This window comes from Urocitellus parryii, chromosome 1 (genome assembly GCF_045843805.1).
Source record: "Urocitellus parryii isolate mUroPar1 chromosome 1, mUroPar1.hap1, whole genome shotgun sequence".
Lineage (NCBI taxonomy): Eukaryota > Metazoa > Chordata > Mammalia > Rodentia > Sciuridae > Urocitellus > Urocitellus parryii.
In genome coordinates this window covers 240,170,938-240,459,295 of record NC_135531.1, presented here as the reverse complement: position 1 = coordinate 240,459,295, position 288,358 = coordinate 240,170,938, and the positions used below count along the sequence as shown (strand labels likewise).

At 34.5% G+C, this 288,358-nt stretch overlaps 6 protein-coding genes across 15 annotated transcripts; 2 read left to right on the top strand and 4 right to left on the bottom strand.

The window, feature by feature from the left end:
- Window positions 1–63,806: 63,806 nt before the first annotated feature.
- On the bottom strand, window positions 63,807–144,737 carry Pms1 (PMS1 homolog 1, mismatch repair system component). 5 transcript variants are annotated; one of them, XM_026389060.2, is made up of 13 exons: window positions 144,651–144,737; window positions 138,624–138,775; window positions 135,629–135,811; window positions 125,883–125,985; window positions 115,263–115,426; window positions 88,192–88,308; window positions 81,892–82,014; window positions 81,163–81,306; window positions 80,121–81,007; window positions 74,274–74,753; window positions 70,950–71,080; window positions 66,882–67,042; window positions 63,807–64,080 (listed from the first exon to the last, which is right to left on the bottom strand). In XM_026389060.2, exons 2-13 carry the CDS (start codon window positions 138,753–138,755, stop codon window positions 63,913–63,915), a joined length of 2,793 nt encoding a protein of 930 aa, XP_026244845.1. In that variant the 5' UTR covers window positions 138,756–138,775; window positions 144,651–144,737; the 3' UTR covers window positions 63,807–63,912. The 5 variants fall into 5 exon arrangements, with proteins under 5 accessions (XP_026244845.1, XP_026244844.1, XP_026244846.1 ...); XM_026389059.2 differs by having other exon boundaries at window positions 144,581–144,721; XM_026389061.2 differs by lacking the exon at window positions 144,651–144,737 and adding an exon at window positions 144,274–144,379.
- Window positions 144,738–144,851: 114 nt separating this feature from the next.
- On the top strand, window positions 144,852–166,624 carry Ormdl1 (ORMDL sphingolipid biosynthesis regulator 1). 4 transcript variants are annotated; one of them, XM_077803035.1, is made up of 5 exons: window positions 144,852–144,955; window positions 146,566–146,746; window positions 151,759–151,910; window positions 166,453–166,513; window positions 166,613–166,624. In XM_077803035.1, exons 2-4 carry the CDS (start codon window positions 146,573–146,575, stop codon window positions 166,469–166,471), a joined length of 345 nt encoding a protein of 114 aa, XP_077659161.1. In that variant the 5' UTR covers window positions 144,852–144,955; window positions 146,566–146,572; the 3' UTR covers window positions 166,472–166,513; window positions 166,613–166,624. The 4 variants fall into 4 exon arrangements, with proteins under 4 accessions (XP_077659161.1, XP_026244817.1, XP_026244818.1 ...); XM_026389032.2 differs by lacking the exons at window positions 166,453–166,513; window positions 166,613–166,624 and adding an exon at window positions 155,739–157,294; XM_026389033.2 differs by lacking the exons at window positions 166,453–166,513; window positions 166,613–166,624 and adding an exon at window positions 155,739–157,294 and having other exon boundaries at window positions 144,852–145,143.
- An 11-nt stretch (window positions 166,625–166,635) lies between these two features.
- Window positions 166,636–173,140, top strand: Osgepl1 (O-sialoglycoprotein endopeptidase like 1). The gene is made up of 7 exons (XM_026389031.2): window positions 166,636–166,856; window positions 169,543–169,930; window positions 170,790–170,994; window positions 171,071–171,219; window positions 171,328–171,458; window positions 171,575–171,646; window positions 173,058–173,140. Exons 1-7 carry the CDS (start codon window positions 166,636–166,638, stop codon window positions 173,134–173,136), a joined length of 1,245 nt encoding a protein of 414 aa, XP_026244816.1. The 3' UTR covers window positions 173,137–173,140.
- Window positions 173,141–174,693: 1,553 nt separating this feature from the next.
- Ankar (ankyrin and armadillo repeat containing) lies at window positions 174,694–247,613 on the bottom strand. The gene is made up of 22 exons (XM_026389030.2): window positions 247,013–247,613; window positions 242,734–243,171; window positions 241,241–241,404; window positions 240,495–240,598; window positions 230,641–230,821; window positions 229,086–229,305; window positions 214,355–214,556; window positions 210,823–211,031; window positions 207,317–207,421; window positions 205,688–205,929; window positions 194,831–194,999; window positions 190,971–191,212; window positions 190,648–190,801; window positions 190,409–190,570; window positions 188,493–188,599; window positions 186,862–186,984; window positions 183,674–183,832; window positions 182,851–182,968; window positions 179,746–179,855; window positions 178,190–178,386; window positions 176,259–176,305; window positions 174,694–174,941 (listed from the first exon to the last, which is right to left on the bottom strand). Exons 1-22 carry the CDS (start codon window positions 247,611–247,613, stop codon window positions 174,694–174,696), a joined length of 4,302 nt encoding a protein of 1,433 aa, XP_026244815.2.
- A 5,258-nt stretch (window positions 247,614–252,871) lies between these two features.
- Asnsd1 (asparagine synthetase domain containing 1) lies at window positions 252,872–257,157 on the bottom strand. 3 transcript variants are annotated; one of them, XM_026389067.2, is made up of 3 exons: window positions 256,950–257,035; window positions 255,247–255,428; window positions 252,872–253,774 (listed from the first exon to the last, which is right to left on the bottom strand). In XM_026389067.2, exons 1-3 carry the CDS (start codon window positions 256,956–256,958, stop codon window positions 253,495–253,497), a joined length of 471 nt encoding a protein of 156 aa, XP_026244852.2. In that variant the 5' UTR covers window positions 256,959–257,035; the 3' UTR covers window positions 252,872–253,494. The 3 variants fall into 3 exon arrangements, with proteins under 3 accessions (XP_026244852.2, XP_026244851.2, XP_077655200.1); XM_026389066.2 differs by having other exon boundaries at window positions 252,874–253,774; window positions 255,706–257,157; XM_077799074.1 differs by having other exon boundaries at window positions 252,874–253,774; window positions 255,247–255,359; window positions 255,706–257,157.
- A 2-nt stretch (window positions 257,158–257,159) lies between these two features.
- Window positions 257,160–262,011, bottom strand: Asdurf (ASNSD1 upstream open reading frame). The gene is made up of 4 exons (XM_026389068.2): window positions 261,802–262,011; window positions 259,635–259,688; window positions 258,166–258,241; window positions 257,160–257,247 (listed from the first exon to the last, which is right to left on the bottom strand). The coding sequence occupies exons 1-4, from the start codon at window positions 261,907–261,909 to the stop codon at window positions 257,177–257,179; spliced, it is 309 nt and encodes a 102-aa protein (XP_026244853.1). The 5' UTR covers window positions 261,910–262,011; the 3' UTR covers window positions 257,160–257,176.
- Window positions 262,012–288,358: the final 26,347 nt, after the last annotated feature.

Below are 288,358 nucleotides of genomic sequence, written 5' to 3'. Positions count from 1 at the left end.
CTAGTATTTTCCCCAAAATCCATTATCTGAAGGTAATCTTGAAGAAACACTAGACAAACTTCAAATGAGGGACACTTTATAAACTAACTGAGGGCTGGGGATGCGGCTCAAGCGGTAGCGCGCTCGCCTGGCATGCGTGAGGCCCGGGTTCGATCCTCAGCACCACATACCAACAAAGATGTTGTGTCCGCCGAGAACTAAAAAAAAATAAATATTAAAAATTCTCTCTCTCTCTCCCTCTCCTCTCTCACTCTCTCTTTAAAAAAAATAAATAAATAAATAAATAAACTAACTGACCTGTAATGCTTTAAAAATGTCAATGTCTTGAAAGACAAATTAATTCTGGAAAACAATTCCAGATTAAAAGACACTAAAGAGACAACTAACTATAACATGATCATGCAATGATCCTGAACCAGAAAAATTTCTGCTTCTTTGCTATGAAGAAGCTTAGTGGGACAACTGGCAAGATTTTTAAAAAAAATTTTTTAGTTGTAGATGGACACATACTTTTATTTTATTTATTTTTATGTGGTGCTAAGGATCAAATCCAGTGCCTCACACGTGCTAGGTGAGTGCTCTACTCCTGAGCCACAACCCCAGCCACTGGCAAGATTTCAATGTCTAGAGTAAGTTTCTACAATGATGGAAGTGTTCAGTATCTATGCTCTCCAACAGAAGAGCCACTGGTCGGGTAAGTGCTTAAATTGTCATTAGTATGTTTACCTTATTTAATTTTAATTAATTTGAATTTAAATAGCCACATGCGACTATACTAACAGACAGAATAGGTATAAAGACAAGAAAATAGTACCATATCAATGTTCATTTCTTGATTTTGATAATTGTGTTTAGACTGAGTGAGAGAATGTCCTTATTTTTAGGATATGCATATTAGATTGTTAGAAGTTAAGGGTCATCATATATATAACTTAAAAATTTTTAAATGTTTCAAATAAAGCAAATGTGGTAAGACTAACATTTATAGGATCTTGTTGAAATATATACAGAGTTCTTTGTGTTACCTTTGTAACTTTTTGTAAGTCTACTGTTATTTCAAAGTAAAATTTTAAAAGAGAAAAGAACAGCTTCATAAAATCAATTGCTTTTCTCACTAAAATTGATAAATATAAAAATATTAATAAAGTTCTATTCATTGCTTTATTTTTCACTTGTTTACTGAAATGTTGATACTCAAAAACAAATTCAATTTTTATAAAAAAGCAACTCCTTTATCGCTCTATAAACAAAATGATCACTCTCCGACCAAAAGTGTATTATATGTAAAGTTATTTTTACCTTATGTAGTAAGCAGAGAAGGAGAAAAAACAGAGCTCAAATTTCTGCCTGAGTACTAAATACTTAAAAAATAGCAATGATATTTAAAAGTTCAGGAGAGCATAAAAAATATTTTGGCATTTTACTCTCTTTCTGAGGAGCTGGGATATATAGTATCATCCCTACAGAATAAAGTGGAAAGCCCTAAACAGAATAAGATTTAGTGAGTTCACCCTAGGAAAACAATCCAGAAAAAATATTTGCCTATATGTGATCAAATAAATGTTAATGATAAAAAATAGAAGTTTAATATAAAACTTGGAAAATAAGATAAAGTACCTAGAATAATGTCAGATCAGATTTCTCTTAATCTACATACTACTTAATCCAGTATAATCACATACTACTTAATCCAGTAAAAATCAGGTTACCACCATCACTTATGAAATATTCTGAGTTATGAATATGCTTTTCACTAAATATAATGAATACATGTTAGTCCATAACTGCTTGATAATATATGATAATAGAGACAGCGCCTTTCTTTTTGAATTGTTCTCTTTCCCTGGCTTTAATATGCATACTTTCCTCTCTCCACACTGTTTCCAGTATACTTTGCATGCTCTTCTTCCTTTACTCATTTTAACTATTGAAATTTCATCTGTTCTCATTATACACACTATCCTTGGGTGACCTCATCCCACATTCCTGGCCTCAAAAACCACTGTATTGTACATACAAAATGAATCAAAAGACTATCCCATTCTAAAACATTCCTGAGGTCCATACCCACAAATGGAGTTATGGACATGCCCAGCTGTATGCCTTTCAGGAACTTCTACCTCAAGTGAAAAACTAAACATTATCCCTGATCCCTATGGCTACTGCCTCCCTCAAAACTGATCTTCCTCTATTCACTCTTTTAATAAATGGCATCATCATTTGCTCAAGGCAAAAACCTAGAAGTTTTAATTAATTTTTCTTTCTCCATTTTAGAATAGATTCTTGTAATCTCTCGTAGTTATGTTCTATAAAGTTACTGTGAATACTGAATTGACAAATACTATAATCCCTATTCCTACAGTAAATACAGGGATAAGTTCCTATGAGCCTCTGGTCATACCATTTCCATCAACTGATCAATATACAACACATTTTTTATGTGTGTTTCTTTTAAACATGTCTTATTTCATATAATTGTTGATACCTGAGCACTGAACTCACTATTAATGGTACTATAACTCATACCTGAAGGAAGTTTATTTTATATATGCATTTCTTCTGCCAAGTTCACTATTTCTTGACCTGAATAGTTTATATTAAACCTTCACTTTCTACATTAATTCTACTTCTTTCAGAAGCCTCTGCTATGTGATCACCTAGCACTCTGTATTTCTCCTCTCTCTCAATACTTATTAAATTATTTATTGATTTCATCTTGTTGCAATGAATTTAGTTCCATAAGGGCAGAGATAATAATGTCCTTCCCCAGTGCTTTGCGTATCCAGATGTTCATAGTACCTGTATAATGTTACATGAACAAATCAACAGTTTCCAAAATGTGTGTACTTCTCCTTGACTGCCATCACTGCATAAGCTCTGACTGTAATGATCTTGCCCTCTTTACTCCTCTACAAGTTCTAGATCCTATCTGCTCTCTGTCTCTTCTGCATTATCCAGTGCTCCCTCTCATTAGGCCATATACATATTCTTTTATTTCACTTCTTTAAAACCAGAAGGAAGGAGGGAACTCACCCACAATTCCCTTTCTTCAGCTATTGCCCATTTTTCTTTCTTTTTTTAAAGCTTGTTGTTTTAATCAGCAAACACTTAAGATCAAATAGTCTATCCTTTTCAACTAAATTTTTTTCAAGTTCAAGGACAAAAACATTTAACATTTGACAATCATTACCATTTTATCATTTGGTATTTGATTTTATCTATTTGGGAGTCAGCATTTATTGAATGTGTTTTCAAATTTTAATTAGTGATATGTAGCCCCCTTTTTAACTTTATGCTTTTATTTTTTATTATTTATTCTAATTTCTTATACACGATGGCAGAATGTAATTCATTTCATATTACAGATATAGAGCACAATTTTTCAAGTCACTGATTGTACACAAAGTATTTTCACACCATTTGTGTCCTCATACATGTACTTAGGGTAATGATGTCTAACTCATTCCACCATCATTCCTACCCCTTGCCCCCTCCTTTCCCCTCCCTCCCTTTTGCCTTATCTAAAGTTCCATTTTTTTTCCTTCTTTTTAAATCTTCTAAGAGATACCTTTACTTCATGTGTTTAATTGATAGCTTTCTATTTTCTCTACAAACCACCTCCAATTTGGTATCCTCTTCACTTCAATGAAACGATTTTTGACAAACTTACCAATAAGTTCGTGTTGTCAGATCCAATGGTCAAACTTATGTGTCTTCATTTTATTTGACCTCTCAGCAGTGTTATATACCATTGAACACTCTATTATTTCGGAAATAATCTCTTCTCATGTCTTCTATGATACTACATTCTTTTTGGTTTTCTTTCCTTGATGATATTTCTTGTCAGTCTTCTTTGCTGGTCTTCCTCTAATCACCTGGGAATGATGGAGTTCCAAGGCTAACAATACTAACAGAAAGTGTGATGTGGTTAGTAAACACATTTCACACAAATCAGTAAATATAAAGCTTTCAGTCAAACATGGCAAATAAATCATGTGCCTTTTCTCTTCTCTTTGAAGAAATACCATGAAAATGATAAGGAACCATAAATATATAGATCCAGAAGAACAAGAAGAAAGAAGACATTAGCTGGAAAGAGATTTCAAATTTCTAGATGATGCAAAGTTGATGCAGATATAGTAATTGATTCAGCAGAACAGTGGAGGCCAGAATTTAACTTACTGTGGTGGGAAGATTTTGATTAGGAGGACATGATATGCCCCTGGAAACCCTGGAAAGCTCCAACATCAGAGGCATCATTTACCAGAAGGAAGATGTAACATGTTAAGGTGTTTGGGGTTCACCATTTGCTAACAAAACTATTCTTTTCTTTGCCTGTAGAATGGTTTGGCACTTTTATTAAACAAAATAATAATAATCAATTGACCTTAGATGTATGGATTTAATTATGGTATCTCAATTCTACTAAATTTGAACCCCAAATCTGAACCCCCCCTAGAACAATTCAATCAGATCATTATTCTTCCATTTCTATCTTTCTCCTGTAGGAGAAATTTGTTATCTGAAAAGGATAACCATAAAGGTTTCAGACACTGGAATACAAGACACAGCAGAACATGGAACTGAACTATTGGATTAAAAAGAAGAGAATTACGCAAAAATCTACAAATTGTGGCAGGACTGTTTGTTATCAACAAAGATCTATGCTTCTCTCTCTCTCTCTCTCCAGTAATAGAATACGTTTAAGCCAGGCATATCAATACAGATAAAAACTGTACTTCTCAGCCTTGATTACTACTAAGCATGAGCAGAAATGGTATACAATTTCCATTTTTACCTTAAAAGAAAAAGAATAAATGCACTTACTTCTTTTTCCTCCTCTGTCTACTGGTGAGAATGCTAATGTTCACTGCCCATCTTAAGATCTTATTTGAAGAAATATTAAGGTGCTTTTTTTTAATTGGGTTGCATTAAATTTTATGTTTTGTTTATTTTTTCTGGATAATAGACTCATCAAAAATGATTTGAAAATATTCTCTCCTATAACATAGGCTGTCTTTTCACTTTCATGAAAGTGTCCTTATTAAACATGAATTTTTAGTTTTGATTATGTATTTTTTTTGTTGTTGTTGTTGCTTGTACTTTTGATATAATTTTTAAGAATATATGGCCAAATATAAAGTCATGAATTATCCCTGTGTTTTCTTCTAAGAATTTTATAGAATTAGCTCTCAACATTTAAACCCTTGCTCATCATTTTTTGACGTTGCTAAATCATTTTTCATTCATTTTTGTTATATAGTAGGTATAGGGGTCCCAACTTCTTTGTATTCGAATATTCAGCAGTTCCAGCACCATTTGCTAACAAGACTATTCTTTTCTTTGCCTATAGAATGGTTTGGCACTTTTTTTATTAAACAAAATAATAATAATCAATTGACCTTAGATGTATGGATTTAATTATGGCATCTCAATTCTACTAACTTGAACTAGAATCCTATTCTTCTATCAGTATCATAGTGGTTTCTTTTCTTTCTTTCTTTTTTTTTTTTTTTGGTAGTGGGGATTGAACTCAGGGGCACTCAACCACTGAGCCACATCCCCAGCCCTATTTTCTATTTTACTTAGAGACAGGGTCTCAATGAGTAGCTAAGCACCTTATTATCCTCCTGTCTCATCCTCCCAAACCACTGTGATTATAGGCATGCGCCACCATGCCCGGCCCATAGTGTTTTGATTTACTGTCACTTTGAAGTAAGATTTGATATTGAGATGGTTGAGTCCTTTGGCTTGGTTCCTTTTCAAGAGTGACTATTTAAGTACAGTATGAATTCTAAATTCAGTATGAATTCTAGGGTCAATTTTTCTGTCACTGCAAAAAGGTCACTGGAATGTTTATATGTATAACATAAGTCTGTAGATTGTTTAGGGTAATTTTGCCATTGGAACAATAACATTTTCTAATCTATAAACACAGAATGCTATTGCATTTATTTAGGTCTCCTTTAATTTCTTTCAGCAATGTTTTATAATTTTGAATGTATCAGTTTTGCATCTCCTTGGTTAAATTTATTCCTAAGCATTGTATTATTCTGAATCAGATTAGAAATAGATAATTATTGTAACTGCTTTTCTAATTTCATTTTGATTCTTCATTGTTAGTATATGGAGATATGACTCACTATTATACTGATCTTGTATCATGTCTACAACTTTGATAAATTTATTAGCTACAACAGGCTTTTGCATTTTCTTATGGGATTTCCTATTTAAGGATATAGGGATCATGTCATCTGTGAACTGAGATAATTTTCCTTCTACCTTTGTATTTGAAGGCCATTTGTGTCTTTTCTTTTTTCTTTCTTTATTCCCTAACTGCTCTACTTAAAATTTCCAGCACAATATTGAACAGAAATAACAAAAGCAAGGATCCTGGTTTGTTCCCAATTTTAGGGTAAAGTTTTTTATCTTTCTCCTTTGAATATAATAAAGATCTGGGTTTTTCATCAATGCTCTGTATCATGTTGAGAAAGTCCCCTTGTATTACTGGTTTATTGAGTGCTTTTTACATGAAAATGTGTTGAATTATCAAAATATTTTCCTATTAATCTGAGGTGATCGTGTAGCTATTTAATTATGATGTATAGTCTTCTTAATATGCTGTTGATTTGGAGTGCTAGTACATTAATGAGGAATTCTGCATCATTATTCAAAAGGAATATCCCCTATAGTTTTTTTTAAATATCTTTTGCTGCCTTTGGAATCAGGGTGATACTGGCCTCATAGAGTTAGTAGGAGTTTCATCCTCATATGTTTTAGAATGTTTGGGAAGCACTGGAATTCTTTCTTCTTTAAATGTCTGCTTAAACATTCATGAGTGAAAGCTCTGGCTCTGTGTATTAGCTTTCTGTCACTCTAATGAAATATCTGAGATAATAACTTACGAAGAGAAGAGGTTTATTTTGGCTCATGGTTGTGGAGGTTCCAGTCCAAAATCAAGCAGACCCATTGCTCTGTGCCGCCTTGGGAGTCTGGATGGCAAAGCTGGGAAGTGTATGGTAGAGAAAACTGTTCACCTCATGAGCCAAGAACCAAACAGAAAAAGGAAAAGGTTGGGGTCTCACAATCAGCTTTGAGGGAATACCTCCAATGATCTAAGGACCTCCCACAAGGCCCCCCACCTCCTGAAGTTTCCACTTAATTCCAATAGTCCTACCCTGGTGACCAAGCCTCTAACTCATGGACCTCTGGGGGACATTCAATTTTAAAACTATAGCAGTTCTGTGCTCTTGCTTTGATGTAAAATTTTTAATCACTAATTCTATTTATTTACTTGATAATGGTGTTTTCAAATTTGCTATTTCTCCATATGCCTTATTTAGTAATTTGGGTTTCTAGGAATTTGTCTACTTCCTTTACATTATCCAGATTGTTAGATATAATCACTTTTAGTATTCTCCTATTTTTTTAACCTAAGGTTGGTAGTAACTTCTCCTCATTTCTGATTTTAGTAATTTGGATTTTTTTTCTCTTGCAAGTCTGACTAAATGCTTGCCAATTTCATTGTTTTCAAATAATTAACTTTTACTTTTACTGATTATACTGTTTTTCTATTCTCCATTTAATTACTCTCTGATTTAATCTTTATTATTTCCTTCCTTCTGCTAACACTGGGTTTAGCTTGCTCTTCTTTCCTAATTTCTAAAGGCATAAAATTATTCTATTAATTGGGATTTTCTCCTTTTAAAAACACAGACATTTATACTTTCCCACAGCTTCCTATACTTGAGCCAAAGTAGCACCCATACTGTTCTTTCAGATGGCCTCAGGATAGCTAAGGGGAGAATGAGAAAAGCAGAGAAGCCTGAAATTGCCGATCAGAGGTTTTATGAATTTTTGGCTCTGGCTGCTTGTGCATGAGATTGATTAGAATCAGCTAAACTGGAAGCCTAAAATTTGAGAGATAGTTTTAAAGCAATCACATATCTAATATATAAAGGTGTCTAAGCCCTAAAGTAAATTACGAGCACTCAAAAATATACCAGCAGAAAGCTGGCTCTCAAGGTGGCACATCCCACAAGATAAGCACTTCAATGTACACTTCACATATGGTTATGGACAAGAATCTTGCAGAGAGAAAAGTCATAGAGGACAATGGAAAAGAGCACATTCTTCCTAATACTACTCAATTGTTTGTATGTGTGTGTGTGAGTGTGTGCATGCACATATGCCACTGTGTATGTGATATATATATGTGATATATATGTAACAAAATATATATGTTAAATTATATATATATATATATATATATATATATATCACATTTACACATTAATCTGTTGATGGGAACCTAGGCTGATTCCCTAATTTGGCTAAGGGAATTGTGTCATGATGAAAATGGGTGTGCAGGTATCTCTGTAGTGTGCTGACATAAAATTTTTTGGTTATATACTGAGGGGTGGTACCTTCATCATATTGTAGTTCTATTTTTAGTGCTATTTTTAGTTGTTTTTTCATTTAAAGAGCAATTTGATTTAATGACAGAAAATAAGCTGGTGTCTTATTGCTAAAACTAATGAAGTATAAAATTTTATAGAATTACTATCATAAATATTATGCTAAAATATGATGGTTTATTTTCATAAAATATTTATTTGTCATAAATAATATGCTCTCCAAACTAATAAATAAATTATATTCTTATTATTAATACTTACATAATAGCACTAACTCACTGGTTCTAATAGCATAATTTAAAAATTTTAATTAATGAGAGATATGTGTTGTGGAGTTTTAAATTAATTTTGAGAACTTTATTTTTTTTCAATTAAAGTCAGATGGTAAGCTATTTGGCAATCTTAATGTATTTCTTAGCTAATTAAAAATTGTTTATTTACTTAATAGTAAAATATTCTAAAATTTGATGACTGTTATTTCCTAATTTACAAATACCCCAATTTTATATATGTATATTCTTTTTTCTTTTCTTTTTATTGGTTCTTTTTGGTTACACATAACATTAGAATTCATCTTGGCATAACTATAAAAGCACAGAATATAATTTGCTCTAATTCAGTCCTGGGTACTTTCCCTTTCTCTCCCCTCCTCCCTCTCTCTGTTACCTTCCCTCTATTCTATTGATCTTTTTGCCATTTATTTATGGTTTTTTAAAAGTTAATATCTTGTGGATATACCACATTAATGGTACATTAACACATGTACATAGGAAAGTTAGTTCAGGTTCATTCCACTGCTCTTCTCTTAACCCATCCCTCCTCCATTACCTGAAATGCCCTTCATCTACCCTAACAATCTTTCCTCTATTTCGATAGCTATTCTTAGATTTTTAAAGAAATGTCCATACTGATTTAATAGTGGCTTTACTATTTTAGATTCCTACTAATAGTGTATAGGGGTTACTTTTCCCCCATATCCTCATCAGTAAGGAATCGGGGGCAAGGGGAGGGGAGGCAAAGGGTGGGTAATGGAAGTGCAAATAATAAAATATGTTATATGCACATATGAATATGACACAATACAACACACTAAAACCCACTCTTCTGTATAATATGTATAATTAGTATTTAATAAGATGCTTAATAAATCCTAAATAGAATAAACTCAAGAAATCCATACTAATACAAATCATATTAAATTCCTGAAAACAAAGACAACAAAAAACTACAAAAGTAGCTAGAAATAAATGGTTTAAGTGATAGTGGGCTTTAGAATTACAAACCATGAAGTACACAAGGAAGAGGTACAATATTTTGTTTTAATAGTGGAAAGAAGAGAACTGTCCACCCAAAATACTGTGTTCAGTGAAAATACCCATCAGGAATGACAGGTAAATCAAGATATTTGTAGATGAAGAAAAATCCAGAAATTTTTTATTAGAATGCCCACTGTTTAAGAATAGTTACAGAAAGTTCTCTAACCAGAAGGAATATTAAAAGAAGTAATACTGGAATATTAAGGAGAAATAAGTTAGGAAGAAAAATATGGATAAATACATATATTTTAACTCTTTTCTTGAATTTTCTAAATTATGTTTGACACTTGAAGCAAAAATTATAATAGTGTTTACTGGGATTATAAATATATAGAGAGCAATAATTTAAGACCATTATACTATATATGGTAGAGGGTAGAAGAAAATAAAGGGAGGTTAGATTTCTAAATTTCAAACTGGTAAAATGACAACACTGCTAGACAATGATTATATATGTGTACATATATATATATGTAATATGGCAACCTCTAAAAGAGCTACACAAAAATTTCTTCAAAAATACTAAAGACAGCCAGGCCCGGTGGCATATGCTTTTAATGCCAGTGGCTCTGGAGGCTGAGGCAGGAAGATCACAAGTTCAAAGCCAGCCTCAGCAACTTAGTGAGGCCCTTAAGCAACTTAGTGAGACCCTGTCTCAAAATAAAATATAAAAAAAGGCTGGGGACATGGATCAGTGGTGAAACACCTACGAGTTCAATCCCTGGTAACAAAAACAAAACGAAACAAACAAAACAAAAAGATAAATCGAAATGAAATTCTAAGTAGTGTTCAAGTGACAAGGAGGAAAATAGAAAAAAAATTCTAAAGAAAAGAAACAGAAAAAAAAAAACCAAAATGGTTTTGCTATATTAATTAAAAGGGATTTTAAAAAATCAAAAGAATAGAGGGCCCAGAAATAAATCCAAGTATCTAGAGATCACTGATTTTTGACAAAGTGCCAAGAACACACTGAGGAAGTCAGTCTCCAATAAATGGTGTTAGGAAAACTTCATATGAAGAAGAATGACAGTGGACCCTTATATTTCACCATATAAAAAATCAATTCAAAATGGATTAAAGGTTTACATTTTATCCTCTAAATCATGAAACTACTAGAAGAATTTTTGTATAGGTCCTTAAAAGCACAGGAAATAAGAGCAAAAAAAGTAGACAAATGGTTTTATATCAAACTAAAAAGCTTTAACACAAGCAAAGGAAATACCAAAAGTATGAAAAGACCAACTACAGAATGGGAAGAAATATTTTCAAACTATATAACTCCAAAACAAAACCAATGACAACAACAAACCCCTAATTTAAAAATGGGCAGAACATTATGAATAGACATTTCTCAAAAGAAGACATAAAAACAGCCAACAAGTATATAAAAAATGTCCAATATCACTAATCATTAGGTAAATATAAATCAAAACCATAAGATTATCAGCTCATTTCAGTTATAATATCTATTATCAAAAAGATAAAACAACAATTGCTGGTAAGCATGTGGAAAAAGGAAATTTTTATATACTGTTGATGGGAATGTAAATGAGTGCAGCCATTATGTAAAATATATAAAGACTCCTTAAAAAATTAAAGATAAACTTACTATATGATTCAGCAATCCCACTACTGGGTAGGTATATATTTGAAGGAAAATCCATATTTAGAAGAAACATCTGCACTCTAAAGTTCATTGCAGCCCTACTAAAATGCATAAGTTCCCAATCAACCTAAGTGTCCATCAACAAATAAATGAACAAAGAAAATTTGGAGTGTGTATACAATGGAATACCATTCATTCATAAAAAGGATGAAATCCTGTCTTTGGGCAAACATGAATGACCTAGAAGACAGTGTTAAGTGAAAAAAGCCAGGCACAGAAAGACAAACACTGCATGATATTATTCAACTGGGGCATTTAAACAAAACTGATCTCACAGAAGTCATGAGAACTGGGATGACCAGAGAATGGCAAAGGCAGGGAGGGGTGGTTGAAGAGAGGTTGGTCAATAGGTACAAAGTTCCAAATAGAAAGAAAGAATGTGTTCTGGTATTCTGTTGCACAACAGGGTGACTAACCAGAAGGAATATGGTTAACAATTAGGTATTACATATCTTGAAACAGAAGAGAAGATTTTGAGTGTTCCTACCACAATGAAATTATAAACATCTGAAGATAGGCATATGCTAATTACTCTGATTTGCTCATTACACATTGTTTACTTGTAAGAAAACATCAAATTGCACCCCTATAAATATGTACAATTATTATGCCACTTAAAATAAAAAGCCATGTTCCTACTGTATGCTGTCTACAAGAACCTCTAATTCAAATACAATGATATAGGCCAGTGGAAAACAAAAGATAGGAAAAGAGATATCATGAAAACATAATATGAAGATGGAAGATGTGGCTATATTAATATCAGATAATTCAGAGTAAAGAAATTATCAGATACAGAATGACATTATATAAAGTCAATCCACCAAGACAGCATAGCATTCTGAAATGTCTGTGTAACAACAGAGCTCCAATGTATTTGAGGCAAAAAAAAAAAAATTGTAGAACGTAAAGGAGAAAAAGACAATTCACAATTATAGTTGAAGACTTTAAGATCCCTCTAGACAGAAAATCATGAAGGATATATAGAATTTGAACAACATAATCAAAATCAACCAACAGGATTTAATCATCATATAGCCATGCATTTCTTAAGGATGACAATACATTTTCAGAAATACTTCATTAGGCAGTTTTGTCACTATATGCACACCAAAGAGTATACTTAAACTAAGATGCTACTATGCCATTAAATGATATAATCTTATAGGACTATCATCACGTGGTTGGTTGATGACTGAAGCATCATTACATGGTACATGACTACATAGAACACTCTAGTAATGTGCTCAAAGAAAATATGCCAAGATAGACTATAACTTGGCTTGTAAAACAAACATCAAAAAATTCAAAGAATTAAAATATTATAATGTTCTCTGACTACAATATAACTGAACTAGAAAACAATAATAGAAAAATAACAGAAAACTTTCAAGCACCTAGAAACTATACAAGATACTTCTAAATAATCTATGGGTCAATATGAAGTTTCTTTTTTAATGTTTATTCTTTAGTTTTAGTTGGACACAATATCTTTATTTTATTTTCATGTAATGCTGAGGATCAAACCCAGTACCTCACGCATGCCAGGCGAGCGCGCTACCACTTGAGCCACAGCCCAAACCCCAAGATGAAGATTCAAGAGAAAAATTTAAAAATACATTAAGCTAAATGAAAATGAGCATAAACATATTAAAGTATGTGATACACCATTAAAGCAGGTCCAAGGGGGAAATTTCTACTGTTTAGTATATTTGAAAAGACATAAATGTAGCCATGTGAAAACAGGTAAAGATCAAAATCTGTGTCCCCTTTCAGAATCCTAGAAAAAGATAAAAAATAAACCAAAGCAAGAAGAAAGATACAATAAACATAAAAGCAGAAATAAGTGAAAATAGAAAAACTATATAAAATATCAAATAAATAGTTGGTTCTTCAGAAATATCAATAAAATTTTTTAGCCTGTAGCAAAATTACGAAGGAAAAAATAGAAGATATAAATTGCCAACATCAGAAATAAAACAGGATTATCACTTTAGACACAACAGGTATCAAAAGAGTAATAAGGAAATTTTATGAAGACTCATTTACACACAAAATTGACAACTTAGATGAAATCAAGCAATTTCTCAAAGAATATACACATAAAAAAACTGCAACTTACCAAATATGAAACATATAATTTGAATAGTCCTATAATTTTTAAGGAAACCAAATTCATCATAAAAAGAAAAGAAGACTAGATACAGATGGTTTTGTAGATTTATATTAAGACATTTAAAACAGAATTAACAGAAATTCTACACTATTTTTCAGAAAATAAGAGGATAGAACACTGTAATTCATTTTACGAAGCTAGTAATGCCCTGATACCAAACAAAGATAGTTATGAAAAACAGAAATAAACTCTAGACAAATATCCCTCATGAATAATATTTTAATAAAATAGTCAATTTATTTAGCACTATAGAAAAAATTTATACAGCGTGACCAAGTAAGGTTAATTCCAGGGATCAAAAGCTGTTTCAATATTTGAAAGTCACATAATGTACTCTCCTATACTAACAACAAAGAAAAAAATTACAGAATCTATGCATAAAATATACTTGGCAAAATTCTATGTCTCTTCATGATTTTAAAAAGAAATTCAGAAAAATAGGACTAGAGGGAACTTCTTCAACTTGATAAAGAATATCTATCAAAAGGTATAACCAACATTATAGGTAACAATGAAATGAATGCTTTCTCCTTAATATATATTGCACAGGAAAGGATGTCCTCTCTAAACCACTCCTATTTAACATAGTGCTGGAAGTTATACCCAGTGCAAAATAGAATGAAAAATAAATAAATAAATAAAATGCATAGAAAATGAAAAGAAAGTACATCTACCTATTGGCAGATGGCATAGATGTCCATGTAGAAAATACCAAGGAATATATAAAATACCCCCCAAGAACTAATGTGTGTGAGTTAAACAAAATTGCAGGGTACAAGATAAACATACAAAAATTTATTATATTTCTATATACTAGCAATAACCTGTGTATATTGAAAGGCAAAAATACAATATATCCTTTATATTCATAGAAGAAAAATGAATTATTTAGATATAAATGTAAAAAAAACCCAATGAACACACTGAAAACTAAAAAATGTTGATTAAAAAATCAAAGTTCTAAATAAATAGAGAAACACTGTGTTCATGTATTGACAGACTAAACATAGTAAAAATTTCAATTCTCTTCAAGTGTACATGGAATTTTTTTTCAATTCCTATCAAAAGCTCAGCAAGAGTTTTTGTAAACACAGATGAGAGTACTCTAAATTGTATATGAAGAGCAAAGGAGCTAGAATAGTTAAAACAATTTTCAAAAAATTCATGGAATGGAAAGAATCAGTCTATCCAACTTTAATATGTTATATAACTACAACAGTCCGATTTTGTGATACTGACAGAAAATACACATATAGATCAATAGAATGGAAAAAAGAATTGAGAAACACATCTACACAATTATGCCCAAGTGATTTTTTTACTGTTACAAAAGCAATTCAAAGGAGGAAATATACCCTTTTGACAAATAGTGCTGGATCAGTTTGGCATCCATAGACCAAAATGGAAAAGAAAACTAAACCTGGACCTCAGTTTTACACCTTATATAAAAATTATTTCAAGATTGATCATGGACTAAAGTGTAAAATATAGAACAATAAATCTTTAGTGTTGTGAAAGAAACCAGATTTTACATAGTTTGGAAAATAACTCGATATCCTTCTATGGATGAATGGTTAAACAAACTAAGGTATATATACATACCAGGAATAAAAAGGAATGAAGCACTAATATATGTGTCTACCTCAGTGACTACCCAGAGAGTTAAAAAAAAAAAAGACAATCAAAAGTTTATTATTATGCAAATAATGTAGCAATCAACTTGTAATAAACTACTTTGTGAAATACTTGAAGAGTAGACATTACATCTTCAAATATTAAAACATTTGGGTCTGGGGAGGATAAATTAACTAAGAAATTCTATAAGATATGATTCTATTTACAAAACACTATTTAAATGACACAATTATAGAAATACAGGGAAGATTTATGGAAATTATATAGTACATGTGGGATTCTTATATTGGTAGAAATGTTCTGTAACTTGACTATAGTAATATCCATATCCTAACTGAGATATTGTACTATTTTGCAATGTTACCTTTGAGGGAAGCTGCATAAAGGTTAAGTGTAATCTCTACATTATTTACAACTGCATATAAATTTATAATAGTCTCAAAATAAAAGTTTGTTTTAAAAAGTCTTCAAAAGTATAAAACAAAAAAAGCCAAATTATTATTTCTTCTCAGAAAAGTTCTGTACTACATGCTACAAAATGACAGTTTATGGTTTATATTATGTGTGATTTTGATAGAGACACTAATAAGAAGTAATTTGAATAAAATAGTAAAAGTGAATAACTATAGGATAGCTTCAGTAAAAAATGAATTTTAAAATCTGACAATATAACAAATAACATTTCATATTGCATGCAAATAAGATATTTCTATCTTATGATATTTCAGACAGCTTGCATGCAAGAACATTTTGCTTCTTAATAACTACCTTATAATGGACTTCTTCTATATTAAATTTCCTACAGCAATACTTCATGACATTGCTGATCCTAGTTAATCTTATAAGCATTCTCATCAGTGTCAAGGGAAACTACATTGAAATAACCATCTGTTGGAGATTGAAATTTTAAAACCCTCAACAAAAATGATTAACTGTCTAGTTAAAGTGTCTCTCTTAAATTTTTAGTGTTTTTTTTCTTTTTTAGAAAAATCAAATGAATACAAACATCATTTGGTAGCTGTTAACTTGGCCAATTTACTTAATATCTGAGTTTCAGTCATTTTCATATATAAAATATAGATCCTATAACAAATAATAAAACAAGAACATTAGATATAGTTAGTAATAATATATGACAGAGGACAGTTATTTAATGCAAATTTGTTTCAATAATAATTAATATTCCTAGGTGAAGGAGGCACAAGAAAAATTATGTAACACAGGTAGAAACTATATCAAGCTGCTTTTTAAAATCTCTTGAAGCAAAGAAAAGTTATTTTGAGGAATAAGAATAGATAGATTGCTAGAGCTATCTCCAAAAAGCAGAACAATTAAAGTAAAATCATAAATAGAGGTGCAGAAAATTATTTCTAGTTCAGGCTGCATCATGATACCTGTGTTAAGGGACACTCCTGATGGTATTAAAGAGCAAATTACACAATCATTGTATAATTAGATATGAAGAAATGGAGCTGTCTTTCTAAGCATTTTTAATTGCTGTATGTTTTTAGGCAACTTGCCTAAATGATATACTAACTTATCACACGGGACATAAAAAGTGGCTTTGAAAAAAGGCGTTATCAAAGTTTCCTTTGCATGCAATTTCCCCTCAGTATAATGTTGATATTAGATGATAAAGACAGGCAAAATGTCAAGTTGTTATAAGAATAAGAGGTGTTAAGAGTGAAGATTTCTAGGGTTAAATCTGGACTCCACTATTTCCTAGATATTGGCCAATTTACAGTATGTTTCTAAGTTTGAATTTCCCATCTACAAATGGGGAAAGATGATTATAACATAAATAAAGTTCTTGGCACAATATATTTCATATATTAGAGCATAGTAAATGCTAGATATTAGTGATAATTTTAGCTAATACAATTGCTCCTCAAGATTACGTGTAAACATGATAATGAAGCAACACATATCTTCTCTGACAGGTGAAATAATGATTAAAACATAATTAAACTGCAAAAGGGCTACTATAATTTAAATAACTTGCAGAGTGTTTTGCCTGAATACAGTAACTGTTCTAAGAAGGTATTAAGGACTCTGGTTCATAAATATTTGATGAATAATTTCCTTTTTAGTTCACCAATTGCAGTTTTCAAGCATAAACTTTAAATTGATACATTTAATAATTATCTTCATATTAATGAACATGAAAAATAAACAAACTTTGAAAATTATTTAGCCTACCAAGAACACTAGTCAATTCATAGAAATATTTAATAAGAATTTTATACACATGAATTTGTCTCCAAATTATGCAAATAATGTATCTTAGCAATCAACTTGTAATAAACAAACTACTTTGTGAAACACTTGAAGAGTAGACATTAGATCTTCAAATATTAAAACATTTGGGCCTGGGAAGGATAAATTAACTAAGAAATTCTATAATTGTAAGTAACAGCTGCACAGTCAATATTTAATCACTATATTGTGAGACAGTTCAGTAGTGGAAGACAGGATTAACATATTGCTTTAAAACATTCCATTACTTTCTGCATCTGTTTACTGATAATAAAAGACACAGCTGTTCTAAACGATACACACTAACAGGTGTAAAGTGCCAATTTGGCATTTTACATAAAAGTTACTTCCCATTTCCTTTTGCAATACTCCAAAATTATACCCTAAGCCACAGCTACCAATAACATAAACGATTTTTTTCATATTAATTTGGATTATTCTAGTCATTGAGAAAAAGATATGCTTCTTTCTCCATGAATTCAAGAGGTTTTTAAACAAACAATACACATCCTGAACTAATTATAATTATCCCAGATGTTTTCCATAAAAATGGTCACACATTTGAACAGTGTTTCTTTAGCAACTGTTCTATATCAAATTTACTACAAAGAGCATCAAAATTATGAAGTAACACAATATCATATTCACTATATTTAAACTATAACTGATAATGAAGTTTGAGTTTATAATTTATTTTGACAAGTACTTTGAGCTAATAGGTGGTCATATGTATTTAAACCAAAAACGCCACGAGGAAATTCAATATATTTGTAATAAATTATCAATAATCACTCACTTAAGGCATGACAAAGTAACTAAAAATTTGTGAATGCCATAAATGTAACTTATATAATTTGGGGTATTTTTTTAACTTTTTTTTTTTTACACATAATATATGATAATCTTTCAATGTCCTGGGCAAAAGAACTGACTCCATTCTAATAATTTAGTAAATCTAGTTAACTAATTTTTTGATTTATAAATTATAGTAGATAATCACAAAATCAATATCTGTGAAAATATTAAGGAACTGATTAGACAGAACACTGAAATATTTTAACTTGGTCATTATATTTACTTTTAATATATAAAATTTAGAGAGGAAAAGTTAAGGAGAGATTATCAAAGGAGTCCAAAGCGTTCCAGTCGCTTTCTTTTCTTTTCCTAAAATAAAGAGATTATTCAAATTAGCTTTAGAAAAAAAAAAGGTTCTTTAACATGTACATATAAAGAGTCCTGGAGACTATGTCTATATTTTGGCTACATACTTGAGGAAAAAACATGTAATCTGTAACCATTTTGCTTACTCAAGATTACACAATGCATTCAGATCTTCCCAAAGTACCTTTTCCTCTTTAGTTTAGGTATAAATTGATTTTAAATTCAAATAAAATGCAGTTTCACAGCACTATGTACTCATGTTCATCATTATGCTGAAATTGTTTTTCTGGATTATCTGGAAACCCATTACTATCAATGAAAATTCTGTTAGTTTGCTGCTTAAGTTTCTTTGTTTTGTTTTTGTTTTTTGCTGCTGGGGACTAAACCCAAAACTTTACAACTGAGATATACTCCTAGTACTTGCTACTTACATCTTGAAAAGAAACATAAGAAACATTTTTTATATAGAAAAATTGTGAAATCTAATAAAACCTAAATGCCTAAAATGTGGGAAAATTATTATGTGGCTGATTCATGTCTGATTCATAATTTAATAAAATACATAATACAAAAATTCATGACTTACATAAGCTTCATCAATCCCTCAACTTCTATAAATTTTATAACTATCCATAACTATCTATCCAGACTACATTAATTTTCATCATGTTTAATTATAATAGTATAAGTTAGAATGTTTATCAAGAAAATAAAGCTTTGTATTTATAATTATGGACATGCTATGGTCTAACAACTTACAAAAAGTACAATGTACATTTTAAAGGATTTTAAAGCTTCTTTTCCATACAAGGTTAAAGTGTCTAATTATTGCTGTAACTGGATATACATATATATTCTAGTAATTGCTTTTTATTTTGCATTCTTAAAATGCAAAACATTTTCAAGATGTTCATAAGTAAGGGTAAATAACCAATCTGTATTACTAAAAGTAACACTTGAGGTAATTATAGGAGAAAAACTAGAAGTAGAAAGAAACAAACAGAAGCTCCTTTAGAAAACTGAGACTTCAAAACAATACTTGCTAAGCAATGTATCATTTTAATCAATTGACAGGAAATACGGTAAAATGGCAACCAAGAGGTAAAATGAACTATTGATTCATTTAATATAATAAAAATGACAGTTTAGTGCTTTTTAAAAAATTAAATTTTAAGTAATTATAAGATGGATATTTCTAATAACCAAAAAATTTCTAGATTAAACTTGTTAGATTTCTATATTAAAATTTTGACTGCCTTTAAATCATACATAAATACAGTTAGAAGTGGCATGATGATTTTACATTACATAGCACTTGAGCAGCTACTACAGTCCATCTAATAATCACATGCAAATTACAACAATGGCTTAAAAAATTGTAGGAAGATAAGAGGTTGACTAGAAATTCTCTAAATCCCTTTCAAACTTCAATGATTTTAATATGTGTACCTCCTATTTCAATTTAAAACACTGACATGTTTCTTCTAACATTAATAACAAATACACAATTATAGCCATATATTCTTTTTTGTTGTTTTGAGATACACATGAGAGTAGAGTGTATTTTATACATACATGGAGTAAACTTATTTTAATTAGGATCCCATTCTTGTGATATAACCATATATTCAAATAGTATTTTTTAAATGGTATGAGTAGCAAAGCTCAGCTTTTTTTGTCCTATAATTTTGTTCAAATATTGAAGCAAATGAATGGATTAAAGTGATCCGAGCACTAGCAAGTCTGTTTTTCATTCTTCTGTTTTGACTCACTTCCCTATTCCTCACTTCCCCCATCCCAAATTAACTGATGAAGTCAGCCTTGCTTGAAAAGAAGAATAAGGGAAAACCTTAAAGAATACTACCAGTTATATGACCTCCTAATTAGTAATCTTTCTTTAGGCATTCAGGAATGCCCCATGACCTGGGGAGAATCTTGAAATCATGTCAAGAAAACTGATTACTACAAGAATAAATGACCATTCCAGTGACCACCTGGCTATGGTTAAAATTAGACTCCCCAGAAACCGCATATAAGCTTTTCACCTATGACCCTTGGCAAGATGGAATCTGAGTGAGTCATTCATCTTCTACCTGCCACCTTGTTGCCGATAAAGCTCTTTCTCCCCCTCACCCCTTGAATCATGGGCTTCACTGGGAAGCAGGGGGACCAGACTTTTCACTAACATAAATTTGGTGAGCCAATCAGGACTAGCAGGGTCTGTGGCAGTGACCATCTCAGATCGGGGAATATTTGGCTAAGGCTCTGTGGCTGCAGCAACATTTGTGCTGGGGACACTCTCTCATTTTTCCAATTCCAATGCCAGTCACCTCTCATGCCATTTGTGACAGTGGCATAACAGTTCCTAGGTAAGTCAATGAATTGCCTGTGGAGTAGGGTTAGTCACCTTGAAATGCATGCCCAAGAACTCCCTTTCCCCTTCATATGGGCTCTTTCTTCTCTCCCTGGTGGGACAATCAGTTGAGTGCCCCTCAGGAGTGAGAATAGTTACAGACCTTTACCCTAAATCTGTTTGTAATCTGGATCTCTGGTTTTAGTTTCTGTTACTTGCTTTTCTGTATCCATATCTGTTCTGTCATTGCTTCTGTGCTGTACTATGGAAAATATGTGATAGTTCTCCCAAAGAACCCTTTGGCATTAATTCTGAGTAAGTGGGCTGAAGATATCTACAGTTCCATGATTTTAAAAAAGATGATTTATTTTTTGTCTGGTCTCAATATGTCTTGGGGTCAAGGGAAGGGAGTAAATGCTCCCTTAATTACTATACCATTTTGCAGTTGGACATATACTATAGAAAGGAAAAAATAATAACAAGGTCACTTATGTGTAGGATTACATGTTATTATATCAGGATAACAGAAGGGATAAGCAGGATTTTGTCATTATTAAGGAATAATGATTATATGTAATAGTAAAACAAAGAATGAGGAAAAGGATGCAATACTATTTCAGTCTTTAAACACTTGCCCTCCTGGAGTCTTTTATCCTAACATCCCTGCAGTACTTTCACAGGATACAGGGACATCATCCTGGTAATAAAACATACCACCCCCATGTGGAATAGTCTGAAATGCACTCTGAGGTTGTCAGGGCAACAGATGGATTTTCTCAATCCAACAAGGAAAGTAATTCAGACAGGGAGCACCATGCAGAGCAGGGCACTTTCAATTATGCCAATATCCCATAGGAGCAAATGCTCAGGGGCAACTTGCTGAGTATGTCTAGATGCATAACCCATTTTCTACTTCTGACATGTTTAACTGTAATAATCTTCCATACTGAAAGGATCCTTTACACATAACTGAGCTCTTTTCATCCATTTTTGCTACATAACACACATCATGGGTAGACATCCAGTCCATATCTTAATGAATATTATGCTTAAATAGGATGAAAAGAGGATAAGAACAGATAAAGCTAGAAAGACGCTCATAAACTTCACCTGGATGACCCCATTAATAATTTAGCAGCAAATGAGACCATCTCTACCACTGTAACCACCCTAAGGATGCTAGAGGCAAAACCTGATTAGAGCATCCCTGCTGGTACATTTTAGCAGGACTAAGAGTGAGGTCCCAAGAGCCTGAACAAGGGAAAGGAAGTTCAACAAAAACCTGATGAAGCCCTATTAGAATTTCAAGAAAACATATACCAGGACTACAGGTGTAACACAGATACAGATCCTGACAATATAGGAATGGTCAATTTAATACTGATAGGACAAAGTGATATGGACATCTAGAAAAAAATTACACAGCCTGGAAGGGGCTCTAGGAACAAAACTTCAGTTTGTAGACATTGCTTTAAAGGATAACAATGGCAGAAAACAATGTGTGAAACAAGAAGATGCCAAACAAAATGCCACTTTTCTGGCTCATCCTTGGTAGGTAAAGCTTTGCCCCACTGGGAAGAAGGCACCGCCTGAAAGAGGCAAGTACACCTTGGAGAAAAACTGTGCCTACTGTAAGGAAGAAGGTCACTGAAAAAATGAATGTTCATAAAAAATAAGACAAGGATATGAAGAAACAGGGTCCCCAGATGGTGGGGAGGGATGAATGTCTAGATGCATAACCCATTTTCTACTTCTGACATGTTAAACTGAAAAAGTACTAATCTTCCATACTGAAAGGATCCTTTACAAATAACAGCTCTTTTCATCCATGAAGATCGATGGGCACAGGAGTTCTCACAGATCCAAAACATCCTCTCCTTGTTTTCCTACATAGCCCTGAGTACAAGTGACAGTACAGGAATCAACCAATTGACTTCCTTGTAGATACAGGTTCTTCCTAATTTGTGTTAAAGACCAAACCAGGAAAGAAAGCTAAAACTTTTACCAAAGTAACAGGAATATTGAGAGAAATTCAAGACAAGTCCTTCCTCCAGCTACTGGAATGAAAAGTATAAGATAAGACTTTAAAACATAGCTTTCTATATATTCTGGAATGTCCAATTCCCCTCTTGGGACACAATGCCCTATGCAAGTTAAATACTCAAGTGATCTTTTCTTTAGACCAATTGGAAATACAAATTCTGCCAGAACATTCATTGTTAGTTACAGAAGGCCTTCCTGTGATCAGAACAGAAGGATAAAGAACTGCTTCTCCCAGAGATCTATAATACTATAAAACCTGAAGTCTGGGTCATAGAAATGTTGGGCATAACAAGAAACATTCAGCCCATAAAAATCAGGTGTAAATTTGGGCATGATGGCACATTGCTGCAATCCCCACTACTCAGGAGGCTCAGATAGGAGGATTACAAGTTTAAGGTCAGCCTGGGCAACACAGTAAGACTGAAAAAAAATCAGAAACACAAACCTAATCAGACCCTGCCAGTCCCCCTGTAACACTGCAATCCTCATAGTCAAAAACCCTCACTCTGATGAATATAGATTTGTTCAGGATGTAAATGGAGTCATGCAAGACAGCCACACAATGGTACTATATACATTATTTACCTATGTCTTGGAATCATATGGATGATTCTTAGTGTTAGAATTAAAGTATGCTGTCTTCTACATATCCTTGCATATCCAGTCTCAACTTCTGTTTGCCTTTAAATAGCAGAATCCTGATACAAGGATTACTAGACAATTCTGCTGGAATTGTTGGAACTGTTTGAACACACAGGCATTCAAAAACTCCTCTGTACTATTCAGTGAGGTCTTGACAAAAGATTTATGTTACCTTGAACTGACATAGGGCTATTGTAGTACAATATATGGATGGTTGTTATTACAATGTTAATACAAAATACTGTTATTACAATATATTGAAACAACACACTGTAACAACTATTATAATAACAATATGTTGGTAATCATTAGCCCTACCTATGAACTACATTTTGTACAGTTTATAAAGTTTTAAGTCATGTGACTGACTGGGGTTACAAAATATCTCAAAATAAAACTTAGATATGCAAGCACAGTTTTATACCTAGGATTTACTATTTCTAAGGGATAGAGAAAACTGATACTAGACAGAAAAAAGGACTATAATCTGCCTAAAAACTCCTACCACCCAAACACAGTTATGAGGATTTTGGGACATAACAGGCCTCTCTGTCACTTCTGGATTCCGAAATTTGGTCTCAAAGTCAAACCTTTATGAAGCCCATAAAGGAATAGAACCTTTTGATTGAACCACTTAGTGTCAACAAGCTTTAGATACCATTAAGGTCAGATTGATTTGGGCTCTGGTTTTAGGACTACCTCATTCTGACAAGCCTTTCAGTCTCTATGTGCATAAAAAAATGGTGTAAGGTTGAGGATACAAACCCCAAAGTTGGGTTCCATACTGCATCTTATGGCATACATTTCAAAACAACCAGACCAGACTGTGAAAGGATGGTCACTCTGCTTGAAGGCAGTTGCTGCTACCTGTGACCTGCTATAGGAGGCTGACAAATTCATTTTGGGACAACCTACCACAGCGTGCATGTCCCTCAACATGTAATGACTTTATTAGAACAAAGAAGGGGTTAGTAGTTGACAGCAGAGAGAATGGGCAAGTATAAGACTATTATTAGAGACAAACTGAATGTTAGCTTCAGGTTTCTTCCAACTTAAATCTGGCTATTCGCAAATGTAGGTACAATATAGCATGACTGTTTTATAAGTCATTGAGATGGTCTATTCCAGCAGACCAAACCTTAATAATAAATCCCTATAAGATCCTGACATGGAACTTTCTACAGTTTCTTGAAACAGGTAAGAGATGTGCAAGATATGCTATTGTGACACTCCTGGAAACTATAGAGGCTGATGTTCTGTCACCTGAAACCTCAGCTCAAAAGGCCAAACTAATCACACTTACACAAACTCTCATCCTCTCAGAAGGGAAGAGTTGACATCTATACTGATTCTAGGTTTGCTTTCATGATCATGCATGCCCACAGGGCAATCTACAAGTAAAATAAATTGTTAAGACTAAAGCAAAAAGATATTAAACGAGCACTGAGATCCTATAGTTATTAGATGATGTAAAATAAGACTCAATAGCCTGCAATCAGCATTTCCCTGGCCATTAATGAGAACATAATGATGTTGAAAAAGTAAACTAGCCAACCAGGCAGATGAATGGGAAACAAAATTAAAAATCCCTGCTATGATTGGCCCCCTATTGCCTTAGAAAAATTTTCCTGATTTCTCACCTAACTACTCAAAGGAAGTCCGTAAACAAACAATACACTGGGGTTTTACCAAGGGATCTCCTTGAGGATGAAAGTGCCTCCTTATTAATATCATCATATTAATTGAGTATTTCATATTAAGATCAGAGGCCCTTGTTCTTTGAATGCTAGAACGAGTTCACTATAGTACCCAGCACAGTCAAGGTGCCACCTTACAATGAACGCAAAACTATAAAACTGGTCCTGGTCTATACTGGTTTGTGAAATTGTTAACACGAGGATGACTAATATGTGTTAAAAAATATTCAAAAGACCTCCTTATAGCTTCCAATGAAACAACTCATTACTAAGGAGAATTCCCTATCAAGACTGGCAGATTAGCTTTATGCAAATGCGTTCAGTCTTAGGTAACATTTGTAACTTATTGATTTTGGTAGATAATTTTTGCGTGGGTAGAGCCCTTCCCTGCCTGAAAAAAAATGGGGAGAGAAGTAATGATAATACCAAGATATGGATTGCCAAAAACCATAGAGTGACAATGATCCCACATTTGCTTCACAAGTTGTACAGCAGGCACCAAATGGAAACTTCATTTAACCTGAAGGCTATAATCAACTGGTGGGAAAAAAAAACCTTAAAAAAGAATATAGCTGGGCTGGGGATGTGGCTCAAGCGGTAATGCACACGCCTGGCATGCACGGGGCGCTGGGTTCGATCCTCAGCACCACATAAAAATAAAATAAAGATGTTGTGTCCAAAAATAAATAATAATAAAATAAAAAATAAAAATAAAGATGTTGTGTCTAAAAAATAAATAATAAAAAATTCTCTCTCTTTTTTTTAAAAAAGAATATAGCTAAATTATGCTGAGAAACACAACTAACATGGTATAACATTTTGCCTATTCCCCCACTGCTGAGGATACATGTGGTTCCCTAAGGCAAGGTTAAATTAAGTCCTTTAAAAATCTTATATGGTAGACCATTCCAGGCCCCATACATGACACAAATATGAATTTTTGCTCTAAAGAACAACCTATTAAAGACTATGTCCAATCTTTAGAACAAGCCTCTATGCATAAGTTTCTTACATGCTACCAGGCCCATCACATATAATATTCTACAATCTCCCTCCTGTGACAGAGTGCTTCCTATATATATTAAATGGACAGGAACCTATGTCATTCTACTAACTGTTCACTATTGCATTATAATGGCAGGTATCATCCTTTGATAAGTCACACAAGATTAAGGAAACACCTGACATTTGTAAAGCCCAATCAGATAAATCCATACCACTGCTCTCCAAAATCCTAGCAAACAACCATAGATACAAAGAAGATACTTCCAAATCTTAGATGAATTTATCTTCCTTACACCTACTACGGGAGAGCTATAATCTGTTGAGAGCAACATGATCACATATATATGGCTTAGATGCACTTGGGAGTGAGGAAAAGTTCCTATTTATCAATGTCATTATGTTGTGATTTTACAGGTCTAAGACTGGTTTGGAACTGACTGAATACTCAGGTCCAAAAATACATAGTTAGCCATGGCTACATGGAATAAATTTCTGGCCCTGGTTTTCCCAAAGTTGGCTGGGGAGATGCACCATAGGGTATACTTGGATAAATGGGAGATGGGTAAAGGAAATAGATTAGTCCACAAATCTTCCCAACTTCCTTCATAGCTGGACTCAATCTGTTTTTCAGTGGTATGATCATCTAGTGTCAGGATTTATTCCTCAGATTAGTCTGGAAGATGTATTGTGGTGCATGGGTAAGAGCTTAACTAACAGTGCTAAAAATATCTCCTTACTTAATATAGAAGTAGCTTTGATGAAAAAAGGTGTTCTCTTAAACTGAATGGCATCAGATATTTCAACTGAACCTCAGGGAAGAATATGTGCAATTATAAAAACTGAATGGTGAATATATATTTGAGACAATTCAGGAAACATCTCTTTAGCTCTGCAGGCCATGCACACCCAAATTAAGACAAGGACCTATGACTGCACTTTAAATCTAAATGGATGGTTTCCATATGGTTCTGGGGAAACTCTTGTGGAAAAACTCTTGCTAAAAGATTGACAGGAATCATTTGCCTGGGACTTATACTGTGCTGTGCAATATATTGTCCCACCTACAGGGAAAATGTATACAAAAGGCTATACCAGGGGCAATGTCATGATATGACAGAACAGGAAACTTTATCCCTTAATCAGGGACCAAAAAGTGGAACTAAAGAATTTTCTGATCAGCAGATCTCTGTTTGTGGTCCCTTACTATATCCCTGAAAAGCAGAAGTAGCCAGATTGAATTGGTACCCCTCCTTTCTCACCTCATACAGGATTATGTAATGAAACAAACAGTGGAGAATGGAAATCAATGAATGTGCTAAATTGCTTCTACCACTAGCAAGTCTGTTTTTCATTGTTTCTGTTTTGCCTCACTTCGTTATTCCTCATTGCTCCCAAAATTAACTGAATTTGGTCCTGCTTGAACACTGCCAGTCATATGACCTCCTAATTGGTAATGTGTCTTTAAAAGGCTTATAGGAATGCCTGACAACTTGGGGACAATCTCAAAATCATGTCAAGAGAACTTATTACTGCAAAAATTAATGACCATCCCAGTGACCACCTGGCTGTGGTTAAAATTAGACTCCCCAGAAATCCCATATAAGCTTTCACCTATGACCCTTGGCAAGATGGAATTAGAGTGACAACTCTACTTCTTCTACCTGCCACCTTGTTGCCAATTAAACTTTTTATTTTCTTGTTACTCTCTTTCTGGAGTCATGGACTTCATTGGGCAGGTTGAAAATAGATTTTTCATGGTTTCAGTATTGTTCCCAATATCTACAACTAAGATGGGGTTATCCATCTGGTAAATCTTAGGACACAATAGTCTCCTTTCCATATGCTTGCTATTGTGTAACATTTCTTCAGAGCAAAATTCTTCTTATATACACTCTCTAGTTTTCAAAGGTTGAAATAAATTTTGCATCAATACATGAATCCACAGAGTAATAATATACAGGGAACTTCCTTTACAAAGGTATCTAGAAAGAAGTTTATTTTAAATCCATGGGAAGAATTCTGCCTTTGCTTTAGTTTAGATGTGAACAGTGCTTAAAAAAATGAAATACATATTAAGATAAAATTTAAGTCGAATAAATAATGTCCAATCTACAGTGCAAGTAGTAAGTTACAAAAGAATGCTTACAAATAAAAACATTTCAAAAGTTACCTTCAGATATGCTATGTATCACTTGTTTTACATCCTAAATAAGTGTTTGTGTTTGCTAAGAATTTCAGTGACTTTTATTACTACCACATTAGCAATTTAATACCTGATTATAATTTTAAGTACTGATTAGCAATAAAAAATTGATTATGCTTCAACTCTTATAATTAGGGAGGAAGACAGGAAAGCATAAGGGGAGGGGAGAGGGAGAATGAGGAAAAAGGAGAGAGACTGACTTTGAGAAAGAGAGAAAATAAACTTTAGAATAATTATTTTTTCATCTCTGTACAAATTCTTGTGATCATAAAATTGCTTAGGAAAGTATAATTCTACACTGAGCTTTTGGTCTTTATTCAGATTAGCCTGACCAATTCCACTCTCAGGAAAGTAAATATTCAGGTAAGTAAAAGAATAATTCTGTGAATCAAGACTTGTAATACTATAAACTCAAAAAAATTAAAAAACACAATAAAAATACAACATTCAATGCTGATATAAGACTGCAACTCTTATCCTTTATTCCTGTCAAACTAGTTTTTAAAAGCATGCTTCCTTCATGAATTTCCTTTATAAAAAGTAGAAGTATAATTTCCCAATTGTTATGCAAATAGAGCTTTTAATGCTTGTTTTAAAGTAATTAAAAATACCCCTTCACTTCTATTTGACCATGATTTAACAATTGTACACCACAAAGGTAAATATCTGCTCCACCAATTTCTAATGATAACTATAGTTAATAAAACTTAAGTCATAAAGCTAAATTCAGAACATGTTCAATTACAGAAGCTAACCAAGCATAAACCCAAAGCAAAACATATTACTTCAGTACAGACATTTGACCCATGTTACAGAAATTACTTCTGTACTTGAAAAAAATACCTCATCACAACTCTAAATGTAAACTTAACATCACTATTGATACCAGTTGTTATTCATCAAGGAGTTAAGGCATACAGAAAACATAGTAAAAATCATTAGCTGAAATATCAATTCAAAATTTTGTACAGTAAATATTGCTTACCATATCGGTGTTTTCTTTGCCTAAGAATAAAAGATAATTCAGAAATTTTAAAAGACAAAAATATTGAATAAAGCTATAGTTACAATAATTTTTAATGGATATGTAATATAAAAGGATGTAAACTGTGATCAAAAACATAAAATGTATGTTTGAGGGGGTAAAAGTGTAAAGTTTTTGTATGTGAACAAAGTTAAATTGTTATCAGCTTAAAATAGACTGTCATAACTCTAAGATGTTGCATATAAGCTACTGGTAAACACAACACTACAATCTATAGTTGGTACACAAAAGATAAAAGAATCAAAGTTTACAGAAAACAAATCAAACACACACATACACACACACACACACACACAGAATACAGCAAGAGAGGAAGAAACGGAAGATTCACAAAACAGCAGAAAATAATCAACAAGATGGAAACAGCAAGTCCTTATCTACTAATAATTACCCTGAATGTAAATGGATTAAATTCCCTAATCAAAAGACATAAAGTGGCTAACTGGACAAGAAAAGAAGACCTAACTATATGCTGCCTATAAAAGACTTGCTTTAGCTTTGAGAACATATATTAATTGAAAGTGAAGGGTGGGAAAAAAATGTATTCCATGCAAATGGTAAGCAAAAGAAAGCAAAAGTGACTATTCTTATACAAGACAAAATAGATTTTAAGTAAAAAAAAAAATTGTAAAAACAAGAAAAGGTTATTAGGTTATTGTGCAATAATAAAGGGGTCAATTTCTCAAGAGGACATAATAAGTATACATGAATTCAACACTGGAACATAAATATATAATGTAAATATTAACATATCCAAAACAAGAAACATAGCAATACTGTAACAGTAGGGGACTTCAATATTCCAATTTCGACAACAGATAGATCATTCAGACAGAAAATTAGACTTGAACAATTGTTCAATCCTATAGTGGACCTAACAAATTATACAGGAAATTCCACACAGGAGTAGCAGAATACACGTTTTCCACATATGTCCATGGAACATTCTCCAGGATAGATAATTTATTAGGCCACAGAATAAGTCTTATCAAATTTAAAATTGAAAATCATATCAAATGTCTTACAACAATGATATAAAACTAGAAATAATAGAATTAAAGTTGGAAAATTTACAAATATATGGAAATCAAATTATACATTCCTGAACAATTAATGAGTCAAAGAAAAAAATCAAAAGTGAAATCTCCAAACTAATGAAGACTAAAATACAACATACCAAAACTTACAAGATGCAGCAAAACCAATTCTAATAAAGTACATAGTGACAAACATTCACGTGAAGAAAAAAGAAAGCTCTCAAATATAATACCTAATTTCATACCTTAAAGAACTAGGAAAGGATGAACTAAATGAGTCCAAAGTTAGTAGAAGAAAATCACAGACTAGACGAATAATAAATGAAATAGACACTAGAAAGAAAACTGAAAAAAAAAAAAAAAGAACTAGGTTGGTTTTTTGACAAGACAAAATTGACAAACCCTTAGATAGACTAACCAAGGGTGGGAAGGACCCAAATAAAATAAGAAATGAAAGAGGAGAAATCGTAACTGGTACCATAACAATACAAAGTAACCTAAGAAACTGCAGGCATTCTTTGTTTTAGTGGGTGTTTGCTTTACTGCACTTTTTTTACTTTTTTTTTTAAACAAATTGAAGGTTTGTGGCAACCCTGTATTGATCAAGTCATTTTTTCTAACAGCTCAGATGGTCATTACCATTTTTTAGCAATAGTTTTTATGTTTTATTTATCTATTTATTTATTTTGAGGTATTAGAGATTGAACCTGGGGCTTATACATGCAGGCACTCTACCACTGAGCTACATTTCCAGCCCTAGCAATAGTTTTTAAATAAAGGTATATAGTTGAGGAAAAAAAGATGGCCGCTGTGTACGGGGGTTGCTGAAGTGCTGAGCGTGGTGCTCAGAGCAGCGGCTTTAATCGAGATTTCGCGCAGCTTGTTAGAGCTCCTTTCACCATTAATCTGTAGCGGACCACCTTGCCAAGCAGCAGAAAAAACAAAGAGATTGAAAGAGAGACGCTTGGCTCTCCTGCACAGACCCGCGGGCGCTTTGCAACCATCTGCTTCCTCTTTCACTTCGCTCCCGGCAGAGAAGCTGAATGTGAAATCAGCAGTGAGTGGATTGGTCCAGCTGCTGCATCTAGAGACTGGAACTGGGCTGCGAGCCGAGCCCTGTCCTCCGAAGACTGGACCATGGCCTCGAGCGCCTCGGTCGCCTGTTCCCTGCTGCACCTTTGGGCAGAGCCTGCTCTGGGGTCGTTCGGCATCCCCCTGCGAGGGGACCCGTGCTCTGGAGTAGGGGGCCGGAGAGCTGCGGCGGCAGCCGCTTGGGCCCCGGGAGCGAGGCTCCGGGCTGAGGAGCGGTGGAGGTCGCGGACAAGCGTGGCGCCCGTGAGCACGGCCCAGAGGTGGAGGCGACGGCAGCAGGGTTTCAGTTCTAGAAAACAGGACTGGAAACAGAAACAGCAGTTTGTATAATCCCAAGATCTTGCTTATGCCAGGAAACTGTAAGGGTAACATGAATATCATTGAGGAGGTCTAACAAGGCGGCAGGCGTGGAGAGATCAAGTCTCTGACCTCCTCAACTGCGCGGGCAGAGGGAGCTGTAAAATATCTAAAGCCTGTTTGCTCAGGATCACTAGGCAATGCTGAGCTGACGTGGAGCTAGGGCGTACAGTCTGGGCCCCTCAGAAAACATACACTGAGCACGAACCAGCTGCATTCAAGCTCAGGTTCACCTGCTTCTCATGACTCAGCACTAACGATCCCGCTGAAATAACTAGTCGGCCCACCTGAACTCACAGAGGTAAAAGCCAACTGAGCACGATAGCCAGACTCAGGGAATCAGGAGTGACGTGGGACTAGCGGCGCAGAACTCCCAGCTATCGCTCCCACCAGTGCTGACAACAGAGGTCCCTTGCACCAGCTACCAGGGGAGTTGCTACCTGAGGGCAAACAAATTAGCTGGGGGTCCTCAACCCCAAGCCCTACAAACTTAGGGTCTGAGGGAGGCAAACAGAAAGGGTGTGCCCAGGCATCCAGGAAAACAGGGCTCCCAGGAGCAGCAGACCCGGCGTGTAGCCAGTATTGTGGTAAGCGTCACAGGTGAGGGGGGCCTGGATTGAGGAACCACAAGAGAAGGCCCTAGGCACTCAGGATTGGAGACCCGCACAGTCTGAGAAGAAGAGCTGAGGCACAGTGATTGGTTCCCACCTATCAAGAAGAGAAGCCTGGCCCAGTGGGCATAGCTCCACCTACTGGAAGAGAAGTTAATCAAGCTCTATGACTGCATTTATTATTATTATTGTTATTTTTTAATGATTCTTATTAGTATTTTTTTAATTTTATTTTCACTTTTTGTTGTTGATGTTGTTGTTCTTTAACTTTCTTATTAATGGTTTCAAATTTTTAAATTCTTTTTATTCTATTATTATTACTATTATTTTTTAAACTTTATTTATTTATTTTTTTTAGAGAGAAGAGAATTTTATTTTTAATATTTATTTTTTAGTTCTTGGCGGACACAACATCCTTGTTGGTATGTGGTGCTGGGGATCGAACCCGGGCCGCACGCATGCCAGGCGAGCGCGCTACCAGTTGAGCCACATCTCCAGCCCTATTTTTTAAACTTTAATTTCCATTTTTTTATTATCATTATAATTTTTTTTGGTTTTAAATTTTTATTTTTTTGTTTTTTCTTTCTTTCTTTTCACTTTTTTTTCTTTTGTCTTTTCATTTCTTTTCAATTTTCTTATTTCCCCTTTCTTGAATTCCACCTGCCTACACTCATTCTCTTTAGTGACTTCTTCCCTTCCCTTCTAATATCTCTCCTCCCAAGCATCAAATAAATTTATAAGAGTAAACAGTAACTCAGCAGTCAAACAGAACAAGAAGTAACATGAGCATAAAAAAGCAAGGAAGAAAAGGAGTACAAACAATGAAGGACAGCCTAAATATTCAGGAGGACCTAGAGTCATCAGAAAAATGGCCATATAAAGAACTCAAGGAAAACCTTAGACAGATGGAAAGGAACCTTAAAGACCACATTGAAAATGAATTACATAAACAGATAAAAGAAGAAGTTAAGCATCTTTATCAGGAGATAGAGATTATAAAAAAAATCAAACAATAATTCTAGAAATGAAGGAAAGATAAACCAAATTAAAAACTCAATCGAGAGTATCACCAACAGAGTAGAGCAAGTAGAAGCCAGAACGTCAGATAATGAAGACAAAATATATCATCTTGAAAAGAGTCTAGCCAACTCAGATAGGCTGGTAAAAAATCACGAGAAAAACATCCAAGAGATTTGGGATAACATAAAAAAAACAAACTTACGAGTCATCGGGATAGAGGAAGGCACAGAGATTCATACCAAGGGAATGAGTAACCTGCTGAATGAAATAATTACAGAAAACTTTCCAGAAATAAAAAAGGAAACAGATATACAAATTGTAGATGCATACAGGACACCGAGCACACAAAATCACAGTAGACCAACGCCAAGACACATTGTTATGAAGATATCCAATATACAGAACAAAGAGAAAATATTAAAAGCTACAAGAGAAAAGAGGCAGATTACATTTAGGGGTAAACCAATAAGGTTAACAACGGATTTTTCATCACAGACGCTGAAAGCAAGAAGATCCTGGAACAACGTATTTCAAACACTGAAAGACAATGGATGCCAACCAAGAATTCTGTATCCAGCAAAATTAAGCTTCAGGTACGACAACGAAATAAAAATCTTTCATGATAAACAAAAGCTAAAAGAATTTGTAGCCAGAAAACCAGCATTGCAAAGCATCTTGAGCAAAACATTACACGAGGAAGAAATGAAAAACAATAACCAAAACCATCAGTGGGAAGTGCCTCTATAAAGTCAGAGGGCAGGGGGAAAGCTAATCCTGGAGAAACAAACTAAAAGAAGATAAATAATCAAACATGGCTGGAAGTACAAACCATACCTCAATAGTAACTCTAAACGTTAATGGCTTAAACTCTCCAATAAAGCGACATAGGCTGGTAACATGGATTAAAAAAACAAATCCAACAATATGCTGCCTCCAGGAGACACATCTGATTGGAAAAGACATACACAGGCTGAAGGTAAAAGGTTGGGAAAAAATATACCACGCACACGGTCCTCGTAAGCAGGCAGGAGTGGCCATCCTCATATCGAATAAAATCGACTTAAAGACTAAGTTAATCCAAAGGGATAAGGAAGGACATTATATACTGTTAAAAGGAACCATTCACCAACAAGACATAACAATTATCAATATTTATGCACCAAATAATGGTGCTGTGACGTTCATAAAAGAAATTCTCCTCAAGTTCAAGAATCAAATAGACCACAACACAATAATTATGGGTAACTTCAACATACCTCTCTCACCATTGGACAGATCTTCCAAACAAAAGTTGAATAAAGAAATATAGAACTCAATATCACAATCAACAACCTAGACTTAACTGACATATAGAATATATCATCCAACATCAAGTGGCTATACTTTTTTCTCAACAGCACATGGATCCTTCTCAAAAATAGACCATATATTATGCCATAGGGCATCCCTCAGTAAATATACAGGGGTGGAGATAATACCATGCATTTTATCTGATCATAATGGAATGAAAATGGAAATCAATGATAAAAGAAGGAAGGAAAAATCCTACATCACATGGAAAATGAACAATATGTTACTGAATGATCAATGGGTTACAGAAGACATAAAGGAGGAAATCAAAAAATTCTTAGAGATAAATGAAAATACAGACACAACATATCGGAATCTATGGGACACAATGAAAGCAGTTTTAAGAGGGAAATTCATCGCCTGGAGGTCATTCCTCAAAAAAAAGGAAAAACCAACAAATAAATGAGCTCACACTTCATCTCAAAGACCTAGAAAAGGAAGAGCAAAACAACAGCAAATGTAGCAGAAGGCAAGAAATAATTAAAATCAGAGCAGAAATCAACAAAATTGAAACAAAAGAAACTATTGAAAAAATTAACAAAACTAAAAGTTGGTTCTTTGAAAAAATAAATAAGATCGACAGACCCCTAGCCATGCTAGCGAAGAGAAGAAGAGAGAGAACTCAAATTACTAACATACGGGATGAAAAAGGCAATATCACAACAGACGCTACAGAAATACAGAAGACAATTAGAAATTATTTTGAATCCTTATACTCCAATAAAATAGAAGATAGTGAAGACATCGATAAATTCCTTAAGTCATATGATTTGCCCAGACTGAGTCAGGAGGATACCCACAACTTAAACAGACCAATATCAATAGATGAAATAGAAGAAACCATCAAAAGACTTCCAACCAAGAAAAGCCCAGGACCGGATGGGTATACAGCGGAGTTTTACAAAACCTTTAAAGAAGAATTGATACCAATACTTTTCAAGTTTATTTCAGGAAATAGAAAAAGAGGGAGCTCTGCCAAATTCATTCTATGAGGCCAACATCACCCTGATTCCGAAACCAGACAAAGACACCTCAAAGAAAGAAAACTACAGACCAATATCTCTAATGAACCTAGATGCAAAAATCCTCAATAAAATTCTGGCGAATCGGATACAAAGGCACATCAAAAAAATTGTACACCATGATCAAGTAGGATTCATCCCTGGGATGCAAGGGTGGTTCAATATACAGAAATCAATAAATGTTATTCACCACATCAATAGACTTAAAGGTAAGAACCATATGATCATCTCAATAGACCCAGAAAAAGCATTCGACAAAGTACAGCATCCCTTTATGTTCAAAACATTAGAAAAACTAGGGATAACAGGAACATACCTCGACATTGTAAAAGCTATTTATGCCAAGCCTCAGGCTAGCATCATTCTCAATGGAGAAAAATTGAAGGCATTCCCCCTAAAATCTGGAACAAGACAGGGATGCCCTCTATCACCACTTCTATTCAATATAGTGCTCGAAACACTGGCCAGAGCAATTAGACAGACAAAAGAAATTAAAGGCATAAAAATAGGAAAAGAAGAACTTAAATTATCACTATTTGCAGATGACATGATTCTATACCTAGAAGACCCAAAAGGGTCTACAAAAAAACTACTAGAACTAATAAATGAATTCAGCAAAGTGGCAGGATATAAAATCAACATGCATAAATCAAAGGCATTTCTGTATATCAGCGGCAAAACTTCTGAAATGGAAATGAGGAAAAACACTCCATTCACAATATCCTCAAAAAAATAAAAATAAAATACTTGGGAATCAACCTAACAAAAGAGGTGAAAGATTTATACAATGAAAACTACAAAACCCTAAAAAGAGAAGTAGAAAAAGATCATAGAAGATGGAAAAATATAAACTGTTCATGGATAGGCAGAACTAACATCATCAAAATGGCGATATTACCAAAAGTTCTCTATAGGTTTAATGCAATGCCAATCAAAATCCCAACGGCATTTCTTGTAGAAATAGATAAAGCAATCATGAAATTCATATGGAAAAATAAAAGACCCAGAATAGCAAAAGAAATTCTAAGCAGGAAGCGTGAATCAGGCGGTATAGCGATACCAGATTTCAAACTATATTATAGAGCAATAGTAACAAAGACAGCATGGTACTGGTACCAAAACAGGCGGGTGGACCAATGAGAGGTAAACAGGGAGCCTACATCATGGGAACAAATTTTTACTCCTCACACTTCAGATACAGCCCTAATATCCAGAGTATACAAAGAACTCAAAAAATTAAACAATAAGAAGACAAATAACCCAATCAACAAATGGGCCAAAGACCTGAACAGACACTTCTCAGAGGAGGACATACAATCAATCAACAAGTACATGAAAAAATGCTCACCATCTCTAGCAGTCAGAGAAATGCAAATCAAAACCACCCTAAAATACCATCTCACTCCAGTAAGATTGGCAGCCATTATGAAGTCAAACAACAACAAGTGCTGGCGAGGATGTGGGGAAAAGGGTACTCTTGTATATTGCTGGTGGGACTGCAAACTGGTGCAGCCAATTTGGAAAGCAGTATGGAGATTCCTGGGAAAGCTGGGAATGGAACCACCATTTGACCCAGCTATTGCCCTTCTCGGATTATTCCCTGAAGACCTTAAAAGAGCTTACTACAGGGATACTGCCACATCGATGTTCATAGCAGCACAATTCACAATTGCTAGACTGTGGAACCAACCCAGATGCCCTTCAATAGATAAATGGATTAAAAATGTGGCATTTATACACCATGGAATATTATGCAGCACTAAAAAATGACAAAATCATGGAATTTGCAGGGAAATGGATGGCACTAGAGCAGATTATGCTTAGTGAAGCTAGCCAATCCCTAAAAAACAAATGCCAAATATCTTCTTTGATATAATGAGAACAACTAAGAACAGAGCAGGGAGGAAGAGCAGGAAGAAAAGATCAACATTAAACAGATACATTAGGTGGGAGGGAAAGGGAGTGAAAAGGGAAATTGCATGGTAATGGAGGGAGACCCTCATTGTTATACAATATTACATATAAGAGGTTGTGAGGGGGAACGGGAAAATAAACAAGGAGAGAAATGAAATACAGTAGATGGGGTAGAGAGAGAAGATGGGAGGGGAGGGGAGGGGGGATAGTAGACGATAGGAAAGGTAGCAGAATACAACAGTTACTAATAGGGCATTATGTAAAAATGTAGATGTGCAACAGATGTGATTCTGCAATCTGTATTTGGGGTAAAAATGGGAGTTCATAACCAACTTGAATCTAATGTATGAAACATGATATGTCAAGAACTTTGTAATATTTTGAACAACAAATAAAAAAATAATAAATAAATAAATAAAGGTATATATATATATTGTTTTTAATACATAAATCTATTGCAAATTGAATAAATTTACAGTATAAACATAATTTTTATATGCACTGAGAAACAAAAAAATATGTGTGACTGGCTTTACTGCAATATTTGCTTTATTGTGGTAGTTTGAACCGAATTCTCAATATCTATGATAGATGCCTGGACTATGAGTAACTATAAACCAACAAATTGGATAACCTAGAAGTAATACATCAATTCCTTGAGAACTGTTATTTAGTGAAATTTTAGGTTTATGTGTAATATTTATTCAGTAAAGCAAAATATATAAAGTATAGAAAAATATATGGGAGAAAATTAAAATCATTCATTTTTCAACAAAGAAGTACTGAGTGTCTACTATATGCCCTGTTATGTTTTAGTTTGGGGGGATTCAGCAATAATACCAAATAAATTCTCATTATCATGAAATATAAGGTGAACAGAAATAAACAAACTGTTAAACAGAGACAAGGTCAATGGTTTTAAAAAAATAAAGTAGGTAATCAGTGCAGAGTTAAGGGAAGGAATGAATACTATTTTTTATTGAAGTAGAGTGATTAGCATCTCTAGCAATCATAAAAATGCAATTTAAAACTGAGTTTTAATCTCACTCCAGTTTCAATCTCACTCCAGTCAGAATGGAAATTATCAGGAAAACAGGTAACAATATAGGATGCAGAGGAAAGGTACTCTCATACACTACTGGTGAGCTGCAAATTGGTGCAACCACTATGGAAAGCAATATGGAGAGTCCTCAGAAAACTTGGAATGTAACCACCATTTGAACCAGTTATCCTACTCCTTGGTATATACCCAAAGGACTTAAAATGAGCTTATTACATTGACATAGTCACATAAATATGTATAGCAGTTCCTTTCACAATAGCTAAGCTATGGAACCAACCTAGGTGCCCTTCAACAGATGATTGGATAAAGAAAATGAGGTATATATACACAAGGGAATTTACTCAGCTATAAAAAAGAATGATTTTATGACTTCTGCTGGTAAACGGACAGATCTGGAGATTATCATGCAACGTGAAATAAGCCAATCACAAAAATCCAAAAGCCAAATGTTATGTTTTGGATGTGAGGTGTCCCCAAAAGTTCACATGTGAGACAACGCAAGAAGGTTCAGAGAAGAAATGATTGGGTTACCAGAACCTTAACTCAATCAGTGAATCAATCACCTGATGGGATTAATTGAATGGTAACTGAAGGTTGGTGGGATATAGCTGGAGGAGGTGGGGCATTGGGTTCGAGGCTTTGGGTATCTGTAGAGTCTCTCTCTCTGCCTCCTGATCATCGTGTGTGCTGCTTCCCTTCTGCCTTCTATATGATGTCCTGCCTCACCTTGAGCCCCGAAGAATGGAGCATGCCGTATATGTATTGAGACCTCTGAAAGCATGATCCCTTAAATAAACTTTTTCTCCTCTATAGCTGTTCTGGTTGAGTCCTTAGTCACAGCAGCATAAAAGCTAAAAAATGGAATATGAAGGTACTAACACACAATAAGGCGGGGGAGGGAGCAGTGAAGATCAGAAGCTCAAAGGATTAGATAAAAGCACATAAAATGAGGGGAGGGGTTTGTAATAGGAAAGACAGTAGAATGAATTGGACATAACTTTCCTATATTCATATATGAATACACCTCAGTGCCCATCTCCACATCACTTAGATGTGATCACTTAGGTCCCACAAGAATAAGTTATATTCCATGTATGTATGTCAAAATAAACTCTACCATCATATATGTCTAAAAAGAACAAATAAAAATGATTTGTGCTATGAAAAAAGTAGAGTGGTTAGGGAAGTCCTTTCTGATAAATGATATTCAAACAGAAACTTCAAGTGAATTAGCAAATAATGCATACATCTTGAGGAAGAGCAATCCAGAAGGAAAAGCAACAAGAAAAACCCCAAAAGAATATGTTCAACCCTTTGAAGGAAAAGCCAAGAAGCAGATGTGACTAGAGAAAGTAAACACAAGATCAGAGGTAGAAAATTAAAATTAGAAAAATAAAAGTTGGGAGATGGGAGACTTTGTAGAACATGCTAAGAACTTTGGATTTTACCCTGCCAAAACCACTGGAAAAGTTGTGCAGAAATGACCTACAATTTTGTATTAAATAGATTTCTCTGGCAGTATGTGAATTTAATGGACTTTTAGGATGCAAAAGTGGAATTAAGAGGTCAGTTAGGAAGCTATTTTAATAATGGAGGTAAGAGATGATGACAACTATTAAGACTTCAGTCTAATTTTCCCCATTCTTTTGTTTGTGTGTTAGAGGTTACACATAATTAAGATAACTTTGATTAAGAGACAGATGTATACAGTTTAGAATTTTCCTTTCTGCATATGAAATTATACTTCTCATGAAATTTAAAATTCTCATAAAAGATAGCAATAACATATTAGGCAAATATTTTTTCTTGGTTTCTTACATACTTATAAATTTATTTAAGCATTAAACAATATATTAAAATTGACTCTTTTAATTTCTTTTTTGTTAGTGCTTTGGATCAAACATAGGGTAGGCATCTATCACTAAGCTATACTCTCAGTCCATTATATTGAAACTTTCAACCAAATATGAGAAACATCATTACAATTGAGATGTTAAAATCTAAGAGAATGTTTAAATAAATAACCATGTACCTACAGATTGGAATGCTATGCAGTTATTAAAAATAACACTTAAATTATTTTCAAGATGGGATAATGTTTATACAGTGAAAAATGCAAAAAGGATTATGCTGCACATACCAAATATTCCAACTATATGAAATCTACATCAAAAATATTAGAAGAAAACAAAACTATTATTTCTGGGTAGCGAGATCATGGATATTTTTATTTTTTCCTTCTCCTTTTATTTTCATTTTATTCTGATACTGGAGATTTAACCCAGGGGTGCTTTTTACTACTGAGCTACATTGCCAGTCTTTTTGTTATTTTGAGACAGGGTCTCACTACATTGCTGAGGATGGACTCAAACTTACAATCTTCATGTCTTGGCTTCTTGAGTTTCTGGGATAACTAATAGGTATGTGCCACCACACCAGGCTTATTTACTCCTTTTTATTTTGTATTCTTCAAATTTTCTACAGTGAACTGCTATTAATGATAAAATTAAGAAGTAAATTGATATTTGAAAAAATTAAGAACCCATAGAATTGAAAAGATTGGTTTAAATACCTTACATTTCACTAACCAGATGTTTCTTGTATTTCTTTTTTGAATTTTAATTTCCTCCCTTCCAATATTGTCCTCACAGAATGATTATGAAGATTATATGTAGAAGTGTACCCAGCATAGTTCCTAATCTATTAAGTGCCTGATAAATACATGTTTAAATAAACAGGAAAATCTGACACTATGAGAATTCATGGTAACATGCAAAGTCTGATGATGAATATCCAAATTAAGAAAAAAACGTTAAAAATGTTATTCACTCTTTCATTCTGTTCATGTTTTGTTTGTAATCCAATTCAAAATATCACTCTAAAATTATAATAAAAGACAACCAAAATGCTATCTTTCTTTGGGACATCTCTTACTTACTGCCCTCCCTAACACTGTAAAAAAATAATTACATTATGCTATAAAATTTCTCTCCCTTATGTTAATTGTAAATTCTAGAGAGGAAGTCCCAAGTCTTCTTTTGTTCTAAACATGCAATTAAAGCTTGGGAGTTTGCAACTGCTGATGAAAGCCTGGAAATTAATATGCAGTACTGATCCAATTTAACAGCGATAAACTACCATAGATTAAGGGAAGAAGTATTTATAACAAATATTTAAAACTTCAATAGTAGCAATGGATTCAAGATGTTCTACAGACTGTGCACCTTGAATACAAGAGGATAAAAATTTCCTTTTACTAGAGGAATCTAAAATTACTTTATTTGTTATAGGTAATAAGGATAAAATTTTGTGGCAGATAGGGAGAGACTGAAAATACTATAAGGATCAAATATTTTAAATACTGTAAATACTATAAGAACTACTAAAAGGATCAAATTTTGATTTATGTGGCAGGTAGAAAGAGACTGAAAATATCAATTTTGTTACAACTACATACTTCTAGTTATACCTTTATTCAGTGAGCCTTTGAATATGAGGTAAGCTTTGGCATTTTCACACCACTTTAATTAAATAATAAAGTTCAAAACACTTCTCTAAGCAGCTTCATACAAGTAGAAACCTGGGACATTGTACAAATGCAACTAATGTATCAACTTTTTAAATATACACCTGCAGCTCTCCTTGATCTCAAAAGACTTAAAAATATAGATTTTGGGAAAAATAAATTATGAAATAATTACTTTATTTTAATTTAGTTTTGCAGTGGTATATACTGTTTTGGAAGTAACTGTTTTATATAATACGTCATACCTTATCAAAGAATTAAGTTTTCTTTTAGGTGAAAAAACATCACTGCTGAATGTAAGTATTTGTATATCTTACTAGTATTGGAATTTCCGAATCAAAGAGGCCTACTTAACCCCATGCTTCTCTCTTGGATAGAAAAGTCACAGAGATACAGAAATGCATGTCCTTTTAGCAGTAATGAATGAGAATATCTACATAGTGCTTTGGCATATATGTTCTTGTTTCATTTTGAATAATACTGTCAGGAGACAGATATTCTTGTCATTTTTTAAAGTGAGAAACTAAAGTTCAAAAGGGATAACTGACTTTTCTAAGGTTTCTAAGTGCCAGAGCCATAGTTTGAATATTGTAGATTCAGTAATCTTAGTAGTGCACAAATAATCTCTTTTATGCCATATTTTCACTCAAGATAGGTTGTGCCAATATGAGTATTTAAGATGGATGTCCATAAATATTAATAATTGCACAAAGACTTAGGAAACCATTGCTTCTTTTCAAATAGCTTTTTCCCAACAGTGACCTTAAAGAACAGGTACTATCCACAACATGGTGATGATGATAGATTTTACATTAAGAAATCCATAAGATAACCTTTTCTTGGGCTGTGCTCTATTTAGAGAAGAATGAAACAAATGGGGGTCAAGAGTAGTTGAATGGTAGAGCACGTGCTTAGCCTTTACAAGGCCCTGGGGTTGATCCTAGCACCACAAAAACAAAAACACCCCAAGAAATAAGTATCTTATCTTTAGAAAAAAGTATAAATGGATCCATAATTCTATAAGCCACTACACAGAATGCTAGAATGAAAGGAAGAAAACTAAAACAAGGACAAAGAGATTTTACTAGGGGACTACCTTTGGGTTAGTTCCTTTAACACTATTTCTTTCACCTGTAAAATATAGTATTGATCCACAGTGTTTCCATGAAAAAAGTATATAATGGCAATTTATGAGGCACCAAGTACTATATAAAAGAGGAAGCATGACCACTGACTTTATTCATTCTATTTCCTGATATACACACTAATCAATAATAAATATGTGTAATCAAACATATTTTAAGCTATAAAATGTTGCTGAAAAAGAACTTGTATCAAAAAGAAAAATTTGAATAACCTTTTAATCACTTCCACTTAATACTTATAAATTTAAAATTTTATATATAAAGAGTAACTATAAAATGCTAACTTTCCTTTCTTAATCATACATATAATCTTGCAACCTTATCATCTAAAGTATGTTCCACAGGCAATGTACCATCTCCATTTCCAATACAGATGCTCTAACAGCTTGAATTTTCTTAATATTCCAATGTTATTCAGATGGCTATTGGTCCTAATGCTGATGACAATGTTAATTATTTATTTTACAAGAACTAAAACATATGTTTAACATAAATTATATTGATAAATACATAATCTTTTGTGAACTTTTCTTGTCCTAAGAATCATCATTATGAATATACATTAATGTGCAATATTTTAAAAACAATTGAGTTATCTAAGAATAGTGGTTAGGAAATTAATTCCCAAGTGTGTTTTGAATATAAGTTAAATGCATGCAATTAAACTTTCACAATGTTTATATTATTTTAGAGAAATTTTATCAGTCTATAATCTTATACTATAATTAAAATTAAACCTAATAACATTTTGTAGTCTTTATATCTTTCCAAAAATTGTTTAGAAAAATGTATAGTTATGTGAGGTATGTAGCTATCTTACACAAATTTTACTCTTTGCTGTTCCATGATTTCTCTAGTTCTCAATTCTGATTTTTTCTACATTTGATACTACAAAAATATTTTGAAATATTACCTAATATATATCTTATTAATCCATATTATTTCTTTTCTTCTAATCTGTATACGGGGTAAAATTGGGAGTTCATAACCCACTTGAATCAAACTGTGAAATATGATGTATTAAGAACTATGTAATGTTTTGAACGACCAACAGTAAAAAAAAATAGTCAGTTTATTTATCTTTAGCTTTTCTCATCACCTTTTTAAGAGATTATGAATAAAGGGCAATTTTTATTTAAACCGCTTAAAAGGAAAGGAACATATGCTGCCACATTCTGCAACAAAATAGATATGCTTCCTTATTTTTATCCTCCCCTCTTGGGAACAAACAAAAAAATTTAAATAATGAAAAATCAAAAGAGGCAAGTGAACACTGAAGTGTGGGTTTTTGTTTAAACTTCTATACATGGAGTGACCAAAGAATGATAATTTCTGAGACCTCATACTTATTGATGCTATTTGTGTCCTATGCATGTTTAACAGAACTTATGTAATACTTAGAATAATGATAGTACATACCAGTTGACATATTGAATCCAATGCTTGAAAGAAAAAATATAAAAGAAAAGCTCTATGAGAAACTTATGACTAAAAAAATATTTCAAATTGTGCATTTAAAATTTTAAAAGGAATTTCAATTAGAAATGCAGGAATTACCAAGAAGTTCCTGATGATTTTCTGAATTCTTCATTTGTAATTATACCAAATTTCTTAATTCTCATATTAAGTCTCTGAAAATATATGAATAAGTAAATTATTTTCTAAGCTTAAAAGACTATAAGAATAAACAAAACAAAAAACCAAACCCCAAACTAAACAACAACAACAACAAAAAAAAAACTGGAAACAAACTAAACTGTAATAATTCAATGCTGTTTAACTTCCACATAATGAAATACTATGCTATAGTTAACATGATGATTCAAATCTGTAATTACTGACATGAAAATGTATTAATAATTGATAAAACAGAAAAACAAGACACAGGTGAACATGTTTAATACTAAGCTAATTTTCACAAATACTGTGTAGGTACACAGAAAAAAAAAAATCTAAAAGGATAGAAATTGCCCTGGGTAGGAATTTAGATTTTTTTTCCTGTTTTTTGGTTTTCAATAGTTCTATCTTTTCTAAAATAGCAACACTGTACAATTTATAATTTAATCTAAAAACAAATGGAAAGTTATAAGTAGAGAAAAAATATAGATAATGCTTTTAGTATAACAGGTTACAAAGGAGAGATAAAGAGGGTGATAGCCAAAGGAATTGTAGTATATCAAGAAAAAAAAACAACAACACAGAAGACTCCTCATTGATATAATCATGATAGAAAGGACAAATAAACAAACATGCATACACATACACACCCTCACATACAATTGTGTCTGTCACAGTATATTTCAAAAATTATTTCAAGATTTCAAAATTATACAAAAAAATCTTAAATTCATTGTCAAATAACCGAAAAGAAACCATGGATCAAGAAAGCATGGCTGGGCATATCGGGGCACACCTGTAATCCAGCAACTCGGGAAGCTGAAGTAGGAGGATTGCAAGTTCAAGATCAACTTTTGCAATTCAGTGAGGCCCTAAGCAACTTAGTGAGGCCTTATATCAAAATAAAAAATAAAAAGGCTGGGGATATAGCTCAGTATTAAAGCATCCCTGGGTTCAATACTCAGTACCAAAAACAAAACAAAGCAAGAAAGCATGAAGGCTGAAAAAACTTTAATTTAATTTATCCATTTCTGGCAATACAGAAACCAACTACCTCAATGGAAATAATAATGTGGTGGCTTAAAAAACAACTCTAGCAATAAGAGAAATGCAAATCAAAACTACTGTAAGATTTCATCTTACTCCAGTCAGAATGGCAATTATCAAGAATACAAATAACAAATGTTGGCAAAAATGTCGGGGAAAGGTTATATTCATATATTGCTGGTGGGACTGCAAATTGGTACAACCATTTTGGAAAGCAGTATGGAGATTCCTCAGAAAACTTGGAATGGAACCTCCATCTGACCCAGTTCTCCCACTCTCAGTTTATGTCCAAAGGACTTAAAATCAGCATACTACAGTGACACAGCCACATCAATGTTTATAGTAGCTCAATTCACAACAGCAAAACTATGGAACCAACCTAGGTGCTGTTCAACAGATGAACGGATAAAGAAAATGTGGTATATATATCAAATATATATCATAAATATATATATATATAATGAAATATTACTCAGCCTTAAAGAATAATGAAATTATGGCATTCACTAGTAAATGGATGGAGCTGGGAATATCATGCTAAGGGAAATAAGCAAACCCAAAAAACCCAAAAGGCCAAATGTTTTCTCTGATCTGCAGATGCTAATTCACAATGGGGAGGGTGGCCAGGGAAAACAGTGGTACTTTGCATTAGGCAGAGGGGAGTGAAGTGCAGGGAAGGGTGTGGGGGTAGGAAGGATAGTAGAATGAATCAGACATTATTACCCTATGTACATATGTAATTTCATGACTAGTGTGATTCTACATTATATACAACCAGAAGAATGAGAAGTTATATTCCATTTAATTATGATGTGTCAAAATGCATTGTACTGTCATGTATAACTACTTAGAACAAATTTTTAAAAAACTAACTTTAGTAGAAAAAAAAAGAAATATGAATTAATTTTCCAAGAAAGGCATGTGAAGGGAAGAAATCCATGACAGTAAATATAAGACAGATCAAGCTAGTTTATATATATATTATATATATGAAAATATTTTATAAATTGCTGAATGTTATACCAATTATCATTAATCTATAAAAACTGAGTCACTGAGGTTAGCCCAGAATAAAAAATGGCTTAAGAAACATAAGTGAAGCATTAAAATAAACTTTGGGGGAAAATCCCCTCAAAATGCAGAATTAACTTTCAAATTAGTAGATAACCAAGAGGAAAACATCTCCCATTGGAACAAGGAAAAGAAATATGTCAAAAGAAAAAAAAAAAACAGACATAGAGAGGCAGAGACAGAGAGACTAACAGAAAACACACAAATAAGATAGAAAATAGTAAACAAATCAATAATTACTACAAATATTAAGAACATTTTCTAATTATTATAAGACTTAACAGTAAAAATTCAGCATGAGGATGCAGAATTGGCTGAAAGAAAAAAGATGGAAATGTCCGCCAAATATTAACAAAATGGAAAGTTGATATAGCTATATTTACATCAAATGAAATAGATTTAAAGATAAAATTTATTTAAAACTTTAAAGAAGGTTATTGCATGGGGCTTTAATCAACAAGTTACAAAAATTCTAAATTTGTATGCATCTAATAACATAGCATCAAAATATAGCAACTTAACAGAGCCACAAAAAAAATATAGTCATAGTTGGAAGATTTTCTACCTTCCTCTGTATTAAATAAGTAGCAGAACAAAGAAACAAACAAAAAAATTTATATATGCTTCTTGTATTAACACCACAATTAAGAAGCTTGATCTATTGAAGATATATTTGTGCATACATACTCAGCAACTGGATGCTTTTTCCAGTTTAAATTTAAAACAGATTTATTTTATAAAACTGAAATAATTAAAAAGAATGTTGTAACTCTGGGTTAGGCAAACAGACCACTTCAATAAAATAGAGAATCCAGAAATGAGTGGAAGAAAGATGACCTCTGTAACAATATCAGTAGGATAACTGAAAACTGACTATATCCATGTAATAATAAAGAAGAAGTATTTATTAGATACCATACACAAAATAAAAACAGATTAGTTAATTCTTAAATGTGATCATGTTGAATTTTATCTGAACTCTGTGTTCCCTGAAATCAGTGACAGCTGTAAAAATCCCTTTTATGTCTGACTGACTATAAAGAGCTACCTTGCTTACACACATCCCTATATGTGACATATTTCCACCCTTTCTCAATGAGTGACTCCTTAGTTCACCTGCCTTTACAAAATTCCATCTCTAACTTGAGATGATTCTCTTAATGAACATAATTCCTATTGTAATAGCATGAATCAATTCATCTCCATTGTCTAGGGTCTCTGGAAGATATGAAAAAAGAAAGTAGTAAATATATTAAAAGAAAATAAAAGAGATAATTCTTGGTAACACAAAGGTAAGGATTTCTTGATTAAGATACCAAAAATAGATATACCTCAAAAATACTGCTCAGTGAAAACAATCATGGAAAAACTCTGTACTTATATACTTACATAAAGTTTAAAAACAGCTTGTGTGTGTGTGTGTGTGTGTGTGTGTGTGTGTATTTAGGGATACAAACTTATATGATAAAAATACAGATAGGAAGGATACATATCTATCTTAGGACAACTAGCACTTCAGGATTAGACAGAGGGAGTGAGGTCGAATAGAATGGTGAAGGGGACAGGCTTAGCTGTATATGTCTTTAATTCTTTAAAAAAAAGATTTACAGTAAAGTTGTAAATAACTATGGGATTTTGTAAAAATTCAGATTATGATTCAACAGAGTTGGAGGCAAGGGGGAGGTAGTGCTAATACTGTTGGGCTACAGACTGTACTTTCAATCCTTGGATCTAAAAAAAATATAGCTATGTTTGTTAGCTTCTGTATATTTGAAATAGTCAAATTTCCAGCAGCTTCCAGAAGGTGCTACCAATCAGTTGTATATAATACTACTCTTAACTATATTTATAGCTTGAGGCTATTCTCATATTATGACACATCACATAATACTTAGGAATACACATACAAATATAAATGTATAGAAGAGATTTAGGGACTTAAGAAAAAATGTCATGACAATTAAATTATTAAAGAACTATTTTATAGGAATTAATAATATTTTACTTTTTGGTCGTTTAATCCATAAAAGTCGACAAATTAATTAATTTAATCCTAACCTCTTCATCTGTCATTGATGAGATACTCCTGAGGGATACTTTTTGAGGTGTTCTTATGCTACAAAAAAGAAAATACAACAACAGCATCAGTTCAGATAATTGTTTAGAATGATAATTGAGATTAATATTTTGAGAAACATAAGCAAATGATCCCACAGAAAACAGACTGCTTTATTACATATTTTCTATATATCAAGAGTGTGCTTAGGAAGTTTATATTAATTAATTAATATAACCACTAAACCCAGAATATATAGTCTATAAAGGCCATGACCTTGACATGATTTGTACTCTTTATTTTTCCAGGATCTAGAACAGCTCCTAGTACAAAAGAGCAAGCCCTAAAAAATATACGTTGAATGAATGAGCAAAATTTTATTTCATGACTCAAACATACCAGGAGGTGGTAAGGGATATAAAAATATAATCAAAAGATAGCCTTGCCCTTCAAGGCATCAACATCTAGTGAGAAAGACAAACACATATAGTTTATTTATATATTATATTATATGTAAAAATATTACACATTCATAAATCTATGTATTTTATGTAGTAGAAACAAGTGTGATCATGTAGGAAAAAAAGTATACATACAGAGTGGAATTATATATAAAAAAGTGTATAATGTGAAGATATGTAGTGTGGATAATAAAATATTATATGAGATATTTTGAAAACACACCAAGAAAGGAAGGAGTGCTCAATTTGCTCAGGGAAATCAAAAAGAATTCTCAAGAATTAATAATAATTCTTATACGTAAGTAAAAGTTTACTGGTCAGCCATGGACTGTGGTGGCATAAAATAAAAAGAATTAGGAAGGGGAAAAGTGGAGACAGATATCCTAAAAAGAGATATATACAGAATCAGGAAAGAATAAGGTTTGTTTTTAAAAACTGCAAGCAAAGTTCACGTATAAGAGGAAACAATTCTTGAAAATGATGATGAAAAGATACCTAGAAGTCAGACTATAAAATACATGATATATCATGCTAAGATATTTAACTACATCAATTTAGGACAGTAATTTGATTAGATTTGCATTTCATAGGTTTCTTGATAGCAGGTAGAACTAGAAGCAAGTAGAACTAGAAGAAAAGAAACTAAGTTAGACAACTTTTTAAATGGTTGAGGCCAGAAGTAATTACAGTTTGAAGGAGGGAAGTGAAGAGGAAGACTCAGGAGTTTTTTGAGGAATAGAACTGACAAGATAATCATAAAATGGCTTTAATGTTCTTGATTTGGGCAAGAGTGATCATATGTATACAGGTACATTCAAACTAAAAGCATGCACACCCACACTGAAGGAACACGTGAGGAGAGAAGCATGTGGGCACAATGTATGTCCATAAGAGAAAGACGAAAGTTTTGGGGAAAATGTCTGTGGGGCATTGTATTTCTTTTTAAAGCAGCAGCTCTCACTTTCATTTCAAATTACCTATATGCTGCACTTATAATTCAGGTAATGTCTTGCTCTATTGGTGAGTTATATCTAAAAGGCTTAGAACCATATTTGGCAAATAGCAAATTTTCAAAGAATGTTAGCTATCATATCAACCTGAATCATCCAAGAGCATTAATGTTCCTACCCTCAATTATTTTATTTCATTCAATTCTGAGTTTTAAAGAGGATTTGGTAAAATGTCTTGGGTACAAATAACTTTCAAATTCTTCAACATCATTACCTATTCAAAGCATTTTGCTGAACTAAAGACTTCTTGTTTATTCAAAGCGGGGAGACACTGGAATAAAGGCTTTTATTGTTTGTTGCAGGAAGTAAAGAAAAATATCACCCCTTGTAAACATACAGTGAAAGTTTTCAGATCTTCTATAAAAAGATAATCTGTGTCACAGAAAGTTGATGAATTTCTTTCCAGAATGGACATGTAAGAGAAAAATTTGAGAAGAAAGGGATAGAGAAATTCAACAAATGTCCAGAATTACATGAGATAGACCTTTAAAACGTCTTATTATTTTCTTTGAAGAGTTGTAAATAATTAGAATAAAATATCCATATTCCAAAGTGAACTACATAAGATAGCTAATACCGTATTTTTAACACACATGGTTTTCTTCTATTAGCTTAACAGTATCAAATTCTGGTCAGTTATCTAATCATTAGTATGCTATATGATTCTAAGACACTATCATGATGACTAACATATTAAAATGATAAATACATTATACTCATGTATACAGTGATAGACCCTACATTCAAAACGATGCTTTACTTTTAATTATAAAATTTCCTTAAGAAATAGTTGAAAACTTTTGGAAAAAAAAACAAAAGAAATAGGTAAAAAGAGATAAACGATGTGATTATGACCTAGGCATAGTACTACTTGAATTACATTTCATCTCACTCTTTACAACCTCTGCAAAATAGGTATTATTCCTATATAACACAGGAACACAAAGAAGTTAAATAGTCTACAGTAACATAGCTGGTATGGATAGAACTAAAAATGAATCTTGAAATTGGCCACCTCCAATGCTCACAGTCTCAAATCACACTATACTGTTGCTTCTGAAATCCTGAATATATATGCCTTATATTTTAATAAAAGTTGTAAATTTAAAATAAATTTATATATTTCACTGACTTATCATGTGCTTCTTTTGAACTACCATCTTCACTTATAGTTTCTGTTTCTTCCTCCTTTATGAGAAAACAAAAATATAATATTAGGATCAGACTAGGTAGTTTTCTCCAAATAGCAAAAATATATCCCAAAATTGCTTAAAAATCAATCAAATAAAAGTTAATTTAGGGCAAATAATTTCTTTAATAATTCAGATATCTCAGTTACTCACATCATAGTTTTCCCCTTTAAGAGAAAATTCATCTTGCTACCATTTGCATTGATAGAAATCATTCCTATCAGATTCCTTCTCCTTTAGCTCCTAGTTTCTGGAAATACTTAGGTCCATTTGTAATGCAGGAGAAAACAAAGGGACAACAATAACTACAAGAAATCCAGAAAGCCACAACATAAAAAAGAAAAAAAAACATACATTTTTCTTCCAGACAAATATCAGAATATTTGCTGTTCTGAAAGCCAAGATAAGTTTAGATAAATTTAGAGCATCTTTTTTTTCATGAATTTCATAAACTCAACATTCTTGTTGAATACTGTCTTTGTTCTCCTTATAAAGTTATTAATACATTTTACTTGCAAATATAAGAACCAGACAATGGTGGGGGTGATGGGTAGAAATAATATATTTTGATACCTCAAGAATGTCAAATTCTTCTTCAAGTTCTTCTAAAGAAACTTCTTCTTCTTCTGTGTTGAAACAATTTAATAAATGTTAGATGATTAAAAGAGTTAGACATAGCATAAATGTAATTTTAGTGGTATGATTTTTTAAACTGACTTCTCACCTCCATGCCTATTCATTCCAACTCATTTTAAACATGATTTTAAACTAATATTGCTAATGTACACTTTATGTACACTGTGACTACATTATCTTCCTATTCAAAAAAACCCTTTAATCTGTTCTTACTAAAGTTGAAAATCTTTAGTCTTATATTCAAGTCAAGATTTGCTCCCAAATTAACCATGAATCTTATTTCCCATGACTTACCTTTCTTTGAAAAGCATGGAATTAAAATTTAAGGGAAACAGAGCTAAACAAAATGTTGTCATTCAAATATATAGATATTTATAGATTGCGTTCTAGGTTAGGTGTCCTGTTAGATGATAAAAAGAGGTGAAGTTATGTAAGAAGAAGTCACAAGCTCATTGACTAAATGAAAGGTAAATGCCAGTATAGTAGTTCAATGTTTTGTTTTATTTTGCTTTAAGGCAAAAATTGGAGATACTGGTTATTTTAAGAGTACCAAAACATTAGGGTTAAGTGCTAGTACAGAATCTAAACTATGTAAAATGTGAATAGAGCAGAAAGTGAGGAAAGAACTTTTGTGGCAAATACAACACAGGTTCCCTCCAGCCTTGTCCTTTCTTCCTATTCACTTCCTTTCTTCCTCTCCACTCAGATTATTTTCTCTTTTCCTCACATTTAACTACCAATTTATCAGATTATTTTCATTATGTATTCTTCCATTTTTTCTTTACCATTTTATTTGAATATTTTTTCTATGTTATTGGTTTTGATCTCATTTTATTGATTCATTAATTGTAACCATTTCAAAAACAAAATTTGAGTCACTTTTTCTTATTTAGATATTCTTTGATTAGTATTGTTCTTTCAATCAACTAGAATTCAGTACTGGGATATTTTAGTATTTAATATTCTACAATATTTTACATTTGATTCTAAATTCTCTAAATTTTAATTGATACTTTTGATGAAGTGGTTTTTAAGTGTGGTCTTTGTATTTTAAAAATATCAATCACTACTATAGGAAAAGCACAAATCCTTCCTAACATTATAAATAAGAAGTTATTACAGGCAATTTAAGACACTATAAAAATATCACATTGAGAAAAGTAGATTTTTTAAAGCATAAAAAATAATAAAGTGGGCTGGAATTGTGGCTTAGAAGTAGAGCACTGGCATAGCATGTGTGAGGCACTGGGTTCAATTCTCAGCACCACATATAAATATAATAATATAAATAAATAAAAATCAAGGTCCATTGACAACTAAAATTTTTTAAAAATAAAAAAGTAATATACTTTGCATAGTAGTATAAGATATTTTATAATATAATTATGTTATTACTATATGTAGTATCTGAGGCATTCCAATAATATTAATATATACTATTATATAACATAATCCAACAATGTTATTGTAATAATGAAATTTTTTTTAATTAGTTGCTCATGACAATACAATATATTTATAGTCTAATATATAATAATATACAAGAAGAAGAAGAAGAAACAAATGTAAGATAAAAACTAAAAGTAGAAAGAGGATTTCATAAATAAAACATAATTGTCTGGTATGGTCTGGAGGAGACCTAAAGAAAGGGAGAGGAGAAGAAACAGCTAAAATTTATGAAGAAGTTTCAAGCATCATTGAAACTCAGTGAGCTCTGTGAACGTAAAGATTTTATTTGAAGACGTGGATATCAATTCTACATCCAAAAGATATGAGTAAAGCAGAAAAAAATCTATAGGTATCTACTCTATAAGACACAACTTAATAAGACTTACCAAAAAATTTCACATTAGAAAAAAAGGACTAAGAAACATGCTTAAGAAATAATAATATATCCTATATGTGGTAATGTAACAATATATATAATTATATTAATATTTCATACATAGTGGTATTTAACCCATTTCTTCATAAATATATTATGATATAAAAAATAATTTCTAGGGGTTGGGGTTGTGGCTCAGCAGTAGTGCGCTCACCTAGCACATGCAAGGCCCTGTGTTTGATCCTCAGCACCACATAAAAATAAATAAATAAAGGTACTGTGTCCAACTACAACTAAAAAATAAATATTAAAAAAATCATTTCTATTTACCCATAAACTGCTGCAAAGTCGCTTACCTTTCAAAGATTCCAGGTGTAAGTATATAAGTATACATTCTGTTTATACAAAACATGAATAGTCACACTAATTTTTATTTTTAAAACCAACAGCTAAAGTCATTCTTGGTCTAATACCAAATGTAAGAAGGAAAAATGCATACGGCAAATAGGTTCATTTTCTTAGAGAATTATTTCTATTGAACCCAGACCCTTCTACCACTTTCCTTCTATACAATATAGACTTCCCCACTGGTACTAGAATTCATGCACATAAGATTCAAATTGAGTCACCTGTAATGCCTGTGATGCCTCAAAAAAATGTTTAAGCAGACACTAAATCCCTATTGAGTCTATCTCTAGTACTGTTTTCTTCCTTTCAATTTCTAGGATCACTACCTTAATTTATGAATTATATATGTAAGTACTGCAAAGCCTTCTACCTTGGCTTGAATTTCTCCCTCTTGCAAAGAATGTTATACCTGGGCTATCCTGGTAATCTGAACAGGTTTCATCTCTCTCCCCTCTATCCTTTTGCTCCCTGTAGAATGTCTTCTCCAGTTTCTAATTTAAAAACAACAATAATCTTTCAGCTTCAGAAAGTTGAACATCCTTCACTGTTTTTTGTTATTATGTTGGTGGTGCCAGGGATCAGACTCAGGGCTGTTGGCAAGCACTCTATCACTGAGTTACATCCCTAGCCCTATCCTTTGCTGAAGTGATTTGATATTTAGTCAGACCCTCCTCTACATTTTTATTCCTCTCACTTACCATCAAATTGAATATAGTTATTTGTGAACTTTTCTCTCTTAATAGACTAAAATATTCACAAGGGCAGAGATTACATGTACTTAATTTTGAATTGCCCTGTGTCTGGAATCTCTTAGGGTATTTTTGATAGATGTTTGGTAAATACTGAGTAAATGAATATTTTTAAATATCATTTTTTTATTGTTGTTGTTTTTATTTTTTATGTGGTGATGGGGATTGAACTCAAGGCCTCATGCATGTTAGGCAGGTACTATACCACTGGGCTATCTCCCCAGCATCCGAATATTTTTTTAAATGACACTAAAATCATTCCTTTTGAAGGAAGTAACATTCATATTTGGAAATGATATTGACCAGATTATATTGTTATATTGTGTGCATGTACAGATATGTAACAGTGAATCCCACTCTTATGATTAATTATAATGCACCAATAAAAATATGGAAAAAAGAAAAAAGTAAAGCTTAAAGGAGAGTGCCCTAAGAAACTACTGTTTAAGAATCAATAACTAAAAATCCCTAATAAGATATATTAAAAACCACAGTAAGAAGATAGTACACCATGATCAAGTGGGTTCCATCATAGGGATGCAAGTTTGGATCAACATATGCAAATCAATAAATGGAATTCACCACATAAATAGAACTAAGGACAAGAATCACAAGATTATCTCAATAGACACAGAAAAAGACTGATAAAATTCGATACTCATTCATGTTAAAAATGGTAGAGAAACTAGAAATACAAGGAAATTGCTCAACAATTATAAAGGCTGTTTGTGACAAACCCAAAGCTAATATCACACTGAATGGGAAAAATCTGAAAGGACTTTCTCTAAAATCAGAAATAAGAAAAGGATGTTTTTCTCATCACTCTTATTCAACATAGTTCTTGAAACTCTAGCCAAAGAAATCATGCAAGAGAAGGAAATTAAGAGAATACAAACAGAAAATTAAGAAGTCAAACTATCTATTTGATAAAAACATGATCCTATACCTAGAGAACTCAAAATATTCTACCAGAAGATTTGTAGAGCTGATAATTTCAAAGTAGCAAAATATGGGATCAATATATAAAAATAAATAACTTTCCTATACATTTCAATAATAAATTTGCTGAGAAAAAAATCAAGAAAACTACTCCATTCATAATAACTTTAAAAATAAAATACTTGGGAATAAATCTAATCAAAGAGGTGAAAGATGTCTACAGTGAAAACTACAGAATGCTGAAGAAAGAAACTGAAGATCTTAGAAGATGGAAAGAACTTTTCTTCTTGGTTAGGCAGAATTAATATTATCAAAATGCCCATACTACTAAAAATGTTATACAGATTCAATAAAATCCCTATCAAAATAACAATGACATTCTTCACAGAACTAGAGAAAACAGTCCTTAATATGCAAAACAATTCTAAGCAAGAAGAGTGATCTTGAAGGCATTAATAATAACAGACCTCAATTTATACTAAAGAGCTATAGTAACAGCATGATATTGGCACCAAAACAGATATGAAGACCACTGGAACAGAATAGAAGACACAGAGAAATTCACATAGATACAGTCATCTGATACTTGACAAAGGTACCAAAAACATGTTGAAGGAAAGATACCTTTTTAAATAAAGAGTGCTGAGAAAACTAGATATCCATATGTAGAAAAATGAAACTAGAACCCTATGTTTCACCCTACACAAAAGTCAACTCAAAGTGGATCAAAGACCTAGACCATTGCAAGAAGAACACAGGTTCAACACTCCAACATTGGCATTAGCACTGACTTCCTTAACAAGACTCCTATAGGTTAAGAAATAAAGTCGAGAATTAGTAAGTGTGATAGAATCAATTAAATAGCGTCTACACAGCAAAGGAAATGAATGGGAAGAGAGCTATAGAATGGGAGAAAATATTTGCTACCTACTCCTCTGACAGGAGGTTAATATCCAGAATATATAAAGAACTCAAAAAATGGAACACCAATCCAAACCAAATAAAAAACAAATAATCCAATTAATAAACAGGCAAAAAAACCTAAATATTCTCAAAAGAAGACTTGAAATGGCCAAGAAATATATAAAAAATGTTCAACATCCCTATCAATTAGGAAAATGCAAATCCAAACTACAATGAGATTGAAGATCCTAAAGAGAATGGAGACCCTAAATAGATCATAAATCTGATTATCTGATTTTCAATATATATTTGCAGTTAAAATACATGTTTAGGGCTGGAGTTGTAGATCAGTGGTAGAGTGCTTGCCTAGCACTTGTGAAGCACTGGGTTCGATCCTCAGCACCACGTAAAAATAAATCAAAGGGGATGGGGCTGTGACTCAGTGGTAGAGGCACTGGGTTTGATTCTCAGCACGGCATATAAATAAATAAAAAATAAATAAAGGTCTATCAATAACTAAAAAAATATTAATAAATAAATAAAGGTATTGTGTCTATCTATATTTTTTAAAAATGTATGTTTATTTCAAGAACCTGGCATTTAGTCAACGGATATGTGCAGTCTTGAGAAACAAGTGTGATTCCCAAACCAGCAACATCAACATCACTTGGGAACTTGTCTGAAATGCAGAATATCAGACCCTACACCAGATCTACTTAATGAGAACATGCCAAGACAGACTCACATGCACATTAAAGTTTGAGATGCATTACTTAGGCCACATGCTAGTACACACAGAATATACTCAAACTTGTCATCTAAAGAAATCTAGAATATATGAAGTATTCTTCCATCTTTTTCATGGGGAAAGTAGCTGGGATAAAACAGCTAAAATTTGATTGCTCCAATGACATCTCTGATAATTTAAAATCCATGCATGGTGGAAAATCTTGTTTTCATCTGGGATCAAGGGTCATCACTACACATGGGGGGAAATACTTAGTATTAACAAATTTTTACATTACCAAGAAAACTAAGAGAAAAATATTTTCTTAAATGTGCAAAGAATTTCAAAATAAATAATAAGTTTCTTATATATATTTAGTGATTTATATGTAAAAATTCATGGATTTTTCCCCTATTATTATTAGTGAAATACATAAAATGGACTTGGCATTATAGTATTTCTGTCTTACAAGTAAACTTGCTGTAATTTACCAATGTCTCTAAATAAAATGAAAGCATGTTTAAAAATAAAAATGTCATTTTAAAAGAAATAATAGCAAATTAACTTGTGAAAACATACCACTTTCTTCCAAAAATATGTTCAATCCATTCACAATTTCTTGCCTGTTTCTTCTTAACTCATCATTCATTTCTATGATCTAAATTTTAAAAATACAATTAAAATACTTAAAAACTATTGCATTTAATAAACAACTAGAAATTTTAGGTTGACTTTAAAAAGCCCCAGATACAACCCAGATTAAAATTTAAACACTGATTTAGTAATTTTTTTTTTAAAAAGGGGATACTGGGTGGGTTTTCTAGTCTGTGCAGAATTTATAAAGATTATTTAAACTACCAACTTCCTAATGTACAAAAGAAAGGCAAATAAGCCCCTATTCTAGTAATCTGCTGTCAGGTAGAGAAAAGATCTCTTTTCTGCTTTAATTTTATTATGACAGGATCCCAAGGGATCTAAACTGAAACCAAGGCAATGAAGGCCTCCATAACTCTCGACTTTCTCTATTTATTAACAGAGCTTTTATCCCATTCTCTTTGGATCAAATTGTCTGAATTTAACTTTGGGCAAAAGGGAGGAAGGAGATGGGAGGGGGTGTGAAGGCAGGTAACACAGTGGAACAAGATGGACATTATTACCCCAGGTACATGTACGACTGCATATATGGTATGATGCTACATAGTGTACACAATGAAAAGTTGTGCTGTAATTGTGTACAGTGAATCAAAATGCATTCTGCTATCATATATACCTAATTAAATATTTTTTAAAAAAGAAAAAATTGAATTTTTAAGTAGCCTGGTAACTTGGCTCTCTCAGCTTTTATATTTTGGCTAAAATGTTTGCAATCTTATTTTGTACTTCTTTGCTTAAAAATTTTATTAGCTTCTCACAGTCCTTAAGGAAAAAAAACACAACAAATCCTTAAGGGACTTTTCTGATCAAGTTACTACCTATGATTCTAATCCAACTTCCATTTATTCCATTCCCTGTGCTTACGAATGCACTGCTATATGATGTTATTCCTGCCTTGAAAATTCTTTCCATCTTTCTTTTCTGAAAAATTCCTTATCAATGTTAAGACTCAGCTCACTATTCTACAGGTTTCTCCATATTGGAATTGGGTACCTTTGTGTGTCTTTAGTATATACTACATAACCATAATCATAACACTAAGCATAAAGTATTATAATTATTTTGTTCCCTCAAGGAATATCTTCTCATTCAGCACTGAGTGTAAAACTCAATAAATGTCACTAAATAAAGAAATCAATATACAACTAAAGTAAAGATGGATGGATTTGTTGTGATTGAGTACAACTTGAGCAGGATGAAAAAAATTGACACCCCCCCCTCATTAATTTTAAAGATTTTATGAAAAAGTGAGCTAGTTTCAGAGGAAATTAAGAATGGTTGATAATAATGTGGACAAAATTCATTGAAAAAAAGGTTATTTCAGATTCTGCTGATAATATTCAAGATAATAAAAAGAAAGAAAATTGGAGACCATGTTCAGCATCTTAATTTCAAAGATAAAGAAGTGATATAACAGCACAGTCAGGATTAGGTCTCTTTTTTTATTTGTATAATTTATACATTTTTTGCATATGTATTTTCCTTTTCAATTGTTCTTTTTTTAAAAAATATTTTTTTTAGTTGTCAATGGACCTTTATTTTACTAATTTACATGTGGGGCTGAGAATCAAACTCAGTGCCTCACACATGCCGAGTAAGCACTCTATCACTGAGCCACAACCTCAGCCCCTCTATTTGTTCTTTTTAGTTATACATGACAGTAGTTTATTATGTAAACATGGAGTATGTCTCATGCTATTTAGGATTCTAGTCTTGTGGCTGTACATGATGTGAAGATTCACTGTGGCTTATTCATATATGTGCATAGGTAAGTCATGATAGATTCATTCCACTATTTGCTATTCCTATCCCCTTCCCTTCTCTTCATCTCCCTTTGTCTAATCCACTGAACTTCCTATTCTTCCAGTCCCACCTTCTTTCTTTTCTTCTTCTTCTCCTTTGTTATTTGTTTGTTTATTAACATGGTGATCTTTAGTGGGTCAGAAAGAAAAATATATGGGCTTAAAAAAATGAACTACAGATTATTAGATAAACTTTGATATATGGAATAGGGTAGTGATTTTCCATGTGTGGTTCTTTGATTAGTAGCATTAGTATCACCTGAAAATTAGCCAGAAATGAAAAATTTGGGCCCTTTCCTAGATCCACAGAATCAGGAACTTTGGGCATAGTGCCTAGCAATCTCTCTTAATAAACTGTCCCAGTGATTCTGATGTATCCTCTTTTTTTTTTTTTTTTTGTATTCTCAATTTTGATAACCACAGGGACAAGATTTTCAAAGTTAGAGAAAAGATCTTTATATTTATGTGTAGTAATTTAAGGAGGAACAAAAATTGTGATTCCAAATCAACTAAACATAGAGAACAACCACAAGGCAGCAGTGAAGGCTTTTAAGTAATTTTAAAGTTTAGGTGAGATTACTAAAAGATTTATAATAAATAGCTCTTGATTATCTAGGTTTCTGAAGGGAGAAAGTTGTTGACAATCTCAAATTATCTTGTATTTGGTTCTGGAGTGAATTTTTTTTTTTCTGTACTTACCTTTCTTTGTTAATGGTAATATTAACATTTGAAATGGAACTAATGGAGTACTAAAACAGCTGTGTGCATTCAGGTAAATCATTTAATCACTCTAGGCTTACATTTTCTTATGTATAAAATTGCTTGGATAGCCTCAAAGATTCTTGTTCCTCACTATGAATCTATGAACACTGGTTGTCCTAAATACTCCAACTCTTAAGAACAAGTCAAGTTTATTTAAACATTTTAATATCATCCCTGGTATTTTAATTTGCCTGGTTGATAGTGGTCAACACTTGGATGTCTCTTGTGCACTGTTTCCTTTGCAGCAGGTACTGAGTTAACCTGTTTTCAATCTTAAGTGTAGACCCTAACCTGTGTTTATTTAAGCAGCTCAGGCTCCCTAATCTCCTTCCAAAAGAGACCAAGAGAATCTTGCAAAAATATAATGAGAATAAGAGATGAGTCAAATGTTTGTAGAGGGAAAAAATGGGTAACATTTACATTTTTAGTTAAGAAATGAAGCTGCAGTGAGGTGGATTCTAATTACTGCAACCTCAGCCACAAAATCTGGATAAAATCAAAAAGAATTAGACAGCTAATAAAAACAACAAAAATTTTGTCCTTCTGAATTCAGGCCTAACATTTTCCAGTACATGAAGTGAAACTTTGTAGTCATGGTTGCACCATGCACAGCCACATTTGGCCACATTTCCCATAACACGTGGGCCCAGGCGAGGCCTGCAGGCCTCATCTCCGCATGCCTTGGACGGCTGTGCCTTCAGCCCAGGCCAGGATCCCAGCACCTTGGGTGTCTGGTCTCCATGTACTGCTTTTCTCTGGCTAAGTCCTCTAACACCAATGCCTAGACAGGACCTGCAGCTGAGAAAGAGGCTTTTGTCTTCCTGGATGTCCCCTCTCTACCTCCACCAGTCCTCAGGTGGCAGTTACCTCCATCCTTGGCGCCAGGGCCTCCCCATCACCGCCTGCTCCGGCCATGTTGCCCCGCGGGTGGTGCTGGGGGGGAGGGGCACGGCAGGGTCGTGCGGAGGGGCGCCCACAGGGCTTTAAGGCCTGAGCCAGCAGGCCCACCAATGTGGAAGCTGCCCCAGCGGGGCCCCTTTGCCACACCAGACTTCCCCGGAAGACCTTGCAGCCCCGAATCTACCCACTCAAAGAAAGACTCCTCAAAGTTGGAGTCAAGGGAGTCTTTCATATTCCCCCTCACCTCCAAACGCCGGTACTTTGTAGACCCCATATGATTCACTAGGGCCTATTTCTCATGGCAGTGTAACAGTAAAGAACACTAGCATGGGATTATTCTCAATCGCACCTGCAGTTGGGATTTCTTTATGAAGATTAAAAAGGTTATTGTAGGACCAATACAAATTATATTGAGGGGAATATATATATTCAGGGCTGGAGCAAATGTATAATGTAATTTTTGTCATCCTGTGTTTTTCAGTGATCAGCTCTTCTCTCTACTCAATTAATGAGAATTACTCCCAGGAAGATGTTCCAAATTTATAAAAGGAGTAATAGGGGGTAGGGGGTAGGGGGCAGTATTTGGGTCAGGGAAACTGGATGACTTTGGCAGAAGAGAAGGCTGGGGTAGGTAGAATTCCAGGTAATACAATTTGTATCTCAACATAAGGGTCTTATGAATTTTAAAACAACCCATGAGAATTATACAACATGGTGTGCAGAGACACTGTATCAAGTAAAACATATCTTACTTTATACAACAAATATACTAAAAATCATGTTTCAACTTTTTATAAAGTATGTATTGGAGCACTGTGTGATCTGGTTTTTGAAGAAATGTACAAAAAAATCTTAACCTAAATTTTGTTAAAAATCTAGATCTCTTCCCATGTTCTCTGACAAATTTGACTTCAAAGTCCAATAATTATCCTATGACTAAGAGGTAGCATATCTAATTTGTTACTCCCAAAATGGAGGTGATAGGATTTCTAGTTACACTCTTCTTTTTTCCACTGAACTTTATTTTATCACTTTCTCTCAACTCTCCTGTCTCTCTATCCTACTTTAAACAGGATCGACAATTTCTCTTAGATATAATGAGCAATATGAGGAATGAGTGTGAATTGATCCTACACAGGGCTAACCTAAAACTACCACCCAGGAATATCACTTATTTTCTAATGTGGAATCTAAAAATTATTATGAACGCTGGTCTTGAGAATCAAATGAATATATATATGTATTTATTTAAGATTTTTATATTTTTTGAAACTTTTTTCTATACAAACAAGCCAGTGAATCCTCATTTATAAAATAACCATTTGACACACAATACAAAAATGGAAATGGACTTGTCTTAAGAACATATTGATTTTAACAGTAACTTATTTTCTTAAACATATTTAATCAAGATGTTGTGGAAGATGCGTTAAATGATGAAAAAATGGGCGACCATGAACACACCCTTTAATTTCATTTCCAAATTGTTGCTTCATTCTACAGATGATATCTTGGATGTCCTCTTTTGATAAATACATGGGTAATTGTCTAGATAGGCGCACTGCTTCTCCCTGTGAAAAGAAAGTCATATATGCTTTACAATGATATATCCTGAAGCAGAAAATATGTTAAGCTAGCAAGAAGACAAATAACTGATTATTTTCATCTTATTAATTTGCTCAACATTTATTAAGTACACTATGTTGTGGATTCTGAAGAGGTAGTAATGGTGAAAAAATTAGATCCTTGTTTTTGTGTAATTTATCTCCTAGCACAGGAAACAATACAAAAAAGACAAAAATTTGGTGAGGAAATAACACACAAAATTAAACTGGGCAACATCATAGTAATTATGTGGTTGGGAATGGCTTAGTTGACAAGGCATTAAAGCTTCCATTTAAATAAACTATGCTACAAAGATCATGATGCAAAGGAAAGCATCACAGGCAAGGAGAAGAGAACAGCATGTTCAGTGTGGGTACAACGTAGTTATTAAAGGGAACACACTAATAAGATAAGGGAGTTAGGCAGGGGCACATCACATCTAAAATGGAGTGAACAAATGGGATTTTAATCTGAATGCACAGTAAGTAATCAAAGAGTTTTAAAGTAAAAGTCAACATGTGTTTCACATTTTAAAACTGACTGGCTGCTGAGCAAAGTATGGTTTTAGACAGGTCAAGAAGAGAAGAGGTTTCGCTGACAATCACCGCAGTCCTGATGAGAAGTTGTGACTATAAGTGATAACAGTTTGAGATGGAGAGAGGGATAGATTTCTGACATGAGTTGACAGTAGAAGGAAGAAGACTTGCTGACTGACTGGTTTTGATGTCCATCAGATCTAATATGAAAATGCTGATTTCTGAGATAGGTTTGGGCATAGTTAGCAAAGCAAGCTTCTTTTTAAGATTAAAAAAGATTATTCTACTTTAGAGATCTTAAATTTTAACATTCTCCACTATCACACACCCATTATTTTTCCAACTCCTTTCCAACCTATTCCTTTGTTCCAACTAAGTCTGCTCTTTTCCTTTATTGTGACATTTAATATTTCCAGTCTCATTTTCCTGATCCACCAGCACCCTTCAGTCATCTTTCCCTCGTTAAGGTAGGAATACAGAATGAAATATTAAGGATACTAGCTCAGCAACCTATCAATTTCTTATATATAATGTGTTCAGATTTGTCTGACTCATTTTCTGTCTTTCACTGTATTCATTTTACTAATCCCTATCCTTAGACAAATTCTACTACACATTGTTGGTGAGTGTGGTCCTAGTTGGTTCCAACATAAATGTTAACTCTTTTTAAGTCCTCAGTGACACCTGGAAATTTTCTTGTTCCTCCTTCATTGACCTTTTTATAGTACCTAAAGCTCTGGCTTTCAGATCTTTGCTATTGTACTTAAATTCCTAACCCCTTCACTTATAGTAGATAACTTATCTTTTATATATTAAATATACAAGTATACCTAAAAATATTTTCGCTCTTCTTCCCCTCTTTTGCTCTTGATTCAGTTTCTCCTGTTGAAAACTTACATCCGCATCCATGTGTCATTTAGAACTTCTCCTCTCCAATCTTTTATTGTCTTTTCCACCAATTTGACACAAACATGTTAAGCACATTCTTTCCTTTCTTTCACTATCAGCTGATTTACCGCCTATTTTCCCACCTCTATTCCACCTATAGACACCCCTACCACTTTGCCAATTGGCTGTCTTCAAGATTACCACTGCCACTTAGCAGCAAAACCTGAGGGTCTTTTAGGAACTATAACCCTAGTCAGAATTTTTTAATGACTTTCTTTCTTTGATTTTAATGTCCATCTATCTCGTGGTTCTCCTTTTACTTGCTTATCTTTTTAGACAAATATGATATATATCCAAAAGATCTAATATTAGCATACATAGTAACACAGCCAATATAAATGTTTATAGTAACATAATTCACAACTGTCAAGCTATGGAACCAACCAATGGATAATTTGGTATAAATACAGAATGGAGTCTTACTCAGCCATAAATATGAATAAAATTATAGTATTTGCTGGTGAGAATGGATAAACTGGAATTATCATACTAAGTGAAATAAGCCAGATTCAGAAAGCCAAAGGTGCAATGTTTTCTCTGATATGCAGAAGATAGTCCGAAAGGAGGAAAAAAAAAGGGGGAAAGGGAAAAGTAGGATTCCACCAAAAAAGAAGGAAGACTAGTAGGCTAGATGAAATAGACTGAGGGGGAGGGAGAAGAGACAGAATAAGGCCAAGAACCTAACTTTCCAATGTACATACATGAATATACCACAGTGAATTGCACCATCATATATACCCACAAGACACTAATCAAAAAGTAAGAAAAATTAAAGTAAAATAGCAGAAAGATCAATAGAGTAGAGGGAATAGGGAGAGAGAGGAGGGGAGGGAAAAGGAAAACCTGGGACTGAATTTGGGCAAATTATATTCCATGCTTTTTAAATTATGTCAAAATGAATCCTGTTGTTATGTATAACCAAAAAGAAACAATAAAAAATATAAAGAAAAATAAAAAACATACGGTATAAGGTTGAGCAATTCTGTATTCATTCTAAGGAGATAATTTATGGATACTAATAAAAATAGAACTTCACTACAAAATATCTTATCCATGAGACTCTTTCGCAAGGAATAATGTTACAAGGAAAATATCCATAGAGAGTTCACCACAACCTACCTATGACATAAAACTTTTAATGAAGTCTCTTTTAAAAAAATAGTGTTTCCTTCTTGCAAAAAATTAATCTTATAGAAACTATTATCTTTAATCCACTTATTATTTTATTAAGAATAACTAAGTTTCTTAAAACCTAGCCAACCTAATAATTTAATAATGCATACCTCTAAATAACTTATCACTTTTCGAGGTCTACATTCATAAATTTCCTTTGCATCTTTGTTTAATATAGCATTAAGAATTTCTTTTAAATCCATTACTCCATAGAATGGAAGACAATTAGCCATTCCTTCTATTTCTAAGTGGTTTTCAGTAATGGAAACACCTAAAAGAAAAAAAATAAAAATTCATATTATACACACAAGTTAGTTTAGTTAAAATTATATTCCAGAACATGTCATTAAAAAGAAAATCACTGTTAAAACATTTAGTTAACCTTCATCAGAATTTAATAGTCAGGACAAAGTTTTGTTCCTAAGTTGGAGAACAAACAGTAATTTCTCATAGGATTTCACATTAAGTCATAAGAGCTCATTGACACCACGTGTGCTTTATATAATTTAATTTAATCTCAGTTACTGCTGTCTGCTCCTTACATTTTCTTAGAACATTTCTTACTTTGGAGAGAAAATGAAGTCCCATGATATTTATTAAAATAAAACTGATTTAAGTGTTTTAGCAACTGCTCCTCTTCAAGTTCTATCCCACAGTTTTAATATCTAAGTTAAAGATCTGAATTATTTCTGTGATTATTTTAACTTACAAGTCAGAAAAAGTCACATAGTAAATTATTAATATATTATTGAGGAAATGAAATACTAATGCTTATTCAAAATATTTTACAAAAATATGTAAAATACACGTTATCTAATAAATTATTTTAAATAATTTCATAATTAAAACTAAAATAAAAACTAACTACACAATTGATTGGATGTATAGCTGAGTAGATAATTCATAACAGTACGTATTTCAAAGCATCATATTTGGCTTTAGAATACATGCTTTTCATTTAGTTCTCTGTCTGTGTAATGATATTTTTATTATGGATCTCTATAACATGTTAACTAGAAGGAAAAAGTCTAAATTGGGGCAAGTGGTAGCTATCAATGAATTAACTTTAAAAAAGAAGTGTAATATAACTGGAAGAGTTTCAGATTCTTGAGCTTCAATAATCTAATCCCTAACCTATTCTGTTACCACCTTGAACTGGGTGGTAGATGCAATGGTAACACACTAAACAAATATTCTAATGTTTTTTCCAGGTAACAAATGAAGAATAATATAAGATGATACACTACCAAGCATTAAAGGATGAGACAGAGAGTTCAAAGGGAGTTTGACAGCAAGGGGAACTTAAATGGGACTAGAAATAGTATACAGATAGGCAAACAGGTTCTAGCAAAATATTCTAGTTCTCACTTCTTTTACAGATTTATATAGAAATGAAAATATCCAAAAAAAGTTAAAAAAATTTTTCCTATTGCTAATTTTATAATATAATTAGACTGAAAACTCTAATCCTAACTAAATTTGCCCTGGAAATCTATTCACATTTTACAGAATTCCTGGTGGATATGGGTTAAAAGTATTTGGCCACAAATGAGGAAATTGAGCAATACTTAATTTCTCTGTTTACAAAACACAAATATGGAAAACTTAGAGACATAAGTTCCCCTAAAATCCTGTGAAATGCTTCTCAATTTTCAGGGAAAATGAATACATGGTTTGATAAGTTTTCACTTCCTAAAGTATGAAATTCTTATGGAGCAGAACAGAAAGCTGTTCAAACAAGCCAATTATTTAGGGTTACATTAAGAATTTTTTTCCTCAAAGCTAGATATATTCTTTCTCTTTCAAATGCCTTATTTTTATCCAAAGATGTTTTGTGACAACTGGCAAAATGTCAAGTAAAAATCAGTACAATGTAACAAAATTCTCATTAAATGACAGAGAAATGGTCCTTAAGAAAACACAATACAGGGATGGGATTGTGGCTCAGTGGCAGAGCACTTGCCTCTCATGTGGGAGGCACTGGGTTCGATCCTCAGCACCACATAAAAATAAATAAATAAAATAAAGGTATTGTGTCCAACTATAACAAAGAAATATTTTTTAAAAATCACAACACAATACAAAGCAGGGGGAAATAAAATGATGATGAAAACATGAATGCCTTTCACTTGATCTGTTACTGACAAAGGAAATAATGCTGATGATAATCTATGTCAAGTTAATTTCAATCAAATCAAGTCAGTTTATAGGTGATTATTTTAATCATTTTTGCTTCTTAGGTGCCATGCAAAGCACCTGGCATTCAACAGGATTTAACAGCCACTACTGATAAGTCAAGACCTAAGAGCATCTGTAACACAGAAACTTACTGGGTAGCTCAAAAATGAACAAGCTCTTAGAAGAAACAGGACAGTTATCCTAACTATTTAAAAAATACATACTGATAACACTTTTCATGAAAAAAAATGATACCTGATACTAGTGTCACTTATTTAGGCAGAAAATCAGATTAGGAATAAAATACCTTCTATATACACATATAATTCTGCTTCAGATTTCAAATAAATTAAAAAGATGCCAGGCACTCCAAAGAAGAGATTTCTAGAAGAACTAACAATGACTCCAAGGCAGTTCACAGCAGGAGTAGATGATGGGAAGAAAAGAGAATATCTGAAAACCTATGCCATTCCCAAGTACAGTGCTCACAAGTACTTTGTAAATATCCCAATTTTAATAAGAAGACAATATAACAAATTCATTAATAGCTAGGTTCTGAAGGTAGACTGCATGGGTTCAAATCCTGGTTCTACCACTGTGTCTTGGGCAACTTCTCCATTCCTTGAGTTTTCCATATTAAAATGGAGACAGAAAAAAAAAAACTTACTTCATAGGCTGTTACAGAGATTAAATGAATTAATACATTTAATCAATACTCTTAGAATAGCACTCCACACATAATAGTCATTCAAAAATTATTAGTGTTGTTGATAAGGAAATTGTAAGGCCAAATGACTTTTCCAAAAATAGCAGAGTTGAGGTTTGGATATATAATCTTCACTCCATTTCTGAATAGCTAATACTGAGATGGTAAGTATGAACTTTTGAGTAGGTTGGTTTTTTGAGATTTTTTTCATTCTTTTTTTTGGTACTAGGGATTGAACCCAGGGGGGCATTATGACCTCTGAGCTACTTTCCCAGTTCTTTTTTCTTTTTTAAAATTTTTGTTTTAAGACATTGTCTTACTAAGTTGCTTATGACCTCACTGAGTTTCTGAGGCTGGCGTGGAACTTGTAATCCTTCTCCCTCAGTCTCCCAAAACACTGGGATTACAGGATAGCTATCTTTAAAACTGCAAAAATCAAACAGTTTCAAGTTTGGAACATCAAAACATTTTCTCTATATACCCAGCTCCATGCTTTTGCACATGATCTTTATTTTATTTTTGTGACTCAGTAAAATTCTCCTTTAAAAACCTTTCTTTCTTAGCTTTGGGTACGACAAGTTTAGGGGCAAAAATGATGATGCTGGAGTCATCCCTAATGGTGCCTTGTGGCCCTTGACACCAGATAAAGGGAAAGTAATAGGATAAGACCCATCTGGGAGGTTAGGGCAGAATTCAGTTCAGTATGGAAACTATAAAAGAACAGAGAAAGGGCCAGCAAGGAAAACTGAATTCTCCTTAGACAGATAAATTTTCTTTTTGTCTATCTACCCAATGAATTTACATAGTAAGCAAAGAGGATCATCAGTCTTTTACAAAATCCATGAAATCAAATCACCATTCACTCTCCAAGTATTAAGATGGCTGAGGCTGCATATCTACATGGTAAAGCAGTACTTCTAAAAAACCAAAAGGAAATACCCATTTTTATTAAGCCATGCCAACAGACTACATATTTATTTATTTTATCATCTAAAGAAATATTTTAATAATTAGTGAAAACAAAGAAGGCAGTGTGAATACTGTCATACAATGGCAAAAATTATTTATTTGATTAGTTAGAAAAATGCAAATGCAAGGTATTGAACTGAAAGAGATGCCAAACTTTCTTGTTTCAGGCAGAGGTGATCTTGAAATGTCGATTTCAGAGAGCCAAAAATGACTTTTAGTGAGACAAAAATATACAATGTTACCTGAAAATTATGAAACCCAACTATAACTCTTGAAACAAGGTTTGTTTTTCCAAATCAGGAAATATTAAATCACATTATCATACCTGATATCAATCTTATCTTGAAACCATTTGCTGTAAGACGAGAATCAGACAGATAAGTTGACCCACTGTATCTTTGGTCATCTGTTGTCATTTTATATAAGACCTCTAAATAATGAGATCCATTAAGAAGACTGAAAAAGAAATTGTGATCCTTTAAGTTATTAAATATAAAGATTTAAATAAGAAAATTTATGGAAAAAAGTCAATCCACAGATCTTTACAAAGTATTATTAACCAAAATATAAAGGGAAAAGTAGGTCTATGAGAAAGATTTTTACATTTCTGTAAATATTTTTTAAATGTATTTTTTAAGTTATAGATGGACACAATGCCTTTATTTTGTTTGTTTATTTTTTTGTGGTGATGCTGAGGGTCGAATCCTGTGCCTCACACATGGTAGGCAAGTGTTCTACAACTAAGCTACAATCCCAGGCCTACATTTCTGTAAATATTTTATAGGATACCTACTGTATATAGTATACAGAAGGGAAGAAAAGACAAAAGACAATTCCTATCTTTTAAAATGTCACAAATTCAATGTGAAATTTAAAAAAATTACTAGCACAATAAAAACTTAATAAATAATACTTTTTTATACCATTAAAAGAGATACTAACACACTGTGAAATTATTTAAGTGGCCAGTCCACCCTGTCAAATTTTCAACGCTAGTCAAGGTTTTATAACCAAAATAGATTACACATACATTTATTTTTTTTTCATGCAAGAACTTATAAATTTATCAATTCAAAGCTTGGGAGAGCTTCCTTTAGTTTAATATAAGCATGGCATGTTTGCCAAAGGTGGCATGTGAGATGATTCTAAGGGGTATAAGCACCAAACAAAATACTTAGAAAGCCAAAAATTACCTAGGATACAAACTGATCCCTCACATGGGTTTCAGGCTGCATAAGGGTGCCTCATAACATAAATCACTGCAAAAAAGTATCTGTTGGAGCTGATGTGACTAGTGACCATTTTCCCATTCACTCAATAAACATTTGAATGCCCGCCACCCAGTAGATAGTGTCTTAGATATGCAAAGAAATGTTTTATGTTATAGTGCAGGATGATACAGTTTCATTACAATCCTATACCCTTTGAAAAAGCAAGCAAATGTCTTTGCTTATCAGTTCTGAACAGTTAAAAAAATCCATTGGCTATGAGAGTAGATATATCACACAGAGGAGAATATCATATGTACTTTCTCTCATCTAATCAATATTCCAAAAATCAATCAGAGAGCTGGTGATGATAATAATGACAGAGTATGTCAATTAATCATGCAGGCAACTGTCTACAGTGGAATCTTAGAACCAGTGCTTATTTATTGGCCATGTAAGTCTAGGTTAAGTTATTTAACAACTGTTGTGTGTTTCAGTTTCTGTATCTATAAAATATGGATGATAGTACTTACCTCATAAGATTGCTGCAAAAAAAAAAAAAAAATCCCGAAAAATCATGAAAGGAGATAGCAAAATTTCTATCATATAGTAAGTGTTCAATAAACCTTCGCCATTGTTATTATTATGAGCTCTTACTTTGTATTTTATGGATATCTAAATTAACTACACTTAGAGATAAGCTACACAACTTGCATTAAAATTCTGATAAGAAAACTGAATGCAATAAATTACCCTGCATTATGGGGTAATTAGTCCATGACTCAGTTTTGAAAAATCTTCATCAGTAACTATGAGGGGAGATGACACTTTTCCAAAAAGGGGAAAGCAATTTTGAATTATACTTTGTTACTATCCATGCTCAATTAAAAAAAAATATTTTCAAATTATTATGGGCCCCAAATAAGTTTTTAATGTACTTCTTTTTGAATAACAGAATATTGTAGAGCAAAGTAATTTGAAAAACCTGTACTTTGCATAAGCCCAAACAGATTTTTGAAATAAAAATGAAAATTTACAAGCACCATTTAAAAAAGCAGCTAAGTTTAAAAATTCAGATGTACCCTAACTCTTTTTAAGCAAACAATGATAAAAGTATTACTAGGTTTTTAAACTGTTTTAGAACAACAAAAGGCACTGTTTTTGAATTCTTCCTTTGTCAGTTTCCTAAGCTAATCATAAAAAAATACTATGAAATATATCGGATTATAGTTAATGTTGTTACTATTGTCTTACTTATAAAAAGGTAGATTTGTTTTTCTGTGTTCTGGCTCTGCTCTTTCCCCTTCCGCTGGAAGTGTCTTAAACAAGGATTTTAACACATTTTATGAATGATTCCTATTTTATATCATACTTATATGTTATGTAATGTATACACTATTGTATATGATATATGTGTACACATGACATATATATCAATATATGTATTATGATAATAGGTCAGTTATTCTTATTTTTACAGAAAGGAATTTGCTCATAAAGAATATAAAAAGGAAATATCCCATTTTACAAACACAAATAAAATTAGTTTGGGCAATAATCAACAGATGAAACCATTAGAGAGAAAAGTAGATGAGGAACTATAAGGTGGAAGATCAGGCTGTCATCAGCTGCACCCAGTGATAAATGCCTTTTAATGTAATGAAATGTCAAGCACGTAGCCCCATCTATTAAGAAGTCTCACCTAAAAGTAAAATCTAAATCTATTCACATTTCTTCAGCTAATACCAATTAAAGATGGGGAGAGTAAAAGAAGTTATACACTAGGAAGTAAATAAGATAACAGAATATTCTACTGAATAAGTGATTTGGGGCCGATAAGAAATCAGCAATATGATATTAAGGGATTTAGAAGACATAATGAAATATACTATGTGAATCTTGTTGATACAAATACAATTTTGCATTTTAAAACTATAAAAAAAGACATTTTGAAGCAATGAGTAATAATTTCAAGTAATTATTATTGTATTAAGGTATAAAAAAGGTGCAGTTAGGTAAGAAAACAGCCATTTTTAAGAGATATACTAAAGAATAAAGCATAGGGATTATTCTCAAATACTTTTAACAAGTGAAAGAAAATTGTGTGTGTGTGTGTGTGTGTGTGTGTGTGTGTGTGTGTATAAAAGGTCGGATATAAAAATGTGGTAAAATCTTGATAACTGTTGATAAAGGCATTCACTGTATTATTCTATGTTGAACTATGTCTGAAAGCTACAATGGTGCAAAAATCAAAGAGAGTCACAACAACTTAACTTCAAAATTACCCTAGGGAAGTCACTAATATAAAGGAAAACAAGCTTGATAATTAGAAAATTTAAAAATATGTCACGTAACCTAGAAAACACTTTCAACTTTTTTATCTGTAATTCCTAATTCAGTATGAATTAATAAATGTTGAGTTTAAAATTATATTACCATACCTCTCTGTTAATATAATTGGGTTTTCCAGTTGTTCTGCAGGAAGTTTATAATTCTCAAGAAGTCTTTTAAATAGCAGGGCTTCTTCTACTCTATATGGATTCAGTAACATTATTTCTGTTTTGGATGTAATTAGCCATGCATCAGGAAACCTGAGATTGTGGATCAAGCAAAGTTCATCCTCTTCTAAGTCAATTTTTTTTTGTTTCTCAAAATTTATTTTTAAGTTTTTCATAGAAAAGGGAATCTTTACTGTTTTAATGTTTTCACTCCTTTTTTTTTCAGGTTGGGACTGAAAAAGCTCATCAAGTTTTGGTTGATTAGATAATGAGGCTTTCAACTTGTGCTTCTGTGCCAAAGTCCATGTGCTGGTGGATTTTATCTTTTTTCTGCCATCTTTTGGTATTTGTGACTCGTGTTCAATGGCTTTCTTCATTTGACTATTGTATCGTTCCAAGTCTTTAGTAGCCTTTTCCTCATATCTAAGAATAAAGATAAAACAGAACTAATAAGGTCATTATCAGAAATGTATTAATTTTATAAAGTAAATTTTATAAAAAATAAAGATTCCAGGCCCAACAATGACAAAGGAACATGTATTAGACTAACTCCTCTGTGTATAATTATAATAAATGCTAGATGAAATATAAAAATCAACTATTTCAAATAGGCACTGAAGAACAGCCAAAACAGGCAGAAATTGGAATGGATTCACACTTACACATTTATACAGCTCTTACCTAGAGGGCAGTCCCTAGCATCAGGGGGGTGAGTAGTGGCAAGAACTTAATTAGAAGGCTTACTAGCTTAAGCTATTACAACACAGAGCTACTTGTTTCTAGAACAACTTAAAATTCAGAGAGAAAATCCCCCCAAATCCCATTTGGGTAGGCCCAAAGGAAAACAACCTTCAGAAAGCTAAATGAGCTCAACAGAGATTTCAGCTTCTGCCCAGTGCACGGGAAATAGAGTTTGAATTACATGTGGTTTTATGGCTTGGTAAACACCCTGGGCTTCAATTATGACTGGAAATGGGCTATATCTGGGAGTAAAAACTATGTCCCAAAAATAGGAAGCTAGAACTAAGGGCAAAACCTAACAGTCTCTCCCAAACAAAGTATAAAACAAAGCCTTACATAAGCTCAAGGTGATCCATAATTTAAACATCCAGTAGAACAAAAATCAACACATTTTAGAAGAAACAGAATCCAGAGTTTTCAATATCTTACCCACAATGTCCATTATACAATTAAAAATTACCATTCAAGCAATAAAACAGAAAATGTGAATCATAGTCAAGAGGAAAAAGTGGTCAGTTAGAAGCCAATTTCAAGATTTAAACATTTGAAACTAGTTTTTCTTTTCTTTCTTTCTTCTTAATAAGTGGTTCAGGACTTAAAGATGATCATAATGAGATACCAGAAGGGGTAACCTCAACAGAGAGTGGAAATTATAAAAAGGAATGAAATCCAAATAGAAATTCTGCAACTAAAAAACACAAAATCTGAAATGAAATATGCACTCTGTAGGCTCAAAAAGAGATCAGAGATAGCAGAAAAGAAGTGAACTTGAAGACAGCAATAGAAGTGATCTCAGAGAGAAATGATTGAAGTCTGAAAAGCACCTCAGTGACCAACTACACAACAAGCATTCTAATGTATTAACTCAACTCCCAAATGAAAAAGAGAAAGCTGGAAAAGAAAACAATGGGGGAAGTTGTGAGGAAATTGGGACTAAAAATTGGCCAATTTGAAGAAATATAGTTCACAAATCCAAGAAAGTCAACAAATCCCAAGCAGGATAAATTCAATGAAATCCGTAATTAAATATGTTAGAATCAAATTGGTAAAAACCAAAGATTAAGACAAGATTCTATAACAGAAAGAGGGGAATAAAAATACAAAAGTAAGTAAATAAATGAAGAAGCAGCAACATAAATCTTATAATGAATGTGGCATATGACTGAAGGTTGGTATTAAATAACCTTGTTAAACACTTTTTTTAAGTTTTAAATTTGGGACTAGACAACTAAAGCTATTTTTTGGTCTCCTTCTCTGAATAAACTGGCTGAATGCTAAGTAAAATGCATATAATATTTTTAAGAAAAATCTTGAATAGATATCAGAGAGCTGCCATATTGGCCAGTTTATGGTATCACACCTTCACAGGTCCACAGCTTTCTCAGAAAGCAATATAAAATGTTTGTTGGCTTAACAAATGACTAGATGTCATGATGTTTATGAAAAACTTTACAAGATATGCCAAAAGAACACTAATCCTATTATCTCAGTTAATAGTTCATAAAACATGTTTCAAATTTTTTAAAAAATGGGATTAAGAGATCTAGATAAGATACCACAAAAAGAGCATGTAATTTGTACTCAGTACATACTTGCTGAATACAGAAATGTTAGTTGAATAAGAATGCTTAAAAGGACCTTGTTTAATTGTGAACTAGATAAAAAAAATCTTTCTTTTGGTTACTTACCATGGCATATTCACACTTTTAAAAGTTATTTCCTCCCATTTATATTTAGAACATGAAGTTCTGGATTATTTATAAACAACATGACTTTCAGTAGTTTACTTAACACGTATTAGAAATAAGTATTTTTAGCACTTGGACATTCAAAATTCAAGATTTTTCCTGTGTGGTGGAAAAATGAGTTCAAGACAAAGGTCACCATTTGTAATTAGTTAAAATGTGCAAATTTTCACATATGGTACTAATCTTTGATTTACTGAAGAAGTCAATTTAATTAGTTCCTTGGGAGATATAAAAAGTTATGTCCAAAGAAATATTAGGTAAATGTTAAGTAAAAACAGCTGCTACCTTTGTATTTAATGTCATTAAGGGACTTAGAAACTTGAATGGAAAATATTCCCCATAACTTGACCAGTAGTCAATTCAAATGTTTTTCAGAGTAAAAATTACATTTAATATAAATTTTATTATTTTCAATAATATCCCAATTGCAATGTTACTGTTAGTTATACATTCCTATCTACTACAAATGAAAAGTACAAATTAACACCAACTCACTGAGACCCCAAGGGCAGGGCACTTTGTTTAACCCTGGATTCTAATTCTACTAGAAAGGAAAGGAAAGCAAGGTGGCAAAAATTTAAGAAAAACAAATTACAAAATAAAAGTATCCCCTACTCCAAAATCTTTCCTAAGCTTTCAGCAGAAGCTTAACAGCAGGAAAATCCTGATCCTAGTCCTTCGACTTACAGAACCTTCCACGATCTGTCTTCTGCTTTCTCCATCTTTCTTTACCACATTTCTTCACATGTTCCTATCATAGAGGGAATTTTTAGTTCCTCAATAACACCATGTTCCTTCTAGGTTGACAATTCCCTAAACCCTTTCTGGTTAGTTTCTATTTAGGGAAATAATTCAGATGAGATTAAGCCCAACTGCTAAGTGTTTTCATCACTCCCTATATTTTCTTTATCTTAAAACACACTAAATTTTAAGATTACTACTTGTTTTATTAAATCTTCCTCACTAGATAGAGGTAGTGTGGTAGTGTGATTCCTGGGTGTGGTATCATTTTTACTCTATCTTGTTACTTACCATGACTGTGGACTCAGTTGATGGTAGTCTAAGGACCTTTGGCTCTAAAAGATTATAATTACAAATTTCACTGCATTTTCTGACATACAATTAGACCTAATTCCAAGATACCTATATTTTCTTAACAGATTTCTATTTCTAATGTCCAAATTAAATCACTTGATTTAGCAAGTGAAAATCACAACAGAGTGACGTTTTCATAGATTCAAAACTTTCACTGATTAAAAATTGATTATATTAATATAGTAATCATTTTTATGTATCAGTCATTGATCTTATATCTTACTATCTTATTTAATCCTCACAACAGTCCATGAGACTGTTCGGACATTTTTACCAAAAGCTTGCACAGAATGACTGAGAACCGAGGTGCAGTTTCCCTGTTCTTGAAACCAGTGCCTGATTTGTCTACCTGACGGCAATATAAGATAGAAAATTTTGGATTCCAGAATATTAACTAATGATAACAAATTTTTAGATGAAGTCTATTAATCATAGTCCCAGTAATCTAATATCATGGGACCCCATAGAAGAAACAACGTGGACATTCCCCAAAAAGCAACTGAAATAATACCCACTGTTATAATTTACAAGAATAGTCAGCCTGACACATTACCATTCTAAGCTGACTGTCCCTACTTCCATTAAGAAGTGAAAACATCTATGGCTTTTTTCCATTCTGAGGCAATTCTCAACTCATCACCTCTGTGGATAATGCAATTCAACTTCAGTGGGCTTACTATACTTAAAAGTTAAATATAATCATCTTTTCTATTTTAATATGTACAATATTTACATATTGTACATAATTATGGGGCATGGTGTGATGTTTTAGTAAAATATACTTATCTTTAAACTGCTAATTGTTTCATTTAGGTAAAACTAAAGACAACCACAATTGTGTCAACTTTATTTGCCTGATGAGTCAAGATAAACTAAAAATCTGACATTTTAAAAATAATTATAAATTTGAACATTAATATTTGATATATTAAGAAATCCATGTTTTTTATGACAACTATAGTTATGTTTAAAATATGAATGTGACCTTTTAGTGACACATGCTGAGATATTTATGAAATAGATCATCTTATGCCTAGGATCTGCTTCAGAATAACAGAGGAGGAGGAAGAAAAGTAAGTAGAGGTATGCATGAAGCAGAACTGAATATGAATTGGCTGGTGAAATGGACAACATATTTTTACGTATGCCTGAAAAGGAACAAAAGAAAACCACCATCTCTCCCTTTAAAAAGAGGGAAAAAAAAAAAAAGGGAAGAGAGAAGTTAATTTATGGAGGCTTTCCATATTGGTATCAATAGTGGTCTTTATTATTCTGCATTGACAGTGTCCTTGTAAGATTAACAGAGCAATGAAAAAATTTAAAAACTGGTTAAGTATCCATGTAGTTTATTATGAAATATACTCTGGATAATGGATTACATTTAAAAATTTGTTTCCAGATATTTGATGTAGCATTGAGACACTGTAGATAACAGATGATCAGGATTATAATTCTACTCTTTTCTGGTGAACCAGATCCTTCAAAACATTTTGTATTTATATTAAGTGTGATAAATCAATTAGAAACACCCATCATATTATTTAGAAACATTTATTTTGACCATCTGATCTAAAGAAAAAGTAATATTTTAATCAGAGATAGAGCAAACTGCCTTTTACATATCAAAAACATCCAGTATGGTTTATAAGTTTCCTCTAAATAAATAGTAAATTTTAGAAGCAAGACTTGAATTATACTGAACAGGGACAGTGTTAATATCACTAACAAGATTCTGCAACAATGGCACAATTCTTTTGAATTGTGCTACACATTTTGGAGACCAATTTAAAAAAGGGAAACAGTCAAGATATTAAAAAATCATTGTTTTAACTGTTCTAATACAAACTTTAAAAAATGTTCCTGAAACAGAAAAGTTATTTAACATGAATCAAAAAAGAAACAGAAGAAAATGGTTGTTTTACATTGAGAAGAATAGAAAACCTTTAACAACAAACTTAATAAATATTAAAAAGTTGTTATGGCTTATACCAAACAAAATCCCTTACAAAACAACACAAAAATACTGAAGCAAAAAATCTCTCTAAATTAACAACCAAGTGATACCAATGAGATATTGTAGCCAAACCAAGAAAGATTTTCCACTCTACTTTTCCATAATTAATAAACTAAAATTTTTTTAACCAGTGAGTCATATAGAATGGAAAGAGCTGAGCATTCAGGTCACATGTAAGCTCTGGAAACTTACTTCAGTTTTTCCTCTTCACTCAATGTCTTCCACAGTTCTTCAATTTGTATTGTTGCATCCTCCAAACTAGTCTTAGGATTTTGTGTGAGAAACTGAGCACGTCGATCTTGAATAAAAAGGGCACTTGCTGACATGGGTTTTTTGATTACTCGACTACTAATTAAGTCATAGGCTGTAAGCTGTCCAGATTTGTTATCTATTACATTTGATTTTTTGATAAAGGAATCATCACTGGAGTTCTTTTGTTCAAAGCCTGGATGATTATTATTACTTACTTTAGATGCTAAACTTTCTTGAGGCACTAAAATTTTCACAGGTTCAATATTTTCTCCCTCTGAATTCTTAAGTACATTTCCCTTGCTCCAGTCATCTGCACAAATTTCCAAAGACTTCTCAGAAACTGTTTCCTTTTCTTTTTCCTCATTCTCATCAATATGGCCTTCACTGCCATTTTCAAATTGGGTATGCTTAATAGAACCTACAAAACAAGTTTCACTACATTCACTCTGCTTGTCCTCTCCTAATAAATTATTCAATGAGATTTTTTGAAATGTATTTCTTGTGTCTTTACTAATGCTGTAATTTTCAGAACTAAAATCATCACAATGCTTATCAATACTTATCTGGTGATCTGAACAATGATTAGGGTTTTTTCTAGATTCACCATTATAGACATCATTTTGGAAAGGAATGGCCAAAGTATCAACATTTGGGTAATTATTTCCAGATGATTCCATTTTATTAAAAAGCACATCTGTTTCTGCTGTTTTACTAACAACCATGTCAGCTGAGGAAACATCTGTTTTATTATTTTCATAAGAATTTGTACTAGGTAGTGGTCCATAACAAGTTGTCATCAGATTTTCAAGAGCAATTAAAACAGATTCCTAAAAATAGAAATTAACAAATTTTAGAGGAGATTGTTAAAACAATACTCAAGATTAAAAATAATAAAAAAGAAAAAAAGCAAGTTTTTTAATATTAAAAGAGGATTGCATACGTTTATAAATAGCATAAATATAAAAATGATCAAAAAGGTTACCTTATTCTGTAATAATACTTGACTTTTATCTGGTGTTAAATTTACATCCACATTGGCTGTAGAAACATCAATTTTCATGAAGAAAATGGGATATAAACGAGTAGATTCCTTTAGGCACTTTAGATTATAATAATGTCGGATTAACTGGAATATATATAATGAATAAAAGACAAAAGTACCATGTAAATGCAGATATTATTGCCAATCCTGAAACACTACCAAGAGAAATAGACTCAACTGACAAGCTGAGTAGAGGTTAACTGCTTATTAGGAAAAGCAAAATCTAAATAACATTCCCATAGAGGACTTGAGCCTATAGGAATCACAGCATCCATAAGAAATACAATCATCCAATGCAACTGGTTTCATGATTAAAAACGATGTCATGAAAAGTTTTGAAGGCCTAGGGTTCAAATCAAAACTCACTGAATTCCTTGCTATTTTCCTTTAAAAAGTCATTTAACTTTTGTTTCCTCACAATAAATGGAAAGAATAATGCATTTCAGAGTTGTTGTGAAGTGTAAATAAGACATTATATGTAAATACATATAATGATATGTATGTATTATACATATATGTATATGTAAGCACTGTGCTTAATAAATGATACTGCATCTGTTTATCACTTCCTTTTCCTATTTTGGAAAAGGCCTTTGTAACAATTTGACAAATATCAGAGCTATCCCTTAATTGCTGATCCAAGTGATAGTTGTTTATAAAAGTGATTACCTTTAATATGTCTTTTTGATGTACTGGTCTATTATTAATAAAGATGAAACTCCTCTCTGGGGTTGAAAGACTTGTGGAAGAGTGGTCCGCATCATGCTTTGGAAGGAATCCACTTAGAGAAATCTGTAATTGTAATAGATAATTACAGAATATGCCATGTCAATAATGTAGTTTCAAAGGTCTGGCTATATACAACATATTAGAAGATAAAAAATTTTTAAAAATTGATTTTCAATTTAAGGTCTAAATAGCCATGTTATTTCCAATAACCACATCTCAAGAATTAACCTTAAGTAAAATACTGAAGCATATTAAACTTGTGTTCTGTCTCTCTCTCTTTAAAAATTTGTTCTTAGTTATGCGTAAGAGTAGAGTCTATTTTGATATCTTTATACAAACATGGAGTATATCTTATTCTAATTAGGATCCCAGCCTGTGTAATGTATACAATGATGAGACTCCCTGTGGTGTTTTCATATATGTACATAGAAAAGTTATGTCAGATTCATTCCACTGTCTTACCTACTCCCATCCTCCCTCCCTTGCCCCCATTCCCCTTTGTATAATCTTCTGAACTTCTTTCTTCCTGTCCCCACCTTGTTGTATGTTTCTTTGCAACTCTAAGTAAAAATTGCCATTTATAAAAACTTCATGAATCGTCATAGTTTTAAAAATATTTAATTGTCATAGGACCATAAGAATGCATTCTTTGTTCAATTTTACCTTTTTTCTTTTTTAAAAATTTCTTTCCTCACATTGTAACTTTTCTTTGGCTGTTTGTCTTTTTCTTTTTAACTGCCTTTTCCCATAAAGCAGCAGCAATTTCTATCTTTATTCTGAGTTTGCTACATAGCCAATCTTACTGGGTCTTTATTTCTGAGTTAAAAAAAAAAAAAACCTACTTTTTTTTTTTTAAACTTACTCGGAGCTAAGCTGCACTGTTGTACTTTATCTTCATTACTTAGAGAACTTTTCTACAAAAGTTTTGCTGACAATTTATATGCTATCTTTCTTTCTTCTACAAATATATGAAGAAGAGAGAGAAAAAAAGATACTAGAAAAGAGCCAGAGAGAAGAGAGGAGTCTTTAAAAGATGGAAGGCAGGGAACATTCTCCTACATTTACCCTTAGCTAATTAACACATATAAAGACAATATAGAGAACAATTAAAAATACAGGTTAAAGCTATACTGTCAAGGTTTGAACCCCAGCTCCACTACTGTCTATGTAATTTTGGTCAAATTATTTAAAATATAGGCTCATAATCTTTTATCCAAAACAACTGGAACTAGATGGGCCATTAATCTGCTAAGAAACATTAATATTAAAATTTAGTTTAGGTTAAGGAAAGCAAGTATGTCAGTAGTGTGCTATTTTTAGTTAAGCAGGAACTATGAGGCTCCTTACCAACACAGACTGTAGGCTGCCACCTATGTCCATGGCTAACCTTCATCTTGGAAATAAGTGTTTAAGAAGATGCATTACCAATTTTAGAACACTAAGTGCATTATTGTCACAGTGCCAAATTGTGCCAATTTGAAAAATAAATTAATAATGCTGGATAACCCATTACAAAATGATACCGCTTAATTAACTGTAAAACTTCACAGCATTTATAAATGGTTGTATAACTTACCAGGTAACATGAGACCCTTCTTAAAGCACATGCTGGGCATCAGGAAGAGAGTCTCTTTAGCCTCTGAAAGACTTATTGGGTGTGTGGATTTAAAAAACAAAACAAAACAAAAAAACCAAAAAACTACCTCCTTCTATGAGTAGGAAAAGAAGAAGAAAATAAAAAAAGTCTATAACTGCTAGTGATTTTCTTTCACATTATCTTAGTTGACCATTTGTATAATTACTATTACTTCTAAACTTTGAGCTTTAAAAATGGCTTAGGATGATTAGGATAATTCTACGATTCAATTATGTTTAAGTTATATGGAAAAGTAAAATAAAACAGCAAACTCTTATAAATGTATAAAAATTAAAAATCAGGCTAGTTCATAGAATAAGAACATAAAGAACCAATCATGCAACAAAATAAGAAACTTGACAGACTTTACAAGAAGACTCTGTACCTTAACTTAAAAAGGAAAACAAAAATTGAAGGCAAACTACAGTTAAATATCACTCCCCTGACTGCTTCTCAACTATGGGTTTCTCTTCTTCTACAATCCCTTCTATAAACTGCCTTCTACTTCAATGACCAACTCCAGTCCTCTTATTTGACTCTCTGTGGAGAGTAATAACCACTCTCTCCTTCAGGAAACATTTTACTACACAAACCTGTTTCAACTCCCTTTCAGTCTTTCTGCTTCCTTTCTGACACCTTTACCTCAGTCTGATTTGCTGGTGTCTCTTTTCCTTAACTCCTGTAAATGATGATGAACAATTTAAATTCCATCATCGGGCCCTTTTTTTTTTCTCTCTAGTTACTCTGAATAATTTCATTCATATCTAAAGTTTTAACAACTAACCATAAATCAGAGATGCTGACATAGATATTACAGTCTTATTTCTTTCAATCCTGAATGCTTAATATCAACTGGTTGTCATAAAGATATTCTCAATCTCATCACATTCAAAACTTTACAAACTGTTTCATCCCACATCTACCCTGGTTTCCAACTGGTTCTTCCTGTATTCCTTTACCATGATAAAGGGCCTGCTATTTACACAGTCTGCCAAACCCATGTCTTCTTCTCTATTCTAATTATATGGTGCAACTGTGACTGGTTACCTAATCCTAATCTTTCTCTTCTTTCAGTAAAATTCCATAACACTATGGAGTTAAATTTATAAAATAAATTATTCTGGTCAGGGTGAAACAAGTTTGTGGCAATTCCCTTCTCTCCCATCCCAACTGCAAACTTATATAGCAATGATAAAGTCAATTTTTAAAATAATTTCTGAAGATCTAACCATATAAAAGTGAATCAAAGATATTATGGATTTGAAAATTAAATTCTATCATGAAATATGGGCAGAAAACGCCATACAAGGGAGAAAACTGAAATCAGTCTTGCAGTTTGAAATAGGGAGCTCATCTGGCACCTCCCCTAAAAATAAAACAAAGAAAAAAAACCAATAACTTCAAAATACTGTGACCACTGTCTGGAGTTGCCCGCCAGGGTCACAGGAAAAAACAGAGACAAATCCAAAACCAGGAAAAAGGCTAAGCCAAACTGGCTAGGAAAAAGAGTGTAAAATCCTGGCAGAAGGAGAGGCATGAACTACTAATGTAATACCTGGTTTTCAGCTGGGGTTGGGCAAGAAATATCCGCCAAAATAGGGAAAGGGGAGTTAAGTGGGGGGAGAAAAAAAACAAACCTGTATTCAAAATGATTTTGCTAAAATTGGAGTTTCAAAGCATATCCAATAGAAGAGAATGGGAGAATTTTCAGGAAAACAAATAATAGAGTAAAATGGAAAAGACTGAAATTGGTATGTTTAGCACGCTTTTCAGAAAGTAAAAAAAAAAAAAAATAGCATTTATTAAAAAATAAAAGGTATATAAATTAAAATTGGCAGCTACAAATCAGTTTTAGAAAAGAATATGAAAATAAATAAATTCTGAATCCTGGAAACAAATAAATGGTTTTGGGAACAAAAATAAAGCAACATTGAAGAATTCACTCAGAAGTTAGCATGTAGTAATGCAGAGAAAAAAATACCAAAAGACAGATGTCAAGAAGGATAACATGGGGTTGGAGATATAGCTCAGTTGGTAGAGTGCTTGTCTCTCATGCACAAAGCCTTGGATTCAATCCCCAGCACCACACACACATATACAAAAGGATAATATGAGGTGCTCCATCAGGCCAACAAAGCCATGCTGGAAAACACTGAACAAAGGCTGCCACAGTAGTGGCTCAGTTGAGATCATCATTCAGAATAAAGATATTCTTCTCATGTGAGCTCTCTGTAGATAAAAATAATACTTACATAAGGGAAGAGATGTATAAAGATCATCTATGACCAACATTTCCAATTAACAAATGACCTATCATCTCAGTTTAATGAATTTTGTCCACCCAGGTGAACAAAATTTTCTAGCAGATGGAAACCAGCTTTTGGCCAGGGATGAGAAGGGGCTCAAAGAAACTCAGATACTGAACAAGTCTTCTTCAACTGTATAAAGCCTGTAAAGCACAGAGTGGTGATAGGTAACTTGTGGCAATAAAAATATACCTGTTTAGGCACAGAAGACAAGAACAGAAAAGGAATTTGGTTATATGGTCACTTTCATCAGAGAAATAGACGAAGTTTAACTATTTGAACAGTCCATACAACAGAAACACAAGCTTTCCAAATTCTTCCATTACTCCTTGCAAAAATAATCACATGAGGGCATAGCAAAAATCTGGTATGTATGATAGATTACCAAAAGTCTTTATGCAATTCTATGTCAAGAGAAAAGAAAAAATATATCAATGGGCAAGCATAGATCTGACAACATATCTCAAAATACTCTAGAGAAAAAAATCCTAACTGAAGGACCAACTCATGTGACAGTCCTATGCACACCTGGAAGCACAACTGACCAAGTCTGAATCAGTGCCTTCCGTACTTGAATGTATACCTAAAGACCTTGGAAAATACAAATTCTTTTTCAGTAGATCTGTGTTGGGGCCTGGCGTTCTTTATTTCTAACAATCTTCCAAGATACCAACACTGGTAGTCTGGAGACAAAAACTGGTACAGCTAGAGTATGTAGAGCATGATGACACAAAGGCAACATAATCCCCTAAAGCCACAGGGAACTAAGGAGAATTTAGATGTGCCTTTATCATCCTGCATCAGTCACCATAAGCAGCAGAACTCCAGAGAGACTACAGGCTTAAAATTAGCAAACAAAGGGCAAATGAATGTACTTTTCTCTAATCACAATTAATCTAATTTTGTGCTAGAAGTAAAAAAGGAAAGAGAGATGTAATTAATTTCCTGAGCAGCACCAGGTCAGTGAGTAAGGACAGTGTGAAAAATAATTCCTCATTCCATTATGGCATTTGTGAATCTACAAGTTTCCAGGAACAGGAACAGGATCTCGATTACATAACACTCAAGGGAACCCTGAAAAAAATCAATAAGCCCAGACATAAACACTGAGTTCCCAATTAGATTTCCTACTCAAAAGGAAAGACAAGGAACGAGAATCAGAGGTTTGGAGGAAAAAGACCTGATAAGGAAAACAAAACCTGACTTCTAATAAATAAAAATTTAAGGAATTTATGTACCCATAACAGTAAGTTGTAAAAGAGCAATAAAGTTTTCCCTTCTCTCTCCCGAAGATGGGAGGGGAGGGGAGGGGAGGGGGTATAGTAGGGGATAGGAATGGTAGCAGAATACAACAGTCACTAACATGCCATTATGTAAAAAATGTGAGTATGTAACAGATGTGATTCTGCAATCTGTATTTGGGGAATAAATGGGAGTTCAAAACCCAATTGAGTCAAATGTATGAAAGATGATATATCATGAAAAAAATAAATAAATAAATATTCTAATAACAAAAAAAAGCAATAAAGTAAAAATACTCTTAGAATTAAACACAATTAAAAAAAAAGATAGAAGAATTAAAAATACAAAAAGATCTCCCCAAACTTACAGAAGATGGAATAACAGAAGGTTGTAATCTATAAGGATTTCCATTAAAAAACAGAGAAAAAAGAGTGATAATGAATGGAAATATATAACTCAGGCTAAGAAAGAAACAAGTCTGCAGATTAAAAACATCCGTGTTAAGTGCACAACACAATAATGAACAATAAAAGATACACACCTAAACAGATACTTGTAAAATTTAAGAACAAGGGATTGGGGTTGTGGTTTAGTGGTAGAGCGCTTGCCTAGCATGTGTGAGGCACTGGGTTCAATCCGCAGCACCACAAAAAAATAAATAAATAAAATAAAGGTCTATCAACAACTAAAAATATTTAAGAACAAAAATGAAGAGAAGAAGATCCTAAGAATTTGCAGTCTTGAGTATATATGCAGCATGGGAAAAGGAAGGGAAGGATAAGCAAGCTCACCTTTCATAGTGTAAATACAAGGTAAGTGTCTAAATTGAAAAAAATTTCTAGAAATCAATGTAAGCAACAAACATAAAAGATAAAAGGAAAACGGAGCTAGGAATAGTTAGTTAGCTTTGTATGTATTTTCTTTGCCTTACTTATATATTTGATAAAAATATTTAAAGAAAAATTTCTAACTACCCCACCTTCCCAAAAGGGAAATATTTTAATAATTTCATTGGTAAATCGGAATTTTTAAAGAATTACTATAATTGTTATATACCTGAGATTCTTCAGAGTGGTAATGAAAAGATTCCATGTTTCCCATAACAGCAGTCCCCAGAACTGACATGAGAGCCATCTTGTGGTCTGATACTCTAGTTTTCTGCCAAATAACTGCCTACAAAAAAAGAGATATAAACTTTTTAAATGATTTAAAATTTTTAAATTCAAGACCTTACCATATTTATTTCTATACTTAGCATTCATTCTCAAGTTATATTTTCTTTTTTTAAATTTTTTTTTAACATTTATTTTTTAGTTCTCAGCGGACACAACATCGTTGTTGGTATGTGGTGCTGAGGATCGAACCCGGGTCGCACGCATGCCAGGCGAGCGAGCTACCGCTTGAGCCACATCCCCAGCCCTCAACTTATATTTTCAACATCATTTAGAAATGATTCATGAACTTTAAAGTTTGACGAACAAACCCGGGTTCTGAATTTTAGAATCTATGTGTGTTGGAGTATACAATCAACTCAACTTCTCTTAACCTCAGTTTTCTCCTTTCTATAAGATGGACACTTCTGTCTCAGAGGTGTTAGAAAATGAAAATATATAACACAGGCAAGCACACAGGCCAGTACCTGGCATAAAACATTTTCATAAAATATTAATTTTTTCCCTTCTCTTTCCCCAACTTTCAGAATATATACTTTGATATTACTTAAAATTAAAGTGTTGGCCAAGTGTAGTGGCACACACTCGTAATCCCAGTAACTTGCAAGGCTGAAGCAAGAGGATCAAAGTTTAAGGCCAGTCTTAGCATCTTAGACCATCAGCAACTTACCAAGACCTTGTCTCAAAATAAAAACAGAGGACTGGGGATGTTGCTCAGTGAAACACCCCTGGATTCAATCACCAGTACCAACAACACAACACAAAGTTAGAGAAAGTATTACTCCAAGTAAGATATTACTATTTTATTGAGGATGCACAACTATGCTATAGGACTTCTACAGTCAAAAAATATAAAAATTTTGAGGTGAGACAGAACCTGATGGTGGAAGGGTAAGGCAGAAAACTTCTCAGCTCATGGCAGCTAGGAAACACAGTGAGGAAAGGGCCAGGGACAATATACAGTTCCCCAAGGGCATGCCTCCGATAACCTATTTCCTCTAATCAGGGCCCCATCTGCCTTTAAGACTACCTCCTAGTAGTCCATTCAAATTATTAATCCATCAAATTAGCTAATCCTCTGACTAGGTTACAGCCCTCATGATGCAATCACTTCCCAAAAGTCCCACCACTGGACATTGCTGCATTGGGACCTGAGTCTTCAACACATGAGCTTTTATGTGACATTCCAGATCCAACCATAACAGATGCCCTGAGAATTACTGGTACTTCCTGTCATACTCGTTGTAATGTTACTACTTTCTCTTCTATCCTAAAAGTAGGGTGGAATTCAAGTCAGTGAAAGTGACACTTACAAGACTTTTTTTTAAAAATTGTTTTGGTTTATCTTATTTTAAGGTAAACCACTTGCAAACAATGGAATTTTGCTAATATTAATACTGTGGTCAAAAACCACTGGGCTGGATAATAGAACCAGCACAGTCAGGGAAAGAAGATAGACTAAAGGTATGAAGTAGACTTGATGTGACTTTGTGATGATTGCATGCACAGAGAAAGAAAATGAGAATCATAAACAACTCCTAGGTAATGGCAGTATCATCATTCTCTAAGATAGCAACCTTATATTCCAATACATTGAAAAATTTAGAAGATATTAGCAATGTTTTAGACACATATGACCTATCCAAATTAAATCAGGAGGATAGAATAAACCCAAACACACCAATAATCAGCAATGATACCGAAGCAGTAATAAAAAAGACTTTCAACAAAGAAAAGCCCAGGACCAGATGGTTCTTAGATAAACTCTACAAGACCCAAAGAAAAACTAAAGCTAATCCTCCTCAAATAATTATTATTATTATTATTAGTGTGTGTGTTTGTGTGTAGCACACTATAAAGTCATTATCACTCCTATATCAAAACCAGATAAGGGAAGCTAGGTGAACCTGCGACCCACGGGCAGGTCAGGCCCAGCCACCTGCCCAGTGACAGAGCAGCTACCCGCGCCTGCAGGAACGCAGACCTGCGACCCACCAGTAGGACAGGTCCAGCGGCCTGCTGAGGGGCGGAGCCGCCCCTTCCCCCGGCACCAGCAAGGTAGGCGGACCTGCGACCCATCGGGAGGTTAGGCCCAGCAACCTGCAGAGTGACAGAGGTGCCCCTCGCGCCTGCTGGGTAGGCAGACCTTGGAACGACCAGCAGAGCAGACCTAGGGCCCGCCAGCGTGGTAGATGGATCACACCAAATGGAGGAGGATCACAGCCACTACCTGCCCTGCAAGGGTGATTTTTCAAATATACAAGAGCAATATAAATAAATAGTGGGAAAATTTCAAAAACACAACAGTTTCACCAAGCAGAAAGAAACGCCAGCAGTATGAAAAGACAAGGAAAGAAAGGACCACAGGCAATGCAGGTCAACTCAACTTTAGAAGAGGTAATAGCTGCAACAGATGGAATGTCAGATAGAGAGGTCAGGATATACATGCTTCAGATGCTCTGGAGTCTCAAGGAAGACATGAGACAGCAAAATTAGACAATGAAAGATCACATTGACAAGGAACTACATAAACAAATCCAGGAAGTAAAAGATCAATTTCACAGGGAGATAGAGGTAATAAAAAACAAACAAATAGAAATCCTAGAAATGCAGGAAACAATAAACCAACTTAAAAACTCAATTGAGAATACTACCAGCAGAGTGGATCACTTAGAAGATAGAACATCAGACAATGAAGACAGAGTATTTCAACTTGAAAAGAACATAGACAGCTCAGCAAGTCTGCTAAGAAACCATGAGCAGAACATCCAAGAACTATGGGATAATATCAGAAGACCAAACTTAAGAGTCATTGGGATACAGGAAGGCACAGAGCTCCAAACCAAAGGAATAAACAATCTATTCAGTGAAATAATACCAGAAAACTTCCCAGACTTGAAGAATGAGACAGAATCCCAAATCCTAGAAGCCTACAGGACGCCGAATGTGCAAAATCATAAGAGATCCACACCTAGACACATTATAATGAAGATGTCCAACATACAGAATAAGGAGAGAATTTTAAAAGCTACAAGAGAAAGGAAGCAGATTACATTTAGGGGTAAACCAATCAGGATAACAGCTGATCTCTCAACACAGACTCTAAAAGCTAGAAGATCCTGGAATAACATATTTCAAACGCTAAAAGAAAATGGGTTCCAACCAAGAATTGTGTATCCGGCGAAATCAAGCTTCAGGATGGAAGATGAAATTAAAATATTCCACGATAAACAAAAGTTAAAAGAATTTGCAGCTAGAAAACCATCTCTTCAAAAAATCCTTGGCAAAACACTACAGGAAGAGGAAATGGAAAACAACAATGAAAACCAACAGTGGGAGGTAGGACAGTAAAGGGGGGAAAATAATCAAAGAGGAAAACAAATCAGGTTTAGTAGCATTAATAAACAAATATGGCTGGAAGAACAAACCATATCTCAATAATAACCCTAAATGTTAATGGCTTAAACTCACCAATTAAGAGACACAGGCTAGTTGAATGGATCACAAAACAAGACCCAACAATATGCTGCCTACAGGAGACGCATTTGATAGGAAAAGATATACATAGACTGAAGGTGAAAGGTTGGGAAAAATCATATCACTCATATGGACTGCGGAAACAAGCAGGAGTGTCCATACTCATATCAAATAAAATAGATTTCAAGCCAAAGTTAATCAAAAGGGATAAAGAGGGACACTACATACTGCTCAAGGGAACCATACACCAACAAGACATAACAATCATAAATATATATGACCCAAACAATGGTGCTGCTATGTTCATCAAGCAAACTCTTCTCAAGTTCAAGAGTCTAATAGACCACCATACAATAATCATGGGAGACTTCAACACACCTCTCTCACCACTGGACAGATCTTCCAAACAAAAGTTGAATAAGGAAACTATAGAACTCAATAACACAATTAACAACCTAGACTTAATTGACATATATAGAATATACCACCCAACATCAAGCAGCTACACTTTTTTCTCAGCAGCACATGGATCCTTCTCAAAAATAGATCATATATTATGTCACAGGGCAACTCTTAGACAATATAAAGGAGTAGAGATAATACCATGCATCTTATCTGATCATAATGGAATGAAACTGAAAATCAACGATAAAAGAAGGAAGGAAAAATCATGCATCACTTGGAGAATGAACAATAGGTTACTGAATGATCAATGGGTTTTAGAAGACATCAAGAAGGAAATTAAAAAATTCTTAGAGTTAAATGAAAACACAGACACAACATATTGAAATCTATGGGACACATTGAAAGCAGTTCTAAGAGGAAAATTCATTGCTTGGAGTGCATTCCTTAAAAAAAGAAAAACCAACAAATAAATGATCTCATACTTCATCTAAAAATCCTAGAAAAAGAAGAGCAAAACAACAGCAAAAGAAGTAGAAGGCAAGAAATAATTAAAATCAGAGCTGAAATTAATGAAATCGAAACAAAAGAAACAATTGAAAAAATTGACAAAACTAAAAGTTGGTTCTTTGAAAAAATAAATAAAATTGACAGACCCTTAGCCATGCTAGCGAAGAGAAGAAGAGAGAGAACTCAAATTACTAGCATACGGGATGAAAAAGGCAAGATCACAACAGACACTTCAGAAATACAGAAGATAATCAGAAATTATTTTGAATCCTTATACTCCAATAAAATAGAAGATAGTGAAGGTATCGATAAATTTCTTAAGTCATATAATCTGCCCAGATTGAGTCAGGAGGATATAGACAACCTAAACAGACCAATATCAATTGAGGAAATAGAAGAAACCATCAAAAGATTACCATCTAAGAAAAGCCCAGGACCGGATGGGTATACAGCAGAGTTTTACAAAACCTTTAAAGAGGAACTAATACCAATACTTTTCAAGCGATTTCAGGAAAGAGAAAAAGAGGGAGAACTTCCAAATTCATTCTACGAGGCCAACATCACCCTGATTCTGAAACCAGACAAAGACACTTCAAAGAAAGAAAACTACAGACCAATATCTCTAATGAACCTAGATGTAAAAATCCTCAATAAAATTCTGGCGAATCGGATATAAAAACATATCAAAAAAATTGTGCACCATGATCAAGTAGGATTCATCCCTGGTATGCAAGGCTGGTTCAATATACGGAAATCAATAAATGTTATTCACCACATCAATAGACTTAAAAATAAGAACCATATGATCATCTCGATAGATGCGGAAAAAGCATTCGACAAAGTACAGCATCCCTTTATGTTCAAAACTCTCGAAAAACTAGGGATAACAGGAACATACCTCAACTTTGTAAAAGCAATTTATGCTAAGCCTCAGGCTAGCATCATTCTCAATGGAGAAAAATTGAAGGCATTCCCTCTAAAATCTGGAACAAGACAGGGATGCCCTCTTTCACCACTTCTGTTCAACATAGTTCTCGAAACACTGGCCAGAGCAATTAGACAGACGAAAGAAATTAAAGGCATAAAAATAGGAAAAGAAGAACTTAAATTATCACTATTTGCAGATGACATGATTCTATACCTAGCAGACCCAAAAGGGTCTACAAAGAAACTATTAGAGCTAATAAATGAATTCAGCAAAGTGGCAGGTTATAAAATCAACACGCATAAATCAAAGGCATTCCTGTATATCAGCGACAAATCCTCTGAAATGGAAACGAGGACAACCACTCAGTTCACAATATCCTCAAAAAGAATAAAATACTTGGGAATCAACCTAACAAAAGAGGTGAAAGACTTATACAATGAAAACTACAGAACCCTAAAGAGAGAAATTGAAGAAGACCTTAGAAGATGGAAAAATATACCCTGTTCATGGATAGGCAGAACTAACATCATCAAAATGGCGATATTACCAAAAGTTCTCTATAGGTTTAATGCAATGCCAATCAAAATCCCAACGGCATTTCTTGTAGAAATAGAGAAAGCAATCATGAAATTCATATGGAAGAATAAAAGACCCAGAATAGCAAAAACAATACTAAGCAGGAAGTGTGAATCAGGTGGTATAGCGATTCCAGATTTCAAACTATACTACAGAGCAATAGTAACAAAAACAGCATGGTACTGGTACCAAAACAGGCGGGTGGACCAATGGTACAGAATAGAGGACACAGAAACCAACCCACAAAACTACAACTTTCTTATATTTGATAAAGGGGCTAAAAGCATGCAATGGAGGAAGGATAGCATCTTCAACAAATGGTGCTGGGAAAACTGGAAATCCATATGCAACAAAATGAAACTGAATCCCTTTCTCTCGCCATGCACAAAAGTCAACTCAAAATGGATCAAGGAGCTTGATATCAAATCAGAGACACGGCATCTGATAGAAGAAAAAGTTGGCTACAACCTACATGCTGTGGGGTCGGGCTCCAAATTCCTCAATAGGACACCCATAGCACAAGAGTTAACATCTAGAATCAACAAATGGGACCTACTCAAACTAAAAAGTTTTTTCTCAGCAAAAGAAACAATAAGAGAGGTAAATAGGGAGCCTACATCATGGGAACAAATCTTTACTCCTCACACTTCACATAGAGCCCTAATATCCAGAGTATATAAAGATCTCAGAAAATTAGACAATAAGATAACAAATAACCCAATCAATAAATGGGCCAAGGACCTGAACAGACACTTCTCAGAGGAGGACATACAATCAATCAACAAGTACATGAAAAAATGCTCACCATCTCTAGCAGTCAGAGAAATGCAAATCAAAACCACCCTAAGATACCATCTCACTCCAGTAAGATTGGCAGCCATTATGAAGTCAAACAAGAATAAGTGCTGGCGAGGATGTGGGGAAAAGGGTACACTTGTACATTGTTGGTGGGACTGCAAATTGGTGCAGCCAGTTTGGAAAGCAGTATGGAGATTTCTTGGAAAGCTGGGAATGGAACCACCATTTGACCCAGCTATTCCCCTTCTCGGTCTATTCCCTAAAGACCTAAAAAGAGCATGCTACAGGGACAGTGCTACATCGATGTTCATAGCAGCACAATTCACAATAGCAAGACTGTGGAAGCAACCTAGATGCCCTTCAATAGACGAATGGATAAAAAAAATGTGGCATTTATACACAATGGAGTATTACTCTGCATTAAAAAATGACAAAATCATAGAATTTGGTGGGAAATGGATGGCATTAGAGCAGATTATGCTAAGCGAAGCTAGCCAAGCCCTAAAAAACAAATGCCAAATGTCTTCTTTGATATAAGGAGAGTAACCAAGAACAGACTAGGGAAGAAGAGCACGAGAAGAAGACCAACATTAAACAAGGATGAGAGGTGGGAGGGAAGGGGAGAGAGAAGGGAAATTGCATGGAGATGGAAGGAGACCCTCAGGGTTATACAAGGTTGCATACAAGAGGAAGTGAGGGGAAAGGGAAAAATAATACAAGGGGGAGGAATGAATTACAGTAGTGGGGGTAGAGAGAGAAGAGGGGAGGGGAGGGGAGGGGTGGGGGGATAGTGGAGGAAGGAAAGGCAGCAGAATACAACAGACATGAGTATATCAATATGTAAATCAATGGAAGTGTAACTGATGGCATTCTGCAAGCTGTATACGGGGTAAAATGGGAGTTCATAACCCGCTTGAATCAAAGTGTGAAATATGATATATCAAGAACTATGTAATGTTTTGAACAACCAACAATAAAAAAAATTTAAAAAAAAACCAGATAAGGACACAAAATGAAAGAAAATTGTAGACTAATATCCCTGATGAACATAGATGCAAAACTCCTTAATAAAATATTATTAGCAACCCACATTCAAAAAATACACTGATAAGACTGTACAGACCATGTGTGGTGGTGCACACCCAAAATCCCAGTGCCTTGGCTAAAGCAGGAGGATTACAAGTTTGAAGGCAGCCTCAACAATTTAACAAACAAGACCTTGTTTCAAAAATAACAGGGGTTGGGGGATAACTTGGTGGTATAATGCCACTGGGTTCAATCCAACATAATGCTTGGGGGCAGGGAGCTGAGCTGTACATCATGATCAAGTTGGTATCACTCGGGGATCCAAGGTTGGTTCAACACATGCACATCAATAAATGTAATTAATCATATAAGTAGAATTAAGAACAAAAATCACATGATCATCTCAACAGATGCAGGAAAAGTCTGACAAAATTCAGCACCTATTCATGTTATAAACACTGAAAAAAGAGGGGATACAAGGAGCTTACCTCGACATCATAAATGCTATATATAAGAACTACAAAGCTAACATAATATGGAACAGTAAAAAGCTGAAAGCATTTCTATTAAAATCAGAAACAAGTCTATGATGTCCACTTTCACCACTATTATTCAATGCATACTTTGAAATTTCAGTCAGAGCAATTAAGCAAGAGAAGAAAATTAAGAAATACAAACAGAAGTCAAATTATTTGTTTGCCAATGATATAATTTTATCTATACTTAGAAGACCCCAAAACTCCAGATTTCTAGAGCTGATAAATTCAGCAAATTAGCTGGATAAAAATCCCCAACATTCAAATATAATAAGTTTTCTATATCCCAATAATGAACCTGATGAAAAAGAAATCAGGAAAACACTTCTATTCACAATAATCTCACCTCCCCACACCCCACCAAAGAAAAGCCCCCAAACCAAAAACCTCAGAATAAATCTAACCAATAAGGGGAAAGACATTAGAAGATGGGACAACCTCCTGTGTTCTTGGATTGACAGATTTAATAGTTAAAATGGCCATTCTACCAAAAGTGAAATACAGATTCAATGGAATCTCCATCAAAATACTAATGGTACTCTTCACAAAACTAGAAAAAAAAAAGTCCTAAAATTTGTATGAAAGAAAAAAAGACACAGAATAGACAAAGCAATTCTAAACAATAAGAACAAGGATCAAAGTATCACAATAACCAATCTCAAATTATACTACAGAGCTATAGTAACAAAACCAGCATGATGTTTGCAGATAAGCAGACATGAAAACTAATTGGAACAATGAAACTAGATCTCTACCTATAACCCTGCACAAAAGTCAATTCAAACTGGATCAAAGACCTAGAAATTAGACTGGAAACACTGCAACTGCGAGAAGAAAACACAGGATCAACACTCTAAGATATAGATGCAGGCACTGACTTCCTTAGTAAGACCCCTGAAGCTCAAGAAAAAAAAACAAGAATTGAAAAGTGGAATGGGATCAAATTAAAAAGCTTCTGACAGCAAAGGAAATAAGAGCATGTAGAGAAGATTATAGAATGGGAGAATATCTTTGCCAGCTATTCTTCTAACAAAGGATTAATATCCAAAGTATAAAGAACTTAAAAAAACTTCACATACACACATACCCACACACCCCTCAATCAGTCCAATCAATAAATGGGAAGTGAACTAAACAAACTGTTTTCAAAAGAATAAATGCAAATGACCAGCAAATGTTCAACATTTTTAGTGGACTGCTAGTTAGAAAGACAATCATCAGGAATAGAAATAATAAATGCTGACGAGGATGTGGGGAGAAAGGAACACTTACACATTGTTAGTGTGACTATAAATTAGTACAACCAATATGGAAATCAGTATAGAGGTTCCACAAAAGACTAGGAATAGAATTATCACATGACCCAGCTATCCCACTCCTTGATATTTATCCAAAAGAACTGAAATAATAATACTCTAGTAATAAATGCATTCCAATGTTTGTAGCAGTGCAATTCACAATGGCAAAGTTATGGAACCAGCCTAGGTGTCTGTCAACAGATGAATGCATAATGAAAATGTGGAGTTTATATACACAATAGAGTTCCACTCAGCCATAACAAACAATAATATGTCCTTTGTTGGTAAATGGGTAGAACTGGAGATGATCATTCTAAGTGAAATAAGCCAGACTCAGAAAGTCAAGGGTAAAAGTTTTCTCTCATACAAAGACAGGAAATGGGAATCTATAGAAAAGGGTGTAGGGTGTCTCATGAAAATAGGAGGGAGAATAGTAGAGAAGAGAAAGGGAATCAAGGGAATGGGAGAAGACATGGGAAAGGAGAAGAAATATGGAATAAAATTCATCAAATTATCCTATGCGCATGTATGAATATATCACAATGTATCTCACTTTTTTTTTTCAAAGAGAGAGTGAGAGGGGGGAGAGAGAGAGAGAGAGAGAGAGAGAGAATTTTTAATATTTATTTTTTAGTTCTCAGCGGACACAACATCTTTGTTGGTATGTGGTGCTGAGGATCGAACCCGGGCCGCACGCATGCCAGGCAAGCGCACTACTGCTTGAGCCACATCCCCAGCCCGTATCTCACTCTTATGCATAACTGTAATGTACCAATTAAAATAAATTATAAACAGAAGAGTAGAGAAAGGGGATGGGGGGAAGGAGGAGAGAAGGAAAACAGGAAGTACTGGAAAATGAAATGAACAAAGTATGATATGTGCATACATGAATATTTTGTCACAGTGAACCCAAATAATATGTATGATTATAATGCACTAATAAAAACCATAATAAAATATAAAACAGAGTAAACAAACAAGAAGAAAAGAGTATTGGTTGCCATATCTTTGCACCTGCTAATAACTATAGACTTTGCCCACTACTATACATTAGAAAGTCCAAGGCAATCCTTTTTCTTCTTTTAATGTTTAATCTACATATTGCACAATTTATACACCTTAAGTTTACAAATCAATGGGTTTTAGTGTATTTATAGTTGTGTAAGCATCACAATTTCATTTTAGAACACTTTAATCACTAAAAAGAGAAATCTCTTGTCTATTAGCAGTGAGTTCCTTATCCATCACCTTACAATCACTAATCTACTTTATGAATTTGCCCACTTTAGGTATTCATGTAAATGGAATCATATAATATGTAGTCTTTTCTTAGCACTTTGCAAAATATTTTTAAGGTTTAAACATATAATATCACTACTGCATTCCTTTTAAATGACTAAATAATATTCCATTATACAGATATATATTTGAATGATACTTCTATCAGCTGACAGGTATTTGGGTTGTTTCTTCTTCTGGGCTTTTGTAATTGATACTGCTATAAATACTCTTGTGTGCATTTCTGTATGGACATGTGTTTTCATTTCTCTTGGGTATATACCTAGGAGTAGGACCGAGGAGCCACAAGGTAATCATGTTTAATTATTTGAGGAACTTCCACTGTAATCACTGTGTGCACATGTACTTACACCTCTGAAAAGATAAAGAAATACTAGCTTCTGCTATTGTGGCTTACTGTTTTAAGCCAGCCAGTAGCTGGTAACTTAAGGGACAATATTCAAAATAACAGTAAGTTGATAAGGTTCTGAATAATCTGCAAATATATGGGAATTAAATATCCAAAAATTCCTTATAATAAGGAATTATTACATGATAAAAAATTTATTCACAAAACTATAAATTTTTAAAGATATACCAGCTCTCTGATATTGACCACACACATATTTTTCTTTTTTCCTTTTTGAGTACTGGGGATTAAACTCAAGGCCTTAAACATGCTAGGCAAGCACTCTACCTCTGAGCCACATCCTCAATGGCATATATATTTAAAACAGCAAGAAAATATTTTGAACCACAAATGTTTTAAAATTCCTGCATTAAATTAAGTGCAAAATCTATGCTACTACTAATATAAACGTTATATTATTTAGTTTACATTAGAAAAATAAAACGTTAGTTGCTGATTAATGCATGGCTTCTAATCCACTGCATGATTGTTGAACAGTTACTATACTGAATTGAAAAAAGACCACTTCAGGAAACAGGTTCTAGGAATGGTGTGAAATAGAGCAAGAAATATGATTTTAAAAATATTTTTTAAGTACACTGCTCATAGCTTGGAAGAATTATTTCACACTAGGTAATTATTGCACCAGATCAAGGAGGTTAATTTAGAAACATTTTCCAAACTAGTTACACTTGAACTAGCAAGAAATGGATAAAAAGAGCTGTTGATAAGTAAAATCTTCACTATTACTTAGGCACTCCTTAGTTTCAAAACAGAATCCATTATTAAAAAGCTAAACCATTACATATAGTAAATATTGAGAATCCAAAAGAAATTCGATTTTATAATTAAATTAATTTATATGTTCTGCAGAAAATACAGTTTTTAGTTTGCTTTCTCTACCATCTTATAAATCCTATGTTATTTTCAAAAACAGATTAACTTTTCACTTTCTGAAGTTTTTTGTGTATCTTTCCCTTAGGCTAAAAGCTTATCAAGCTAAAAATACACACAACCCTCCATATGTTTTCTATCTAGGTCACACAAAGTTGGAGCATCTGAATGTGCCAAGTAAGAATCTGACTCTGGTCAGTATGATGACAGTGCAAAAATGCCTCAATCAAAAATATATTATTACATGCACACCATTTTAGGTTTGATTGAACTTAGCCAAATGTATCTTGTCCCTGTTCCTACTTCATTGACAAACACTATTTGAAGAAAATGAAGTTAGAGGAGATTATTCAGTATTTAATTAGTAAACCCCAATTGTAAAAACAATCTGTTACACAGAGAAAAGCAGGTTACATATAGATAATGCTGATATAGCATCTTGATACAGATGACTCCCCTTTTACAGTATGAAACAAAAGAGTATATTCTACTGGCTTCAAATGCAACTCATAGTTTCAATGTCTCCTCCAAAACTCATGTTAAAATTTCATTGCTATCCTAACAGAGGTAGAAACTTTAGAACTGGTTAGAGCACTACCCTCACGTTTGGATTAATGTGTACAAACTGAGTTCGTTATTTATCTCGGGTTTACACTTGTTAAAAGGATGGGTTCAGTTCAATTTTCTCTGTCTCTCATACTCACTTTCCATGTTATGATGCAGGAAGAAGGCCCTTACCAGGTTTGACTCCTCGTTTTGGGGATTCCTGGTTCTGCAGAAGCATGAGTCAAATAACCTACTGTCTATAATTTATCCAGCAGAAAATGGACTAAGCAACTAAATTTTTCTTGCAAATTATATGCATAAATGTATTAAACTCACAACAGAATTTCTTAAAAGCCCAAATTCTGGGGCTAGGGTTGTGGCTCAGTGGTAGAGCACTTGCCTCGCATGTGTGAGGCCCTCGGTTCGAGTCTCAGTACCGCACATAAATAAAATAAAGGTCCATTTACAACTAAAATAAATATATATTTTTTAAAAAAGCCCAAATTTTTACCTTTTTTTCAAGGTATTTAACAAGTTAAGATAATTGCATCGATATCTACTGCTCCTGTATATATTTATTTATTTTTATTATTAGTTGTTCAAAACATTACAAAGCTCTTGACATATCATATTTCATAACATTTGATTCAAGCAGATTATGAACTCCCATTTTTACCCCGTATACATATATTTATAATATCTCTGGTTCAGAAAAGGGCAGTGACACAAATACAACATTAGCAGCTAAGAAACTGCTAAATGGTTTGAATCCAATATAAAATTATGGATTATTCCATCACAATCGCAATAGTATTATTTTAAAAAATCTATTTTCTATAAACATAATAAGCATTAATATGATTAGACTGTTATAAGGCATAGAGGTCCAAACCAAAGGAAAAAGCAATCTGTTCAATGAAATAATATCAGAAAACTTTCCAGACATGAAGAATGAAATGGAAATCCAAATTCAAGAAGCCTATAGGACGCCGAATGTGCAAAATCACAACAGATCCACACCAAGACACATTATAATGAAAATGGCCAACATAGAGAATAAGGAGAGAATTTTAAAAGCCAAAAGAGAAAGGAATCAGATTACATATAGGGATAATGGCAGATTTTTCAACACAGACCCTGAAAGCTAAAAGATCCTGGAATAACATATTTCAAGCTCTAAAAGATAATGGGTGCCAACCAAGAATCTTGTATCCAGCAAAATTAAGCTTCAGATTTGAAGATGAAATAAAAACCGTCCATGATAAACAAAAGTTGAAAGAATTTAAAGCTAGAAGACCAGCATTACAAAACATCCTTGGCTTTCACTTATATATTTTTATTTTATTACATATACATTGGGTGAACAGAACATTTTCCCTCAAGGCTACAAAAATCTGGTGATAGACATTTTACTTATAGAAGGGATGGGAACTAAAGAAGCTAGGCAAATGAGAAACAAAGATGGGAGAAATATTTTCATTCTATATTTTCATAAATGTGCAATTTAAAAATTAAATAAAATTTAGAAGCATTACTTTACATAACTATCAAAGATAGACTACGGAGACACATTTCTCAGCAGTGTTTTAAAACAAGAAAGATTATTTTCAAATGGTAAGCAAATCATATCATCTATATCAGAGATGTTTTTCTTGCCTAAACCCTCCCCTCCATGTCCTGTACAACTGCTCAGACTACTGAATCAGCTTCTACAGTCTTACTAAAGATTAAACATATTTGGTACATCCTCCACTGCCATGGGAATTCTTATTTTGTTAGTCTCCAAATGAACTTCTCATTTGGTTCCTTCTTGGCCACACTACAGGTAGTTCACATTCCCATGTAAGGTATACGAGATTTTTCTGAATCTAGACCCAAGTGATCTTTCTAATCTTATCATCTCTTTTCTTGCAACAGCTTTCTCTGACCTCTGATGACTCCCTGCTATTGTACATGTTGTTTCCCCTGCTTTGAACACCTTTAACCACTTGGTGTTTCTCGAGAATTATTTCTAAGGCTATCTCCTCTAATAATCTTTTTTTAAAAATATATTTAGATGTAGATGGACACATATCTTTATTTTATTTATTTATTTTTATGTGGTTCTGATGATCAAACCTAGTGGCTCATATGTGCTAGGCAAGCACTCTGAGCCACAACACCAGCCCACACTCTTTTAAATCTAATCATATTTTAATAAAATTCACAATATCAGAAACAGTAACAATGCACATTTACTAAGCAATTACATGGTAGACCCTGGGCTAAGAATGCTTTATTTTATTTTGAAAACTTCTGCTATCTTGATACTATTATTGCATTTTAAAGACTGAAGCCTAGATAAGTAATATAACCAGTTAGTAATAACATGAAGATAAGAATTAGAAATCATACTTGTCTAATGCTTGATTTTCTTAATAGTTAAATAAATCCTTCCTCAGGATGAAAGGAAGATTGTGGGTAGTTTCTGGAAGTTCTATGAGTAATATACTTTTCCCATCAAGATTAAAAATATTGAAGACTTGAAGCATTTCTAATTATAGCAGATAAAAAAATCTTAGAAATAATTCTCATTCTATAAGAGAAGACTGTCACATAGTTCTACATGTAAGCGGTTTTTTTTTTAGGGGGGAGTGTTGGATTCAGATTTTTTAAATATATAATAATCACAACTTGTAAGCAAAATCTGATGTAATGTAAATATGTATAAAAAATAATTACCCAATTGAAAGTAAATTTGCTTCTAATATTAGCTAACAATATTCAACTGAAAGAAAGCAAATTGTTTTTTACATTGGCTAACTCAAGCTTTAAAATAAATACAGATCATTGCAAGTATGAGGGAAAAAAATCCTCAAAACTAACCAATGAGAAGTAAATTAAACAATAAATTTACTTAACTTTCACAAAGAGGAAGAAAAAGGAGCTAGTGTTTTTAGACCTCGAAGTGAAAACATCCTTTCCCTGTTTTCCAAAACAAAGCAGGAAGAAAAAGAGGGTTAAACTTGACATTCAAGCAATAATATTCAGAAGCTTTTCATAGAGATAATATCTATTTTGCAGTTCTTATTTAAAATATGTAAAATGAAAAAAATACATAAAATGTTTTAGGACTAAGAGACTGATTAAATAATGAATGCAAATATTATAATAACTGGCCTTCCAAAGTTGACTGCCTATGTTTTCAAACAGCCCTAAGGTTAGTAAGTATATATTACCACCACCAAAACATAACAGTATTTGAAGTCGTTTTCTCTGCTTCTACATTATCTGTACTTCAGAAAATCATTTAGATCAGGCTGTCTGATCAAGTCTTTATCTTGGAGCCCTAAGGCAACTGCTAATTCCTCCCTTATTCACATAAAAGGATATCAAGTTGCTATTGCTTTATAAGAAAATATGATTTCAGCCTTCGTTTTTTATTCTCATTGAATAGAACACCTTATCTACTACATTTTGTTTCTTCTCTGTACTTGCTGTTAAACTCTCCATAACTCATTATAAATGAAGCTACCCAAACCTACCCACATGGCTCTCCTGCAGAATGAGACTAACTAAACCCACAGATTCTGAGCTTCCAAAACTCCTATCAGCTAGCTTTTTTCTTATCTTATCCTTCTCATAAGTCTTATTTTGTTCAAACAAATGTGCCAACAATATAGTTCTTTATTCTTGTAATTCTGGGCTTTTTTGTTGTTGTTAACAAGTCTACAAAGGCTAACAAATAACATCTAGCCTATAGTCATTCACTTTTCTCTCTAAACTGATTGGTTAACAAAAACTCCCTAATGATAGATAACAATTTCATTTTTAAAAAGTTTTATTTCTAGAAACTTCTTTTTGGAGATCAAAATTATGTTAAGCTTCTTTTTGGAATAAGATCAAAACTATGTCAGGGTAACTCATGATGATAACTACATATTAAAGGAGAAAGTCAGATGCATTCACTTGAAGATTTAAACCAGGATGTAGTACTATCATTTCCCTAAGCAATAAGTTATATTAATCAGACATTTACAAATCTATTATGTTCTCTGTTTTCCACATGCAGTCAGTCAATCAGTCTCATTGATTCTCCCTTTTAATACCTATCAGACACTTTGTGCTTCACATGCCTGATGTATTTATCCTGATTCAGGCCCTTATTGCCTATGATAGTATACCAGCTTCTTAAATAGTGCTCCTATTTACAGTTTCTCATAACTCCTTCCCAAAGACTAGTGCCAAACTAATTGTCAGGTTAAACATCTTGATCAGGTTACTTCTCTGCTTCAAAAGGTTTTAATGATTCCCAACAATCTATTTTTAAAATTTCAGGAAGGTTTCAGGATGATAGGTTAGAAGCACCATTCACTTGCCTGCTTCTCCAAAAGAGAGAATAAAAACTCTAGAGAATAGCTGTGTATGGATATGGGTGACCATGAGAGAATGCTGAAGTTTACTAGTAGTGAGTCGTCAAAGACTTGGAGAAAGCCAGAGATTTTGGACAGTAGAACTGAAGGTGAAACAAAGCTCCCTAGTACCAAAGACATAACAGCATAGGAGGCAGGTATAGAGGTGAGAGGTATAGTCCCAGTGAGCACCACTTGCACAGGAATCGGCACTTTGTAGAAGCACAGTCTAAACAGATGATAGATCTAGGATCTGCATAGCAAACAGGCAGAGAAGTTCTCTGCACTTCCCAGGATATCTGCATGGTGTTGTAACAGGGGGCCATCTTGAGGTCCTATATGAACTTGCTGCTCTAGGAGACAAAGGCCCCTGCATTTTCCATTCTCTGTCCCCATAGCAAGATCATTACATTAGCTCAGTAGATAACTGCTGTGAGAGTCAGTCTAGCCCCAGAAAGGAGTCTCTAACACATATCCTCTTGAGAAAGGTATGCAGTGACAAACTGGACTATAATGCATAACTGAATTGAATGGAGAACACTTCCCCTTTAAAACTGATGGTTCAGAGCTTCAAGAACAGGTGTAAATGTCACATGATCATGTGGGTGCTAGTCTTAAGATTACAAGAGTTGTGGGCAATGGTTTGCACAGGGAAAGTGCCACCCCTTCCCCCCTGCACATGCAAATCCATACTCTCTCTCTGCTCTTGGAGTAAATGGGCCAAACAGCTCTGGAGCACATCTTTGCCTGGGGACTCTAAGGTATTCCTGGCTATGGCCACAAACCACTCCCCACTAATTGACTGGAGAACACAGGAAATGAAAGAAGGGGAGAACAACCCCCAGCCTTTGTTCTCCTCAAGGGACACATAGCCTAAGACAACACAGAAAAAAGATCTCATCAGCACAGATTTTGATCATTCATTCTTGACTGTAGAGAACATCTTAGAAGTGAGGAAATTTTTGTTTTTTATGTTTTTTGTTTATATATTTTTTAACTTTACTTTTCAATGTTTAATTTCTTTCCTTTTCTTTCCACTACTTTTACTTTCCTTTTTTAAATTAATTTTATTTTATTATTCTTTAACCCTTTAGTTTATATAATTTTGCCCCTTTGTTACAATGGAAATTATAGCACACTGAAAAAGAAGCTGAAGAAGACACATGTATATAGAAAGACTTTCCATGTTTATGGATTGGGAGGATTAATATTGTTAAAATGGCCATACAGTTGAAGGTGATCTTATAGATTCAATGCAATCCCTATCAAAATACCAATGATGACATTCTTCCTAGAACTAGAAAAATTCACATTGAAACACAAAGACCTTTGAATAGTCAAAGTAATTGTGAACTAAAAGAGCAATGCTGAAGCATCAAAATACCCGATAACAATGACTTCAAGATATTGGCACAGACAATGATTTCCAAACAGGACTTCAATAATTCAGAAAAGAAAAACAAGAACTACAATGGAGTCAAATGTATGAAAGATGATCTATCAAGAGCTCTGTAATGTATGGAACAATCAATAAAAAAAAAAAAAAGAAAAACAAGAACTAATAGGATTACATCAAATTAAATAGCTTCTGCACAGCAAAGAAACAATCAATAGTGAAGAGACAAACTACAGATGGGAGAAAATTGTTTCAAGTTATTTATCCAACAGAAATTTACAATCCAGAATATATAAAGAACTCAAAAGAAGTAATAAAAGAATAACCCAATCAAAAAAATGGGCAAATGATCTGAACGAAGACTTCTCAAAGAAGTATAAATGGCCAACAGAATACAGAAAAAAATGCTCAGTATCTTTAATATTAATCCTGTCACTTTTATAGGTTGTCCCTACCCCAGTGAATTAATAAATGCCCACCTGCCAAGTGGAAAAACTCAGCTCTCTCTCTTTATTTTTCATTTTCTATGAGTCTCAACCAAAAGGAGAAGGAAGTGTTGAGTATGAGAGCTCATTTTTTCTGCTTTATCTCTCTGTTCAGTTGCTATCTTTAATGTTCAATGATACCATCTGCCTATAGTTCTCAGGTGCTTTAATACCTATGCTCACAGGTCACTATGGGATAGTGCCACCAAAGTGGTGAAGTACTCCTGATCTCAGCCCTTAATCACATTTATTGAATGCATTAGAAATATGGCAGTTATGAAAAAGTAAAAAATCCTCTTCATCATGGAAATTATATGCTAGAGAAGGAAATAAAGACAATAAATCAAGACTATATATATTTGATAGTAGTGAATCTTAAGGAAAATATGTGTGAGGCAGGGAAAATGGTTGCAATTTTAGGGTTGATAAAGAAAGTCTCACTGAAAAAGTTTGAGATGTAAAAGATGATATAAGGAGAGGGTCAACGTTCTAGGCAAAGAAACTTATTGCAAATCCATCAGTCCTGAGTTCAAATTGTGACTGATTCCAGAAAGAAAAGAAGCAAAGTGATCAAGAAAAGAGGTTTGCAAAATAGAGCCAAAGAGCCAGATTAAGCCCACTGCCTGATTTTTGTAAGCAAAGTTTTATTATTCAGGGCTGCTTTCATGCTATAAATGAAGAGATGAATAATGGCAATAAAAACTCATTGGTCTACAAAACCTAAAATACATACTATCTGGATTTTTGCAGAAACAGTTTATTAACTGCTGCTATAGAATTTGCAGTCCATCTGTGAAGACTTTAATTTTACTCTCAATGAAATGGAAATTGACTAAAGAGAATTTATATGATCCTACTTACACTCCCCCCTCCCCCAGGATTGGTGGGCAGAAAATAGATTGAAGAGGGCAGTGAAGGAATTAGGGAGTTCCAATTAGAATACATACAAGAATTCAGGTAAAATAAGGTGGTGGCTTGCACCACAGTGGTTGTCATAAACATGGAAATTTTTGAAAGCAGATATAAAGAATTTACTCTTGAATCGGATTAGAGTGTAAGGGAATTGGTAGCCAAGAATAAGCCTAAAAGGCTTTTTGGTTTGCCAACTGGAAAAAGAGGGTTTGTATATACTTATGGGGAAGGAGGCAAAAAAAAGTCTGGGAGGGAAGATATGAACCTGAATTTTTTACATGTTAAGTGTAAGAAGCCTATTACTAGATACCCAAAGAGAGATAACTAGAGTGGTAGATGAATCCGTGAGTGTAAACTTTAGGGGACAGGTACAGAATAAAATAAAAATTTACGAGTCACTTATATATGACTGATATCTAAGTCATGAGACTAAAAAAGACCAACAAGAAAATTAAGACATATAGAAAGGGAGAGTAAGATTAACAGAGCAGTGGTTTTATACCACATTTGCTTTGGACTTTCATGTGACCCCTACCAATGAAAACCTATGGAGAAGTCTTACTTTTTGTCCATATCAGAAAATTTTCCTCATTTATAGGGATTTTTTTCAGAGACTCTTTGTGCCTATCCTACTTCAACTGATATTAAGTACACAATGTAATCCTGGGCTTAAGTTTGTTCCCATAATTCTCTTAGGCTGTAATCAAATCAGGTGTGTGATTAAATTTTTTTGAATATTTTACAGCAAATAGTGTTTTTAATCCTGTCCCATTACTATTTTCTTTATGTGACTGCAATGGTTTGAGTGGATTGCTCAATGACTTAAATGTTGAAAATGTAAAGGATAAGCTAAAGTTCACATTTCCTAATTTTTAAAATATTTTTTATTGGTGTCTTATAATTATACATAATAGTGGGATTCATTATATATGCACAGAGTAGAAACATACAATTTGGTCAGTTTTGTTCTCTAGTATCTTTCTTTTCCCTCCCTGTGGTCCCCTTCCTTCCTTTTCTACCGATCTCCCCCGCTTTTTTTTTTTTAATGAAATTCCCTTTCCTTTTTTCTCTCTAGCTTTCACATATGAGAGAAAACATATGACCCTTGACTGATGTGACTTATTTTGCTAAATATAATGCTCAAATTCAAATATCTTATTCTTTTTTTTTTAAATTTTAAGTTGTTGATGGACCTTTATTTTATTTATTTGTATGTGGTTCTGAGAATCGAACTCAATGCCTCATGCATGCCAGGCAAGCGCTCTACCACTGAGCCACAACCCTAGCCCCTCAAATATCTTATTCTTTAATAAAGTATTCATTCTCCTATCCTAGAGCTTCCTTCTATATACTAGACACAGAGCTTTGAATAGGTGCTTTGGAAGGGTTATATCATAGCTTGTAGTCTGCAGGAGTTTACAGTAGAAGTGAGAAGATATGAAAGCATAAGAACACTCAACATATGAAAACTTGAGTGATTATCAAATGCTAACAATAAAAACCACAGAAATTAAGAGGAGTTAAAGTCACTTCAGACCAAAACTGTCAGGTATGACTTTATGATGGATTTGTTTTGATCTGGATCACAAAGTCTAGGTATTTACCTGAGGCCTTTACTGGACTGGAGCTCACACTCAGGTACATGTTAATAGGTGGAGACTAAAAGTTTTTGCTTATTCTGAAAAGATACAGATGCAGGCCTCCCTCCCATAAGAGGCTGTTGAAGACAGGTGCAATGACACACACCTGTAATCCCAGTGACTAGGGAGGTTGAGGAAGGAGGATCCAAATTGAGACCAGACTCAGCAATTTAATGAGATCCTATCTCAAAATAAAAAGGACTGGGGATGTAGCGCAGTGGTAAAACATGCCCCTGGGTTCAATTCCCAATTACCAAAAAAGAAAAAAAAAAAAAAAAAGAGGCTTTAGAGATGGAATGTAAATCACTGGTAATGAAGCAAAAGGATATGCAAGAAGTATGGAGAAAATGCCACATGCATAGTTGAGGCAAATCAAAGATTTCCTAGAGAATAATATTAGACTTTCTATATACACTCTAATAGTGTTGCTAAACATAAAATTCAGAAACCAACTACATTTATAAGTTTGTTATGTGTCTTTATATATACTTTTCTATACAATATTCCAAAGAATTAAGGTGAAAGTAAAAGAAATTAGCATAACAAAAGACATGAAAACCATTTGATAAATTTAGTTATTAATTTGAAAGTAGCAAAAATCTCCTTTAAAATTAAAAAAGCATGATTGATATTCAGCTAACCTTTTAATATATTTGAAGAAACACCCACCTACATCAATTAAAGAAAAAAATAACCCACCCAAACTTTCTAGATTGGCACCGTAAGAATAATTTCTTCTTAAGGAAGCAACAGTTGAGTCACGATCCTAACTTGGAATCTCTGATTGTACTGCTTCAACTTTGGTGAGATGGGGGTGATCTTTAACACTGGTTCAATTGTGGCAAAGACTTTTCTCCTTGATTCCCCTCCCCATAGCACAACTGAAACAAAGGTGGGACACTGAAAATGCTTTGAGTAAAAGGCAAAGAGGATACAATGAACAAAGCATACCATAAAAAAATGAATATCATAAGAAGCAGATATACATAAGATACCACTTATTAATCTTCAGTTTATAATCCAAATTTTTTGTGTGTCCAAATCCAAAACACAAAACAGTGTTTTCCTAGAGACTTGGAAAACCAAACCAAGAAATGAGGCTACTACATTTCACAATCAAACCAGGTTTCTGTTTTTGTATTTCCAGCTAAAGTCCTTGCCTCTTCCCAGACTGACTGAAATCAGAAATATTCAACCCTTCAAAGTTGTGTTATCATTATATCAGACCTCAAAACACAAATACACACAACAAGAACTGATTCCAATAAGTCTTAACACTCTTGTGTAACATGGAGGTGGAAATGAGAGGGAAGCCATTCTTTTTCTTTGGGGTGGGGGGGATTGAATCCAGGGGTGCTTAACCATTGAGCCACATCCACAGCCCTTTTTAGGTTTATTTTGTGAAAGGGTTAAGACAAGCAATTGAGACTCACTAAATTGCTTGGGGCCTGGCTAAACTGTTGAGGCTGGCTTTGAACTCATGATCCTCTTGCTGGGATACAGGTGTGTGATATCACACCTGGCAGGAAGCCATTCTTTGAATCATGTCACTCTTTTTTTTAATAGTTAAAAAATTCTGAAATCAATACATCCAATTCAGCTTTTGCAACACCAGAGGGCTTCTAATTATTGAAATAAAATTCAGGAATGGAGATATAGCTCAATGGTAGAGCATATGTTTTGTATGTTTGAGGCCCTGATTCAATCCCCAGCACTACAAAACAAAACTTCAAAACAGTGTCTAAAACTACAAATATTTCAAGAAAAACTTAAAATCAATGATTACGAAGTATGAGAATAGCCCTTATTTAAAATCACAAATTTAACATTATGTTTTAGAGTTCCACAAAATTATTTGTTTATATGAAATAGATAAGAATACTAAATTGGTTTCAGATAATACCATAGAGAAAAATTCTAATAACTACTTTATAAATGAAAATATATATAGCAAGACCTTACATGGATTCAGTTTTTACATTAAACCTGAAAACTATAGTGTTCATTTAAGGAATGGCTCCAGCAATTCTCCACATAATATCTACTTTAAATAAACTCACTGAATGCACTTGTAAATTATTTTCCTTTAGCTGTCTCATTATTCAATATGCTTTCAAGGAACATGGTGATGAAAGAAGAAAAATACCTCTTTCTAACATAACCATACTGGCAAGAACATCAACATTATCAGTATTCAAAGAATGTCTTGGCAGGTTAAACCTTCATAAAAAGAAGGAACACTATCTAATCCAAGTTATCAAAATAGCAATAGGACTTCTCATATTATGGGCAGTATGATTGTTGGTTTCTAAAGCAGAAAAAAAAATAAAGACATCAATATTATCATGTTTAAATTTTAAACAAAGACCAAAACATCCTTCCCAACAGCATATGAAGGAGTGATGAAAGTTAACAATGTTTAAAAGAAAAAGACTAAGAGCACTGAAGGATTCAACATTTAAAGAGACTGAGGATAACATGTCAATACTATTTTGGAAGTTTCAACAATATAGTTTAACATTTCTTGAGGCACAACAGGACTACTGAGAAACAAAAAATTAGAATAATAATCTGTACTAACAACAAAAGAATATAAATAAAAAAATAAAAAGCCTGTTCTAATTCAGTCCATGGTCTGTCTCCTTGCATAACAATAGCTAATGTTCAATTTTACTGTAAGACTTTTGATAATCTTTTATTACTTTCATAGTATAACATTCTCAACATACTCTCCAGAAGTTGAACTGCATCAGAAATTATTGAAGGCCATAAAGGCATTTGTTTAATACAAGTTCAGACAATAGTGTCCTCTGAAAATACTAAAATATAGTGTATTACAAAATACTACTTTCAATTCTCAGCAGAAAACACCTACACTAAACTTTAAAACTTAGAAGATATATATTGACTTCAAACAAATAAAAACTCAAGATCTCAACCAAATAATTCTGATATACTCATTTTCATTATGTGAGGTAATAATCCTATTTTGTCTATCATTCAAAACATCTTAGTAATCACTCTTCTTTTATGAACAACTAATTCCTATCTCTACTTATATGTTAGCCTTTTCATCTGTTTTCCCTTTCTGATTACCATGTTTCTTCTGATCTTGGTGTTTTCTTAACTCGGAGACATTTAACTTTTAATTACTTAACGTCCTCTGAATCAAGAGGTCATAGGGTTATTTATATTAGCAGGACCAGCCTCTATCCATCAACATCCTGAGGAATCATACCATGGTAGAGCTGAAAGGGATCTCAAGGTATCATTTGGTTGAGCTCTATGCCAGCAGGAACAGGTGGCTGACTAGTCTTAATTTTTTTCTTTTAATATGACCAAAGATTTTGATCATAAACATTTCACCATGGCTTGAAGTCAGAAGATAAAGAATCTTCTTGATAAATGAGTAAAAAAGACATAGAATAGAAAGAAACTGAGACAAAATAGCTTCTGACCTCAGCACTATTACTTAGTACAAAATGTGAAACAATTCCTTTGATCACTCTGAGCTTCATTCCTCATACAGAGATAATGCTGTTTATCTCACAAAGTTATTTTAAGTATTCTGAAATTTGGAAAAGGACTATGCTGGTGGGACTGCAAATTGGTGCAAGCACTCTGGAAAGCAGTATGGAGATGCCTTAGAAAACTTGGAATGGAACCATCATTTGATCCAGTTATCCACTCCTAGGTCTATACCCAAAGGACTTAAAATCAGCATTCTATAGTAACACAGCCACATCAATGTTTACAGCAGCACAATTCACAATAGCTAAGCAGTAGAACCAACCTAAATGCCTTTCAATAGACAAATGGATAAAGAAACTGTGGTATATATACACAATAAAATATTACTCAGCATTAAAAGAGGAAAAAAATTATGGTATGTGCAAGTAATTGGATGAAGTTGTAGAATATCATGCTAAGCGAAGTAAGCCAATCCCAAAAAACCAAAAGCCAAATCTTCTCTCTGATAAGTGGATGCTGATCCATAATGGAGTGCGGGGGAGGAAATGTGACTGGGCAAAGGGGAGAGTGCTGAGGAGAGTGGGTATGGGGGCAGGAAAGATGATGGAATGTGATGGGCATTACCACCTCTATACATGTATCACTGCACATGTGGTGCAATGCTACATCTAGCATTGTGTCCAATAAGAATCCTGTCCAATAAGAGAAATAAGAAGTTGTGCTGCAATTGTGTACAATGTATCATAATGCATTCTGCTGTCATATATACCTAATTAAAATAAATAAATAAATTTATCTTTTTAAAAAAAGACTGGGAAGAGAACACAATAGAGTGTACAGAACCTGCACTCCAAGGCACGCTAAGTTTCAAATTCCATTTCAACAACTTTTTAGTTGTTCAACACTAAGCAAAGTATGGAACCTCTTGGAGTTCAGCTCAGAGGACAACTGCAAAATTATAAAATGTCCACCTCACTTGGTTGTTATTGTGAGGATTACAGGAGATTAATGCACCTAGATAGACCCTGGCTTACAAATGTTAATTCTTTATTCCTCTGAGGCTTCCATGCTGCTGTGTGATTCTGCTCTCCTTCCACTAAATATTTCAAGGTGCTCATGTGGAATTTTGAAAAAAAAAAAATCAGAAAATACATGAAACTTTCTTTCCCATAAAATTCATCAAGCAATAAGATGAAATCCTTTCCTTATAAGCCCTGCTCTAAAAAACGGAAAGAAATGAGGTAGTTTCCTTAAAAAAACAAACAAACAAACAAACAACAACAAAAAAAACAGTTTAGAAGGTAAAAACATGTCACTGAATTGTACACTCTTTAAAGGAACAGAACAAGTCTTACCCATCTTCAAGATTTTCAGAATCTATCTTAGCTTTTCATAAAAGGGAGTGCTCAAGCATTTCTTGGATAAAAAAGTCTACTTAGGGAATCCCTGTTCTTACATATTAAGAATATAAGGTTTAATCAGATTTCATACAGATATTAGTTGACAAGTTATAGATTTTTTATATAACAAAGATAAAAATAAATGAACGTGAACTATATTTTTGAAAAAAGATTATGTATTTCCTTGAGACTACTATTACAGAATACTATAAACCAGGTAGCTTGTAAATAGAAGAAATGTATTTCTCACAGTTCTGGAGGCTAGGATCCAAGATCCTAAAAGTCTGGTGAGGACCAACTTCCTGGTTCATTGTGTGTGCTGAGATGGTAGAAGATGAAAGGCAGCTCTCTGGAGTCTCTTTTATAAGAGCACTAACAACATTCATGAATGCTTTGCCCTCATGCACTAGGCTCCATGTCCTAAAACCATCGCATTGGTGATTAAGTTTTCAAGAAATGAATTGGGTAGTGAAAGGGACGGTAAACATTCAGTTCATACTAGATATCTGATTTATATAATATACACTAGTCCTTTGTTATATTGTATATTTAAAGAATTTTATAAAATTCAATAATGCTCACCTTATTATGTACAAAAACAATCCTTAAATCTGGTCTAAGGATACCATAACTTATGAGGAGATCCTGGACCTTTTTAATTTCATCTTTACATTTTTTAGCAGTAGAGTAAAATTGTTTTCTTACAGGTAGATTCTTAAATAATCTCAAAGCTGTTACAGTTGTACCTGTTGGTAGATAAGAGGAAAGCATATTGAGATTTGGAAAAAAACTTTATACGGATCTTCAAATTCACATATAATCCATAATTACTCCTTTCTATTGCTAAATGCTAATTCTCCTCTAAGATTGGGAACCCAAAGAAGATTCACCTTTGCAAACCATTTTGATCTCCTCCTTGACTGTTCTATTTGTAACTTGCTTAATATAATCTCTTCTATGTAGTCTAAACAACAAAAATTTTATTTCTATCACTACAGAGAAACATGGGCTTACCAGAATGCAGTATCTTTAAAAATCTGCTAATATTCAAACCACTTGAGGATGTTGTTTGTTCTGTACTTTAAAGTACAACATACAGGTGGTACAAGACTACATATCATATGTAGTAACCTTAATTCCAAACAGAATTAATATCTACTAAACTGGTTTAATTTGCCTCATCTTCAATAACAAACATTCATAACACAGCATAATCAAACAAAAGAATTATTTTTAACTTAAGAATTAATTTAACTAAAAAACTGAACGTAGATATAAAAATTTACAATGGTAACTATTAGGTTAATAGTTTTTTTAGCCAGGCATGGAGGCACAGGCCTGTAATCTCAACAACTTGGGAGACTGAAAAAAGAGGATCAAAAGTTCAAGGCCAGCCCCAGTAATTTAGCAAGACCCTTAGCAACTTAGAAAGACCCTGTCTCAAAAAATAAAAAGAACTGGAGTTATAGCTTAGTGGTAAAGAACCCCCTGGTTCAATCCCCAATACAAAAATAAATAAAGCTTTTGTTTAAAAAATAACTGTGAAATTAGGACTAGAAGGTTGTCATGTATAATAGGTGCCATGTGTGGTTGTTTTCTTTTGTTTGCAGTACTGGTAACTAAACCAAGGGTCTCACACATGCTAGGCAAGTGCTCTATTACTGAGCAATACCCCAACCCTTTTAACTTTACTTTGAGACAGGGTATTCCTAAATTGCCCAGGCTGGACTCAAATTTGCAATCCTGCTTACTTAGCTTCCCTAAGGGGTGAGATTACAGACATGGGCCACCACACCCAGCAAGTGCATGTTTTTAAACTACTAGTCACCAATTCATCTTAGACTTATGACATAACTTTTCCCAGAGTTGAATGCAGAGTTGAAAACCATTGAGAAGTCAAAAATTCAATTTATGTCTTTGGTTTCCTGTCTTACCATATGATTTCTCCCTCCTACGTGTGCAGAAGCACTGTGATGCCCATTCACCATAAGTTACTCAGAGTTGAGCCAATGCTGGTACCATGCTCTTGAACTTTTCAATCTGTAAACTAATTTATTTTCTTTACAAGTTACCCAGCCTTGGGATTTTTTGTGCAGCAACAAAAACAGATTGGTACTGAGGAATAGGGTCACTGCTCTAACTATAAAATGTGAAAAAGCAGCGTTGGAACTGGGAAATGGGTATATTGAAAGAGTCTGAAGAGCAAACTAGAAAAAGCCTAGAATTTTTTAGAAAGCAGCACATTACAGGCAATTCTGGAAACAGTTCCAAAGACTAGGAGATTAGGCAATTAGTTTCAGAAGGAAATGAGGATTCTTTTGGAAACTGGAGTTGCCTTATATGCCAGTGAAGTGTCTGTTGGCTGCAGGTATGGTTCAAGTGGGCCCAGGTACCACTTGGTCTGTTGCAGATCTTGATGGCATCCAGGTATTGCTTATTTTGCAGATACACAGAATGCAAGAGTTGTGGCTGCTTCCACCATGATTTCAAAAGAAAGCCTCGAAGGCCAAGTAGAAGTTTGCTACAGGGTCTGGGTCCTGGCAAAGAGTCTCCACTGGGAGAATGCCTAGTTGAACTAGGCCCACAGCCAGGACCCAAGAAACAAAGGGCAACAAGCCTAAGAAAAGGATCAAACATCTGTGGGTAGCCCCAAAGAGTAGTTACGTGGCCTATGTCCAGCAAACTTGTAGGACAAGAGCTGCCTGAGGCTTCCCACCACTGAAGTATGTGCAGGATATTAGAATTATAGCTTTAAGATGTAATGTCACCCCTACTGGGCTTGGGTCTTAATATGGGATGATTACTGCTTTATACCAGGTTACTCTTCCCTTTTGGAATATGAATGTTTATCCTATCTTTATCCTACCTTTGTATTTTAAGAGTATGAAACTTGTTTCTTAACTTTTCAGGCTCACAGCTGGGAATTTACTTTGAGTCTCAGATGAGACTTTGGACTTTTAAGTGATACTAGAAGAGTTAAAAGATATTGGGGATTTTGGAGATTAAATGGCTGTATTTTTTTTTTTTTACTGTGTGACAGATATGAATCTTGGAAGGTGGAGCAAAACACTATGCTTTGGATATGGTTTGTCCCTCAAGAGTTCATGTGTTGGAAGTCTGGTCCTTAATGTTGCACCATTAAGAGGTAGGGTCTAATGGGAGGTCATTAAGTTAGTGAGAACACCGCCTTAAGAATTCAGGAAGTTCTCTTGAGACCTCAATTGTTCTCTCAAGGGAAAGTTTTTATAGAAAAGCTGGAGCCCTCCCTAGTCTCTGGCTTCCTGTCTCCATATGCTACTGCCACTGTGATGGCATCCACCATGAGGTTCTCACCAGAGCCAAGCTAATGCCAGTGCCATGCCCTGGAACCTCACAAACTATGAAGTAAATAAACCTCTTTTCTGTTACAAGTTTTTCAAAACATCAATTTATTGCAGGCAATCTTGGCACTACTAACATTTGATCAGATGATTTGTTGTCAGCAATCATTCTATGCATTATACAATGTTTAGCAACATCTTTGGCCTCTTATCCACTAGATGCCAGTGGCAACCTCAATTTTGAGAATCAAATATATCTGCAAATATGCTAATTATTTCTGACAGGGTGAGGGTGCTGCCCATAGCCGAGAAACACTGATTTAGCATACAGCAACTAGTATCTTTCTTTCTTTTTTAAGTAAAATAAGAATAAACTAGAATAAAAAATGAAGTGCATCACAATAGTAATGATACATATTATTTCATGAAATATTTGTTTAGATTTTATGAACTGGCTTGTTATATAAAATGTGTTTCTTATACTGAATTGGAATTAAAAAGGCTTAAAACAACTACAATTGTCTTATTACTTTTATATAAAATATATATTTTTTTTTAGTTGTCGATGGACCTTTATTTGTTTGTTTGTTTATTTATTTATTTATATGTGGTGCTGAAAATCAAATCCAGTGCCTCACACATGTGAGGCAAGTGCTCTACTACTAAGCCACAACCCCAGCCCTCCTATTGCTTTTGACAAAGGGTAAAATACAAAAAGACATGGAAATCACAAGAGTAATATAAGACTTGTGAACTCTAAAATAAAATCAGGAGTTCTACAAGGAGAAAAAGAAATGAACAGAAATGAAACTAAGAAGAAAATTTTCTAGTTTAAAAGCTTGACGGCAAACTTTAAGAGTTTGCTTCACTACAGGGAGGAATATTTTTAAATTAAAGAAAAAATCACTTTCCATTGGAAATCCTAAATTTTATAAACATGAAGAAAATTTACAAACTTTCAGAAAGAAAAAACATTTCTTACAAGAAAATTTAACATAAAACTTCTTACCTGTGGTACCACAAGACAGACAATCTCCACCTGATTAAGGGAAAACTACAAAACCAACATCTAAGCATGTATGCCTGTAATCATCTCAGTGGTTCGGGAGGCTTAGGCAGGAGGATCGTTAGTTCAAAACTAGCCTTAGCAATTTAGCAAGGCCCTAAGCAACTCAGCAAGACCCTGTTTCCAAATAAAATATAAAAAGGGCTGGGGATGGGGCTCAGTGGTTAAGTGCCCTGGGTTCAATCCACAGTAAACCACCTCCCCCATTTAAAAAAAAAAAATCAAGAAAACACCAATTCTCTAGTAATAAAGACAAAAATGAAGACATTTTTGAACTTGCAAAAATTCACAAGTATATCACTTAGGCACATATGATGAAAATAATGGAAGATAATCTCTAACCAAATAATAATGACATGAAAATGCAGCTTTTAGCTAGATGTGGTGACACACCTATATTCCCAGCAACTCAGGAGGCTGAGACAGAAGGATTGCAATTTCAAAACTAGCCTCAGCAACTTGGCAAGGCTCTAAGAAACTTAGTGAGTCTTTGTCTCAAAATAAAGAATAAAAAAGGCTAGGGATGTGGCTCTGCGGTCAAATGCCCCTTGGTTTAATCTGGGTTGAATCCACAGTAGCCCCATCCCTAACTGCAAAATAGATTGTATAATAAGAGAAGCTGTGAAAATTAATTTGGTGAAAAGGAATCTTAAAAGCTGAATGTAAACAGAAGATAGTCATGTGGATGAAATTGACAATTTAACTGTTAAATAAGGATTTATGACATGAAAGAGTTTGGGGCTCAATGTTTCAAACCATTATTAGTAACACTGGTTAACTGGATAAAACAGTTGGGAAAGGTGAGGGATAAAGCTCACAAGGTCCTAGGTAACCTGGCCCATAGCTATCTCCTCTCCTACCAGTCTCCTTTATTCTGTTCCTCCAGTAATTCAGACTTCTTCTCACCTCAGGGTTTTTGCACATGTTCTTTCTCCCACCCTTTGCATGATTAACTCCTTTACCAATCTTTAAATTTCAGTCTGAGTTTCACATCTTACAAGAATTCATCCCTAAATACTTCTCAAAGCCTGGTTCTTCCAAACAGAAGATAGGTGTTTTTTTTTCCTTCTCAGAAATGATAACTATTTGAAAAAACGTGTCTCCCTCTCCTCTATGAAAATAATTTACATTCCTAACATCTCCAACTTCCTTTGCAACTCTGGCTTCACTCTCACAGCTTCACTACACAATGCCCTGCCCAAGGCTGCCTGCAGGATCTCAGATCCTGCCCCATATCTCCTGGCCTCCCAAGGCTTTCCTTTGAAATCTCAGTGGAAGCCTCCATAACCCCATAACTCTTGCATCCTGAACACCTGCAAAACCAGCATCATGTGAATGACACCAAGGTCTGCCAACAGCACAAGCTGTCCTTGACAGTCTGAATCACAGCTGTAGTGCTTCTGAGAGCTTTGCTGGCTTGGGCAGTCCTGAGTGAGCAGAACACCCAATTCTCAAAAAACTTTGCTCTGAAAAGTCTTTGAAACAAATTTCCATTTCTACACCTTGGATGTTACGATGCTTGTCACCTTGCTGACTTCTTAGATTCTTTCTAGACATTTTTCATATTGCCCCAATGCAAAGATCTTCATTTTCTAATCTCTACATCAATCATACCTTCCCTGGCTGAAACTTTACACATACTTCTTTTCATGGCAAACTGCAAATTTTCCAAATCTTTCTGTTTATCTCTTCTTTGCTACCAATTCTCACAGTAAAATCTGGCTAAAAGCCACCAGTAATACTTATGACACTGCCTGAATACTATGCTACCTTGAAATTTCCTCCACCAGATAAATGAGTCCATCACCTTTAAGCTCTACCTCCTACAGTCTTAAGCAGAGACATAATGCAGCCAATCCTTTGCCAGAGTGTAATGTAGGTAGGCTTTAGTGAAATTCTCAAGTCTTTATTTCTATCTGAAATTTCATGTGCATAACTTTTACTGTCTATACTTCTATCAGGATTCTGATCTGATTCCTCACCAGGATCACCATTAAGCTCCTCTTATAGCATTGTAGGCTTTCTCTAGTCTGAACTTCCAAACTTCTTCTTAAAAATGTTTTATTTTAGTTGTTGACAGACCTTTATTTTATTTATTTATATGAGATGCTGAGAATCAAACCCAGTGCCTCACACATGCCCAGCAAGTGTGCTACTGCAGAGCCACAGCCCCATCCCCCCTCCAAACTTTTTCTGTGAACCAATTCCAAAGGCTTTTCTGCATTGAAAGGTATTGTGAGCCCCCTTCTCAATATCAATTTTATGCCTTAGTCAGTTTTTCATTACTATAACAAAATACCTAAAATAATCAATTTAAAAAGAAGATTTATTTTGGTTTATAATTTTGGAGGTTTCCGTCCATAGTCAGCTGGGCACTCTGCTTTTGGGCCTTTGTAAGACAGTACATCATGCAAAAGCACATGGCCAAGGCTGCTCACCTGTTAGGAGCCGGGAAGCAAAGACAGAGGAAGAGAAAGGAATGGGGTCCCCAAATCCCCTTCAAAGGCACACTCCAAATGACCAGAAGGCCTCCTACTGGGACTAGTCTTTAACCGATGAGCCACACCCCTGGGCTTCTGAGGGACATTCCAGGTCCAAATTATAGCACCCATCCATTGAATTCTTCAGACACAGTATTATTTTTAATTCTAGAATTTTCATTTGGTTCTTTTTTATTTTCCATTTTTCAACTGAAATTCTCCACTTAATTAATAATTTGGGTCACAATTTCTTCAAAGTTATTTTACACAGTAGTTGCTTTTAAAGTTCTTGTCTGTTATTTCAAATATCTGGGTAATCTCTAAATTTGCTTATTGCAGGAAAGATGGTGGAATGTGATGGACATTATTACCCTAGGTACATGTATGACTGCACATATGATGTGATGCTACATCGTGTACAAAGAAATGAAAAGTTGTGCTGCAATTGTGTTCAACGAATCAAAATGCATTCTGCTGTTCTATATACCTAAAATAAATAAATAAAATTTAAAAAATTGCTTATAGCATTTTTATACTAAATTTGCTTGTAGCAAATTGTAATGCTATAAGTAATAGCAATTTATAGCACTGATTATGGATGTCAGTTTTCCTTTCTTCATGTCCCTCAAAACTTTAATTTTTGCCAGACATTGTGTACAGAAGAATAATACTGAAGAAGATAATATTTTTCCCTAAGGATAAGTCTTTGTTTCCAGTTAAGCGGGTAGAGTAAAGAACCAATCGCTTCAATCTAGGAATTTATCTTTCTTGCACTGAGATGACCCTTTATTTAGTTCTACTTTGCATCTGGTCTCCAATGTCTCAAGGATAGAATCAGACCTTTTCCTCCAGAAAGGTTTTAAGATTTTTCTTCCTTTAGCTCAGTCCCATATTTCTTCATCATTGCTTACTCAGCAAAAGTCTGGAAAGATGGTAGAATATAATTTGTTCCATCATTACCCTAGGTACATGAATGATGTGACTACATCACGTACAATCACAAATATGAAAAGTTGTGCTCCATTTGTGTACAATGAGTCAAAATGCATTCTGCTGTTATATATAGCTAATTAGAACAACAACAAAAAAACAAAGGGGAAAAGAAAAAGATTCTGTGTGGAGCAAACAAGCTCTGTGTCTGAGGATCCCATATTGCAATCTGTCACTGTCAGTTCACATGGGGCTATTAAAAGTTCAGCTGGTTTCTGCTAGTGCCATACAAGATCCCTCAACCATGGTAGACTTGCTCCTTTGTCATCTGTGTCTCCACACACAGTTAATGCTCCCAGGGATGGAAGTGATCATCAATCACGTCCTCTCTAGAAAAGAGCATATTCTTTCTCTTGAATTCAACTCATTTAAATTTTTCAGTAATACAGTTCTTCAACAAGTTTAAAGACAACTGCAAGTCTTTAAAATTATGTTTTTTTCTTTTCATTGCTACAAAGGCAGCAATGTTATCATCTATATTCACTATTCTTCTCTTGCAGAAAAATCGTATTCTAATGTGTGGAGTTTTTTGTTTGTTATTGTTTTCTTTTTTGTTTTTTAGTACCAGGGACCACTGAGTCACATCCCCAGCCCATTTTTTTTTCTTTGATTTTTTAATTTTAAGACAGGGTCTCACTAAGTTGCTTAGGGCCTTCCTAAGTTGCTAAGGCTAGCTTTGAACTTAAATTTTCCTTCCTCAGCCTCCCAAGCCACTGGGATTATAGGCGTGTGCCAAAGCGCCAGCTTCTCACATGGTCTTACCTATCATCTTTAAATTCAAATGTCATCTTTTCTGAAAAACTTACTAACCTCGTTCTAGGCAATTGGTGATTTCATTTTACTATCATTATTTATTTACTCATCTGTATTTCTTAGTATTCTGTGAGTTCCCAGAGACAAATATAATGATATCTATTATAGCTACGAAAAGACAAAAGGAAAGAAGAAACTGACAAGGCAAAATGTAAAGGTATTTATGAAAGTGAAAAGATTGTTTATTGATTTTTAAATGTTCTATCTCATCAACTATACTATACCTATCTTTATAGGAACAAATTATTACTTTAGCACCTAAAAGTATTCTCAGAGTAAAAGAAGAATTAGTAATAAGATGCAAATTACATGTGTGAATAAAAGTTATTAATGGAAAGGACTTTTCTTATTCCAAATGAAATTGTATTTTCCAATGCCTAAATAAGATTGTTTTAAGTCATTACTACAACTGCAGTTGTACTATCTATAGGTGTCATTCTATCAGATGATATGAAGAGTTACTGCTAAGTAACAATGTTCACCCACAGCAGAAATTAATTTACAAGAACCCTAAATGCACAGGTATAAATTAGGATGATTGAACTGTAGTTTTATCTTACACAGAAAATATTTAAATGGAAGCTAATGACAGCTGGTGAAATGTGAGTCTGTGATTCAATCACTCAAAAACTATCAGCAGTAAGCAACATAAATGTAAAAGGCTTTTGAGAATGCGTATTTTTATAATATGTCCACCTACAGCAATTTGAAATAAAGATTTTTGTTTTTGCTGTTGTTTTTTTCTAATCAACTGTAATTAGGTAAAAAAAAAAAAGTGAGTTGTGAAGGGCAACCTATAACTACTGACCTTTCAAGTATGTTGTTTCTTAAGATAAAAGAAATTGGCTAAAGAAAATAAGATTTATTGACTATAAAAACTCTTTAATATTTGTACCTGATCTCACTAAAGGTAGAAGACTGAGGTCAGCAGGCAAAGAAAAATCAGCCAGCAAAAGGGCAAAGATCAGGTGGAGTCCATATTTAAGGATTGTTATTTCATAGTTCCCATGGAGATGAATACATAAAAGCATGAGAAGTATGAGTGATACAGAGCCACTGGCCATCCAGATTAGACTGGTTACTACAAAGATAAAAATAAATACTTTTAAGTTTTATAAGGTGACTAGGTTACTTCAAAGTACTGTACTGGACAGCTACTCAAATACCTCCTAATGGTTTCCTAATTTGAACTCCAAAGACATAAAGGTCACAGCATTTCTGGAAAGGGACCATAATTTCAAAAAATGCCTTCCCTTTGTTCAAATCTTCAACATATAGTAAAAATATTACAATCTATTACTTTAAATTGAAAAGTGTATAATACTTATTATTATACATGAAACTAAATAGCTGCTAGATTTCTGCTCATTTTCATTAACTGAATAAATGAGGAGAAATTTAGTGTGCTTTCTTAGGAGCTCCTATTAACTTTTCTCTACATGGATACAGTATTAATATTCCTGATAATATTAATATTAATAATATTAATATTAATATTCCTAATTAATATTCCTAATAGGCAAAAGTAATCAATAACTGTGCTATAGATTTATAAAGTAAGAAATACAGTGAATAAATTCAATATCAGAACTCAGAGATAACATCTCTTAATTTTAATCATTCCATTACCAGAAATGAGAGTATAAAAAGATTAAAGGATAGATGAAACTTAGGCCTAAAGAGATTTTTTCCCCCCTCTTAGAAGTAAATAGTTTTTAGAGAAACTTAAAGCTTAAAATATCAATTAAAATTCAGTAAATTTATACATAAATGTATACAACAACAAAGAATTATTAATAGGAACATAATGAATTCATCTGCCTGAAAACGATAAATGTAGAAAGGGAGAGAGTGAGTGTGGGTACTAGATAAAAGAACTTTACTAGTAAATTGATAATTGCTTAAACTGAGCATCTTTGAACTATTCCATGAATAAATAAATACATTTTTAAGTTATTTAATCAAAATATCTTACTGCTATGGTTTATCATTATTACAAAATTAAATGGCATTTTAGGTGTTTCAATAAAATATTATTCTTCATATGGAAAGACAACACTGGTGATCCAATAGGAAAAGAAATGCTCTTACAGATTTTTTCGAAAAGTAAGTAATCTACACAATTGCCCAGTTTCTCACACAGTTCCTCTTGAGAACTCCTCTTTAACTATTTAATCTTTGTTGGACTACAGATATAGCTCAGCTGGTAGAGTGCTTGTCTCTCATGCACTAGGCCCTGGGTTCAATTCTCAGCACCACACACACAAAAAAAATCTGTGTGTGTGTGTGTGTGTGTGTGTGTGTGTGTTTGTGTCATGAGGGATGAAACTCTGGGCCTTATGCATGCTAGGCAAGCACCCCCAGCACTTTACCACTGAACTACATCCCCAGCTGAAGGTCGACTATTCACTTGAAAGTTAACTAGACTTCATCAGGAGCAAGGCTAAAACAACACACTTGAATTCAAGCAGTAATGCTGCTTTTAACAAACAAGAAAGGAAAGGTAAAGAATGCTATAATTCTATTTTCTTACCTTGACCAAGATGTGAAGGTTTTTGAGAAAATATATGGCCGCTGCCATCTAAAACATACTGAGTGCTAAAATTATCAGCAGCTGTCCTTGTTGTAATTAAAACCTGGAAATTAAAAAAAAAAAATCCTCTAGCAAAATGATCACTGTAGATATTAAACTGGGTTCATTATCAAATTAGAATGAATCAATATCACATATTTACTTAATATTAAAAAAGTTTCATTTCATAAATTTTATGACCACTCTTTTAATATTTCTTAGAAGTACCCTAATAAACAATAGAGCAGCTCATATTTTTATGCTGCAAATATCTGCTTTTTATTGAATATTTTAATTAAAACACTCTAGCACCAACCAGCATACATGAAATGGCTATATGTATTATATATTATATGATTTACATCTATAAAAGCAAGTACTTCAATTGCATTAGAGAAACCTGCTTTTGAAGAGAATATTTCCATAAATTAGTGAACAAACGAGTAATTCTTAGGTAAAGTGATCATTCCCTTCCCCTTTTATATTCAAAGTAAAATAGCACTTCTGTATTTCAGGTTTATGATTCAAAAAAATTTAAAAATTTAAATTATACACACATATAAACTCATGGGCAATTTTTCTTAAACCTGAGTTTAAAATTCATTGTTTAAGAATACATTTTTATTTAAAAACAACATTAGCATTAAACATATAAGAGGTTTTATCCAGCATGAAAACAATCCTCAGATGTTAGTCATAGATATACAAATTTAAGAATGTCTGCGCTCTTTCAGCTGCCCTAATCCTATCTATCTCATGAGATTAGCAGAGAAACGTAACATAAAACACACTGTTGCACAAAAAAAACACAAAGATGTGGAGTGCGGATGGTGGCAAGGAAAGCAAAATGTATTGGGAAGAAGGTAGCCACATATGTTAAGCAATGACCCAAAACTGGGAGTAATCTTTCTTGGCAATATCCCTGGACTCAGAAGAGCTAAATATTCTAAAATATATTTACACAGTTTAAAAGCCACAAAGATGCAGCTATACTGCTTGAACTCATCTGGATCCAGTTGGTTCTACATTTGTTGGTTTACATGGGCACCATGTAGGGAAAACCAGAAAAACCATAAAAAGATATGACTATTCTAGCTCAAAGTACTAGTAGAGTCATTAGATTCTGAGTGAAGTCCATAAAATCCTTATTAGGGTCATTAGGTCAAGCTACTATTTCTGTTATAACTATTCCAAGAGATCTACCTATACCTAGTTGTAAGCCTCTATAATGCTTTTTTGGGGGGAAGGGGGTACTTGGGACTGATCCCAGGGGCACTTTATCACTGAGCTACATCCCCAGTCCTTTTATATTTTATTTTGAAACAGGGTCTTGCTAAGCTGCTCAGAGCTGGCCTCAAACTTGGGATCCTCCTGCCTCAGCCACCCCATTAGCTAGGATTACAGGCATGCACTACTGTGCCTGGCAGCTTTTATGTACTCTTCTTTATTTTTTTTTTTCTTTTGGCAGTAGGGATTGAACTGAGGGGTACTTAACCACCAAGCCACATTCCCAGAAAAAAAAATTTTTCCCCCTACACAGGGTCTTGCTAAATTGCTAGGGCCTCACTAAATTGCTGAGGCAGGCTTTGAACTTACCATCCCCCTGCCTCAGCTTCCCAAGCTGCTGGGATTACAGGTGTGTACCAAATTTTTGTGTACTCTAAAGTGATTATTCTTCTTCTTCCAAAATATATTCCATGGTTTAAAAGATGTATAATTTGAAGTAATTTCCTGACAACTAAGCTTAATCTTCCCTACTACATTCCAGCTATAATGTATCCAACAGTAATTTCCTCTAGTAAAGTTTATTTAAAGGATAGAAAGCTTAGAGATTTTTGTTTCCTATATTTTAATTATTCCAACAATTGCCCCTTTAAAAACAATCTAAGCCCTTCTCCAAAATGTCAAGGTCATCTGAATTCTATTTCTATTCTCCAAAGAGCTAGCCACCTGACCTAAAGTTGGTATCACTGAGCAAAGGCAGCCCTGGAACTCTCAGTTCCAGCACTAACTTTGCCAGTGGCTTCTAGACAGTCCTGAATAAATGATTACACTATCATCTTTGAGGGGAGGGTGATGATAAGATGAAGACGATGCTAATACTTTATAAGGTTACATGGGATTTTGCTTCAACCACTTCAAAGCACTTTATAAGATATTAAATCATTCACCCTTTAAACATTATTAATAAATATGAAAATATTCTCTAGTCTAAAAAATAAACTGAAGTGCTAAAATTTGAAATGGGTCTTTAGTGCTCATAATGTAACATTTATGTTAAAATAAATGAAATATGATACATTTTGTAACAAAAAAATTTTAAATTACAATTTGTAGGGCACTATGAAAATTTATTTAGATAGGAGATGCACTGCAATTCATTGGTAAAGACAGTGAAATAAAACACATATAAGCATGTTTCACAAATTCATGAAATACAGTGTGTTCCTCAGAGGAAGGAATTGTATTTCAAGAGTTCATTTCATCATATGACCCTATGTCCTGGGCAGGAAACCTTTTTTTGGACCAGGCACAGATTCAGAATGCATTAGCTGTGCAGAAACTAGCATTTGAACTTGCAGTAACTACATAATCAGGAGCATCTCTAATATTACAAACTATTACTGGTGATTCTTACTAGAGACTTGAGGAATTATAGAAGTAAATCCAATGGTGTCAAGAAAAGAAAATAGAGTCAATATTTTTAAAAAAGGAGTTTTAGAAGTCTTTAGAGGACCTTAGGGGTTATTAGCTATCAGTTATTAAAAACTCACTTAATATCAAGGAATTATAGTACTATTACAAAATTAGAATTACAGAAAAACCTTTAAATATGAGATAAGCAGTTTTTTCTCAGTATTTAGATAAAAAGTTAAAACCAGAATATATATCCTGTTAATTCAAGCAAAAATCGTCTCTTGGAAAAAAATTTTTAAGGTAATTATCATAAAGCCATTTTGGGGGTTGACTCTTGTTTTACTTTTGTAGTACTGCGGATCAAATCCAGGGCCTCATGAATGCCAGAGTAGGCAAGTGTTCCACCAGTAAGCCACACCCACAGGCCTGGACTGACTTTTGGAATGAATACTTTGGCACAGAAAAATGAGTCTGAAAACTAAGATAACCAAGATGGGGTCTTGCCAAGTAGTCCAGGCTGGTATCAAACTTGTGATCCTCCTGCCTTAGCCTCAAAAGTGGCTGGGATTATAGATGTATACCACCACTACACCTAGTTGGTTTTACCCCTTTCAACAGAGTTCTATCAACTGTGAGGAGGCTGCATCAAGAAGTAAAATATTCCAAATGCTTCAAGCAGTTCTATGCCAGAGAGGTACGGTGGCTCACACTATATATATATATATATATATATATATATATATTTTTTTTTTTTCCATGTTTACCCTGACTAAATCTCTAACCACCATAGCTATAAAGGACATAGGGGCAGCCTACACTGAGAAAAAGGAACCAGGATCATTTGCTTCATCTAGAACCAGTAATGGTAGAGGCTTCCCTTTATTCTTTTACAGCTGTGAGGACCCACAAATTAGGAATCCCAACTCCTATCTTCCAAACAGTATGACTTAATGTCTCAGTCTGCCCCAATAAGCCATGGAGGCTTACCTTGATGTATAACAAAATCAAACCTACAGATCCTGTGCTATCTCACATGTTGGAATAATACCCTGCACTTGGCAGCAACTTAAAATATGCTAAATGGACCAATCAACATATGAGCGATATATGCAGTTGGCTGGCAATTCTTTTAAGAAAAAAATTTTAAAAAAACAAACTTCATGCAACAAAATGAAGAACTTTGGTGAAAATTAGAATTTATCTATGAATAGCTATGAATTTTCAGAAAGAATTTCCCAAAAATATGGAGAAGTCTATGTAAACTTTGGATGATAAGGTGAAATACTACACACAGACAAGAGAATAAGCAAATCATCACCTGGATGATAAAGCTGTATACTGCTCTTCACATTGAAGTCGAAAGTAAAAATAACTTTCATTTGCACGATACGTCAAGATAGTTTAATATGTAGTATTTTTTTTATCCTCAATTCATTATCCTTACTTTATCGATGGAGGAAAAAAATGACTGTATGAAAAGTTAGTCCATTTTATGCATTTGGCCAAATCTCTTATTCAAACACTTGGGATTTAGAATTAGAACTCTTATTCCTAGGTTCAGCTTGATCTGATTTTCAGAAAACAATGCAAAACTATTCTATCTCTTCCTAAAACAAAGGTATAAGTTAGTTCAAAAAATTAAACAAGTTTCTTAAACATGTTTTGGATAGAAAAGCATAATTTATATAATGTATTTATAATATAATATCAACCTAAAAGGAGTATGTTTTATTATGTAAAAGGAAGAACATATACAAAAAAGTCCTTACAAAAATTTCTATGAACAGAAATTTCATGACTTCCAGTTCATTCCAATTGTTATGCTAACAGTAAAGAATGACAAATATCTCAAAATTATTTTTCTATCAACCACAAATTTCAAGAAGTTATGCTTATTGATATGATTTAAAAAAACAAATTAGCCAATTTGTGTCAGTAACTGAAACATTCATCATAGGTTACAGAAGAAGCAATTTAATTTTTAAATATTAATAGTTCACTCTGCAAATGTAAAAAGAAGTGCTTTACTCCTTTGGACTGTTAAAGTCTGAAACTGGAAGTTATTTTAAAATTGATGAATTGGGAAAACTGCTTATTTTTGTCATGTATATAAATAAAGGATACAGAATTAGCAGGCTGGAGGTATAGTTCCATGGCAGAGCACTTGCTAACATGCACAAGTCCCTGGGTTTGACATCCACCATAGCAAAAAAGAAAACAAAACGGAATTAGGTGCATTTCATATTTCTAGTTTTGCTGGGAGACTAACTTCATTTCCCTTTTTATAATTTAAATTATTAACATGTAAAATCATCTAAAAAAGTAAATTTAACAACTGAAATTCAAGTTGAGAGTCATTTAACAATATGACAAAACTATATACCAGTTATATATTATCAATCTATTGAACCTTGGATGGTTTACAAACATAAGACTTTAAAATTACCTAATTATCTACATGAAATAATTTGGTAGACAAAATAACCAAATCACTAATTTTTATTATGTAACTGTAATTCTATCTAGAAAATTTCAAAATAAACCAGAGCCTTTAAAATATTGAAAGTTCTAGGAAAACCTGGGCAACTTTAGGAAGACCCTGTCTCAAAATAAAAAAAATAAAAAGACTAGAGATGAAGATCAGTAGCAGACCCAGTACTGTACTAAACAAATAGAAATAAGCAATTTTTATACATGAAACCTTATTTCTTTCTGAACGAAGAATAGTAAGTTTAGAAAGTGAACATTTTCCCTCAAAAGGTTAAAACTTTTAAGTTTTAAACTTATAAGTCCCTTTCTAACCATGCTGGTAAGAAGGCAAGATCTCAGTTCTGAGAGGCATGAAATTGAAACTGTATTCTTAGCTCAGCCATGTAGATACTATGGGTCTCTGAATAAGTCACAATTTTCATGTTATGTTTATTTCACTGCACACAGCTTCTCTGAAATAAACTACCTACCACAGCACCCTGCAGATATAGGAGACAATCAAATGTTAGTTAAATGATTATTAGAGAATATTTTGAAGTTGTGGTACAAAGATTTGGCATTTGGCCTCAACACACCCCAGTTTCCTCATCAGTAATATAAAGACACTGAGCCAGAGAACACCTAAACTATAGGTAGGCTTACCCATGAAGATTTGGGGACACAGATTAGTGAATAGACGTTTACTGAGGAGTACTCTGAGTGATCACTTGTGGGAACAGAGCAGAGCTATCCTGAACTGGAACCAAAATAGTTACTGGATGCAGGTTGATCTGCATGACTTGGATAAGATAACTCTCTTCAGTGAAGTAAGGGCAAACTCCAAAGGGAAATTCAGTTGTGAACACTCACTCAGTATTCTTCATAGTACCCAGTACTAAAGTTGGGGATCTGGGCAGTGCACCATGGTCTATTAGTCCTACCAGGGTCTCTTCCAATTATATCTTTCCTTTATCTTTCAGGTACAATCAAACTTAAATCATCATCAAAAAACTGTGACAAAATAATACATGCCTCAAGATTCCATTTATATCAAGTTCAAAAACAGGCAGAACTAATCTGTGTTTACAGAGGCCAGAATAGTGGATTCTTCTGAGATACTGACAGGGAGGGGACCTGAGAGAACTTTCTAGGGTGCTGATAACAACCTTTATCTTAATCTTGAGTATATATGCAAAAATTTACTGCACGCGCACACACACACACACACACACACACCTGTGTAGTTTCCTCAAAGATTTCAAAGAAAAAGAATTCTGTGAAATGCTATTAATATTTTTAAATATAAACAAATGTTTTGCACTGCAATGTGGAAACTGCAAACTTTCTTTAAAAAGTTTAGTTTTCTATTATTGTGATACTTTGACAATTCTTTTATGATTCTAATGAGCAAAATTACTCTAAAAGTTATTATTCAATAACACTTTAATACCTCAAAAATAAGACAAAATTGATAAACACAGATGTCAAGTTGGCTTAAGTAATCACATACAAAAACAAGATAAAATGACTCATGGGCAAAAATTGCAAATCTGCTGTGTAAAATCAGAACTACAGGGAAAATCTGGATAAATTACACAGCTCATGTAAAACATATTTACAAAGACTAAGTGTAGTGCTGCCATCTAGCAGGCAAAATTGGTTATGACCGATTTTGTCTCTGAAAGGGTAAATGTATCTTTTACAATAAAACATAGATGTGCCAAATTATCTTTTCTAACAATACTCTACCAAAATAACACTTAAAAGATATCTGCCAGTTTTTACAACAGCTAAACTACATATATATAATATTTATGTTCTAAAATAGTCACAAGAAACTCAAACAACAGTATCAGTACTGGGAGGTTCAAAGAACCTCCATTTTAAAAACTAACTTATGTACAAGACCCAGGGCTACAAGTTCCCATATAAGTTCTCTGATGAGAAAGATGGGCAATATGCAGATGTACCCTCCTCTTTTTTTTTCTCCAAAATCGATTTGAAGGTTCAATGAATTCTAAATAAAGCAAGTGTTAAGTAAGATAAAGAAGCACATGGTGTGCTAGATTTTGGGTAGAGGTTTTATGAGCACACTTAAGGATTTCTTATTTTATGGAAAACTGAACATCTGGCTGCCAACAAGGGACAGAACTTTGTCTACTATGCTACAACAGCCAAATCTCCCACTTAAACTGTACCATCTCTGACATTTTTCTGGTCTACTTAAGACAATACCTTACAGAGCCCCAAAGTCAAAGAGAAAGTGTATACCTAGCTAGGACCCTATTCACAAAAAAATGGAGAAAAACTAAACAATGCAGCACTTCAAAGGCAGAAGGCCAAAGAAAGGACCACATGAATCTGGAGAATACATCACTGCTGAGAAGATCAGGCTACTAAACACATGTCCAAAAACCAGAACAAAAGACAGCAACAATATGTCATGTCCATGCCACTTTTCCTAAACAATAGTTATCAAACGCTATCATTTTATTACACATGGCCATTCTCATCTAAATAAGATATTCCATCTTAAACACAACTAGGCAAACCTCAAAAATTACACAAACAGACCCTCATAATCGCCCTGTCATCTTTACTGGCGTAAAGATACTGTCACACAATAAAACAGAGACCACCAGCCACAGAGTAACAGTATAGCATAAAGAAACTAGTAAAGTCAGGTAACCAAACACAAATAAGACACATAGAAATGCAGAGATCAAGGTTATAGAAAAGTTTTGCCACAAACTAGTTATAAAATCTGGGGCAGAGGAAGTGTAATACAATTGGTATGATACAACTGAATGTGTCAGGCACTGAACTAAGGGGTTTGTAAACATTACAAAAACCTAACCAGCAGTCAGAAGAGTAAAGTTCTAGTATCCAATCTGCCCCTAGATATCTATACTTTAGAATAAGTTAATTCACACCTCTAGATTCAACCTCATTATCTGTAGTGACCAAAGTGGAACTTCCACTGTGGGTTTCATAGAGCAACAAACAAACAAAAACACAGTAATATGAACTAGGAATGTAGCTCTACTGGTAGAATACTTGCCTAACATGTGTAAGGCCCTGGGTTCAATGCCCAGTACTGAAAAAACAAATAACAGTACTATGCTGCTTCTTTTTATTTTTAGTATTTATTTTTTAGCTGTAGGTAAACACAATACCTTTATTTTATTTTTATGTAGTGCTGACGATTGAACCCAGTGCCTCACGCATGCTAGGTGAGCACTCTACCACTGAGCCACAACCCCAGCCCAGTAATATACTTCTTTTTTTTTTTTTTTTTTTTTTTAGAGAGAGAGACAATTTTAATATTTATTTTTTAGTTTTCGGCGGACACAACATCTTTGTTTGTATGTGGTGCTGAGGATCGAACCTGGGCCGTGCATATACCAGGCGAGTGCGCTACCGCTTGAGCCACATCCCCAGCCCAATATACTTCTTAATAAAAATGGGAGTTCATAACCCACTTGAATCTAATGTATGAAATATGATATGTCAAGAGCTTTGTAATGTTTTGAACAACCAATAAAAAGAAAGAAAGAAAGAAAGAAAGAAAGAAAGAAAGAAAGAAAGAAAGAAAGAAAGAAAGAGTTTCATGATGAAGGAGATGTAGGGAAAAGTACCATAAACTACTACTTTTAAAGATTCACATTGTGGGCTGGGGTTGTGGCTCAGCGGTAGAGCACTCACCTAGCACATGCAAAGCCTTGGGTTCTATCCTCAACACCACATAAAAATAAATAAATAAAGATATTGTGTCCAACTACAACTAAAAAATAAATATTAAAAAAAGATTCACAATATGCTTTACTATGATAATGACTAAAATATCCTATAGATAAGTATCTTTAATTTTTAAAATACATCTTTTCCAAGCCAAAGGGCTACTAAACATTTTCCTCTAGTAAGTATTAACATTGCAAAATACACAATGCTGTTCCTCAAAGAATATGGATAGAATTACCATGACACTGCAAACCCACTTCTAGGTGTATACCCAAAAGATGTGAATGCAGAAACTTGAACAAATGTTTGTACACCCATGTTAAGAGCCACATTATCCATAAAAGTCAAAAGGTGAAAGTAACCTAAGTATCTACCTACAGATGAATGGATATAAATGTGATATACACACAAAATTTTGATACATGTCACAATGTTCACAAACCTTGAAGACATTATCCTTGCAGACATTATTATATTAGGCAAGACAAAAAAAGGACAAATACAGTATGATTCCATATATATAAGGTATCTGAATATTTAATTCATAGACAGAAAGCAAGATAGTGGTTATTAGAGGATGGGAAAAAGGAAAAGGGAATCATTCTTTAATAGGTACTGAGAATCAGTTTAGGATGATGAAAAATTCTGAAGATGGTAATGTTGATGGGTATATAACAATGTGAATGTATTTGATGCTACTTAGCTGCATTCTTAAAAATGCTTAAAATGGTAATACTTTGTTAAATATACCTTAATATAAAATGTAAGAAGTTTTACATCTTTTCCAAGTACTGGATTAGATGTCTCTTAATTCTAATATTCTGTAATACTAAAATTGTCTATAATATAAATGACCTTACCTCAGCAACACAACAAATTGACCCCAAGGCTTCCCCACGAAAACCATAGGTTGTCAAATTTTCCAGATCTTCATGACTGTTTATTTTTGAGGTGTAGTACTTCACTGCCATTACAGGTGCATCAACAGCCTTGATACCCTCACCATTGTCTCGAACCTCAATTTTATCAAATCCATAATTCTCCTACAAAGTTAAAAACACTTTTAATATATAAAAACATTAAACTGTGATCATTTTTAGAAACAAACACAAATCAAATAATTTGGTCTTTTTGTTTTTTGGTACTGAGGCCAGAACTCAAGGGCTCTTTACCACTGAGCTACATCCCCAATCCTTTCTTTAAGTTTTGAGACAGAGTCTTGCCAAATTGCTGCACAGTCTACCAAGTTGCCCAGGTTGGTCTGGAACAGGTCTGAGTAGTAGCAACCAGCATTCATTCACACTATGGAAAGAAGAATTTAAAGTCTTCAGTTCTACTAATTATGGTACATGAATAAATCCCTTGTTTTCTCTAGACTGAGATTGACTATAAAATAAAAGGACAGTCTGATCTTTAACAGTTCTTTGACTTGTTTCACTATCATGGATATTTCTAATAAATTATGTTTAATAATCTATATTTATAAAAAACAAAAAACTCAGGTGATAAATAGACAAATGAACTAAAGAGACATGTCTGAAAAGAAGAAATATAAATAGCCAACAAATATATGATAAAATATTTAACATCTTTAGCAATGAGGGAAATGCAAATCAAAACTATGCTGAGATTTTATCTTAGTTAGATATTATTCCAGTCAGAATGGCAATCATTAAAAACACAAATTACCACAAATGTGGACTAGAATGTGGAGGAAAAGGTATACTCATGCATTGTTGGTGAGACTGCAAATTAGTACAAACACTCTGGAAAGCAGTATAAAGAATCCTTACGAGACTAGAAATGAAAACACCTAGAGAGAAATAAGATATTTTTTTAAAAAGGGGATCTCATAAAAATAGAAAAGAGAAGAGTAGATTAAAAGAAAGGGATCAAGGCAGAGAGAGGAAGGATGGGAAAGGGAAGGAACTGTGGAATTCTACTAAATTATGGTATATACATATTAATATACACAATGAATTCCATTTTTATGTACAACTATAATGTATCAATTGAAAAAAAAGTTAATAGAAGAAAGACCAGTAGAGGAAAGAGATCAGGGGAAAAGGTAAGGGAAGGAAAGGGAAAGTACTGGTGATTGAAATGTAGCAAATTATGTTATATGAATTTGTAAATGTCAAAATGAATACCACAATTACTAACTATAATGAACAATTATTTTTCTTCCAGAGACAATTAAGAATAAAATACATGTTTTAGAGACAAAAAAAAAGAACAAGATATTTGTTTACCTGCCTAAAATTGATTCTTAAGCAAAATCTGTCATATATAAAGATATAATCCTAATTGGTTATTATCAATTGTACTCTAATCAGACTAAACTGATTATATGAAATGCTTAAGAAAAATAAATTGTCTTTTTTGGGTTTAATTTGATATACATTTTTTCATGTTTATAAAGCTTATAGGGTATTATTTAAAAACCCAATACAGGTTTGATATAGAAGAGCAGTTCTATAGCAGCATCAGTATCAACTAGAAACTTGTTAGAAAGCTTATATAGTAGCATTAGCTTCAACTAGAAATTTGTTAGAAATGCAAATTCTCAAGCCCCTCCAAGAATCACAAGTCTCAGAAGTGGAGCCCATTATCTAACAAATCTTCTAATTTAATATGATTCACCCAAACACTGTGAGAACCATTAGTATGGAGGAAAGATATTGAATGAATCAGAAAGACTGAATTCCAATTTTAGCTCCATTACTATTTTTCAGAACATTTACTCTCTGGGCTGGGATTGTGGCTCAGTGGAAGAGCACTTGTCTAGCACTGGGTTTGATCCTCAGCACCACATTCAAAAATAAAGGTATTGTGTCCATCTATAACTAAAAAACTAAAAAACAGAACATTTACTATCTGTAAAATGGGTATAGTAATAGTTTACCAATCTATTACTATTTATTTACCAATAAACAGTATTTATATTCAGGTTTTATAGATATATCATAGAATCTTATCTGATAAGATTAGATCCCTTTCCTACAATAAATCCTTTTCTACAATGAATTTGTGAATATGTCAAAATGAACACCACAATTACATAACTATAATGAACAATTATTTTTCTTCCAGAGACAATTAAAAACAGGATACATGTTTTAGAGCCAAAAAAAGAGAACAAGATATTTATTTACCTGCCTAAGATTGATTGTTAAGCAAAATCTGTCATATATAGACTCATATAAAAAGATAAAATCCCTTTCCTATAATGTTGATATTATAATCAACATTATTTATAATGCCAAAATACTAGAAATAACACAAATATCCTATAATTAAGAGATTTTTAAAAAAGTATTCAAACATTCAAAGAAATTTATTTACTTTCCTAAAAAGTGCTAGGAACTGGCTAGTTATAAAGGACACAAAAATGAATAAAATATAGCTTATTACTATGAACTTGCAATTTAGAGTAGGGGAAATGGACATGTAAACTAATTGCAAAAAATCATAACGAATGTTCTAAGGCATATTAATTTAATGATTTTAATATGCAGCACTTAAAATGCCAAAATTAAAGTAATAATGGGAATGGTTTTGAAACAAAATTAGGTGGGAAAATAAAATGCAAAGAGGAATATATGAAAGAAGTAAACAAGAATAACCAAAGAGAAATATTAGAAAATACTAACATTAAAATGATGTTTTAGGTGACTGAGTCCTGAAATACATGTTTTATTATAATTTCCTTCAGTGTTATATTATTGACTTGAATAAAAATTTAATTTTAGGAACTTGCTCTTAGGACAAATATCTTATGTGTAATTTGCTGGCACAAAGAAAGAAGTAAAGATCTACAAGGCTTTTTTCTTAGTATCTTTCAAGAAAACTCACCAGTTTCACATCTATGCTTGTAGCACCAGCATCCAAGGAGTTTTCAACTAGTTCTTTTACAACACTGACCACTGAAGTGATTATCTGAGAACTTGAAAGGAGACGAACTGTTGCTGCAGGCAACTGTTTCATTCTAATGCTTAGCAGAACAGCTAGAAGATAAAAATTCAAGTTATAAAAATAAGAATTGTTAAACAGTCCTAATAGAAGTAATAAAAATAATAATGATATAACAATAATAGTAATAACAGCTCACACTCATTTAGCCTTACTGTATGCCAGGTTCTATTTAAGGCATATGCAGTATTAAATAATTTATTTCATACCAATACATTTTCTTTATTGGGAGGGTACCAGAGATTGAACCCAGAGGCACTTAACCACTGAGCCATATCATCCCCAGTACTTTTTATATTTTGAGACAGGGTCTTGCTAAATTGCTTAGGATCTCACTAAATTGTTGAAGCTGGCTTTGAATTCTTGATCCTCCTGCCTCAGCCTCTCAAACCTCTAGGATTATAGGTGTGCATCACCATGCCCAGCTTATACCAATACACTCTGAAATAGGTGTTATTTAATCATCTTCATTTTATACTACTACTGAAGCACAGAGAAGAAAACTTGTACAAGGTCATTTAATTAAGAGGCATAGCTGAGACTTAAATACAGGCAAGTCATTCAAAACTTTCTCTATTGATAGGTAATCTTATTACCTCTTATAAATAAATGACCAAACTGGGTGCAGTGGCACATACCTGTAATCCCAGTGTCTCAGGAGGCTGAGGTAGGAGGATCGAAAATTCAAAGCCAGCCTTAGCAATAGCGATGCACTAAGCAACTCAGTGCAACACTGTCTCTAAATAAAATATAAAATAGGACTGGGGATATGGCTCAGTGCTTAAGTGCCCCAGAGTTCAATCCCTAGTACCCCCCCTCCAAAAAAAAAATGACCAAAGCAGTTTCAAAAACCTAAGCAGAAATCATTTTATTTTTTATGTGGAGGGACTTGAGCCATTTTCAATACTAATAGAAAATGGGATTGTATTCTCAGTGGTGAGGAAAAAAATAGATTTTATAGTTCTCCTTAAATTGTCACTTCTGTAGCACTTTTAGCATGTAACATATTTAGCTTTTCTAAGGTATTCTCTTCTATTACTTTATTTCATTTGTTGGCCTTGGTATTAATTGAATCTAAGTGCCCTGAAAGCAGGAGATCATAGTTTGCAACATTTCCAACTGTGAAGTTAAAGCTGTTGTTCATAATCATCCCCAAATGAGTCCTAAATATCAGAAGACAAGATATTTGTTTTACATTGTTTCTTATAGAAATAAATACTAATGGATCATGAAAATGCAGTATTAACTGAAATCCCTTTGCCTTTTTTTTCCTATTATTTCTCGGGCTGCTTGACTATTCTGAAAGGAAATAAGAAATGCTATTTAATCTTTGATTAAAATAATCCTACATCTGCTTTCTATATATTTACCCCTATGGATACCTATGTACATGATCAGATACAGACAGATATACATTGAAACATAGATAGTCATAGATATAGACATATACAATAGGGCAAAATTGACCCCTTATCCTAAATAAAAGACAAGACAGGCCTATTATACTTTTATTATAAGTTCATAATTTCTTACTGGCATGGGGAATAAAAAGGTCCCTGTGCTCTTTCCCTCACTGCTGCTTTCTATTCTAACTCACAAATACCTGCTCGAAGAGCTGTTTAAAATCTTCATGTAATTTTTGCAACGCATGGATAAAAAAAAAAAAAAATCCACATTATGAGCAAACTGTTTTTCTTATTTTTCCCAGCATTTTGTGTTGCTGTAATTGCTATCTACATTTCTCTTTTTCTCTGCTATTACCACTATTCCCATATGAATATAAATTTGGCAATGCTATTCCCAAATAAATATTAGAGAATCACTGGGTCTTTTTGTTGTTGTTACTGTTTTTTTGTTTGCTTGTTTGTTTGTTTTGTTTTGTGTTTTAGGTTGACAGAGGTTAAAAAGAAAATTGGAATCATGGAGACAAATGTGTTAGATTTCTTAAATGTAAATATTTGGTAAATCACAATAGGTAATAAATGAAGAAAGAGAACAGCAATTGTGCTATAATGAGTATGATCTGCCTGGCTAGAAATGAGTAAGTGGTCCTGTCACTTTGCAATGTGAGAATTATAGTCAATCACATAGCTTAACAGCAGTTTAATTTAAACATGATTTCTCACCCATATATGTTAAAGAGTTAATGCCTTTTTAACCAGTGAGCTTTTTTGGAGTTAGGCTGTCTAGGATTACCATTAATCTGAACTAGTCAGATCCCATATATGTCAGATAACTACCCTCCATACTACTCTGCCTAAAACATCATTCTAATCATTTGGCAGCACAAAGCTGATAAGAGATAAAGCTCAAATCTTGTGTTGGAATTCAAGATCCATTATATGCTGACACTACATGTAGATCCATGTTTTAGCTATAAAACCCTTTGCTCAAACAAACAAAACACCTCAAAAATCTTTAATGGAAATTCCATAGTTAAAACATGCAGGGAGGGAGCTTTGCTCCTGCCTTACTGCTAATTTCAGAAAAAAAATGGGAAAATAAATACTAGCTTGACAACATCCAACTTCTCCAAAGAGTTAAGATTTTTTTTAGATAAAAAAAAAAGGAGGTGAAGGAACCCTAGTATTTTCTTAATTTAGCATGACTAGATACATGCTCATATGATGATTTGATTCTAAGGAATCTAGTTCCAAACAAAATAGCAATGAAAAAAAAATCCATTTAAAATTCCTTCTCAGGCAATGTAAGATAAATAAGCCACATAAAGGAAGAATGTAAAATAAGTATCAGTAACTCAACAAAAAATGGAGTATAGGCATTATAACAGCAAGATTTTAAGAGAAGTATTTCTGGGAAAAAAGGTAACATACTGGGTTTTGAGGATGTTAAATAGTCAAATTCATAAGTATATTTTACAAACATAAGGCAATACTAATTGGCACAGCAGAAAAACTAACAGACCGAAGACAAAGAGCAAAAAAACAAATAGGTCTTGGGGTTCATCTTCTTACATATCAACAGAAGCAAATCACTTAAATTCCTCTGTAAAAATAATTCATTTGTAAAAAGAGAGATAACGCCTCATGACTTATTGTAAGGATCAAATTAGAAAGCATATATAAAATGGTAAGGGCTTAAAATGTACAGTATTATGACAAGAGATCATTATGTAAAGAAATGCTGGCATTTTTTAATACTAACAATTACTCTCTAATTAATCTATATATTTGATTTAGTTTTGGAGAACACAGTTTTAAGAGAAGCAGCTATGAATAGCTACTTCTCAATGATCTTTTGTGGCTCTCCAGGGTTGGAAGCTTAGTTAGTCATCTGGTGGACAAACACTGGACAATTAGGCAGCTCCATTATCATAACATTCACACAAATTAGTGCTATCCAAAACAAAAGGCACTTTCTCTCCTCTTCCAAAGCTTTAAAATGGCCCCAAGTCTAAGAGTATAGAGCTACACTGTGTAATGTGGTGGCTAATCATTTAGAATTGGGTTAAAAAATCTTCTACCTTAGTTTGAAAATCCCAAAGACCTAAGAAAGTAATTTTATCAGCATTTTTCCTAGACCAATATAAACATTAAAATGGTGTCCCCCTTCCCATCAAGTCACCATTTCCTTCCCTAGATATGCTTGATTTTATTTACTTTTTCTTTTTTTGTGGTGCTGGGGATCAAACCGAGGGTCTTGTGCATACCATACAAGTGATCCACTAGTGAGCTTACACCTCATACTTAATTTTAAACTGGCTCCATGTTATTCCCTGATCCACCCAAACGTCTAACAATTTTTTTTTTTTCTGGACTCCAGGGCTGATTCACCTACTTTTTAAATACCATCATTTAGATGATCTGGAGGCAACCTAAACTTATTATGCCCCCAAACAATCTCATAATCTTTCTCTAATGAACTTTCTTTCTATATTTTGTTTGTAATAATAAGAAGAGCTAACATAAAAACTTCATATACATTATTTCACTTAATCCTCACAATATACCCTCATATATTATTATTCTTCCATTACAAATGAGACTTAAACGCTTGATATATTGCTAAAGATCACACCACTATTATATGCCAGAGTGTCCAAGGCAGATGGACACTCTGGCATGTTTGACTTCAAAGGACAGTTCCACTGTAGACTTTCCATCCAGACACACAAAACAAAATTTAGAAATTAAAGACATCATAGCAGGGGCTGGGGATGTGGCTCAAGCGGTAGCACGCTCGCCTGGCATGCGTGCGGCCTGGGTTCGATCCTCAGCACCACATACAAACAAGGATGTTGTGTCCGCCTATAACTAAAAAATAAATATTAAAATTCTCTCTCTCTCCCCCTCTCTCACTCTCTCTTAAAAAAAAAAAAAAGACATCATAGCAATTCTCACCCTCTACCACCTGGCATCCAGTCCTATCTATCCTACTTTCTAAATATTTCTCAAAATAATCTTCTGCATACTGACTGTTCACCAGCTCAACATTTCTCCTCTGACTTACTATAGTTGTCACCTAATTAATACTGTGACTCAAATATCAACCTTCCATTATTTATTTTTTCATTTAAATTTCATCACATTGCTACCTTAAAATTTTTATAAGATTTCCAACCACTAACTAGATTAAATCCAAACTCCTAATAACTGGATCTTTATCTACCTTTCTTATCTCATCCCACCATTCCCAAGGCCAGTCCTCCTACACAATTTGTCTCTTCTAAACATGGTAAACTCACTCCTTTAGCTCACAGGGTTGCTTCTTCCTAAGAGGATAATCAGCCTTGCAGATTTGGGTTAAGTATCCTCAAGAAAGCCTTTCTCTCCTGTTCCAACTCCTACTCCCTTCAATCACCAGTAAATTAGACATTCCTTCCTCTGTAATACCTTTTCTTTATTTTTAACCCAAACTCATCCCAAATTATTCTATTTGTTTGTCCCTTCCTCCAGGTTCAGAGTGCTTTAAGGATGTAGTTTTTATAATCACTTGTCCCTAGAATGTAGCATTCTACCATGAGTATCAAATGACCTCTTCTTAAAAGTAGAAGGGTTGGTGTCAGGCTTCCAAGTCACAGCATAGATAGAATAGAATGTCTGAGAATGTCAGGATAGTCAGTCTTTCATTTGTGTTGAGAGGAAAACTGAATATTCATAAAGAGCTGAGGACCAGGAAAGTCAGTTAAGGACTACAGAAAGAGAAGTAGAGATCAGAGAATTCACAGATTTTAAGGAGAACACAAATTATTTAAAGAACAAAATAAATCTAACCCAATTGTTTTCACAGAACCAACAGAAATACAAAATATTTACATATAGATAACCAACGTTCTCCAAAATCAACTCTGAAATATTTCAGCAACGAAAATCACAAGCTTTACATACTGCGAAGGTAAAGGAAATTTGATTTCAAAGACGATTCCAAAAACTAATCATGTTTCCTCTCACTCCTCAAATAAGATCAGTTTTTGGTATCCACATTTTCTCAGGATGTAACACTGGTGCCCGTTCTCAATAGAGATAAACGCCGAAAGACATCGGCAAAAATAAGGATTAAATGAAGACTTTACCTGTACCCCTTGCAGGTCACCAAATTACGTTATAATACGTCACACTCGCTTGCAAGACTAGTTACGGCTGTGGTGGATTAAATTTTCTGCTAGGAAACAACTTATAAAAACCTGTACCCAAGAAGGTTTGGGAAATGCACTACAACAAAATTCAAAGCAAGGCACTGAGGCACCCAGCTCCGCACGTGTGCGCGCTCCGCAGCTCCGCTACACCCACTTCCCGCCCCTGGAGGAGGCGCCCACCGCGGCCTGCAGCGCTCACGCTCCGACTAAGACAAGTCGAGGGAGAGGGAACTGTCGAGCCTACCAGCATATCAGAACTAATGCCTATTAGGCACAAGACACTGTCTTCCAGCTCGCGCAAGGTAGGCAATTACCATCCACCAGCGGCAAGCAGCCAGCGTCCCTCGCGGAACCCAGGCCCAGCCGCTTGAGTTGCCCCGCTAGCCCTTAGCGCACGCGCGCTGTGGGAAGGGAACCGCGCGCCTCTTGGTCCCGCCTTGCCCGAGGAGGCGGGACTGGCGCTGTTGGCGGCCAATCCCCTGGCGGTGAGTGCGCTAGGACGGCGTCGGCACGCGGGGCGCCGCGCTAGGGCAGACTTGGCTTTCGTAGCGTGAGCGTAAGCTGAGGTTGCCGCTGGGTTGCTCTAGCGCCGTGCCGGCCGCCGGGAACCGGTCGGCGGGTAAGTGGATACCAGTGCGTGGGACTGTGCTGCTGTCTTGGCTAGGAGCGAGCTTCTGGAGGCCCAGAATCTACTTCGTGGAGAGGGGCCCGGGCTGCACCCGGGGCGCTCTGCCCGGCCCTGCCGGCTAAGCGGCCGTAGGTACTCTCCCTCAAACCCTCGCTGTTGTGCCACGGCCGTGACAGGAGGTACGACGCGACAACGAAGGTCAGGGTGGGGGTTTCCACCCCCCTGGAGGCTTCCCGGGGCGGTCTGGTAGGCTGGGGAGTTCCCAGTGCGGGCCGCTGCGGGTCGCCCTCGCCAAAGGCCTGGGCGAGGGCAGAGCTGAGAGTCTCTTCACTGTCTGAGAAGTCATTGTCTGCGGCACACCTGCTGGGAATGGTTTCCGAACTGAAGTAGGATCAGTACCACCCCAGCTTTGCCTGCGGCTGACATGTGAATTTTAGGCCTTCTTTGAAAATTGTTTGCGAAGACAGTGTGGAAATTGGGAAAACTATCTTAAGTCATGTTCTAAGTACAATTTGTAAAATGTAAAAATAAGGTACCATAAATGATGGGTTTTTATAGTAGAAGAAATATTTACACACAAAACTAACTTTTGTCTTATTGTAACTAACTTTCATCACCTTAAGCCTGATGCCTATTCCATAGATCTTGACAGGGTAAAAGGACATTATATTCCGGAAACACTTGCTGGGATATGGTTATGAAAAAATTCCTCTTTGCTAGCTCTGTAGTAAAAAAGAGTCAATGTATATTTTTAATGGGGGGTTCTTAAAATGTAATCTAACCCCATTTCCCCCCTTCTTAGACTTCTAATAGATATTCTTTAGGACAATTTGATATTGTTTAAGGAATTCTTAGACCTAAGTAAACATTATAATTAAAATGACTGAGGGCTACTGTCATTTCTTACTTTGGTGTTTATTTTGAATATAAAAGAGGAAGGGAAAACTTTCAAAAAAGGAAGAAAAACTAAAGTTTTAGAGTTATTGAAATATTCGAAGAAAGATTTATTGCTTTTTTTAATCTAGTGTGTCACAAAATTGAGAAACAAACCTATCCCTGACCACATAAATTTTACACATTATATCAACATGTTCTTTCCAGGTTCAGTACTCAAAAAGGAGTACTTTGAACTCTTTGACTATTGTATGGGTACAACATTACATTAGATATAAGCATCTCACTACTCAGAACAGACTGGCGACGGTCGGTTCTTCCCTCCCCCCCCCTTTTTTTTTTTTAATGTTTATTCTGTTGGTAAATTTAGCTCATGACTTAACTGCGCTCATAATGTAAAAAAAAAAATAGACATTTCTCTTTTAAGTTTGAGTTTTCCTGTCCATTATTTCATTCACTAAAACTGACATCCTAGAAGACAAGTTTTAGGAAAGGGAACCATAAAAATAAGTCTTGTTTACCTTACCATTAAGTAAGATATTAAAGCTTCTTTGCTGCCTATACCAGCATCTGCAAGTAGCACATTTTGGAGGGTGTGTGTTCTATTTCAGAATAACAAGGAAAAATAATCCTGGTAATATTTCATTGTGTCAGAATTAGGAGTATTTAGATTTCCAGCTGTATCACTGTTTATTTTTTCTCTTTAGAGCAAACATGAATGTTGGAGTTGCCCACAGTGAAGTGAATCCAAATACCCGTGTAATGAATAGCCGGGGTATGTGGCTGACATATGCATTGGGAGTTGGCTTGCTCCATATTGTCTTACTCAGCATTCCTTTCTTCAGTGTTCCTGTTGCTTGGACCTTAACAAATATTATACATAATCTGGTAAGAATTTCACTTTATTATAAACACTTAAAATCTGAAGAGAGAGTGGTTGTCAGAGGCTAAGGGGAAGAAGGAATGGGGATTTATTGTCTAATGGGTATAGTTTTAATTTTGCAAAATGAAAGAAGTTCTGGTTCCATAACAATATGAATGTACTTAATACGTTATAAAGAAAAGCATAGATAGTATTTTGTGAGTTTTCCTTGTTGTAGGGTTTTTTTGTTTTGTTTTGTTTTCTGGCTGTGCTGGGGATCAAACCCAGGGTCTTGAGCATCCTAAGCAAGTCCTGTACCATTGAGCTACACCCGCAAACCAACAACTTAGTGTGTTCTAACAGATTTATAAAGATATAGTTCATATACTATAAAATTCACCTATTTAAAATGTGTAGTTCATCGCCAACATTATAAAAAAATTATACAGTTCAGTAGTTTGTAGTGTATAAGTGTCAGTTTTAAAGAATTATAATCTGGGATAGGATTTTATTTTTTTCTACCACACTTTAGCATTGGACCTTTATTCTAAGTGGGACTTTTCCTCCTATTGTTTGTATAGAATCTATCAATCAACCAGAGTATTTCAGAAGCAATTGTGATTTTTGGTTACCTACAATCCAATTAAAAATCTTTTATTTTAATCCTTCTTAAGTCTTTCTAAATTGTGTACGTATACTTTCTTGTTTCAGTAGAGATTTTAACATTGTTAAAATCTGTTTAATCATGTTTAGCATCTTATGATGCCTTCACTGTATTTGATCTCACTCTCTCTGTATATTAACTGTATTGTATTAGCTCTACAAAGTATCAGAAATTTGACTCTACCTATCATATTAATGCAGCCCTGGCAGCCCTGGAATTTGCTTGTTAAAAACCAAAACCCACTCACACAACAATCTTGATGATAGTGACTTTTCTTGTCTTTAATAACTTAATGAAGTAGAATGAAAGAAAAATAAAGTTAATAGAGAAGTTTAATTGAATACAAATGAACTGTTTAAAGATATTTTTAAAATGAAGAACTCAGAACAATAAGAAAAATGTAGAAGAAATAGATTTTTAAAAATTAACATTTATTTTACATTTTCCTGGAGTATACTTGAAATTGACCAAAGGAGGTCAAGGGTGACATGCTGGTGAAAATGATAGGTGAATATTCATTTAGTCTATTTTATGTGATAGACCTGAGTAGGTCAAACACTGTTGTGTGTATTTGTTTGTAAGACATGGAGGTCTCCCTGTGTTGCAAAGACTGGTTCCAAATTCTTTGGGCTCAGGTGATCCTCCTTCTACCTCAGCTTTCCTAGTAGCTAGGACTAGAGGCACATGCCATAACATAACACCCAGTGAACACTGGTTTTCACTTCTGTGAAATATTTGACACTATTACCTTCTTTTTATTGAAAGTCTTCCTTGGCTTCTATGGGATCACTTTCTCTAAGGTATATTTCTGATTTCCTTCTCAGTCATTATTGCAGGGTCTTTATGTCTTTTCTTTTCATAAATATTGCTGATCCTTTTTTTTTTATCTCTTGTGCTATGTATTCTATGTAGATTACTTCATCTACCCATATTTTGAGTTTCTACATGTAGATTAATGATGCTCAAATGCATATTACCAGATCACTATGAATCATAAACCAAAAAAGTACCGTCTAAACTCATCATATTCTTGATTTCTGATGGTTATTAATCTTATCTAGAGACATCAGGGTCTGCCAGATAAACCAGCCAGACAGCTGAATGTCAATGGTAAAGCGATGGATATAATGTATCATTCAGACTGAAACTGTTTTAAGAATAAAAGAGAGCTCTAGTAATAACTACTCCAAGAGAATAGGTATAAATCAGAACTGTCCTATGCAAACCAGGATATGTGGTCCTCATTTTCCTTTATTTTCCCTATCCTTTTGGTCAGAACCCTTTCTGTCTTTCTGCTTTACTGTCAGCTATATCCCCACACCCTCATTTTTTTACTCAGGTAAATTGCTCCAGTAAAATTATTGTTGGTGCTCCTCTACCCTCCTCTGTGCCACTGTGGCAGAGAAATGTTTTTAAAATTCATGTCTGCATTTTATATATAGTCAGAAAACTTTATTCTTTTTTTTTTTTTTTTTTTTTAATCTCTGGTAGCAGGCATTGACCCAGGGCCTCACACATACTAGGCAGGCACTCTGCCACTGAGCTACACCCTGAACCCACATTTTATTCTTTTTCACTGTCAAGTTACACTCTCAAGTCCTTCAGGGATTCTCCATTGCATATATGGTAAAATCCGAAGTTCTTTGAGCAACATCTAATACAAGTTAATAAGAGTGCAGAGGCAAGAAAGGGACTTAGTCTTAACCATCTCTAAACACAGTCTTCACCATCTCTAAACTCTGGCAATAAAGGAAATCAACTTGCTCTCACTTCTTTGGTTTGGCTTCAGCTCTGTTTTTTAATACTTCCCTATCCTTCCTGCCCTACCTGGCTGATTTCTGTTGAAGACTATTCAGGTTTACCTCTTTCAGAAATCTATACATCTCTACATTCTATTATCACATATTTATCATAGTTTCATAATTAGTAGTAAATAGTAGTTTATTGCCTCTTTTTTGTGGAGTTTTGTTTGTTTGTTTATTTTGTTTTTTTGTTTTTGGAAGTGCTAGGGATTGAACTAGGGTCTTGCCAAGTTCCCATGGCTGGCCTAGAACTTGTGATCCTCCTGCGTTGCTGGGATTGCAGGCATATACCTTCAATCCAGGCATACCTGGCTTGTCTTTTAATTTCTGTGTTTCTAGTGAACTTTTTTACATGTTCTGAATAAATTAAGTCTTTTCCCTTTTAAAATGGCACATGTCTTAAATGTATTTTAGAAGCTATTCCCTCTCCCCATACTCCTTGTTTTCAAGTTGATTAACTTGAATTGAGGTACAGTATATGGTCATGAACAAATAAGCAATTGACACCATGTAGGAAAGCAAACTTCTGATTTATTATTAGTTCACCTAACTCAGCCACCTACAGATGTAGCAATTACATGACTCTAAATTTTAAGTTTCCTTTGAAGATAGCTTACATTAAACCAATTAAAAATGTGAAATGCATGCTTTTAAACATGGGAAAACAAACCTAATTATTGCACCCAGCAGAAAAATATATTTACCTCTCTGAACCATACAATAGAAACCTAGTGATTCTTTTTATACAGTGCTATAACGCCCAGCATGATATTTTAATGCTTCACAAAATTATTAGCCTTAAAAATGAAATAATTCTCTTTATTTGATTAAGGACTATGCATGAAATAAATATTCTCTTTTCTATATGAGAACTTTTAAACATATTGGGGTAGAAGATATATAATCAAACATACTGTTTTGGAATCACAAGAGAATTTGAAGGCACATACTTTCTGCTTCATTGTTTCCTTTAAAGCCCTTATAAAAATGGTTTCCTAGTGCTTATAGCACAAACAGGTCTTGGATTAATGTTGTCTTCCAATATATCTAATACTTGCCAGTACTAGCCCTTTTTCCTGAAGTATTCAGGTTAATGGGAAAACAAACATTACACAAACAACTCTTCACACAATATAGTGTGCTGCAATAAAAGTATTTTCAGTGAAATTCTATGCAAGCACATAAACAGGTGGTTAATTATTACTACTGAGAGTTTCACTAAGGAGTTTTCATTTGAGCTGAACCATCAAGAATGAGGTAGTTGACAGGGTAGCATCAAGGCTTCTGCCACAGAAATAGTCCTTTCCCTCTATATTTCCCAAGTACTCTGGTGGTACTTTTGATAGCAGTGTCTGCCTTACCTTTTAGTTGTTTTGTGTGTGTTTTTTTCCTTAGCATCCCTTAGAAGACTGGATGTTTTTTCAAGGCTGGAGACAAGTCTTGTTGAATCTCATATGTGCATACGTGTTATGTGTCTTACACACACAAGTCACCATTAAGTGTTTGTGGACTTCAACGAAGCCTGAGTTCTTTCCTCCATAGATTAGGTGTTTTGCAGCTAGTTAATACTATGAAGCCAACCAAGCTGTGAAAAATACAGTTCTTTTAATCTGGTACGATTAAAATTGCAAAACATTTTTTTCTATATATTTGTTAAAAGTTGAAGTAGAAAAAAATGACTTCATTTCATGGCTTGTAAAGGGAAAACAGTTTCATAATAATATTTGGGCTTTATGCTCATATTAGTGCCTCAAACAGTAATTGTGAAATGAATAAAGGACTACTTATCAGTATGAATTAGCATCATAATCTCAAAGAAACCAAATCGAATATACATTGTTTTTGATATTTACTATAAAACTAGATGTGAAAAATATATAGCAGAATAGCTCTTAGCAGTGTGTTTTACTAGCTGAGCACAATAACTCATGGTCAGCAACTCAATAAGACCCTCTTTCAAAGTAAATAATAAAAAGGACTGGAGATGTAGCTCAGTAGTAAAGCGCCCCTGGGATCAACCCCCAATACCAAATATGTTTTTCTCTGATTTTTTAAAACCTGACTTCAAAAGAAACACCATAGAGGCACAGTGGTGATTTTAAAAGGGAATTGAGTTGAATATTATACTTATTACATCAAACCATCTTTGTTGCTATGGAAGATAACTACTAAAGCAGAGGTAAGTATCATCAGATTTACTAATATAACGTTGAAGAAAAGTTTCCCTATACATTTGGAAAAAGGTAATCCTGTTGCTAGGAAAGGTGTTAGATAACCTAATTGTAATTATGTGAAACTACCCTGATGATACTTTTATCTTCAACTTTATGAAAATAGGTTACTTTGGATTAATCTTTTACTGATTTTCATCCAATAAATTTCTATATCTCAGGAAGTTTTATTTGCCATCCAGAAACTGGCCAGAGTCTTTAATTGGTTATGAAATCTTAAATTTTGAACTGTTCAATTAAATCATACACTCATAGATACCCTGGAACCAACTTTACTCTTAACTCACTAGGACAAATTTTGTATTTGTTATTGGTTATATATCACCTTGCTTGTTTTTCAGGGGATGTATGTATTTTTGCATGCAGTAAAAGGAACACCTTTTGAAACTCCTGACCAAGGTAAAGCAAGGCTCCTAACTCATTGGGAACAACTGGACTATGGAGTACAGTTTACATCTTCACGGAAGTTTTTCACAATTTCTCCAATAATTCTGTAAGTGGCAGAAATATTTAAGTATAAAGAAGATTGGGTAGGGGCTGGGGATGTGGCTCAAGCGATAGCGTGCCCCTCTGGCATGCGTGCGGCCTGGGTTCGATCCTCAGCACCACATACAAACAAAGATGTTGTGTCTGCCGAAAACTAAGAAATAAAATATTAAAATTCTTTAAAAAAAAAAAAAAAAAAAGAAGATTGGGTAATAGGAAGTTGTCTATTTATCAGATTGGATTAGAATTAGAAACAAAATATTTTGTTGAAAACTTCTGTCAATAAGTAACTACTCAGATGTGGTGTAAGGCACAGGCAAGTTATTTAACAAGTTGATGATAAAGCAATTTTCACTTCAGTTAGTACATTTGGAGACATTACATGTTCTTCAGTATACGTAGACATTCTAGGATATGTAGTTTAATACATGTCCTTAAGTTTCATATAAGAAAATTAAACACATGATCATATCCTGTACTGCACTATCAGATTAATCTCACTAAACAGAAATTTAGAAGATCAGAAGAATTTCATTGGCAACCCAGCCTTATTTGGATCTTCAAATTCTTTGGAAGAAGAAAATATAGTTTAGAAAAACAAGTTCTGGGCTTTGCATTTAGGACAGACCTGACTTGAATCCTGTGTCTTCCATTTATTCAGCTTGGTCTGCTCATGTATAAAATTCTAGCTAAAGATACCTAACTTGATGCTATGAGAGATAAATAAGATAATATCTATTTGTAAGCTATCTTAATTTTGTATCTTGTATCTGATTTTCTCTTATTTGATATCAGGGCTTTCCATACAATCCTTTCTACCTCATTTTCCCTTTATCTGAATATTTTATCCCCACCCACTCTCACCTGGTAAAGCAAGCTCTTCTGTTTTGCCCCCACCTCACCTTAGATACAACTGGCAAAATTGTATATACACTTTTTTTTTTTCCTTCTAAGAGTGTGTAAGTACATAGATTGCTTTGAATCCCAAACTCAGTGTCTTGCACATAATAAATAGGTTCACATATGTCTTAATTAACACTCTACCACAGAACTCAGACATAATGCTATATCCATGATGGAATCAGTGTAGTCTGGGATAGGTGGAAAGACTTTCAGGAGGTGATAGAATTTTTTAAGCTAGACTTAAAGAGTCATAGATTTGGATAGATGTTTAAGTAGGGATTACATTTTCAAGTGAAGGAATAAACTGATCATAAAGTCATAGGTTTCTTTTTCTTTACATTTATAGCATTTCATAGAAACTTTGAATTGGTTTAGTTATGACTCTTAAACCTCAAGAGTCAGGCACAGTGGCACATGCCTATAAAACCAGTAACTTGGGAGGCTAAGGCAAGAGGATTGCAGGTTTGAGGCCAGCCTCAGCAATTTTAGTAAGACCTTATTTAGAGATAAAAAGTAAAACAGGCTGGGAATGTAGATCAGTGGGAGAGGGCCCCGATTTAATCCCCAGTACTGGGGGGCAAGGGGGCAGGAATTAACCTCAAAAGAAAAATGTCTGTATGGCCTAACTGAAATAAATATTAAGAATAAAAATAAAGGTTGTTTTAGTCCTAAATTTGAGATTTGGCTCTGTTGTTTTCAAGCTATGTGACTTTGGCCATTCTTGAAAACCTCAGTAGCCCAAAGAATTGTATCTTTTTTCTTTTTTTAAAATTTTTAGTTGTAGATGGACCCAATACCTTTATTTATTTTTTAATGTGGTGCTGAGAATTGAACCCAGTGCCCCATGCATGCAAGGTAAACGCTCCAGCACTAAGCCACAACCTCAGCCTCAAGAATTGTATTTAATATATGTAATAATAATTATCATGAAAACAGTCAAATAATTTCTTAAAATATTTTTTTGACACACAGGTATGATTTCAGCTATTCTGATTAAATTCCTTACATAACTGAAGAAACAACATTGAAACCATCTTTATAGCATTGGTTTTACTTTTATTTTATTTTATTTTTATTTATTTTTTTGTGGTGCAGAGGATGTAACCCTGAAACTTATGTATTCTAGGCATGTGCTCTATCACAGAGCTATATATCCCTAGCCCCAGTACTTTTCAGAGTACTTCCCAATCTTCATATTTGATCGTAATTTGTCAGGTAGGTGTGACATACAGTGTTATTCCAGATTTTTAGATAAAGAAACAGATTCTGTTGGGCACTGTGGTGCTGCCTATAATCTCAGTGACCCTGGGATGCTGATAGACAGGAGGACAGCAAGTTCACGGTTAGCCTTGGCAACTTAGCAAGACCCTGTCTCAAAATACAAAGAAAGGGCTGGTGGTATGACTCAGTGGTAGTGGTCCTCTGGGTTCAAGCCTCAGTATTAGAGGGGCAGGAGAAATATTCAAATGCATGACTGTGCTAAAGATCTTGCAGTTATTTGGAGTCAAGAGCCCACAATAAACCCTAAATATCGATCTTCCAACTCAGGTCTCCAATAGATCCCTTAGTAAATAAATGCTTTTAGGCTTATTTTTAATGCATTTATATTTTTTTAAGAGTCAGATAATTTTCATATAATCTACACACACAATTAGGTTTCATTAAAACACCAGGTACATAGGCTAATAGTATGATAAGATACTCTAAATTTATTTCAGCCTATCAGAGTATAGATTAAACCTATAATGATGACAGCAAATCAGATGTGCTTACTAAATGCAACTGATAACCCTGTTTTATTCCGTGAAGGAAGTATAAAAATAGTCTTCAAAGTCTATGAAAGTGGGAAGAAACAATATAAAGCAAAAATCGAGAAATATGGTTTACTCAAGAAAGAATTTTCTGGCTACTTTTGAAATAGATGTAGAATTTTTCAGTCTAAACAGTTCTGGTAATGATGTATACAGTTGTCTGATGTTTTCAGACATATTTGGAAATAGCTGTTCTTTTTCTGACCATGTTATATATGTTTCTTCCCTGAGGAGAAACGAATGACAATAGAGGAGAGGCTATTAGAATACTTTCCTGTGTTCTCTGAAAGTAATTAGACTGACAACTATATGGAAACTAAATTCTTAGTTTTGATCAAGTAAGGCATTGTATTGATTCACATCCTATCAATGTGAGAGTGCTCTTTGTAGCCAGATGATATATTTGCACTCTCATATATCCTTGGGTAAAACTTGATATTCTCATTTTATAGTCTTAAAAGTGGTTTACACTTATTAAGACAAATTCTCGGATGGTTAAATGTCTGACTATGTGCATGTGTTTAGTTATAGCAAAACAGTTGTAATTTTACAACAGTGACTTTTACAATCCAACTTTCAGTTGGATTGATTATAGACCTGTTCAACTATAGTACAAAAATGAGAACATCAAAAGGGCAACCAATTATTTCTTTCTTTCAAAGATACTGAATTGTACTACCAAAACCCTGATTTTTCAAAGGTTTACTAATAGTGATTCTTAACATTTTGGTGAGTCACAAAACCCTTTGAGACCATGATGGATGCTTTGGATCCAGAAATATATACATAAATACAAAACTACATTTGAAGTCTCAGAGGGCATATGCAACCTATTTTGAAAGCTTTCCACTTTAAAGCTTCTGCTAAATTGCAGTGCATTCTATTAAATGCATTTAACATAATTACAGAAATGCAAAATGTGCACCACCACTAAACACACTTTTAAATACCAATCTAAAATAAACTTGGACCTAAATTAAAATTTTTATTTTAGTGATCCAAAATGGTTTTACTTTTAGGTATTTGTGTTTGGTGGCCTTTTTTCTATCTTTTAATTTTTTAAAATTCTAAATAATTTCATTTTTGGGTGTTACATGTATTCTTGACTTTTATCTCAACAGATATTTTCTGGCAAGTTTCTATACGAAGTATGATTCAACTCACTTCATCCTAAACACAGCTTCTCTTCTGAGTGTGCTTATTCCCAAAATGCCCCAACTACATGGTGTTCGGATCTTTGGAATTAATAAGTATTGAAATGTTTGAAACTGAACAAAATTTTTACAGCTACTGAGTTTCCTGTAAGGAAGGAGTAGTTGGTAAACTGCACTGTTTCTGTGATAATGTGAAATGAGAGGTATCTACATCAGAGGACCAATTGCTGGTTCTTCAGATGCTGTCTTGAAGTGCAGAATTCTACTAAATGATGCCTCTGTTTAATACATCTGGTATATTTTGGAAGAAAGGCTTTATAGGCAGGCTGGGCAGGCCCAGCGTATAAGTTAATTGCAGTACAGTGAGGGTGCAGTAGATAAATCCAAGGAAGTAAGATATTTGTAAGAAACTAGGACCAGCTTAATTATAATGATGGGCATGACATGAGGAAAAGAAAATTTTCAGTCCTTCAGTGACAATTAGTTTAGGCAGACTTAACATGTAAATCGGAATCATCTCTGTAAGTTTATTATAGATTACTTTTATTACCATATATATTTCTCTTATGTAAGAGGATATATACTTCTTATTTTGTACAAACCAGTTTCTTATAAATTATCTTATGAATGGGGTTTTTTGTTTTGGGGTTTTTGCTGGCTCAGTATTATGTGTTGATAGATGAAATTATTTTTGCATTTATTATGTTACATAGTTTTTGAAAGTCCACCTTCATGACTGATGCTGGAAGATACCATCTGAGTCAGCATTCTAATTTTGGAACAAAACAGATTTACTTGGTTTTCCAGACACAAGGCTGCTAATAAACCAGTTAAAATAATTTATTTCAAGAAGTTAAAGTACAGGGTTGTTTATAGGTGCCTGTTTTTTAGGTTAAGAAACTTAATTGGTAAAGTCTGTCATTCCTTAGAAAAGGAAATATAAAATGGACAGCTACATAGCTACCTGTGGTCTAGTAGTAACTGCTTCTCTAGCCATAGTACCAAAGTAAGTAATAGATATTTTGTTTTAGCAGGTCTATAGTAAAAGATAAGATTGTCTTTCCTTAGTCCTGCTCTCAACCCCCATAGTTTGCTTGTTAATATTTTTACTTTAAACATGCGAGTCTTAGTATAGGTAACTATTTAAAGTAGTGATTATATTGAATTCTTGTGACTTAGGGAAGTTACCTATGGTTGCTAACATTAATTGCAAGAAAAAACTATACTATACTTGAGAAGCAATCACATTAAAAAAAAAAAGAAAGAAAGAAACAAAAAAACAAAGTTCTGATATATAATAAAACTGAAAAACTGAGTAATACATATAAACAAAATTGAGTGAAAGGAGTTTTTGACGAACTTAAAGATCAATCTCTGTCAACAAACTGACTTTTCAGGGTAGTGATCATTGTTTTGTATTTCAAAAGTATTGAGTTTAGAAATCAGTTGTATGATACTGCCTTTGTATATTTGTCTTATGTATTTTTAAATAACTGGTAATCTATACTTTAATAAAATTTTTTCCTTGGTGTAAGATTATTTCAAAAGCTTTCCAATTCAGTCATCAATGCTATATTGACATTTTCAAATTAATTTTTAAGCGAGTTACATTTTAAGGTAATTAAAAATACTCCTTTGTTACTTCAAAGATACTGCAAAGATACATTTTCCCTTTCTCCTTTTAGTGTTTTAAAAATATTTACTCAATAGATATATGAGGGCCCACTCTATCGAAGGTGTTACAGATAATTTGTAAAAAGACAAACCAATTCCTTCCCGGGAGATGTTTACATTCTAGTCAAAGGACAGATAATGAATAAACAAATACATATTATTTCATGTAATGATAAATCCTATAGAAAAAAAAATTAAGCAATACAGGCCTGACTCAGAAGAAATTCTTCACTCAGGATCCTGAGGTGATATTTGAACACAAACTTTGCAGATGTGAAGAACCAAGCAGTTGACTTGTGAGGCTGAAGCAAGGAGAATTGAGAGTTCAAAGCCAGCCTTAGCAGCTTAGCAAAGCCCTAAGCAACTCATTGAGATCCTGTCTCTAAATAAAATAGAAAAAAGGGCTGGGGATGTTGACTCAGTGGTTGAGTGCCCCTGGGTTCACTGGTCCAAAAAAAAAAAAAAAAGAAACAAGCAGTACCAAGATCCGGAGAAAGAAAGATGATTCCCAGGAGGTAATGACAGATATTAAGGGTCTTGGGGCAGAATGGAGACATTGAGAAAGAATAAGACAACCACTGGGACTAGATAGAAATAAGCAAGGAGAAGGAGAATGGTTGCATGTGGGATTCGAGAAGTAGGTAGGGGCCAGATCTCAAAGGACTATTTAGATCAAACTAATAAGCAGATTTTATTGTAAGTATGACTAAGCCATTAGAGAGTTTTATACAGAAGATTAAAGGAATCTAATTTTATATTAAAGATCATTGACTAATGTTGAGAATAAGGGAATAAAAAGCATGTAGAATAGTTGGAAAGCTACTGCAGACAAGAAGTAGCTCAGACTAAGGAGGCAGCAGATCAATTATTAAAAAGTGGTCAGATTTGGGATATATTTTACAAGTATAGCTCACCAGACACTAATGTATTGAAAGACATGGATGTGTTGAATGTAGCATTGCAGGAGGTAATTAAAGTGACTCCTAGTTTTGGGCTATAAATATCTAGGTGAATGGTTGTGTTAATTATGGAAAATACCCAATTTTATGAATTTATGCAGTAATATCTTTTAGTAACCAAAACCTAATAGCATGCAATAGTTGCTACTAGCTTCAAGTCAGGAGACATAATGGCAATTTCTAAGTAGACATGAGCTTGGAAATGCTACTAACTTTAGCATTCATCCGTGGATCTTTCCTGCAGTGATATTTATTATGGACTGCTAATGATGATTTTCTGTTTCCCTCATTCTTTCTATATTTATTTATTAGAATTATTCTGTAAGGAAAATTTGTCTCTACTACTTTATTTATTCATTAGTTTACATTATAGACCCATCAGTGTTTTATTCTTTGGGTTATAATCCTTTGTTGTCATTAATTTGTTGCTCATACTGTCCTCTACTTTTGACCATTGGAAATTTTTCCACGTTAGCTCCTATGTCCTTTTGACCTGCTCCTTTTTTTTTTTTTTTTTTTTAAGGCAGGGGAAGATATTGTCTATGGGACTATATCTTTGTAAATTAGCCGTGTACAACTATATATTGAAACGAGTTAGAAAAACCCTTAAAGACCATGTAATTCAGTTTCGTGCCTTAGCTTGAATCTTCATTAATTACCACTCCTCTGTTCAGTTCTGTTTTAACAGTAATAGAAGAGGAAATAACTAGGGGGAAAAAAAATTATAGTTGATAAAAACATTGGTGGTTGCTAGTGACTAGATATGGAGTATAGTGCAGAAGGGAGGGAATTGATCAAAACACAACATGCAGGACCTAAAGGTGATGGAACTTTTTAAATATCTTAACTGGCAGTGAATATGTAAAATACACATGCTAAAATTTCATTGAGCGAAATGCACACATGTACATGCACACACAAGTATAAGTAAAACCGGAAGTTTGAATCAAATCTGAATTATTTCACTGTCAATATTCTGGTTATGTTATTGTGCTATAGTTATGCAAGATATTACCATTTGGGGAAACTGGGGAAGATCACTCTGTACTGTTTCTTGCAAGAGCATGTGAATCCACAATTATCTCAATTTTTTATTTAAAAAAATAATTAGCTTGGTAATGGAATTTAGAACTTGTTTTACATTGATCCGAAGTCTAATCCATATTCCACATAACTCTTCATCTATTTAAAGATAACATTGAAACAGCAGCATTGAATAAACATTACCATAGTCCTCACCACCTCACCATTTTCCAAACAATATTGTTTCAAATTTCTCCCACTTTCCTACTAATTGTGCTCTAAATTCAATAGGCAAAGAGATGTGACATGATTGTACTACCACTTCTTTTGTTCTCAATGCCTTTTTTTTCCTTCAGTGCAACCTAATATCACTTGCTATTTTGACAGCCAGATATCATTGATTCACTTTAATAGTCACTAAAATCTCACATCTTCAGCATGTAGTACTGTTAATGAGGGTTTTACCTTCAAATGCTTATGAAGTGGATTTAGTAAACCAGGAAATTTAACCAAAAAAATAAATAAATAAACCTGGTATTCATGAAGACAACAACCCAGTCAGTCAGTATAAAAGTCTAACAGTGGTTGGGGATGTGGCTCAAGCGGTAGCGTGCTTGCCTGGCATGCGTGCGGCCTGGGTTCGATCCTCAGCACCACATACAAACAAAGATGTTGTGTCCGCCGAGAACCAAAAAATAAATATTGAAATTCTCTCTCTTTAAAAAAAAAAAAAAGTCTAACAGTATAGAAACGAGTAGTTCACAAAACAGTAACATGGACAGTACCTGGTGTGGGGAATATTAGAGAGGCCTAGGTAAAATATCCTAAAAAGTTTATAGTAGTGCTGGACAGGGAAGGGGGAAATAAGAATAGCCTGGTGTCAAAAAGAAAAATTGTGACACTTTGCAGGTTTTTATTTCCTAATTTCAGTTCTAATTAAAAATGATTAAGCAAGTAGTTTGTGTGTGTGTGTGTGTGTGTTTAAAATTTCTCATTTAGCTAAAAAAATGAATTCATAAACATAAAATTCAGAATATCTTGGGTGTGTGTGCACATACTGCTTCAACTGCATTAGGTGACATTTTATCTGCCTTAATTGGGTATTGGGCTCACAGAACTTTTTTATCTTATTCTCAGAACTTTTCCATAATCCAAAATATAGTTAGAAAAAGGTTTAATAAAAATATAAATAAAACAGGAAGTTTGAATCAAACTCCATATCATGATTTGTTATTCAAACCCTTGATAAATAATGATAATGGAAGTGATTCACCTATAGCTCTTAAGTTCTGTATAATTTTATACTTAGTAGATAACACCAAGTTTATCATTGTGTCCTTTCACTCTACATATCTTTGTACATGTTTACAAAGATAATCTCAAATATAAGAAGTACAGTAAAGGAACAAACCAAATTCATTAACACTGTAGAATGAGCTTTTTAATTTTTTTTTTTAGTTCTTGATAGAACTTTTTATTTTATGCATTTACTTATATGCAATGCTGAGAATCAAACCCAGTGTCTCACACATGTGAGGCAAGCACTCTACCACTGAGCCACAACCCCAGCCCAGAATGAGCTCTTTTTAAAATACAAAATATGAAAGGATTTTTTTAATCTTATTTGGAAAAAATTCCAGATTTTTTAACTAATATATATTTAGGTTGAACATATTATCAAGATAAATATGCATTATTTTTTCATTTTATCATTTTTTAAATGTGAACTCAAAAGTTAACTGATTTATTGTCTATTGCCTGATAAAATACAGTGATCCTTTGAAACATTTGTTCTATGAATTCTACTCAAACCATATGCTTCTCTAATGGTATTATCATGACATTTAACAATCAGAGTTTATAGGGGAACAACAAAGAGATTCACCCTCTGTATTCCCTACTGAAACCACACTTAGACCCTGTACACTAAGATCATCTGAGTATGGAGACTCCTCAAAAATCAAAATTACCATATGATCCAGCCATTTTGAGTATATACAAAAACGTGAAAGCAAAAACTTGGAACAGATATTTGTACACCCATGTTCACAGTGACATTTTTCACAATAGCCAAAAGGTGGAAGCAACTCAAGTGCCCCACCAACAGATGGATAAAATGTGGAATATATACATAATAGAATTTAGCCTTAAAAAAGGAAATTTTTATACAAATTAGAAATGAATAAAACTTTAAGATATGTGAAATAAGCCAGACATGAGGACAAATGTCGTATGATCCCACTTACATGAGGTAGTTAGAGTAATCAAATCCTAAAGACAGTAGAATGGAAGTTGCCAGGGGTTATGGAAGGAGGGAAAAAGGAAGTTTTTGAATGGGTATATAATTACAGTTTGAGAGATGAAAAAGATTGGAGGATTGCAGAAAAATGTGACTGCATCTAATGCCACTTAACTGTACACTTAAAATTATAAATACATATATCATAAAAAAGACAATCTGAAAGGTTGTAAAATAAGCAAAATGGCTTAGCAAACATAAAAAGCAAAATATATTCCAGATAGCAGACCTGACAGTATCACCACTAATAAAAAGAAAATTTTTAAAGTATCACCAGGAGAAAGGCAAACAGTAGCATATTTTCAGCACAATCCAATGAACAAAGGATGTAAGACAAACGACATAATGGGTTACACACGTAATCCCAGCTACTCCGGAGACTGAAGCAGAAGGATTGAAATCAGCCTGAACAATTTACCACAAAATAAGAACAGGCTGAGGATGTTATTCAGTGGTAGAGCACTTGCCTAGCATGTGCAAGGTCCTGGGTTTGATCCCCAGTACCACAAAAAATAAGGCAGTTATGTGACTCAGTGGGAAGGATTTGACTCAGGCGTAGAACTATTAGTCATTAAAAGCACCAAACTCATTTCTATTTTGTATTTACCAAGAAATCCTCTGATTATGATTTGGATTTAGCTTTAATTGTAATTTGGTCAACACAAGGATGATGATCAGGAACCTCAACTATTCTAGCTCCCCTTAGCTGCATTTCTCACAACATAATACATTAGCATCAATGCTTTTTACCCAACAATTTCTTAACAATCTTTGATGTGTAATTCAGTACCCCAGAGTCCAGTCACTTCCAGACCTGATAAGGCAATTTCAAGCCTATTTAAAGAATCAAGATATTGAAACCAAGTAATCACCATGCTCCTGCCAGGCCACTGGATACATCTGTGGCAGGTTACTAGGCCTTCTCCAAGCCACGCCTCTCAGTGTACACTTTCCATTTCTACATCCATAATTCTGTATTGCCTATTATCTGTCTTTTGCCACTAGACTGAAATCCTTAAGGAGGGGAATGGATTTTATCTCTTTAGTTCTAACAACTAATAAAGTTCTTAGCACAAAGAAAAAAAAAAAAACTTGATGAAAGATCCAGCCAGATGCAATAGGAGGCTGAGCCCAGGAATTTAGTACATATCAATCCTGGGCAACATATCAATCCTGTCTCAAAAAAAAAAAAAAATCCAACTTAGGAAGATATAATTAGGAAATAAGTATTATAAAATACAATTATTATGATGATTGTTGTGTTGTTGTTATTATTATTATTGGCTGGGGTTGTAGCTCAGTGGTAGAACACTTGCCTAGGGATTTAAGGTCTAGGGTTCAATCTCCAGAATCACCAAAAAAAAAAAAAAAATCAGATATAATTTTTCTCTAAGGATTACAAGTGGTAAATTGGACAAAGTGGGAGTATTTAGATTCAGTTGTAACTCTGAAGTTACAAAGGTGGCATTCTAACTATATGATATCTGCATGAAATTCCAGACAACATACATACTTGCCTTTCCCTCAATAGCCCTCTCCTGGGCTGGGAATATAGCTCAGTTGGTAGAGTACTTGCCTCAAATACATGAGGCCCTGGGTTCAATCCCCAGCAACACAAAAAATAAAACAAAATTTTTAAAAAACCCTCTCCAGTATGGTAGAAAAAATGAGCATGTATTCCCTCACTTCCTAAATATGTGCTCTAGAGTTCTGCTATTCCACATAGTGCAGCATAGAGATTTTACACTGTCAGGAGTGTTTAGACCAGGAATCAGCTAAATGATATGTTAACATACACAAAAGGATAACTCTTGACAGCACAGGAGAGCTCTGGGAGATACCTACTGAATGTAATTTCAATTGTAAGAAAAATAATACCAGCTATGAAAGGTTTCATGTTCAGACTAGATTCCACTATATAACAGAAGTAACTTTATCATATAATCAAACAGGATGACTAATTTTTCTTAATCTTTAGGTCTTAATTCTTCTTTTATCCTTTTATTTGGTAGTGTGTGTTAACAATGCACCCTAAAGAAAATATGAGTTCTTCTGGCAATTAAGAAAATTGGATCCAGAGCCATATGGGCTGACTTCTAATCCTAACTTGCAGTTACTAGCTGTGTGGTTTACAAATCATCTAAACCCTGTGGCCCAGTTGCACCTAAGATGAAGACAGTAACTACCTTTGGGGGTTGCTGTAAAGATTAAATAAATTAATTTACCACAGTGCTGGGTACATAATAAATGACACTTTACTGTTATATTTTCACATAAATAAAAGTTTGGGAAAACGTTAATTTCGAACCAAAAACAATCTCAACATTATTGTGGTAATTATGCAATTACTTATTTGTATCTGCCCCTAGAGTGTTCTCTGTGACTTCTCCACATACTTCACCAATCCTTTATACTCAGCACTCAGCACCATGTAAGAGACAAATACACACACATACACTGCACTGCACTATAAGGCCCTTATTTACTAAAACCTTAAAGCCTTGCGAGGGGAGAGAAAAAAATTCTTCAAATGTATTTATTCAAACAAATGGCAACAAGTTCACGAAATAAGAAAAAAGGATATGAATACATTCCATGCTGGAGATTGCTTACACAGTAAGCAGGGACTACATAATGCAATATGAAAAGTATTATTTTAAAAATATTTACAACGGCCGTTTACTTTAAGATTACAAAAATAAACCAAGATCTTTTTACTCTTAGTGAAGAATTGGGAGTAACAGTTTAGACTGTCCGACCAGAAGCACGTCCGTTCTCTGGGAACTCTTGGCAAACTCTTGTGGGCATTTCTAGTTTACACGTTTTCTCTGATAAGTACGGTACTAAGTATTTCGGGCCACCACATTCTGGCTTGGTAGTAGTTCCCCTAAAAATGGAATGGCAAATAATCTACTTCATCCTTTTCTCACAGTGGCAACCAAATTCCAGTCAAAAGCACACACAAACTTGTTTAGGAATGTAGAGCAATGTTAAACTTAATGCTCTGTAGTCAGACAAGTCTGCATTCGGCTTCCTCTGGCTCAGTCACTAGCTCTGTGACCTTACAGAGAAGTCTGGTTACCTACAAATCTGGAAGAAATGCACCAGTGCACAAACGGAGTCCGGGGCAAAATCGGACATTGAACTTCTCTTGCTAAGAGCGCCAGTTTCCATATGAAAAATTGTGCGCTATATGTGTAATATGAGTTGTAATGCATTCTGCTGTCATATATAACAAATAAGAATAAAAATTTTAAAAGAAACAGCAGTAACGCGGCTTTCTAGGGCTACAGCAACCAGGGCAGGACGAGGGACGCCAACACGGTGCTGATGACATCACTTCCGGGGCTTCAATGTGCCGGAGAGAGGCAGTCAGCCGGTTTTGCTAGGGAAAGGAGACAAGTGCTAGGTACTGAGGTTCGGGAGGGAGGAGGGTGGAATTGCTAACCTTTCACCCCACTATGGTTTCGTGCAACTGGAGAAGAGGTTTCCCCCTTAACTTAGAGCAGCCCCCTACCCTTTTTCTTAGAGCAGAGAGCCCATTGCCATCCTAGTCACTCAGCAGAGTTCTTGCTCTGAAAGGGAAGTACTTCTCACAATCTGCCCTGCCCGGATTGAGTTACTGCAAATCTATTTCTCTGTCTGGGCCTCATTCCTTGAGCTGCCCTTTGCGACTAGGTCGCTCATCTCTAATCTCTGGATGTTCTCTGTCCAGTTTCCATACTATTCGCTGCCTTTTTAAACCCCTAACTTTGTCCATTCGTGTGATAGGGAAAGGACCTACTTTGCAGTATGAAAATACTAGGGTGCTTTAATGATGGATTATTAATTTGTGGGAGAAAAACGAGTTGAGAAGAAACTTGTAATGATAAACCTGGTGGCAAAAAAAGGAGATTTAATTCCTAAGATTGTAATTAAGGATAAAATATGTGTTGGGTTGCACTATTTTAGTTTAGATATGTTTCTTTAGGATGAACTTCATGAAAAGACTTATTTCTAAACTACAAGATTGCATCTTGATGGGTGTGCATATGTGTGTCTTACGTGAACTTTTGTTTTAAAACCAAATGATTAAATTTTGAGAAATGTTTCCAGGAAATAGGATGCATTTATTTTTATCTGTTCTATTTCCATTTGTTGTTTGATATAAAAAAATAAACATTTTATCTTGGTTTTAACTATGAAAAAATAGCAGTTTTTAGAAAAATATCCATGTAATTAATATTAGTTGTTTTGTAAAGAATAACGAATAGATTGGTAAGAATGGCATGAAAACAATATTACAAGTTGAGCATCCTTATCCACTTATCCAAAATGCTTGAGAGCAGCAGTGTCTCAGATTTCAGACTTTTTCTTTTTTGTTTTTTCGGGGTGGGGTGATGATTTTGGAATATTAGTTTATACATGAGATATCTTGGGAATGGGACCCTAGTCTAAAATGAATTCAAGTATATTTCAAATATACCTTACTTTATACTTATTGCTGGAAGTTAACTTTTATATAATATTTTAATGTACCTGTTTTGACTGATATAATTCATGGAGTCAGGTGTGAAATTTTCCACTTCTGTCATCATATCAGTACTCAAAAAAATTCAGTTTTTGGAGTGTTTCAGATTTTTAAATTAGGGATCCTCGACCTGTAATATTACAGAATGTTTTATCTGATTTCTCTTTCCCTCTTGAAAAACCTCATACTCATTAATTCTTTTATTTACATCGACAGGTTGCTGGGACTTTTATAAAATTTTGGTAACTCTTGCAGAGTTTCTTATAGTTCTATAAAAGTATGTATTGAAAAATAAGTCACACATATTATTTTAAGTGAGTGGGTTAATTGCTAATGTTAGTTCCAAGTAATGTTTGTTTTTATAATTATTTTCCAGGAATTATCTTTATACTAGTAATAATGCTAATATTGAACAAGACAGCACGAGTTTTTTTTAAACCATCCAAAAGGAAAGTTGATGGATTTTTAAGAAGTTTTAATTTTCATCCTGGAACACTATTTCTTCATAAAATAGTATTGGGTATTGAAACAAGCTGTGATGATACAGCAGCTGCGGTGGTAGATGAAACTGGAAATGTGTTGGGAGAAGCAATACATTCCCAAACTGAAGTTCATTTAAAGTAAGTAGACTATATCTTTGTTATCCCTACCTTTTTTGGAAAAGTAAAATGAGCTGGGCTTGGCACCTCATGCCTATAAATAAAATATATTTTATTTCAAAACAAAAACATTTTACAAAAGGATTAGAGATTTAACTCTGTGGTAAAGTGCCCCTGTTTTCAATCCCCAATACCTCTTTTTAAAAAGAGGATTAGGGTTCTGGCTCAGTGGTGGAGCATTTGCCTGGCATGTGTGAGGCACTGGGTTTGATTCTCAGCACCACATATAAATAAATGAATAAAATAAAGGTTCATCAACATCTAAAAAAATTTAATTTAAAAAAATGGAACCATTCTTTTGTATTTATTATGTATAAAAGTTAAATTTTAGGAGCCAAGTTCATATTCCTTTGTGTTATATCCTATAATAATTACTATAGAAAAACCTCAAACATCTGACCCTGGCTTTTATGACTGTCTACAGTTAAATTTCCAACCTTAGCTAATCCTGTTGCCAAAAAGGAACTAAGCTCTTTACCAGCTCTAGTATTAGTCAATGATTTTCTCTCAACAATGCCTTTTCTTTCTTCAACATGTATGTTTATGGTCTTAACTCATTACCCGACCTCTACCCCATATTAATCCCTGAAAAAAAATCCTATTCACATTTATACAACTTATGTTGTTACTTAAATAAATAATGATGCAGTGTTTTATTAAATCTTAAAATAGTGCAAGGTTTATAAACTCAGATGTTTGCAAGGACCTCTAGACAGGTTATATAAATAAGTGGGCTAGATATAAAGGATAAATTATCTGGAGAAGGTCACTGCTCAGCTCTACCCAATTGTTGCCAGGCAGGACTATAAGATCTATGTCATTATCAAAATTTTTAAGAGAAAGTTAAAAAATCCATATTTTTAATGTAATAGCTCCAGATTTTAAAAAATTATTGGCTAATTCAAAACATGTTAAAATATGCCTCCAAGTCATTAATTTAGAACATCTGATTAATGAAAAGGGCTGGTATTTTGGAATTACAGACTGGTATTGAATCCTAAGTTAGGCATTTAGTATTGGCTTTGTGACTTAAGGCAAATTTATTATCCTCTCTGATTCTGTTGAGATTAGAAATAATTTACGTAAAGAGACAGAGTAACCCTTAAATGGTAACATACTATATGAAAGGGACTACATGACAATGAAATACTAAAAATTTCTTCCCTTCAAAAAGCTGAATCTAATCAGAGACGTAATGTGTAGACTATAAGGAGATCTAGCAGAGCAAGGCAGCATCAAGTGAGTATCAAACAAGTGGTGCAGATGGTAACTGTAATTACCACAGTCTTTTCAGTTTCTACTGAGTGTACTAAAGTTTTTAATCTTTTTGAACATTTTTCTTTTCTTAAAATAAAAAGTATCTTTGAACAATTAAGGAATATAAGAATGTGTTGAAATAAGATAATTTCTTTTTGTATGTATTTTAACTATTAAGTAAATGTTAATTGAATATTCTACTGATAATTTGCATTTCTGTGTGTAGAAGTATCAGGTCTTACAACATCCAATTTTTAAAATTTGTTCTAATTAGTTATACATGACAGTAGAATGCATTTTGACATATTATACACAAATGGAACACAACTTCTCATTCCTCTAACTGTACATGGTGCAGAGTCACACTGGTAGTATAGTCATACGTGTATATAGGGTAATAATGTCCATCTCATTCCACTGTCCTTCCCACCCGCAACATCACATGTTTGAAGATGATTTTCTTTTTAGAGTAGAGGTATGTTTTCAGACTCTATATTTTATTGTACTGTTTCTCAGATTGTAAAAATCAGTCTTATGCTTGCATAATCATTGCTAGAAAATTTGCTTTCTAATTCTTTACTCTTGACATTACACTATCCTATATGAACCAAAAATCTTAATTACCAACTCTTGAGAACTGGATTCCCAAACCTTTAGGATTGCAAGCTATCTGCTATCCTGCTGTAACCTCAAGTGCAGTCTTTTTAAAAATAAACTCATCTTCACAAAATTTCCATCATGTTTCTCAGTGTATTTCTTTTCTTCCAGTCCTTCCAGCCAAATATCTGAATCATCTTTGATGACTTGGTCCTCCATACCCTTATGTTAGTTATTAGTTATTATTAGATTTGAAGGCTTTCCATCCCTTTCTTTCCATTACCACAATCACCCAGTTTAAGATATAATCACTTTACACAAATGATTTTTGTTTTCCTATTCAGTGCTGGGGATCAAACCCAGGGCTGTGCACATGCTAGGCACATGCTTTACCACTGAGCTATACTCCCAGCCTTTTAATCCAAATACTTTTTGTGATGATCTCTTTAAAATTCTCTTTATGTTCAAGGAAATTTGTTTTCCTAAAATATAATTTTATCCTGTCCTTCCCTTATTCAAGACTTCTTTAGAATGCTTTCTAAGATTGTTTTGGTGATTTCATTCATTAACAAGCAAATCTATGGGAGTTCTGTGCACCATTTTGGAAAATCAGAAGCATCCCTTCATACTGAATTCATAACATCATGTTTAGTTCTTATCATAGTTGCAGCATTATAGACCACACAATTTGAAAATCCTAATGTTTTCAGTTACATTTCAGCTATAACATAATTTTTCTTTCTTTATTGTACAACCATAAAATTATAATAAGCTGTTCTTTTGTTTGTTTCAGAACAGGTGGGATTATTCCTCCAGTAGCTCAACAACTTCATAGAGAAAACATTCAACGAATAGTACAAGAAGCTCTTTGTGCCAGTGGAATATCTCCAAGTGAACTCTCAGCGATTGCAACTACCATAAAGCCAGGACTTGCTTTAAGCTTAGGAGTAGGCTTATCATTTAGTTTACAGCTGGTAGACCAGCTGAAAAAGCCATTCATCCCCATTCATCATATGGAGGCTCACGCACTGACTATTAGGTTGACCAATAAAGTAGAGTTTCCATTTTTAGTTCTTTTGATTTCTGGAGGTCACTGTCTCTTGGCATTAGTTCGAGGAGTTTCAGATTTTCTGCTTCTTGGAAAGTCTTTGGACATTGCACCAGGTGACATGCTTGACAAGGTAATTATTTAAGAACTAATTTCACTCTCTTTTTTTTTTTTTTTTTGCTGTGATGTAGATTAAACCCAGCACCTCATGCAAGCTAGGTGCTTTATCACAGATACATCCCCAGCACCCTGCACCCTTTTTTGTTATGATGTCTGTTTCAATTAAATAGCAATAGATATGCTACTACCATTCACTTAAGTGTTTCTCAATATCTTAAATAGACTGAAAAATTATGTATAGTAAGAAAAAAAAGTAGTAAATAATTTTGTAATTCTTTCTTACCCATTCCTAATAAAATGGTTTTACATCCAATACATAAAGGCTCAAATAATTTGCAGCTGAAATTTTATATTTATCCAAATACTATATATGCAAAAAGTGCTTTGTAAACTGTAATATACCACAAAATTCAAAATACATAAAGATTAACCTAAGGACATCAAGATGCACAAATTTCTATGATTAAATTGCCCAATTACTGAAACCGCAGATTTTTCTTTTCCTTTTTAGAATACTACAAAGTCTACGGCCATGTTAAAAACAAACTGCTGCCAACAGCTGAAAAGATAGAAAGAATAGGACAAGTTCTTATTTGAAGTTCATCATTAAGCAGTTGTTGTCAACTTCAAACTCATTTTCTAAACCCAATATAAGAGCAAAAGTAGCAGGGCAGTGATAGGCCACTACAGATCAGGTTTTCATAAGGAACTGGGTGGTTTGCTTTACTGAACATCAGCTGTAGTCCATATTTGTAGACGTATAGCATATTTTTATTCAGCATTTTACATTTTTCAATTCATTTCCTTTGTACCTTTTGGTTTCAAAATATTTAATTTACAACTCATTAAAAATATGTTTTTGTTTTTGATAGGTAGCAAGAAGACTCTCTTTAATCAAACATCCAGAATGCTCCACCATGAGTGGTGGGAAGGCTATAGAACATTTGGCCAAACAAGGAAACAGATTTCATTTTGATATCAATTCACCCATGCAGCGTGCTAAAAATTGTGATTTTTCTTTTTCTGGGCTTCAACATGTTATCGATAAAATAATAATGCAAAAGGAGAAAGAGGAAGGTATATTTCTAATTAGTAAAGTTGGACAAATAAATATTTCTCAATGGAGCCTAAAAATACCTGCTCATTTCTGCAGGAATTGAGAAGGGGCAAATCCTGTCTTCAGCTGCAGACATTGCTGCTGCAGTACAGCATACAACTGCGTGCCACATTGCAAAAAGAACACATCGTGCTATTCTGTTTTGCAAGCAGAGAGACTTGCTATCTCAGAGTAATGCAGTACTAGTAAGTTTTGTCATTTCACCTTATAGTAATGCTGGCATTTCCCCAGGTTTAATAAATGACTTGGTTCATATGTGATAGGAGTTCATTGGGTCTTATCAATTCCTTTAGGTTGTATCTGGAGGTGTTGCAAGTAACTTGTATATACGGAGAGCTCTGGAAATTGTAACAAATGCAACACAATGCACTTTGTTGTGTCCTCCCCCAAGACTATGCACTGATAATGGCATTATGATTGCATGGTAAGCCATAGGATATATGAGCTTCATTCATAAGTATACTAATTAACCATTTCATCATATTAAATCTTCCTTTAAATCTTGAGGCTATTAATTTTATTTTAATGGTTCTTATTTAGGAATGGTATTGAAAGATTACGTGCTGGCTTGGGCATTTTAGACAACATAGAAGGCATCCGCTACGAACCAAAGTATGTGGTATAGTTTTTATATATATATGTTGTTTTTTTGTTTTTTTTTTTTGCCGTGCTGAGGATTGAACACAGGGGCTCGTGCACATGAGGCACGCACTGTACCAACTGAGGTATATCCCTAGCCCTAGTTTATATTATTTATGTAAGGTAAATTATAAAAACCAAAGAATGGTTTTGGCTTTTATATATAAAGTTTTTATTAATATTTTGGTGGTACTTGACAGTTATATCAGTTTTTTTTTTCATGAACCTCATTGAGGTTAACACCTTTTAAGAAGTTTACTTTGCTACAGAATTAAATTAGAAAAATTTTGGTAAATCATAGGTGAGTTAGAATTTGGGCATGTGTAGAAATGATGCATTTCCTTACTTGGGACCAGAATGGAAACCAGGTCCATAATTTGGACTTTTGCAATGTCTAGAGGCTTTCAGGACCAGCTGGTATGCTGGGAAACAAAACAAGCAGAAAGCATTCAAGTGTAGATGGAGTTGTGATTATGTTCTTAACAGGGTAACTGGGAAGCAGCCAAAAGATAACTATTTACTGCAAGCCTATTTCCTCTCCCAAATCAAAGTTCTAGTAATAACACAGTTTTTAAAATTTGCTCTCAAGTTCTGGTCTAAGTTAGATCTAGAATGGTAAAGCATAATTGTGTTTTTTGAAGACTGTTTCATTCAGTGTTTCAAATATTGTCAGCATTATGGTCCATCACTAGACAGTTATGCTGCATGAACCATAGACTATTAATTCTCATGGTGAACGAACTGAGTTGGATTAGCAGTGTCAGAATCCCTTATGCCAATAACTAAACCTCAGATATGTTTTGTCCACTGATCTGGTTGTGCCCTATTGTGGCAGTGTTGAGACTGGAGATGATGGCTTTTTCCAGGCCACAGCCTTATCTTGGATTAAAATCTGAAGCTAAAATTATTTATAGAGCAGAAATCAAAAAAGACATAGGAGCAAAGACCTCTCCAGCCAGTAGCAGCAAAGGAAGGTTGAAAAGGGATAAGACAACTTTTGAAACCTGGGGAATTTAAAATATAAATAAATGCATGTTTGACTTTATGTGATAAATTATTTTTATCTTTTTAGCTTTGTTAAAAATTATAAGGCATCTTTTGTTATATTTATATTTCATTTGTTTTTAACTTTCTAATTTAGAGTAATGGAGAACAACAGAACTCTTTCAAAAACATCTCAGAATTTAGATTTCTTAGTGAAATGGTCTTCATTATCCTAGCTTAAGATTCTGTTGTATTTGTAAGAAGCATCACCATATATGATGAATTACACATTAAATAGTTCCACTACTTTGCAGAATTCTAAAGCAAATAGTGTGCAAAACTAGCAATGGAACATCAAGAAAGTGTTTGAAATAATATGGTTTATTTGATTATGATGCAGATGTCCTCTTGGAGTAGATATATCAAAAGAAGTTGCAGAAGCTGCCATCAAAGTACCACGACTTAAAATGAAGATTTGATGTTTGCTTTTCAAAAAAGTCTCTACAGGTAGTATTTCAGGATTCAAATTAAGTTCCCAATTTCTTTTATCAAATTTTATAAATATATTACTTAATCATCAAGAATTCCTTCTGTTATGTATGCTCTTCTGATCAAATAATACTAATATGTTATAGCCTTAGGAGTGTGGCTTTTTCATTAGCAAGAATCAAAGTAAAACATCTTATGGGGAAAGGTTGCATAGATGTTGACAGGTAGAAAACAAAACCTTGGAAGACATATAGTGATTCTATTGAATCCTGTACCCATATCATACAACCTAGTGCTTTTCCCCTTTTTCTCAGTCAGGATAGCAGAAATTATTTTTGACTTTTACTGAAAATGATCCTGGCTTCTATAATACTTCTATTGATATGAATTCTTATCCTTATCAGTACCTAGTAAATAACACTTTCTTATCATTTAGATTTATTTATCCTTTCTAGCTTAAAACATACCATTTCTGCCCTCTGCATTTCCTATTTTAGTCCATCTACCAGAATGTTTCAACTCACATCAGTTAACATAATTTAGAATTGAATTTGAAATATTTAAAAGGTTTCTTAGTTTGCAATAGTTAAGAACACAGACTTTGGAGTCTAAGAAAGCCTGAAATCCATATAGCTTCCATAATCACCATCATTATTGTTAAGGCATGTTATAGAAAATAACTACTCATTAATATATTTTTTGAATGCCTGGTGCAGCCCAGGAAGAGACTGGATTATAGCAAGACCCTTAAACTGTATGGGGGCTATTGAGTGAAGTGGATGGAATAAAGGGGAGGAGGCACATTAAAGAACACAGTGAAGCCCAACTATCTGTAGTTGTAAAATAGAAGTAGCAAATGTATATCAAAACTGTACCTGTTCAAAGGTGCTTTTGAGCAAAAGCATTGTTTGGTTCTAAGCCAAAAAGAAATCATCCTTTATATCTGCAAAACAAAGGCATTCTCTATAAATATGGAGAATGGTCAACACTGGTTGCTGTATTTTTTAACCACACTTGTATATCTGATGAGAAATTATATCAGTTTTTACTTTTAAATGAAATATTTTTAAAGTATACATTTTAAAGCATCACATTTGTAATTTATTTTCATTAAATATCGTAAGGTATTAAAATGAGTGTTATCATGAGGGCTGCTTTGAGTCAGGCCTCTTTAACTCGGCATACCAATTCAACCTATATCAGTTGATGAATCTTCAGAGATTTATGTACAGGCAGTCTACTGCAGAAATTCTTACCCCATATCTACTGGTAAAGAAAATCTTTGTAATATCAAGAACTTCCATTCAAAAAGATTACCCAGCTGGGGTTAGGGTTGTAGCTCAGTGGTGGAGTACTTGCCTAGGACAGGTAAGGCCCTGGGTTTGATCCTCAGCACCACATAAAAACAAACAACAATAGACAAGTACATAAAATAAAGGTTAAATTCTTTAAACAAAAAAGGAAAGATTACTCAGCTATGTATATTTTATCATATTTTTAAAAATTTTAAATTTCTCAGGAATCCTTTCATATTCATTTCTTTTTTATTAGCCTTCTGCATTCTCTGGGTTGGCTTTCTGTTCATGTTTCCCAAGTTGGTTCAAACACGCTATTCTTGGTCTTGATACATTTATGATATCTGATGAAATTGCGGATGAAAAAGAAAAAACATTATGGGAAACAGTGGTCTGTTTTGCTTTTTTGAAGAGTCCCATGAAGTTAGTTACAGGAGGTATTAAAGTCAAAGAATCTTTTGGTTGAATTTTAGGTTTTGCTTTTCTTCGGTGTTCTTTCCCTAAAAAATTAGAAGGCCACAGTTAAATATCTCTTAGGTCTAAGGGCCATAAGTATAGTCTCATTACTCCACCTCTAAGTAGTTCTATTTCTTTACATAAATTAAACATACTGAGAGAACAGATCACTGGCTTCCAGACTTTTAGATTTCAGAGACCAAAAATTTGTAGGGACCAATATGTGGTCACCAACTTTTTATTATGCCGTGTTGGCACTAATAAAGGAACACACGCCAACAACTTAAAATATCATCTTATGAAGGATATTTTAACACCAAAAAAATATAAAAGGCTTATCTTAAAATAACAGACATCACATTGAATGAAATTAATTTTATCAGAAACTCCCTGTGTTGTCCTTATTTTTTCTCACATTACTACAACTGCAAAAACTTCATCAGACCATTACTAGTACAGATGTACAGTTTGTTGTTTAGAAACCAAAATTAAAGTGAAGAAAGAGTAAGATTGACTTTATTTTTATGTGTAAATTACTCTTAGGCTAAAGAAGCTATAAAAAAAAGAGAGAGAGAGAAAGATACTTTTCTGTATGGCCATGATACTCAGAAATAGACCTCCACACATATGTAGCTTCCCTCACATATTCCCTGAATAAATGATGTTCCTCCTCTCTTCATTATTTCTCCCTATTCTCTTCTCTCCTTTTTTTTTTCTGACTCCAGAAAACTGATCTTCACTTCTGAATGATTAATGATTCTATTCTTGATAACAACTATAGGACTAGGACATATATTAAGTAATATTGACTTTGGTCCTACACTAAGCAGTGATGAACAAGCATATACATGAAACTACTAAGTAATTTATATTACCTGTTAAATGTCTAATTGGAAGAAGTGAGTAATATAAGATCTAGACTCTTATTTCCTCAGACCCAAGCGCTCAACTGTCATCTACCAACTATATACAAAACAAATAGGAAACATGTCTCTGCTCTAAAAATTTATAGACAGATACACTGTACATGAAGTAGAATAATGGCAAGATCATTATTTAAACCATACATACATGTTGTTTAAATAATGAATTTTCTTTATGTTTAGCTTGTGGAAAAAAACAAAGAGAGGAATTTCTGGCAAGTGATATTACAGAAGTCCTTAAAAGAAATGATTAACATGGGCTTATAAATAAAAAGGTATTTTAGGTATATAGAATTACAAAAGAGAAGTTTACAGATACCTTTTTTTTTTGTTGTTGTTGTTGTCTCTGCATTTCAGATTTTTAGGGAGGGATGGACAGAATTATAAAATGCCAGGGCTAGAAGATATCTCAGAAATAAAATAAAAATAATTAATTACCTTTTTTAAAGACAGGAATTATGGATGGTCCTCCATTCCTCTCCAGACTAAAAAGGGAAAAATTTTAATCAGATAATAAAATAAATGAAGACATTAATGTAACCCGAAAAACATGAAGAAATATATGAAGATTTATTCCATATATCGTGTTCAATGACTAATGGCCTATTTTCATACATGTTGATAAACATACATAAAATTATGCATATTACCCGTAGGTGTTTTGTATTCTGTCACTAATTTACACACTTCAAACAACTGAGTCATTTAATCTGCATGAAGTAATGGGAAGAAGAGACACTGCAACTGGATTTTGAAGAAAACAGATCCAAGAAAGGGTTGCATTTTTCCTATTCCACAAAGTTGTTATTTAGGTTAACTGGGGGAATGACTGAAAATACTACTTATACTGTTTATCCTAAATTAAATTAAATTTTTGAATCAATGGAAATGTTTAACATTGTTATTTATAGCAATGAAAATTTAGATATTCTGGTTTATTATATAAAATTAGGCAATAAGTGTTGGATTTTCAGGGGTTTTATTATTTATTTGTTTGTTTGTTTTGTTTTGTTTTTTGGTGCCAGGGAGCGAACCCAGGGGTGTTTAACCACTGAGCCACATTTATAGCCCTATTAATTAATTAATTAATTTATTTATTTATTTTACAATAGGACTAAGTTGCTTAGGGCCTTGCTAAATTGCTGAGGCTGGCTGTGATCTTGTAATCCTCCTGTCTCAGCCTCCCAAGTTTCTGGGATTACAGTTGTGTAACACCATGCCCAGCAGACGTTCACTTTTTCAAAGAATTAAAATGACTCTGAAGATGTACTCATTTTTCTATATACTTAAAATTGATGTATATAACCATAATACACTATTGAATTCTATTCTCTGTATCACAGAGTTAATACTATATATTGAGTAGTTATATTTCCTGTATGTGAATATGACTACTTGTAGAAAAGACTCAAAATTCAACTACATCTCCAGAAAAGCAAACATATCCATAGTAAAGAGATTCTTTCTCATGCTTTTTCAGAGGCTTAAGTTCATAATGAAACTACAACACTGAGACAGAATTTTCTGAATAAATACCTGGTAAGCTTTATCATAACTCCAGCTACTGGATCTGATTACCCCATTTCTAACCTGAGAGTTTAAACTAGCTTTGGCCAAGTTCAGAAGATCTGCTTGAAGCTAAGGCCATAGTATTAGTCTTGTGTGGCTCAGAACTCTCAAATCTCTCTCTAGTCTGATCAAAAATGGCTTTGAGGGCTGGGGTTGTGGCTTAGTAGTAGAGTGCTTGCCTAGCATGCATGAGGCACTGGGTTCAAACCGCAACACCACTAAATAAATAAATAAATAAAGGTATTGTGTCCATCTACAACTAAAAAAAAAAAAAATTAAATGGCTTTGATCAGACATGGAGTTGACTAGTCTCCCAAAAACTTACCTAAAATGTAAAATTTCCTGGCTACTCAGGGTCCCTAGGGTCTGGTGATATTCTTATCTGTACCCATGACTCTAATACTAAGCTGGAATTAAAACAGGCTTTGAGCTGCAAGTAGTGACTTGCATCTCTAATTCCAACTGCTTGGGAGGCTGAGGTAGGTAGATCCCTGAGTTTAGGAGTTGCCCAGTTCAGACTGGGCAAAATAGTAAGACTCTGTCAAAAATAAGTAAATAGGGTGAGAGATATAGCTCAGTGGTAAAGGACTTGCCTACCATGCACAAGACCCTGGATTCAATCTCCAGTGCTATTATAAATAACTAAGTAAATAAATCAGGCTTTGGCAATGGACCTTTAGAATGAAGTTTATCCTTCAGCATACAGAGGATATATTCATATGAGGCTGTTTCCCTGTGGTTGATAAACTTAATAAAATCTATCAGTTTTACTACTGCAACTTCAAATATAGACACAATACCTTAAAGAAGGAAGTCCCACCATTTGTTTCATTTGAAATTCCTTTAAAAATACTGGGTTAATACTTGCATCTCTGCTGATATTATTTGTTATACGAAGGAACTGATTAGGTTTATTCCTGCATTCATTTAATAGGATTCGAAAAGCATTTGCATTGTAAGTTAAGTAGCCAAGAGCACAGGAGCAAGCTGCTCGAACCTAAATAAATAAGAAACAATTCTTTATTAGCCAAAGGCTTTGTTCTTAAAATAACTCAGTGCTATAGTTAGCTTTACCTGGGTAACTTTGAGTTCCACTTCAGGATTTTTCAAAACTGCTCAGGTGGTTGTCATCGGAAACCAGGAAAATAGGCTAAAAATGTCCACTCAGGGAAACAGTTTTACATTCACAAGAACAAAGAAGGAAGCACAAGTATTAGGCCACCAAGCTCTAAAAAAAGTAGTTTCCTTACTTTAAATGAAGTAGCCTTTGCCTTGACTCTGAAATAATTAGGTTTTTATATGATAATTAAAATGTATTCTTGGGAAGTTAGTAGGGAATTAAATAGTTGGTAGCATAAAATATTTTATAAAGTTTCATAAAATTTATATAAAAAGGGCCTATTAGGGGTACCAGAAAGTTGGCATTATTGGTCTTCACATTGGCATCAAGCTGCTTTATATAAATGCCCACATATCTTCTACTCCTTTTTGTTCTGTTTTCAGTGTGTGGTTTTTGGACCAGCATCTTCAGTTGCTGGGAACTTATTAGACATGCAAAGTTTGGGACCCATCTCAGATATGTTTGATCAAGAATTTGGGGAGTAGAGCCTAATAATCTATGGAATTACAGGCCCACCCACAGGTGATTCTAATACACCTGAAAGTTAGAGAAATACTTTAGATCTTAGGGGAAAACAGTAGGCACACGCTCAGAAGCAATCCACTGCTACAGCCAGCATGGACTCTTTCACATCTTCTCACCTCTAACCCTGTTTAGCAGATAAGGAAAACTCCTTTGGGTTCCATTTTCATTCATTCCAAATCAGAGAAATGTCTTAGATCACAAGGTAACCACTTTTTGTGAGATACTTGATAAACTTTGAGGGGGGTGGGTACTGAGGATTGAACTCAACCACTGAGCCATATCCCCAGCCCTATTTTGTATTTTATTTACAGACAGGGTCTCACTGAGTTGCTTAGTACCTTGCCATTGCTGAGGCTGGCTTTGAACTTTTGATCCTCCTGCCTCAGCCTCCTGAGGGGATGACAGGCATGCGCCACCACACCCGGCTATAAACATTTTAATTACAAATTTGAACAGGTATTTCTTTTAAATTTTTAATTGTTGTTGTTTATATTATACTGTTTGTAATTAAAATTCTATTTAAGTCTTGGAGTTAAAACAAATGTATAATTTTGTGGAGGGTAGATATGACTAATTAGTACTAGAAAGTTCACCTAATTTTGAGTTAGTAACATGAACTATATTTATTATATAACTGAGGAGAATGAAGTGAGAGGAGCAAATTATTTTATTTTTGCATATTTAGTTTTATAATTGTTTGTTTTGTTTTACCTCTTCTCTTCCTGAGTACAAATGGTAGCAGAGTTGATGGATCGTTCCTAATGTAGTAAATGCTTCTGGAATACCAGCTCTAGAATGAGCCAGGCTAGCAATTAAGTTTCCTATAAATTAAACAAGAAAAAATAACTTGTGTCATTTAAATGATAAACTGTGCTTTTGTACATTTGTACATAACATTAAAAAAGTTTGAGTCATAAGGCATCTTAAGAAATGGTGAGGGAATGCTCCTGAAGGCAAAAAAAAAAAAAAAAAAAAGAAAGAAAGAAAGAAATGGTGAGGGAAAGCATGCATATAGTAAATGTGGAATAAATTTACCTAAAATTATGGTTTGATTTTTCTGTCACAAAAAGTAATAGTTAAATTGTTAAAAGGGGGATTTTTGAAATCAGAAGTTTTCTTCCTTCCTTGGCTTCAAGATATATTTTATTTTGAGGTTTTTAGAGTGTTACTTTTAAATAAGAGTGAGCATAATGACTGAATTAACATAAGATAATTTAATGTAGTTTTGCAGTTCAAATGGCTTTAAGAGTATAATTGTATTTTAAAAATCAAGCGGTATATCTCTTATAGAAGTTTAAAATAATTGAAGTTCTTACCACAAAAAGAAATGTTTGGGGACTGAAAAGAATAAAGTGATTTAATAATTAAATGTGTATCTACCAGCTTAATACTATTTCATTCATATTGGTGTTTTATATTTTTAAAATTTTTTGTTTTAATTATACATTACAGTAGAATGCATTTATGCACTTTGATATACATAGATGTGGTGTAATTTCCCATTTTTCTGATTGTACATGTTGTAGAATCACATTGCTCATGCAGTCATATATATACATAAAGTAATAAATAGTCTATTTCAATCTACTATTCTTCCTATCCCTATATCCCCTCCCTTTTTTTCACTTCCCTCTACTTAATCTAAGGTAACTCTATTCTTCCCTAGTGCCTCCATCCCTTATTGTGAATTAGTATCCACATATTAGAGAAAACTTTGAGCCTTTGTTTTTGTTTTTGTTTTGGATTGGCTTATTTCAATTAGCATGATATTCTCCAACTCCATCCATTTACCAGCAAATGCCATAACTTCATTTTTCTTTAAAGCTGAGTAATATTCCATTAAAACACACATACACACACACACACACACCCCCCACATTTTCTTTATCCATTCATCTCTTGAGGGACACCTAGGTTGGTTCCTTAGTTTAGCTATTACGAATTGAGCTGCTATAAACATTGATGTGGCTGCATCACTGTAGTATGCTGATTTTAAGTCCTTTGAGTATAAACCCTGGAGTGGGATAATTGGGTCAAAGGGTGGTCCCATTCCAAGTTTTCTGAGGAATCTCCATACTGCTTTTCATAGTAGTTGCACCAATTTGCAATCCCACCAGCAATGTTTAAAATATAAATGTATTTTTACCTGTGTGGGTAGATACTTTATTGAGAAATGTATTTTTCTGGCCTACATTATTAGCCAAGGAATTCTCTGTGTTTATTGCCTCAGGATGGAGAGGGCTGGATTGTATAGCCTAAAGCAAAAGCTGTCTTAAGATAACCTGCCTGTAAAGTTAAAAAGATGTCTTTGAAGCTGGGGAACAAAAAATGGAAAAAGATGGAGGGGGTAGAGAATCTAAAAGTTAAGAGAACTTAGATTTGTAATTTTCAAAGGAGAAGGAGAAGGAACTTTGAAAATGGCTAAGACAGGGGTTGAGGATATAGCCCAGTTAGTAGAGTGCTTGCTTCGTATACACAAGACCCTGGGTCCAATCCCCAGCACCACAAAAAAAAAAAAAAAAAAAAAAAAAAAAATGCTAAGAGGGACTCACAGAACCTGGCACAACTGGACAGTTGACAATGGAAATCCCAGTCTCTGCAAAATTCCTATGACTTTGGAGCCTCTTCTGGGAATCTTGTCAACTTAGACACTGAGCAGTCAGTTATTTCACACTATACCCAAGGCCAGAATATCTACTTTTTCTGAGATACCACAATTATGAAAATGACTCTAGAGATGCAAGTGACTTTGGTAGCAAAGTGCAGAGAAGTTTCAGTAATTTTTGAGATTCAATTCTCCCCACACTAGGGAAATTAATATTTGAAAGTCATCAGAAATATGACATTTCTTGCACAAAATAGTTTGTGGAACAAAATTTTAACCCAATTGTGATTGTTTTTTCAGTCACAAAATTACTATAACAATGAGTTAATAAGGTTATTTAGATGAAAAAAATATTTAATAATTTCTTTTAAACATGTTTCCCTAGCTAGTTTCCATAAGAAAGTTTTTATTTGCTTAATTTTTCCCTGCCATGCAAATATACTTCATAAAAATACAATTCTATGGCATAGCAAATGGAGTTTCCTTTGCTGCTCTCAGTGATACATTTCAGTTTTTAAAAGTACTCTATTTTGTTAGTCACTGACTGTCATTCTGACACTGTTTTATGTTGCCTCGAGAGTGATGTATTAGGTCAATTAAATATCAATCACCTGTTGTGTGCAAATTGGATTTAGGATTGGAATAGATACAGTCACTCAATTAAAATTGTGTCAATAACTCTTTTGGACCATGTTGGTTTGCTGTGTTTCATAGAAATATAGAGAATGCTTAAATGTTAACAAATGTGCTTAACTGGTCAATAGGTAACCAGATAGAGGTACATGAATACAAATTCATCATACTATTATAAATGAGTGTGTAGGTCTGGGTATGTAGCTCAGTGGTAGAACACTTGATTAATTTACACAAAGTCCTTGGTTCAATCCCTGCACCACAATAAACAAACAAATTGTTGTTAGCTCATAGTTGAATTCTCATTTTAAATCCTGGGAAAATATTTAGGGATTTGGAAAAGTAATTGGGAAGGCAAAAAGTCTTATGTTCAGAGTTACTCTCCTCCTATTCAGGGTACAGAATAGATGCCTATTGTTCCATGTAGACTTATTCTAGAGTTCCATTTAGACTAACATGAGTTCATTCATCAAACTGTATGAAATGGTTTCAGGCTTATTGTTTTATTATTGCTCAAATTACAAAAAAAATCTGAAAATGATTTTATGTGAATACAATTAGTTCTAGTCATTTCTTACCTGTCAAAACAAGAGTAGTTGGCTGAACTGAATACAGACTATCAACTAAAATAGTAACACCTCGTGCAGACAAAGTAATGTGGTCCACATCTATAATGACTTTAGCTAATACAATAATCTAAAACAGAAAAGCATAGAATCATTGACACTTTCTACTCAGCTTATCTAATTAAGGTTTTATGATGGAGAGTAGTTCTTGGGGGGGGGGTGCGGGTAAAGTGGGTATTTGATGGGATCCAAAAGAAGGGAAGCAAGTGGTGGCAGGAAGGAGTTAGAGCACTCATCCCTATTGGTCATAGCAGAGACCATAAAAGACAAAATTGTTATTTATAATATTTGCAACTTTTATCTCCTTTAATTATAGACTCATAGAAAATACTTCTCCTAAAAGTCATAGGATAGAAAAGAGAGACAGAAAGATAAGGAAGATAACAGATACAAATGCTTGTTAAAGGGTTGTAAAATCAGTGTGATCAGCTAAAGATTTACAGTTAAAAAAAAACTGTCTTAGACACTTAACATGTTTCTTCATTTATTCCCTTATAATATTGAATGATGAAAATAATTCTACCTACCTATCAGCCTCACAGGGTTGGTTTAAGCATCAGATGAGGTACAAAGGCAAGTGCTCTATAACTAACTTGTAAAATTCTATAAAAATGAAGAGGTGCTCACAGATAATAGAGTTAATATGAGGTAGTTGGAGCTGATACACAAAGTATTGAATTTTACAAGTCAGTAAACATTTTACTAGACCCCCAAAGTTTTAGTCTTCACTAAAAAGACACACATCAATTTGAAGTGTTAACCTCTGACTTTGTACCTGAAATGCTGCCATTGCCCTCTCAGTTTCAATTGTTGATTTAAGAAAAGGTTCAAAAATTGATATGGTCATTATTCCATTTTCCAGTATTAAGTATTGTTGAAAGCGATTGTTGAAGGCAAAAAGAGTTAATGCATAGCCTGCTCTTAAGCAAATACCCTGCAAAGAGAAGTGATGAACTTCATTTATCATATTACTCAACAGAATAGGTTGTGAATTCTTACTCATTAAAACATTGTATTCTTATCACTGGTAGTAAAATTTGACATTACTGGGGAAAACAAATAGCAGAGAGTTACCCTAGAATGTTACTAAATAAACAAAACAGAAAACTAGGTTGTCAGGAACACATGAATGGTAAGAGGAAACAATAATTTTAATTTTTTCAACTTTTTTGTTGCAACATTTATGTTTTATTTTCATTTCAAGATTTCAAAGTAGAGTTGATAAATCAAAACTTCCCTTGTATAACAATGAATTTCATCAATTGTTGGATTTTCTCATTGTCTCTTTAAATAAGTATATGTGTAAACAAAATTCATTTGTAAACTCTATTGTACTATATCCCATAGAGGAATAGGAAGAAAAAAAATTTCCTTTTAGGAATCTCATTTTAGATGGTTACAGTGGTGCATGCCTATAACCTTAGCTACTTTAGAGGCTTAGGTAAAAGGATCACAAGTTCTAAGGCTGGCCTGGGCAACTTAGTGAGACCTTGTCTCCAAATGAAATATTAAAGAGTCAGGGGTATAGTTCAGCATGTGCAAAGACCTGGGTTCAATCCCCAAACCACAAAACAAAAATGCAAAACAAAAAATACATTTTAACATTCTGAGGCTGGGCAAACAATGAAAGTCAATTTCTCCCTTAGAATCAGTGTGCTTACACAAACTCTGCAAGTAGGGTAGATGTTCCAGAAAGACCCAAAACCTATTGCATTTCCATGTAGACAAAGTTGATGTGGCTAGGATTTTCAAGAATTTGTTATTATCCATAAATAGCTCTTTATTCAGAGGCATATTTAGCTGCTGAGCATTCCTCCATCCCCTCCTAATTTCTACAATAGGTGTGTATAAGTCTCCCACTTAATTAAGGATCACAGTAGCTCAGTACTTTCTCAATACCCCTAAGAATACTAACATGCCCCTATGGAACAAGTAGTTTGAGACAAAATTAATACAGAGTATGCCTATAAATTTTTAACTCAACATGTAATGATTCTTAGAATTAAAAAGTATGACCATAACCAAATAAATCCTCTGGTTTAGTTCCTCAGTTCCCTAAGAGTCATTTCATCTTACAACTGGTGCACAAAGATGTGTCTATTATTAGACAAACATGGGTGAAACAAGTGGTAACATCTGGGAGGGAAGGAAGAATGCTTGAGAGTGACATAAGTGGTAGCACAAAGGGAAAGGGTCTGTATGAGGGAGAGAATAAAGAAGAGAAACATTAGGAAAGAACAGAGTAGAAGGAAACTGGGGCTTAGAGAATCATACATAAATTTAGTCTCCTTACCATATTACTTCCCATATATTTTGTTTCTGTCTTTTTGCACATCACAGTAAAGTCTTACATTTAAAAAAAAAATAAGATGCCCTCCCAATCCTCCTGTGTCCCTCTAAAATGTCACAGAACTGAGATATAGTTGGTAATGTTCTTCCCTGCGGACAGGACAGCTCCTCCTTCTCTAAAATGATGCTATTCAAAGTGCAACCCATGGACCAGTGACAGTCAACACAAGTTGGCAACAGAATAGCAGACACTGAGAATAAACATTTAAAAGGAACAATTTGGGCTAGGGTTATAGCTCAGTCGATAGAGTGCTTGCCTTATGCACAAAGCCCTGGGTTCAGTCCCCAGCACCACACACACACACACACACACACACACACACACACACACAGAGGAACAACTTTTCCTTATATTTGAATACCAATATTAAAAATATAGAGGCAAGGGCCGGGTGTGGTGGGGTATGCCTGTAATCCCAGCAGCTTGGGAGGCTGCAAAGGTGAGGCTCTAAGCAGCTCAGTGAGACCTGTCTCTAAATAAAATACAGAAAAGGGCTGGGGATGTGCCCCAGTGGTTAAGTGCCTCTGGGCTTAATCCCCTGTTCACACCCCCAAATATATATATATTTGCATCAATGGATGATAAAATTGGTGAGCAAAAGCATGATGCAAAACAGAATATTTGAATAATATCAAGTCTCACCTTAAGATGCTTGTTAATTACAAAGGGGATGATGTAACTTTATAGTGGGGAAATGTGGCAGAGAACACTTTTAAGTAATTGATGTTAAGCATTACCAGTAGTAAGACTAACGTGATTCACCTTTTGATTTGATGCACTGGGAAGGGAGTGAACTTCTACATCACTTCTGTGATATTGCTAAAATGCACAACTTCCATTTAATTATGAGAAAAATGTCAAATACAGTCAAATTTAGGGACAATTTGTAAAATAACTTTCCTGGACTCATCAAAAATACCAAAATTAGGATAGACATGAAATCATGAAAGACACAGAATGACTCAACTTCACAAAGTAGAGACTAAAGAGATGAGACAACTAAATGTAATACACCATCCTGGATTGGATGCCAGAACAGATATATTGATGAGTAAAGTGGCATAATTTAAATAAGGTCTGCATATTAGTTAATAGTATTATATCAGTATTAATGTTCTGGTTGACATTTTGGAAAACTGAAGGGTATACCACTGTACTACTTTTATACATTTTTGGAAAACTTAAAATTATTTCAAAAAATTAAAAGTTTTTTTTTAAACCATCACTCTAGGGCACTACTGGGGAAATCTGTTTCTTTATCACAAATTGAGAAGTATAACTTTGAAGTATTGGATAAAAAGTATACGACTGAGTGTTGAAAGAGCCTGAAATTAGATTGAAGATTTGGTTCAGGACAGAAGAGACAGAGTTTTTGGCTTATCACCAAGCATTAAAATTGCTGCATTTCAAAGATGAAATATGATAATTATGAAAAATATGGAGCTGTATTATTGTATCATTATAAACTAACGACCTACAAAGAGATCTTTTACATTTTGTTCCTTTAGTAATACATTGGAATATATACATGGAGAAAATTTGGTTATAATTTGAAAGTATGGCATACAAACTATTTTCTTCCCAAGGAGCTCTAATATTTTGTAAAGGTATACCTTATCTGTTGAGTGAAGAAGATAAAGGACATCAGAATACATAAATCCTTCTTTCTGTTGTAATTCATTCTGCAACTCTTCATTCCTTAGGACAATACATGCTAAGGAAAATGCCACTTCAACCTAAATATGTGGTTTTTAGAAATTATTTTTTACCAAATGGCATATTTTATTATACAAACATTTATATCAGATATATTGTGGAATGATATTATAAAATCTGCTAAGGAATAATCCATTGATTGTAATTATCTGACTATTCTCTGACACAACTTCTAGAGAAATATCCTATTAATTTAAGCAAAGCTTTGTGATTTAGACTGAGGTATAGCTTTTTTTCTCCTCTAGGTTTGGAGTTATTTTTAAGCCCATTAGGAGGATAAACCTTGAATATTACTGAGATTAAGTAGAATAGGTTTTAAAATGCTACACTATGCATTTATATGAAAACATTATGAATTCAAAAAGCATAATTATTGAATTGTTGTGAAATATTTATGCATTATAGAATCTTTTTTGTTGTTGTCAATGAACCTTGATTTTGCTTATTTATATGTGGTGCTAGGCAAGCACTCTACCACTGAGCTATAACCCTAGCCTCTAGAATCTTATTTTTGAGGAAAAATATTGAAAAGTACTTATGTTCAAAACCCATTAAAAATACATACTGAAATATTGCTGGATGCCATTGAAGTAAACTATTTTCTCATGTCAATGCACATTTTAAAATAAAAATGTTATTTTTACATGGCATTTTCCAGTCTTAAGGAATTTCCTTATACTCTGAAAGTCAAAAGTAAAACCTGAAAACTTTGCTAGCATATGCTTCTTTTTTCTTAACTCTTATAATAACCTCTTCTTCATAGACAGAGAGGCCACATAATTTGTCTAGCAAATATATCCATTAAAAGAAAGATTGCTGTTTACTTACATATTTTCCTCCTTATATTGTCTATTTATTTGTCTCCAACAGAGCCCCTACCAAATTTTGACAAGAAAATGTATGTTTTATTATTATAATTTCCTGCCTGGTCAATTTCTAAAGCCTTGTTAAAAGAATTTGAAGAGATGTGAATGTTATTTTCTTAAGCACATTTTACTAGAAGTAAATGGAAGAGTGAATAACCCTTCAACAAAGTAGTTCTTTGTAATGTCAAGCCTTGGGGAAACCATAAAGAAGGGAAGATGATAAAGAACACCAGAGCACTTTAAATCCTTCTTTTTGTCATAATCTTTCTGTAATTCATTAGAATGCTACTTAGTGGAAGGTAGGCCTGCTTTGATGGTATAGCATTAACAATATATTGCCATGTAAATCACTCATCCTCACTCTCCACACCAAATAGAAAGGATGTTCTTTGAATAAATAATTGAATATTCTCAGGAAAACATTTCTTTAAACAACAAGAATATAATATTTTCCTGTCACATTTCAAGAAATCATATTTTAATAAAAATTTACTACTCTTATGGTTTGTAGTGGCCTTTTGTTTAAAACTTAAAAGATTTTCTTTAAAAAGGTGAAACTTTTATGCTTGTGAACTATGATAAACATAAAAATTATTCTAAAATGTGATCTTTATGTTAATTTTTGCTGTTTCAGAAAAAAAGTTTTGAACTTTGATATGTACCTTAATATTAGGTGAAGGGTGATTTCTTAGTAGTTGGATAAGTATAGGAAGGGCATTTTCATCTACAACAAATTGTTGACTAACAGGATTGCTGGTATGGGCGACACCTGTAAGAGTTCACATGTCAGTGAGGTAATATTCTTTCCATCTTGTAAATGACAAAGTCAATTGTAACTTGGTATTATTGGTTGATAAGATGGTTAGTAATGTGGTTAGTAAATTACAAAAGGAAAGGCTATATCAACCCTATTTTAAGTTCTTATTAACTTATTAAGAGGCATAGTTAGGGGGCTGGGATTGTAGTTCATCACTAGAGCACTTGCCTAGCACATGTGAGCACCACATAAAAATAAATAAATGAATAAATAAAACAAAAGTATTGTGTCTATTTACAACTAAAAAAGTTTTTTTTTTAAAAAAAGTATAGTTAACAAACATGGAGAATTTATTATTAGAATTACAGATGGATTTCTAATAGACATACAGCAAATAAATTTTTAAAATGCTATATTATCAAGGAATAACAATAGCTATCATTTATTGGAAAAAATTTTTTCTCAGTACTCAAGTGTATAATTAATATTTTCCATAAAAAGTTTATTTCTACAAAAATGACTAGGGTAAATCACTGAGTTAAGATTTATAGATTCCTTAAATTACATGTACTAAAAAAAACTTCCTATAAGTCTTTATAACCTACAACTTTATGCAGACTTAAACTAAATGGAGAACTCTGGTCATCTCTTTGTAGTGGACACACACAGTTTTAATTCTTTTTTGTCCTATAAATGTCAAAATACCAATATTAAGTTTGTATACTTAAATATGAATACAAGATTGGGTCTCTTTATGAACAATGAAAAGACAGCCACAGACTGTTATCTGGGGGAAGTTTGAAAGAATTGGCGAAATTAGAAGGAACAAAGAATACTTTTGTTCCCTTACTTTCTCCTCCATCCTCCATTGATATGTAGTGAACTAATATAAAGAAATTGATTGTGTATATGTATGTGTAAGCAACTTTGTGTATAAAATCATTTTCCAGAATTTTATGAACACTTATAATTTATACGATAGTCTCTGTCCAAAATAAAATAAAATAAAGGAACATTTTCTTCTGTGGCTGATTACCTTGGAGTTAATGAATTTCTGCAAGTAGTTTTAATAATCAAAAAGAAAATAAAATTTGGGACCTAATATCTATGTACTTCCTTCAGCTGTATTATTACTTTTCAGGAAATACAGTGACCTAGAAATAAAAATCTTATTTTCCCCTTGTTTGCAAGAAACATTCTACAGTCAGCTCACTGTGTACATGAAGGTCAGCAAAGAACCCAAATTTTTACTTTTGGCAGGTCAGTCATTGACAATTCAACATTTTCCAGGTAACTCAAAACATCAATCCCTTTGCAATAAAGGCCACTTTATAAACAAAAAAATTATTATGAAAAGAGACTGGGATGGAAAAATGTGTCTTGATATTAGGAACTCTTCAAGATCTTCAAAAAACATAGCCCTTAAAATTCAAAGAAGAGTTTTATTTTCTTTCTCTTTCTCTCTTTTCTTTTTCTTGAATGGCCAGAAAAAAATAGACAATTTATGAAGATTCAACAAAGCATTGTACTATTGAAAGCAACTTTCAGTGCATGTTAGGTATTTATTTTGAGATTGCTTTAAGTCAAAATAGTCAAGTCTCAGTTCCACTCAGAGTTCAAGAGTAAAACCAATGCAAAGTTTTTAATTAAACCTCAGATATTTACTAAGGTCTCGGAGAAAATTTTTATAAGCCTTTCTAGATTATATGTTTTAGGGCTCTAGCGGTGGGTTTCAAGAGGAAAAAATCAATTTCTACTTCTCTAACCAAGTTCTTTCTTTTTCTTAAAGATATTTAAGAAGTTGAGATTAAGTGTACAAACCAACACAAATGGATCCCACTGCTCTGATGACACTGAGAAGTGTGCCTTCAGCTATTTTACTAATTCTTAGTAAACGAACCAATGGTGCAATTCCATTCCCTTCACATATTTGATTTTGATGCATCCTGCTGTCCTTACTCAGAGCTATGACTGCTTCACCTCCTAGTAAACAAAGAGATAAGTAATGACAATCCATGTGCTTATACATTGTGAAGATTAATGTATGGAAGATAACTTACCAACATACTGCATTTTAGCTGATGGTGACAGAAGCATATTTATTATAAAGTTGTATCCAATCTGTTCTGCCATATATTTTTGTTGTTTCAGTGTTTGTCCTGCCAAGGCCCAAAGTGCTACAGCTCCTTGCTCCTTAACATCTATTTGAAATGCCTATTTAAAAAATTCCATTCATTCAGTGAACATTTATTGAACAATTTTGAGGTGTATATTTTATAAAATATTTATTCTAGAATTAGTTTTGTTTTTCTATTCACTAAACAAAATCTAAAATGGAAATAAGTCATCTAAGAAAGATAGTTACTAATGATAAAATTCCTACCTTTAGGAGTTTTAAGAGATATTTAGTTAAATTTTTTTCCAGAAATGCCTTCTGTATAGAAGGGTTATAACTTGCCAGTGATTCCACAGCCATTGCACCTTTCATTTGGACACTAATTTGTTTCCCTTTAAAAAGAGCTACCAGGGGAGGAATCGCTCCTTCCATAGCTATAGCATTCTGAACTTCCTTATTGTCACGCCCAACCTCAGCAATTGTAGCAGATGAAACAGCCTTCAACACATCTTCAAATGAATCAAAGAACAAGTTGTGTGAGACCTTTTATAAAGTAACTACCAAAGTGCAGTATATATCATCATTTTCCCATATTATATCACATTTATAAAATGTTAAAAGAAATTTTAGAGTGAAAAATAGTAAAAGAAAAACTGTGGATCCATCACCTAAACATAATAAAACTTTAGATTTAATTTCATTTGTTATTTCTTATGAGGATAGGTGGATTTAGACAACTTTGTACATATTCAATATGGTCATGCTACAAAAGCAATATTCTGCATTTTTATTTACCATTAAAATATTTTCCCATTCTTTATGAACACTGATGTCTTCTAAATATTCCATTAGCAAATATATCACATTTTTTAGCCCATTCACATTTTGAAAATATGTTATTTTAAAGGTTTCACTGTTTTAAACAATTTCAGGAGAAATGTTATTAGCATGTAAGATATTTCCTTCCTGTTTGTATTTTTTTCCCTTAGCATAGTATTCCAGGAATTACTGGAATAACTCAGTACATTTCAGTAAAGTACTTTACAAAATAATCGCATTTTAACTGTCTGTAATCAGAGTTTGAGTATTAATGTTACTGTGTCTTTTTTAATACAGGTATTATCATTAAATTTATGTGTGTGTGTGTGTGTGTGTGTGTGTGTGTGTGTGTGTATGCTTGATAGGCAAAAAATGGTGTTTCATTTTATTTTGTATTTTTGGTTACTGTTTAATTTAAACATCTTATATGCTTATTAACTGGTTTTATATATTTTTTCTTTCTTTCCTTTTTTCTTTTTTATTTTTTTTTTTGCATTCTGGGAAGTGAACACAAGGCCTTATGCATGTTAATAAGTAAGCTCTCTGCCGCTGAGCTACATCCCCAATATTGTGTAGTCACTTTATATAAATTTATATCAAATATATTATTTTTATTTTGATTATTTTCTTTGCTTAGTCATTACATAATTCATTCAGCAAATATTTATTGAATAGTTACTATGTGCTAAACACTGTTCTAGGTAATAGGGATATAATGGTGAACCAACAAAATAATGTCCTTAAACTTGTGAAGTAAGATGATAGAGTTAGGGTATGGAATAGCAATAAGTTTAATATTACTTGAAAATAATATAAGACAGAGAATGATAGGAAGTGATGGGTCATTTGTTCTTGAAGTAAGGAAGTTAGGAAGACTTACAGGCCATGCTAGAAATGTAGATCTTATTTTAGGTGATAAAAAGAGTCTGAATAATTTAAAGGAGAAGATATGGTCAACTTTTTACATTTTAAATATTATCATTCTAGTAAAATTGAGAATGTAGGGAAAACCATTCATCTTATCCAGTATTCCTGCATTAGTACTAAAAAGTAGAAATTCTTCACCCATTTCGAACTCAGAAATGTTAAGAATAAAAATACTCCTCTCTTATTCCTCCCTCTGAGACAAAGGAATAAGTTTGAAGAATGAGTTATTGCAAATGCATGGCCTACATTCTTTTTAGTACTTTTTGCTGTTTTCTCAAAAGCAAACTTTCTCTCATTGAGGCTGAAGTTTTGGTCTCTGTTTGATTCCTATGTCTATCCATGTCTATTCCTATGTCCCTGCTTCACTTTGAAAAAAGGGAAGAAGGTGTGTGCCATAAAAAATCAGCAGCATTGTGGGAATGAAGGCAGGCACGCATGCACACATGCACACATGTAAATGTGCTTGTGCATGCAACGGTATAAATACAAATGGCTAAAGCTAGATGAAACAAAGACCTAAAACAAAAGGGACTTCAGCAAGATTAAACCTGAAGAATCTAGACGTGGATATTTAGACCATGGAGATATCAACAAGGCCATTGCCTGAAGAAAATGATTAGGAACCTACTTTGGAGCCATTTTACCTTAGTGCATGAAATCTTAGAGTGGTTCAAAATAGTCAAGAAGATACCAGAATGAATAAAACTCCTTTGCAATCCCCTATAACTTATCAACCCAGCTAATATCATAGAGGATTATTTGTTAGATATGAGACTTAAAAGAGAAAAAATAATTAAAATTTATTAAGTTCTTCATTTTCCTTGGACTGGTGGGGCAGGGATAATGTAAACCAGTAAAGGAAAAAATACTTTTATTTAAAATTTATATAAGGCAAAGGCAAAAAAGAGAAATTATTTCAATAATTGATTTCTATAGCTTTCTTCCAGGAACTCATACTTCATTTATTTATTCAAATTGCAATAATTTGTGCTTTGTTCCAATATCTGGTACAGGCTGAAAGAAAATAAAGGAAAATAAAGGCTTTAAAATTTTAAATGCAAACCAAAAATTTTTTTTAAAAAATCAAATTAAAAAAAGTAAAACATATATGATTACCCTGGGTTCAATCCCCAGCACCACAAAAAAAGAAAATTGTATGGTTAAAATAGGCTTAAAAGATGATCCTCTCTAAAACTAGCCTTAATTAATGAAGTGATAGAGGAAAACTTTGAATAGAGAGCTTTCAAATGATTTCACTGCATGATACACATTCTTGGAAGATGACACTTGCTTAAATTTGATGTTGTAAAGGAAAGCTGCCAAACGTGGAGGTATATGCCTATAATCGCAGTGACTGGAGAGGCTGAGGCAGGAGAATCACAAGTTTGAGGCTAGCCACAGCAAGTAACAAATCAAACAGTAAAACCCTCTCTCAAATGAAAACTAAAAAGAGTTGAGATATAGCTCAGTGGTAAAATGCCCCTGGGTTCCATCCCTAAAGCCAAAAAGGAAGAAAAAAAATAAAGGAAAGGAAAGCCCTATGCAATACTTCCTTATCCAAACCCTCCACTTATATTTTACCAATGTATATATTCTGTATTTATTTCTGGTGAATTGGAACACAAGATGATAAACTGAGCAGGAAGAAAAAGGGACAAGCTTTTCCTGATTTTTTTCTCTTTTCCAATTTGAAACTTGTTCTTAAGTATGCTCACTGGAGTGAGATTATTTATGAGATTATTCTTATAGAACCTAAGAGACTATGGAGTGAAATTATTTATGAGATTATTCTTAGAGAACCTAAGAGACTATTTACAGTAGCTGTCGAAAAAAGCCTATGTCTTCTGATGTTATTGGTACTAAGGTGCACTTTAGAAACTGATAATTGACCTAATGCCTCCTAATTGCTTTAAATTTTAATATAAAATGTGGAACAGCAATTATGAAGTTCTTGTAACTTGTAAAATAGCTATCAATGAGCAATGTTTATAGTATTCACACAGACATCTATTTCACTGAGCACATTTTCATGACTTATGCCAGCATTTCCATTTATAAAACCATCTAATTAAATGTTTTTTTAAAAAATGTGCTTTTAAGGGGCTAGGAATATATCTCAGTTGTGGAGAGCTTACCTAGTATGTGTGAGGCCCTGGGTTCAATAAAATAAATAATGCTTCGAGAGTTAATTACTTATAAATTCAGTAGTTTAAATTCAGGTATTCCAGCTATTTAGGTTATAGATGTCTCGATGCATTAAATGTCTGGATCCCCTTAAAGACAATTCTATGACACATATATTCATACAGGACAAGTCCAAATTTATGTTTGCTTCACTTAATAAATCTGATCACTTTTAAATAACAGAAGTAGAGACTCACCAGAGTCAGAATTCAGAAACCTGATAAGGTGTGGGATGCCTTTATGGTTTTTTACTGCTCTTTGATTGTTTTCATTTCCTATACATAATACACGTAAACAATTCATAATATTTACTAACACGCTTTCTATGTTTACTGTCAAGAGATTTATCAGAGCTGGGATTCCATTCTAAAAATAAACAAAAAGTAATTACATTTAAATTTATTTAAGATAAATGTAATCTTAGTTTAGAAACAAGTCTATAATCTTTCTTGCTGTAAATATCTGCTTATTTACAAGACAACAATTGACTATAAATGATTGTGTCTACTGATGTGATAAATGACAGCACAGTTTTGAGCAGATATTTATGGCAAGAATTCAATAAATACATTTAAAAAAGCATCTAGAACAACCTGAGGCTCCGATTTCACTGTAACATTTAATAAATATCTAAGAAGTGAAGCAACTAGTAAGATCAATTGAATATATTACACCATTTGGAAATATTTGCCATTGTGGACACTGCGCTGGTAATTGGTAATTATGTTTGTGTAACACCAAATATTATTTTTAAATGTTAATATAATTCCCTAATTGTAAATGGAGTAAACATGTCATTTCTCCTTGCCAACAAAAGTAATGCAAGAATACCAAGAAAAATGAGAGACAAGAGGACATCTGCAATGCTGAAATATAATAAATGTGTACAAGTTGCCAACAGGTATGATGGAGAACTCCCATGGCCACAAATCACAGGAAATGCTGATAAAGTAATTTTCCAAATTAAGTAACTCAAGATAGAGTTAAAACAGAATGCCATGTTTGAAACAATAGGAATAGGCATTTAGAATGGTAGAACACCAGTACTATATAGTTTCAAAAATCAGAGAACCAGGAATCATGCTGAAAATATAAGTTTGGAAGAAATAGTGTATTGGTGAGGTAAAAAGGAAGAGAAAGACTTCACATTATGGAGTAGAATCTGCTTTATGAGGCACTATGAACCACCTGTTTGTGTTGGCTAGGTAAAAGTAAAGCCAAAAGAACACATGCATTAGTACAAGGCATAAGAAATAGGCTTGCTATCCTAGAACATGTGTCTAGGTCCTTTCCCACATATGCTTCCTGGACCAGAAAGAATTTATCTCATAGAATATGAGTAATTATCAAAAAAGAACATATACAGGATCTCACCAAACAAAGTTAAGAAAAAAAATCAGAAAACCTTATAATAGATGAAAAATGATATCATAGTTTGAATGTATGTGTCCCTCCACTCCTGGCCAATTCCTAGATAGGAACTTAAGTCCCACTGTGATAGTATTAATACACAAGCTTTCAGGAAGTGACTAATTAAAGAGTCAGAAAGAAATAGCTAGGCCCTTTTTCTTTTCTACCTTCTGAGGATACAACAATATAGTGTCATCTTGGAAGCAGAGGACAACCCTCACCAAACACTGAACATGCTGCCACCTTGATCTTGGACTTCCCTGCCTCTCAAACTATCAGAAAATAAAGTTATATTTTTTGTTTATAAATTATCTTTGCTGTGGCATTTTGTTATAGCAGCAGGAACATATTAAGACAAATGCTCATCAGAAAAATGTTGCCACAAAGTAGATGAAAGTTGTAAACAAATGCAGTGTATTATGATCAATGAAAAAAATGAGCCAAACACCACTATAAAACAAGAGTACATGGGAGAGACACTAAAACACAGAAAAGTTAATTTTCATGTTACAACCTTTTTTTCCACTTTTTTTTTGAGAGAGAATTTTTTAATATTTATTTTTTTAGTTTTCAGAGGACACAACATCTTTTTTTTAATTTTTTATGTGGTGCTGAGGATGGAACCCAGCGCCCCCAGCATGCCAGGCGACTGGGCTACCGCTGGAGCCACATCCCCAGCCCCTCCCACTTTTTTCATTGGTGCATTAGAGTTGGCTATAATGATGGGATTTATTACATATGCATTCATACACACAATATAACGATATAATTTTGACACTATCACTCCACAGCACCTACCCGCTTCCTCTCTGCCTCCTACCACTTGTTCCCTTTCCTTTACTGATCTCCATTTGATTTTCATGAACTCCCCCACCTTTATTTTCCTTTTCCCTCTCTACCTTCTGCATGAGAGAGAAAATATACATCTCTTGACCCTGAGGGATGACCTATTTCCTGCAAATAAAATCCTATTGTGTTTATATGCCACATTTTCTTTTTCCATTCTGCTAGGCTGGTTCCATAGTTTGCGTATTGTGAATTGTGCTGCTATAAACATTGAGATGCATATATCACTATAGTTCTTTTGGATAAATATCAAGGAGTAGGATAGCAGGGTCATATGGTGGTTCCATCCCTAGTCTTTTGACGAAAGACTGATTTCCATAGTGATTCTACTAATTTACAATCCCATCAACAGTGCAGTAGTGTTCCTTTTTCTCCACATCCTCTCAGGCATTTATTATTGTTTGTATTCTTGGTGACTGCCATTGTGACTCATGTGAGATGAAATCTCAGTGTAGTTTTGACTTGCATTTCCCTATTTGCTAATAATGTTGAACATTTTTCATGTTTTTTTGGCCATTTGCATTTCTTTTTTGAGAAGTTTCTGTTTAATTCATATGCCCATTTATTAATTGAGTTACTTGATTTTTTGGTATAAAGTTTTTTGAGTTCTTTTTATATTCTAGATGTTAATCCTCTGTGATTTTAGCAAGATTTTCTCACATCTGTAGGTCCTCTCTTCACATAACTAGTTGTTTCCCTTACTTACAGAAGCTTTTTATTTGATGCCATCCCATTTCTTAACTCTTAGCATTATTTCCTGAGCTTTAGGGGTCCTATTGAGAAAGTTGTTGCCTGTGCCTATATGCTGGAGTGTTGTCCTTCCATATTTATTTAGGGGTTACATAGTTTCTCATCTAATTCCTAGGTCTTCGATCCATTTAGAGTTTGATTTTTGTGTAGGGTGAGAGTTAAGGTCCAGTTTCATTCTTCTACATACGGATAACCAGTTTTACCAGCACCATTTATTAAAAATGCTGTCTTGGGCTGGGGATGTGGCTCAAGCAGTAACGCACTCACCTGGCATGTGCGGGGCGCTGGGTTCCATCCTCAGCACCACATAAAAAAATAAAATAAAGATGTGTCCACCGAAAACTGAAAAATAAATATTAAAAAATTCTCTCTCTCAAAAAAAAAATGCTGCCTTTTCTCCAATGTATGTTTTTTGGCACCTTTGTCAAGAATCAGATGACTGTAGATGTTTGGGTTTATCTCTGCATTTTCTATTTTGAACCTTTGGTCTCTGGGTCTGTTTTTCTACCAGTACTATGCAATTTTTCTTATTATAGCTCTGTAGTATAATTTGAAGTTAGGCATTATGATGCCTCCAGCATTGCTTTTTTGGCTTAGAATCGTGCTGGCTATTCTGGGTCTTTTATTCCTCCAAATGAATTTGAGGACAGTTTTTTCTAGTTATGTGAAGAATGCCATTGATATTTTAATGGGGACTGCATTGAATCTCAATAACTTTTTTGGGGGTGTAGTTGGACACAGTACCTTTATTTTATTAATTTTTATATGGTGATGAGGATCGAACCCAGGGCCTCACATGTTCTAAGCAAGTGCTCTACCATTGAGCCACAACCCCAGCCCCAAGTGTGGCCATTTTAACAATATTAATTTTACTATGCATGAACATGGGTGGTCTTCTGAGGTCTTCTTCAATTTTTTTCTTTAGTGTTCTGCAGTTTTCATTGTAGAAGGCTTTCACCTTCTTGGTTAGATTTATTCCTACTTTTGTTTTAGGCTCCTATGAATGGAATTGTTTACCTGGTTTCTTTCTCAGCACATTCGTTGTTGATATATAGGAAAGCTGTTGATATTTTTTTTAATTTTTTTTATTGATTGTTCAAAACATTACAGAGCTCATGATATATCATCTTTCATACATTTGACTCAATTGGGTTTTGAACTCCCTTTTTTAGCCCAAATACAGATTGCAGAATCACATCTGTTACATACTCACATTTTTACATGATGGCATATTAGTGACTGTTGTATTCTGCTACCTTTCCTATCCCCTACTATCCCCACTCCCCTCCCCTCCCCTCCCATCTTCCCTCTCTACCTCCTCTGCTGTTGTTCAATTCTCTCCCTTTTTCCCCCCTCCCCCTTGCCCCTCATAACCTCTTATAATTTTGTGTATCATTGAAGGTCTCCTACCATTTCCATATGCTTTCCATTCTCTCTCCCTTTCTCTCCCCCCATTCGTCTTTGTTTACTGTTAGTCTTTTCCTCATGCTCTTCCTTCCTGTTCTGTTCTTAGTGGCTCTCTTTATATCAAAGAAGACATCTGGCATTTGTTTTTTAGGGCTTGGCTAACTTCACTTAGCATAATCTGCTCTAATGCCATCCATTTCCCTACAAATTCAATGATTTTGTCATTTCTTAGTGCTGCATAGTACTCCATTGTGTATAGATGCCACTTTTTTTATCCATTCATCTATTGAAGGGCATCTAGGTTGGTTCCACAGTCTAGCTATTGTGAATTGTGTCGCTATAATCATTGCTGTGGCCGTATCCCTATAGTGCGCTCTTTTAAGGTCCTCAGGGAATAGTCCGAGAAGGGCGATAGCTGGGTCAAATGGTGGATCCATTCCCAGCTTTCCCAGGAATCTCCATACTGCTTTCCAAATTTGCCTCACCATTTTGCAGTCCCACCAGCAGTGTACAAGTGTACCCTTTTCCCCACATCCTCGCCAACACTTATTGTTGTTTGACTTCATAATGGCTGCCAATCTTACTGGAGTGAGATGGTATCTTAGGGTGGTTTTGATTTGCATTTCTCTGATTGCTAGAGATGGTGAGCATTTTTTCATGTACTTGTTGATTGATTGTATGTCCTCTGAGAAGTGTCTGTTCAGGTCCTTGGCCCATTTGTTGATTGGGTTATTTGTTATCTTATTGTTTAATTTTTTGAGTTCTTTGTATATTCTGGATACCAAAAATACAAAAGGACTGGGGATGTGGTTCAGTAGCTAAGTGCTCATGGGATCAATTCTCATACAAAAAAAGAAAAGTTCGATCTCCACGTTTGTATAGTTCCTGTAGGGTTTTGTCATGTTGATTTCTAATTTTATTCCATTATGATCTGTTAAGATGCATGGAATTAATATCAATTTTTTGTGTATTTGCTAAGAATTGCTTTGTGGCCTAAAATATGGTCTATTTTGGAAAAGGTTCGGTGTGTTTCTGAGAAGAAAGTGTATTCAGCTGCTGTTGGGTGAAATATTCTTTAGATGTCTGCTAAATACATTTGATATATAATATTTTTCAGGACAAAGAATCCTTACCAAGTTTATGTTTGGATGACGTATCTAACAGTGAGAGAGGTGTGTTGAAATCACCCAATATTATTGTACTGGGTTCTATCTGGGGCTTTGAGTAGTTGCACCCAAATCTGAAACATAAATATTCATTATTGTTATATCTTCTTGTTAGATTATTCCTTTTTCCAGTATCTTCCTTATGTCTTCTGATTAATTTTGGCTTAAAGTCTGCTTTGTCAGATTTGAGAGTAGCTACTCCTGCTTTGTGTGTATGTGTGTGTGTGTGTGTGTGTGTGTCTGTGTGGTCCATTTGCATGGTATATCAATTTCCATTTTTTCATTTTCAGCCTGTGTCTTTTTTTGCCTATAAGGTGCATCTCTTCCAAACAACATATAGTTGGGTCTTGATTTTTTATCCATTCTGACAGCCTACATATTTTAATTAGAGAGTTGAGACCATTTGCAATCAATGTTATTCTAGAGATATGTTTATTAATTCCTGTTATTTTTATTTATTTCTACTGTGTAATTTATTCCTGTTTCTAATTTGTTTAGCTACTCTTTAAGTGAGATTTGTTCATTCATGAGCTCTGGGATTTGTTTTCTATTTCTTTTTTGTGGAATACTTCTTATAAAGTTCTGTAGTTCTAGTTTACTAGTCATAAATTCTTTTAGTTTCTGCTTATCTTTGAAGGTTTTTATTTCCTCTTTAATTTTGAAAGATAACTTTGCTATATATAGCAGTCTTGGTTGACACTTATTATCTTTCAGGACTTTGAACACACCATTCCACGCCCTTCTGGATTTTAGAGTTTTTGCTGAGAAATTGGAAGTGATTCTGATTGGCATGCCTCTACATGTGATCCAGTGTTATTCTCTTGAGGCTTTTACAATTCTGTCTTTGTTCCGTGTGTTAGGCATTTTCATTATAATGTGTCATGGAGAGTTCTTTTTTTCATCTTGTCTACTTGGGGTTCTGAATGCCTCCTGTATCTGAAAGTCCATCTCATTCTGAAAATCTGGAATTTTTTATGTTATTATTTCCCTGAAGAAATATGTCCTCCATGTCCTCCCTCTCACAACCATTTTCAATTCCAATGATTGTTATATTTGGTCTCTTAATGTTTCCCCTAAGAGTTCTTGTATCTTTTGAACATTACTATTTTGAACATTATCTTTTGAACATTACTATTTTCTTTAATGCTGAATGTTCAAGGCCAGCCACTTTTTCTTCTAGCTCTGAGATTCTGTCTTCAGCTTGGTACTCTATTAAAGTGACTTTCAACTGAACATTTTACTTGATTTATTGTATCTTTCATTTCTAAGTTTTCTGTTTCGTTCTTTTTCAGTATTTTTATCTCCTTACTGAATTTCTCATTCATATCTTGTACTGACTTCCTTAATTCATTTCCATGTTCTCTTGGAATTCATTGATCATTTTAATAATAATGATTCTTTTGAATTCTTTATCTGATATTTTATCCACTTCAATATCTTTTAGTCAATTTCTGGTGAAATATGAACTTAGAAATTGTTGGAATTTCTTTTTAAAATATTTTTTATACCTGTGTTGGATTTTATGCATCTGTTGGGAGGGATTTCTCTTCCACTCTCATGTGTGGTCCTCTGTAGGGCATAGTCTTTCACTTACCAAATGATCCTAGAAATATCTAGATTGAGACCTCTTTGTAGGTGTGGTTTCCTCCAGCCTTTGTGTTAATTCTATTTTTGCTGCAGTGGGTGGAACCTGGTGGCCCCACCCTGAGCCATTTCCACTTGAGGCCTGGTCATTAGTTTGAGTTTTTCTCTATTCTTTGTATAGTTAAAAACAGAACATCATTAATTTGTGTGTGGAGCAAGGTACACTGTCTTTTGTACCTTGTCAGTTTAATTCAACAGCAATCTCTACCCTGTGAACTTACAGCATTCCTTTAAGTTTAGCACCTCACAGAATAGGGTGGAAGCAGACAATGATAACAACTGATACAAACGATATACAGCATTAAAGTAAATATCCAGTTTCTACTACTACAACATTAATTCACATACAACACACACACACACACACACACACACACACACACAATAAATAAATAAATAAATAAACAGGATTCATCAGTAATTGTCAACAGTAAAAACAAAAACAATAAACTATATTAGGATTTAAAATAAATAGCAGGTGACAACTGTGTCATCCAAAGCAATAGTAACTGCATTCGTATTAATGATGGGGGCAGGAGTTATATAAACCAGTTAATTATAAATGATGGTAAGAATACAGTTAATTAAGATAAAAGAAATGTAATAGGGAGGTAGAAAAGAGTTTATAATTTCAAAACATGAACCACGAAAATGAAGAAGAGATGTATCAGTTGACAATTATAATGAAGGAGGAGAAAAAATAAGAGAAACAATAGAATTTGGTCATTAGCAGAAGGAGAGAAAGAGAAACATGAGAAACAAATGAATTCAATACAAAGCAAAACCAAAATATACAAATTAAAAGCCTAATCCTCAAAAGGCAACTCAAGACAAAAATAATTAAACAAAAAAGAAACATAAGAACATATAAGGAAAAGATTCTTAATGAGAAATGAACGAATCATTTCCACTGAGGTGGTCAAAATAGTTGATGAGAATGGATGGTTACCATCTATGTCTTGACTGTCTTTCCATTTCTTCTTGATCTGTGTACTGAGAATAAGAGCAAGGGCTGGTGGGGGTTAACACCTTGCTCTTTTTATGTACTGAGCTGCCAGTTGGAGTGGCCTAAAATTAAAGCTGGTTGAATAAGTCACAGCTTCTCTTCTTACCAGTATGAGGTAGGATGGAATGGGAAGTACTATCACTTGGAGTGTTGTCTGCACAGACCAAATGATGCACTCTAAGGGTAGGACTGCTGCAGAGTTCTATGAGGGGAGTTACAATGTGTGGGACTTAGTTCTTATCAGGCCTTAGGGGCTTTTGGGGGTGATGTCTGCTCTGGAGAGTAGATCAACACACCCCTAGGGTATGGCAGTTGCTAATCTCTATTAGGAATTTAGATCTCAGTAGCCTCCCAAGAATTCTACTCATGTGGCAGAGGAGCCAATACTCCAGGAGCACATCCTTTCTAGGCTTAGTCCCTGAGTGTATTCACACCTGCCTGTTCAGATTCCTGACTTCTGCAGTAGGTCATGTGAGCCACCAGACTCAAAGAAGAAGCAAGTTTGTGTTCCCCTTTGCTTCCAACTTGAATCTCCCTGGATAAAATCTCTGTGCTTGTTTCACTCACATTCTTCTAGGTATACCCTAGGCTGCATGACAGCCCCATGCTGGGATGGTGTTGCAGGGTTTGCTGTGATTTCCCAGCTCCTCAGCAGCTGCAGCATAGCTGCCTCAAGATGGCATTCACCTTCCTGGTGGCCTTCTGAAAAACAGCACTTTTTAAGCACCAGTGCAAAGTACAGACTCTGGATCAGCTAAATTTAGGCTGCTTTTATGATTTGCTATTCCTCAAACATGCCAGGCACAATCTTACTTCATTTATTTATTTACTTCATTACTCTTATTTCCTCTGCCTAGCATGCACTTATCAATAGAAAAACATATGAAAACACTTCCTCATTTACTTCAGGACTATACTCAAATGTTAACTTCTTCATCAGATCTTCATACCCCCAGGTTCAACTGATTATGAATTTTAAAAAATGGGAAAAAGATGTATCTGTTCTGAATAGGTACCAATTTTTTTCTTGTCATTATCCCCTACACAATACAGCATGGCAACTATTTCCATAGTATTTACATTGTATAAGGCAGTTTAAGCAAACTAGAAATTATTTAAAGTATGCAGGAGGATGTGCATTAGTTATATACAAATACTATGCTATTTTATATAAGGGACTTGAACATCTGGGGATTTTGGTATCTGCACAGGTCCTGAAACCAATCCCTGATCAATACTGGAAAATGTCTGTTTTTCACCAGACTTCTTCTCCCCCCTTTTCTTACATTATTTTCCTCCTTACCATACTATATATTTGGCTTATTTGTTTTATTTGTTGTCTTGTAACCATCAACTAGGATAAAAACTATATAGAAGCTGTGATTGTATCTGTTTTATTCACTTCTATAACCCTAGCATCTGGAATAGTATCAATAAATATTTTTTATGAATGTACTAAAATAATACCACAAAAAAGTTAAAGATATGAATTCATAGAAACATTTCCAAAATGAAAGAATGCAAATGTATATGTTAAAAAGATATACCAAGTATAAGAAATAAGGAGTAACTAATTTTGATGTGTAAGTCCTGAACTTCACATAAAAATAAAGAAAAAGGGGTAAGGGAGAATAGCACAAAATAGTAGAAAATTTAAAGAACATATGAAAAAATAGAATAATACAATATTATGACAGAACTAAAATGAAACATACACATCAATACAGGTAAGTGACTAACTCAATAAAAAGTTAATGACAAAGCACAACCTATGTATACTGCATAGAAGAGACAAATTTATTCTAATTCTGTCAAATTACCAGTGAAACATTGTGAGATCTAAGTGAATAAGACTGACTAACCTGGAGGTAGGCCTGGATGTCTCTATTATTGCTAATATATTGACAAATGATCAGTAACAAACATTTGTAGCTAAAATGATTCCAAAAAATTAAAAATAAAAGCATGAGCAAAAGCAGATTAAATATGAGCACAAAGAAAATAGAACACAAACATAATTTTGCACAGGTAGAATTTAAGGTAAAAGTATTAAGCTTGAGAAAAATGTACATTTTATATTGCAAAAGACTCAATCCATAATGAAGAAGCAACTATATAAAGCCAAAGAAAATTATATAAAGGAACTGCACTTATAAATAAATATCTATCAAAAGATCTTAATAAAATAATATTGTTGGACATAATAAAGCAGAATTTGAAGAAATACAGCATGAAAAAGATTGCTTGGGGTTCACCAAAAATATAATTTTCTTCTAATTCATTCTTTTTGGTACACAATTAGACTCCATTTCTCAGCCAGATAGAGATAGCTAGAATGGTCGTGCTTCTTCTAATATCTTCTTATAAACAGCAAGAAACAATCAGTATATATGAACATATGAAAAAACACCCCTAATTTAGGTCAACTTCTTAGTGAAATATTTTTCCCCAAGTTCCCTCTCATTCCTCCATCAACTTGGGTCTCTTTCTCATTCTAGCTTCTTTTTTTCTTTCTTTCTTTTTTTAATTTATATATAACAACAGAATGCATCACAACTCTTATTACATATATAGAGCTCAATTTTTCATATCTCTGGTTGTATACATAGTATACTCCCCCCCAATTCATGTTTGTTCTAGCTTGTATATGAAGGAATTACTATGAGACAAGAATGTTCTATGAGAGCAGGGGATATACAGCTCAGTGGTAGAATTTCTATGGCATGCATGAGGCCCTGGTTCAATCCCCAGCAACATACACACACACACACACACACACACACACACACACACACACACAATGATGTTCTGTGAAAAGAGCTTACATTTTTGGCAATGGCATTCTTGTCTGCAGATTGAGCGATATCATACAGAATGACAGCACAGCGAGAGTGTAGTTCAGGTTCATCAGAAAGCAGAAGGTTAATCAAAGCTGGGATGCCTCCTGCTTCTACCAAAGCATTCACTACACTTAGGTGAGTTGAAATATTACTCAATAACCCAAGAGTTTTGCATTGTAATTTTATTTTGGGAATTTTTAATAGGTTGGTTAAGGCAGGAATGGTGCCTGAAAAGAAAAGACCAAAACAAAAAAGCACAAATTATTTGAAGTCAATTTATCTTGACAAGATTTAAATGATGTTTATGGGCACTGCAATATAAATCATTAGCAAATAATTCCATAAGATACAAAACAATAATTTGAAATTACATGAATATACTTTTCTTTCTTATCCCTAGTATAGGCAACTCTCATTATTCATAGCACACAATCATACATTTTAAAACATTTGTCTATAAAACACTGTACTTTGGCTTACAATCATTGATAAATTTTTGAGCTATCACATAGTAGAGTTCAGCTTTGGTTAGTGAATCAATTTTGTGTGAGTATTTAAAGATAATTTTATATTTTATCCTTATTTTATACCAATTAGCAAAAAACAAAAAGTGCAGAATCTAGTAAAATTCAACATTAGCCTCATTATTGGAAATTATTTGGCATGGTGAAAATAAAGAATCTGGCTTCAGTTGGATGCTTGTTACGTCAGTTCAAAATGAAATAAAAAGATAGCACCTTATAGAACATACACAAAGAGCTAGAAAATATGATATGTATAATTAGGGCTTTATTTATATGTTTAGCTACCTGAAATGAAACAGCCTTTATTACTTAAGTCTATGGTTAACTTTTTTTTGGACAAAAAACTGTTTTTTACATGCTCTTAGGTGACTGTCTATAATTAAATAATTTTGGTTTATTGATCCAACAATGCTTACAGAGCATTTTATCTGTGTTCAATATCCACATTAGGGTAATGCCTACCATATCCAACATGACAAATAGGGCTTTTTTCATCATTTCAGGAAGTTATATTGGACAGTATTGTTCTCAAAAGAACTTAGGACATTAAACCATTGTATTAATGAGGGAACCAGGCTAGAAAGGCTAAGAAATTAATTTTAATTCTAAATGCACAGATAGTTACAAATCCAGCCTAACACTTGCTCTGCTATTATAATTTTAAAAATAAATTCTGCGACAGAATTGGGATAAATTCTAAATATAAGAGTAGTATGATAAGTAATTTATTATGAGTTTTTAAGTTTGTGAACTTTTAGAGAAATAGAATTTCTGTAAAATTTATATAGTTTTGAATCCTGTGCAACTTCCACATGGAAAATAAAACAAATAAATAAAATAAAGTATTGTATCTTTGGAAAAAACAGGGAAAATCTTATATCCAATTAAAAAGATTCTTTTACAATTTAAAAATATATTAGGGCTAGGGGTACAGCTCAAAGTAGAAGGTATGCTTTACATATACAAGGTCCTGAGTTCAGTTGCCAGAACCACCCCCTCAAATATATTTTTAAAAAGTGGTTGACCTAAATATAATAGAGCTCTACTTAAAATAACATAAGAAAAATATAGTTAATTGATTTTACATTACCTGCATCCAAAATACATTTCCAGTAGCAATCGTTTGCTAAGCAAATTACTTCTAAGGACATGACGGCCATCATCCTTCGTTTAAAACTTTCACACTGCAACATTTCTGGTAAGTATTCAACAAAAAAAAACACAAGCTGTAATTCACATAAGAGATAGTGAAATGATTCATTCTGTTTCCATATAAGCAAAGCTAACCCAAGGGTTAAGATCAACTGGTGACCAACAACTGCATGCATTAATTTCTCCTCTAGGCATAGCCCTCTCTCTGTGAGGTGCTAAAAGTTTGTATCTGAAATGTCTCCCAAAGGTCCATGTGTTAAAGGCTTAGTCCCCAGCTCATTGCTTGCTATTGGGAAGTGGTATAACCTTGAAGAGGTGGGGCCCAGTAAAAGGTTTTAGATCATTGAGGGCATGCCTTTGAATGTCCCTTTTCCTTCCTCTTTTTTCCTCACTCAGCTATAAGGTAAATGGGCTTCCTCTGCCATAGCTCTTGCCATGATGTATTTACTTTCCTGCACAGGCCTAAAAGCAATGGGGCCAGCCAATCATGGACCTCTAAAACTGTGAGCCAGAATAAACTGTCCTCTTCCTAAATTGATTATCTCAAGTATTTGTTACATCAACAGAAATCTAACAAAATAAGGTGTGAGAAATATCTACAGACATATCCTTTCTCTATCTCTTTATCTACCCATTCTACTACCAAATCCATGATGGTACAACTTTGGTTAGTTCACTCATGGAACTGTTTTGAAATTCAGCTTCCACTCCAAGGACTATTGCTGGAGACTTCTAATAACTAACTAATTCTCTTTTACCTATAGGGGAAAAGGCTAGTACAGCCATAGCCAAGGAGGAATTATGCATGGCATTTTGGTTTGAAAGGTGACCCTGCTCAGGGATTGGGCGGCTCCAGGTTTAGGGTGGATCCTGCTGGAATAGGGTGTCTCCAGGATTAGGGGGTATCCTGCTGCCTTAGGCGCCCGCTCCTTTAGAGTTCCGGTGGAGTTCTCCAGGGGTTCTGATTGTATTGGTACGCAGAGCCCAGTGGAGGGAGTATATTTTCCCAGAAAGTGCATGTAGAGCGCTGGTGAGAGTTCGGGAATAAAGAGTTGCTGTTTGAATCTACAAGGCTGTATGGTGGCTCGGTTATTTTGTGCCCAGCCAGACTGCAGCAGGCTAGTATAAGGTGGAAGAGCTGTTGCAGAACTCAAGGCAAAGCAACAAGTCAGATGTTCATGTTTATTGTTCTGTTCCTTCATTATCAAGACTTCTAAACAATGGTTGCAGGAAGCAGTGGCCATGATATTTTGAGGTATTTTATTTTTTTGTCATTAAGCTGTTCTTGTTAGGAGCCAAACTTCCTGGTATTACGGTAGATATTTGCAATGGTTTAGTCTATTAAAAATAACAAGATAGTCCTCTCTCTAAAAAGCATGAGAGGGCTGGAGATATACCTCAGTTGGTAAAGTGCTTGCCTTAAATGCATAAGGCTCTGGGTTCAATCCCCAGCACCACAAATAAATAAATAAATAATAAAAGAATGATATATAATGATATATATGCATATAAATAAACACTGAAAACTTTTCCAGCATCTCTTGGGGTTGATATACTTGGAATATGTTCCTGTTACCCAGCAAGTTCTAAAATTGGTACTAAGCCAGTTTTGAAACCAGATATTCAGACTTCTGAAACCAAGGAAATAGGGTTGAAAATCGTAAATGTATTTGTCCCACTAAAGATATATAAAGTATCGGGGGAAAAAATCAGGCCTTACTGTCCAATTATTTTATTTTTGCTTTAATGTGTTTTTATTTCATACTCATGATTTATAGGTATATGTTACTAAAAGGCCTGTAACAAAATATTTTTTGTGGCCTTACCTTCCTTGTGTTTTTTTTTTGGGGGGGAGGGGAGTTCATCTCTCCAAATATAATCACTTTGATTTCTTCCCAACACCTTCTGCTCTTTACACATCTCCATATTTCTACTTATTTCCACACACTGCAACATTTTGCTATATCAATTTTAGATATTATTTACCAAATGTTTTATGAAAAAAGGGAAACAAACTCTTTCAACACTGCATTGCCATTTCCTCTTTCTTCCCTTTGATCATATTTATAGCTTTTAATGAAATCAATATTCAGCACTTCATTAAGATGCCTATATAAATGCTATTCATAGAAGAGTGTTATAGTGTAGTATAATTGTCTTTCATTTCTCACTTTTATTATCTCAGTGTAGGTAATAATTTCCTTATTTCATTTTCTTAGAATTGTTTCTACCTATTGACAAATTCCTCCTGCTTTTTCCCTCTAGGGCCGGGTGCACAGTTCCATTCTGGAACTTCAGCCTTTACTATCACTGATGAAGTTAACTTTGCTTCTCTCTTGGGTCAGACTCACAGTTTCCCAGATCCTTTCCCCTTCTGTTCCTCATGGAGAATCTAGCCTCAGTATCTTTGGGTCTTTCCAGGTTAGGCTATAAGGAGAGCACTTCTGACTAGCACTGCTGTTTCTTAAGTCTTTTGAGGAACTGGTGTAAGTTCTAGAGGTTCTCTGCTTTTCCATCATTGACTTGCAATGATTTTCTCTAGCCAGCTAAGTCCTAAGACTTGCACATGTTTCCATCATCTTAACATTTTATTACTGCTGTATCTTTTTAACTAAATAGTTAATGCATTTCTGCTACCAGTGGTGGTATTATTATTTAATCTTCATATAATTTTATTGGGGTCTTGAGAAGGAGTAAAATTATATGTATACATTGCATTGGTGTAGTAACACTTTCTCTTATAATATTTCTGTCTAGATGGACTACAAATTTGGGAAAATTTCTCCAAACATAAGTTTTCATAAAATATTTACCAAAATATGAAAAGTGTGCTGAATTTGTCTCTAAATTAGGCATTAAGGAAAAAATTAGAAGCAGCCTTTTCCACTTAAATTTTATTTTCCTCCCTTTTTAAAAAAATTCACTTTTTTGATGGAGGAGAGGGTGGTTTGATTTCTGAGAACTTTGTAAAATAAAAATAATTGTGTAGAGGATAGGATAGAGAGCAGAATTCATCAGACACTAGAATGGTAATATGTAAATCAATGGAAATGTAACTGATGTAACCGATGTGATTCAGCAATCTGTATACGGGGTAAAAATGGAAGTTCATAACCCTTCTGAATCAAAGTGTGAAACATGATATATCAAGAAAGATGTAATGTTTTGAACGACCAACAATAAAAAAAAATAATTGTGTAAAATATAGCCTTTTGGGTATACAGATCCTTAACTTAGAAATAAAACTACTTTAGCATACAAAAGTATAGATCTTTATCATTTGCATTTTTATTTCTGATTTTAATTTGTTTTATTTCATTATTTTAAACATATAAGATATGATATATGTATCATTTTATTTGACCCATTTCTGTGTAAATATCAATAATTAAGCCAAATAACTAGAACATTTATTTACAAAGAAATTATATATTCTATACTCACCTACTAAAGTTCTCCAAACTGGAAGTTCAGGATTATTTAATTCTATTATATATTTGAGTACTTCTGTGTGAAAGGTTAGCACTGATAAATGAATTATATTATTTCCTTTAATATCTGTTTTTCTCCAGTTAGCACCAAGAGAAAACAGATATTGAATAGTTTCCAGTGCTCCTGAAGTAGCAGCAAGTAGCAATGGAGTACACTGATTCCTAAAAATAAAGGAATGCATTAGAATAATATTTAAGCACACTTATAGTATCATATTTCATTTTTGTTAAGCTATTCCAAGTGCTGTTGGAGGCACTCTGATTTACACTAACACCTTCTTTCTCTTCCTTAGGAATTCTCATCCTGTATATTCCACATGCAAACAGTTTGCCTCCACTAATTGTCCTTAGTATTGGCCCCTGTCCTCCTTCCCAACATATATATCAAGTCTTAGAGTTTATTTAAAAGTTTATGATGCACAAAGTTCTTAGAATAAACTATCCTATCTCCTCCTTTCAACAATTCTTGAGTGAAGGGAAAAGGAAGGCAAGTATTTTTAGCACATTTCACAAATGATGAACCTAAAGCTCAGTTTGTAGTTATGCCATTTCTTCATACTTCATTTCCAGTTTTCAAATCCCAACTTTCTCATTGTAGGAGAAAGTAACAGCTTTTACGAAAAATCCACCAAAGCTTTTTAGATAGTAAAGATCTTTTGATTGTACACATGGCTGTCCAGCCCAGTATTATATCCCAACCTCCTTTATAGATAGGTATGACCATTTGACCATGTTTGGTCAACAAAACATTAGTGGAAGTTACATGGGCCACTCCCTAAAGAGAAAGGAATGTGCCGATACTTTTCCTCTTTCTCTCTTCTCTTGGCTAAAATGTAGGCAATAATGGAAGTGGAATTGTCATTGTGTACCATGGAAGTCTTAGGTGAAGGAGCAACAAGAGGAAGCCAGTGCCCTTATAACTGTCAAACCAGTATGCTAGCCTGAGGCCACTGAATAATAATGGACTGGCTAGACCTAGGAAGACATAGAAAAACATGAATGAAATATACTTTAAAAAGGTTCAGAGATTCAAAATACTAACTTGTTTTTTAGATTCCTAGACAAGAATGTACCTTCAGAAGAAGTTATGCTGCCACCCCAAACATTGATTCTCAGCTAAATTGTGAAACAAAAGATTGGGATGTTTTATTATTTCAAAGTATTCTTTTTTTTTCACTGTATTTGTCTTCCATATACTACTAGATATCCCCCTGCCCTTTTCATGAGGAGTCAAGGGCTACCTCATGGTTGTAGAAGGTCCAATTTAGAACAGTGTTCTAATGCCTAGTCTCAGACTTCCTCCAGGGCACTAAATAGTTAACCTGATCAATGAATTTGTGGAACCATATTATTAGGACAAGGTAGGAAAATCTCCCTAGGGCTCAGTCCTTATTCATCCAGAAAGCATACATAAGTTGATAGAAGATCTTTTTAAATTCTAAAGATAACTTTTGGTAATATTGCCATTTTGATGATGTTAGTTCTGCCTATCCATGAACAGGGTATATTTTTCCATCTTCTAAGATCTTCTTCTATCTCTCTCTTTAGGGTTCTGTAGTTTTCATTGTATAAATCTTTCACCTCTTTTGTTAGGTTGATTCCCAAGTATTAAAAGTTCTCTATAGGTTCAATGCAATGCCAATCAAAATCCCAACGGCATTTCTTGGAGAAATAGTATAAAGCAATCATGAAATTCATATGGAAAAATAAAAGACCCAGAATAGCAAAAGCAATTCTAAGCAGGAAGTGTGAATCAGGAGGTATAGGGATACCAGAGTTCAAACTGTACTACAAAGCAATAGTAACAAAAACAGCATGGTACTGGTACCAAAACAGGCGGGTGGACCAATGGTATAGAATAGAGGACACAGAAACCAATCCACAAAATTACAACTATCTTATATTCGATAAAGGGGCTAAAAGCATGCAATGGAGAAAGGATAGCATCTTCAACAAATGGTGTTGGGAAAACTGGAAATCCATATGCAACAAAATGAAACTGAATCCCCTCCTCTCGCCATGCACAAAAGTCAACTCAAAATGGATCAAGGACCTTGATATCAAATCAGAGACTATGCGTCTGATAGAAGAAAAGGTTGGCTCCGATCTACATATTGTGGGGTCGGGCTCCAAATTCCTTAATAGGACACCCATAGCACAAGAGTTAATAACAAGAATCAATAAATGGGACTTACTTAAACTAAAAAGTTTTTTCTCAGCAAGAGAAACAATAAGAGAGGTAAACAGGGAGCCTACATCATGGGAACAAATTTTTACTCCTCACACTTCAGATAGAGCCCTAATATCCAGAGTATACAAAGAACTCAAAAAATTAAACAATAAGAAGACAAATAACCCAATCAACAAATGGGCCAAAGACCTGAACAGACACTTCTCAGAGGAGAACATACAATCAATCAACAAGTACATGAAAAAATGCTCACCATCTCTAGCAGTCAGAGAAATGCAAATCAAAACCACCCTAAGATACCATCTCACTCCAGTAAGATTGGCAGCCATTATGAAGTCAAACAACAACAAGTGCTGGCGAGGATGTGGGGAAAAGGGTACACTTGTACATTGCTGGTGGGACTGCAAATTGGTGCAGCCAATTTGGAAAGCTGTATGGAGATTCCTTGGAAAGCCTGGAATGGAACCACCATTTGACCCAGCTATTGCCCTTCTCGGACTATTCCCTGAAGACCTTAAAAGAGCTTACTACAGGGATACTGCCATAGCAGCACAATTCACAATAGCTAGACTGTGGAACCAACCCCGATGCCCCTCAATAGATGAATGGATAAAAAAAGTGGCATCTATACACAATGGAGTACTATGCAGCACTAAGAAATGACAAAATCATGGAATTTGCAGGGAAATGGATGGCATTAGAGCAGATTATGCTAAGTGAAGCTAGCCAATCCCTAAAAAACAAATGCCAAATGTCTTCTTTGATATAATGAGAGCAACTAAGAACAGAGCAGGGAGGAGGAGCAGGAGGAAAAGATTAACATTAAACAGAGTCATGAGGTGGGAGGGAAAGGGAGAGAAAAGGGAAATTGCATGGAAATGGAAGGAGACCCTCATTGTTATACAAAATTACATATAAGAGGTTGTGAGGGGAATGGGAAAAAATAAGGAGAGAAATGAATTACAGTAGATGGGGTAGAGAGAGAAGATGGGAGGGGAGGGGAGGGGGGATAGTAGAGGATAGGAAAGGCAGCAGAATACAACAGTTACTATTATGGCATTATGTAAAAATGTGGATGTGTAACCGATGTGATTCTGCAATCTTTGTAATGTTTTGAATAACCAATAAAAAAATTCTAAAGATAAGTGGTAGGAGAAAAAGTCAGTGATCAGATCAGAAAGGACTTCAGAGTTAGCTTTGTCTATGTTTCAAATCACCCATATCAATCATGTATTACATTGTCAGTGTGTGAAAAAAGCAGAAATTTATATTCTTATGAATGCTTAAAACTTACTCAGCTGTAGCCTCAGCTTCTAGCAAAGTAGGATCCTTCCTATAAAGGACAATGATGATGCAGATGTTGTCATAGAAAGCAGCAAAGTGAATCGGCATCCATCCTTTTTTTTCAGAAAGTGTGTAATCAGCTTTGAAACAGAGTAAACAGACGGTTGTTTCTAATGAGCAAGCCTGTGCAGCCAGGTGCAGAGGTGTTGGGCCTACAATGGGTGAACAATTATGTCAGTTGTTAAAGAATTAGCACTCCTATAAAGCATGCCTTTTTGGTAGCCAACCACAGAATTTAGGATTATATGATATAAAAATCTCCAAAATAATTACTATAAGGATGAATTTATTTAACTCAGGATATCTCACCATTAAAATATCACATTTCTTTATAAATGAAGAAAAATAAATAACATTGAAAATATTAAATATTTGAAATTTTAAAATAATTGTAAAATTAGCTATTTCTTTTTATTTTTTATTTTTTTATTTTATTCAAATGCTTTGTAGTAAGAAATAAGATCCTTTGAAATTAGAAAAAAATATGTTTACAAAAGGCCTCTCTGTCACTAAATCTAGTGGGCATTTGTATTAGCTTTTCAATCTGAGGAAAATCACTTAGGACAATAGATTTATTTTGGCCCAGTTTCAGAAGTCCATGGTCAGTGGGCTCCTTGCTTTGGGACTGAGGTGAGGCAGAACATCATGGTAAAGGGGCATATGGAAGAAGGTTTTTTCTCAGCCTATAGCAGCTAGGAAGGGGGTTCAGGAGCAGGGGTCAGGAAAGAATCAAGGACAAGAAATAAATTCCAGGGCATACATATTCCCAGTGGCCTACTTCCTCCGACCATGTCCTACTACCTACAATTTCTACCACCTTCCAGTAGTATTCAGCTATCAATGAACAGTGATGATGTCACAGCCCTCATGATCCAACCAATCACTTCCCAAAAGCCTTACCTGAGGTCAGCTGCATTGAGGACCAAGCCTTCGATACATGAGTCATTGGGGGACATTCCAGAGCCAAACCATAACTGCATGTCAATTCTCATTTATCTTCAACAGTATTTTATTTTACACTGCTTCCCACTTCTTCCTATTTAAAATAGTTTCTTCCCTTTGCATGATGATATCATAGTCTCTATTTTTTTCCCTCCCCTGCTACTTCTTTGCATTTTTCCCTTTGTCCCAGTATCTAAATGAACCTTAAGGCTCCATATTAGACCCTTTTCTATTCTCAGTGGTTTTATTTACCATCTGCAAATTCATGCCTTCCAGGATATGTCTTATTTCTTCTCTGAGCTCCAGATCTTCAACAACAATATCTCACTAAAGCATCTCCACACATCACATCCTGTCCTTCTCTCTAAACCTGGTCCTCTTTCATTCCTCCCTAAATCCGTGAACGATATCACGGTCTATTGGAAACAATATATGAATTATGGGTTTGTTTGAGCCAACATAAGGCAGGGAAGCTGCTTTTCTGGGAACTCCTGGGCAGAATTCCCTGGTTTGAGAAAGCCCAGATCATGCTGGAACCCTGCCTTAATTCACAACCTTAAGATCAAACACAGTAGCCCAGAAATGGGCAAAACCTGCCAAGCACCAAACAACGTGTTTACTACAAGATCCCTGCTATACTGAAACAAGACCCCTTCCACACTGAAACCATATCCCTGACTTTGATGTACTTCCCTTTAAATAAGGAATTGGGGTCTTTTTCAGTTGTTCAGCTCCAGTTCCTATCAGAGCTGGAAGAACCATCAGATGCCCTGCTTTCTAAATCTAATCTCTGGCTTTGTCTTTATTTCTTACTGATTATTCCAGGCTTTTTATTTTCCCAGGCAACTTACACCTCCTAGCAGGAACCTGCTCTACTGGGGTGCTGGTTACCTTGGCATAAAATTATCTAATTGAGCCTGGAGGCATGTTGGCACACGCCTGTAATCCCAGCAGCTCAGGAGGCTGAGACAGGAGGATTGCAAGTTCAAAGCCAGCTTCAGCAAAAGCAAGGCGCTAAGCAACAAAGGGAGACCGTATCTTTAAATAAAAATACAAAATAGGGCTGGCAATGTGGCTCAGTGGTTGATTGCCCCTGAGTTCAATCCTCAGTAACCCCCCGACCCTACCAAAAAAAAAATGGTCTAATCGGTTCTAGGAAAAAACCCTACATTGCTTCTTAACACCCCCCTCTCATTTCATCTCTATAATCAGTTCCTCACTAAGACTATGTATCTCAAAATCCTATCTCCACTGCTACCACCATCCTGATCAAAGCCATATTCGCCTCTTAACTAATGTGTTCACCTTGTTATTTCACTTACCCTATCCATATTTTCAAATTGTAAGCTTGATGTTTTCATCACCTTGCTTAAAACTTTTAAGTAGCTTCTCAAGGCCATCTGATTACAAGTAACAACCAGCTACAACTCTCAAACACCCAATCACACTTCACTTTCTTCATTCTGGCTTTCTTATAGCTCCCCAAATGTAGGGTGATCATACATCCCATATTGCCCAGGAAAGGTCTGGTCTGTCCTGTTCCACTACCATAATCATTAGGAGTTCCCCCTTTTGTTTTCAAGACTCCCTGACTTGGATGATGCATTATCTGGTCATGCTGGGATATTTCTGCTCCCTGACATCTTCCTTCTACCAAACAGCTCCTCTCTTATCAGACTCTAGTTAACTCCCATTCATTCTTCAGCTTAAATGGTATTTCATCAGTGAAGCATCATATTTCAAATTATTGCTTAATCTTCCAGTTTCTGGTTTGGCATGTGAGGAGCTTAGAAACCATCACTCTAGAAGCTGTGTGCAGTGCTGCATGCCTGTAATCCCAGCAACTCTGGAGGTTGAGGCATGGGGATTACAAATTCTTTTTTTTTTTTTAAAGAGAGAGTGAGAGAGGAGAGAGAGAGAGAGAGAGAGAGAGAGAGAGAGAGAGAGAGAGAGAGAGAGAGAGAGAGAGAGAGAGAATTTTTAATATTTATTTTTTTTAGTTCTCGGCGGACACAACATCTTTGTTGGTATGTGGTGCTGAGGATCGAACCCGGGCCGCACGCATGCCAGGAGAGCGCGATACCGCTTGAGCCACATCCCCAGCCCAACAAATTTAAGGCTATCATAGGGAACTTAATTAGCTCCTGTCTGAAAATAAAATGAAATAAAAAGGACTGGGGATGTGGCTCAGTGGTGGAGCACTTGCCTGGCCTGCACGAAAACCTAGCTAGGTCAAACCACCACTCTCCCTGTCCTGCAAAAATAGATAAATAAATAAATCTGCTGCATCCTAACAAGTAAAAAATCCAAACACAGTGAAAAAAATCAATATCCCCTCTTTGATTCATCAGAGAAGTGAGGTCACAGGGTAAACTAATGCCCCCCAAATTAGAGAGTCAGTCAGGTAGATACAGAGAATCACAACTTACTGGAGCAGAAACTCACAAACAAAAACTTCAGTGGAAACCAGTACTGGGAGAGGAAAACCTTAACTATAATTGACAAATTGGTAGAGACTCAGCAAGAACAAATATAAGAGTTAAAAACTATAGGAGCCAGCTGTGATGGCATACACCTTTAATCCCAGTAGCTCAGGAGGCTGAGGCAGGAGAATTTCAAGTTCACAGCCAGCTTCAGCAAAGGCAAGGAAGTAAGCAATTCAGTGAGACCCTGTCTCTAAATAAAATACAAAATAGGGCTGGGGATGTGGCTCAGTGGTCGAGTGCCCCTAAGTTCAATTTCTGGCACCCCCCCCAAAAAAAAACTAGATGGACCAATTATGCGGGGAGCCCCATGCTTTTATGTGTTTTATCTCCAGGAGCTCCTTCAGACCCTCACAGTGGATATAGTGTTAGAGAAAAATCTCTTATGCTTCTGGCAGGAAGAGAGAAAATATCCCATTTTGAAATACTCCAGAGCATTCTGTTCTTAACAAGGTCTACTTTCAGGAAAAATTATTTTATCATGCTGGAATTTTCTCAGAGACTGACTCACCTAAGGGAAGGGGAAAATGCCCAACTCCATCCTCCTTTAGACATCCTGTTCCACTTAAGGGATAGAAGGAGTGGGCCAAAGAGCACTGATGAAATTTACAGTCCAGATGCATACAATCACTAACAGACTGAAATGTAATATAAGACTATAGAACACTTTACCTCCATTCATATCTTACTATTACATTACTAAAGGCTTACTTACCAGTTACTTTGACCAAGTACATCATGTCCAGTTATAAAGATAAATTTACAGGACATACTAAAAATCACAAAAACATTTTATAAAGACAAGAGTAAACATCAGAACCAAACATAGCAGGAATGTTGGGAATATCAAATAGGGAATTTAAAACAGATATGATTAATGTGCTAAGTGTACTAATAGATAAAGTATATAGTACTCAAGAACAGGTGTGCAGACAGAGGAAAATCCTAAGGGAAAAAACAAGAAGAAATACTAGAGATCAAAAACATTGTAATAGAAATGAAGATTGCTTTTAATGAGCTTATTAGTAGACGGGACATAGCTGAGGAAAGAATTTCTGAGCTTGAATATATAGCAATAGAAACCCCTCAAACTAAAAAGCAAAGACTGAAGAAAAAACAGAGAAGAAAGGAAAGGAACCCAAGAACTATTTGAAACAATAATAACATAATATTCCCCAATTAATGCCACATATCAAACCATAGATCCAGGAAGCTCAGGGAAGACCAACCAGAATAAATACAAGTGAACAAACAAACAAACAAAACAATACATCTTAGTATGTAATTTTCCAACTAAAGAAAAGAGAAGATTTTAAAAATATTCCTGAAAGAAGACAGAGGAAAAACACTTTATTTACAGAGGATCAGAGATACAAATTATACCCACTTTCTACCCAGAAACCATGCAAGCAAGAAGAGTGGAATGAAATACAGAGAAAGACACTATGAACCTAGAATTCTTCTCATGGTGAAATTATTCTCCAAAAGTACAAATGGAATAAAGACTTTCTCAGATAATCAAAGCTTGAAGGAATTTGTTGCCAGCAGACCTGACTTGAAAGTCATTGAAAATTTCTTCAGAGAGAAAGAAAATTATATAGGCCAGAAACTTAGCTCTATAATGGAAAGAAAGAAGGGCATTAGGGGCTGGGGTTATGGCTCAGTTGTAGAGCACTGCCCAAGCATGGGTGAGGCCCTGGTTTCAATCCTCAGCACACATAAATAAATAAATAAATAAATAAATAAAGTTAAATTTATTTTTTAAAAAAGAAGGATATTAAGAGAATTAAGAGATGAATAACAATTTTTCTTAATTGAACTAACAGATAAGTGTTCAAAATAATAATAATAACAAATATTTCGACTACATATAGAAAAAGACAAATGCTTATTTGTGCATATGCATAAATTAAATTATGGCAGCAATGATACAGGGACAGGAGGAAGATTTTAAAATATTTTGCTATCAAAATACTTGTACTACCTAAGTAGTATAGTGTTGTTCGAAAGTAGACTTGCATTATATTTATTATAAAAACTCTAGGAAGTCATTGAAAAAAGGTTTTAAACAGAAGTATAAACAATATGCAAAGGAAGAAGAGAAAATAACATCACATACAATGCTAAATTAAACCATAAAAGGCAAAAAAAAAGTGTAGGAGAGAAAAACAGGAACAAAAAACAAGAGCAATGAAAAGAAAAGAGTCATAAGTATAGTAGATATTAATACAATATATCAACATCATTTTAGACCTCAATGGACTAAATATACCAATTATAACACAGGGATCATCAGAATTGATCAAAAAACAAAATCCAACTAAAGGGTGAACAGATTAATAACCTGTGGTACATCCACACAATGAAATATAATTCAGTGATAAGAAAACAATGATTCATCAAGCCATAAAAAGACATGGAAAAAATGTAAATGCATATTACTACATGAAAGAGGCCAATCTGAAGAGGCTGCATATTGTATGAGTTTAACCAGATATCATTCTGGAAACCATGGAGGCATTTAAAAGATCACTGGTTACCAGGGGTTGAAAGTAGAGAGAATACTGGAGACAGTGAAACCATCCTGTATGATACTACATGTAATTAACCATTTGTTAAACCCATAGAAAGCAAAACACCAAGAATAAACCCTAATTTAATCTGCAGACTTTGTGTAATGATGTGTTAATACAAGTCCTTAATTTTAGCAGATGTGGTAAGATGTCAATAGTGTTGGAAGATATATATGTTTAGGAACTCTGTGCTTCAGTTCAATTTTGCTGTAAATCTAAAACCCACTGGAAAAAAATGAAGTTTACTAATTTACTAAAAGTCACAGAGAGGGAGAGGATTGGGAGAGGGAGAAAGGAACAGAGGGGACAGGGAGGGAGCAGGGGGAGGGAGAGAAGAGGTAGAGGGAAGGGGCAGTGGGGGGTTAGACATTGCTTAATTTTCTTCAATTTGGAATGTTCTGTCCATAACAGGCTAAACAGTAATCATTTTCAAACCTAAGGTCTTTGCTTTTACTCTTCTATTCAACTGAAATGCCATCTTCCTTCCTTTTTGCCTACCTATACTATCTCAACTTGATGGCCTAAGTTGAATCTCACTTCTTGTTATAGTCTGGATCTTAGTTGTCCCCTATAGGCCATATGTTAGAGATTTGATTGCCACCCTGTGGTACTACTAGGAGATAATGGTACCTTTAAAAGGTGGGGGCATAGAAAATCTACCCCATACACAATAGCCTCAAAAAAAATTGTGAACCAATCTAACAAAAGAGTGAAAGACCTCTACAATGAAAACTACAGAACACTAAAGAAACTAATTGAAGAAGACCTTACAAGATGAAAATATCTCCCATACTCTTGGATAGGCAGAATTAACATTGTCAAAATGGCCATACTACCAAAAACATTATACAGATTTAATGAAATTCATATTAAAATCCCAATGATCTTCTTCATAGAACTAGAAAAAGCAATCTTGAAACTCATTTAGAAAAATAAGAGGCCCAGAATAGCCAAAGCAATCCTTAGCAGGAAGAGTGAAACAGGAGGCATCACAATACCAGACCTTAAAGTTATACTCTAGAGCCATAGTAACAAAAATGGCATGGTATTGGCACCAAAACAGATATGAAGACCAATAATACAGAACAGAAGATACAGAAATAATCCCACATAATATGGTTGTCTCATACTAGACAAAGGTGCCATAAACATACAGGGAGAAAAGATAGCCTCTTCAACAAACAGTGCTGGCAAAACTGGAAATCCATATGTAACAAAATTAAATTAGAACCAAATATCTCGCCCTGCACCAAACTCAACTCAAAGTAGATCAAGTACCTAGACTTTAGACCAGAGACCCTATGCCTACTAGAAGAAAAAGTAAGCCCAAATTTCCATCATGTCAGCTTAGGAACTGACTTAACAAAACTCCTAAAGCACAAGAAGTAAAATTAGGAATCAGTAAATAGGATGGAGTCAAACTAAAAAGCTTCTTTACAGCAAAGGAAGGAAACAATCAACATAAAGAGAGAGCCTATAGGATGGGAGAAAATCTTTACTACATGTACCTCAGAGCGTTAATCTGCAGGATATATAAAGAACTCAAAAAACTTAACAAAAAAACAAATAACCAAATCAATAAATGTGCATAGGAACTAAACAGACACTTCATAGAAGAATAAATATGATCTGTCAACAAATATATAAAAACATGTTCAGCATCTCTACCAATTAGAGAAATGCAAATCAAAACTACTCTGAGATTCCATCTCACTCCAGTCAGAATGGCAATTATCAAAAATACAAGTAATGGGGCTGGGGATGTGGCTCAAGCGGTAGCACACTCGCCTGACATGCGTGCGGCCCGGGTTCAATCCTCAGCACCACATACAAACAAAGATGTTGTGTCCACCAAAAACTAAAAAATATTAAAAAAAATACAAGTAACAAGAAATGTTGGCCAGGATGTGTGTGGGGGGGGGGTGAAGAGTACACTCAGACATTGCTGATGGGACTGAAAATTGGTGCAATCACTCTGGAAAGCAGTATGGAGTTTCCTCTGAAAACTTGGAATGGAACCACCATTTGACCCAATTATCCCTCTCCTAGTTTTATACCAAAGGACTTAAAATCAGCATACTACAGTGATGTAGCCACGCCAATGTTTATAGCAGCTCAATTCACAATAGCTAAAACTATGAACCAACCTAGATGCCCTTCAACAAATGAATGGATAAAGAAAATGTGATACATATACATAATGCAATATTACTCAGCCTTAAAGAAGAATGAAATTATGGCATTGAAGCCAGAATTAGACAGGCAGTTAGTATAAATAGGTAAATCAAGTCAGGTCGGATCAAAGAGGCCAATTTGAGTGAGTCAGAGAAGTTGGAGATTGCCATCTGAGGGAATGAAATGCCTTCAGAGCCCTCCACCCTGTCAAGATAACCTGCCCCTGCTCCAACCTGTTGCTAAGGTAACCTATCCCAGGAATTGCCCCTCCCTACATTGAGTTGTAAACGGTTTTAATTAATGTGTCCTGGGCTGCTCCATCCTATCGGCCCTCCCCCTTCAGCCACCTGTTTGTCACCTTTTGGCCATCCCATCAAGCATCTCCTGGGCCTATTCATGTATGCAGGAAAGAGAAAGATAAGGGGAAGAGAGCAGCAGAACAACGGAAGCCTAGGACATACAAAAAAAGGCAGAATGCCTCACTTCTCGGGATACCAAGATACCAGCTATGGACCCCTTCTCCCTCCTTGGAGAAGTCTATGTTACCTCTTTTTAAATAAACCCTGATTTATACACTTGCCTTGGTGTGCTTCTCTAATGTTATACTTCAACAGGATGGAACTGGAGAATATCATATAAGTGAAATAAACCAATTCCAAAGAATCAAAGGCTGAATGTTTTCTCTGATATGCAGATGCTAATTCACAATAAGGGGATGGGGGCTAGGGAAGAATAGAGGTACTTTGGATTAGATCAAGGGGAGTGAGTGGAGAGGAGGAGGTATACAAGTAGGAATGATAGTAGAATGAATCAAATATCATTATCTATATGCATATATGATTATACAACCTGTGTAACTCTATATCATGTACAACGCAAAGAACGAGAAATTATACTGATGAACCCAGCCTAATTCCACCTTAAGATTGTGAGCCATCTTGTCACAAAGTCATGAAAAGTTAATTTCTGTTTTAGTATAAATTACTGTGATTTCTAAACTTGTTTGGAATTCCTGCCTGTGCCTTGAACTCATCCATGCCTAGCTTTTCCTGACCAGATAACAACCCTTTCTGAAACCTCAGTGGTGCCTCATAAATTCTGATGCTGGGATCTAAATTTATTCCCTACCTTGAAATGTTAAGCCATGTATATCATTAAGCTACTATCTGCCTTTGTATTATGCTTGTCAAAATCCTGTTATCTGTAAGTTCTCAAGACACCCCCGCCCTTTGCAACTTTTTGTGCTATAAAACTATGCTCCTAAAAAGCTGGGATACTGTTCTCTAGCCCAGAGTTTTCAGAAGAGAGTCCTGGCCAGAATTACAAGTTTGTTTAATTTGACTTAAAATTGGAGTCAGTGGTTTTCTCTTTATGTCATGGTTTAACAATACTCCATTTATATATGATGTGTCAAATGCATTCTACTGTCATATTGAACTAAATAGAACAAATTTTAAAAAAAGGTGGTGACTACTGGAAGGAAGGTAGTTACTGGGGACATGCCCTTGAAGAGGACATTGGAACCCTAGACCTTTGTCTCTCTTTCTCTTTGCTTCCTGTCCACCATGAGATGAGCAGCCTTCTCTGTCACATGCTCCTGGCAGCCATAAAGTCCTGCTTTGCAATAGGATGAAAAGCAGTGAAGCCAGCCAACTGTAGACCAAAACCTCTGAAACCATGAGACAAAATAAATCATCTTTTTATGTTGTTTTTCTCAGGTATTTTGTCACAGTAACATAAAACTGATTAACATACTTCTCTAGAAGGATTTTGGAATCTCTCCAGAATATGTCCAGAATATGTCCAAGGGAAGCCATATTTAGTTATGACTATGTTCAAGAGAGAAAACTAGGTAAAACTGGGGTGTCAGCACATGTGCAGGTAGGAGTAAGACTTAGCATATGTCAGACCGAAGCTGGAACTTTGAAAATCTGCTGAGTGTTGATGAGATGTGTTACCCATAAATCCAAACTGGAGCCACATCAAGCTAGCACTCTTCAATGGAGTAAAAAGGCCTAACAGGGAGGGTGGAAATGTGGGTAGTCAGACAGGAAGATGGGGAAAATGTATGGCAAAAGTCTGCTAATACGCCAGGCATGATGGTACATGTGTGTAACCCCAGTGATTCAGGAGTCTGAGGCAGGATGATTATAAATTCAAAGCCTACCTCAGCAAAAGTGAGGATGGAGATAGTGCTGGGGATGTGACAGCTCAGTGGTCAAGTGTCCCTGAGTTCAATCCCTAGTATCAAAAAAAAAAAAAAGTCTGCTACACTAGCTTGTAAGTGAGATTTCTGAATAGCCTCAATCATGGTTGGTCTCAATCCATGAAAATCAGTTAGCTACTCTCAGCAGGAGAAACATAAAAATGACCTGAAGAGTTCTTCCCCCCACCCCCAGAAATATGCCAGGCTCCCCACAAATACTGTTTCCTCTCAAAAAAAATTTTTTTCTGTACAACCTCAAGGAAAGAATCCAATTCTTATTTCCCCCTTTACTACTGAAAGTGTGCTTAATAGAACCCACAAAATGTTGGTTTCCACCCTTGTCCCTCTGAATCAGAATTAGCATTTTAACAAGATCCCTGGGTGATTCCTACATACAACAGAGAATTATGGAGCCTACAATGAAGATGATGGTGAGGATTAGAAATGCTGTCCTAAGATACACTAGAATCAGAAAAGTTCTGAAGGTATTTACATAGTCTAAAAACACTATTCTCTGGCTGTGAACCTTGTAGTTGGGACCAAGAGCCATATTTATCTATTCCTCTAAATTTCCATAGTACACACTGTGTACACACATAGTACACACTATGCCAGTGATCATCAAAAGCTACCTGTACTCAATTACCATTAACAATTATTTCCTGAGCACTTACTAAGGCTAGGCATTATTCTGGGTCCTAGGGAACTCTGGTAAACAATAGAGACCAAACCCTTGTCCTTTGAGGTAACTAAATTCGAGTGAAGAAGATACAATTAATTTTATATAAGGTAGACATAGTGATACTTGTAAAATAAAAAGCATAAAAGAGAGAAGCACACTGTTGTTACTCACTGCAATTTCCTATAGGGTAGGTGAGCCAGCTACACTTCCCTTTTCCCCTCTGAGTACACTAATGTCCCTTTACTACCCTGCTCTGTGCCCCTGCAGATTTAGTAACCCTTGTCCTCTGGTTTCTTGTCAGAGTCTGCCAATGGGGATCACTGGCAGGAAATCAGAGGAGGCCTAAGAATGAGGCCCAGTTCCCTCTCTAAGGTCATTTCAGGTTTGCTGTATTCCTCCACCACTGTAAGGTGATCAGTTCAAGTAACTATCCCCTTCCCTTGTCAGTTCAGATCTTTTAAAGTGGTTTATTTATAAATAAACTCTCCTTGAATTATCTTAGAGTGTGGAGGTCCAGTTTCTTAATAGAGAAAGGTGAAACATCATATTTTTCTGTTATTCTCCATACCCAATATTTATATCAAATCTATTGCCTCATATAAGAATGATCATTCCAGAGCTGGAGATGTGGCTCAGCAGAAGAGTGCTTATCTAGCATGCATGAGGCCTTGGGTTCAATCCTCAGAAACACAAAATTTAAAATTTTTTTAAAAAGGAAGCAAAAGATGATCTTTCCTCATACCTTGTAGATCATTACTGACACTGGATGGCATAGTATCTAAACAAACTGCTTTTTGTAAGGTGTAAAAACAACTTAGGGACTTGAACTTATAAAAATAAATGGAGGTGACAAATTCCACAGATGAAAGAGAGAGAGAGCACCCAAAATATATGTGGAGTATTAACAAATAACCATGCACATAAAAAATTTATACTTCAAAATAAATATGAAACATTATGTGACATTCTCAAGGGACAAAGCCTTTTACAGATTATATACTATTAGAAAAGTTTTAATATACACAGTCACCTTTAAAAATACTTTATCTTACTTATGTCTTACCATTTCTTTCTTTTTTCATGTCCATTTTGGATGGCTCTGTTTTAAAAGGTAACACACATAGAAACATGATTATTATTCATATATAACAATTTCCTAAAATTAGTCAGAAAGATGTCTGTAAATAAAAAGACTATATTTAGATATAAAAGGCAGGATAACATCAAACAGTGCTGAGTATGACTTCTGGTCCAGCCCTTGTAGCACATTGTTTGCACCTGACATCACATCAGACCATTTGGAAACTACTTTTTAAGTGGCTTGTCAAAACCCATAGTTGGGATAATTTTGTGTTGTTTAAACAATAATATTGTTAATAGAGTTATACATTTTTCATAGTTCAATATATCCTAAATTCTCAACACATAGAAATAAACCTAAGAAGTTAGAGGATGAATAAGACTTCAATTTGCCAAAGTTTCTTTTCACAGTAAAAAAGGCTTAAAGAGCTGGGAATGGTGATGTGTGCCTATAATCCCAGTGCCTTAGGATGTTCAGGCAGGAGGATCAAAACTTCATAGCCAGCCTCCACAACTTAGCAAGGACATAAACAACCTAGCAAGACCCTGTCTCAAAATAAAAAATAAAAAGGATTGTGGGCATAGCTCAGTGGTAGAATATCCCTGGGTTCAAACCCCAGTACCTACTCAAAAAAAGTTTTAAAGATAACATCTTTATTTTTTTTAGATTTTTTTTTTTTTTGAGAGAGAGAGAGAGAGAGAGAGAGAGAGAGAGAGAGAGAGACTTTTAATATTTATTTTTTAGTTTTCGGCGGACACAACATCTTTGTTTGTATGTGGTGCTGAGGATGGAACCCGGGTCGCACACATGCCAGGCGAGCGCGCTACCACTTGAGCCACATCCCCAGCCCCAAGATAACATCTTTAAATTATGGGCAACCCATTTCATTTAAATTTAACTGAACTGTCCTTTATTTTAACAAGGTTCACTCTATAATAAGTGGAATATTTTATTTGAATTTGATTAAACTGAGTGCCATATAAAAAAAACTTTTTTCAGTGCTGAGGATTAAACCCAGGGTCTTGAACATGCCAGGTAAGTACTCTACCACTGAGCTATATAAGACATTTGAGTCATACTGATAAAGAATTTGTTTTTTTTTTGTTTTGTTTTGTTTTGCTACTGGGGATTGAACCCAGGAGCACTCAATCACTGAGCCTCATCCCCACTCCTTTTTTTTATATTTTTTTTTTTGAGGAAGGGTTTCACTAAGTTTCTGAGGCTGTGTTTTAGTCAGCTTTTTTGCTGCTGTGACCAAAAGATCTGATCAGAACAATTGCAAAGGAGAAAAAGTTTATTAGAAGGCTTATAGTTTCAGAGGTATCAGTCCATAGACAGCCAGGTCCCATCCTTGGGGTTTAAGGTGAGGCTGAACATCATGGTGGAAGAGTATGGCAGAAATGAAGCAGCTTGCATGGTGATAAGAAAGCAGAGAGACTCTACTCTCCAGACACAAAGTATATACCTCATATCCACGCCCCTAATGAACCACTTCCTCCAGCCATACTACATCTGCCTCCAGTTACCACTCTATTAACCCCATCAGGGATTAATCCACTGATTAGGTTAAAGCTATAGCCCAGTCATTTCTCCTCCAAAACCTTCTTGCATTGTCTCACATGTAAGCTTTTGGGGGATACCACATCTAAACCATAATAGGCAGGCTTTGAACTCGCGATCCTCCTGCCTCTGTCTCTCGAGCAATTGGGATTACAGGTGTGCACCACCATGCCCAGCTTAGAGGAAAGAATTTGTTAAAGCATAATATTTTATTCTGGCATATGCAAAAATTTAGCACAGCTTATTAACTGACCTCATTGCGATATAAAAATCACCATTTCTTTTTGTCAATATTGTTGCATCAGTCATTTCTGACAATTTATCATTATTTCCCTTTTCAGTTATAGAGAACCACCACTTTTATTTTCAACTTTATTATTTTTCCAGCTACTTAAATTTATTCCAGTGAATATAAAAATATGTAGCAAAAAATGGCGTTTTAAGGTTTAAACCAAGCTAGTCTTCTTATATTATTATAAAAGAATGCTTTATTATTAAATATAATTTAATAATTAAAAGGATAAGAATGTTCTACTGGAACCTAATACTCATATTTATCTGTTTTTTCCTCTCAATTTCTATAGCCCATCAGTATATATTAATTATGCCAGTGCTTATCAAATACTATCCTGCATCCATCCATCCATCTATCCATTCATTCAACAAATATTTCCTGAGGAACTATTTAATGCTAAGCTTTCTTCTGAACACTAGGAAACCATGGCAACAAAGTAGACCAAATCCTTGCCCTTTATAAAGTGTATATCCCAACGAGGGACAACACAACAAACAGTACTATATAAACTACCAACAAGTGATAGAAAACTAAAAGGAGACCGTCTTCAATAAATTAAACAAAACCCCAAACTCTGCAAGAGAAACTAATACCAGATTTTAACCTTGCTCTAAAATTAACATGCATTGGTAATGCTGAACAAGGAAAAAGAGAAATATTTTAGGTTTAAAAACATTATAGTACCTTGGCTGAACATAATAAAGCGTCTTTGGTTGACGTTGAATTTAGCATTGCACAGTTGACATATAATAGGCACTCTGTTGTGCAGAGCAGCATGATGGAAGATGGCATAACCTGCTTCATCTGAAACATTGATTGTTGAGCTTGAGGTTTTTCGGCTAAATGTATGGAAAACAGCAGATAACCCTCTTTCTACAGCAGCCTTCAAACCAAATGGGATACTCTAAAATTATTAAGAAGGCCAGAATTAGTTTTTTAAAACTATACCTTAGGTTTGCTTTAAGGAAATAAAAACCAAGATACATTAACAGGATCACATAAATACTGCTCAAGTATAGTAGAATTTTCACAAGATCCAATTGAAAATTTCTCACTGGGCAATGCTTGAAAGTTGTTAGACTATAAAGAAACACTGGGATCTTTTAAAAATAAATATTTGGCTTCCCACCCCTTCCTCCCCTCCCCTCCTTTCCCCTTCTTCCTTCCTTCTTTCCTTCCTTTTTACCCTTTAGGGTAAATTGTAGATCCTCCTTTGAAAATAATGAAAGCAGGGAAGACAAATATTTTTCTGAAAATACTTTAGAAGCAAATAGAGCTGGGCATGGTGGCATGTGCCTGTAATCCCAGCAGCTCAGGAGGCTAAGGCAGGAGGATCACAAGTTCATAGCCAGCCTCAGCAATTTAGTGAGGCCCTAGCAATTTATAGAGACCTTGTCTCAAAATAAAAACTAAAATGGGCTGAGGGTATTTCTCAGTGGTTAAGTGCCCCTGGGTTCAAACCCCAGTACAAAACAAAACAAAACAAAACAAAAAGCAAATAGATCGCTGGATTCCTTTTTCTAATTTAAGGAAAATCTAATTTAGATGTCCAGAAACTTGGAATATATAGCTATGGAAATAGTTTGTTTTCTTTGCTCTATGTCTCAAAATGAAGAGTTTAAAATGTCATGCTTTTCTTTTAGACATTCTGACTACTAAAATTTAAAAATTAAACTAACTGGTTATTAAATTTTAAAATTATGGACATTAAAATGAATAAATGGAAAGCAAATACCAGACTACCTTTGAAGTTGGTGAGCTTCATTGATCAGTTCCAGAAACTGTGTCAAGATTTGTTAAATAGACATGAGAAATTTAATACAGGCTGTTAGGTTTGTTCCTTGGGTTTCATTTCTAGAAAGGAGTCAGGTCCTGACATTTACTAATGTGTGAATTTGGGAAAGATTCTTAACCCTCTACATCTCAAATTTCTTTCTCATTTGTGTAATAGGAATGATAACAAAACTAGCAACTTAAAAAAGTTTCTTTAAAATTTAGAATAGTGACAGGCATATAAAATAAGCAATCAATAAATAGTAATCACAATCTAGTTCATTAATAGGTTGTTTAATACTATGTTCAAAATTTATAAATCACAAATGTATAGCTACTAAAATACAGAATTTTTATTTTGTATTGAGGAATTTTATTTAGCCTATTATTTATTTATTCCTAAGAAATTTGAGATACATATTTATTGATAACTTCTTATAAAATTATGTGGTAGTTACTGAAATACCTTGCATTTTATAGCTTTTTTGAAGCCAAACTTTTTTTTAAATTGTTCATGTAATTGAGCATCTGTCAGTGGAAGTCTTTTCACTCTTAAAGTGTTCACTATTTCATTTATAGCTCCCCACCACTGTGTCTTATATAGTTGTTGATAGAAAATTTCAAGATCAAAATAGATCACATAGTAGCTATAGAAAGAAAAAAGAAAAAAGATGTTTTTTTCTAACTCTGAAATGATTTGCTACTTGTTTCTATGCCGACAAAATATTTTTTTAGTAATATAGTTTAAATTGTACTTGATTATAAATATATTAACTACAGTTATTAGCCATTATTAACCAAATCTTTATATAAAAAGTATCTTCCCCATATAGACCCTTTGAATTGATTCTGTCCTTCCCATGTCAGAGATTAGCAGCATTGCTTCAAAGTCAAAACTGATAAAAAGAGTTCCAGGTTTATATTCTGTCTGCTTTTCCTCCTCTAATTTTTTTAACCTAATTATGTCCCATAACCCAATTTTCTCTTTCAAGGGTTTACCTTGAGTCTTACTAGCATAATGCTTTGGGTAATGACTCCAATGGCTTTTACCCACTGGAGCAGTAAACTAGAGGAAAGCCCCAAATCACTGAGTCCCTGGCATATGAGGTTGGGGCTTGTGACAACCTTGGGTCCCTATCACTCTGGAACAGAATGGAATAGTTACTTCGTTCCCTGGAATTGCTTATCATCAGAAAACTGGTGGTCTTCTTCCACTTTCCCTTGAGGTACCTTTCCAAACGTCCAGGTTTCAACGTTCAGTCCTTCAGGGGCCAACCCTGTCAGTAAGATGCCTCTTGAGGTTTCCTAGGTTTCTCCTCAAAATGCAACTACTTATTGCTGTTAATACAGTATTCTTGACAGTGACTCCCCTCTCCTTTAGCCCAGGGGCTATCAGTTTTCCTGAGTGCTGAGAAATTTGTTCCCAGGGAAGTAAGTTAATGACTATGCTAAGGAAACTCATTGTTTATTGACTTGTAGAGGATAATTGGGCCTAAAGGTTCAATTACAGGAAGGTTGTAGGCAAGGCTCTGTTATGGATTATTCAGAGGCTCCTTCGCTTTTCCTTGACCTTCACTTCGACTCCAATTTTCTCAACATAATCGATGTCAGTATATGAATGAAGGTATGTCTGAGGACCTGTTCATTTTATTTGATGGTATCATTCTTTTTATCCACTACTACCTCCCCACAAAAGGAAATTAGACCACAACAATATAAAAGGATATCTTAATACACATCTCACAGATATAGTGTCAGACCAGGTAGAGGGGCTTTTCACTTGTTCCTAGGTCCTCACTAGTGAGAAGTGCCACCCTCAACAATGGGGACTACACTAGCTTATTAAATTCCAGCCTCCAAAATCAAGGTGCAGATATCCCGAGTTTTACTTAGATTTGAGGGCTGGTATGCTCTTCAGATGATAGTGGTGATGGGTTCAAGGGCTTTAACTGTATGGTTCAAATGTGCATGCTCAATTTGTATCAGATTTTTAAGCTAAATTTTTAGAAGAGCCCACTTTCCCTTGGTATTGTACAAGCTGATAAAAGAGAATACTACAAACCCCTATGTTCCCAAAGATTGCCTCCATAGATCTAGGTATCAGAAGTCATACTGAGACTGTCCTTGAACTTTGATTGAACCAGCTTTATCCAGCTCTACAACATGCAGTTCCATGAGAATCACAGTGCCAGCAACCTGTCTTTTCATCTGTTTCTTCTGGGGGTTAATGCTGGCTGTTATTGCTATGGGAACAGGTGCTGTTCACCACCTTTAAGACCCTGGTACTCTGAAGATCACTGCTCATGCAATGAAAAGACTTAGAAATTCAACAAACACTAAGGGAATGTACACCATTTCCTCCTAGAAATTCTGCTTAGTAATCTAATACAAACAAAATATCCAGAACCTGTAGGAATAGCTCCTAGTCCAGAAACTGAAAAAACAACAGATGGTAAAGGTTACTGTACCCTGTGGGCTTTGACCAAGAGAATTTTATAACTCCCAGGGTTGGATGCACAACAGTACACAGAAGGCCAACCATAAGGATGGCCTTAGGCCTTAGCCTAAGCAACTCCATTTTAAAGTCTCACCAAGCACACCTATGGAGCCCTCCAGTATGACCCCCAGGCACAAATGAGTCACTTCTCCCCATCCTGAAAAACTTGGAGTGAAGTCTCTGGCTTGTTATTCTTGCCCTGATAAGAAAAGCAAGAAAATCAGGGTGGGGACCACCAGACCAGATGCTTTAACCTCAAGATGAATAATGTCACTGAGAAATCTGGTAGCAGCTGATAGGGATTGAAAGGGTGGTCAGAAGTCCCAAAATTTAGTAAAAATGATGGAGCAAATGAACAGACATTCAGCCAGCCGACACTGCTGCACACAAGCCTAAGAGCCTGATGAGGTCCTGGACTGACATCCTAGCTCTTCTATCAGCCTGATCCCCTGTGTTGTTCTCACTTCTCTCAAACTCTATAGCAGTCTCTTGACTCTGGTGAGAAGAGGATTTCTCCCTATGACCGCTCCTCAGCCAGCCATCAGCTCCACCCCAGGAGAAGACTGCCTTGGTTCCTGATCTGATCACCATGGTCTGAGTGAGTGTGCATCTGTTGGACTTAAAGCCTAAGGCTTGAGACTTTAGATATGGCACTTGAGCTTAGCATGCAGAGGAAATTCTGTCATGAGCCTGTCATGATTAAATGTGTTTGCAGTGCTTAGAATTAATCAAGAATTGGGCTGGGGATGTGGCTCAGGCGGTAGCGCGCTCGTCTGGCATGCATGCGGCCCGGGTTTGATCCTCAGCAGGATTGTGTCCGCCAAGAACTAAAAAATAAAATATTAAAAAAATTCTCTCTCTCTCTCTCTCTCTCTCTCTCTCTCTCTCTCTCTCTCTCTCTCCTCTCTCACTCTCAAAAAAAAAAAAGAATTAATCTAGAATTGTTTGCTGGGAACTGATTATGTCTATTGCAGTACCTAGCATTAAGGATTATCATTTTCTTGATTAAGAATCTATAGAGTGAAATTGTATTGAGTGATTTGAGTGAATAAAGCTTTGAAAAGGGCAGAAGCACATGGACATTCTTTATTTCTCCCCCTCGGCTGCATAAGTCGCACAGTTTGCCCATTGCGACAGTAACACTGAACACAAATAGATGATCATTAGAAGCACAGAAATGCAAGATAGTCAATACTAAAAGGTTAGTGGCTGAATACTTCAGCCAAGTAGCTCTCAATGACTACTACATGGTGACATTCTAATGTTCTTACTCAATCCTTAGTGTGGTTATCAGCAGGGACTTTAGGAAAGCCTAACTTTAAAAATAATTCCCCCCACTTTTGTTGGACTAGGAATAAGCACTTAGCTGGAGAATATGGTGAGGAGCTTATAATATCACACTTTCTGGACATATCTGTCACATTAAGTTAATTTCTAATTCTACTCTCCAACAGTAAAACAGCTTCATGGTGCTGGTATGTTCTCCAAATAGAATTAATTCGCTTCAGGAATTTTCATCTTTACACTTTGTGTTCTCAGCTCTTAAATACTGCCAAATCACTGGATATCTGATTGTATCTCCCTCTTTTTTTTTTTTATTCTGATATGATGGGAGAGTCTAAAACGAATGTATGATACAGATGTTTCTGGGTATGACTGCAGGACCAAGTGGAATAAGTTTTATTTTCATAAGAGACCAAGATTCTCCTAAGAAATAAGCTTTTTTTTTTTTTTTTTTTTTTTTTTTTTTGCAATGGGGTCTCACTAGATGCCCAGGCTGTTCTCAAAGATCCTAGGCTCAAGTGACCATCCCACCTAGGTCTACTGTCCTCCTGAATAAGCTGGGGATATAGGTATGTACCACCACACCTGGCAGAAACAAATCATTCTGAGGAAAGAGAACATCAGGATTTATGAACTTGGCCTAATAAAAATGCCCCTAGAAACAAAGAAGGGAAAAGATTTTGAGATGGCATGCTTTCAATCATTTGGATTACTCTCTAGTCCATCCCGATTTAGAATGATTTCCACGCTACAGAAAAGAACAACCACAAGCAAAATGACTGAAAAAAAGCAGTTTTTCACCAAATTACTAGAGTTTTAATGCAGCACATCTTTGAAACCAATAAACTGGGCAAGGAATTCTTACTTCGTTGAATACGTTTTGACAAGTCTCACAGTCAATGCATTCAACTTTCCAGGCATCAAAAGGAGCCGGCCCTAGAGATGACTCCAGCCCCACAACCAGAAGCTACAGTGTCAGAGATAACAATGGCATTATGTTTGCCTTCTTGGGGCTTATTGGGCTTTGGAGACCCAGTGGTGAATCACAAGAAGACAGAGCAGGAAAGGAGGAAACTGAAAATGTCTCATGGTAGCTGAGAATACTCACCCATTAGTATATGAGATTCTAGGAATATTTTTATGGGGGTTGGATTTTATAGGAGACTGAGGTCCTCTAGTAATTGGTATTGAGAACAAGAAGATATTATTAGATCACTCTACTTGTGGGTTCTTCCTTTTACTTCATGCTGGTTGGGGTCAGAAAAAAAGCTTATTTTGGTTCTGAAAATTCATATCAATTAACCTATCATTCACCAACGTTGGTGACCAAACACGCTTTAGTCAGAAACTAAAGAAACAGTTCCACTATGAAATCCCATTGCAACAACATGACAGAGTTTCTTACAGTGGCAGTATGCATACATCAACCACACTCCTGCACCCAAACTGAAAGGTTAATAAAATAGGTACTTGTCACTCCGTTTCTCTATATGCTTAACAAAACACTGTTGAAATCTTAAAAACTGTTTGCTAATCTTGTTCCCAGAATGTGCTGTCCCCAACTGTGGACTGTCTGCTAATCTTGTTCCCAGAATGAGCTGTCCCCAACTGCCAAACTACAAAATGTAACTTCTCTCACTGCCCTCTCCAGGGAAAGTATATAAGCTCTGCTCAAGCTGTTCTCAGGGCTCTATCTCTCTTTGCTATAGAGAGCTCGGGCCCCAGCATGCTGGTCTCCAAATAAACCCACCCTTCTGCTGTTGCATAAGACAGTCTCTTGTGGTCTCTTACTCCGTCGTTTCGCCGGACCCTTACATTGCACCCAAACAACCTCTCACCAAGTGTAACTTATATCCTATCTGCTTCCCTGTAGTCCCAGGAATGCTGGTGTTCCAGAAGCCTGACAGAACCAGAAGAGTAAAGGTTTACATATAAATGTCTCCAGGACATTATTCAGCTTGGGCAAAGATCAAGTGTATCAATGGGAGCTCTGTCTGTGAGCCAGAGATTTCACCTGAAGAGAGATGTGCACTACCTGGCCATTCCAGAGGCATGAGATCTGGTATGTGGATTCCATGTATGGTGGAATGACACTCTCAAATAAAAGTAAATATATCCTCAAAAATATCTCCATCCATGTGCTGACCTACATCCTTCAAAATCATGGAGGACACTAGTCACATGGTCTTTGACTTCAGCTCTACTATCATATGTTCACCCAGGCAGTATTCAACAGGAAGATCCACCTTTTATCTTTTATGCTGCATTTCCCTATGCCTTAGTTCTCTTATTTTCCTCGTTGTCCTGCATCTTGAAACAAATTAATAAACTCTACTTTTACCTCTCCATCTCATTAATTTTTCCCCATATACCCTTCAACTCATGGTAAATACATTCTCTTTGGTTGTTGTTCTTTTTAGTTATACATGACAGTAGAATGTATTTTGACATATCATACATACATAGAGTATAACTTCCCATTCTTGTGGTTGTACATTATGTGGAGTTACACTGGTTGTGTATTATATATGAACATAGGAAAGTTATGTCCAATTCATTCTACTGTCTTTCCCTTCCACCCCATTCATCTTATCCAATCCAATGAACCTCCACTCTCCAGAACCTTTCCTATTGTGAGTCAGCATCTGCATATCAAAGAGAATATTTGGCCTTTGGTTTTGGGGGGATTGCCTTATTCACTTAGCATGATAGTCTCCAGTTTCATCCTTTTACCAGCAAATGCCATAATTTTATTCTTCTTTAAGGCTGAGTAATATTCCATTGTGTATATGTACCACATTTTCTTTATGCATTCACCTGTTGAAGGGCACCTAGGTTGGTTCCATAGTTTTAGCTATTGTGAATTGAGCTGCTATAAATATTGGCATGGCTTCATCATTGTAGTATGCTGATTTTAAGTCCTTTGATATAAAACTAGGAGTGGGATAATTGGGTCAAATGGTGGTTCCATTCCAAGTTTTCTGAGGAATCTCCATACTGCTTTCCAGAGTGATTACACCAATTTGCAGTCTCTTCAGCAATGTATGAGTGTACTCCTCCCCCTGACAATCTAGCCAACATTTCTTGTTACTTATATTTTGATAATTGCCATTCTGACTAGAGTAAGATGGAATCTCAGAGTAGTTTTTATTTGCATTTCTCTAATTGGTAGAGATGTTGAACATTTTTTCATTATTTGTCGACTGATTGTATTTCTTCTTCTGTGAAGTATCTATTCAGTTCCTATGCCCATTTATTGATTGGGTTATTTTTGGGGGGGTGTGTTAAGTTTTTTGAGTTCTTTATATTTCCTGGAGATTAGTGCTATATCTGAGGTTCATGTGACAAATATTTTTTCCTATTCAGTTACATGTCAATTTTATTTTGTTACACATGGATTTCCAGCACTATTTGATGAAGAGACCATCTTTTCTTCACTGTATGTTTATGGTGACTTTGTCTAGTATGAGATAACTGTATTTATGTGGGCTTGTCTCTGTGTCTTCTATTCTATACCACTGGTCTTCATATCTGTTTTGGTGCCAATACCATGCTCCTTTTTTTGAGAGCCATCTGTAGGCTATGTGTGGAATACATCAACATTGCATGCTAGTGAATAGGAGAATCTGGTGTCTGGGAACTTCTAGTGGAAATTTCCTCCAGCCAAGACTGCCCAGACATATTGTGAGCCCTGTCCAAGCTCTGCCCCAGGTCCCACAGAACTGGAGATGCGGTGACCTGCTGTAGCCACACAGCCTCTCAGAAAAGGGTGTTACCTGCTAAGATGCCAATCAACCTGCTGACTGAAAGACATCATAAAACAAGACTCCACCCCTAAAACCTTATTCCTGACTTTGAAAAAAAAAAAACATAGATGGGAGTAATTTTTAAATTGCCTAGCTCCAGCTCCTGTTTGGGCTGGATTTATCAAGCACTCTACCTTAAAACTATAATTCTGATTTTTTTGTCTTTTGTTCTTCACTAATTATATCTGACATTTTCTCTGGTGATTTACACCCTCATGGGCAGGAAGAAGAATCCCCTAGTGAGGTGCTTGCCACTTCCCCATAGTTCTTGTTACTATAGCTCTATAGTATAATTTAAGGTCTGGTATTGTGAAGCCTTCTGCTTCATTTTTCTTGCTAGGGATTGCTTTGGCTTTTCTGGTCCTCTTATTTTTCCAAATGAATTTCATGATGGCTTTTTCTAGTTCTACAAAGAACATCACTGGAATTTTAATAAAAATTGCATTAAATTTGTGCAGTGCTATTGGTAGTATGGCCATCTTGAAAATATTAATTCTGCCTATCCAAGAGCATGGGAGATCTTTCCATCTTGTAAGACCTTCAATTTGTTTCTTTCCATCTTGTAAGATCTTCTTCAATTTGTTTCTTTAGTGTTCTGTGGTTTTTATTATAGAGGTCTTTCACTTCTTTTGTTAGATTAATTCCCAAATATTCTATTTTATTTGAGGTTATTGTGAATGGGATAGTTTTCCTAATTTCTCTTTCAGTTGATTCATCGCTGATGTTTAGGATTGCAATTGATTTATGGGTGTTAATTTTATATTCTGCTACTTTGCTGAATTCATTTGTGAGTTCCAGAAGTTTTCTGGTGGAGTTTTTGGGTCTTCTAAATAGAGAATCATGTGGTCAGCAAATAGGGATAGTTTGAGTTCTTCTTTTCCTATTTTTCTCCGTTTAATTTCTTTCTTTTGTCTAATTGCTCTGGGTAGAGTTTCTAAGACTATATTGAACAGAAGTTGTGAAAAAGGGTATCCCTGTCTTATTCATTTTTAGAGGGAATGCTTTCAATTTTTCTCCACATAGAATGATGTTGGCCTTGAATTTAGCATATATAGCTTTTACAATGTTGAGATATATTCCTATTATCCCTAGATTTTCTAGTATTTTGAACATGAATTGTTGCTGTATTTTGTCAAATGCTTTTTCGACATCTACTGAGATAATCATGTGATTCTCGTCTTATTAACAATGTCTATTAACAATGTCTATTACAAAGACAAACATTATTATATATTATTATATATTATATATTATATATATATATATATATATTATAAACAAAGTCTATTAACAATGATGGGCCCTCCTCTAGGTCCCTTGCCTGGGCTCCTTGCTGGGGTCCTAGTCCCCACCCCAACCACACCCATCCTGAAACCTTCAGGCTGTGCCCTCTTTCAGCCCTCCTGTGGTTTCTGCTTCTCCCAGACCAGCTTTCCTGATCTCCTTTCCAGGATGCTCACCCATTTCTTCATTTCCTCATGGTGAATCAACCTTGCATCCCTGCGATGAACTACTTGATCATGGTGCACTATCTTTTTAATATGTTTTTATATGCGATTTTCCAGTATTTTTTAAGAGGTTTTACATCTCTGTTCATCAGGGATATTAGTCTGAAATATTCTTTCCTTGGTGTGTCTTTGTCTGGTTTTGGTATCAGGGTGATACTAGCTTTATAGAATGAATTTGGAAAGGTTCTGTCCTTTTCTAGTTCATGGAATAATTTGAGGAGGATTGGTATTCCTTCTCCTTTGAAAGTCTGATAGAACTCATCTAAGATTCCATCTGGTCCTGGACTTTTCTTTGTTGGTAGACTTTTGATGGTGTCTTTAATTTCATTGCTTGCAATTGATTTGTTGAAATTTTCTATGTCCTCCTAATTTAATTTGGGTAGGTCATATATCTCTAGAAATTTGGTAAGTATACTCTTTAACCAAAACTCCACTAAAATTCTCTGATTAAATCACCAGTCTGAAATTGACTCAGTATTTTTTTTCTCTGTTGCATTTGATGCTTTTACCTGTTTCCATATTCTTAAAATTCTTCCCATTTGGCTTCCATGCTGTCACACACTCCTGGTTCTCATCTACCTGTATCACTCCCTCTCAAACTCCTTTTCTCCCTCTTCTCACCTCTCTTAAAAGTTACTATGCTCCAGAGTTCTAGACTTGGTCCTATCCTCTCAACTACCTCTACACCTTCAAACAAAATCTTCTTATATGCTTTTAATTCTCAACCTGTAATCCAAATGTTTCTTCTAAGCTCTAAATCTCATATTTCCAAAATTCAGTGTTGAAAGTGTGAAAATTCAAGAATACAGCACATACAAGATCTTAGATATACTGGGAGGAAACATACCACTTCAAAAAATTGACAGGCATAACAAACTGGTAGAAAAGGACTTTAAGCCATATTCTTTTTGGAAATGAAGTGTTGTATAACAACTCTACTTCTTTCAGTTACCCCAGAGGATTTGCTTCCCATCTCCATTTCAATTTAACCACTACACTAATTATAAACTCTAAGGATTAACATACAGAATGTATCAAAGTTCAGAAATAACAACAATAACAATACTTTGTTGAGGCAGTATGATGTTGGCCTTGAATGAGGCCATTATTGTTCTAGGATCACCAACATAAGGTTTTAAGTTAGCCTGAGCATTTTGACACTTTCCCTGTTTCCTGCTAATGTACAATATGTGGTTAGTGTGAATAACTACTGAAAGTTCCTTACCTTTTTCCATGAAATTCCATAACTGGTATTGAGTAATATTCTTTGTAGCCTGAATCATCTGCAAACGTGTTAGCAGCACAATCCCGTATTTTCTCTAAATTTTTCTAAAATATGAGTTATGTTACTAAGTACATATCTTTAAACAAATTTAAAAATTATGACTACTTTAAATGAAATTGTATACTTATAAATGACAAATTTTTAAGATAGTAGCTTAGAAAATCCTGGTAGTAATAACTGTATGCATCCAATCCCTCCTTTGAGAATGAAGGATACAACACAAAAGGAAAAAATTATAATAAATTATTAAAATTATAGTAAAGAAGCAATGACAATTGAAATGTGTGATGTCTACATGAAATCTCAGGTGAATAATTACTATTCCCAAACTAGAAGGTGTCTTTTCTAAGATTAATCTTGGAGGGAAATGGAAGAATTTTAGTCAGTATATTTATAGTTTTCTACTTTACTCTTAACTATTCTGAGACAAATACGTTCCATTGGAAATATGTAATTCTGACAGGATAATAAACATACCTAGTTATTTGTCACTTTATCCCTGACATACAACATAGTTCCTTGGATATTACTTAATTCATGTATGTCAAAATAATGTGTGAAAAAATTAGTGAGTTGTAAGAATAATTACACAGTGCCTGTTCCAACATAAGCTCTTTCTGGTTGAAAAATAGGATAAAAAGAGTTGTGAAACAACAAACCATCTCAGGAATAATAATAATTTAAACCTTAAAATCTTCCAAAGCACTCTCAATTGAAGGGGTACTGATATCAAATTCAATTCCTCCATGAACATGAAAATATTGATTCTCTTTGTAGTGAAAATGCTGGCATTTAAAATCTCGTCCATAAATAAATGGAGGCAGTTCTCGCTCGGTCTTGACCTTGTCATCTCCAAAAATTAAAACAAACACAAAGATTTTATTTAAAAAGTTAATAACACATCAACAGTCATATTTGGAAGATCTAAATTTTCTTCATATAAGCAAAGTTAAAAAAATTTCACATGAAATTAAAATTTTGGCAATTACAATTTATAAAATTACTTATGTTCTTTATATACATGATATTAAGAATATATTTATATCATGCATTTTGGTCATTTCTGTAGTTTTAGTGTACAGAGATCTCAAAGGTATAGTCAAAACATTATTCTACTTGCTAATTTCTGTGAATGAGCTCAAGACTGATATTTTACCCCTAATTATCACAAAAGATTGAAATTTGGTGCATTAGAAATCTTTGGTTAAATAAACAAAAAGTTACCTGAGTTAGTTTAGGTAAAAGGAGACACTATAAATAAATAGATGGATATTTCTCAAATGATAAAAATAACCAGCCTATATTTCTGGAAAGTAATGAAACCATACATATAACTTATTTAAAATAACAATTTTCTAAGATAACAGCAAGGATTAGATTTGTTCAATATTCTGACTGAAAAATTAGTGGATGGTTTCATCAATATAAGGTACATAACCCATTTTTTTGGCAGGGGGCCCAGTGATTGAACTCAGGGGCATTCAACCACTGAGTATCCCCAGCTGTTTTTTGTATTTTAGAAACAGGTTCTTACAAATTGCTTAGGGCCTTGCTGTTGCTGAGGCTGGTTTTGAACTCTCTATCCTCCTGCCTCAGTTTCTGGAGCCACTGGGGTTACAGGCATACGCCACCAAGCCCGGCCATGATGCATTTTTTAAAAATTATTTTTTAGTTGTAGGTGGACACAATACCTTTATTTTATTTATTTGTTTCTATGTGGTGTTGAGGATGGAACCCAGTGCCTCACACATTTGAGGAAAACACTCTACAAAATACAACCCTTTGCTGTAATCTCTGGTAGGTACAGATATCAAGATAATCCTGAGCTACAACCCCATAATGCATTTTTTAAAAATATATTTTTAGTTGTAGTTGGACACAATACTTTTATTTATTTTTATGTGATGCTAAGAATCAAACCTAGTGCCTTGCATTTGCTAGGCTAGCACTCTACTGCTGAGCCACAACCTCATCCCCTATAATGCATTTTGAGAACACAAAATGCATAGTATATAAAAATAATTATGTATGTCACATATTTTTCATTACATTGGAGACATTAAATTTTGTTTTCTTATTCTTAACATTTTACATGCCTAGAACCACATACTTGAAAAAACTGAATTTAAATATATATATTTAATGTATATCTTATATTTGACTTTTGGTGGTATCTTACCTGAATAAGGCTGAAGCAGACCATTTAAGTATGGGACTTTCATCTTCTTTTTTAAACTCAGTAAAAATGGAATCAGAAAACATATCAACTTTAGATAGCCTATGCCTCTTCTGATTTCACTTTTCTTCTCAAAGTGTTTTTGAATAAGTTTTTTTTGAAGATACAACCTTTGCTGTAATCTCTGGTAGGTACAGATATCAAGATAATCCTGATTACATTGTATAGCATTGGTAAGCCAATAGGCTGTATCAAATATAAAGACATTTTCATATTGTTGAACTTGTGTGGTACTGAATGTCAACTTAAGCATCATATATTCAGCATATTTCATAAATACAGCTTTTTCTTCAGGACTATTGGGATCATATGTTGGATCTTCATTCAAGTCTTCATCATAGATTCCATCAAAGTCTGGATCTTTTGTAATATCAGTCACACCTTCACGGAAAAAAAAGAAAAAATTTAAATAGTAAAAGTTTCATATGTGGCTTCTGGATAAATACAGCAGAATGTACACATGGTTTCATCTTGAAATCCTGTTAGGATGACAGTAAGGGATTAATAGATGCTAATAAAAAAACACAAGATGAACAGATGACTGAGTGAGTTTCTAAGCTGTGGTTTTGAACTGATAGATAAAACTTAAGTAGGCCAAGACTGATTCCCAGTAGTCTGCTCTCAGAAAAAGAGTTGACTTCCTGCACAGTTCCTGGGAAACCCACTGTAGCGCTGTATTTAAGGCATTGCATGGTTAATTTTAATCACAAGGTTTGAACCAAGTTTCCATTGATGTCAAGAATGGAGGTGCTAGCCAGGTGTGGTGGCGCATGTGTGGTGGTGCACGTCTGTAATCCCAATTGCTTGGGAGGCTGAGACAGGATGATTGTGAGTTCAAAGCCAGCCTCAGCAAAAGCAAGGCACTAAGCAACTCATTGAGACCCTGTCTCTAAATAAAATACAAAATAGGGCTGGGGATGTGGCACAGTGGTTGAGTGCCCCTGAGTTCAATTTCTAGTACCTGCCCACCCTCAAAAAAAGAATGGAGGTGTTGTTTTCCCAACTAGAATGATGAGGTACAATCATGCTGCCAGCTTGCCACCATACAGCTGCAACTACAAGATTCGATATCAGTTCCTTGAGCATGCCAATGGAGAGTTACTATTACTGTGTGGAAATCCTGATAGAACCCATCCAGCCTTTCTGATACATGAGCAAATCTGAAAAAGTGAAAACATTAACCACTCTTTCACCAACGGGGGACAGGAACCAATAGATGGATAGGCAGTCTTCTCTTCTATCCTGTCTTAATCCATTTGAGCTACTATAACAAAATATAGCACAAATAAGTAGCTTAGAAACAATAGAAATTTATTTCTAATAGTTCCGGAGGCTGGCAAGTACAAGATGAAGTCAGATTTGGTGCCTGGTGAAGGTTCATTTCCTGGTTCACAGATGGTGCATTCTTGCAGGCTAGAAGTGTCATGATATGAGAATAATGTCTTAATTTATTTGCATTTTATTTACATGTCTTAACTGGTTTGGGAGGTACTAAACTACTGTCAGTGAAAGCATTTCTGGATGAAATTTAACATTTTTAAAGACTGTGGTCATGCCATATTATCTTCACAGATGAATCTACATGATGCCAAAATATTAGTGCCTTTGAGAAGAAAGACCAGACCAATCAAAGAAATGCAAAACCTAATAGAATTCACTGGATATTACTGGCAATGTTTATATTTTAAAAATATTTTTTTGTAATTGTAGATGAACAGCATGCCTTTATTTTATTTATTTTCATGCAGTGCTAAGGATTGAACCCAGTACCTTACATGTGCTAGGCAAGTGCTCTGACACTGAAATGTAGCCCATCCCTGTTTTGTACTTCTTGACCCTAATCACCCTAATTAAGAAACTGAATAAGACAGTGTCCTTTAGGTTCCAGATACAGCTAGCTATATTCTTTTAGGGTCCAATGACCCTCCAATTCTAGGTACTTTGTATCTATTCAGATGGTGTTAACACCAGCCAAGAGAGAATTTCTGTCTACTCTTAGAACCTACTCTCAACTAAGTTGATTAGCTTGCATAGAAATGAGAGCTATTAGTTATCTCAGCTACCTTTGAGTCATGGAGGTACTTAACACCTCTGGAAACCCAGCTGGTAGCAGGTGAGTTAGGTTTCCTTCCTGTCATTACGCACTTGAACTTCACAGCATTTCAGACATACATACTGTAGTTAATGGTACAGATAGCAAACAAACACCTCTGTATTTCAGCTTCTGAGATTTAGAGGTGTTGTGTAGTGCTGGAGGTGGTATTTGGGGATGACTACCCAATTGTAGCCATCGTACTTAGATCCCATAGCAGCTGGACACCCGGGATATTCTAAATGTGGAGCACGATATACAGGAAATTTTAGGTGGCCTGCATGTCATGATATTCTCTATTATGAAAGCATCTGTGACACCCTTATTGAGGGGCTTCTCTCTCAGTAAAAATGATTAAATTCCTGGGGGATACTCATGTTATATTTAATCTCCAATCTGATCTACCAATAATGGTAGAAACCCTCCTAATATTATGCATAACTATTTATTACCCATGTAATTATTCATTGATTCAATTCATTTAATGCAATTTAACAAATATTTAAACACTAAACTTACAAGAATAAATAAAGTAATTTGGGTCCTATTTCATAGAGCTTATACTAAAGCTTATTGTTTACTTGTTCTTAACAGACCTTATTTTGGTGCTTTACAAGAAATAATAGTTCAATGAATATTTGAAAAATAAATATATCAAATGAGAGTCCTCTACAAATTTTTGTATGTATAATTTCTGATTTAACTATCAATGACCCAAGGAAGAAAAAAAGATAAATCTATGAAACTAGCTTGTCATACGAATTTTATTTATGTTCTACCAATATTAAATCTTCCAAATTTTGTTGAGATACTAATAAGTAACTAATTTGCTTTTCTTTCTTTTTTTGTTGGTGGTACTGGGGATTGAACCCATGGCCTTGTGCTTGTGAGTCAAGCACTCTACCAACTGAACTATATCCCCAGCCCTTTAATTTGCTTTTCAAGGCATTTTATCTAGTAACAAGATCTACACTGACCAATTAAAGTATTTACTTTATCAAATAATTTTCTTCCCAATTGTATATTCCACTCAGATAAAAGTGGTTCGTTTCCACATGCTTTACCATTAAAAGCTTCAGTTATCAGATATACTTAGTCAAGGGAAATCTAGATAATTAGGGAAGAATATTAATCTTTTCCTGCCTCAGTAAGTTTATGCAAAAATAATAATAAATAAAAAGAATAGCTAAGAAGGAAACATCTGAATTGCTGAAGGATGGGCTGTCATCTTTTTTTTTAGTTTCAGATATGATAAAGTCTATCACTATGGTCTCTCCTCCAGTCAGATGAAATTACAATGCAGATGTACAAAAATTGAGATTTATTTTTTAAGCCTATGCAGAAACTCTGGAAATCAACTAGAAAGTTATTAGATATATTTGATCAATGAAAATAGTTGGCAGCAAGATTTGGGACACTCATGTCCTATTTTTCTCCTTATTCTACTGGACCTTCTGCAAAGGTATCATAAATAAAACGTTTTTTAAAAACTTTGATAAAAAATTATATAAGCTGATGTAGATCCAACAAGATTAAGTAGAATCTATTGTTTATATTCAGGCTATAGAAAGTATAGCCTTGATGAGGAAGAAATAAAAATTAAATGAACTAAGAAAAGCTTCATGAAACCTAATGTTACTAAAATACCAAGATCTAGTTTTGCTAGTGCATATTCATTCTCAACTTGGATTCTTACATAATTCATTTTTTTGAGGTTTATAAAAAAAACCATAATGTGAAAAGTTAACCACTCTGGTAATCATTTTGTTTTCAAGTTTGGAGATTTTTCTCATTGCCCTCAAGTTCTACTCTTTTCTTGGTTCTATTACTGATTTTCCTGCTTAGGTTCCATAAGATTAAAAAGTACAAACTGGAAATTATCAGGTGGTTTGGAGTCTGATCCATTCGGCAGTAAGGAGATTAAGATGAAAGAGGCAAGATGCTTGGCATCTTGGTGGCATTTCTAAAAAAAACGTTTTATTGAAAATAGTCCTTGGAATTAAATCTTTTAGAAATGACTGCTATAACTAGAAATTTATATCAAAAAATAAAGGCAATATAAGCTGAGCCAAAAGTAAATGATTCTAAAAATGGTTTCTAATAAAAATAAGAAGTATTAAATTCTCTTACCTGCTGAACTAAACTCTGCAAAAATATCTTTACTTGTTTGAGGTTTCCCCTCTGGATCAATGTCCATAATGGTGCGCCACAATTCAGAGAATCGGGCTCGTTTTTCTTTGGGCATGTATATTCCATGCCACAGTGCTTTCAACATATAGTCAATATGGATCAGAATTTGCCCAATTCTGGTATCATAATAAGCTGGAGGTAACTGGCAAGAAGAACTCTGATCATAATTAGCTTCTAAACTGATTGAAGGGATTTGATTTAAGCAATAAATTCCAACAGACAATTCCCTTATGATCTGATGGACTTCTCTGTAGTCTAATAGGGCCCTTGGGTCCATAGGAGTCAGTAAGATTGCTGTGGAGAAGCCCACGTTATTCATTTGACTCATAAGTCCACATGGTATGTCCAGTGGAGAGCGAACATCATCTTTGGCAGACAACCAGCTAACTAGTGCTGTAGTTAGTAACTCTTGTACTTCACTCCGGTCATATTTTTCAAAAAAAGCAGAAGCATTTCTCTGTACTGCTAAATTTTCCAGGTAAATTTCTTCATCTTGAACTTGATCAAATCTGGGTATTCCTTTTTTGGACAATCTTAACATTTCTAAGTAAATGTAGTGTGTCCTTTTTGAAGTTTTCTGCAATGGATTAAAAGGAAAGAAAAACAATAAAATTTACTAAAGGAATGAAGCTGGATTTTCCTAGAAAAATTTGTACCTTTTATCTTTTTAAGGTCGATTTTTTTTTCATGGTCAGCCATTACATTTTTTTTTTTCAATCTTAAATTAATTGCAGCTTTAGAGAGCTGCTAATGTGGGCATCACACTCGGAGATCTCAGCTCAGCAAGATAGGAATCATTCTGCCCACTTCACCACATGCCTAAGGTTTCACACCTCTCAAAATCAGAGACCAGGTGTGTCCATACTCAAGGCCAAAACCTAGGGTCACCACCAGGTCGCCTCTGCCACGGCCACTGAAAAGGGCAAGGAAAGGGCAGACGCTTACTAGGAAGTAATTGTTTTCTCCTCTAGGCAAGGGAAGCTGTGTCCGCCATGGTTCCCCGAGTATTCGGAGAAGCCGGAGCCGGTAGTTTCCTGGCGATGCTTCCTGCTAGCTCTGGAGTTCACCCACAGGACCTCCGACCAGGAGGAGCAAGCTAGGGAAGCTCCAGAAAGACTCTGAGAGGAACTTCCTGGCACGGAAGGCCTGTTGGGTGTGGGGGTGTCTCCTCCCTGCTCTGTGGCTCTGCTGGCCCGCAGACACCGGGCTCTTGGTGCCAGGACTGGGGTGGAAGCCGTTGGTCCACAGGCCTTGGGAGAAGCCGGAGGCGCCCCAGGTGAGCTCGCGCGAGAACTGGGGCAACCGGTTGGAGAACTCTCGCGTGTATCCTGCCACACTGTCCACAGCCAGCCTGTGGTCATTTGTCACTGCTCAGATTGCACTGTGTTGAAGAACCACCTGACCTCTTTCTAGAATTCAGTCCAGCCTTAATCTCTGGGCACTGTGCTACTGTTTCTGCTAACACACACACACACACACACACACACACACACACACACACACACACACACACCACAGAGTGGCAGAGGCAAAAGCCCCAGGCTGTGAGAAGTCCCTAGTTAGAATCCCACCTTCATTATTTTTTCATTCAGTAAGCATTTATGGAACTTCAGTTATTGAACCAGGCACTCTTGTTAGAAGCTGGAGACCCTAGAAAACAGGGCCAACAAACACAAAACCCCCAGGATCTCTCAATTAAACAGATAATAGGTGCACTTGCCAATGTAGTTAATTTAAGATGCAATGACAGTACTTGAAAGAAAGTTCACTTATACCACTGAACTGGAAAAGGCTGCCTGAGAAGTTACTTTTAAATGGGCCTATAAGATGACAAAGAACTATCGAAGCATGAATTGAAGTAGCTTTTCAGGGACAGGGGACAGTTGGTGAAGAACAAGAAAAAGGTTGACATTTTTGTGAAACAGAGTAAAACCATGTATAGTGAACAAGAGATATGGTCATAAAATGAGATTGCAGAGGTAGGTGAGGGACAGATCATGATTTTGAACTTATTCTAAAATACTGGGCTAAGGTGGTGGTACTGGATATGAAGGTGTCAACATTGTGAATGGATTTGAGAAATAATGAGGTAGTCTATTTGTAATATATTAAATAGTCCTTGAAAAAGTGGTGTCAAAGCCACTCTGGAACTTCTGTCAGGAGCCATAGGGTGTCAGGACAGGATTATGAACTCAGTTGTGGACACAATTCACCCCAAAGTACCTGAAAGAAAGAGATTAGTAAAATATGTCTTGTACCTGGGCTAAGAACGGCAGTTGGGGTAAGGTGTATAAATTTGGGCAGGCTTATGGTAATTGAAGTCAGGAGGGAAGGCAGGAGGAAAATCAAAATTGGTCACAGAGACCTAGAGAAATGTTTCAAGAATTAGGGAATGGCCAGCTTCATTGGATGCTGCTGCCAGATCAGGAGACATGAGAAATTGAAACTCTTTTCTGAATTTAGTAACATGGAGGTCTTTGATGACTGTTTGGGGCAGAATATCTTTTACACCAACCATGTCATTATTATAATGAATATTAATAAATATGTAATAGCTATTCCAAGACAAGTGATGTCAAACATCACTATCTCCTTTTAAGCGATTTGTGTTTGCACATAAGAAATATGAACCCTATACGTAAATTCTTCTTGTTAAAGGCTTTTTGTTCAGGTAACAAAATCGTTTGTTCTATGTTCCTCAAATCTTGGGAAAGATTTATTCCTTTGTTTAAAGATTAATACAGAACTTCATCCCAACGTTCATAAGATTAAATTGCAAGAAGGCTGTAAACCAGGACTCCTGTGGATTAAATGCATGAATGTACACACACACACACACACACACACACACACACACACTGAAGCAGATAACCCAGAAATTCTTACAGAGGTTTTACTGATTACATTACTATAAACAATTCATATAAAGCTCATAGAATGTTGCCTGGCATATAGCAGAATGAAACAATGTCTTCAGTTTGGGACTGTATTATTATAATGGTAATTATCATATTCAACTCTAGATTATGGGACTCACCTCGTAAGTTCATCTACTCCTGATACAAGCAATGTCAATTTTGTGCTTAGCACCATAGAGATTCTTGAACTTACCTGCTTTTAGATGGAGGGATGAAAGCTATGCAGGTAATATCTAAGACTGATTTGCCCACTGCATTTTCCAAGGAATATAGGCAGAGCATGTGAAAGCTTTTGACAGGCTTCTATTTGTCAATATCTTAAAATTTCATATTGTGATTAAAAAAAATCAAAATAATGGCCAGATCCAGAAAGGATACTAGCACAATTAGAGGACCGTTTCCAGTGATGTTGGTGTGGTGATTGAGTAATGTGGGTGGATGTTGAGTAATTGGTTGAGTAATGTGGGTGGATGTTGGGTTGGATTTAACAGATTAAAATGTGAAGACAGCAAGTGTGGATGGGAGGCAAGAGATGGCAGGTAGAAGCAAGGTACAGTGGCACACACCTATAATCCCCTCAGCTTGGGAGGCTAAGACAGAAGGATCACAAGTTTGAGGCCAGCCTCAGCAACTTAGTGAGGCCCTAAGCAACTTAGCAAGACCCTCAAAACTGGAAATGTAGCACAGTGATAAAATGTGTCCCTGGGTTCAATCCCCAATACCAAGAAAAAGAAAAAAAAAAAAGATGAGAAGTAGAGAAAGATGGAGGATCTGATATGCATTTAAATTAATAAATACATAGATTACAACATTAAAAATGATGACAGAAAGAATCTGAGAGAGTAAGAGGCTAAAGATATCAAAAAGAGCATAAAGTTTCCAAAATGCAAAAAGGGTGTTAGCTATCCATTGCTGTAACAAAATTCCTAAGATAAACAACTTTAGAGAAAAAGATTTAGTTCTGCTCATGATTTTTGAGGTTTTAGTATATGGTCACTTGGCCCTGTTGCCTTTTGATCTGTGGCAAGGCAGTACATCATGGTGGGAAGCACATGGTAGAGGAAACTTGTTCCCCTCATGGCTGCTGGGAAGTCATAAGAAAGTGGAAGAGGCCAGGGTCATACTATCCCCTTCAAGGCCATGTCCCCAGTGACCTGACTTCCCTCCATTCAGTCTGACCTCCTAAAGGTTCCACGCTGCCATCAGCTATGGACCAAGATCTTTAACACATAAACCTTTGGGGGACATTTAATATCCAAACCATAACAACTAGAGATACAGAAAACAGGTAGAGACAAAGTCTTTTTTTTTTCCCTCTACTTAGACATATTTTCTTTTTTTTTAATTTATTTTTTTTAATGTTGGTTGTTCAAAACATTACATAGTTCTTGATATATCATATTTCACATTTTGATTCAAGCGGGTTATGAACTCCCATTTTACCCCGTATACAGCTTGCAGAATCACATCAGTTACACTTCATTGCTTTACATATTGATATACTCATGTCTGTTGTATTCTGCTGCCTTTCCTATCCTCTGCTATCCCCCCTCCCCTCCCCTCCCCTCCCTTCTTCTCTCTCTACCCCCACTACTGTAATTCATTCCTCCCCCTTGTACTGTTTTTCCCTTTCCCCTCACTTCCTCTTGTATGTAATTTTGTATAACCCTGAGGGTCTCCTTCCAGTCTCCTTTGATATAAGGAGAGTAACTAAGAACAGACTAGGGAAGAAGAGCACGAGAAGAAGACCAACATTAAACAAGGATGAGAGGTGGGAGGGAAAGGGAGAGAGAAGGGAAATTGCATGGAAATGGAAGGAGACAAAGTCTTTTGATAGCTAGATGGACATTCCCTCTCACCCCCTGCAAAGAAGAGTGGTTTAGCTATAGGTAAGTTACACACACACACACACACACACACACACACACACACACACTGTGAGGACACATGGAGGTAGCCAACTGTGACCCAAGGAGAGAGAGCTCATAAGGAAGCAACCTGGCTGACACCTTGATATTCGACTTCCAGTCTCCAGAAAATATATATATATATTTATATATATATCAATTCCTTTTACTTAAACCAAGAACTTCTAGTGCTAGAATGAGGCAGTTCTTGAAAATGAGCTATCTAAAGAGATGTTATTATTCAAAAGAATTATTCACTGGTGTGGATCTCATACAAACTGTTTAGCTTCTCAAAACCTTAGTTCTCTCATCTGTCAGACTCCTATCTAAACCAAGATCCCTGACAATAACAATAGCAAATTGAGTTATTTCTAGAAGTAATTGCCGTGAAAAGTCCAGAAAACAAACTCAGTTTCTCTATATTCTCATACAACACTTCAGATACCAGTTGTGGGTTTGTTTTTCCCACACCAATCAATTCTCCAACTCTCTGAATATCACCTGGGTGTTCTACAATATAATTCAATCCTGACCTCACCCAGAGTTAATGTCAGATGGATGCCACAAGTTAAGGACTCAAATCCAGAAGACTGCTGCTAGGTCCTCAGCACTTCTGACCAACCAGCTACAAACTGGGGCTTCTCACAACCCCCTTCTCCGTTTCAATAATGTGCTAGAATGGCTTACAAAACTCAGTGAAACACTTTATTTACATTGCTGGTTTGTTATAAAGGATATAACTCAGGAACAGCCAGATGGAAGAGATGCATAGGGCAGGGCATTGAGTTGGCATCAGCAGGTGGGGGGTGGGGTGGGGGGAATCTCTGGTCTTGCCATCCTCTCAGTACTTCCAAACTGGAAAATCTTTTTTTTTTTTTTTTGCAGGGGTACTAGGGATTGAACTCAGGGACACTTGACCACTGAGCCACATCCCCAGCCCTGTTTTTTTTTCCCCCATTGTTAATAATTTTCTACTTTATTGAATTCAGTTCTTTATTTTCTTTCTTGTACTTTTTTGGAATTTAATTGATTTTATTTTTTTAAATACAAGACAGCAGAATGCATTACAATTCTTATTACACATATAGAACACAATTTTTCATCTTTGTATATAAAGTGTGTTCACATCAATTCATGTCTTTATACATATACTTTGTTTTTTGTTGTTTTGCATTACAATTCTTATTACACATCTATTACAGCCTGAGCCATCACATCCAGCCTCAACAAATCTTTCAAGATTATTTATAGAGCTTATTTCCAGTCTACCTCATCCCAGTCCAGAAATTGGTAGGCAGGGATCAAAACGACTCTCTAATACGTGGTCTTTCTAGTGGCCAGCCTCATCCTGAGATTACGTAGGGAACCCCACCACAAGACATCTGAACACAAGTGTGATTAAAAGGGGCTCAGGGTAAGTAATAAGACACTCATCGTTTGGAATTCTAAGAGTTTTAGGACCTTTGTGACAGGAAAAGTAAAAATTCACCCCAAAAACTTAAAATCACTACATTATACAATAATAAAGTAGAATATTTTATTTTTATAAAACTATCACTCATAAAATATTGTTACATTGTGATTATGACATTATGATTTAATCTCCTTTTTTAAAAGAAAGGTTTTCTGAAGAAATGGTTTGGAGTCTATCACATTTATCAGACGCTTTTTCGTTATTTTTTTCCATTTTTGCAATTCTAGATCCAAACTGCATGGCCCGTTTTGGTAGAAGAGCTGAGGCTGTAAGACCAAGTTCTACAGCTGCAAGACGTAAAATTAATTTTTCACCAACTCCCCGGGGTAGAGTCAAGTTTGCCTTTTCCCAAATCGGTAGTGAATTTAGAAAGGAGACAACATTTTCATCCAGGAAAGGAAATCTAAAATAAATAGATAAACAATGAAATTGTATAAAAATAAAATCAATCTGTTAAAGATTATTCATATAATTTTATGACTAATATTTAACCACATTAAAAAAGTATTTCATAATGTGACAATTTTAATACACGTTACCAAATAATGTCTCAAATAAATTAGATAAAGAAATAACTTCAAATTGTTTCACAAAGTTATCTTGGGTATGCCTTGAAAACAAGCATGATCTCAGTTAACTACTCATTCTCATCTGTGTTTGATCTTCACCATTTCTAAATAAACTGAATTTTAAGGATACAAAACCAACATAGAAGGGCTCCACAATTTTGGACTCAAAAAACACTGACTTATGGTATTCAAATTGTTTAATTACATTTAAACTGTTCAAATGATGACAAATTAGTATAACAGAACAAAATATTAGATTTAAAAAAAAAACTTTCTGCCTTTACACTTATTTCCCCATAAATTTTTGATTGCTTTTTAGTTTGTTTCCAATATTTTAACATCCCTTTCTCCACTCCTACCAATTTCTCAAAATGCAGTACGATGTTCATATTTTATTATATTTTTTTACCTACCTTTAGTAGAAAGATGGGAAAGCATACAGGCATTTTTTTTTTTTTATGTAGGGTATAAGAATGAACTAACTTCAAAAATACATATACAGACTAATCAAACAGATTACTATTACTATGTATTTAAAGATACATAATTATTTAGCTCTAACCACTATAATTTGTATTTGTTATAATTCTGTTTTAGCTGTTTTAAACACTTTTCATTTATACTCTTATATTAATGCAACATGATACTTTTATACTGGGCCATTAGAATTAACTACTCTTATCAGATGAAAACAGTAGACTATAAAACAGTAGACTACTTAAACAGAATTCTACTCTTTAGAAAGTACCTTGGTCTCTGAAGGTTTTAAGTAATCTGCAATGTGACTAAACTGGCTTTTTTTAAACAATCATAGAACCATAGAGGGAAATCTAGTACTGGGACCACCACGGAAACACTGAACACTCAAATATATAGGGATACAAGCAGATCCATCCAGAGAGACAAAGCCAGACTCTCTATCATTGGAGAAAAAAGTCTGGGGGCAGGAGCTTGTACTTTATACTGGCTTTGTTTAAAACAAAACAAACCTCTTTAAATACCTTCTCTTGGTCTTACACTATCTGTTTTACTTTTAGTCTCTTTATCAGTCTTAAAAGTAACCAAATCACTTGGAACTTTATTGAAAAGACATTTCTTGGAGATAGAGTTCTGGAAAACAACTGCTCCCTGGCCCCTCCCAGCTTTGCTCATGACTGTAACAATGAAGCCAAGACATTACTGCTATTCCCTCATACATAGAACAATTTCCATATACGAATAATCTCCATATAAACTTTAAAAGTCTCCTTTTATAGTCTACTGTTTTTACCCAAACACCTTATAATGCTCAACTAATGAGAAATACCTTGCTTCTTTTCCATGATCAGCAATAACTCTGTCATCACGACCAAGGTTTCTAGAAGAAATTCGATCCAGTTCCATTGCTATTTCCTCATTCAACCCTTCTAGTCCAAGTGTCTGAAAACGGACACGATGACGAGAGTAACCTGCAAGTTGCTCATCTGCACCAATTCCAGTGAGAATAATCTATAGAAGTTTAAAGAACTCCATATGAAAATATGGCCTACTGTACAATACAATAAAATAAAAGCTTAAAAATTATAGCCATAAAGATAACATTTTTAGAGAAAATTTAAAGTCAGAAAATAGTAAGATATGCTCAATTATTAAGAAGTCATATCCACTATATTATAGTTTAAATACAATTAAAACATGCTATATTCTTGCAGCATTAAATGCCCAAAAGCTTTAAGGGTCAAAATTAGGCTCAAAAATTCTTAAAAGCAGAAATAATGAACCATACCTTTGCATTACTCTGATATGATTTTATTTCATCCTGGATCACTAAGCAACCAGTTCCTCTAGAAGCAAACCAGACTGCACAGCCAATGCTATCATCCAAAACTGTATCCAAAGGTTGAATTAAGTGGCATATTTGAGTTCTTCTCAGTTTTTGGAGTTCTTCTAGAGTAACATTAATTTCAACGAAATTCCAAATTCGAGAAGGATTAACAGCTTGCAGTTCCTTCAGTCCTGCTCTTCCTGTGACTCTATCTGGTACATTATCATCATCAGGACTATTAACAGCAACATTCTTAGAGAATTCTTCAGAAAGTATTTCACAGTAATTTTTCTGTTTGCTTCTTTTTTTATTAAAGCTAGTTGGTGAGATCTTATCTTTACTCATGAAAGCTACATTAAGAAGATCAATTGGTTCATCTAAAGGAATATGACGATCAGCAAGGGTTGCAATCACCATGGAATCGATGCCTCCAGAAAACAGGATTGCAACATTTGCTTTCCTATTACAAAGTTTTGAAACTTCATTTGGTACCAGGTTTTCATCCCTATGTAAATACAAGACACGTCTCTTGACTGCAAGACTCAGGACATCAATGAACTGCTGAACTACTTTTTTCGTGTGTCCATCTGTAAGAAAGACCTGAAGTGTCTCTCTTGTAGGTGGAATGTTGGAAGTGTTTCTGCATTGAGTTTCTAATGTAGCTTGTGGCAATATCATATTTAAAGGAACAATAGGTTTTTTAAGATATAGTTTGGCTTCATTTGCTATTACTGATACAAATGTTGGTAAGTCTGCTGAAATTTGACTCAGTCTATTAACACATTCATCAATAACATTCTCCTTAGAAACAGATTTCCAAGGATATAATTTTAAAATTACACATCTAGAAATGGCAGTAGATTTGAGATCAATTCTAAAAATTCCAGATGCTGGAACTTCTTGCCACTGATTTGCCACTGTAGATTTTGGGGAGCCCACTGAAGAGAGGCAGAAATTCTTGCCCAAATTACTAAAATGCCAAAGCAAGCTACGGCGACCAAAAAAATCCCTACCAAACCATAAGTAATGAGTAGATGCTTGATAATATATGAAAGACCAAGGACCTCGGACTTCTGAGAAGAGTGATAAAATATCAGACTCATCCATACAAGAAGAAAGATAATTAAACATAATCTGAGTATCATTCTCTTCAGCTTCAAATTTTATCCCACTGAAGACTTCTCCATTCCATAGGAACACATTACCTCTTTCATCTTCTACAGGCTGGGCAGTCAAAACACCTCTCAAATGAAGGACATGACCAGAAAATAAACACTGGTAGTTAACATCAGACTTTAGAACCTGTTTACCACTATTGGGTCCCCGTCGCTGAAGACTGTACAGTAAATCTTCTTCTAAATCTTTACTGAAATGTTCAGCAGAAAAGCTTACAGAACAACAGATGCCACACATTGTTATGAAATCAACGTGACTATTTCTTGATTTTAGTTTTCTCTGAATTTTCTATGTCTTGGTATTCTTTTTTCAGTTCATCCAAGATATCTGTGGAAGGGAGAAAGAAAAAAATATTAAGTAAAATTCTTGAACTTTTACTTAGTAATTCATAAGCCAACACAGCTACTTACCAAGCTCAAACTAAACAAGTACACATACTGTGTGAGGGCCAATAATAATTTATAATGGGTTACTAACAAAGCATGTTGATCTTTCAGAGAAATAGTGTGCAATAAGTGCTTATTTTAGTTCAGGCATTTGGCTAAGCACTTTTACATACAATCTTATTTTAAACCCCATGAGACCTTAGAGGATCAAAGTATTTCTCCAAAAGTCACTGTTAGGTCGATGGAGGTGGCTGAGGAACAAAGCACCAAGCAACCTGCGTGCAAAAGAACCACCAATCAGGTGCTGATCCAACCACCTGTCAATCAGCGGGGTCTCCTGGCCAATCCTGGTAGGACAAGGGACTCTAAAAATCCCCTTTTCCTGTCCCAAACCCTCCCTTCCTGCCCTAATCCCAATAAAAATTCCAGTCCAGTTGAGCCGTCCAGTTTTCCTCAGACCCACCCTGTTGGTCTGAGGGTCTTGCCTAGGAGCAAAATCTCAATAAAGCCTCGATCAGCAGCCTTTTAAAATCTGCCTCCTTTTGGTCCCCGCTGCCTGACCTCCAGGGAGAAAATGGTATAATGGTTTTTCCTACATAGATCTGTCAAATTCTTAAGTGCATGTTAATAACTACTGCTTTCCAACACATCTAATGGGTTTTTTTGTTAATTACTATATTTAGAAAGATAACTTGAAACAAATCACTATCAACCTTTAGACATATATCTAAACATTTGTATATAATTTAATTGAGGCATCATTATGAATTTTCATAGAAAACCTACAAAAGATTTTCTGTGCCTTTCCACACAAAACACTAAAACAAACAAACAAACAAAGGAAAAACCCTTAACTTACTTTTGTTTTCAGAAAGCATTTCTGTTCGGTCTGCAAGAAAGAATATGTTGCTGTTCTGTTGTTGCCTATATACTTTCTGCAAAACATAATTTAGGCTAACATTAAGATTTGGTCTAAAAAAAAGTAGATGTGAAAACTCTAGATGCTGTTATAACTTATTCTTGAGTTTCAAGAATAAAATGTTAAGACTAATATTTAAGCAAAACCAAATGAAAAAATAAAGGTATTTGATCACATTGTTGATACTATGTATACTGAAGTAAAATTTTTTTCCCTCTGTATATATAATACCATTTTCTTTAAACAAAAAAGCTGCCTACCAAACTACACATTTATTATTTACTTTATCAGAAAGTATTGAGAACACTTTTTTTTATCAATAAGTGTTCTTTTACAATATCATATGGTAAAACATACTATAGTTTATTTGCTTAGTCCGCTAATAAAGTATTCTCAGCTCTTCACTAGTTTATGCTATAACTAAATTCTTGGGTGCTTCCATTGTTGTCTTAAGTATTAATTACTACAAATAGAACTGCTGGCTTTGCTACATCCCATCAATTTTTCCTCCAGAAAGCTTGCATTAATTTGACATAACCTCTAATATCATACAAGAGACAATATCACAAATGTCTAAACTATCAGTTATTAAATAATCTTTAAAGTGCTTTAAAGAGCTCAGAATCATTTCTTTTTGAACTTTAAAATGAGTTTTCATAGTGTAATTATACATGGAGCAGTAACTTGGTTATTAATGAATATCTTGATGGAAATGGTATTAAATAACCATATTTAGAAGATTTAGAAGAATATTTAGAAGGTTTGTCTAAAAATTTTTTGGGGGAAGGAGAAGCAATTTATCCTTTTTTCTTCAACAGTTATCCACAATCAATTAAAGGAATAGTATCCCCTCTTCTCAACAAATTTAAAGATAATTTGCTTCAAAAGAAAACACCAATTCAGGTACAAAATAGTATCAATGGTGATATGAGCTCCAAGATACCAAAGTACAATTAGTGACATTTGTTCCAATGATAATGTGAATGATAATATGACAGGGGAAAACATATTACACATATTCAACTATAAAATCTATCTATATGCACATTAAAAAAACCTCAAACTAGGAATAAGTTTACAATTTAAAAAGATGCTGATACAATTCTTTTCTTTTTTCTTGTTACTGGGGATTGAACCCAGAGGTGCCTTACCACTGAGCCACATCCCCAGCTCTTTCTATTTTGAATCAGGGTTGCACTACATTGCTTAGGCCCTTGCTTAGTTGCTGATGCTGGCCTGAAACTTGTGGTCCTCCTGCCTCAGCCTCCCAAGTTGCTGGGATTATAGGCATGTGCCACCGTACCCAGCCAGATACAACTCTTATGTATAATTCTTATAATTTTATTATATAGTTAACACATATACAAATAATCAACACCCCCCTATTCAGAATTACTCTAATGACTCACCCTGTTCTTCTTCAGGTTAGAAAGTTCATCCACAACAATTTTTTGTTCTTTAATCTATCGAAATAAAGAAAAACTCCTTAAATCAGAGGTTTTCAAAGTATGCTCAATAAAGAACTTGAAGTGACTCTTTTAAAACTAGAAAGATGAGCTAGGATAAGGAGATATCACATACAAATTGTCCAAATGGGCAGTCTGTAAATATATAGGTTTTTTTCAACAGCAGTCTATGAGGGGAGACAGGAAAGAGAGGAGGAGAGAGTGGTTTTATCTGCCAAGAGTTAGGCAACCCAATGAGTTCAGACAGAGAAGTTGGTTTTAGCAAGCCGCATTCATGCCAAGGGTCAGTTTACTAAACACAGTTTATAGCTTTTATTAAAAATAGACAACATGCACCAAAAGTAATACCAATCTTTTGATTAACTTTTAAAAGTTATGTGTTAGCTTAAAAAATGGATTAAGAGGTGGGCTACTTTTTCTAATTGCTAGTGCTTTTCATGACTTATGTTAGCACAAAAAGACTGGACTGGACGCAAACTTCATAGATCATTTCAGCCTTTTGTTCAGGATTGGGATTATACCCACGGGAATGGACCCATTTTCCTAGTGGAAAATGAGCCACTGGCCAAAGGAGGGGTTATACTCCTTAACTTATGTAAGTTATACTGAGAGGTGATTTAGTGAGTGTGTCAGTTTGGGCACTCAGAAATTTGGATTTTTGGGTTGGGGGTCAGTGACCAGTGCCTGGAGAGGATTTACCTTGGAAGAGATTAGTGTTTCATAGAGACTGTCATTCTAGGTTTTATGAAACACTTTCTCCCCACCAGTGGCCAGCATCTGAAAAGGATTTATCTAAAAGAGATGAAAGCTATCAATGTATGGCTTTTTCTTTCCTTTTCCCAGGCTACACTATCTTGGGGTTTTTCATTTTCCATATTTAACAACTTATGTACTAAATGATACATTCAGACATTTAGATCTACCAAACAGTACTAAATGCCCAAATAGTACTATCTGGGGCAGTATAATGTTATCACTTTTGTGATTGTATCATTTCCCTTCGAATATTAGACTAAGCACAGTGTTGGCACTGTTGAACTAGATTATACCTTTTAATCAAAAGAAGACAGCTCAAGTAAAAACAATTTTTTAAAACTCTTTTCAGTAACTATATCAGTAGTAAATGTATGGTAACAGTCAGTCTGGGCTATGTTTTGAAAATTCATCCCTACCACTATGAATGTGCACCTGTCTCCACAACTGACACAGGTGTACAGTATGGGACTAGACTGGATTAGATTCCCAGGCAAAATCTGTACGATCTCCTCCAGAATTTAGTTTGTTTGTACAGTACTTTCCCATTTATTTTAGGAATGGCAAGTATAGTTTTTATGTCAAAGAAGGATACTGATATAGGGAGATAAAAGACACTTGATCGAGATGTCACTGGTAGTTTGGGGCAGAACGAAGTAGAATCTAGGACACTTTATACGTGAGAGGCTATACCTATTCTTCTTCATGGAGGTTTGAAGATTTTGTCTATTTATGGCAGTTAAGATTAATGCTATGTTGACTTCCTTTTCCCCTATTTCTCAGGAGAGAAGTGACAATCGGGTGCATGTTATAATCTAGGTAAGAAAAAGCAATAACTGACAGAGGAGGAGGGACCTTAGTAAGCCTTTGCTGGGGTCCCGACAGGAGGAAGGTGGCTGCTCGGTGGCGTTAAGAGTGTACTAAGCACTGAGATGAAAGGGGCATGTTTGAAATGAGCTTCAGAGGCAGAACATATAGGTCTTCGTGATGGACATTAAGGATGACTCCCAGTTTGCTGGCGCGGATAACTGCATGGAGAATATTCGTGGCCCAACAGATTTGAGGTTTGGCTGGTTTAAAATGAGCAACGGGGCAAAAATCAACCAAAATCTCCGCCCCAATGTGACCGTCACCTGGGTCTAGTCTCAAGGCAAGTTTCAAGGTCTCCCTTAAGTTAACGCAACTATTTCAGGAAAGGATTAACTGCAGCTGTCAAGCGCTACCAATGAGAAAAACAAAGCAGAGCGGCAAAGCTGAGGTGGAGCCAAGTCCCCAGGTTGCTCGCGGCAGACCATCTCTGGGGCCCAGTGACGCAAGGTCCTGGGCCCCGAAGTTTCTCGTTGCATCCCATGCTCACCTTGTTGCTAAGCTCCTCCTTCTGTGCGGTCGAGTTATCGGTGGAGACCAACACAGCGCTATCCTCTGACCGCGTCCCACGGATGGGCATCTCCACGCCGCGCAGCATGTGCAGGCTGCACCCTTGAAGCGCCAGCAGCCTTTAGTCCCAAACACGGCGCGTGCGCGCTCTCAGAGGCTCCACCCCCCCATCTCCCTTCTGAATCCTACCAATGTCATTTGCACTCTCACTTGGACGCACGCGCAGACCAGGTCTGGCCCCCAAAGTATCTATGCGCATGCGCATAGCTACTTAGCGTGCAAAAGCGCAGAACCTGGTTGCGGAGCCTACAAGGTTCCCGAGTCGTCCCCTAGTGGATTGGAGGTAGAAGCGCTTTTGCGATCTCTTCACTCCCTCACATCCAAGGTTATATGCGCCTCCCAGTGGTAAATGCAAAGAATAGTAGCTCAGTAGAAATACAGTTATCTAGGCAAAGATATGAAGCTAAGGTAAAGATTAAAGACATACAGTGCTGGAACAAAACTGTACTGACCAGATACGTTTTTGTCGACTTGTGGTTAGGGTTGCCAAATTAAGACATAGTTTTGTATGAATTTCAGATGAATGAATAGTTTTTTTAAGTGTATATCCCATGCAGTATTTGCGATATCTCATCCTCTGAGGAAAAAAAAGACTAAAACTTGGAAATAGGCTAAAGAGATTATTGGGTTCTTTCAGCACTCTTCTGGGTTTGACTTTCTATTGACAGTAAATCATCCCAACTCAGGCAGGGATTAACTATAGAGGAGGAGGGCAAAGGAAAGAGATAAACTTGTAGATTTTTGTCTAGTTGAAGTACAAATAATTTGTTTTGTGGACCAGATAACACCACAGGATGTGACTTACTAACATTTCTTTACTAACATACTGCCTAGTTGTAAATGCTCTTTGAATTGGTTTAACATTTTATTGGATCTTTTATTAATAAGTTTAATAAAAATTTGCCCTGTGCTAACTTCATATTTTCATGGGAAACATGATTTTTGAAAATTATTCTCTAATATTGAAAATATCAAATTTCTGTGGAGATGGTCAAGTGGACTCGTGATGAAGCCAGACTGTATGACTTAAAGGAATGCACTCCAGGGGGTAAGCCCAAGGTATATCTTTTATTGGCTTTTGGAGTAAATCCTAAAGATTATAAAATTCATACTTTTTATTTTTACTTTTTATTGATTGTTTTACCTTTTTCTTTTTGTTTGTTTTTTTCTTTTTCTTCTTTTCTTTTTTACATTTCTAATAAATTATTCCACAGAGGCAGTGGCAATGATTGGAATTTTAGATTATGGTTTAACCATTTGGTGATATTTGTTGGATGACAGACATCTAGTCTCTTTTAGAAGAGAGATGCCAGTGAACCCAGTTTGTTAGTTTTTTTGTCTTTTGTGATTTCAAATTAATTTTGTACCCAGTAAGAAGGAGAATAGCTATGTAAGATTTGAACTGGTGAAGTTTTGTTTCTGTGTTTTTCTTGCAATCTGAGATTGAGGTTGTAAAACTGAAGCAATAAGGTCTGTATGTGTCTCTGTATTTATACTTTTAACAGGCTTTATATTTCACTGTGTTAGAGGGTATTAATAAATCTACTATAATGTCCCTTAATTTAAAAAGTCTTTGATTTATAGAGTTTATAAGCAGTTGTATAAATCCCCAGTACTTTAAATGTGCTAGACTTTTAGGAAAAAATTTCTTCTTATAAAACTGCTAGCTCAGAAACATTTTAAGAATCACATTTATGTAATTAAAGTGAATCTTTGGAAAAATGAAATTGAATCAATAAATTCGATTTAATAAAGAAAAGCAATTATATGTCTTTTCTCTGATGTATCAATGTTAAGTAAAATACATGTACATGTTTTATACTTTATAACATTTAGATTTGTTTTCTCATAAAAAGATACACTACTGAAATTTACTAAACTTATTTTATTGATTAATCAAGTTTGTATTACTGCTTCATAATGTTTAAATTTATGAAAAAATGAGCATTCAGATAAACTTTTTATATCAATAATAATTATATTTAGTACTGCATAAATTTAAACATAAATCTATAACTTAAAACCTTGAGGTAATATTGAATTAAGTCAATGATTAAGTGTTAGAAAACTAGTTTATTTATAAAGTTGATTATGGAAACATTTATGAAAATAATTTTAAGTTTATAAAACTTTATTTTTGTTTTTATATGTCTTAGAATAGCTATCCTTTTGGGTCATGTTAATGAACATGTTCATTTCTGTCACCTTCAGAAGGTGTGAACAGAATGGGTATAGTGGTAGATGGTTGTGTTGTATACTTAGGAGTTCGGTTAATCTGTTAACATGATTGCATGTGACCACTGTCAATTATTAACATCCATCCAATTCGCTCTGAAATAGAAATTACTAAATTGGTTAAATGTTATAATTAATATGTAATTATTATGTACTAATTATGTAGTTATAATTAATATGGTTGAAACTCTATTAGGGGAAAATATAATAGAAAAACGCAGGGTAGTAGAAAGACTCTTGTTTTGCAAAGACATAGGGGTTCTAAAGGTAAGTATCACTTAGTTCCAGGATATGAAAGAGCAGTGAAAAATGAAACTTGGGGTTATAGTAAGTTGAAGAGGTTTGATGAAAGTGAACTTTATTTACCATTCTTAATATAATTGGCCCTTAAAAAAAACTATGTAGTGTTGAGAGCCACAGCCAAAGGGGCCCCAGCAAACTTCCAGCTGCCAGCAAACTTCCAGCTGCCGGCTGATGATTGGCTCACAGTGGCCCCAGCAACATCTAGCTGATTGGCTCCTCTGCGGTGATGTTCATTGGGCTGTTTCCCTGCCCTTCAAGCTGCCAGCTGATGATTGGCTCACAGTGGCCCCAGCAACATCTAGCTGATTGGCTCCTCTGCAGTCATGTTCATTGGGCTGTTTCCCTGCCCTTCAGACTGCCAGCTGATGATTGGCTCACAGTGGCCCCAGCAACATCTAGCTGATTGGCTCCTCTGCGGTCATGTTCATTGGGCTGTTTCCCTGCCCTTCAGACTACGGAACTGCTCATTGGGGGACTTCTTTGGCTCCGCCCACGCGACCTAGCCAATGGGCCTCAAGAGCAGGAGGATTGTGGGAGGTGGTGGTGGGTGTGTGGAGAGGCTTGTGGAAGCCGGTGGTGGCAGTTGGGCTCTGAGGGTTTTTCCTGAGGAGCTGTTTTGTTTGGCGTTTGTAGTTTTAAAAATAAAGTTTGTTTCTTTTGACAAGTGGCTCCTGAATTGTGCCCAGCCAGACTGCGGCAATGTAGTATGCTGAAATTTTGGAAAAGTTCATTTAGTTTTGGAGGCTGAGGTACAAGGTAAATGTTTTTTAAAGACTTTTACTGCCAAATGTTATATTAATGAAAATTGGTGGCATTTCTCTTTTAAACCACCTCTGGATCCATTTTCAAAAACCTTGGAATGAACTTCATCAATTGGGATATCTTTTTTTTTTATTGGTTGTTCACAACATTACAAAGCTCTTGACATATCATATTTCTGGGATATCTTTTTAACTAGTGTCTAGAGATGAAGTTTATATATAACTAAAGAGACTGAGCATCCCAATACAGTCCTCTTTGCACCCCATCATCTATTGTAAGGGCTAGAAAAGTATGAATTCTAGTTAATGTTTAAATTGATTTTTTGACTCACAATTATGTCCATATTGAGTATCCACAAACTGCTTATTGGTATACATCAGTTAATTTCCTTTTAAAAGTGGGTTGTTGTTTATGACTTTGCCTTCTTCTGTTGTTTTTGTTTCTTCAAAGGAACCACTCAGGATGACAATACTAAACAAAGTGATGATGATGATATTGGCGTGGTGCTAACCTGTTTCTACATTTTTATAGTTTTTTTCTTTTCGTGTTTATCCAATTGCTTCTATTTACTTCTTCAGTTGCTGAAAGTTCTGTGTTGTTTAACCCCCACTTCGGGGTTAGCTGATATTATTTTTCATGCCCAACTGGTGCAGGACTATCCATCTACAGCCCATTCTACAACCAGCGAGGCTATTCTTCCTCTGTTCATGATACATTGCTGTTGTGTATTCTAATTAATAGGATAATTTCATGTTTATTAATGCTATTTATAGTATTTCTGTAATGCTACATCCTTTATTTTATTCCCACAATGTATAGTTCATCATGGATCATTTTATTAAAATGATGCTATTAGCCTGTATTCTGAGGTTCTGAATGAACAGTCCCCAATTATTATTCTTTCATGCTTTTTCAGTATACTCCAATGTAAATTTGTCCTCTGACTGTCTCTCCCAAATGAAGTCTGGTATAGTTCTATGGTTCCCAAATATCAGTCCATAGGTGAGTGCCCTTCTCATATATAAAATCACCTGAAAGTCTTATTCAGATACAGACTTCCTCGTCTTTTTTTTTTTTTTAAAGATTTACTCAGTCTAACATTTGGGCATGGGATCTGGTTGTTTGCCTTATAGAATAGTGCTTATTACCATTAACCCTGTATTCAAAACTCCTAGGTTTGAATTTCAGCTTCTACATTTATGTGATGTGTGACTTTGGGTAAATCATTAATCTCTCAAGTCCCAGTTTCCTAATCCATAAAATGGGAGTAATAACAGTGCCTAACTCAAAGGGTTATGGTGAGGATTTAAATGAGATTATATTGATAGGGAGTTCTTTAATAGTTTCAGGCACATATTAAGCTTTACAAGAATGTGTGTTAAATAGATCAGCAGTTATCCTAGATAATTTTTACACAAACAAGGTTTATGAATCATTAAAATAGAAAAATCCAGGCTTTGAAGTTCTTGACTTGTTTCTTACTGAAGATATGTCTTTTCTTCCAATGATTCTCATCAAGGCTAAGGGTATCCCTAGCTGATGATTTAAAAAACATATGAAGACATTTTTGGTTGTCACAATGATTTGATGGTTCTATTAACTCTGATAGGGTAGAAAAAACTGAGATCCACTTGTAAAGAAATAGACTGAACCACAGACTCTTAAGAAGCTAGACCAGCAGGGCAAAGGACAGTCTCAGCAAATAGACAGTCCTGGTTGTTGTGTTGGGCAGGAATATGGATAGGACCCAGGAGATGAAATCAAGGAGCGGTAATATCACAATCTAAGGAATTCTGTCAGAAGGTAGAGGGCCCGGATACTGGTCTGGTGTTTACAAGGATGTTTGGAGGATTTGAGAGAGGGACTACCTGGTTCTTATCACAGAAGTTTGAGGGGAGAATGCAGGGACTTTGCCCTAATAATAAAGCACACTGGGCTGGTCTTGGCCCCTTCAAGGGAGAAGTTAGAATCTCCAGGGACTGGGCTAGAGGTGAGTAGATGTTTTCTGTTTGAGATAAGATTGATACTGAAGTTTAGCTTTAGCTGTGGAATGTGAAGATTAGGGACCCTTGTACCTGATCCTGTAGCCACAATCGCTTTGGGGCTTTTGTAAGGTCAGGGGCTTAGGATGAGATGAGTATGTGCCTAGGGTGCAAAATTTAAAGATGCATTCACTCTCAGGTCCTGCAAGTGTGTGTCTCTCTGAATTTTCCACCCAGGCACCTCACGTTTCTTATCCTGGTCTCAACTCTGCTCTCCTCCAACCTCCATTCTAAGAGTTCTTATTGGTGTTTCTGTCTTATAATCTAGCAGTCAATGTGGCTTGTGAATGACACCAGTGAAAGATGCTTTACAAGCTGCCTGTACTTGCCGTACATACCTTTACATGTCTGTTTATCAAAATTATCTTACCTTCTTTTGAACTCTGCCACATGGATGCCACTGTCCTCTGAATGTCCAAACAACTAAGGACATGCTTAAAATGTTTTATTTTACACTTTTAAAAATATATTTTCTTTATTTGTTTTTATGTCGTGCTGAGGATTGAATCCAGTGCCTCACATATGCGAGGCGAGTGTTCTGTCACTGAGCCACAACCCCTACCCTGGTTTACATTTTTGAAGAAGCAAAATTAAACACAGCCATCTCTGTGAACTAGATCATGGTACATGGTTGAGTCAGTTAAATAAAGTAGTTATTGAACGTTTAATATCAGAGGAGTAGCAAATAGTGATTAGGCATTTGTTGTACCAAATTTGTAATTTGACACTTTTAAAACATGCAGAAAGTTAGATGCTACAGCACGTGCACACCATAATCCCAGCTACTGGGGAGGCTGAGGGAGAAAAATCATGAGTTCCAGGTCAACCTTACAACATAGCAATTTAGCAAGACCCTGTCTCAAAATAAAATAGAAATGGCTGGGAAGGCAGCTTGGTGCATGAGGTCCTGAGTTCAAGCCTCAGTACTGAAAAAAAAAAAATGAAGGAAGAAAAATCATGCAGATATGTGTCCACCTGAGTGAATCAACAAGAGCAAGTAAAGTATACATGATATAGTAGTGATAACTATTTACAAATTCAGAGTATATTTTTCTTTATAGAATCCCCTCATTACTCATTATAATACAGAAGTCTTCTTAGCTGAGGTGGTTTTCCCCTTAGCTGGCAATAATACAATTTTAACAAGTTGTTAATCAAAATTTATTTATGGCCACCATACATTTCTGTCGTGGCATCTTAAATTAGTTTCTCTTTGTGAAGCAACTAGTCAGGAAAATTCCACTTGTGTTGCTATGGTGTAAGCAAGCAAGTTACCTCAGTTCACCTGTGTTTGCCTGTAGGTTTTGTTTGGTTTAAAAATCATTGCAATGTTGACTTGACCTAGGAAAACAAAACAAAACAACACATGGATATGTGTTTGAGTGCCCAATGATTTTATAGTGGAAGTTGGGTGTGTAAGGCTGAGGTTAAATTCTGGATCACCAAAGCAATACTTACTGTTGGTTTAATGTTAATCATAGGTGTGGCTTCCACTGTGCTTGAGGCTATGTGGTTGAAGCCTTCTGAAAGTAGTGTCACAGGATGGCTTTTGCAGGAGGAATGCATGTAGGATCAAGGGAAGTGGGAGGAGATGAAAGTGTTTGAGGGAAGTTGGGCACTTAGAACTTGGGATGCTATTTTGTTTGAAGAATCAGAAATTATTATGCCACTGGTACTAATAAACTTGTGATTTTACTTGGAGTCAAGTTAAAACAAAAAACAAGTAGATAGAGTCCTCTGTGGATATAAACCAGTGATTGTGTTTTCTTCTACAATGTACACAGTTTAAAGTGTTTAGTTTGACTCTTTTAAGAAACCTTTATCTAGGTTGAATATTCCTCTCAGAAGACTTATGAGATCCTAAATCATTCTTTCAGTTATTCAATTCAGGAATTCATTCATTCATAAACTTTGTTTTCTTGAAGAACATGAAGTCTTTAATGAATTTCATAAGGACAGTAGCTAAAATATTATGTCCCTTATGAAATACAAATAAAGTTACTTATTAGAGAAAGAACTAGAGAGGAATCTGTAGAAAAGACATGTCCTTCTTGGGAAACAAAATCTGAAGCTAGATCTCTGAAGCCAGTGTAATATAGTCCTTTATTAAAGAGATAAGTTCTCTTAGAGTAATAGAAGTTTCTGAGCTACACAATATCTCATTTTTGTCTATTATTCATGACTAGTGGTTTTGGATTCTAAAATCATAATATCTGATAAGAAGAGTTTCATTATAAAAATTAACTTAATCCCTATCAATAAATAAAACAAAATGCAACAGAATCAGAAAAAAAAACTGTAGCATCCCATCAATTACTCTTTGAAGTAGTTCGGAAATTATTTCACACCTCTGGATAAGAAAATTCCATCCTAAAAATATAAATTCGTAACTTTTAAATCTGACAGCTCTAATTCACTGTACAACTTTGAGAATGTTTCAAGAACTCTATGCCTCAGTTTCCTTGTCTGTAAAATAAGTGTAATCATAAGTACCTGCATTATAAGAGTTTATTATTATGAAACTCACTAAAGGGTTACTTAAATATGAATAGGATAAAAAATAAAAACAAACTAATATTGTAAATCCTTTGGATATGTAATACTCAAAAATAAATTTCCAGGAAAAAGAGTTTGAAATGCTCTTTTGAGACCCAGTTCATCTCTAAGGATGCATTCTTAATAAGCCACCTAGGAAGACCTTTCTTTCCTAAGTGCTTTAGCTATAAAGCAATAGTTATAAAAAATTCAACACACAGTTAAAATTCCCAAGTAGATTCCCAGAGGTTCTAGATTTGGAGGGAATCTGTATTTTGAAACAGGCCCTGCAAGTGCTTATGAAGAGGCATTTGATCATTAGACCACATTTTGAGAAGTATTACTTCTGTTTGTTCACAAGCTTCAGTTTTACTTTTCCTGGTAGAAATGAACACCTTCTTTGAAAAACTTCTTATCATGAAAACTTTCAAACATATACAAAAAACACGAAGAGAATAGAGAACCTCTATGTTCTTATTACTCAGCTTTAATCATTCTCAACTTGTGGACTCCTGTTTCATATATGTCCCCAACCCCTTGTCTTCTCCATCATCTTGAAGCAGACCTCAGATTCCATATCATTTTGTGCATGAATCATTCATTGTGCATCTTTTTAAAATAAGAACTTCAAAGATACATAATTAAGGGCTGGGGCTGTAGCTCAGTGGTAGAGCGCTTGCCTAGCATGTGTGAGGCACTGGGTTCGATCTTTAGCACCACATAAAAATAAATAAAGACATTCTGTCCATCTACAACTACAAAATGTTTTTTAAAAAATATATTCTCAAGTTATTACTTATAAAATAACAGCAATTCACTAAAATTAAATATCCAAATACTATTTTAAAATTTCCAGATTGTTTCATAAATTCTCTTTTTATACTTTGTCCAAATAATGTTCTGCATATATGTGTAGATTACAGTTGATTATTATGTCCCTCAATTCTTTAAATCTGTAGATTTCCTCCTTTTCTTACCCTTTCTCCTTCAATCTCTTCTTCTCTGCTCATTCACAGTTTATTTGATAAGAAATGGGGTTGTTCTGAACTCTGGATAGGGCAAAGGAATGGAAGGGGAAGGGAGAGGGCATGGGGTAAGAAATTATGGTGGAATGAGATTGAAAGCATGATTCAAAGTACTTGTATGAAGACACGAATGGTGTGAATATACTTTGTATACAACCAGAAATATGAAAAAGTGTGCTCTATATGTATACTATGAATTGTAATGCATTCTGTTGTCATATATAACAAATTAGAATAAAAAAATTTAAAAAAAGAAATGGGGCTATTCTGTAGAATTTAACAATATCTGGGTTAAACACGTATCATGTTTTCCAAACCACTGAAGTTATTAATATTCTATCTTTGTCAGTGAGAGCTTCTTTAAGTTAACTCCTGAGTCCTTTGACATGACATACTAATACTTTTAATTTAAATCACGATTAAAAGGTTTTTCCATATTTTTATTGGTGCATTATAATTATACATGATGGTAATCTTTGATAGTTGAATGTGAAAAGATGTTGCAGATTCACTTTGTGTATTTTTTGCCCTAGACTTAAAATCAGTTAATTTTCCAAGAAGCCCTGCATTATTTAGTTGGAAAATAGTGTTAGAGACACAATCTTGGTGCTGATGTGGGAGATGATTAATTGCTAATGAGATGATCATATCTATTCTATCTAGGTCTTCTCTGAGTAAAAAGCTAGGAAATGATTTTTAAAAAATAAAATGCATCATGAAGACATACTAATACTTTTAATTTAAATCAGGATTAAAAGGTTTTTCCATATTTTTATTGGTGCATTATAATTATACATGATGGTGGGATGTATTGTTATGTATTTGTACATGCACACAGTAGAACAATATAATTTGGCTGGTACCATTCTTCTTTGCCTCCCTTTGGTCCCTTTTCTCTACTGATCTCTCTTCAATTTTCAGGAGATCCTTTGCTACCTTTCTCTTCCTTTTTCCTGTCTAGCTTCCACATAAGAAAGAATTTATAACCCTTGACTTTTTGAGTTTGGCTTATTCTGCTTAACAAGCTCTATTTCCCTAAAAATGACACAATTTCATTTTTCCTCATTGGTGAATAAAACTCCATTGTGTATATAAAACACATTTTCTTTATCCATTCATCAATTGATGGACACCTAGACTGGTTCTATAGTTTGCCTATTGTGAATGGTGCTGCTATAAACATGGGTTTGCATGTATTACCATAGTATGATGACTTTAATTCTTTAGGATAGATGATAAGGTTTTAAATTATAATAATAATAAAATGACCAGCAACAATATGATTCTTCAGGGAATCTCTCACTAAATATTTACAGTTAATTACTATGCCCTTGATAGATTTCTTTTTTGGGTGGGGGGTTACTGGGGATTGAACTTGGGGGTATTTGACCACTGAGCCACATCCCCAGCCCAAATTTTGTATTTAATTTAGAGATAGGGACTCACTGAATAACTTAGGGCCTTGCTGTTGCTGAGGTTGGCTTTGAAGTCACGATCCTCCTGTCTCAGTCTCCAGAGCCACTGGGATTACAGGTGTGCGCCACCACGCCCTGCCAATTATTAAATTGTATGGTCCAGTTTACTTATTTTTTCTTTATAGATTGTGCTGTTGTGGTTTAATCTAAAAGTTCTTACCTAAACCAACATCACAAATATTTATAATAGCTTGAGATTTTCCATTTAGACCTATAATGTATTTTGAGTTCATTTTTGTAGTTGGTGTGAGGTGTAGGTATAGTATCAGATCAGGCAGTGCTTGTCTTTCTGTACCTGGCTTATCTCACTTCATATAATGTCCTCTAACTCCACCCATGTTGCTACAAATGACAGGATTTCAATCTTTTTAAGGGTTAGTAGTATTTTGCTGTATATTTATACCATATGTTCCTTATCCATTAACCACTGATTAACAAGATTTTTTTCATTTTTTGCCTATTATATAGTACTGCAGTGCACATAGGCATGCAGATGGCTCTTCAATATGCTGACTTCATTTTCTTTGGATATATACCTCATAGTGGGATTGCTGTATCATTTAGTAGTTCTATTTTAATGTTTCGAGGAACCTGCATACTGTTTTCCACAGTGACTGCAATAATTTACATGTACACTGACAGCATACAAGAATTTATTTTCCTCTTCATCCTTGCCATTACTTATTTCTTTTTGTCTTTTTAATAATAGTTTTTCTTATTGGAGTGAAGTGTTATCTCATTGTGGTTTTATTTACATTTCCCTGATGATTAATGATGTTGAGCATTTTTTCATATGTCTTTTTTCGAGAAGTGACTATTTAGGTAAGTTACTTGTTTTTTGTTGTTGTTTTTTGCTACTGAGTTTTTTTTAAAATATACTTACATATTCTGGGTATTAAACTCTAATCAGATGTATAGTTTGAAAATATTTCCTCCTATTTTGTAGGGTGTTTTTTTACTCTGATGGTTGTTTCCTTTGCTGGACAGAAGTTTTTTGTTTTTGCAATGATACAAATCTAACCCAGGGCCTCATACATGCTAGACAAGTGCTCTACCACTGAGCTACATACCCACCCCTGTGCAAAGCTTTGTAGTTTGATGTCATAGCATTGGTATGTTTTTTCTTTTATTTCCTGTGCTTTTGAGGTCTTGTCAAGAAAAGTTCTTGCCCATTTCAATGTCCTCAGTGTTTCCCATTTTTTTTTTCTTGTAGTTTCAGGTCTTAAAGTTAAGTCTAATCCATTTTGAGTTGATTTTTGTAACTATTAAGAGACAGGAGTCTAGTTTAATTAATCTCCCATGGATATACATTTTTTCCAACATCATTTATTGAAAAGACTGTCCTTTTTCCACTACTTAAATCTTTGTTGAAAATCAGTTTATGGATGCATGGGTTTTCTTTTAGATTCTGTATTTTGTTCCGTTGGCCTGTGTATCTGTTTTTTATGCCAATTTGTAGTATAAAGTCAGGCAGTATAATGGATCCTGCTTTGTTCTTTTTGTTCAAGTTGGCCTTCACTATTCCCAGTTTTTGATATTTCAATACAAATTTTAGGATTTTTTTTCCCATGAAAAATGAAAATTGGTATTTTCATATATTTCAACATATATATGAAATATATATTTTTTCGTATTACATTTTCTGTGAAAAATTCCATTGGTATTTTGATAAGGCTTTCATTGAGTCTGTAGATCACTTTGAACATTTAATCTTTATGGACATTTTAATGCTATTGATTCCTCCAACCTATGAATGTGGGCTATCTTTTAATTTGTCTGTGTCCTCTCCATTTTTTTCTCATCATTGTTTTATAAATTTTATTGTATAGATCTTTTACCTCTTTTGTTAAATGTATTTCTAGGTATTTTATTTTGCTGTAACTATTGTAAATGAGATTGATTTTTATTGATCTCTTTTTCAGATAGTTTTGTGTTGGTGTAGGACAGTGCTATTGAATTTACATGTTCATTTGTATCTTGGAACTTTGCTAATTCATTAGTTCTAGAAGTTTTCTTTTCTTTTTTTTTTTTTTTTTGATGGAGACTTTGGGGTTTGCTCTCTGTAGGATCATGTTGGCTGTCAACAAGGACAATTTGACTTCCTCTTTTCCCATTTGAAATCCCTTTATTTCTCACTGTTGAACTGATTTCTCTGGCTAGAACTTTTAGTATTATATTGAATACAAGTGTTGAAAATGGGCATCTTTGTCTGATTCCACACTTTAGATAATAAAGACTTCAGCTTTTCCTTATTCAGTATGATGTTGGTTGTTGGTTTGTTAAATATATCCTTTATGATGTTGAGGTATATTTCTTTTATAACTTAATTTATTAGTTCTGAGTTTTTAATCATAAAGAGGTGTTTATTTATTTATTTATTTCCTTCCTTCCTTCCTTACTTATTTGTGGTGCTAGTCATCAAACTCAGGGCCTCATATATGCTAGCCAAGTACTCTACCATTTAGTCATATCACCAGCCTGGGATGTTAAATTTTATCAAATGCTTTTTCTCCATTTACTGAGGGGCTCATAATGTTTTTGTGCTACATTGTGTTGATGTGGTGTGTAACATTTATTGATTTACATATTTTTGAACTATCCTTGCATCCCTGGGATGAATCCCACTTGATCATGATGAACAGTCTTTTTAATGTGCTGTTGGATTTGGGTTGCTAGTATTTTGTTAAGGATTTTTGAATCTGTGTTCAAAATCATAGATATTGATGTATAGCTTATTTTTTTATGGTTGTGGCTGTGTCCTAATTTGGTTTTGATATCAGAGTAATTCAGTCCTTGTAGTATGAGCTTTGAAGAATTCCCTTCTCTTCAAGTTTTTAAAATAATTAAGGAAGAATTTGTATTAGTTCTTCAAATGTTTGATGTATTTCAGCAATTCAGCTATCTGGTCCTGGGCTTTGCTTTTATGGGAAAGTTTTTATTGTTGATTCAATCTCATCACTGACTACTGGACTGCTCAACTTTCCTAATTCCTCATGATTCAATCTTGGTACAGTGTATGTGTCTGAAAATTTGTCCATTTCTTCTAGATTATTATATTTGTTGACTTATAGTTGTTTATAATAATGTCTAATTATTTTTTATTTTTTGTGGTGTCAGTTTGTAGTTTCCTTTTTCACTTATGATTTTGAGTCTTTCTGTTTTAGTCTAACCATAACTAAACTAAAATTTACCTTTAATTGTTAAATATTTAGATTGTTTTAAACACTTGCTATTATAACTAACACTACTGAACATTCTTTTTATACATAATTACTTGTATATATCTCATATTTTTAAGAGAAATTCCTAGAAGTGGAGTACCCAACACAAAGTAAATATGTATTTTTAAACCTTTTATGCATTTTAACAAATTGCCCTGCAGAAAAGATGTTATAGATACATCAGTAAATACCAAAGTCCCATTTACTTCTTGGATTACTTGGTATGATAGGAGATTGAATATTTTCCCCATCCTTTGTGTTATAAATTTAATGGGGAGAGGGGAAAATGGTATTGTCTTGTTTTTTTTTAATGAAATGTAATATTTTCTCCACATCTTTGAGATCATTTGTTTTTCTTTTATGCTAAGAAGTGGCACAAGTCTTTTAAGAGGATTCTTTAGTATGTGCATTGTTTTGTCTTTCTTTTTTGAAAAATTATTTTTAGTTGTTAATGGACCATTATTTATTTTCATTTATATATGGTGCTTAGACTCGAATCCAGTGCCTCACAGGTGCTAGGCAAGTGCTCTACCAGTGAGCCACAACCCCAGCACTGTTTTGTCTTTCTTATCACTTATTATTAAAAGTGGGTGAGGGCATTAAAGCTACATCTTTCCCATTTTTTCCAAGTTAAGCAAAATTTCCAGAATAACATCTTTACTTCTGGGAAGCCATGCTATTTTAATATCTTGGTAATAAAACATAAAATGAGGTCATATACCTCAAGTTATGTAGGGGTTTTTTTTGGACTCTGAGACATTGTAGTAAGGAGTAAACTCCCATTTATGAAGCTAGCATGGTTTAAGTCCCAATACTTATGCATGTAGATGCAAATATTTAAGTAAAATACTAATATATTGAATCCATTATCATATTGGAAGAAGACCACAACAAAGTAGAATTTATTCTGAGATAACAAAGAATGGTTTCCTTGTTGATGTTCTAAATAAAACCAAGATGTTAATAGAAAAAGACAACTAAGCAACAGTGTTCAGAGAGTTTAAACAAAGTAATTAAAGTAATTTTCTTAATACTCTTGCATCCAAGAATTATCCTGGGTGAAGTACAATTACTCTAAGTGCATCAAGGATATTTATAAAAGTTCCCAAAGTAAAAAACTAATAGGTGTTTTTTAGTAGCAGGTGAGCAGACATGAACACATAATGATATCAACAGATATCAAAATCTGATTCTATAAGGAAAGATTTCATAATAGTACATTTCAGATATTACACTGCAGATCTGTTTAACTAAATTTTAATCAGAAGAATTATTACTGTTTGGGGGAAATGTTAATAATGGTTTTAATGTATATTTCTTTTTTTAAAAAAAATTTTTAGATGTCAATGGACTTTTATTTTACTCATTTATTTATATGTGGTGCTGAGAATTGAACCCAGTACCTCACACATGCTAGGCAAGCGCTCTTACCACTGAACCACAACACCAGCTTACTGTATATTTTTGAAAGTAAAAATTAATGTTTTATATCAACATAATAGCTTTTTTCATGTATCAAATATTCAGTGTAGAGTTTTAAGTTTAGGAAAACATGCCTACATGAATGTACTTAAATTATGATTATGAGAAATTTAAGTCATACTTAAATTATGAATATGAGAAATGTGTGATGAAAATAATCTTGTTGTTCATTTAAACTTAAAGTTCCCCAGACATTAAAATGATAAAGCTTAAGCCCTATAATTACTACTACTTAGCAATGTACTTTGCACCTTTTTTTTTGGTACTATATATTGAACCCAGGGACACTCTACCTGAGTTACACCCGTCATTCTTTTTCTCCTTTCCTCTTTCCCTTTTTTCCTTCTTTTTCCCTCTCCCCTTTCCCTTCCCTCTCCCTCTCTGTTTCCTTCTCTCTCTCTCTCTTTCTCTCTCTCTCTCTCTCTTTATTTTGAGGCAGGGTCTCACTAAGTTACTGAGTCTGTTTTTGTACTTGCATGTTCCTTCCTCAGTTTCCCAAGTTGCTGGCATTACAAGCATGTACCATGGCATCCAGCTGGCACCTTTTATTAGGTATTCAAATATTTGTTGAATTCAACTGAAACCAGTTTTGTAGCCATTGAAAACCATTTCACAATTTTGTTCATGAACTCCACTACGATAAAAGGTCAATGAGAAAATAAATAGTCCTGGGCCTGGATATCATCTCTGTACTAATAAGATGTGTAGCCTTGGACAAATCATTAAATTTGGGGGCATTATTGATCTATGACCAGTACATTCTCAGCATTCTCTAGAACATGTGGTTTACTATTTTTGTAGGCGATTGAATTTCTTTAGCAATATTGGATGAATTTAGGAACTTAGAAAGACCTGAAATGTTAATTAACTAACAAAAACCTTATGAGATAAATATTATTATTCTGGAATACTTCTGTTTAATAGAAATATAGCATGAATCAAATAGGAAAGTCACATATTTAATATAAAATTTTCTAGTAGCCACATTTAAAAAGTAAATGCAAACAGGTAAAATGAACTTCAATAATATATTTTATTTAACTCAATATTCAAAACATTATTATTTCACCATGTAATCAATATAAAAATTGAGATATTTTACCTTTTAAAATATTGACTTCAAAATTCATTTAGGTATTTTACACATAGCACATCTCAATTCTATACTAGACCTGCTTACTTAATAAAATAATACAATATAGTGCCTGCCATTATTTGTGTGAAATCTAACATTCTGGCCAAATCAATCTTAATATGATTTTTCAAGCACATTGGTTGAAAACAAGTTTCCTTTTCTTGATTTATAAAATGGGTAAACTGGATAAAATATTCTATGGAAGCTCTTCTACTTCTGATATATTAACATCAGAACTACCATTAGGTGTGGTTCTAAGTGCTTTGCAAAAAAAGAGACAATTAACATTATTGTATATGGTGTGTAGATTTTATATGTGTATCCTATTTTATTCCATAAAAGCTTGAGGCAGAAACTGTTTGGAGAATGAAGGCAGGATGGAGGAAAAAATGAAAGAAGGGATGCAGAGAATTAAAGGAAAAAAGAGAGGGAGAGAGGATTGGGGGAGAAAAATGAGGGAAGAATAAAAAGAAGGGAGGAAGGAAAAAGAATTACTGGAGAAGGGTTGAATATTAGAAATGTCAATTTTATTAGATTGATAGATAGTTATTTATGGTATCAAGTGAAATTTCAAAAAGAAGGCTTGGCAGTTTGGTGCAGTGCTCTTTTAAGCTACTAAGTACATTTAAAAAACAGATCATGTCCCAAGAACCCTGTAGACTGTGAACTTATTTACGTGTGGCACAGGCCTAACAGACCTTGGGCTTTGTGATCACAGCCCTGTCAACTATAAAGTTCACATCATTATGGGAATGACCAAGCATGAAATCTTACTTCCTAGATTGTCTTGTTCAATGATATTTAAAAGATGTAAAATCAGTGCAAATATATTTAAACTTGCAAATTTTACTTTTAAAAGTTGAGTGAGATCTCTAAGTAAATTAAGAGAGACTCTTTATTGAAGTCTACAGTGTTGACATGTCAACTTTTGGATGAATTGACAGGTAAACCTCCAGAGAGTGGAACAGAGAGGAGATATACCAGCTGTGATCAGTAATGGGAATTTTGAATGTAGTTTTTATGTAAGTTTAATTAAAATTCTGTGCTTGCACATGCATGATATTATTTGTTGGACTGTGAACCATTTGACCATATAGTCCCAGAGCCTTCCATAGCTCTTGGCATGTAGTAGGAGATTTCATTCACCTCTGGTGACTTCCCTTATCATTTATATGTTGACAACTCTCGATTTATAACTTTAGTCCAAGTCTTCCTTCTGAGTCCAGACTCACTTTTCTCAAGCCCACCACTTAGTTGAAACACAAGTGTTTTGCACTCAGTGTGTCCCAGTCTGAATTCATGACCCTTCTGCTTTTGCTCCTCCTCCAGGATTCTTTATCTATAGATGACGTGTCCTAACTACTCAAGTTTTTGAAACCTTGACTCAGGATTCTTTATCTCTTATGTACTATCAGTCACCAACATCATCTGAGTTTTTCTCAGGTGGATATCTTGAATCTATTCACCTTTTCCCATTTCTCTCCCGTCACTTTAATCCAACATATTTTACCTGACTACTGCAACTGCCTATTTTCCCAGTGGCCACTCACTCAGGCATCTCTGCACTCCAAAACTGTAGGGACTTTAAAACATGTAAATCTTATCACCTTAGCACCTGTTTAAAGTATTCAAATTCTCAGCAGTGCTCTTAGGATAAGTACTAAACTCTCTTTCTGGGTCTTGCCTGGCCCTCACTTGTGCTTTTTCCCCTTTTGCTTACTAGTTTCAGATTTTTTGGTGTTCTTTCTCTTTCTAGTATACTCCTCTTTTCACCTCAGGTGCTTCCAATATGCTGTTCTCCTTAGCTCAGCACACACACACAGAATTCCAACTCATTTGTCAGGTTTCAACCTAAATGTCACTTCCTCCTACAAGCCTTTCCTGAAAGAGTAGGTTAAGTCCCTTTTTATGTGTCCTTGTATCTTTCTGTATTCTTTTGTGATCACTCTCACATTTGTAATGTTGGCCCAATATTTATTTTTCCATGTGGGTTTGGACATGTTTCTCATGTATTGCTGTATCCCCAGTAACTAGCACAGGAGCTGCTAGACTGCAGGCGATCCACAAAAAAAAAATTGTTGAAATACTAAAGGGATGGATAAATACATTCTTATTATTTTTTTATATAGGGCATAAAATAAATGTCTACAATTGATACAAAAATTTAATGATACAATTATAAAATCAAAGAGCTATTTCAGAGCCTGAAGGCATTTTTTCAACTTTTTTTAGTTGTCAATGGACCTTTATCTTTTATTTATTTTTATGTGGTGCTGATAATTGAACCCAGTGCCTCACACATGCTAGGCAAGCACTCTGCCACTGAGCCACAACCCCAGCCTATAAGGCATCTTTTTTAAAATATTATTTTTAGTTGTATATGGGCACAATGACTTTATTTTATTTATTTATTATTATTATTTTAAATTTGTACACAATACATTTATTTTGTTTATTTATTTTTATGTGGTGCTGAGGATCGAACCCAGGGCCTCACACGTGTTAGACGAGCACTCTACTGCTGAGCCACAACCCCAGCCCCTTTTATTTATTTTTTATGGGGTGCTGAGAATCAAACCCAGTGCCTCACCCATGCTAGGCAAGCACTCTGCCACTGAGCCACAACCCTAGCCCTAGAAGCCATCTTAAAAATCACCAATTGACTTTATTTTAACCTAGTTACATAGGAGAATCACTTGGATTGATTAAATTAGAATCCCTGCAGGAGATAGGTTCTAAAATCTCCTAAAGTGATTCTAGTGGTTACGTATGAAAGATAACTATTAATCTGGTCTAACTCTACCTTTTTCTATAAGTGAGGAAATTGAAGTTCAGAGTTCTTAAGTGATTTTTTCTAGATAACACAGCTAGTGTCTCTATTAGTGAGCCATTAGGAAACATACTTCCTTATATTAATAGCTGGAAAAATAGGAACAGATAAGAAGTAATGCTGCTCAGTCCCTAAAATTAGTGCTCTCTTTCTCCAGAGTGCCTAATTTCTGATTGTCGATTGAGCCTGAAAATCATCAGATCAGTTGGTAAAATATTATTCAATATTTTAGGTAAGTGTTTCTTTGTCTCATCTGATCACAAGACTCACCTGGGATGCTTGTTAATTCGAGGCTTTATTTCAGATATTCTGATGCTGTAGGTATGGAGCAGGGCCCAGGAATTGGAATGTTTAATAAATACTCAAGTGATCTTATCATCCGTTATGTTGGGAATCATTGGCTTAGATGATGTCATAATTTCCACCTCTATAGACGCCAGTAAAGAGGCCATAAAGAGCCATGGGTTTACTCCCAAGGAAGAAGGTCAGTGTCAAAGACCATGGTGCACAAGTCAAGTGTACTGATAAGAAAGAGACACCCAGAGACTTGAAAGCTAAGGGCAGTTCAGGACCTAGGCTGGAAATGTGTTGGCAAATGGTAGGAGTGAACACGAGGTGACCTCATATTGGGTGGAGCCCCAGACATAAAAATGAGATCAGAGACACATATTTCTCTGAATGTTCTGCCTATTCCTAAAGCTGCTGGAGGAGTCTGTGGAGTCCATTTGTGAGGACTCACCAAGAACCTTCTGTGAGGATAACGGATAAGTGTGAGATATGATACTAGTTTGCAGCAAAATGACAATCCACTTGAAAAACATAAAACCCCAGCAGATAGTTGAGAGTGAAAATGCAGGTGATAGGTGGAATGGGTTGGACTATCAGAGCTATGAATGTCTTTAAATAGAAAGGCCTTGTGGAAGCTGTAGTAATCACAGAATGCTTTGGGGAGGGGCTTCAACTAAAAGAGTGGCCAGGATTTAGACAGAGAGAGAGAAGGGGGTGGGACATAGAGAAAAGAGGGCATTGCTAAGCAAGGAAGCCATAGGATGAGGGGTTCAAACTGTCTTCCCATCTTCCAATATGTAGTATAGTGAAGAATAATGTGAGGGGAGGAGAGACAGCATTACAATGGGTAGAAAAAGAGATAATGTTTGAAGGGCCTTGAATATCAATTAGTGAAATTTAAATATGGTGCTCCAGAAAATAAGGAGTTATTTGTGCTTTTCTACTGGGGTAAGTAACTTTGTAAATTTATTTACTATGATGGGAGGATGCTGAAAACTCTGGATTGTCACAGGCACGTTGCAACATTTAGGGAAGGGGCTCTTATGAGGTCCAGGAATAGGTAAAGTTTGTAGAAACAAAAAGAAGCTGAGTAGAAGAGAATCTGTATTACTCAGTGAGGGGCTTGTCAGGGAAACTGACAAAGAGGAAGGAACTAAAGATGAGACCCTATATGAATTCACATTTCTGAGTGTATTTTTAGAATAATGCCATTATTTACCCACTCTTGTTGGAACTTATCAAAACTCTGTTGCTCTGCATAGGCATATTTAGTACAAGGGACATAGGCATAAGATGAAGATTCTTGATATCATCTCCCAACTCTGTAAAGGTAACATTCGTTTTTGTTATTATCTTCTAATGGTTGTCCTGTGATTTCTGTCTATAGGTAGTACCTTTGTGTGAAGAGAGACAACACCTACATTATGGAGCTTGTAGCAAGTCAAGACTATGAAGTCAGCTGAACCTGGGCAGGTTGTGTCACCTTGGACAAGTTGGTAACATCTTGGAGACTGTATTTCCTTCTCTGTAAAACAGAGAGAACATAATTTCCATATTTGTTAGATTGATTTGAGGAATCAATAAGATGTTTGTAAAAAGTTCAGTTGAATCTAACTGGCTCTCATCCAGGGATAATTTTGCTCCCACTCATATTTATTATGACTGGGGAGATGCTACTGGCAATCTAGTGTGTAGAGGCCAGGGAATGTGCTAAACATCTTATAATGAACACGATAGTCCTACACAATAAAGAATTTTCTGGCCCCAAATGTCAAACTCTGATATACTGCCTGACATAAAATAAAATAGCTACCATTTTTAGAGCACTTAATACAGGTAAGACTATATTAAGTGTGTAACATTTTTTTCTACTTTAATCCTTTCAGAAGTCTGGTGGAAGGTGGTTACTTTTATTTGGCCCACAAATGTGAAGAAATTGGGGATCTGGAAATTCAAGAACTCTCCCTAGAACAAATAGCGGGTATATATATTCAGAAAGAACAATCTAGAGAGCTGGATTTTAACTGCCACGTTATATCATCAATATAATGAATGATATGATTTTTACTATTACTGTTACATAAAGGGAATGTAAATTTCAGAACCCATTCATTAATTCAACAAAATCAGGTGCTTGATTGATATTTTAAACTTCTTGCCTTTCTCCCTTCTCGGAACATGGGTAAGCCAAATGGAATAGTTATTATAGCTATCATTTTAATTAAAGATTTCTGAATGGTGATGGTGTCTCAAAGCAACGTGATAGTGGTGCCCATGGTACTGGGTGGAATAAGATATTACTCTATTCTCCCTGAGAGTCTTTCTCATGGGCCACTACTATACAGATTGTAAAAACTGTCCACCCATTCTGACTTCTAACCTAAATTGCAATTTCAGTTAAAGTGTTGGGAGTTTTTATGCCCTCAAACTGGATAATAGTCTGAAACAACTGTATCAATAATATGAATTAGGAAAATAAAGTCTTTGGTTTTTCAGCCCTTGTACTTGGCATTAACAAATCAAGGCTAAGATTACTGTTTACAGGATCTCTAAATCTAACTTGTTCTAATTATCAGGAAGTGTTACTGGGAGCCTCCAAGTTTGATTTTTTTTTTCAATACTGGAGATTGAATTTAGGGGCACCTTACCACTGAGCTACATCTCTATCCCTTTAAAAATAATATTAAAAAAATTTTAAGGCAAAGCCTTGCTAAGTTGCAGAGGCTGGTCTTGAACTTGAGGTCCTCCTCCCTCATCCTCCTGAATAGCTGGGATTACAGGCGTGTGCCACTGCACCCAACCTCCAACTTGATTTTTATGTTCATAATAATACAGTAATCTCTCTTTATCCTCTGGGAATATGTTCTGAGTTCCCTAGTAGATGCTTGAAACTAACTAAAGTACTGATCACTATAACGAGTACTGCCCTGCCACATTTATCTGACAGTCAAGGCAGCTACTAAGTGACTAACAAATTTCATATACAGCCTGGGTACCCTGGACAAAGGGATTTTTTTACATCCCATGTGGGCAGGGTGGATGTCATGAAATTTCATCATGGTGCTTATAATGGTATGAAATTTAAATCTTCTGAATTGTTTATTTCTGGAATTTTTTAATTTAATATTTTTAGACAATAGTGCACCAGGTAACTATGGAAAATGAAACTGTGCATAAGTGGGGACTACTGTAACTACAATTAGGTATTCACCTAAATGTATTATATATTTTTTAATTTGGAAAGGTTTTCATGTAAGTTATTAGAAGGGTAGTCTCAGAGCCCTTAATATTCGTGGGAATTATAGGAAGTACTTTGGGAAAATGCAGAACAACTTTAAAAAACTAAATGTAAATGAAGAGATAAAATATAAGCAAATGGAGCTACCTAAGAATATTTGCAAAATAACTCATTTGCAAAATAAGGTAAAGGTGACTGCCTCTTTATATGCAAAAGAGATACTGAAGGAGAAAACTAGTTGGGTGCAAAGAGCCCAATAGAGAGAGTGACCCCATGGTATGGATGCCTACATAAAATCCTGGGCTGGGTAGGCTAGAGCCTAAGCAGTGTAGTACCTAGGTTAGTGGTTAAGACCATGGAACCAGAACACAGCTCAGTGCTTACTTGATGTATGACCTAGGGAAAATGACTTCCACCTTCTATACTTAGGTTTTCTTATTTGTAAAATAAAGATAATCATAGTAGTTATAATAGTTACGTTATAGGATTGTTATAAGGAGTAAATGAGTTAATGTATGTAGGTGTTTCAAATTCAGGCATTCTGACTCCTAAACTTGAGTTGTAAATCTCCAAGCTATAGCAGCCTAGAATTGCCATTATTATTATTGTGGTTGTTGTTATTGCATTATCATGTAATAGCATTAATGGAGGCACTAAAGATGAGAGATCAGCTGAGGTTATAGAAATTTAGGTGTAAATTAAAAGAACCTTTACAAAGGTATTGTATTTAAAATCAGGGGTAAAATGGAATAAATGGAGCAAAGAGTCAAACCAAGACATTACATTGTACAAATCCAGAAGTAGTTTGATATTGAAGCTGAAGTGCAGTGAGTGAAATGAAAGATAATAGGACTGTGAGCCCAGGGACTCTAAAATTGTATTGTGACATTGAAACTAATGCAGGAATTCTCATTTTGTCATGAGAAAGTGACAGATTTACCTTTGGAAGGTTATGCCTTTATATGTGAAAGATAAATCTAAGCTAAGCTCACCCATAGATCATCAAATTATAGTCAATAAGAAGCTGGAGACAGAAATGTAGATTAGCTTTTGTACTATACTACTATTGTATCACTGGAATAAAGTAGGTAAATTGGGAATATTTCTACTCTCTCTGTATTCTTGGTGTATATTCTGGGATCTGGGTGAAAAATAAACTTAAGTGACATCATTTAGAGTCAGATTCTGCTTTGCTGTATTTGCCTATTTTAAACCTACTCTGCTCTTGTATACCATGCTAAAATGTCACAAAGGTTGGTAATCTTGTTCCCAGGTAGCCAAGGATTCTTTCCAAATTCATCATCTATTTTATCAGCAATAATACTTTAATGAATGATTATTAGTAATTCATTCAAATGTTTCTGAGATTGAGTATGTTTATTATCATCTAATTGTTTTAACAGAGTTCAAATTGCTACTGATCAAATGTGGAATGCAAAAACCCAACCCTTCTCTTTCTTCTTGATTGATATTTCCCTTAGTTCAGAGTACAATGTTTTATAGTTCATTTTAGAAGTTATACACTCCTAGAAGTTGACTGGGGAAGCAGCTATATCTGCATAAGGGCCCATCATGACTTTTATTAAATATCATTATGGTAACTTATTATTTAAAAAATATTTTTGCTGTAGATGGACACAATACCTTTATTTTATTTATTTATATGTGATGCTAAGAATGAAACCCAATGACTCACATGTGCTAGGTAAGCACTCTACCACTGAGCAACAACCCCAACCTACTCATTATAGTAACTTATAAAAAGTAGTTTCCTGAAGTAGAAGGGTTAGGTCAGAATTTTAAACCTCAGTGCTATTGATATTTGAGACCAGATTATTTCTTGTTGTGGTGTTTGAACTGTGCTTTGTAGATGTTTAGCTATAAGCCTGGCTTCTATCCACTAGATGCCAGTGGCAACCCCATCCTCCAAGTTGTAACAACTCAAAGTGGTTCCAGACATTGTCACATGTTCCTTAGGGGGCAAAACCATTCCCAGTTAAGATTACTTGATTAAGTTATTCCATTTAAGTTATTCACATTATAACATTATGTACCAAAATCAGGGAGGGCTTTTCAGAGAAAAGGAAGTAGAACATACGCTTAAGATTAGTGGGGATTTACCAGATATAGAAGAATAAAAGCACTTCAGACAAAAGGAAAAGACTGCAGAGGCTCAGAAACATGGCTTTTAAGGATGGAATCACAACTGCATGCGTGGAATAGAAGAGGTGTGGGGAAGTTGTTGGAGAGGAGGCTGGGAAAGTGGAGAAGGCCCAACTACTATAAGTCTTGAATACCTGGTTAAAGTCTCTGATTTTTTTTTTCCCTGTAGGTCCTGAGAAGCCCTGAAAGAACTTATAGGTGGAAGTACCCTACTCTCTGGTTCAGGGGTGATCTGGCCAATTGCAGTTGTACTAATGGTTACCTGGAATTGGCTTAGGATGTTGAGATGTCTGTTTAATTGTTTAGCTGTCAACAATTTAGGCATGTGCATTTATTGCAATTTTTAAAAATGTCTGTAAGATGAAAAAGCCCTTGTGCTACACACAGGAAGAAACAGAGACAAATGAAATCTCAAGGAGCCTTTTTTACCTACAATTCAGTTAAGTTGACCATATTGGTACCTATTAATAGAATTTTGAAAACTGAATAATTGAATATTCTTGGAAATAACTTTATTTCCTGAGTTTCTTTCCTTCCTTCCTTCCTTCCTCCATCCCTCCCTCCCTCTGTTCATCCATCCATCCCCCCCCCCTTCTTTCTTTCTTTCCCAGGGATTGAAACCAAGATCCAGGAATGCTTAACCCCTGAGTCACATCCACAGCCCTTCTTTATATTTTCTTTTGAGATAGGTTCTTGCTGAGTTGTTTAGGGCATTACCAAGTTGCTGAGGCTGGCTTTGAACTTGCAGTCTTCCTGCATCAGCCTCCTGAGCTGGTAGGATTATAGGTATGCACCACCACGCCTGGTTATTATTTTTCTAAAGGAAATGAGTTATTTCATTTTCAAATTCAAAATTATCTCATAATTTTATGACTAACTTGTATAGTACACATTTTTAATTGAAGCCATGAAACTTATTTTAGAAATATCAAGACAAATAAATCACTTTGTAGTACATATCTTAAGTATCTACACATTTTCAATCCCAAAATATGTTCTCAGTAGGTCAAAATGTATTGAATCATTTAGAGAACGTATCTAGGGTGAATGTGTATTTATTTCACCTCTGTGGAAATCCTTAGTTTCTTTTCCTTTCTATTTCTGTTCCTTACATCTTTCCTTGGCTATGTTATAATGAAATAGTGTTTAAATTAGTAATTCAAGCAGCAGAAGTTTGCTTTTTCTATAAAGGGGAATGAATTAAAACCAAATTGACTTTGCTATTTATATTTTGCCTTAAACTGAGAGAACATATTTTGTGTGGTGGAAGAAGGTATCTCTGCTGATTTAATCAGCTGGTCAGGGCAGTGGCATCCCATGGTCCCTAGGATTCATTTCTCTTACTGGAGCTGTGGTTGCAGCAAGAGTATTTTCATGGGAGGAATGGATGGGGAGAGATGGGAAGGGGACAGCTATTTCAGATACCCCCTTGAAAGGGCCTTCTGAGGGGCTGGGGATGTGGCTCAGGTGGTAGCGCGCTCGCCTGGCATGCGTGCGGCCCCGGTTCGATCCTCAGCACCACATACAAACAAAGATGTTGTGTCCGCCGAAAACTAAAAAATAGATATTAAAAATTCTCTCTCTCTTTAAAAAAAAGAAAGAAAGGACCTACTATTTAGCTGTTTAGCTTGAATAATGAAGGACCATGTGTTTCTTCTAAAAACATTAAAGACATTTATAAAACATCAAGGTTAACAGATAAAGCTTATTTTATCTTGAAAATGATATTTTATTCATCTAATC

Excerpts from the sequence above, each read along its gene's own strand:
- Ankar (XM_026389030.2), bottom strand. The coding sequence starts at position 247,613 with ATGTTAAGATTGTCCAAAAAAGGAATACCCAGATTTGATCAAGTTCAA. Across the intron at positions 240,599-241,240 it reads GTGCTTTGGAAGATTTTAAG|AAAAATTTAGAGAAAATACG; the intron begins GTTTAAATTATT and ends CTCATATTTTAG. Across the intron at positions 207,422-210,822 it reads AGTTTGGAGAACTTTAGTAG|AAATGTTGCAGTGTGAAAGT; the intron begins GTGAGTATAGAA and ends AATACTTACCAG.
- Pms1 (XM_026389060.2), bottom strand. The coding sequence starts at position 138,755 with ATGAAACAGTTGCCTGCAGCAACAGTTCGTCTCCTTTCAAGTTCTCAG. Across the intron at positions 115,427-125,882 it reads ACCTTCACATCTTGGTCAAG|GTACAACTGTAACAGCTTTG; the intron begins GTAAGAAAATAG and ends ATCTACCAACAG. Across the intron at positions 81,307-81,891 it reads ATCAAAAAGACATATTAAAG|TTAATCCGACATTATTATAA; the intron begins GTAATCACTTTT and ends TATATATTCCAG.
- Ormdl1 (XM_026389032.2), top strand. The coding sequence starts at position 146,573 with ATGAATGTTGGAGTTGCCCACAGTGAAGTGAATCCAAATACCCGTGTA. Across the intron at positions 146,747-151,758 it reads CAAATATTATACATAATCTG|GGGATGTATGTATTTTTGCA; the intron begins GTAAGAATTTCA and ends CTTGTTTTTCAG. Across the intron at positions 151,911-155,738 it reads ACAATTTCTCCAATAATTCT|ATATTTTCTGGCAAGTTTCT; the intron begins GTAAGTGGCAGA and ends TTATCTCAACAG.
- Osgepl1 (XM_026389031.2), top strand. The coding sequence starts at position 166,636 with ATGCTAATATTGAACAAGACAGCACGAGTTTTTTTTAAACCATCCAAA. Across the intron at positions 169,931-170,789 it reads CAGGTGACATGCTTGACAAG|GTAGCAAGAAGACTCTCTTT; the intron begins GTAATTATTTAA and ends TGTTTTTGATAG. Across the intron at positions 171,647-173,057 it reads GGCATCCGCTACGAACCAAA|ATGTCCTCTTGGAGTAGATA; the intron begins GTATGTGGTATA and ends ATTATGATGCAG.
- Asnsd1 (XM_026389066.2), bottom strand. The coding sequence starts at position 257,157 with ATGTGTGGCATCTGTTGTTCTGTAAGCTTTTCTGCTGAACATTTCAGT. Across the intron at positions 255,429-255,705 it reads CATATCAGAGTAATGCAAAG|ATTATTCTCACTGGAATTGG; the intron begins GTATGGTTCATT and ends AAACTTCTATAG. Across the intron at positions 253,775-255,246 it reads GATCATGGAAAAGAAGCAAG|ATTTCCTTTCCTGGATGAAA; the intron begins GTATTTCTCATT and ends TATTTATTTTAG.
- Asdurf (XM_026389068.2), bottom strand. The coding sequence starts at position 261,909 with ATGCTGCGCGGCGTGGAGATGCCCATCCGTGGGACGCGGTCAGAGGAT. Across the intron at positions 258,242-259,634 it reads CTAACCTGAAGAAGAACAGG|AAAGTATATAGGCAACAACA; the intron begins GTGAGTCATTAG and ends TATGTTTTGCAG. Across the intron at positions 257,248-258,165 it reads AATGCTTTCTGAAAACAAAA|ATATCTTGGATGAACTGAAA; the intron begins GTAAGTTAAGGG and ends TCCCTTCCACAG.